The sequence below is a fragment of the Marmota flaviventris genome, chromosome 13, assembly GCF_047511675.1.
Source record: "Marmota flaviventris isolate mMarFla1 chromosome 13, mMarFla1.hap1, whole genome shotgun sequence".
Classification (NCBI taxonomy): domain Eukaryota; kingdom Metazoa; phylum Chordata; class Mammalia; order Rodentia; family Sciuridae; genus Marmota; species Marmota flaviventris.
In genome coordinates, this window is record NC_092510.1 from 35,956,543 (window position 1) to 36,232,312 (window position 275,770).

Here is a 275,770-nt window from a genome sequence, read left to right on the forward strand (position 1 = left end):
CCCTTACTGCCGATTTTCTTTTGAAATTCAAAAAGTCTCCAATTTTTGAGTGCTTAGTATGCACTAGGAACCGGGCTAGGCAATTTTATACGCATTTACCCTATTTAATCTCTCTCATAATGCAACAGTATCCTGTTTTTGTCCCTATTTTACCAGGGGGAAGCTGAGCCTCTGTGAAGTTAAAGGGCTTGTTCAATTTCACTCACCTATTAGTGCTGACACTAGGGTTTCAATCCAAGCCACCCTGACTCCCAACCCCTTTCCACTGTGCTGTCTTAAGGATGAATTATCTCCAGAGTTTTATGAGTATTCATTTTCTTGTCCCCAGCTCATTTAATTATATTCCCTTCTTTTTAAATGCAGTTTCCTATACTATATGTACTATATGGCATACCGTTGCTTCAGAGCCTTTGAAAATGGCCACTTTCCCTTCTAACCTGAGCCTGGCTACGTTCTTATCAACCTTAAACATTCCTTTTTGGGGGAAAGATTCTATGATCTCTTCCTTATTGACACTAGACTATAAACTTTTGAGGACTGTGGCAATATTCCTCTTAATCATGTGACATGACTATTACCTAGTACAATGCCTGGAACTTAGCAGGTGCTCACTAAATATTTTCTCATTTGTTCTAAATAGTTATACAAGACAGTATAGTGCATTTTGACACATCATGCATAAATGAAGTATAACGTCTCATTCTTCTGGTTATATATGATGTAGAGTTACACTGGTTGTGTAATCATACCTGTACATAGGCAATAATATCCAATTCATTATACTATTCTTCCTACACCCATACCCCTCCTCTCCTTTCACTCCCCTCTGCCTAGTCCAAAGTATCTCTATTCTTCCCTAGCCCCCGCACCTTTTTGTGAATTAGCATCTGAATATCAGAGAAAACATTCAGCCTTTGGTTCTCCATGATTGGCTTATTTCACTTAGTATGATATTCTCCAGCTCTATCCATTTACCTGCAAATGCCATAATTTCATTCTTATTTAAGACTGAATAATATTCCATTCTCTGTGTGTGTGTGTGTGTGTGTATACACACACACACACATATCACATTTTCTTTATCAATTCATCTGTTGAAGAGCATCTAGGTTGGTGAATTGAGTGGGTATAAACATTGATGTGGCCACGTCCCTGTTGTATGATGATTTTAAGTCCTTTGGGTATAAACTGAGAAGTGGGATAGCTGGGGCAAATGGTGGTTTCATTTCAAGTTTTCTGAAGAATTTCCATACTGTTTTCCATAATGGTTGCACTAGTTTGCAGCCCCACCAGCAATGTATGAGTGTATCTCTTTCCCCACATCCTTGCCAACATTTACTGTTGCTTGTATTCTTGAAAATTTCCATTCTGACTAGAGTGAGATGGAATCTCAGTGTAGCTTTGATTCGCATTTATTTAATTGCTAGAGATGTTGAACATTTTTTCATGTATCTGCCCATCGATTATATTTCTTCTGCTGTGAAATGTCTGTTCAGTTCCTCAGCCCATTTACTGATTGAGTTATTTGGTTTTTTGGTGTTGAGGTTTTTGAATTCTTTATATATCCTAGAGATTAATGGTCTATCCAAGGTGTGTGAGATAAAGATTTTCTCCCATTCTGTAAGCTCTGTCTTCATGTTATTGATTTTTTCCTTTGCTGAGAAGAAGCTTTTTATTTCGATTCCCTCCCCTTTCTTGATTCTTGATTCTACTTCTTGTGCTTTAGGGGTCTTGTTAAGGAAGTCAGTTTCTAAGCTAACATGGGGAGATTTGGACCTACTTTATCTTCTATTAGGCACAGGTACTCTGTTCTAGTGTCTAAGTCCTTAATCCACATTGAGTTGAGTTTTGTACAGGATGAGCTTAATTTCTTTTTACTACATATGGATTTCCAGTTTTCCCAGCACCATTTGTTGAAGAGTCTGTCTTTTCTCCAATGCATGTTTCTGGCACCTTTGTCTAGTACCACATAGCTGTATTTATGTGGGTTTGTCTCTGGGTCTTCTATTCTGTGCCATTGGTCTACATGTTTGTTTTGGTGCCTATACATCAATGATAAATCTACTGAAAGAGAAATTAGGAAAACTACCCCATTCACAATAGCCTCAAAAAAAAATTAGGAATCAATCCACCAGGTGAAAGACCTCTACAAAGAAAACTGCAGAACACCAAAGAAAGAAATAGAAGAAGACCTTTGAAGATGGAAAGATCTCCCATGCTCTCGGATAGGCAGAATTAACATTGTCAAAACAGCCATAATGTGGGCTGAGTTGTGGCTTAGTGGTGGAGCGCTTGCCTAACATGGGTTCAATTCTCAGCACCTCATATAAACAAATAAATAAAATAAAGGCCCATCAACAACTAAAAAAATTTTTTTTAAATTGACATTCTACCAAAAGCATTATACAGATTTAATGTAATCACTAAACATTTTAATTGAATGAAGTTATACATAAATCTGTCTGAATAAAAATTATTTTCATCTAAAATAATGTGATTTTGAGCACTTATAAAATAGTATTTCATAAGAAAAGTCTCTAGTGCTTTTCATTTATTATTCAGAGCATTGATACTATTTTTAACACCCACATTTTAAACTGTAGAGTGGGTATTAATTCATGAAGCAAATGCTGACAAGTTTTCCAAATACTGAGTTTCATTGTGAAATTTTAAAATGTGAATTTTATTAAGTATAAGCTAAAGTTGTCTTATTCTCAGATGAAATTCTATCCTGTTTTGAAACCTTACATTTTAATTGAAAAAAAAATTACAACATAAAATACAATGCAAGAAATATTCAGAAAAGTATTTAGGATCCCCAGTTATTACTGTAAATGGATCTGCAGCAATTTTTCTTTGGCCTATTTGGTAAAACTTATTACAATTCCCAAGGAAATAGAGATTCATGCAACAGCAGAATTTATGCACAATTTCTCAAAAGATATGACTCTCTCCACTTCAAACATTCTATGACTCCAACTTAGCTAAATTATAAGAGCAGATTGATGGGATAAAATATGAAGAATGGGAAGAAATAAACACTTTTCCTGAAAGTGCTTAACTGTGTATATAGTTTTTTTCCCCCTTAATTACAAAGAGACCAACTGTTTTATCCTAACAATCAATGCAAGTCTTTAGAGTGACTTAGAGAGTCCTCCTGTAGAAGGAAGTTGGAATTTAGCAAGGTCGGGGAAGGCTGCAATCAGCCTTTGAGTGACACTTGAGAGAAGAGCTTACTGACTGAATATTAATTGTTCAGGTATGTTCATACCATGGCCAGCCAGTAATGAGAACGAATAATCTCCAAGTAAAGGAAAAACTATTGATTAAATTTCATGAACATAATGGACAGAAAAGATTAAATAATCAGGATATTCGTTGCCTTTGGAAAAACTGAACTAAGAAGGCATATGTTGGGGCTTCTGGAGCTGGTATGTTCTCTTTCTTGCTCTGGGTCCTTGTTTCATAGGTGTGTCTGCTTTGTTAATCTTGTTAAGACAAGTACACATTTATCACAGTGCACTTGTTTCTATATGCATTATACACTAAAATCAAATTTTACTAATAAAATAATTTTTAAAATATAGCATGAACTGTCTATCATTTTCCAATAATCTCTTTCTCTTTCCAACAGATTTCCAATCTAGAAGACAGAATGTCCCAAATTATGATTTCTCTAACTATGGCTTAATGGCAGGTTATCTAAAGTTATAGAGGAAGAATATTGAAATATTAGTTTCACCAGGATGACCAAATTTTTAAAATATGATGGTCCAAATCCAGATCATCATATGCAGAATTTTTTCTAAGAAAATTCTGAGAAGTATTTCCATGACTCTTGGATCACACTGGATTTGGTGGGGCAGGGTATGGGGCACTTAACTCAGAGGCACTGGATCACTAGGCCACTATTTTGTATTTTATTTAGACACAGGGTCTCACTGAGTTGCTTAGCAACTCGCTAAGCTGCTGAGGCTGGCTTATGAACTCGCCATCCTTCTTGCCTCAACCTCTCAAGCCACTGGAATTACAGGCATGCTCCACCCCACCGGGCCCCACAGAATTTTTGAAGAGGCTTTTACTAAGGAAAGTTGCCACTTGTGCTTGTGACCAGGGTTGAGGGAGGGATACCACTTCCTTCCAAGGCTCCTGAGACACCTTTCAGAGAGCTTGAAGTGATCTTTTTCCTGCAGCTGAAAGGCTCAGAAGATCCTTCCCAACTCTAGCCCATGGTTGCTAACACAGCCTGGAACACCAGGGTAAGGTTGCATTGAAATCAAGTAGGATCTTCAGGCCAAGGAATTTATGAATATTTTCAGCAGATCTAAAGCAGCTCACAGCTTTCAATATGAATAAGTCACAGAAATTACAAAGCCAGCTTACTATGTTGTCAGTTTCGTAAGAACTCTCCCCGTCCTTACTGTTCCTCCAATCTCAGTGGCTCAGAAAGCCATCCAGCATCAGGTGGGAGAAGAAAACAGAAGTGGCACAAAGTGGAGAGAAGCCAACTGTGCATTTTTCCTCTTCATTCTCATTGTACACTGACAGCCTGGAGCACACACCCCCAGGGAAGATTTGCCTAAAGATAAAGTGGAGTTGTGATGAATACCTTAACCAAATATTCTGGTCTCAGACTTAAAAACATGTTTGCAATAAGGATTGTTACCTAATAATAAGAGAAAAGTAAGTCATGGGATCTGCCCAAGTTTCCTTACTGTAAAGGCAAGAATGACCCCCCCACCCACCCACCACCACACACACACACACACACACACCACACTCTGAATGTTGTTTGACAAGGCATGGGAAAACATAATAAAGAGAGGCTTTAATTTCATCTACCAGTAATACATGAGCCGCAGGGGTTACATGGTATTTATATTAGCACATTTTTTATAGCTTATTGTTAAACAATATTATTGTTAGGATCTGTGGCAAGAACCATTTCAGCATTCTTAGTTTCTATAGTATGCAGCCTGTACCAGTACAAAGCTCCTGTTTGACCCTCTGCTTTTCCTTTCTGGATTCTTATCACCATTTTGGGTACCCTACCTTTCAAATTACCCATTTTATCTACCATTTTTACAAATATTTCCTTTAGACATTTTTAAAAAATCCAAGCTAGAATTCCAGCCAATAAAAAATTTTAATTAGAATTTTGGGGGCATTTTCAAATTATTTGATGTTTCAACCATTGAGAACAATGGTTCTCAAACTTTGGTATATAACAGACAGCCTGGAAAAGTTGGCAGACATAAAGGGGTCTATGCCTTGGTCCATTTCAAGGAGTCTTGATTTCTGTGCTTGCTATTAGCTTTACAGGTAATTCTGAGACTTCCAAAGTTTGAAAAGTTCAGTCTTATAAACTAAAAGTTTAGTCTTATAAACACGCTAATGGGTAAAGCATAGATTTGAGGATGTGGCAGCCATGTCCTCTTGGATATAACACCCAAGTTCTGCACCAGTACCTATCTCTACATTGTTCATAAGAGTAACAAAAACCACACAGTTGGAGAGTGCAATGGGATGATGACCAGTGATCCTGTGTAGTGATTGTGTGAAAGGACCAGGAAGGACTGAGAAGCAAGTCTGGCCAGATACCACCATGTGGCTTATTTTTCCTTCTTTTGAAAGTACCCCGTGCTGTCATGAATTACTAAGGTACTATGCCTGAGTTGGGGTAAAGTAGTCTGGAAGGATATTGGATAATACTAAAATGTGAAAAAAGCATTTCAAAAATTCATACAAACTTTGGTCTAATACTGACAGACACTGGGGGAAATGAAATGTCTAAAGATTCTGCAAATCTGTCTCATTTCTGTCCTCCTAATGGCTCAAGATATTTAGTAAGATCATAGATAACCCCAGACTAGTAAGATTACTTAGAAGGTGAACATGAATCAGTAAGAAAAATTACTAAGACCCTAAGAGACAAATGGGAAAAGATATATATACAATAAAAACATACAATTATGCAGTGAACTAACATGAAAAATATTAAATTTGCCTATAAACACATAAAATCTAGTTTTAGGCTATTAAAGTTGCAAAAATGAAAAAAAAGAAAAGGCCTATCATCATCATCATTATTCATGATCATCTAAGAGTAAGTTATAAGAATTATACAGTGCTCATGTATGTATAATATGTCAAAATGCATTCTACTCTCATGTATATCTAAAAAGAACAAATTTAAAAAAATAAAAACAAAAGGAGGGCTGGGGTTGTGACTCAGTGGTAGAGAGCACTTGCCTAGCATGTGTGAGGCGCTGGGTTTGATCCTGAGCACCACATATAAATAAAAATTAAATAATAAATAAATAAATTAAATAAAGATATAAAAAAAATAAAAGGAATTACAGTGTTGCCTCTTTTACCCTAAGTAATTTAGTATGTGGCTCCTAAGAATAAGGATTTTCTTTCTCTTATGTAGCAATGGTAATAATATCCACATTTGGGAAATATAATGCTGATAAAATTTCATTACCAAATGCACAGATTTGATTATATATTCGCAGATTTTTTTTATTGTTCCAATAATACTTTTCAGCACTTTTTCTTGATCCAAAATCTGTTCTAGGATCTCTGATGGCCTTTTGTTATCCTGTCTCTTTAGTGTCCTTTAATCTGTTTCTCAGTTTCTTTACCAGTTTCTCAGCCCTTCTTTGTGTGTCACGATAATGACATTTTTAAAAAGCATATAAGCAGTTGTTTAGTAGAATATCCTTCAATTTAAGTTTGTCTACTCTTTCCTCCTGATTAGATTAAGACACTTTTGGCAGGAGTTCACAACTTTTGGCCTCGTTAAATTCTACTTCTGGGAAACTGTTATGAGGAAATAATAATAAACATGCAAAAACATTTGTATGGATTTCATGATAATAAAAATCATAGCAACGTGTTTGGAGACCATACTCCACATCCAGCAGCGTGCTCCATGCTTTCTACCCTTTATCTCATTTCATTTTTTCAACACAATGGATATGGCGGCTGTTTGATGCCTATATGAAGGTTCTCCCCTTTGTTCCTGTTTTTTTTTTTTTTTTTTTTTGGCAGCTCAAGAGAACAAATCAGAATCATTCTGAGCCAGCCATGGTTATATATTCCTCTTGCCCAAATACTCTTTCTTTCCCAAGCACCTCCTGCAACTGAGGAGGGACATCTGACTTATTCCTGGACAGGGAATACCCTAGAAAATTCCTGGAGGACTTCTGGGAAAGGTGAAGCTTCACATGGATAAAGTCTTGGCCTCCTTCTGTGTTCCTTTTTTGTGATGCTGGTGTCTGTTGTAGCTGTTCAGAGTCACCGGAACCATCTCATAGCTACAAGTTCATAGAATGATGAGTAAAAGCCAATGTGCTAAGGGTGGCAGAGTGAAGGGACAGGGAGGCCTCAGCTCTTGATGGCATTGTTAAGCTGCTCACCTTGTTCTGAACTACCTTCCAATGATTTACTTGGGTAATGAACTTGAATATTTAATACTTAAGTAATTTTCGATTGGTTTTTTTTGTGTCTTACTGCTACAAACATTCCGAATGGATGTAAGTCATGATAATAGAAAAATAGAATGTCACTATAAGTGCTGTACAAAATCCTTTTTTTAATCTCATAAAAAGGTATCACTCTGAACCCCATTTTACAGGCAAAGAATATTAATGCAGAGATGTTAACATGCTAAAAATCACTCAGCTAGTAGTGAAAATCAGAATGGGAATCCAGGTGATTTGGCTTCGGAACTCAAACTCTCAACAGTTACATTATCCTGCCTCTTCCCAACCAAGAGCATAGTTGTATAAATCACAATATATACAATGGAAAATTATATAATTTTATACAATTGAATATAATTGAAAATTTAATAATTTTCAATGGAAAATTATTAAATACCTGATGGAAAATTATTAAATACCTCGTCAATGAAATTAATCAGGCATCTGTCTCCTCCTCCCCACCTGTCAGCAATACTGTCTTCCACCTGGGGCAGCTCTCTGGTGGGCACAGATGGCTGCCACAGCTCCAGGCTTACATCCTCTCCTATGTCGTTCTCAGTGGAATGAGAAAAACTGTTCCACATGTTTCCAACAAGAATTCTGGTTTTGAGGCTCCCTGCTTTTATTGATCTCCAGCCTAATTATGAAGGACCAGTTGATAATGCTCTGATGGGCCAGACTTGGGTTGGATATTCACCTCTGGGGCCCAGGGAGGAGGAAGCGCCACTCAAACCGTGGTCTAAAAATGGAGGAAGCATGTTTCCCCAAGAGTAATGGAATTGCTATTCCCAGAAACAGGAGGAATGGATGCTAGATAGATACAGCTCCGTCTGTATATGTTACACCTACTTCTCTCCTCAGAACTAGTGGTGACATGCAAACTCATACAATAAAAAAGGTCAAAATAAATATTTAAAAACATTAAGGTGAAGGTAAAGAACATATGAATAATGAATACAGAAGCAAGATTGACATGGAAAAATAAGACATGTAAATAATTATAAAATGCAAAACAGAAACTCTATAGCAATGTGTCTATAGCAGGAAAATCTACACATTTAATATACAAAGGGAGAAAAGACTGGAAGAAAATATTGCAGTGTGCTAAAAGCTTTGTAATGTGCATAGAAGTGAGAGGTGGTAGGCAGGAGTTTCTTTTTTAGCATAATGAGGCCAATATGAATAATTTGTGTGGGAAAAAAAGTCAAGATAAATTAATGGGAAGAACATAATCATATTCTTCATGTAGACCTGCTGGAAGTCTCCAGAAGGAAATTCATTTTTTCCCCTCAGGACAATGTCAGTTGTAGCCTGGAATGCAAGCCTACCATTGAACCTGCCCAAGTATGGGTCAGAACCCAACTTACCCCTCTACAGCCAAAGCAGGAAATAGAGGTAGGGAAAAAATCATTTAACAGATGCCTGGGAAACTGGACATAATTGTTTGGTTGGTTCTTGCCAACCAAAGGATGGATATTGACTCCTTCTTTGGGGAGAAGAAAGTAGACTGATGAGGTAGTGGGTAAATAGAGAGGCCCGAGAGAAGGCAGAGAGCCTCTGGGAGACGGGAAGAGCAGGACCATAGCCATGTGGTGCTCTAGAGGAGCAAAAATACCCCCTGCCCCATCCTCTCCTGGGCCTCAGCAGCTTCTTCATTATGGACTGACAGTGGGCAAGAGGTCTCTCCCAAGAGACAAGTGCCTAGATAAGGAGACATCATTTGGTGGCTTCAGAAGCCTGTGGGATCAAGTCTGAATTCTTTGATGAGACCCTCACACTCAGGTCCTGTCCACATTCAAGCCTGTTTTTCACCACTTCCCTGGATGGACATTAGTGTCTCCTGTCTCCCTTGTTTTGCACATAGTGTTCCTTCTGCTTGGAATAGCCTCAGTATACTTTTTCTATGCCTGATGAACTTGTCCTTTAAGACCCAGTTCCGAGTCACTGCATTAGCAAACTCATTCTTGCTCATTGTCAATCTCTCTGCTGTCACCCTTTCTACAGTAATAAGTCACTTCCTCTCAGAGCTTCCTCACTCTCCCACAGTGAGGAGACAGATTCCTGCACTGACACACAGAGCCTGGAACTTCTCTTTCCTTCTTCATAAGGGTCTCATACCTAGATCATGAATTCTGGGAAGTCTGAGAACAAATATTATTCATTATTTTGTCCCCAGAATCATGTAGCACAGTGTCTGACATAAGTAACACTTGTAGAATGTTTGGGGAACGAATACAAGGTACATGAATGATAATGAGTAAGTTCGTTCATTCATTAGTGAATTAGTTCAATGTACCTGTAGTAATACAATGTTTATATCAATGCTATGGTGTAAAATACAGCATTATATATTAGAATATGTCTTTAAATCTTATACTTACAACACTATAACACATTAGCATATACATATGAATTATTAATAATATGTGCATGTACTATGATATGCACTGTGATAATTTTTCTTTTTGTGGTGCTGAGGATTGAAACCAGGGCCTTGTGCATACTAGGCAAATGCTCTTCCACTGAGCTGCACTCCCAGACCCACTATGATAATTTTTAAAGAAATATTTATTAACCTCTATTCTTTTTCTATTTACAGATTTCTCATGACAAGACAAGGAACGATGTGGAGAAAATTAGAAACTCCAAATTCTAATATCTAAACTCTGGCTGGTTTTAAATACCAGTACATAGATATTTCTGTATGTGGGGCTGGGGCTGTGGCTCAGTGGTAAAGCACCTGCTTAGCAAGTGTGAGGCACTGGGTTGGATCCTCAGCATCACATAAAATAAATAAATAATAAAATAAAGATATTGTGTCCATCTACAACTAAAAAAAAAAATACCAAAAAAATCTGTATCTGTCTTCAATTATAAGACAACAATGAAGATATGTTCTTGCCAATAATAATCCTACATGCTGGTTTGATTTATTAGCCCAAGAAATAAACATGAAGATAGTCGTTAAAAAGTACAACTAAAATACCAAGAGAATAAAACATAAAGACCTAACTTCCTTCTTAAAGACACGTGAAACTTGGATACTCCCATTCAATTTCATCTTAACAAGTAATTATTGCATGTCTGCATTCAATATTGAAACAGTTATTTATCAATTTATTCAAGAAATATTTATTGAGCACCTGCTATATGCCTGGCTTTCTTCTAAGAACTAGAGAGAGAGAGAGTAACAAGCCAAACAAAAATCCCTGCACTCATGGAACTTACGTTCTAGAAGCATGAAAAAAATTAAGAAACAGACAAATGTAATATATAGTATGTCAGATCATGATAAGGGTTATGAAGAGAAACAATGTTAAAAGGGAAAATGCATTAGGAAGCATCAGGAAAAGGGAATGGGGCATGTCAATATTAAATACGTGGTTAGAGAATGTGACATTTAAACAAAATCTGCGGAGGTCCTGAGTGATCTTTGGAAGCAAGGAGGAGAAGTTCAAATAGCCATCCTTTTCTCTATGGTCCTACCCTCAGGAAGCTTGCATTCCACTGGGCACCGTTTATTGATGATGATCTACACTAATTAAAGGATGCTGTCAAACTTAATATATTAAAAAAAAAAAAAAAAAACCTTTGGCTGGGAATGTGGCTCAAGTGGTAGCACACTCGTCTGGCATGCGTGCGGCCCGGGTTCAATCCTGAGCACAACATACAAACAAAGATGTTGTGTCCGCCGAAAGCTAAAAAATAAATATTAAAATTCTCTCTCTCCTCTCTCTCTCTCTCTTTAAAAAAAAAAAAAAAAAAAAAAAAAAACACTCCTTTAGGTTAAGGTTGAACAAGACAATTTGACTCAAACTTTGAAGGATGAGAGAGAGGTGAGGACACCAGGGTAAATAACATAAGCAGGAATGGCCCTAGACTGGGAGGAATGCACTTTTGCTAGGGAAGAGTGAGAACTTCCCTGTTCCAACAGAAAGTTAAGGAACAGAGCCAGCTCCATGGGATGGGCCTATAGTCCAGTAAGTGAAGAGCACACTTAACTGAAGATGTTACAGGAAGCCACCAACAGGGAGAAACATGATTAAACAAGTGCTTTAGTAAACTTAATCCAGTGGTAGAGTCAGATTTATTTAAGATGAGGCAGCAACAGGGAAACCAGATAAAAATCTTATTTTTGTTATCCGGACGTGACTTTATGGACCAGAATGGAAGCAATGAGAACAGTGATATTTATAAAGGAGTGACATCTTTAGAATAAATGACAAGGCCACGTGCAGTGGCACAGGCTTATAATTCTAGCCACTTGGGAGGCTGAGGCAGGAGGATTGTAAGCTGGAGGCCAGCCTTAGCAACTTAGTAAGACCCTGTCGCAAAATAAAAAATAAAAGGCTGGGAATGTAGCTCAGTGATAAAGCACCCCTGGGTTCAATCACTAGTACCAAAACAAAACAAAAAGAGTAAATGACAGGCCTTGGAAAGTAATTAAGTCTGAAGGGTAACAGGAAGAAGTTAAAGCTGACACATTCATGAAGTTCAGAAAGAGGCATGCGGATGGTGTCATTCCAAGACTGAGGACTCTGATCCAAAGAGGCCATGACTCACTCCGGGTCACACGATTAGCCAAAAACTGAAGCCACAACCCATATTTCCTGCTTTTCCCCACTACGTGACTCCAAAGTTTAAAATAGGAACTTTCCTATTTCCCAGGAAGTAGGAAAGCAGTGTCACCTACAGAAATGAATGACTATAGAGGGCTAGCTAACTTCCAGTTGGGTGGGGGAGATGGAGAGTTTTAGTTTTATATTTCTGGAGTCTGAAGATGTTTAGGTGGAAACATCTGAGGGATAGGCAAAACTGTAGAATGGGAAATGGCTCTTCCTATACTGTTTGTGATCTTGGACTTAACGAGCTGTTTCTTATAAAACAGGTAAGGTATGAGGTAGAGAAGGAGGTTGGTTTTGGTGGGGAGGTAACAAATCATGGAGAAATCTAGAGTAGAATTTAGAATAATTGATGTATGACCTGTTACAGAAGTCAAGGGAGGAATTTTATAAAGATGAAAAGCAAAATTGAATGACATAAAGATACAAACAAAGAGGAAGATCATGAGAGGCCACTGGGTTGAAGGGAGGAATTTCAGAGTTCACTTTGAGATGGGGAGATAGTTGTCCAACTATACGGGACTAAAGAAGGAATGAGGAAGAAAGGCCTTTGGGTGGCTGTTTTGTAAGTTTACCAGTGATTTGGGAATGTGTCCAAGAACAAATAAAACTTTAAAATAGGCATTTGATTAAACTACTGGTAACGCATTTGTGGTGATTGGTCAAACAACTCTTAAGAAAATTTGGAGTCATTTTCAAGCATCAGGGAATTGACAGGAGGATAATGATGCTGATCTAATCTCTATAGTCAGGTACCAAATACTATGTGAAATGGAGCCTATGTGAGGTAAGAGAGAAGATTTTATGATTCCCTTTACCCATCCAAAATGTTGCCTTCATTGAGAATTCTGAAAAATTGGTATGTTCTCATTAGGTTTTATTTGTGTCTGTGTGGAAACCAGCATCTGTTTGCTCTACCTGAAAGTGTATGTCTTAAACATTCAGAAACTTCAAGAAGCCCACCCGAAAGGCTGACTTAGTACACAGTGAACTAAGGACTAATGTTTTCAATGAAATATTTATTTGTTTCCAGATTGAAGAAGTATTTACAGAATTACTCTTTTAAATGTTTTTCTATCCAAATGTTTGTTCATAAATTCTAGTATAGTAAATATACTTTCAAGAATTTTCAAAGTCAGAAACAAATTACCACCAAAAGCTTTCCTTTCTTTCTGTTTTTGTGTTCTATGTAATGGTACACTTATGAACTTTGTCTTATATATGCAAAGGCATTAATATGGGGAAAGGGGAGTTACCTAATCTCTGAAGATTTATTGACACAGTGGAATCCAAAGAGAGAAGACCATTGAGAAGAAACTATATCCAGGCCACCATTGAGAAGAAACTATATCCAGATTGCAAATTAGATTGTGTTGGACCAGCGCTGGCCAATAGGAAAATAATATTGGTCACAAATGTGACCCACATTATGTAATTATACGGTTTTTTTTTAAATGCAAGCCTCATTTTACAAAGGGAAAAAACAGGTGAAATCACTTTTAATAACATATAGTTTATTTACTTATTATTATGTGTTCCAAGGACCATTTTGACGGTGATCAACTCATAAATAATTAACAAGATATTTTGCATTATTTTTCCTTACTATCTCCAAAATCTAATATGTATTTATTTTCTAGCCTACTTCAATTGGACAAACTGTAATTTCAAGCAGTTAGTGGTTAATTATGGCTTGTGGCTACCGTATTTGGACTGTGCACTTTTGAACCAAAAATGTATTGCATTACTATTTTTCAAGAGCAAGTTGACAAATAGAGAGGGCACTAGTATAGTACAACTTGGAGTAACTTGAAACAAGCACGGGCTTTCCCACTTTGGTCATTGGGACTTTTCTGATGTCTTCCTTGAGTTCAGGACTGGGTTTCTCAGAAGATATTTCAGTCTGAAATCAAAATAAACGGGGATGCACGGTAATCCTGAATCACAGGGATGCTGAGATTAATGTTATCCCAGGGTGAAAAAAAAAAAAAAAAAGAGAAAGAAAAAAGGTGTTTTATGACTCCTAATATTTACGTCTTGTATGGATCCATTATATTCATTAAAGTGCCCCGGGATGAATGATGAGCTATGGCTTGCAAAAGCTGTTTACTTTTCTAAGAGATTACACTTTTTTTTTTTTTAAACTGTCTTCTCCCAGGAATGGTGTCCACCCTTAATAAGGTCTACCCTACAGAGTCCCAGGGTTGGTTCCCGACCTCGCCAACTTTCCGCGGCGGGAGGAAGGCACGGGCTCCCCCCGCTTGCCCACATTCCCTGGCAGCCTCGCCGCTCCGGGCAGATGGAGTTTCCGGCCTGCGCTCCGTGGTCGCCGGGTCATCCGCCCGACTCCCCTGTGCCTGAGGTCAGGCCGCTGGGAAGAGCGCGCGTCGGTTTGAGTATCCGGAGGCCGTTCCTCGTGGCGTCCACACCCCGGTCTCCCGCTGCTCCTGCATGCCACGCCGGGCGAGTGGCTGCGCCTGGCGGCGGTGGCTGGGCTGGCCGCCTCAGCCCTGAGGTTGGGCCCTCCCCCCGGGTGATTTCAGCGACGAAGGTGGAAATGCGGAAGTTTCCCTCCCGGACTGACAGATGAGGCGCGCGTCTGACTCGGCATGCGCTGCAGCAGCTCTGCGGAGCGCCGGGTCTCTACTCTTCGTAGCCCACGACCCTAGAGGCCGCCGGGCCTCCGACTGGCCATGGCCACGCTGCCTAGCGCAGAGCGCCGCGCGTTTGCACTCAAGATCAACAGGTAAGACGCGCCCCTCAGCGCAGCGGATGGGGACCGTCCCGCCCCAGCTGGCAGAGCGCCGCTCACCTCCCAGTACTGGGAGCGAGCAAAATCCTTGCGAGTCCGCAGCGGGGCGCTCCTGACACTGGCGGCGGGTTGGCTTTTGCCCATGAGTGAATGGCCTTGCGAGAGTCCGCGTGCTGGGCTCAGCCACGTCCTACCCTAGAATGGCAATCCTCCTGGTTGTCCTCAGCCACCTGTGTCCCTCCTCAGAGCAACTTCTTGCGCCGTCTCCCCAGCTCCGCCTAGCTCGCGCCACTTGGGGTTCGGACAGGTGGCCCTGCGGGCAGAATGCGATGGGCGCAGTCAGCCGTGTTGGCTTGCCACGGAGCTTCTAATCAATGGATCCTTCCTTTCAGGCAGTTATGAGAAGGGAAAAGAAGCAAAGTGGGTAAAGTGAGAGTTTTACGTTGAGGCAGTTGCTTCAAGACTTTAGTTGTCCTGGGTAGGGCTCTTTCCCTTTTTGTTTCTTTTTCCATGAAGTTGGGCACCTGGTGACATCGTTGTTTTTATTCCTTGGTCTAAAGGAGCCATGAAGTGGAAAAAGTAATTTTAAAACTTCTTCATTTAAATAAACAAAAAGGAGTGACCCACAGCTGAATTTTTAGATTTCTAGCACTCTAGCAAAGAACTATGGACGCGGAGAGCCCTACTCATCCTCCAATCCATAATCAAAACTAAACAAACTAAATGTAAGCACATTTATTGCCCCAAGTTCTCAGCAGAGGTGCTTTAACTGCACTTTTTCCTCCACTGAAAACTGCTGACAGAGATTTGAGGACATGTTTGCCTGAGAAATCTAGACTACATAGTTAAAAGATAATAAGAAACTTGTCCTGAAGAGTCAACTGATTTTTCTGCTGCTCTCCCAGCTCTAGGATTTTTCACTCTTTTAGTTGAGCCTCTAGTGCCTGGTTCCATGGTAAAATTCGTCTTTGTGCTGCTAGTGTATGAAGTTTGAGCCACCAGAAATTTTGAAGTCCAGAATAAGGAGCTGGTAAGGACATCCTCTGAAAAAAGCTTACTTTTAATACAGACTGTATATTAATGATAATGCCCAAAAGCTATTAGTCTGAATGCATAATCTATATCAGGGATCTTCTTCTGACATATTTTTTCTGCATTAGGTTTCATGGTTGTTGTGTGCCAGGAAGGGTAATTCATTTGAGGGAATTGGGGAGGGGGGGCTCAAATTAAAGTCACTGATGGGTGTACCACTTGCATGTAGCTGCTTCTCTGTAACTTGGCCCTATGAATTTTAGGGCAGGAAGTATGTCTTGGGTAGAAAGATGATCAAGACTATGAGGTTGGGTGGGGTTGATCTGGGGGGAGTTGCCAGGACCCAGACTAATCTAGGCAGTCTTGAAAGAGGTTGTGGGGTTGATATAGCCCAAGGTTTAGGAATAAAGACCCTGCTGGAATCAGATCAGCTTGAAAAGGGGCTCTCTCTTGTAAACTGGGTAACATTTGGCCTATAAAGAGATTATCTCAAACTTTGATAATCTCTTTATGTCAAATGGGGGGATAATCATAGTACCTGCCTCTTATGACTGTTGGGAAGATTAAGTAAAATAATAGATACAAAGTGCTTACAGTGCCTGGCTTAGAATAAATATTAAATAAACATTAACTATCATTAACAATGTTACCATCAGCTTCAATGTTATCATCCTCTCTAGTAGCATCATTTTTATTGGTGCATTATAATTATACATAATGGTGGGACTCATTGTTACCCTTTGGTACATGCACACAATAGAACAATATAATTTTGTCACTTTTGTTTCCTAGAATTTCCCCTTTCCTTTTTCTTCTCCCTCCTCCTTGTCCTCTTCCTTCTATTTTCATGAGACCCCTTATTTCCCCCTTTTTTCTCTCTAGCTTCCACATATGAGAAAAAAATATACAATCCTTGACTTTCTGAATTTGGCTTATTTCACTTAACATAATTCTTTCAAGTTCTATTTCCTGCAAATGATATATAATTTCATTCTTCTTTATGGCTGAATAAAACTACACTGTGTATACATGTCACATTTTCTTTATCTCTCTATCTCTTGATGGAAAACTAAGTCTGGTTCCATAATTTGGCTACTGTTAATTGTGCTGCTTGTAGACATGGGTAGGCTTGTATTACAATAGCATGCTGACTTTACCTCCTGAGGATAAATACTGAGGGGTGGTATAGCTGGGCTATGTGGTAGTTTCACTCCTAGTCTCAAGGAATCTTCTCACTGATTTCCATATTGGTTGTACTAATTTATACTCCTACCAACAGTGTGTAAGTATTGTTTTTCCCCCACATTATCTCCAGCATTTATTATTATTTGTATTCTTGAGGGTTGCGATTCTAACTGGAATGAGAAAAATCTCAATGTTGTTTAAATTTTCATTTTCCTGATTCTAGAAATCATCATTTTTGAGAGCCTAAAAGAAAAGGTAGGAAGGAGAGCTGAAGTTGGAGCTCTCTCCAGGTGGAGACCAGTATGGGCTGGGCGTGCAGATACCTGTGGCCAATTGGAGCTTTCCTGGGGCTACTGTTCTCTCTCATATGCTTTCCATCCCTATGTCGACACCCCAAACGTACTCAGTGGGACAGATGTGTGATGGAATATGACTGAGAAGAGCCCTCTCAAGTTGAAGCTAATATAAAGTGTTTACTAATCCTCAGGCAAGAATATGGATTGCATATTTATGTTCTTAGATTTCTACTTTCCCTTTTGAAGCATTTTTTGGGGGGAGTGGAAGAATTATGCTAATGAGCTTGTTAGAATATTCAAAGGAGTGGATTAATAAGCATATACCCAGTATTAATGTAGTATGAAAATTTACCACATGTTGATCACTTACTGTGTGTCAGACACTGTTATAAACTTAATGGATTATATCATTAAGGCCCCAGAAAACCCTATAAGATTCAAGTGAAGTCTGGAAGAGGAGAACAAATGAAGCTTGGCCATATAGCCAGCTATGGCAGAACTGGGATTGCAAGTGGTTCCAGAGACTCTTAAATGGGCCCATGCTATTTTGATCCACGTATCTTAAGAATTTCCTTTAAAAGCAAGCAGAGGATTAATTTTTTTAATCATTATTTCAGTAGCAGCATTGGCAAATTGTTTTGTTTCTGATCAATACTCTATAAACAAACTAACAATGTGATGTTTTGCTCTGTTGAAGGTGGAAAAGAAAATGTTTTCCCTTGCATGCCAACTACTAGTTTTTAAAATAGACCAAATAACAAAAACAAGACAGTATTGAAATATGGCCATTAGACATTCAGCATGTGTTCATATTTTTCACCTTCCTACTTAGAAGAATATAAACTATCCCTTACAAATATTTATAGGGTAAAAAAGTGTGCTACCTATTAATGAGTTATTGAAATCTGATATATTGAAAATTTTTATTTGCAAAGAGCTTAGCTCTGTCCACACCAACCTCAAAAGGGAGGGAGCAGACTATACCACAGCCTGTGAAGAACATCCCCAACTGTTTTTAAATTCTGTGGCTTCCTGCAGGCAGTTTTGCCCAGTTCAGGCTTAGGGCCAAAACCAAGGAGGAACCTGAGAATGCCTGTGGCAGCCATCTCTCATGTTTGCCCTGGCTCTCTCATACGCTTATAAAGTCTAAATTCCACATGGTGAGATGTCGGACATCATCATATGGGATTGCTCTGGGCACAAAGTGTAATTGCTTAACTTGTTAGAGTTAAATATTTCTCTGGAACTCACAACTTAGGAAGTTATAAGAGAAAGATCCACTGCTGAATTTTTCTGAGTTCAAACAGTGAGATTTAATTCCTCATAAGCATTACGTACTTGTCCTCATTTCCGTTTAATTGTCACTGACTTCTTATGTTCAAAGGAAGAACTACATCTGAATTAAACAGTTTATTATGTTTGCATTTGCATATTAGGCCCTGATGCATTGAATGTAATCATACAACTCTTGAAGGAACATCTAGTCTTGTTTATTACCATTGTTCTTATTTAAATTTAATGCTTTTATAGATTATAAAAATTGTTACTAGTACTATGAAAATTCATTAAAATCTTGATCTCTTTTAAAGAGAATTGATGTAGAACTTGATCTAATATTCTAATAAAATAAGATAAAAAGAGCATATGGATAGAGTACAGGGAAAGCATCAATGATCCTTTAGGCACTCAGGATTGAAAGAAATAAAATACAATGGCTTATACTTCTATAATGCCTACTGTGTGGAAGATATGGATCTGTCTTTCTGTATCATAAATCACTGACTTCTAAAGTAGAAATAATTATTATACTTATTTTACAGATGGAAAAACTGAGCATAGAAAAGTTGTACAAATTGTCTGAAGTCATAGTTAATTAAGGACATATCGGGATTCCAATGCAGGCAGCTTGGCTCCAAAATCCTCTCCCTTAACAATACCATGTTCTGTCTTAAAATAAGTAACACTTATTGTCTATCTAGTATTATGCCAAGAACTTTATATATCTTCATTTCATCATTTAAAAAAGAGGAACAAAGTCATTGGAATAAGTCATTATCAGAGTGATTTTATAGAAGATAATGCAAGGTGCTAAGAAAATAAAGTACATAAAGCATGCATTCAAGAACAACCCCAAATTCTGGTGTGCTATTGCAGAGGAGTGTGATAATAGATAACAATAATGAACTGCATATTTCAAAAAGGTAGAAAGAAGAATTTTGAAAGTTTTCACCATAAATAAATGAAAAATATTTGAGGAAATATATATGTTTAACCTGATTTAAACTTTACATAATATTCATGCATCAAAACATCACATTGACCTGGTGCCTGTAATCCCAGTGGCTTGGGAGGCTGAGGCAGGAAGATCCCAAGTTCAAAGCCAGCCTCAGCAACTTAGTGAGGCCCTAAGCAACTCAATGAGACCCTGACTTTACATAAAATACAAAAAATGGCTGGGGATGTGGCTCAGTGGTTAAGTGCCCCTAAGTTCAATCCCCAGTACAAAAAAAAAAAACCACCTGTCATCCCCCAAATAATGTACAATTTTATATCTTTATATGTCAGTTAAAAATAAAGTTAATTTAAATGAAAAAAAAAAACTCCATAATTTTGGGCACAAGGACCAAAACAATACAAGATATAAAGAGCTCTCTGGGAAATGTTTGCTAATTTTGTCTGCAAAGATAATACAAGCATTACAATACTTGTATTCCCATGTGTAAATATGTGTCTGAAATACAAACAGTGCTGTTTCTTAGCACCAGCACTGACTGGTGGAGGCAGGTGGTGGGGCTTTCAGAGACTGCTTCATTTGTCTGCTGCATTCTAGACCAAAGACTGACAGAGGCTCTCAGGCCATCAAACTCAGAATCTTTGGTCTTTAATGTTTAAGAGCACTTCTTTCCAGATTCTTAGAAAAGTACTTTTTGAACGTCAAGCATCTAGGGTCATTCTGAACATGGCTTACCAGCCCTATACAAAAGAATCTTCTGCCAGGGGGAACTTTTCTCCAATAGGAGTTCTTTGAGCTCCAGCAACTCATGTGCATCTGTGAGGCTGATGTTTACTTCTTCGTGGACCTGTGGAAAGATGATGTGTGGCTCTCTAGGGAGAGAGAGCGAGCTCAGGGGACCAGGTCTCCAGTCTTAGCTCCGCACAGAGAACTAGAAGGGGAATGGGATGATGTCAAAAACACCTAAACTCTCCATCTTCTTTACCAAGGCAGAGATGTGACAATACTGGACTTCTTGCTGGAAAATGCTAAGAGTCAGGAGCACTTGGGACTTTTCATGGCAATCAACTAGTCACTTATTAATGTTTTACATGATTTAATAAAGGGTTAAAGCAATGGGAATATGCTCTCTTTATTCCCAGAAGCCTGCAATCTAGTTTATTACCAGTCAGTGGCCAGAAAGGCTCTCTGGGCTCTAGGTAAACAAATGGTGTTTATGACCATAGTTAAGTGTGGTTTCAGTGATTCTGGAGTTTGCATGACAGCAGTGTGGTTTGTTACACTGACACACAGGGGCACATGGAACAAAACCAGGTTGACATCTCTGAAAGTGCTTATGAACACATTTGTATAATGGAGTCCTGGTGAAATCAAACAAATTGCTTAAGTCAGCCTGGAATATAAAACAGTCTATGATCTGATCAAATGATCAAATGATCATTCACTGTTCGAATGAACACTCATTCCTGCTATTTAGGATTATTATGGTCCAAGTGACTGCTAGGCCCTGGAGGTACAAACACAAACAAACAAAGAAACAGCAGTCACAAAGCCAGATTTTCTCCAGCCTTCTATTTTTTTAATCCATGTTTATCATCACAAATAAAAAAGTACAGTAAGCAAAAAAAAAGAAAAACATTACCTTTCTACCACCCATGATTTAGCATCTGCTAATATTTGGATATATATCTTTTCATTTTTACAAAAATGAGATCATGTTGTACATACTAACTTATAATCTATTTTTAACTTAAAAACCATTAACAGCTCTCTATGCCAATCATGTAGACCTACATTATAATTAGATAGCTAAACAGTTGCTTACTGTATTAATTCTCTATTATCAGGCATTAAAATGGGCTCCAGTTTTTCACAATAATGCACAGAGCTTGAAGGGGCAGTTGTAGCCATACATCTTTCTGTGCTAGTGCAAATACTTCCTGACACATTTCTAATAGTGGAATGCTTTGGTTGAAGGAGAGAAATATTTTTCAATCTTTTGATTGCCAAATTAGCTTCCAGAAAAGTTATGCCTATTTACACTCCCACCAGTGGCTATTTTCCCCACATTTATACCCCTGAGGAATTTTATCATTCTTTCAAATCATTATTCGCCAATCATGATGACCCCTTCCCTTAAATGTTTCTAACTTCTTCCTGTTTAGCTTCTCTCCTAAGTTGCTGAGTGACCTCTGAAGTCATTCTGTAGTGGTGAAAACAGTCATGCATTTCTCCTTTTTTCTTTACCTTACACGCAACTAAAGATGGTGATTGATTACTTCCAGTTTTTTCTCTGTCTGCCTTGTTCCTTAAATAGGTGTGTTAATGATAAAGGTCCTAGATTATGCCAGCAATTTTATTCTTTCTTGATTCTGTTGTAAACTCTAGTTACCAGGTTTTGAACTGTGCTTTTTATTTTGTATAACAATGTAGTTCAGTCTACTTCTCCATTGGTTCTTTAAAATAAAATGACAACTTGGGAGGCTGAGACTGGTTCTTTAATATAAAATGACAACTTGGGAGGCTGAGATGGAGAATCACAAGTTCAAAGCCAGTCTCAGCAACTTAGCAAGGCTCCAAGCAATTTAGCAAGACTCTGTCTCAAAATAAAAAATAAAAAGGACTGGGGATGTGGCTCAGTGGTTAAGTGCCCCTGGGTTCAATCCCTGGTGCCAAATAAATAAATAAAATGACATAAGGAAAATCAGAATCCCTTTCTATCACAAAATGAGGTACCTCCTTGTATGTGTTTTCACTTGGACAAGAGTATAGATAGTATGGGTTGTTGTTTTTTTCTTTTCATACTATTTTGTGTTCTTTTCCTTTGGGATTGGCATGTGGGGCTAACACAACATATTAGTATCACTCTGCTCAGAGACCACAAAAGCTTCTTGACTCCCCCTACCACTCTTATCATTCAAAGGAGAAAATCCATTGTCCTTTTATGATAGAGGCCACAAATTAAACAGCAAAACTGGAACTAGATTAAGAAATGCAGAACTGTGAAGTAATCAGCACCACCCTCTTTCTCCCACCTCTTGATAAATTAGTAGCTTTGTAAATCCTAGACTGGTTAGTTCAATATTTCATCCGTCCATCCATCCATCCATCCATCCATCCATCCATCCATCCACCCATCCATCCATCATTCACTCATTCCAGCTCTGAGAGTTATTATATTCTAAATGCGATGTCAGGCCTAGAAATATAAAGACAAGCAAGTCATGAGCCTTGACTGCAAGGAGTGAGGAGACTAACCCAAAATCATGAACAGGAAGAGGAGGGAGCCTTCCCTTGCCTCTTACCCCTGTATGCTGGGCCATGTGCCTTCAAAGGGGTCATCTTTGGGGTCATGCCACTAGGGATAAGGCAGCAACATTATCCAAAACATTTTTGGAAATCCTTTTATAATTACTCTCAGAGACTAGAGTACATTTATTTTTAAAAATAAGCTTGATTTCTAATAGTGGAATCTTTTGATTGCCAGATTAGCTCCCAGAAAAATTATGCCTATTTACACTCCCACCAGTGGCTCTAAGAATGCTCCCCCCCACAGTGTTCTTTTACTTTGTGGGAGAATCTGCTTTACTTTGTTGTTGTTGTTTTTTTTTTTTTAATTTTTTTTTGGTTGTAGAGGGACACAATACCTTTCTTTATGTATTTCTATGTGGTGCCGAGGATTATACCCAATGTCTCACATGTGCCAGGCAAGCACTTTACCACTAAGCTACAACCTCAATCCCTGCTTCACTTTATTTCATTATTACTTTAAAGGTTTCAAAAATATAGAAAATACACATGAATACTTATGATTATATAGTTTGTATCTGAGGACCCAATGTTCAGAATTAACAAGTATTAGTATCTTATCACTTTTGCTTTAGATTTTTTTAAGTCCTCTTTGTTCCTTTCACTATTCTTGTCCCTTTTCCATGCCCTCCCAGGTGAGCACTGTCATGAAGTTTCCCTGTGTTCCTTGTATGTGTGTGCATTCATATTCGCAAGCATTACATTGTGTAATTTTTGGGAAAAGCCAGAGAGTCATTAACATTCAAGCAATCCGATTAAATTACTAATATCAATTTGAGTTAAAATAAGAAATAACTGTAAAGTCATGGAGCTATTTTTTAGGTTCTTCTTCAGACAACTTGGAAAGCAATTGCCAAGTTCCAAAAGTGATTTTAGTAAGGCAGCTTTAAATGGGCATAGTGATGTATGCTTGTAATCCCAGTGGCTTGGTAGGCTGAGGCAGGAGAATTGCAGGTTCAAAGCCAGCCTCAGCAATTTAGTGAGGGTGTAAGGAACCTAATGAGACCCTGTCTCAAAATGAGAATTTTTTTAAAAGGGCTGAGGATGTGGTTCAGTGGTTAAGCATCCTTGGGTTCCATCCCTGGTACCAAATCAAAAAAAAAAAAAAAAAAGGAATAAAATAAAAGAAAAATAGCTTTATCACAATAAATGTCATGACACTATTCACATAGGATTATAAAGAAAAGAACAACAGTTGTTTAGATTAATACATCTGACAGTGTTTTCTAATCACTCCCTTACATTGTGGCCATGTTACTCACTGCTTAAAAAAAATTTCAGATTATCATTCCCATGATTATTTGTATTTGACTTGAGATAAGCAGCTGAGAGGATATTTATTTTGAAACAGATGGTTTTAAAAGCACAAAATAAAGATTTTGTCTCACTGCATGGAGACTTAAGGGAAATTTGTAGATTAGCAGGAGGGTGTAGTATCTGCTCTGAAGTCTTATTGTGGACATTTTGGCATTGGAATAACTGAAGGTACAACTTGCTTTATCACTGTTTGTTCTGGGAAGTGTCCTCCCTCTGCTGCACTGTACTCAAATTAGAAAAACTGTAAGAATGACCATGAGTTAACATGCTTATATGGAGCAATACCTGCACCCTGCAAATACCTTTCCTGGAGAAACTGTTAGAGCTCCCTGTACTCAGCTCTCTGCTGTAAAATGTGAACACTCAAGAGAAGGTGGGATCTTGTCTGGAAGTTACTCAGCTGGGGTCTCTGGTTCACTAGGGAGGCAAATTGGAGTCCTCTAGAAGTGCTAGTCATCATGCAGGAATTTGTACTGGAGTGGAAGTCCACTTTCCCTTATGCTAATGGAAAAATCCAGGTTCAAAGTCCACTGACAATGTAGGAGTCCCTTATCCTGCTAGTTAATGTAAATGTTTCAGGGCATGGTGACCATCTGTTCTCTGTGGGAACAGGACTGTCCACTCTCTGTTGACATTCTGCTCGCTCTGCTTCACCTTCTAGTACCTTATTCTTTCATTCCAAATCGCTACCTGTTCTCACAGTATCCCTTTGGAAGGGGTATGCATTTTACTTATTTTATCTCATTCTCTATCCAATAATATTCATTCAACTCCCCAAGATTTTTTATTGTCCATAAACTTCTCTAGGCATTATAGGATATTGAAAAGCAAACAGACAATATATGTCCTCAGAATCTGGGGGCAGTGATAGGTTAACATAAATGCAAAAGTTAGAGAATATAGGAGACAGTGTTGGATCCTGTGGCTGGGTGAGAGTCAAGGGTAGGAATGACAGAACTCAGATGGGGAGGAACTTATAGTCCTGGGAAGCAGGAAATACCTCCACGGAGATGAGGCTTCAGCGGGGTCCAGCATGGCAGAGAGGTGACTGACACATGAAACTGATATGGTGGGAAGAATAGCAAGAAGTGTGCAGAATGGACCAGGTTTCTTAAGAAGGAGCTGTAGCCATTCTGTGAGGTGCTGAGGTCTGGGATTAGACGGGGGTAATGACAATGGGAAAAGGGGGGCTGCTTCTGCAGACATTTGAAAGGGAATCAGCAGGACATGGGGAGCAACTAGCTGTTTATTTTTTCACTCGTTTCATGCATGTTGACTGCCTGCAATATGCCCTGCACTGTTCTAAGTGTGGGGACAAAGTTATGAATAAGACAAGTAGGATTTTTATTCTAAAAGAAATATTCTATTGAGAAGACAAGGCATGTAGGATTGTGGATACTTTGGACAGGTTGGTCTAGGGAAGCATCCAAGACCTGGCAGGTAATTACTGAGAGGTAATTACCGAGAGGTGGAGGCAGAGGCAGAAGTCAGTTTGGTGTGTAGGGAGACAAGCAAGGGCTCAATGGAGTAAGTGGGAAGAGAAGAGCAGAAGAGAGAAGTCAGCCAAGAAATTATGTACAGGCCTCAGAGGCAGTGAGCAGAAAGAGCCTAAATGTTACTAAGTGCAATGGGAAGGTTTTGGGAGCAGGTAGAGAAGCAAAGAGGCCAGTCGGGAGGCAGGGTAGTGTTGGGGAAGCTGCTGAGGAAGAACAGAAGTGGGAGAGCAGAGGCAGCTCTGGGATGCATTTTAGAACTTGGACTGATGGGCTTGAAGCAGGGTGTGGACAGTGAGAGCAAAAGAGAAATAAAAATACCTCCATGGGTGGAGTTAGGGGTAGATGCTAATGCTTTGATAGATGGCAAGACTGAAGAGGAAGTAGAGCTTAAGTGGAGGGAGGCTGGGGTTGTGGCACAGTGGTAGCGTGCTCTCCTCCTACGTGGAAGGCACTGGGTTCGATCCTCAGCACCACATAAAAGTAAAATAGTTATATTGTGTACAACTAAAAAATTTTTTTTGAAAAAAGAGTTTAATTGGGGACATGATGTTTAAGATGCTGTTGACATTCAAAAAGAATTACCTTCTATGCAGTTTTATTTAGGAATCTGAAACTCAGGGGAGATTTCAAGTCTGGATTTTTAAATCTGCAAGTCTCTATATGCCATATGTTAGGAAATATTTTACTAAGAAGGGAAAGAAAATATTAAAATGATCCTGATAGGTTTTTTAAGAGCCAGAAAGTTATATGCATAGTATGTCATTGAAACATAAATGTGCACAACTCTTTATCAAGATAAATAGATCAATCCATATCACAGAGAAAGGAAAGGGAAGACATGTGCTAACATGTCGAGAGTGCTTCCCCTGGGTGGTAGGATTATCAATGATTTTCACATGGGGTGTGCATTTATGTGTGTGTGTATGTATGTTTTCCAAGTTTTCTTCAGAGTGCTTTTGTAATTGGGAATAGTAACATTTATAAAAGTAATGACACCAAGATTTCTATTCTGGGCAAATTGGAGAAAGAAGGCACCAATGATAAATTATGAAAATAGAGACTTAAGAGTTAGTTTTTGGCGGATGCACTTGTACTTCCTCTGTAGAATTTTTAAGAGCTCGTAGTAGACCGTACATTTATATATATTTGCTGTTCCTCCATCAGGGAGGATTTTACTTTTACCTGTCAAAGGTGATGGGGTCACTTACAGACAAGCATTGAGAGCCAGCCTGAGCTTTGTCACATTATCTTTTCCCCCATTCTATACAATTAATTGTGTCCCAAATGGAGACTACTCTGTGTCCTGGAGTTAGGACAACAGAGTGGAATGACAGTTGCCTTCTTGCTAATCCCTTTAACTTTATTTGAACTTACTTTGTGTTCTGAAGGTCTTCAATATAATAAACCACTGAGATTTTTTTGATTATGTTTTATCACAGAATAATCTTGACTACCTTGCTAATATAGATGAGAATAAAATAGTATTTCTATTGGGCAGCTGGGGATATAGGCTTGAACAATGAGTCATGAAAAATATTGGTTAGGAAGCCACCTACGAAGTGGGAATGGGGAATGAAGAATGGATACATATTTTGATTTGGAAAAGAAAAGGAATCAGAACAAGAGTCACTGCCAGTTGATATGAGAGAGAAAAGCTCCAAAAAGAGAGGAGGGAAAATTTGGCCAAGATGTAGCTTACTGTTGTACAATTAGAAAGGGCGGGGAGCTAACAGGGCAGTTGAGAAGGCCAGAAGCCAGATTATGAAGGAAAAAGAAAGAGCCTCTGGGTTTGCCTTGACTTGATCATTGAAATCCTCTGAAACAGCAATTTTACTGGAGCTGTGAGGAAGGAAGTCATTTTTCATAGGGTTATGGAGGGAGCCAGTTCAGAGGAAATAGAGGAAGCTGGTAGAGGTCACTCCTTTAAAAAGTCTGCACAAGGCAGAAAAGAAGTGGGACAATGGTGACCAGAAGTCTCCTAACAAGCCTGTGACTTTTACACAGACATAACACACCATGATGAACAGAGGATACTCAGATCTTAGAACAGTGTGGTTTTTTTCCCCCATAAAATAATGCTTACATGAGGATAAAGTTGTTCAGCATGCCTGATGCTGTCTAATGTGGAACCAGTTTTCCTTTGCACAGGCATTAAAACCCCTAACAGTGAGTGGAAGGTTCTATTTAGATGCCTTCTTCACAGGAGATTTTGGAAACTCACTGGCACTGGCATATGCTATATTATTTTTAAAATCTTGCTAATCCTTTTAACTTTATTTGAACTTACTTTGTGTGCTCGAAGTAGAAAGTTAAAGGACTTTTATAATAATTATATTTGCTACTTAACAAACTACCTGTTGTGTTGACTCGCATCATCCCAAGAGAGTCCAAAGCCCAGGTACCTGTGAAGGTGATCTTATTTGGAAATAAGCACTTTGCAGATGTAAACAAATTAACTGGATTGGGTGGTCCCTAACTCCAGTCCTCACATCCTTATAAGAAGGTACACACATAGACATTCATGTGAAGACACAGCAGAGATTAGAAATAAATGACATCACAAGTCAAGAAATGTGAAGGACGGCCAGCAACCAACAGAAGCCAGGGGAAGCAAGAATCATTCTTCCCTAGCACCTTCCAGGGAAGTATGACCCTGCTGACAATTTGTTTCAGACTCGAGCCTCCAGAACTATGAGAGAATACATTTCTATTATTATAAGCCATCCCATTTGTGGTATATTCATGTGGCAGCCCTAGGAAATCAATATACCAACCTAAAATTTAGTGACTTAAAATAAACAGCCACTTTCTATCATTCATGATTCTGTGGGTTGTCAGTTGGGTTGGGTTTGGCTGTACAGTTCTTCTGCTGTTCTTGCTGAGGTTATTTTCATGGCCACATTTTCCTAGTGGTTCAAGTGAAGCTGCAAGGTGGCCTCCCTTGTGAATCCAGGGTCATAATGCTGACCATCAGCGAGGCCATTCCATGTTCACGTGGTCTCTCATCTTTCAGTAATCTCTGGTCTTCCTTATATCCTTACATGGTGGAAGAGCATGGAGGTGGAAGCTGAACAGCTTCTTGAGGCTTAGGTATGGAACTCAGCTACATCACTTCCACTGGGTGGAAATCATAAGACAACCCAGCCTTAAGGGGTAAGGAGACAGACTCAACCTCTTGGAGAAGCTGTGAACATATTTGACCATTTTAATCTATCCCACACTTGGCCAAGAAAGTGATCCTGTCCCATTTTAAGCTTAACAATGCTGAAGCTAAAGGTCTTGTCTTTCCCAATTCATATCACAATACCCACTTTATTGGCAGAGAAACTGAGAACAGAGAACAGATTATGTCTCCTTCCAAAATCCCAAATGAGTCATGCTCTGTGAGAGACTCTTTGGCCCATGGAAGACAACTGTATGTCTGGAAGAGTTAAACACAGTCCTGCCTGGAGGCATGCAAATGAACTTAATAAGTTCTTGGGTCTCCCTTAAATCCCATAATTACATTGATGGAGCCCAGATTGCAGAGCAGTTTGGTGCCGAAATGAGGGAGTAGTATGGGAGTGTCAGAAAGACAAGGTCCCTGGGAATTGCCAAATGTCACTCAAAGGAGCAGGATTTGAGGCTAAATTAAATTAGTAGGATTAGTGAGCTCTTTGTCCTCCAGACTTACCAAATGACTTTAGAAACGCGGTAACTGCTGCTGTCCAGCGTAAGTTCTGGAAGAAGTAAAACTGAGTAGTAGAAAAAAATGGAATAGAGAAACAAAGTGCCTAATATATTAGGAAGATAGGTGCTGGGAGAAGTCTTAGGGGGATCACTCCTACATCTTTTAGGATTGCTTTTAACTGCTACTAGTGACAGGCAATCAAACTATACAATGACTTAAAATTATTTATTTATTTTTTTCCTTTTAAGAATGCTAGTGGTTGTTGGTCCACGCTTGGTGTCATGGTCCAAGGTGCCACTCTTGACTCATGTTTTTGTGTCTTTATTTCCACTGACCTTAGTGTTTGTCTTACTCCTCACCATTACAAGATGCTTCTGAAATTCCGTATATGGAGTTAGTATTGGAGACAGAAAGATGAGAGAAGGCAAAAAGAAGCATGCTTCATTCCCCACCACCTTTTTAAGAACCTTTTCCAGAAGCTCATATAATTTTTTTAATATATTTTATCATTCAGAGTTGTGTTGCTCCTATCTACAAGGGAAGTTGGCAAATGTAGTTTTTGTTAGCTCAGGGTACTGTCACCCCTCAACAAAATTACAGTTGAGTTAGAATGAAGGGGCTAATGAATATTAGGCTGAAGAATAACAGGCAACTACCAGTCTCTGCCATAGCCTTCAACGATTGGTATGGATATGAATTAGTGATGGAACTTCCACAATGGCATCGAGACACCTCCACTCCACCAATACTTGTGATAGACTCAGCTCACTTAATTCCAGAAGCCTGGTCTGATAAGGAGGAATGTTGGGGCTGCAGCTTCAATATTAACCAAGGTAGCAGACTATTATAACAACAACAACAACAAAACCCTAAAATCTCAGTGAATTAACCAACAAAGGTTATCTCATGTTTATCTTATAGTCAGATGCAGGTCAGGTGGCTCAGCTCCAAGCAGTGACTCAGGGACCCAGGCTGCTTCCATCTCATAGTTCTGCCATCTTATGACTTTAATATTATATTCTGGCATCTGTCCACCATGGCCAGAAAGAAAGAAAGATTGCGCATCCAGTTCTTAAATTCTTCAACTCAAGAGGGGTGAATAGCCTCCTCTTACATTCCATTGGTGAGGACTGCTCATAAGATCCATCTATATGAAGGGAGAGATGGGGATATTGTTCTTGCCTGGCAACTACATTCCATCAACCACTCTTCCCTGTGAAAGGAGAACATGAATGGGGTTGGGGAGAGGGGGTTGCAGCTAGCCAACTGTGTCACAAGATCCAATCACAAAGAGGAGCCATTAACAAAATGTTCAATAAACATATATAGGCCTGATTTGGTTTGCTAGTGGTAGACAGATAAAAACCATGTGGCCTAAGTCACAGGATATGGATGTGAGGCCTACAAAGGAAATAAAAGTCAGAAACGTACCATTATTGCACCTGAGATTCTAGGAAGAATTCAAGTTCTGGTTGTCCGCAAGGCAGGGCATCAGATGATACGGAAAAGCAAAAAACATTTAAAACCTATCATCAGCACCAGAAGTTAGGTGGTGAGCAACTGTAGTTCCAGCTACTTAGGAGACTGAGGCAGGAAGATTGTTTGAGCCAGGAGTTTGGAGCGAGCCTGGGCAACACAGTGAGACCAAGTCTCAAAAACAGATGCTACCAGAAATGTCATAAGTAACAACACTTTCTAGAAATCCCCTAAATTGATAAGGTTGCTACACCTTTTTTTTTTGAGAACAATCAATTTTGAAATATTTTAGGAAAAACCCACAAGATTGAGATTTTTTAAAAAATAGCTTCCGAGTGAACAATTCTGAATTTATGTTTTATTGAGATGGAGCAAGGTGTTTCTGATTTAAGAAAAAGCAGCATTTTAAAATGCTAAAATTCTAAATAAACTTCTAAAATTTAATTCACTGCCATGTGCAAGAAACATATCCAACTTGTCCTCTGTGAGAGGAGAATAGAAACCAAAAACTGTTGTTTTGCTTTTCACAGCTGGTTCACTTTGGGTTTGTTGACTCCACTTGATTTATTTGCCTTCTAAGTACAGACCAATCAGTGTTCCTTACTGATGTTAGCTGTTGAAGTAATAATAACAACCCACAGAGCCCTTGCGGCAAGAAAACAGTATAGCTCTTTGAGTCAGAGTTTTGGGAGGCAGACACGTTGCATTCCCATCTCAGCTTCATGGCTACTCCATGGGAAGTTCTTTACATTCCCTGAGTCTTAGTTTTCTCATCTGTAAAAAAGGAATATTAATAATATCAACATCGTAGGACCAAACAAAATAATAAGTATGAAAACACTATACAAAGTGAAGTTCTAAATGTAAGTTAATGAAATACCTGCAAAATGGGATTAAATACCTGGTTCTTGTCATTATTCAGTGAGACATCAGGCAGTACCCCTGGCACAGGACTCCACGCTTGGTAGATGCTCAAAAAATAAAGTAAGGGGCTGGGGTTGTGGCTCAGTGGTAGTGCGTTCGCCTAACACATGGGAGTCGCTGGGTTCGATCCTCAACACCACATAAAAAAAATAAAATAAAGGTATTGTGTCCAACTACAACTAAAAACATATTTAAAAAAAAGAAAATAAAAAAGTTAACAGGGACAAAGTAAAGTAAATGGAAATAAGAGATGGAGAAATATTTAAATAACAGCCACCATCATAACATCAAGTAAGATTGCAACTCATTTACAAGCACGGGGCTTGTGTTCAGAGTGCACCTAGCTTGGTCCTCTGTGACACAGATGTGTGCACACTTCATAGCAAACTTCTAATGAGAAAGGTCAAAAGGCAAAAGGGGAATTGGGGCCATAGATTTCCCCAGAATGCTCATTTTCTAAGAACTGAAAAAGAGGACAGATATACAGAAAGGGCGGGCTTGCCCTTTCCAAAAGTAACTTTGATGGAAAATCCTAACTGCTATGAAAGACTTCAAAGAGGACTTGATAGAGCCACTTATGTAATGCATGCGAAGTGATCATCATAGACATTTATAGAAAAGACAGGGAAGAAACGAAATGTTGAAAGAGCAGAACCATTAGGGAGAGGCGATTGGTCCTGAGGAACAGCAACGGTAATTACCAGCTGGAGACCTGTGGACATCCTTCCTTTTCTTTTCTAAAATGAAAAATGGCTTCTTATTATCAAATCTGTATGTTAATAAACAGGAAAAGCAGTAATGCAGATAAGCAAAAATTTTAAAAATAAAAATTATTTCTAATTTTTTTGACATAAAGTAAATCGCTTTTAACTACTGGATATATATTTTCAGATACATACGTATTTTCTACAAAATTGGAAGCAAGCCTACATTCTGTTTTGTAACCTGCTTTGTTATTTAAAAATATATCATGAACAACTTTTCACATCACTAAATATTCTTATATTACATTTCCATTATGAGAATAAAGCATAATTTATTGAACTAATTCTCTATAGAGCTACATTGAATTCTGATTATTCAACATTAGAAACAGCACAACACTGAATAAATGTGTGCATTCATCTTGGCTTGCATCTTTATTGTTTCTTCAGGATAAATTCTAGGAATGGAATCATGGGTATCCACTGATACACGTGGCTGCCCTATTGTCCTTTGGAAGGCTTTGTATAGCATGTGTCTTTAAAATGGAGTTTAAAGATTTTCAAAGATTATAGCCTCCCTGAACTCTGCCTCCATTCTTGAGGAGAGTTATTCAAAGGTAGTTTGTGTTCAATTAAGTACCAACTAGTAAAGGTCTATATTTGATAGACTGAACTGAACTGAACTCAATATGGTGAACTGAAACAATATGGTGATTGAGTCAGGGAATCCAAAGATATATTTGATTTGGACAAATATTGTTAATTACTTGTTTGCTGGTTGACCACAGCTTTCAAAATGAATGCTTTTCTGGGTAGTCTTGGTTCTATTTGAAGATATCTTCATATGAATTACCATTTCCAGCTACACTCAAGAATCTGTAAACTAATCCTCTTTAGGCAATTAAATGTATATTTACATATATTTGAAGAAAATAAAGTTATATAGAAGATAAGATCCGCTGGAAGAAACTACTAATGTATTTGCACAATTTCTTTTTTATTGCCAGAGTGACAACTACTTATATTTAAATCTGATGTCTAATTATTCTCTGTTGTATTCTTTAAATAATTAATTCATCCATTCATGTAACAAATAATGATTCTTGAGCACACAGTATGTGCCAAACACAGTTTTAGACTTTGTGTGTACAGAAAGATTCTACTCTAATAGATATTACACTGTAATAATGAAAACAGATATTCAATACGTGCACAAATCAATGTGTAATATAATGTTAGGTAATGTATTCGTTTCCTTAACTGTTAAATAAAACTATAATATTCCATTCCATGGGGTTGTTATAAGAATTAAATGAGACTGTGGAAATTATTTACCACACACATTTAATAAATATTATGTCTCTTTCCTTATATCTTTTGGTAAAGATGAAAACATAAATCATTGAATTCTCACTTGAGATGAAGAAATTCTCAAAGTCTTTATTCTACATTGAAGCAAGGAATAGGTAAAAAAAAAAAATTGCCTGTTTGTTTTTTAGCAAAATTAAATAGCACTTGCTTCTCTGCAGAGAAGGGCAACTTGAGCCTTTATTTCAAGTACTTATGATGATTTAAGTTTTCTTCTGCTACTTCTCAAACATGGCCACAGTGCATTGCTACACAAACCCACAGGACCAGGACTGTAGGGAAATTGTACACTTTATCTCTCTGGGTCTCAGTTTTCTTAGGATGGAGTTGTATTAGATGATTTCTAAAATTTATTTCAGAGTTAACATTGCTTTGTCTTTATAAATTCTTCTTCTAGTAGATTCACCCAAAAGAGTGACTATCATGCTTCTGATTGTCCTTGAGAACAAGATTGGGACTCAAGCTTACCAAAAAGGAGGGACATTTAACTATGACTTTAAAAAAAACATTCTGTTTTGCTGAGAAGTGGAAAGATCAGCTATGGAAAGAAAATTGTAATTTGTCTTCATTGATGAGGAAAGCCAAATGTAAACTAGAAGAACCTGAAAAAAACTAGTGATATGTTTCTTGTCATGAAAGAGGCAATTTGATCATGAATAATTATTCTTAAAAATTAATTCTTCCCAGTGACTCAGGAGGCTGAGACAGGAGGATCTCAAGTTCAAAGCCAGCCTCAGCAAAAGCAAGACACTAAGCAACTCAGTGAGACCCTCTCTCTAAATAAGAGACGTGGCCCAGTGGTTGAGTGTCCCTGAGTTCAATCCCCAGGACTCCCCCATAAAATTAATTCTTGCATTTACTGAGCACTTACTATGTCCTTCACATGCATTACCTTATATAATTCTTATAACAGCATAAAAAGGTTAAGGGTGTTCTTATTCACCCAAAGATGCAGACATTGAAACTGAGGCTAGATGAGGTTATGCAGCTTACCATGAGTAGCAGCGCTGTGGTGGAAGCCTAGCTTATGCCAAACCCATGCTTTTTAACAGCTTGCATCGTGTCATTGCTAACCATTGCTACCAACAAGCCAACTTTCTTGCTGAAGTAAGTTTGCATCGTATCCTTCGGTGCAATCTGTTGAGATTGTTTTTCCGTATGCCATAATATGTTCAGTCTCACCTCAGATGAGTCATGGCATTAACTTTTGAGAACCATGGCCCCCATCCATTCTAAATAGAACTAGAGGCTGCCTCGCAGGACCTGGAAGTCTTGCAGTGTACCTCTTCATCAGAGCTGGGAGGAGATTTTAAGGTTTTTTTTTTTTCTATCTTTCCATGAGAGAAGCCAAAACTGACATAAGTAGGAACAAAGTTGCATTTTTAAACCAAAGAGTCTCACCTTTTCCCTCCAACTACATTGTAAAAACTAGAAACAGTCCACTAATAATGCTGCCCAGTCTTCAGGGGCTCAATCAGTTCTGTGGTATATAATGCAGGAAGCTTGATCATGAGATGGAAGAGAGAATGTGGGGGATACTGGGAAGCATCCTTTCTATGTCTCTGTGCTGCAGACACACATGCATTCCCTTCTGACCCTTTACAACCAGCACACATTCCAGACCCTGGTGCTGCTGACATTGTGAAGCACACTGCAAAGGCACTGAGGTGGCATCTGGGAAGACACACTGTGTGAGGAGAGACTCCCTCCTGCTGATCACACTTGGGTTCTAGTTTCTCTGCTGCTACCAATTTGAGTTCCAGATAGAAAGAAGAAAGGTCAGATTGGTCTCTTGACCTTTCAATGTTTACTGATTTACCACGTTGTTTTAATCAGCTTTTTTTTTTTTTTTTTACTGCTGTGACAAAAAGACCTGACAAGAACATTTCAGAGAAGGAAAAATTTATTTGAGGGCTCATGGTTTCAGAGATCTCAATCCATAGCCAGCTGGCTCCATTCCTTGGGGCTTGAGGTTAGGCAGAACACCATGGCCGAGGGAAGTGACTCATGATCTAGAAGCAGAAAGAGAGCTCTACTAACAAGCACAGATATAAACACCAAAGGCACACCCCCAGGGACCACCTCCTCCGGTCTCCTTGAGTTACCACCCAGTTAATCCCATCAGGGGGGATTAATTCACTGATTGGGTTAAGGCTCTCACAGCCCAATCATTTCCCCTCTGAATGTTCTTGCATTGTCTCACACATGAGCTGTTGGGCGGCACCTCGTGTCTAAACCATGACACACATGTTCTGTTTAATCTCCAACTTCCCAGGTGCCCCAGTTTGTCCACTGCTGTGTCCTCTACTCCAGAGCCACATTTTCTCTTCTTCTTAACATTCCCATTCAAGTAACTTTAGATGAAATGGAGCATGTGTTGTGTGGAGGTTGTTCTGTATTTCTCCTGGCCTGAATCTAGAGGACTCTGACACACCCACCTGTGTTTCTCACCCTGCCCTCTAGAGAGGATGTCGATGGAAGGGACTCTTGGCCCACAGTCTTCCTTCTCTCTACAACTCCATCATCCTCATCCTCAAAGACAATCTTGGAACCTTGGTCTTTAATATTAGCTTTCAAAGCTTTTCACCAGAATCTATAGGAAGGAAATACATATTTGTGTGTGTGTTGTGTGTGTGTGTGTGTTGCTGGGGATTGAACTCAGGGCCTTGTACATGCAAGGCAAGCACTCTACCAACTGAGCTATATCCCCAGCCCAGAAATACATTTTTACAACCTTCTCCCCCCACTCCTCTTTCTCCTTCTCTCTCCCTCCCCGTCCCTCTCTCTCAAACACACACACACACACAGAAGTTTTAGAAACCATACTCAACTTGTACTATTTCCAATGCATTTATATTCTATTACATTCCAAGAAGCTGGTCATATCCCACCCAGTAAATGATCTCAGATCCAAGTTGAATAAATCAGATTTTTCCCTCTTTTATAACCAGAACTCTTTCCTCTTCTTCCCCAATGCTGGGGATTGAACCAAAGGATTCATGCATGCTAGCTGGGTACTCTATTATTAAACTCCATCCCCAACTCTCATTTGTAACTCTTCATTCATGTGATTGCTTATTTAATATCCTCCCTCCTTGCCCTAGTGGACCATAAACTTTAATAGGGTAGGATTTGTTCATCTTTAAATTTTTAGAGACTAGTACAATACCTAGCACATAATAGAGGTTTAACAAATATTTATTAAAAGAATTAATAGACTAGTGAATGTGCCAGTTCTCCCTAGGTCTAGAATCCCATCACACTCCTCAAATCTAAAATCTGTTCCCCATTGTGGAGGTTGAAACTCAATATTATTGGAGGTGCTTCCCACTGTAACCACTTAAGGCCCTATTGGTGTTTTCCTCCCAGTTCCATCTGTGGTTGACCATGACAGATGGGCCAGTGCATTTTGAAGAATGCTATTTCACCAAGTTCTTGGGGCAGGTGCTTGATGGTAGGACTCCCCAGAGGCAGGACAGAGTTCTGGAACAAACAGGACACCTGGGTTTTCTAAATGCTGACCTCTTGTTTTGTCCACACCAAGTGAGTTTATCCTTCTGGCTCACCCACCTTGCTTTGCTGGCTCCTGATGTCAGGTCCCAGGCCTATAAGGCTTCATACTCTGTGAGCTGTCTACACTGCTGTGCGCTGTCCTCAGCAAACAGCCTGGGTTATTTAACCTGCCAATATATCTGCTTTTTTGGTAAGTGGCTCTTAAAGAATTCAGACTAAATCTCTAATGATGAAATAATTCCACATTTTGGCAATGAAAAAATGGAAGGGTTCTCTCAACAGACCCCAGTGAGGTTGACTCCTACCCTACACTGTCATAGGCTGGCTTCATTTGCTGTATTGCTGCAAGTAAATGAAGAAGCTAATACCTGGATATATTTTCTCCGTTAGGTACCAAGCACCTCCCCAACTCTCTCTTATCCTCACACAATTCCAGGTCATTGATGAGTAAAGCTGCAAACCAATTGTTGGGTAGCACTAAGATGCAGAAATTAATATTCACTAGACCAAGTGACCAAGTGGGACTTTGAGATAAATATTCAGGCAATTTAGATAAGCAAACAAAAATAACTATAAAGGGCATCCCAAGAATGTTTCCTTTGACCTACTTTTTATCTGATAAATGCAGGAGAAGTGGAGAAATAAAACATAAGAGTATTTAAAGGATTATTCCTTGTGGTAGAAAGAATGTCAAATACATGTTTGAAAACTTTAAAATATATCTGTAAAATGATTTCATTCCCTAAGTGGTCGTACTGTTGAATTAGACAGTGGGCACGTAATTTTTAGCTAATTTTCCAGTTCAATAAGATCTCCACCAAGCCCAGGAAAGTTAGATAAAGAGTGGTATGTCAGGAAAAAAAAATGAGATTAACATTATTTTTAGATGAGTATTAAATTTAGCATTCCTTAATGAGCACTAAAAACACCTGTGAATTACAAATATTGAATATAAAGTATTTAAAGGGTTTTAAATGACCTGTATATTTTCCTTTTGACATTTCTCACAGCCAAGGTATAGTTCTATATAAATTGTTATTCACATCTTAAATATAGAAAAAGTGTCTTCTTATTTATCATACTATTTTTTTGAATTTGCTATTTGTTTTTCAATGTATCTTTAAGGTCAGCAGGAAAAATAGATAAATTGCTGTTTTATATCTCTTCAGTACTTTCACATCTCATAAACTAATCAAATGTGATCAATTAACAAGCTGGCAGAATTTACTTGCATTTGCCTATCTATTAGCTGAAAGGGTATTTTTGACAGCAAATTTTCTGTGGCATCCATTTCTCATTTTAAAAATATTCAAAGTATATTATGGCACAGAAATCTTTCTTTCAAAAGCCTGACAGTCTCTGGGGAAATAAATATTTCCAGGCTAGATTCTGTTGACAATATCATTGTTTATAAATTTTAAAAAATACTTCTAATTCTGTTTCACCACGTGAATTCATATTGTGTCAAAAAGTTCTTATATGATCTTCTTTAAGTTAAAAAAAAAGTTGAATAAACAAGCTATGCAAATTTTGTGTTGAAACTTCAATATGTTCAAGAAAAAGAATCTTATAAGTACAATACAGAGATTCCAGTCACTTGGAGGAGTCGAGAGCCTCATTTAGGGTGACTTTCCTGTGAATACTGTCATTGCAAAGGCACCTTCTGCCACATTCACCTCCCACCCTAGGCTTGTGTCCCCAGAGCAACAGAAGGACTCAGATCTCTTGCTGAGTCTGTTTCTCCTTGGTCTGTGCCTTTTAGAGAAAACAGATTATCACTCCTTAACCTCCAACACTGAACTTTCCATCATGTGGCCTGACTTGCTTCTGGTTTTACTTGGTCATGTTTACCTTTCTTCCTTTCAAAGAAATGCCATTCACCTATGTTGTGTGCTCTTTTTTATTTCTTTCCTTCTTTTATCTGATTCAACAATCGAGGTCTGGGGAAAATTGTGACATAAACGAAGTTGCCTTTAGATTCTCCACTTCCTGCTCCTGCCCACCCACCTCCAGCATGTTCTGGGATGCCCATCCACATATGGTCTCCAGGGGTTTTATCGGTACCTGTCTTTGGTCTTTTCTCCCAGCCACCTTCAAAACTAGACTTCTACTGATTTGTCCTTCAACATGAACTGGTTTGTGACTCATAAGTACTTAGTGGGTTATCGCTCACAGATTGGGTTGTGTTTTTACTGAGATAATGTTGTTACCAAATACAGGGTGCTATCTGTGGATTCTGGAAAATTAGTACTTCCCAGGACCATTATAATCTTATGGCTGGACATTTGTGGCATGATAGTGCTATTATTTCTGGGTGACAGAGGGAAGTGAGGCTCAAACCCAGTGCATGTTTATAGAATGATAATTGCCTCCCTCATAGTTGGGCCACAGGGTGGTCACTCCTTGCCCTGCCACCATGAGCCCACTATCTTCCCTTCTTATTTCTCCTTTTGCATTCATTGTCTTTGTAACTGATGTTGCTGCAGTAAATGCTTCTTTTACCTAGGACCACAGAGGATGTAGTGAAGGTAGAGGCAGCTGTGAAGTTTCCCAAAATTGAGGGTTGATATCAAGAACTGTCAACCTTTCAGGTCCAAAGAGAACCCTATGGCGTGACTTTTGGAGACAGAACTGCCTGCCCAAGAGCATTCCCATCACCCCCAATTTGCCATGCTGAGTTCTCCTGCCAGACCATAAACTCTGTGAAGCAGTAAAGACAAGTCACCATCCAAGGCTTAGCCTGCCTCTGACTACAGACTATTACTCCACAAAGGTAAATGAGAAGAGAAAAGCCAGTGATGTTTTATATACTGTCAGCACTACTCTGACAGCCTCAATAAATTTCCTTTCAAAAATTTAATATACGATATTGAGCCTTTCTTCCCTGTTCCTACTTGGTCAGAGCGTTTCACATCTGCCAGGCCATAGTTGGCCCTTGAAAGGATATACAATTACTTTTAATTATGCATCTAGACAATTCATAACAGTCTGAAAGCTCTATAAAATTGCAGTTGGCCCAAGAGCCCTTCCCTCGTTTTAGAACACAGGCTTGGTAAGAAGGAGCCATGTCTTATAGCTATCTGAACTCCTCATCTATATTCCATATGCTAAGGATCTTTTCAGTTGTCCTTATGTCCTGGCATAAGCATTTACCCTATTGTTAGGAGCATGTGGGGCTCAAGATGTGAGGGCAAGAGAGGGATGGGTTGTTTATTATTAAACTGACAGGAAATGGCCAAGGCTCATGTGCGACTATTTTCACTCAAGCGAAAGAGGATAAATTAATTGCTTTATAGAAATTCCTTTCTGCATTCTTTAGGGAAAATTTTTCCATGTGAGCTAAATGACCAAAAGGGGTGGTTTTGATCTCGGTAGCTTTGACGTTGTTCCTTGAAGAAATGAAACAACTAAAGGCACTAATTTCTTCTAAAATAAAATTACAATAATAAATTGACAGAAAACATTCACAGTAGCCTCATCAAAACATGATCCTTGAATACCACATAATACTGACTTCCCCTCCCACAACTTCTTTTTTATTTTTATTTTCTTTCTTTAACACTTCCCATTTCTTAGGAACAAGATTTTCTTACCTGGAACCTTCCAGGCTAATCCCCAAATATCTTCAAGTACTAGTGTTTAAAAAAAACCCAACAATTAAGGGGCCTAAAAGGGAGGATATCCTATTGAAGAACTGGAATCAAATAGCAGAGTTTTGTAGATGCATATTCCCAGGAAGGAGTTCCCTTAAGGTGGAGAAGGTCAACAGCATCTGATGCAGCAGAAAGATCAAGTTGGAACAAGACTGGCAAGAGGTCACTGGCTGTCCAGGGTCAGTGACTATCTCGAGATCAGCTTTTGCAGAGGGGGGAAAATGGAAGCCTGAGAATGTTGGTTCAGGAGGGAGACAAAGTGAAGGGAGCAGATGCCTAGTGGTCAGGAGAAGGGAGCAGTGGGAGGTTGAGGCAGGTCACTGCCCCCTGAAGGCAAGGTGAAGGGAAGGTTTTCTTTTCTTATGGGAGTAAGTAGAACAAGTTTATAGAAAGGAGAGAGGAGTCCAGGGATGGAGAGTGATTGTTAAAATCATATAAGGAAAGATCTGGAATAAGACCTTGAATAAAATTTCTGTATCAGGTGTCTCTTCTTCCCTCCCTGTCCCACATCCAAGGAAACTATTTGGAGCTTTAACAGATTTTAAAGGGCTTCAATTTTGAAAGACAGAAAAAGGGGGCACAGGGAAATTTGGGGAGGTGTCAAATGTGTTTTTTATTGTGTGGTAATGGAAGCATGATTTTTACCAAAAAGAGGAAATACATCAGAAAGGGCTTTACTTTCTCATGCTTGAGATTTATTCCTCACCATAACACAAAGAGAGAAAAGATGTACACAAAAAGCACATGATAGCTCATGAAAAACCAATCTTTCACTATGGCTCTTAAATTTTTTTGCCCATTGCTAATATGGCCATTTGGATTGTTTTTGGAGTGTGTTCCAGGACCACTTATCCATGAAAGGTTTAATAATATTGGAGCTGGGTTCATAGTGTCAGCAACAGGCCAAAACCTGTTTTTGGTTGTTTTTTTTTTTAAGGAGTTGGGGTAAAGTTTAAAGTCCTGTCTTGGTTAAGCCTTCACATGCTGAGCTTACATTGCTAAACTCCTGGGGAAAGAAAATACCAGAAACTTAACTCCTCTAGAAGCTTTCTGAGATGTTCCGGGTGATAAAGTTTTTCATTAGGGCTATCTCTGTCTCCTTCCTTTTCTGTGCCTACTAGTAAAGTCTTGTGCAAATTTCTTAACCTTTCTTGGCCTCAGTTTCCTTTATAAAGTGGAGATAATAATACCTACCTCACAGAGCTGTGAGGATTAAATGATCTAATTAGGGCAGCCCCACTTAGAATGAAGGCACTATTGAGTGGGACTCACTTTCTTAATTGTAGGAATAGTAGGGATGATACTAGGTTTTTCCAGGTTATAAGGATTATAATTACACTCAGGTGAACTCAGATAGTGGTGAATTATTTTAAGGATATATCAAAAAGTAAGAACAGGAAGCTACTTAGCCATCAGACCCTCAGCACCAGGGCTGTTCTTACAGCATGACAGGTTTGGGACTGAGGGGGGCGGGGCGTCTCTACCTGTTCCTCCTTCCTCCACTGCCAAACCTGCTGACGTCCTTCATGCTCATGGCTCTGCTCATTCATAGCTTCTGCTGCTTGCATAGTTTGCTTACTGCCTCCTGAGTGTCTTCAGGTCTCTGCCCACACCATAGTCTTTTTTGTGGTGCTGTGGATTGTACCCAGGGCCTTATGCATGTGAGGCAAGCACTCTACCAACAGAGCTATATCCTCAGCCTCCACCCTACCATCTATTTAGCTGAGCCAACTCACTTATCGAAGATCACACAATTAGCAGATCATAAAGCAGGATTTTAATTATGGTTTTCATTCCTTGGAAAATGATTACTATGTAAGATAAAATGAGGACACTGAAGATAATTTCTTGTTACATTTGCTTATTTTTAAAAAGAATGTCTGTATATATGTTCTTGCATACATTTACATGGCTTTGTTATGAACATGAGTTTTAACTTCCTAATCTAAGGAAAACTAGTAAATGAGTGAAGTTGGTTTTAGGGTGACCCAAAACACAAGGGGCTTTATTCTGTCCTTGAACAAGGTTTGGTTCAAAATATCTTTTTCTCTGAGACCAGCCTTAAAAAGCTAATTTTATCCTTTTTGCTCTCCATCCCTCCTGGAAGATAACTGAATCCCTATTCCCACCATTGCTTTTTGTGGGGACCGATTATCTTCCTCAGCTCTGTAAGTCCCACAGGGTGGTCTGAGCTTCATTTCTTCAGTGTCCCTGTAAGAGATTAGGTGGAATATATTAATCTCATGTAGTGACCTAACACTGTAATAGGTTTTAGTTTGTAGATTGGTCTCTCATTTAACTAATCATTAATCACTTGCTGTACGTTTTTTATGTTATGTATGTTATGTTTTTATGTTGTGTTTTGTATGTTAATTTGCATAGAAATTACAGCTGATCAGGCATTTCTGTCCACTTTAAATCATGATTCACAGATTTCTGTATATTGTACCCACTTAAAGCAGCCTTTTAAAGGAAAAAGACACAGTCTACTTTCCTGAGCATTAAGAGACCTCAGTTCTCATCCCAGTTTTACCATTTGCAAGGCTTGTTAGCTTTAAACAGTCCCTAGCCTCTTTGAGCATTTGTTGACTTTTCTTGCATACTTCATTGGAAGTGAGGCTCTGGAATGGGAAGGTGAGATTTCATAAGACCCTAGAAGTTATGTTGATACAAGAAACTGACAAAGCTGGAGACATGTTCAACTGCCTGCCTGTGGGGAGCACGGTGCCGTGGGCCAAAAGGGCCACCAGAGCAAGAGCTGTGCAGATACTGGCTTTGCACCCACCACCCAGCCTCTTTGACTGGTGTTATAGCTTCATTTCAGAAACTGGATTTGGGTTTTTCTTTTCTAAAATTGCGTTATTATTAATTGCCATGGATTAACCTCATCTTAGCCTGTGTAATACACAGTTACCTGAAGCAAAAGCATTTGACCATCCTCTGGGATCATAACCACAGAAAGGCAGGTGTTCAATATCTGCTTACGCATTAGGAAAGAGGGTGTGCCCAAGATTTTGAGATGTGTTCAAATGCAAGAAGCTTTTTAAAACAAAGTATTCTAGAACTGCTAAAAGCTAAAGCTAAGTGTTACTGCCTCATTGAAGATTTTTAAAAAGGGGGGGATGCTACTTTTAGGAAAGTGTTTTTCTTTTTGGGTTTAATATTTGGGAACCACATAGGAGAGCAGTTTAATAGGAACCATGATATCAACATATTGCATTCTTAATGTAGTAAGCCCAACCTAAGCAGAATTGCAAACTCTTGGTGGGTGCACCAGTGGCTGAAGAAGAATTAGGTAAACAAGATGGCTTTGAGAGAGATAATTCCATTCCACGATTTTATATAGATTAAGATTTCTGAAAAAGACCAACTTTGTAAAAGTCCATGGATTCTTCAGAGAAAATTAGGCCAGAAAATGAGTATTTCCCAACTCTTACTATTTGGTTATTGGCCAGTGTGTTTGGCTGAGCTGAGTGCATGCTTTCTGAAGCAAACCCAGTAATCATTTAGCAGTTACATTCTACTTCATCCCACTTATAAATGAGCAGTATTATGTCTCTTTTATTTTTCATATAAAAGTCCTTCTCTTCCTTCTTCCTTCTTACTTCCTTTCTCTTTTCTCATTCTTAATTTTTTTTAATTAAAACTTGTTTACATAATGGTGAGGCTTTACTTAGGGCTTCCTGGGAATCTTGACCTTGCTGCATTATGGACAAATCTTTTCCCTGGTGGAGGAAGTGGGAAATTACAGACAGAACCACATTGGCATGCATTCTTCTCCGACTTCCATCCAAGTGAGCACCAAGTATGCATCATTGCCTGGAATTTTGAAGTTGGTTTAATGGTAAGGTAGATTTCTCAATCAGGTTTTCCATTGGTGTTGAGTTTGCAAGGAAGTCTTTGCTTGTTCTCTGAATGTGGTTAGATAAAATGCATCTGAACTCCCGGGGTTGTTAAAATACGGATTCTGGCTGTGCTCTGACCAATGAATCCAAATCATTAGAGGTAGGGCCGAGAAATCTTCATGGCTGACCAGCTCCCTAGTTGATTCTTCTGATGCTAAAGTTTTAGCATCACTGCTGGAGGAAAAAGAATTCCAGGACAGAGACAGAAAGGCAGGTGTTCAATATCTGCTAAAGTTAGCCTTCCTGATTTAATCTTAACTTGAATAGCAGGTCTTGACTTTAAGTTCTCTGAAAAAGGAAGGAAAACAAAAAGAAAGAATGCAGAAAAAGGAAAACATAAGATTATCAGTCATATATGTTCCCAATTATCAGTATCTTGAATAATTTTCTGGGAGTCTCAACAGAATGTCTTTAGGTCGTCCTTCTAAAGATTCTGAAATTCTTTTGACTGTTTTAAGGTGGGTAATATTGGGTGAATCAATTAGTACAGAAAGAAATAAATTTATATATAATCTTCATATTTGCCATGTTTCTTGAAAAAAGTACACACCCACACACACACACACACACACGTGTGTATACCATTCATGTCCTCTAGTCACTTATCATTTATCAGTACTAAATTAATAGATACCCATCAATATCAATTTTGCTATTCTTTAATAAAATAAGTATAGCATTACTCAAATGTTACATATGAGGAAAAATACTAGATAATATACCCCTTTCCAAAAACATTAGAGAATTGGTGTTAGCTAGGATTCTTGACTTAAAATAACTTATTGGTTCATAACTCAGGCCTCACAATCTCACCAAAACAAATACCCTACCATATGCGGCAGCCCATGCCTATAATCCCAGCAACTCACTGAGGCTGGGGGAGGAGGATTACAAGTTCTAGGCCATCCTCAGCAATTTAGAGACCTTGGCTCAAAATAAAATGAGAAGGGCTGGGGACATTGCTGAGTGTTAAAGTATCCCTGGGTTCAATCCCAAGTGCTGCAAGAAACGAAACCAATACATAATGCTGTCACCGTGAATATTTAGTGCACAGAATGTACTCTCATTTATTAACAAGTGATTGAAGGATTTTTACTTCCACATATATATCACACTAACATGACCGACACTTCAGTAAGGGATAACTAAAGAACTCATTTTCACATCCTGATGGAAATTTTATTAAGGATACAGCATTAGGATTTTCTTGGCAGGTTGTAGATAGAACACAAGAATGAGGCTCTTTCTAAGCCCAGCAGGAAATAATATTTCCAGAAATGATAAAGGACATAATGGCTTCCTGGAAAATGTTGGCAGAAGCCTAGGCCTTGCTTCTGGCAGAGGATGAGCGCTGAACCTGAGTGAGCATAAATATGCCTATCCAGGCAAAAATCCTGGGAGAGGAAGACTCAGTTCTGTAAGTCAGCCAGGTTCTGTTTCAGAACATCATCTGGTCTCCCAGTTCTTCCCTGCTTTAGTATCTTTGTCTGTAAAATGGGGATATTACTGATTCCATGGAGAGCTGTTATGAGTATAGACTTGCCTTTACACACTGTGCATGATTCCTGGAACCCATCAAGATATAAAACTCTGAAGCCTAAGGGTGATTTCCTGTGCTCTGTAAATGACTAAACTTGATTAGCTGGGTTCCATCTGGGTACCTCTCCTTCCCCAGCAATTTTCCCTTGTTTCCACCATCTCCACCTCTACTTGCCTCTAGCATCTGCTGTCATGAACCACTCTGAGCTTAAAGGATCACTGGTTAGGGCAATGCTTAACACAAAATAATGGTGGCAGAAGCACAGGCATCAATGCACACTGAATATAAGATTCCTAAGGGCTGGGCGCTGTGGCTCATGCCTATAATCAAATAAGAATTTCTCTTCATGTTTTAAATTTCCTAACCTTGCTCTCTGTCATTCCAAATATTCACCTTCCTAACTTCAGACTCCACCTCACCTCAGAGCTTTTTCCTAAAGTAAACAATAGTTAATAATTAGTAGCTTTAAAACTTGGGAAGGATGCAGTTTCTTTGTTCCCATTCGACAAGCTAAAATAAATTTTGAGGAAAGATGGAAGTAGTTTGGGACTAGGACAGAAGGGAATGGAGGAAGCGATTGGGTGGGGGTATATTGACAGTTAAATCCAGCTAAGTAGGAAATACAGGCATCATTAATTGGATGACTGTTAGAATCTTAATCTTCCAATTAACTTGCTAGGCAGGGTCATTTAGGCTGAGGAAGGATGACTAAGTCCTAAGTCATTGAGGGGAGATGGGGAAAGGGAAAGGGGGCTAGCAGGCAGAAATGATATTTGTCTGCTAGCAAAAAATCAGTGGTTCTCAAACTTGAGTGCCAATCAGAATCTTCTGGAAGACTCGTTAAAATAGATTGCTAGAACAGGCACAGTGATGCACACCTATAATTCCAGTAACCTCAGAGGACAAGGCAAGAGGATTGCAAGATCAAGCTCAGCCTCAGCAACTTAGCGAGAATCTGTCTTAAAAGAAAATAAAAATAAAAAGGCTTGGGGATGTAGCTTTGATAAAATGCTCCTTTGTTCAATCAACAGTACCCCCCCCCCAAAAAAAAAAAAACAAAAAAGATAGATGGGCCCCATCCCCATCTGGAGTAAAGTCTGATAATTTGCAGATGTTGCTGGTCTAGGTACCACGTTTTGAGAACCATCACAATTGAGAATGTGTATGAGGATAAGACAAAAATTACCTTATTGTCTTCAACTTACTGTCTTTGTCTGTCACAGGCTGAGCCTATGTTCAAGAATTATTTTTTTCTAAAAAAAAAAAAAATTCTCTCTCTCTTGGAATGTGATGGACATCATTATCCAAAGTACATGTATGAAGACACGAATTGGGTGTCAACATACTTTATACACAACCAGAGATATGAAAAATTGTGCTGTATATGTGTAATAAAAGAATTGTAATGCAAAAAAAAAAACAGAGTACAAGTATGAAGACACGAATTGGTGTGAACATACTTTATATACAAAGATATGAAAAATTGTGCTCTGGAAGTGTAATGCATTGTAATGCACTCCGCTGTTGTGTATTTTAAAAAATAAAATCAATTAAAAAAATTCTCTCTCAGCTACCTCAGTAAGTTCTACAGTTTAACAAAGCAAACTCACAGAAAAGGAAGGACTAATTGTTCCACTTCCTCTTGAGGTAAAAAGTGTGTGTACATTACAGCTCAGTCATTTTAAATAGCAGAGTTCGGAGGGCTCTCAGGTCTTTATGAAGCCACCCAAGTCACACAGAGATGCTGCTATGTCCCTACTCTGAAAACAGTCCCATTGTAGAGCGTTTCATAAATGCAGAACCTGAGACCTCTAAACTGGCTGGGAAGCTGGTCATGCTGAGACAAATAACTTGGGTAAAACCCAGATCAGAGTGAGAAAGAAAAAAAAAGATGTCTTTAATCAATATCATCGAACAACATATGTTAAGTTTAATTGATTTAGAAGTGGGTACAAGGGTTCTAAATATGTAGAGAATATGTTGTATTTTGAAACTCCAGGAGAACTTAGAAACCAAACAATGATGAAAGGAACCCTCCAGAGACTTTTAACGTACTCTCATGGTAGATTAAAATGTGTGTGTGTGTGTGTGTGTAATTTCTGTCATAAATTATGGCAACCACAGAACAAATATTTTGGAAAGAGGAAAGAGAAGAGAAAAAACTCCCTACCTCTTTTGTGTAACTGTGAATAAGCTTTCCTTCCATATGCTTTTGAAGAGTGTGCTTAGATTTAAATGCAAATCTGAAGCTTGTGTAACAAGCCTAGTGAAGCATGGTTTTTGGAGTCAGGCAGACTTGGCTTCAAATCCTCAGTCTAGACATTTCCAGCCCCCAGGTCTGCATCTGTTGAATGGAGGTGATAAACCTGGTTTGTCGCTGGATGGATTCAGTGACATGCTCACCGTGTGCTCTACACTGGGCTCAGCATAATGTAAACACTCAGGAAACAGTAGCATCCTTTTCTGTTTTCCTTGAAAGACTTGTCAACCTTCCACAATCCCAATAATTGGAATGTTCTTTATAAAACTAGGCCAGAAGTATTCCTAGTTTTATTCTATGCAGCTGGCAGAATTTCATCCCACAAATTCATGGATGGTTCAGGAGCTGCTTTCAAGAAGATGTGTGACTGGCCTATCCAGAGCTTGTGTTACCTGGGTTTTCCTCAGAGTTGAAACCCTTCAAAGAGGAGTCAGAGTCAAAGTAAATGAGCGGCCTTTTGTGCTCGTGCGAGTGAGAGGGTGGTTCTGTTGTTTTTAGCTAGGCTGTGTGGGTTTGTTCTAACACCACGGATTACAACCTCTCCATTGTGGGCAGCTCATAAAGCCATTTTGGTAGTCTAGATGGAAGGTTACTAGGGAGATGGGTGACAGATTTTGACTCTTGAAGATAGTTACAGATAACAATAGGCAGAATAACCAATTAGTTCATCAACTTCTTTAATCTGATGAAATTGTTTTATACATTCTCTTATATTGCTCCTAAGGAAAATTGGTAAACTACTAAGAAGGACAAATATACAAGACCTTTGACCTAGCAATATTACATACAGTTTTTCTCTCTTGCTATTTTCTTTTGATGCTTTACCCAGTTTTAGCAATTCCAATTCTAGGACTTTATTCCACAAAGGTATTTATGTATGTGTGAACTAACCTATGCACTTATTTCTGAACACTATTTGTTTTTTTTTTTAATTTGTTCTTTTTTAGATATACATGACAGTAGAATGTATTTTGATATATTATACATACTTGGAGTATAACTTCCCATTCTTGTGATTGTATATGATGTGGAGTTATCATGCTTCTGTATTCTTATAAAAACGTAGGAAAGTTACGTCCCATTCATTCTACTGTGTTTCCTATTTTCATCCCCCTCCCTTCCCTTCATTCCCCTTTGTCTAATCCAGTGAACTTCATTCTTCCCTCCCTCCCCACGTTATTGTGTGTTAGCGTTCCCATATCGGAAAGAACGTTGGACCTTTGATTTTTTGGGATTGGCTTATTTCACTTAGCATGATAGTCTCCAGATCCATTCATTTACTGGCAAATGCCATAATTTCATTCTTCTTTATGGCTGAGTAATATTCCATTGTGTATCTATACCATGTTTTCTTTATCCATTCATCTGTTGAAAGGCACCTAAGTTGGTTCCATAGCTTAGCTATTGTGAATTGAGCTGCTATAAACATCTATGTGGCTGTGTCATCATTAATATGACACTGATTCTAAGTCCTTTGGGTATATGCCATGGAGTAGAATAACTGGGTCAAATGGTGGTTCCATTCCAAGTTTTCTGAGGAATCTTCATATGATTTTACAGAGTGGTGGCACCAATTTGCACTCTCTGGGCGCAATTTGTGCTGGTGGAAAGTCGCATGTAAAAAAAGACTAAAAAGTATTGCTCACCTGTGTAACAGAACATGTAGGCAGCTGTGGAAACAAAAACACAAGCGTGAGGCCACTGAAAGCCCTCATGAAAAACGCAAATTGCAAGTCGCTAGGAAAAGGTTAAACAAATTGTAGCATATAATGGAAGACTCTTCTGTAATAAAAAAGGAACTAGTGGTGACACTGCAGCATAGAATAATTTCAAATACTATGTGCCCATTCTCTCTAAATGGGAGAAAGATTCTATAAATGTATTTGCTTGTGTACCAGCTAATTATTACCGGGATTGTTGATGGGAAGGGAACTGTATAGCTGGCAGACAAGAGTAGGAGAAAAACATTTTACAGTGTTCTTGTTCATACTTCTACATTTGGAAATGCAAAACATATTACGTACTAGAATAAAAATAGAATACCCTACAGGTTGGGGGCATAGCTTATTGATAGAGCACTTTGTAGATATGAGGTTCTGGTGTTGTGCAAAAATAAAATAGCTTTTACCTATACCTATGTTTGGATATTACATACAGTTTTTCTCTCTTGGTATTTTATTTTGATGCTTTATCCAGTTTTATAAAAGTCGATTTAGCCTATATGCATATGTAGAAGATTATATTTTAAATTTATATCTTTTTGTGTATTTCAAACTCCACATTGTCATCATTTTTATATTTCTAAGCATACAGCTGTTATCATTTGGGTTTACCCCTTTGGTGTACTTTATTGCTTTCAGAATTTCTGTGCTTCCATCTGGGATAATTTATCTTCTGTCCAAAAGTAAGACCCAGCCTTGCTAACTAGTGGACTAGAACTCAAATATTCTTAATATTAAATATTAAATATTCTTAATAATTCTTAATATTCTTTTAATATGGCTCTGTTAGTATTAAATTCTCTGTTTTTGTTTGTATGGCCAAGTCTTTATTTCTTCTTTACTTATGAAGGATATATTCACTGGGTAGAAAATTCTAGATTGGTATTTTTTTCTGTCAGTGCTTTGAAAATATCATTGCATTTGTTTTTTGGATTTCACTTTTTTGATTGAGAAGTCGATGATCAGTGTTACCATTACACTTTGAGGTTAATGTCTTTTCCCCGAATGTTTTTAAATTCTTACTCTTTGACTTTCAACAATTTTGCTATAATGTGTGTAGATTTGATTTCTTCTCTGTTGATTCTGATGGGGGTGTTGAGCTCATGAATTTGCATATTTGATGTTTTAATGAATAATATTTCTTCAGATGTTACTTTTGTTCCTCCTTCTCTTTTGGGACTTCAGTTTACATATGTTAGATCTGCAGCTTTGTGTCTTAACTTGCTTTTCTGGAAACCACCGCTCCCCCACATACACATTTTTTTTGTTGTTGTTGTTGTTGTTGTTGTTGTTTTGTTTTTTTTAATCAAAGCAGCTACAAACAAAAAACACCCAACCTTTACAAGTGTTTTTTTAGGTGATTATGCTGTTTTATCAGTATGTGGAGATTATGCCAGGAGGGAACTCACTTATATGATGCTACATACAGGCTGGGGGGAGGAAATGTCTTAAAGAGACGCTGAGGACACTGAGTCATCCTTCTGCTCTAAGATTGCTACTGGACCCCTCAGACACTTAATGCATCTAATAAATGTCTCTCTTTCTTCAGAGGAATTTTCCAGGTGAAAGGATTTTGGGACTTTCCTGTGAGGAAGAAACTGGAGTTTCACAACTTGTTCATAAGGGGAAAACTCTAGTCATGTTTCCATTTGTTCAATCAGCTTTATAGAAGTTGTACATTTATGGTGTATTTGTTTAAGAAGAGATGGAAACTATGAGGAACTCTAAACCTGAAATAATCCATTATGAGGTCTTGGACTAAAGAACTTTGAGGAATTCATTCCAGACTCTACTTACACACACACACACACACACACACACACACACACACACACACAGATATGGATATATGTGAATTGATATGTAAACGTATACATATATATATTTAGACTTTTACAAAGTAGGCTCCAGGAACCACTCACTCTGGAGCCAGCCCTGTGTGTGCACACCTTACTCACACTGTGTACTATGATCCAACCCTTTGATATTGACACCCTTCAGAGCCAGTCTTTCCACATACAACACATTTTTAAACCTTGATTTTTTTTTTAATGCTACATTACCCTAAACTTGCAATTCAGGAGATTTGAGGTTAACATTCTTTCACTGTTTATTTGGAGCAAATCATTTCCATTCCCCCAAACAATAGCTATTTGCAAGGTTTAGTTAACCGTGCGTGGGTACATCCATTTATATACCACCCACAAATGTCTATCACTATTACTTATGACTGTCTCTCACTTTACACTTTGTGTTTGTTGGGTTTTATAGTCAGTTGTTACTTTACTTTACTCCTCTCCTTTTTACTACTTAAAGCATGCCACATTCAGGAAAAGTGTCCCCCAAACCTCTTAAAATACTTAGAGATACGGTTGTTCCTTGAATCACTTTAAAAATCCTTCCCACACTTGGCTGCTGAGTAAACCAACACGTAGTGAAATAACTTTCTTTCAGGGTTGAAAGCCAGAGAGAAGCCCTCTGGGGCCACATGTCTTCCTAGCACAGCTGCTAGTGTGGGTTGTGGTTCTGATTGTTCCACTTGGAGATTCTTGCACATCTTTGCCAGTGACAGCTGGCAAGATGCCCAGGAGATCAGATAGTCCAACCCCTTATGTTTACATGGAATAAAAGTGAGACCCAGCCTTGCTAACTAATGGACTAGAACTCAAACAGCTGGTGAAAGGCAAGCCTCAGGACTGTGCCCCTGACTTTTCACTCTTCTTTGCTCTTCTAGGGGTATGCATTATAAAGAAATGGGCAGCATGACAGTTAAAATACTTGAAGTAGGAATGAGGAAACCTGATGTCTAGATGTCATTGGTTAAAAAAAAAAAAAAGTTTGAAATGCATTGTTTTCTTTTCCATCAGTCCTCCTTCTACTTTTTTTTTCCTTTCCAAAATCTGATTGAAAAGTTTCCTCATCCCAGAAATGTCCTAAGCATTCCATGTCTGAATCAGTAACTCCCTCCTGTTTGCTCACAAGGAACCGTGCACATTCCTATATTATAATACTATGTTATGATACTTATTGTATTATAATTAACCAATTATCTGTCTGCTGGTAGATATGAGTATCTGGTGTTGCGCAAAAAAAAAAAAAAATAGCTTTTACCTATACCCATGTCTGGATATTACATACAGGTTTTTCTCTCTTCCCACCATGCATTACACTGAGTTTCATACAGGCAAGAGTAGCATCTACTTCAACTTCAATCCCCAGCACTTGGTGAAGGGCCTGGTACTTTTTGTGCTCTTAATGTTTAATGAATGTATGAATGAACCCAACCATTCTCTCACAGATTTGCAGTTTAAGTAAATATTGGGCATTTTTAATTACAAAAAATCACCTGGGATTGTTGCCTTAAAATGCAGTTTTCCAGGCCACACCACAGGAGATGCTAATTAAGAACTGGGATAGAGGCCAGGAATCTGCACTCTTTGTTAAGCAGCCAATGGTTTGATGCAAATAGTGCAAGCTCTAGTCTATGATTAGTTCACTGGATCTTAGTCCCAGTTGAATATCACAATTACCTGTTGCTCTGAATAAAAATGTACAGCTTCTTTCCCTATTCGCTGCTGTGAGTCGCTCACCACCATACTTACTCCCCATTATGGATATTGACATGTTAAACAAACCCCAAGGCACCCTTCCAGTAAACTTTGTGAAGATAATATTTATAAACTATTTTGAGGTTTTAGAATTATGGTGTCTCAGCTCATTAAGGGAATATTATCATGGTGTAAATCTAGAATTATGAAGTTTATCTTGGACATGTCAAATTCAGTCTAAGAATCAAATGAAGAGGGAAATAAACCCTTCTTTGTGTGAGCGCTTGCTCTTGCTCTGCTCTTTTCTGTGTAGGCATATTCCCCTTCATTAGGACCAAAGGAGGAGTGAACAGTGTTGATTTGGACCCTGGGATGCTACGTGTTCTTTTGAGACTGAAGTTCCATATTAGTAAACTTAATAACTGACATTTATATAACTTTTTAAAATTCCAAGTAACATACCCTGCCTGTGTGCTATTTTATATCATTGCATTTTTAAACAAATTCTGAACTTAAGCAATTTCACAGGAGGAAGAACTGCATGAGGTAGTAATATAAGCTCCCTTTATATGGCTACTGAAAGGAATTCTGATCCTTTGGTATATTTCTATATACCGAGGGACCCTGACTGTGATTTTTTTTTTTTTTTACTATGGTAAAAAGAAGGAATTTCTTGAGACTTGGTTTGTGATTCAACATGGGGTCAATTTTGGTAAATGTTTAATATGCACATGTAACTTTTCAGTTAGGTTCCATAGAAACTATACTTTCCATTTTAAATTTTGATTCCCCCCCCCCCCCCAGGCTAATGCAGTAGGATGCTTTCTCCTTTCTGGGCAGTGAGCTGCAGCTCAAAGCCAGTCACATGATCAGAAGGGGAACAAGTGAGACACTTTAATAGATACACACTTGGTCTGTCACCAAGCTGTGGTGTTCAGTAGGTTAGATGAATTAAATGTGTTTTGGACTTACAACATTCTCAAATTATGATGGGTTTATTGGGACATAACTCCATAGTTTGTGCAGGAGATCTGTTTATTGTAATGTGCTTGTATTCTGTTCCTCATATTTTTTTTACCTGTAACTAATCTTATATGCATTCTCCATAGGTCAACCTAATTCATATTTTTGTCATTTTATATGGAAAAATAGTATCTTTTGTGTTTCTCGCTATTATTTGCTCTGTCAGTGGTCTCCCTAGCATTGGAATTTTGGGTTGTTTTCAGTTATTTGCTATCATATAAATAGAGTTCTTATGTTCATTTCTGCTCAAATTATATTTTTCTTTGCATTAATTCCAGAGGATATATTCTCCAAAGTGAGCTGGTTAGATTTTTTTTAAAAAAGTAATGGCAGTTTTATAGCTTTTTGCATATTACAGTATTACCTTCCAGAGACACTGAACCAATAAACAACCCCTCTGGGGATCTGGGACATGCTGGTTTCTCTACTACTTGACCAATGAGGAATTTTATTATTCCAGCCTATTTCTGCTAGTTTAATATCTGTGGAGGACGTCACAAGAGAAATTTTATTTTCATGATCTTGAAGGGAGGGGTTGGGTTTGTAGCTAGATGGTAAGATGCTTGCCTAGTACGTGTGAAGCACTGGATTCAATTTTCAGCACCACATATAAATAAATAAAATAAAGATTCATTGACAACTAAAAACTTGTTTTTAAAAAAGATCTTTAAGGGATATGAAACAATTTTTTTGTGTGTGTGTGGGATGACTCACTATTTTCATTATAAGGATGATTTGCCTCCGTATTTGACAGTTTCAAAGTGACAGGCTTAACTGCCTTTTTGAATACTGATTCTGTGTGGGTAGGAAATAGGATCAGTGCTTAGTGTAGAGTCAGACCTGAAATGTCAGAGAAGATCAATCTCGTAACACTGAATTAGGAAACTCTTACGTGACAGATTGGAGCTGAAATGCCAGTTGACCCTAGATAAGAAGGACTAGAGAGTAGAAATATTCTAATTTTATGACAGATATAAAATGATGGAGCCTTCATGTGAAACAATAGGTTTTGCTTCATATTGGAAGCAAGAATTTGTTCCCCCTGCCTCATTGATCCTCTCCGGTGTCATTTGCTTTCCTGAACATTTTCTGACAGTCCCACTTTAGACAGACCACTCTGGTCTATTAAAGGAAGGGTTTAGGGTGGCCATGAAACAGGAACATTCTATTTGAGAGGTCTTGGGGAAGAACCTGGAGGCAGAAGTCCCTGGAGAAGTCGTTCTTGTCTGTGGAAAAGGTCATCTTGAAGGTTAGAAAAGGTCAGGCAGGGGCCTTTGCTTGGTTATCTTGGCCCTCTGTGAGGTATGTTTATCTTCTCAAGTAAATAAATTGATTGCAGAGGTGGTTAGAGTTCTGATGATGCCAAGCCCAAGATACGATGTTTATGAGAGTCAGAACTTTTGCTTTGGACAGCCATCGGATCTGATTTTTAAAAAATTGGCAGCTATCCAGCTTACAATTAGAATCAGTCTATTAAGCACTTAGTGACAAAATCTGAAATTTTCCTTCATTCCTAGTTGACACACTTGATTTGACAATGTTTTGCTTTTTCTTGCTGGAATACTTATACACACATGCAACGTATATCTATCTACTTTATGGAGATATAATTCACACTGCAGAGTTCACCCATTTAATGTATACAGCTCAATGATTTTAATATGTTCATGGAGTTATTTATCCATCACCGTGGTCAATTTTAGAACATTTTTGGTCTAAAAAGAAATCTTATACCCATTAGAAGTCACTGTCCTTTCCTCTATAGTGCCCCCAACCCTATGCAATTACTAATCTATTGTCTACCTCTATAGATTTTCCTATCCTTGGCATTTCATATAAGAAATCATACAATATGTGGCCTTTTGGTTTAGCTTGTTTCACATAGGATAATGTTTTCAGGGTTTATCCGTGTTGTGGTGTGTATGAGTACTTCATTCCTTTTTTTATTTTTACATCGTTAAGTTGCATTGTAATATTACTTTTAATTTATCCATTTCTCAGTTGATGGATGTTATTGTTGTTTCCACTTTGGGGCTGATGTGAGTACTGCTGCCACGAATGTTCATGTTTAAGTTTTTGTGTGGAAGTACATTTTCATTTCTCTTGGGTATAAACCTGGGAGTGAAATTGATTGGATATATGGAAACTGTATGTTTAACTTTTTGAGGAACTGCCAGGTTTTTTTCCCAAAATACTTGCGCCACTTTTACATTTGCACCGACAATGTGTAAGTACCCCAGTTGGTTATTGCCCATGTTTTTTGTTATAGCCATCCTGGTGATCATGAAATGGCATGTCTTTATGATTTGATTTGCATTACCCTGATGGCTAATGGAGTACTTACTCCTAATATTAGTATTTTTACATACACTTTGAAACTTAAATAAAAATATGCTATGAGAAATTAAGGAGTGCAGTTCATGCTGGCTGCTGTAACCTCCTCTGGGGTTTCAAAGTCCTTGACATCATAATGTGAGAAATCACCATATGCTCCACATTCTCCCATTTTCTCCTGTTCTCGCATCCATTCATCATTCAGAACCCTGGGAAGGAGGCATGATGGCCCTGCCTTGGGTTAGGTACCCACCCTTTTCTGTTTGTGTTTTTACCTGGGCAGCACACAACATGAGTGGGCATTTTGAAAGGAAATTGGGATGCTCTTGTGGATGGAGAATGGATGCCAAAAGTAGGGCCAGAATCTGGGTTTCTTGCCTTTCTCAGCCTATCACAAGACTGGGAGCAAGCAGACCATGTCAGAAACCTTACCATGCAAGTACATAGAAATTATGCCCTACACATTATCATGGAGAAATATAATAAGTTTTATTTATATCTCAGTAAATATTATATTGAAAATTTATATCTGCCTGTTTGGGATACACAAGTGCGTTTCAAATATATGGCCTCATTTGATCCTTAGTAATTGGCGCTAGTTTCTTGTAATATTTAGTAGTGATATAAATATCGTATGCTTTGGCCCTCATTGTACTTTTTGTGAACTAACCTGAGAATCTAACTACCCACATAATGATATCATAAGACAATGTGGTCCTAGTTCCAAACAAATGACTGACAAACAAGTGCCCAGAAGTCAACCTGTTTGTAAACAGGGGTCACTGGCCTGTAGTCTGTGCCAGCTGGTCTAGGTAGATAATGTAGAACAACTCTGTCCTATTTGTGGTTCCTGACTACCAGAGGCATTGGCTGAAGAGTCAGCAATGTCAATATGAGTGATGCAAAGGATAGGAGCAGTTTGGAAAAAATACAGTCCTTAGGAATTACAAGTCGCATCTAAAGTGCTTGCAGGGAGGTAGGAGGATTCCTATAACAGTTCTCTGGTATAGCAAGCAACCAACCCAACAGGTTCAGCTGCTTGAATGAGAATGTCTAGAACAAAATGGAAACCAGGGTTTAAAGGATTCTAGTCAGAGATCAGACATCCTCATATAGAGCTAACCCCTCTGAATGGCAGGAAAGAAGGAATCAAATGCCCTGTATCTTTCTCTTAGGTCTCGAATTCTTCCTTTTGCAGTCAGTCCTGGGCAGTAGCCATAATTGCAGGCATCCTGGCCCCTGAGAACTTCTCAAGGGTATATATTATCAGACAAAACTACAATGTCCTTTAATAGTGACCAAGGGTAATTTAAGACAGTTCTGACTATTACCCAGCCAAGACACATTTTATAACATGATATCAGAGATTGCACCTATAATTATTATGATTTTTAAAAAATGATCACTTCATTTAGATTTTTCTATTTTAATTCAAGGTATTCTTCAGCAGAAATAAGGAAACAGTTTACCCTCCCACCAAACCTTGGCCAGTACCATCGACAGAGCATAAGTACATCTGGCTTCCCCTCTCTTCAACTAGTAAGTATGGGTTCCAGGTTTGCTTAGCAAATGGTCAAGTGCAGAAGTGTCCAGCCAATGTGTTTGCTTCCTGATTGGCTTTAGGTCTTCTCACTGCCACATAACATTCTCCATCCACCAGTTCATAAAGCTGCCTGCTTTTTTTTTTTTTTTTTTTTGTACCAGGGATTGAATCCAGGGGCACTTAACCACTGAGCCACATCCCCAGCCCTTTTTATGTTTTATTTTGAGACAGAGCCTTGCTAAGTTACTAACTGCTCACTAAGTTGTTGAGGTTGGCTTTGAACCTGCGATGCTATTGCCTCAGCCTCCCAAGCCCTGGGATTACAGGCATGTGCCGCTGCGCCCGGCTCTGTCTGCTTTTTGACATAATATTCCTCTCTCCCTGAGCCAGTCGGGGCTTAGAGGGTAAATAGGACCCAGAGGGACTCTGATTCTGACACCTGTCAACTTAGAGGGCTTCCAGGCTACTCAATTTCACCCAAATGGTAGTTCGTATTTGAGCAGAAGGGCTAACCTGGAAACTGAACCATCATTAGTAGGATGCTTTTGATGGGGAAAAAAAATCTATTCAAAAATCTGAAAATTTCAGCCCAAGTAAAAAAATCTTTGTTTTATAAAATCATTTTCTTGGAAGTATAATTTACATACAATAAAAATTGCCCATTCTAGGTGTAAAAATTTGATAAATTTGGGCAATTTATAGTCATTTAACCTCTACTTAAATCATGCCCATTCAGTCTCCTCTCTCAGCCCCCAGCCCCCAGCCCCCAGAGCCCCTACTGAAGCAACCACTGATCTGCCTCTGTGGTTCTAATGTTGCCCTATCTAGAATTTCATACAATTAAAATCTTACAGTATGTACAAAGCTTTATTTTTAAAACACATTCCCCCTTTCTAGTCGAAGATGACCTACATTTTTATATTCACACCAATTGTTGAGTATATAGATATATACATATAGATATATAAAATATTATTTGAGGACTAAAAGCCAGATATGTGCCAGGTGAGACACATCTGACTTAAATGAGATGGTTTGTAAAACCAGATTTAGACATTCACTTCCTTTGTGAGAGGTCTCCAGCCCTCTCTGCGTTCACTTCCTCACACAGAGCACAGCAGCTCTTTCTGGCTGGTTCTAGTGGTTATCTTGAGGAGGTTAGGTTATTTTTTTGTTTCTACTTATTACTTCAAAACCACTTCTGCTCTTAGAAATGTTGTAACCTTCCACTGCATTTCCTGTAGCCGCCATTTTGTCTCCTGTAACAATTTACACGCCGTGTAACTGTGTGTCCCTTAAAGGTATGTTTTATTGGAGTGATTTGTGGTTATTTCAGAAGGGTAATTTGTGTGTTGTGTCATTAATGAAATAGTGGTACTATGACATTTCTTTAAAAAAAAATCTATTTAGGAACTCAGTGGCTTGCTAAATTGCCCCTTTTATTTGTACTTTTCAGCTCTGTTTCAAAATTGCAGATTATAATAAATGCACATCAAGCATACACTGTCCAAGTGCATGTTAAGTGAACTTTGTACCTAAATTCCATGTGCTTCTTGGTTTAATTGGTGCTAATGTATATTTAATTAAAATCCCCTTCCCAATTTTAAAGATTTGTGAGTCGGGTTGTATTCCAAACTGCAAAATTTAATGAAAAAGTGAATACACTCTTAAATCTTAAACAATGTAGGGAGCTTTGGTGCTTTGCCTTTTTGTAAATTGAGTCTGTGGCTTTCTGTAGTAGCTGTCTTGGGAAATAGTATGAACATCACTATTAAGAGACTTTAAGGAAGTTATTTAACAAGCCTTAACCCCTTGTCTCCATGCCACTGTTAACTTCTATGCTGCAGGCTTAAATTTTTGCAGAATGAATTCTTTCAAAAAAATGTTAAGTTACAAGAAAAAATTGCTTAATATTTGCACATATTCTTTTAATAGTTTGCTGCATCACACAGTTTGGACAAAAGTGAATTTTGATAATTACTTCAGTAGCTAGGAATTTCACACGTGGCTTAGCTACCTATTTTTTAAGAGGAGATCTTAAGAAAGTAGTAAAAATAAGCAAGATGGTAAAACTATTCAAGAAGCATGTGTTTCTATAGTTGTCATCATTTAATCCTGGTTCTGTTTATACATGCATATTTCTTAAAATATATTGAAATATGTTGTTCCTGGTTATTCCAATTAAGTTTTATAAGTCTCTTTTCCCAACTGTCTAGCAGCCCTATGTGTGTGTGTGTGTGTGTATATATATATATTTATGAATGGTCTGCTTAGGAGAGCCCATCTTCTAATGTTTACCTGCTATCGTGTTATAATGTGAGAGTACCGTGGTTGTAGTTTTCCTCAAATCATCTTCTAGAGTGAAGGTTCCCCAGAAGAAATTATCAACTTACATGGTGATTTCCTTTTACCTTAAAAACTATTCTTTTCATAGAAATATAATGGAGTATTTTAGCATAATTCATTTGTTTCAAGGCAAAGGAGGGGTTTATTATTGAAATACTCCTCCTGCAGCAGCTTCAGAAAAAAATGTTCTTAAACTATTTATTGTATTATTTTGGCCAAATGAATAAACAAGACCAAGTACATTGGACCTTTGTTGGTCTTACCTTTATTTATCTAACCACCGTTTCAGCAACCTCCATACTGATACAAATAGTTGTTTGGTTTTTTAAAATATTTAATCAAAGGTCAGGTTATTTAAAACTCAATCAATGACAAGTCTGTTGATGGTATGGTGCAGTTTTGCAAGAGTGAAGAGTTTGGTGTCAAGACAGGCCTGGAGTGAAGGATTATTGCCACTTATTTGTTATATAATTTTAGACAGGTTACTTAACTTCTCTGAAGGTTTTGCATTCCTCTTTTGCAAAATTGGCATACTAATGCTGCCTACAAGAGGGTCAATATAGACTCTGAGTAAATAGTGACTAATATTACTGTCTTATATATTTGGCACTATAGAGGCACTGTGGAAGAATTAAAAGAGATATGTAGGAAATGGTTTCAGCTCTGAAAGGCTTTTTGATCTCGTTCAGGGGACAGGTTATATAGAGATTCCATACTGGCTTCAAAAGTGAAATATTTGCAAAGACATTCAGAGGAGAAATATTCACCATGTGAGAGGAAGCAAAGGCTTGATGGAGAAGGCTGAGACAACCTGGACCTTTAGAAGCTTTAGTGATTTCTCTGCCACCGGATGATCAAATCAGAATTTTAGGGAGAGGGGACAAAATATCAGTGTCTTAACATTCCCTGGGGACTTTGGCATGGAGCCATGGTTGAAAATAAAGATTCTCAGGTTGGGCATGGTGGTGAACACCTATAATCCTAGCCATTTGGGAACCTGAGGCAGGAGGGTCACAAGTTCAAGGACAGCCTCAGTAACTTATAGAGGTCCTAAGCAACTGAGTGAGAATTTGTCTCAGAAAATAAAAAGGGCTGCAGATGTCGCTCAGTGGTAGAGCTTTAATCCCCAGTACCCCTCTCACACACACACGATTCTCAGTAGGTAGAAATATTTTAAAAATAAGGGAAAGAATATACAGAAAGGTAACATTTCTTTTGTTGTTTCGTATTCTCTGAATTGCAGGATGTGTGGTAAGCAAGATCACTTGCTAACCCTGTAGATATATTGTATAGAAATATACTGGCTTCTGTTACATATTTGATAAATGAGAGGAAGGTTGTATGTTTGATGTTGTTTTTTCTTTCTACTTTATTGGGTTTTTGCTTTTAACTCTTATTGTAAGCATTAACTGTGATGATTTTATGTACATATATTTTCAAAGTAGATAAAATATTTTAAAATTTGGCATTTTTAATATAAAGAAGATCCATCATTTAGAGTTATTTTTTTAGACATGATGATAAACTTGCCCTTGGTCTAACTGAGTCCTTTGTGACCAGGGCCAGAAAGCAGCTCTGACCAATAATAAACATCCCTAGATACAAACTCACCCATTGACATTGGCATTCTCTGTTGCCACAGCAACGAACACAAGTTGACCAGAGACCCTCTGCTGCCAGTTATTTATGAAAGCAAACAGCTCTATATTTGATGCTCCTGATAAAATGAATCTGTAAAGTACAAAAACTATTTTCTGATTATTGGAAGTAGAAAGGAGAGTGAGATATCCAAGAGGAGGAAGGGTTGGGACCTATCCCTTAAAGTAGTAAGGAAGATCTGAGGCACTGCGTGTGGCTAATAACTGTAAGCTACATTTTTTTATGGAAGAAAAATATGCTATTTTAAAAAACAAGAATAGAAATGTTTTGTATTGAAATAGAATAAATCAGCATGACTATAATGGCTCTGGATGAAAAGATAGAAAAGCCACATCCTGGATATGTACCAAAATACCACGGTTACGTGTTTGTATATCTAATGTTTACATTTGAAAAAAACAGTTTCATACCTTGCAAGTATTTGGTTTTGCTCTGTGCATTGACTTCTGTGAAATACAGCAACCTTTTTCTAAGGATGATAAATGGTGAATCACTTGATCAACATGGTCCTCTTTGATTCTTCTGAGTCTATTGTTCTTTTACTTCATCTTTCAAGGACTTGTGCTGTCCTTAAGTTTCATTGATTGCACTGGAAGGACATGATGGAAAAGGAAGATCTGAATATGGTCTCATGCACATTCACAGTGGGAGATAAAATGAAAGCGTGGCAGGCATCTTGCATGCAGATAGGCATTTCATTGTTGTCATTGTAAAATAAGGGAATCAAATCAGACTTGTTAAAAAATAAATTGAAGCCCATGATGGCATGTTGGCATCTTCAATGGCATCAGTGGAGGCAGAAAAACATTAATTTGGACTGTTAATACTTTGAAATCACTGAAGCTCAAAAAACCTTACCTCCTTCAGTTCTGTTTACTGAAAGATGGTAGGTAGAGCTGAGGGAATGTCTTTTTCATTCATTTATTCATTCCAGAAATATTTGTTGGTTCTCATTTTGTGGCAGAAGCTGTTCTAGGAGCTGAGGATACAATAGTTAATAGAGAAAAGGGCAACGTACATTTTAGAATGGGAGATGGGCATCAACAAATAGGTAAATATACACTGTGCAGGAGCCAAAAGGGCTCTGAAGAATGAAACAGAAAGGGAATGGTGACACAGTAGAGTTGCTAGTTTAGATTGGTGGTCTGTGAATGGCTGCATATGGAAAGAAGATACTGGGGCAGAACTGGAAATGAATTTGGCAGATCTCCAAAGGAAGGGTATTTCAGTTAGAAGGAATGGCACGTGCAAAATCCCCAGGGCAAAGAGTGGGGCATGCTACAGAAACAGCAAGGAAGCAGGGTGTGGCCTGAGCTGAACGGGTAGCAGGAGATGAGATCTGAGATTGTAGAGAGAGCAGGGTTGGGTTGGAGGCCTCAAAGATCACAGAAGATCGGAAGATCGTTGATTCCTCCTCCGATGAAGACAGGAAGCCACTGGAAGCATTGAAACAGACCCAGAACCATTTGACTTTTTATGAGGATCATTTACACAGTTCTTATAAGGATCACTCTGTTTGGAAATAAGACTAGTGAGAAGAAGGAAGATAGGAATAAGTTACTGTGACAAAGGAAAGCAACAGATCTGCTTGGAACAGGATAGAGAGAGCAGAGAATGTGAGAAGTAGTTGGAGTCTGAATATATTTCAGAAGAAACATGGAGAGGATTTCCTGATGAATTTTATATGGAGTATAAGAGGAAGAGAAAAATCAACATAAATTCCAAAGTCACTGGCACAGGCAACCAGTGGAGTGGTTGGTGATATGCAGAGGCTTGAAGGTGTGGGAAGAGCAGGTTGTCAGAAAAATTAAGGGTTAGTTTTGAATTCATGATGTTTGAGAGGTCAGTTAGATAACCATATGGTGACATTGAGGTGGAATTGGAAATGTCAGCCTGGATTTCCGGGCAGAGGTTGAAGCTGCAGATATAAATTAATAATTTTTTAAAAGATGATATTTAAAGCCTTGGGAGTCTGTGAGTGTACCTGGGAGTGAATGCAGATTAAGAAGCAATGTTTTAGGACTGCATCAGTGCCCCCTGAAAAGGTGGGTACCCTTCATGTAGTAACCAGCCATTCAATTTGCCCCGACTGAGGAGTTTCCTGGTACGTGGCACTTGCAGTGACTGGAACACATGGGACTTGCCCTCCATGAAGAAAGTGTTTCAAGAGGGAGGGCATGGTCAGCTGTGTCCAATGCTGCCGATAAACCAGGACTGTGCAAAGACCATTGAATTCAGTAGCATGGAAGGCTTTGGTGACTTTAGCAAGACTTGTCTATTGTGAATAGCCAAGTAGATATGAAGACCACCCTCCACGGGGGTAAACACATTTGAGGACCCAAGGCCCATCTTTGGCAGACATGGAGCCTTTTCCCCAGTCTCATCCAGAGGGACGTGAAGCCTCCCCAGCACTGTGACAAAGCAGTCAGGTCCGTCATGACTATGTGTGTGATTGGGTCAAGTCATTTAACCTCCCTGTTTTCAATACTTGCTAACTATTCTTCAGATTTGTCATTTAAACCTGCTATCAACCTGCTATCTGTATACTACATATAATAAATGGTACACATAGTATGATAACTCAAGGTATAAAAGTAACATTATTGAAATTGCTTTGGATCACAGCATTTAAACTAGTCTTTGGTTTCTGTTGACTAGGAAGACACATAGCTTAAAGCAGAGGAAACAAAACAGTTTTACTTTATGCTTGGCTTTATGCTTCTAAGAGCTCAAGTTCTTCCTTGGACTGATCTGAGAATGTCTCCCACTTGCTATCCTGCCTGATTCCCACACTGCACATCCTAATGAGATTCTTGAATTCTTGAATTCTCTTCAATATTTGTATATTTATATTCACATATATGTGTACACTGCTCACCTGATGATAAAACCTACTCTTGAGATTAAAACAGCAGCTAGTCCAGAGAGCAGAAATCTTTTCTGGTGAACAACTGCTTAAAGATCTAGTTGAGAGTAGTGGGGTTCTCCACCTACTTGCCAATAGCAAGTCTAATTCATATCACATTTGGAATGACCAATTTCTTCCTTGTTGGTTTCAGTATGGAAAGTGTAGGGGAAATAAATTACTAAATGCCAACTCATGTAATGTGGTGCTGGAAGTCCTGTCAGTGATAATTCTGTCATTACTGTTGATGTTTAGTCTGTTTCATCTTGGAATATAGTAGACCTCAAGAGTTAATGACTATCTTGTGTATATTGTGCTTGGCACATTGCCACACAATTAGTGCTCAACGATGATACTGTGCTCTTTATCAGTTCCCCCAAAGGTAGTGTTATTTATTCGTAAGAAGATTGAAATGTCATCATTGCATGGTTGATTGGAATGCAGCTCCCTGGAAGCAGCCACCTGTTCTCTGCATCCTAAGGCCCAACTCAGTGACTTACACTCAGTAGATGCTCAGCAAATAATTCTTGAAGGAGGGAGTTGGACATCCTTTGCTCCTAGTTCTTGGACAATGTGTCCTGTAGGTCACAAATGCTGCTATTGGCCTGTTTTTCCCCCCATTATTTGTAGCTCTGATTTTCAAGAATGTTACAATTGTCATACCTTGACTGGAACTGAACTTTCTTCTCTATGACAAGTGTTATTTCTTCATGAGGCTTCTATTTATTAATTATATAGTGCTCTTGTCACCATGCTCAAAGTCTTTTTTTGAGGGGGGGCACAGGAGATTGAACTTAGGGAGGCTTTAACACTGAGCTACATCCCCAGTCCTTTTCATGTTTTTTGTTTTGGAACAGGTTCTCATTAAGTTGCTGAAGCCAACTTGTGATCCTCCTGCCTCAGCCTCCCTAGACACTGAGATTATAGGCATGAGCCACGGTGCTCTCTTTCCCTGCCTTTTTTAAGTTTATATTTCCTATGCTTCATTTTAAAGTTTATATTTCCTGTGAGTCATTAATACATTAATTATTATATTTATTTATTTGTTTACTATTATTTACTGTTATTACTATTATTTATTATTATTTTTTGAGCAGTCAATCCCATGAGAGGTTCAGAGCAGAATTTGTGGGTAGAGGGTAAATTTTTTTACTCACTTCCAAACACATTTATTATTGCCTTGTTTAATTATCTCAGAAAACACAGATTCCCTCAAAGGCCTGTAAAAGAAAACTATCAAAATTACAGTGATTAAGAACATAAGACTGGGGCTGGGATTGTGGCTCAGTGGTAGAGTGCTTGCCTAGCATGTATGAGGCACTGGGTTTGATCCTCAACACCACATAAATGTAAAATAAAGATATTGTGTCCACCTAAAACTAAAAAATAAATATTAAAAAATTTTTTAAAAAAGAACATGAGACTGCCTAGACTTGAATTCCAGATGGAATTATACTGATACTTCCCAACTGTATCATCAAGGACGTGTTGTTAAATATCTAGCCCTTCATTTCATCCTCTGTAAAATGAGGATAATAAGATTGCATGCTTCATCGGGTTCTAGTAAGGATTGAATGAGATGATGTTTGTAAGACCTATTCCAATTTCTTGGCATGTAGTGCTCAATAATTATTAGTCCATAATTATCAGGGCATAAACTTTACAGTAATTAGTTTAGATATTCAAAAAATGTAATTTTCATAATTTCCCATAGATCTCATTTCAATCCCTCACTAAGTACTCTGTTCTGTGTGGCTGATTGGGAACAGGGAAATGAGAGTCTACCTTCTTGATGGGGGTCAATCTTATGTGGGAGTGTGTGGCGGGTTTGTTCTGTGCATAGATGATGCCCATTGTTCCTTCTGGCAGAGTTCAACAGTGCTCCTTTGCAAACTCAGTCCACACCTGGTTCCCTCAGAGGTTGGTGATAAGCTCTTTAGTCCTGCTGGTCCCTGGTGCTTCCTTTCAAGGTCCCCTTGTGAGGACAGCAGTCCTCTCCTCAGCTGACCTCAGGTCACAGAACCACGGGAAACTTGTCTGCCCCTCTCATACTGTCTGTAATGAGCTAGGGTTTTGCACTGCTCTCCACTACTAGGGTTCACCCTGTCACCTTCTCCTCCGCATCCAGATGGGAAGTAGAGTGCATTTTGCCCAATCACAGCTTCATCCCCACTCTCAACATAAGTCATTCACCAGGGACAGCAAGGATGGGGAGGGGACGGGGCAACCACATTTACATTCTCTCCTTTTACTTCCTTTTGCCTCTTTGTTCATTTTCTCCAACCTGAAGCCCTTTCTGGTGTGGGGCTTTAAGAGGATGAAAAACTGGTTTTGTTAGCTTTTCTTCAGAGCTGCCCTTGGATTGCATCAGGGCCGTACAAGTCAAGATCACAGTAGTACAAGTCAAGAATCCGAGGCATTTACTTTTTTGGCCCATTGCAGGTAGAGGTCAAGGAAAATAGCACCCCTTCGGGCTCATGCCTCCACATGGTCAGCCAGAAATGAACTCTCCACAGAGTTGCCATTATTATTATTGTTGTTATACAAATTTACTTGATGTAAGTGATTCTTTTACTTCCTTCAGGTAGTGGTTCCCAAGTCTTTGGATTTCATGGACAAAAAAACATGCTTTGCTTAATGGAAGACTGATAAAGTATTGCCAAACTTTAATTTTATCAATGAAAGAAAATATATTATTTTTAAGTTACCTTCTCTCCCAGCAAATCATTTCTTTCTTTCTTTTTTTTTTTTTTTTTTTTTGGTGCTGTTGGGCTTTAAACTCAGACCTCACATGTGCTAGGCAAGTGCCCTACCTCTGATCTACATTTCTGGCCCCTCTATTCCCTCCCTCTCCCACTATGGAAGGCCAAAATGAAGAACCAAAAACAATTCTTGCAAAGTGAGCAAGTTTAGCCACAAGAAAACTCAGCAGGTTGCCCTGAGATTGCTCACATAGCTGCGGTCCAGTGAAAATTTCTTCCAGACAAGCGCCAGTCAGCCAAGCTGTGCTTGGAAGTCACTGCCTAGGAGGTGTTCAGCCACCAAGGCTGGCTTACCGTTGGCTGTGATGATGTATGAGCATTGGCTTTTGCAAACCCACATATAGGATAACTCAGGCCAAAGGAAACACTGTGCCTAAATATTTAGCCAAAGCAGGGCTATTTGCCTAAATTTCTGGAAAATTGCCTCCTTTCCCCACCTCGCTGAATTTGGGTAAACAAAACATGGCCTCAGAGAGCTTTTGCAGAAGAAATTATAAAAATTCTGCAAAGTCTTGTGATCTCATTTTGGATCTCCTCGGGATTCCTCATCAAGATGCAATTAAGCGGAGAAAAATTCTGCCTTGGGGTGTAATTTTAATTACTCATCGTGTTACGACTTGACTTTCCATTGCTGCATTTCTTTTCCTTTCCATATCACTGCTGCTGTGTTTGACAGCTCCTTCAAAGAGTCACTTCGTTTTAGGCTAAGAGCAGAGCACTAAGTTGAAAAGGAGGGCGAGGCAAACATCCTCCACTGCCTCAGCCCTTTTCCCAGGAAACCGTGCGGGAACATTCTTTTTCTTTTCCTCACCCCTCCAGCCTCAGTTTTATGACCCGGTGGAGCCGGTGGACTTCGAAGGACTTCTGATGACCCACCTGAACAGCCTGGATGTGGAGCTGGCCCAGGAGCTGGGAGACTTCACCGATGATGACTTGGACGTGGCATTCACACCAAAGGAATGTAGGACTTTGCAGCCCTCTTTGCCAGAAGAAGGGTAAATTGTTCCCCTAAAATGTAGATGGGATTGTGATTGTTGTGACTGTTGTTGGGAAGGAGGGAGGTTCCCTAATTCTGAACCTCTTTTAAAAATAATCAGAATTACTCAAGCCATTAAAATGTGCAGGAAGAAATAAGCTTCTATCACCTACTTAGAGAAGTTTTTAATTGGTTTAGCCAGAGGCTTTGAAGAGCTATGAGGGGACTAAGCCAGTCCAAGGATGCAGTGGGACACAATGGAATGCTCCAGAAAGGTTAAGATTGCGGATATGGAGCAGGACTGACTGTGGCCAGCTCAATGACCTTGGACTAGTTAGTTATCAATGTCTCCACATGTAAAAAGTCACAATAATCATTGAAATGCCTCCATTCAGAAGCATCTTAATTGTTTCTACACAAGAGATTGGATAAACTTAGAAATATAAGTTCTACCCACATTTATTGAGCATCTACTAAGTGCTGGGTACCAGAATAAAACAATGAATAAGGCAGAATCCCTTCCTTTGCAGAAAGTTTTGTCAAGGGGAAAACTAATGGGGAAAGCACAGTAGAGTGAATATGTTAGCAACTGTTTGGGGTTGAATTCCTAAGCATAGAAAATAGCCCTTGGTATCAAACAACTGTGGAATTCTACTGAAATGAAACTCCTCTTCCTTCCATAAAGTGAACTTCACAGTCTCTAGAGGTTTAGGGTGAACTTTTATCTGTATTCATTTTTAAAATTCAAATTCAAATTCACATCCTCCTGGACACTTTCAACCTTCACATTTTCCTCAAAATGTCCTAGAAAAGAGATAATGAAACACAGTTCCTGCCCTCGTGACTGAGATATTTCAGTTCTAATTTGCATTTTATTTAATCACAGTTACAGAAGGTTGGATGACAATTATGTGGTATATTAGGACTTCTCACTTTCTTGTTCAGACATTTCTCATTCTGACAGAAGAGCCGCCCATCTATGCAGCTAATGTTTTCAAGGTTTTCCCCTTGACAAAACTTTCTGCAAATATTCCCTAATGTTTTGGGAATATTCACTTCCCAGTAAACCAAGAGCATTATCATCCTTGGGAAACATTCCTCCTTTGTTAGTCCAATTATTCAGATGTGGCTTTAATATAATATTGCATATTATCCTCACCTTTGGTAGAGAATCATTTAATTTTATTTCTTTGTGTAAACTTTATCTTATTTCCAAATTTGGCCTGAATCTTGGAACAACCTGTTTAAAATACTTACAACAAATTTAGAAAAAGGAGGTTTTTTTTTTGTTTTTTTTTTTTTTTTAATATGCTAGAAAAGGACTGGGGTTGTAGCTCAGTGGTTGAGCACTTGCCTCACATGCGTGAGGCACTGGGTTCGATCTGCAGCACCACATAAAATAAGTAAACAAGTAAAATAAAGATATTGTGTCCATCTAAAAATAAAAAAAAATTTAAAAATATGATAGACAAGGCAACTTTTCCCTACCATGATTTTTAAAGGATTTTTCTTTATTTTTAGTTGTAGATGGACACAATACTTCTATTTATTTATTATTTTTATGTGGTATTGAGGATTGAACCCAGTGCTTCACACATGCTAGGCAAGCACTCTACCACTGAACTACAGCCCCAGCCCCTGGCAGATTTTTTAAGTATAATATTGCCTTGCCACTAGAATTTACAACTAGCATGTTATCTATCTAATGTCGTCAAAACAACCTCTAGTATTTCAATTTTTTCCAAAGTCTTCTGAATAAGCAAAGCAAGAGAAGGCCTACCTAGAACTATATGTTGAGCTCTGATAGCTTGGTGGTTGCAGCCTGGACTCTACAAGTGAGGCCCCATTACCACTGTGACTTGGAGTGAGAGCCTGTCACCTCATTCTTCTGAAAAATGAGAACAAAAGTAGTGCCTGCTTTGTGGAGCCGATTAGGAATTAACTGAATTAATACATGTAAAGTGAATGCATCAGCACCTAGTCCATAATAAACATACATAAAGTATGAATTACCACATACAGTGTGGTAATTTGTTCTTACAATGTGCTGAACACTCTTCTAGGCACTTTGCACATTAATTTATTTAGTCTTCATCACAATTCTCTACAGGAGGCACTCTTAGTATTGATGTCACCACTCTTAGGTGAGGAAACTGAGGCAGGAAAGGGTTGAGTGGCCAAGATCACAGAACTAGTAAGGGTTGAAGCTGGGATTTGGACAATCAGGACCCAGAAATCAACTGTCTAACTGCAGTATTTCATCTCATACTGACAGCAAGTCCATGGGTTCTGTTCTTATCTCCACCTTAGACAGCACTTCATAATAAACATATATATGTACCACTAATATACCTGAGACACATCAACTTAAAAAGAAAAAAGGTGTATTTTGGCTCAGAGTGTGGGAGATTTCAGTCTGTGATCAATTGGCCCTGTGGCTTTGGTCCTTTGGTGGAACTGCACATCATGGCAAGAGAAGGTGGCAGAGGAGGCCCATTCACCTCATAGCTACGTGCAAAGCACAGAGAGGGACAGACTGGCACTCCACAATCCCCTTTGAGGACATGTCCCCAATGACCTAAGAGCTCCTATGACCTAAGACCTCCATGTCCTAAAAGTTTCACTGCTTCCCAATAACGCCAACCTGCAGGCTACAACCTTGACGTGTGGGCCTTGGGGGGACATTCGAGATCAAAACTACAGCCTCTTCTCTTTTCAAATGAGAAAATTATGACCTGTATAATTTACACTTATCTATATCTGGTATTAATGCCTTTGCAACAACAGTAGAAAGCTTTGCTACTACTGTTATTTCTGATTTCAAGACTTTGAAACACATGTAGAGTATTTCTCAAGGCACACTTTAAGCACATATGACAGGCATCATCCAAGACTAAAGTTGGTATCTGCAACCTTATCAAAGCCCAAGATAGCTCTCTTGGCCTTCTAAAAGGAGAATACACAAATTTGAACAAAAGGACACAGAAGCAAAAAATTACCATGTTAGAAGTCAGTATTTATACTTATTTTTCATGTTTTGTATTTGATTATCACTAGTTCTACCCATTTGTGTTGTAACGCCTTCAGGGATGAGTGTAGATACCAATTCTCTATAATAAAGGAAACCCCAAAAATATAAAATGCCAACATATTTGCCTCATTAAAATAAAAATATTGCCTCGGGATTACTTCAGACATTCAAAATGAATGGGCAAGAACATCCTTAGCATTCTCATGGATATGAATTTGAAGTCATGTTGTGGCCTTTGGCTATGATAAGAGATTGCTTTGTTGGTTTTATCCAGTATATATTCTTGTCTCATTTTCCACCTAATTAGGGTTGAACTGGACCCTCATGTCAGGGATTGTGTTCAGACATATACTCGGGAATGGCTGATTGTAAACCGCAAGTAAGTTACTTTTCTCCCTCTTTTTATATAAATGTTAATTTTATATTGTTAGCCTTTTCTTGATTTTTTCTAAAGGAATAGATTTTTTGGAACAATTTTAGGTTTACAAGAAAACTGAGCAGAAAGTCCTGAGAGTTCTCATATTCTCCCTTCTAATCCCCCCACCACTTAATTTCCCCTATTATTAACATCTTGTATCAGTGATACATTTGTTATGCCCTCTGAGCCAGTGTTGATGTGTTATTGTTAACTTGGAGTCTATAGTTTACGTTACTGTTTAGTTGTTGTTGCTGCATTTGTTTGTTTGCAGTGCTGGGGACTGAACCCAGGGATTTGCATGTGCTAAGCAAGGGCACTATTACTGAGCTACATACATTTATGGCCCCAAGGTTCTTTTTTTTTTTTTTTTTTTCTGAACATTCTATGGGTTTTGATAAATGTATAATGACACATAATGTGCCCTTGCAAAATCACACAGAATGGCTTCACTGCCCTAAAAATCCCTCATGTTCTACCTTTGATTGCTCCTCCCTTCTTGTCATCACCTCTCTTTCTTATTGTCTCTGTCATTTCATCTCATTCCTTCATATTTCCTTTCTTCCTTCCTCAGTGTGAGGGATCAAACTCAGGGTCTTGCACATGCTAGGCAAGGACACTACCACTGAACTACACCCCCCAGACATCTCCACATCTCTTCATGACTTAATAGTTCATTTCTTTTTATTGCTGAAAAATCTTCCATTGTATGGATGTACCACAGTTTGTTAATCTACTCACTTATCAAGAAAGTTACATTTTAAGCATAAAAAATAGAGCCTTTTAACCAGGGGTGGTAGTGGGCCCCCTGTAGTCTTATATACTCAAGAAAGTGAAGTAGAAGGATCACCCATGTCAGGAGTTTAAGGCCATCTTGGGCAATATAGCAACCCTTGTCTTAAAAAAAAATTAAAAAAAAAAAAGATTTCTGGTTTTATTTCTATTCTGATGAATTCATGGTGGTGGGGAAATAAATGAATTAAAACTTGACCTTGGATTCAAAAGTGCCATTAAAATTTGTGATCCAGACATAAATTACTTGCTAACTCTCCTGTCAAAAGGGTCTTTCTCTCCTGGATTAATCAAATGTTTTGTGACATTGTCCTGAACTTTTTATTTCCATACTGCTGAGCTGGACCACACTCTCATGAGAAACATCAAAACACCCTGAAATTCTCAATCTGTGTGTGTGTGTGTGTGTGTAAGTAGGACGGGGGCTGTCTACAGATTGGGGCCCACTCCACTAGAGACAGATCACAAAACCTTGGACAAGACATAGGAAGCTTGAAATTCAATGGCCTCATCTCTACTGTACCTGTGAGTTACTGTTCTGTGAGATAAATGATGGAGGACTTTGGGGGTTGGTCTTCTTCCAGCTCCTGGAAGTATGCCATTGAATTTGTGCTGATGGTTTTTGAAGTAATGTCAGTGTGAGGACTATTTCCAACAGCCAAGGAAGAGAAAGCATGGCCTATAAAAAATAATGAAAAGAAAGTTAGAAGCAAATCCATCCTGTGTTCTAATGCAAGTGGAAAAGTAAGTTTTCCAGGCAGTCTAATAAGATTATGCTTTGCTGGTAATAAATAGAAAATTTCAGAACAAGTTGTTCTCATTCTTTTAGATGTTATAATTAGAGATACTTTCTGGATATTAAAGTTCTAAAAAAAATCTAAGAAGGAACAGTAAATAGAATAGGTCCATTTTACTAAATTTGGTTTTCAGATTTATTTTCTATTTGAGACACTGTACTTTTTCTACTCGTGACCATTCAAGCTCCTTGAAATATTTTTTTCTATTTCCCACAAATGTAAAAGAAAAAAGAAACTCTTCTTATAATACTCATTAAAGAAATTTTAGAAATTATAGGGAAACAAAACCAAAAAACTCAATTTGATTATGTATAGATGATTACCTCTGACAATTGTGATTATCCTTTGAGTCACATTTCATTATAGTATATGTTATATAAAAACTAAATCAGATTAGAATACTGTTTTATAGCATCCATTTTCAATTTTCATGGTAAGTGGTAATTATCTCTTTACTAATTAAATATTCTTCTTCAACATGATCACTAATGATTGGATAATATATTTATACCAAAATTCATTTGATAAATTTTAATTGGTTTAGATGATTCCCTGTTTTTCATTTTTTATACTTAGAATGCAGCAACATCCTTCTTACTAAAATTTTGTACAAACTTGTGATTTCCTTTTTCCTGTTGAAATAAATCTCTTAAACAACAATTTCTGTGTCCATAGGTATAGATATATTTAGGGTCTAGGGAATAATAGATCCAAGATTATTAACAATATATGCATAAATCATCAAGAACATTGAATATTATCATTTATTAATATTTCCAATTTTGTTTGTAAAAATGCTTGTCCTTCATTTGTATTTTCTTTCATTATTAGATTGAGCACCTTTTTTCCCACATATTTATGCTCTTCTTATTCATGAAATTTATTTAACTCTTTACATAAACTATTTAGTCTTACCTAACTTTAGAAGAACTTTTATTTGTAGAGATATCAACCATTTGCCTATCAAATATTAAAAGCTTCTTTCCTGGTATACCTTTGTCTTATAACTCTTAACATTTAGAATTAATTATGAAATTAAATCTATATTGATATTTTCCCTTATGATTTTTATTTTTGGCATTATACTTAAAATTTAACTCATAACCCTATTATTTTATAGGATTTGGGGATAAAAGCATTAATCCAGACCACTACCCATGGTAGTTTCTTCATTTGTTTTTATCTCTTCTGCAGAATCAATGATTGTTTATACATTTGTTTCTTAAAGTTCTTAAATCTTTGTATCTCATAAAGCAATATCTGTTTTGTGTTTGGCAACATACTGGGGATGGAGATCACCGTTGGTCCCATTCTCTGCACAGTTTTGTAACTGGCCGATTCTATTCTCAGAAATCAGCAAGCCGACAGGTAGAAGCATGCACCTCCAAAATGTATTTTCAGTTCCTGGTTCACTTTGGCTAGCATTTTATTGAGGAGGCATCTTTTTCTACTCTATTTGATTCTCTGTTTCTCAGAATCTGACACTCTGAACATAAAAACCACAATTTCTGGCACATTCTCCTACCAGCAGCATTCCGTCTTTGTCCATAATACTTTACTTTGGGGAGAATCCAGTACACTATCGCAGGACACCCTTCATCTCCCAGCCCGTACACATTTTCATCTCAGTACTTTTCTGAGCGTTTCTTTGTGGTTGTGATGATGATAAAAGGCACAGGGCAGAGAGAAGAAGACTCTGACTTGTGTGAGTGCCTTCACAGGTAGCCACTGCAGAGGAAAGAAAATCCAGCTTTGTAGCTAGTGTAGACACTGACTGTTGAGGGGCCAGTAGGAAGGAAGGAATGCAGCACCTTCAGGGAACTTTCCTTTGGGGAGAGACAGTGTGGCACAGCCTTCTCTTTCCAGCTCCATCTGATCTATAGAGGTTCTTTCCAGATTTAGGCATGAAGTTCTCACTAGTTTGGATGAGTTCCCATTTCTTCTGTGTCTTCATGGGTAGTTCACTGGGAAGTCAGAAAGAATACAATAGAGGCTGCTGTCCAGTTAGTTGTTAATTAGTAATTCATTAATTAGCTCTCCTTTGAACTTTTATTTTATGGGACAAATAACGCATGCTCATTTTGAAAGAAAATGGGTAATGTGGAGGTCTCCTGTCTCCCTCCTGGCCTGCTGCCTGCCCTTCCCCTTCCACTCACTCCTCACTGCCTGAAGGTCACAGTGAGCCTTCCAGATCCTCTTTTCATTGAAGGATATACGGCTTTCTATATTTTTATATAAATATGCGTATAGGTCTTTTTGTAGATTATAAATGTTAATATTTTTCCAATAATATATTTTTTAAATTTTTTGTTGTTGGTTGTTCAAAACATTACATAGTTCTTGATATATCATATTTCACACTTTGATTCAAGTGGGTTATGAACTCCCATTTTTACCCCGTATACAGATTGCAGAATCACATCAGTTACACATCCATTGATTTACATATTGCCATACTAGTGTCTGTTGTATTCTGCTGCCTTTCCTATCCTCTACTATCCCCCCTCCCATCCCCTCCCCTCCCCTCTTCTCTCTCTACCCCCTCTACTGTCATTCATTTCTCCCCCTTGTATTATTTTCCCCTTTCCCCTCACTTCTTCTTGTATGTAATTTTGTATAACCCTGAGGGTCTCTCCAATAATATTTTTGACATACTTTATGTCAGAGATTTATCTCCTTCTTTTGAAATTCTGCCTTGATTTCCTCCAAGGATGAAGGAATCTATTATAAGTTATATAATTTCTCTACTAATGGGCATTGCAGTTATCTCCCCTTTCTCCATGATAAATCATACTACAAAAAGCATATATGCGCATTTACACCTATACCTGTGTGTGAAATTATCTGAAAGCATAAATGGAAGCAGTTCACCTAATATATTCAAATAAGTACTGCCAGATTCTTCTCCAGAAAAGTTGTGCTAATTCACTTCATTACCAACTTGATGTGTGAAACTACCCTTTCCCTCTATATCCTTGCCAATGCTGGATGTCATTGATTAAAAGAAAATTTAAATTACTCCAGTATTATTCTAGTTATAATTTTAAACTGAAAGCTATTACTACCTATTTTCTGAATACTGTTTCATGTCACTGAGTTTTTTTCCCTATTATTCTAAACTCTCAATTAAATATACCCTCACAGACAACCTGAAGCTTCACTCTGTTATAGTTTGGATATGAAGTGCCTCCCCAAGACTTATATGTAGAAGACTTGGTCCTCAATGCAGCAAGTTTAGAAGTGGGGATTTTAGGAAATAATTGGATCTTGAGGGTTCTGACCTCATCAGTGGATTGATCAGCTAGATGAATTAATAATTCAAATGGTCTATTGGGAGGTTATAGAACCTAGAAGGTGGGACCTAGTTGGAGGAAGTAGGTGACTAGGGGCATCCCCTGGATGGGTGTTTCTTATGATTCTAAAATGCATTCTGGAAAAGGCAAAATCATAGGACAGAAAACAGTTCAGTGGTTGCCAGGGTCTGGGATTGGGGAAAGGGAGTGAGTATAAGAAGGTGTGAGAGAATTTTGAGCGATTCTGGAACTGTTCAATGTCTTGATGGCAGTGGTGGTTACATAACTGGAGGCATCTGTCAAAACTCACAGAACTGTACTTTCAAAAGAATGAATTATAATTGTACCTCAAAACAATGGACAGAAATCTAAGACAGTGCCTGGCCTTAAGTAATTAGTCTTTAAATGTAAGGTCTATTATTTGTTATGGTTTATGATACTATTTTAGAGAATAATGGCTTCTCTGGAGTGGGAGTAAATTAATTCAAATCCTGGTCCACCACTTACTAGCTGTGTAACCCGAGGAGAATTAATTTCATTGTACTTCAATTTCCTCATCAGGATGACAGGAATTAGAATAATAACTGACTATAGGGTCTAGGGTATGGTGCGGTGGTAGAGCTCCTGCCTGACATGTGTTCAGCCTGGTTTCAATCCCCAGGACTGCTAAAAAAAAATATAAGAAGAAAGTTGTAAGTTTTGTTGTTTGCAATAAATGAGTTAATATTTAAAAGTACTTAGAAGGGAGGCTGGGGATATAGCTCAGTTGATAGAGTGCTTGCCTCGCATGCACAAGGCCCTGGGTTTGATCCCCAGCACTCCAAAAGAAAAAAAAATGTACTTAGAAGATTTCTTAGCATAAAATAATAATTCAACAGCTATTAGCTATTTGTGCTGTTATTAAATGGTATTATGGAATTTGGCTTAATTATTCTTGCCCAAATGACAAATAAATTAAAATCAGACCAATGAGAAAGATGTTTTATGTCAAAAACAAGAGGACAGCCCAATGTTGTGGACTATTTCTTTTAATTTGATGATCCAGGGTAGATTCCACATTATAGATACCATAATTTATACACTCATGGAATAAAGACAAGATTTGGAAAATATGAGATTTGTACTTTAGAATTTATGTAGACACAATTTCTCTAAAATATTTCTTCCAAGTGAAATGAGGTATTCTGAAGTTCTTATGAACATAAAGTAATAATTTAATAAACAGTAGCTTCTAGTTATGATATTTATTAAATATCAGGAAAAGCCCTTACACTAGCATATCAAAGGAAAAAGTGAAAAGCTAGCCCATATATTTTCATGCACATTTGTGGTGGGGTGACCTGTCTTCCGCTGGAGATTTGTACTTAATGAAGCTACTTTACTTTCCACAGACATGTCTTTGTCATCCAGAACCAGGCAGTCAAGCACTGATTTAGTTAGCTCTTTTATTCCTCAATTACCTCCTTGCTGATATTACACTTCTCAATAATATCCAGAGATAGGCTTTTACATCCTTGCTTTCCATGATAATGGCTTTGAATCCCACTTTGGGGGCAGAGGAGTAGAGTAATGACCTCAGTGCTCCCTCCCACCCTCATCGTCCTGTAGGGCATTTGCCACTCATAACTGAGATATTTAAATCAGACAAATAATGCTGCCCATAAAGGATAGAAGAAAGCTTTACATCTTCTTTTTAACTTAATGGAAAAATATTAAACTATACATCAGTGTAAATACGTGATCTCTTTTTGGTAAAGTTGTTTTTTCGTACTAGAAATGCTACTTCACACTAGACTGGAAAATTCCATGATCAGACACTATCCTGTCTTTCATGTCTTCAGCTCCAAGTTTGGTGTCTTTGCTCTAAACAGGATAGTACTTTTCTCTCCATGGTTTTTGAAAATGGCCACTCGTTTAATGAGTCATTTAGTGCCATGTTTGTGTGTTGATCTCATCTGATTTCCATATATTTTGATGGTTTGTGTGGATCGAAGTTTGATAGCATCCTTTGAGTGATATTAAGTATTTTGAATATGATTTTCCCCTGTCCTCTCTAAATGTATCAAGGGGTGATTAACTTCAAAATGTTGTTGATGTCTTGGTAAAGAGACAAACTCTAAAGTAAGTAAGCATGTGTAAATGCTATTTGTTCTTGGTGTATTATTCACAGAGACAGTGAGACATTTCCTGAGAGTTACAGGCAGCATCATAAAAGCCCTTTAGACTTTTGTTTTTCATCCTGGGTGATTAAGGCGATTCTGTAGGAAGGTCAGGCTCAAGGAGAATGGGGATATCAAGGAATGGGGTATCATCTGTTTTATTAGTCCATATTTTACTCCCAGTGAACTGGTAAACAATTAAAATTCAAATACATCAGTGCATATAATTCAGTTACTCCCAAAACACCATAAAAATGTCTCCCTGATCAATAATTGCTTATTATGACATGCTGGCTGGCAAGGTGCTTAGCTGTCTGCTTTCTTAAAGCCAGCCAGCCTCATCAGCCTATGTGTTAACACAGAGCAGGGGCAGCTGTGGGTATCACTGAGCCGCTCTCCACCTGCTGAGTGGAGACTCTAGTTCCCACAAACCCACTGAAGCCCTGTTCAAAGATTAAGGTTTTCCTGAAGCTTCTGCTGGCCTGGCCAGAAGTAATCACTCCCCTCTGTGACTTTTCAGTACATGTCATTTGTATTTTTCTTGCAAGTTTTGCCTTTTGCTACACTAAATTCTTATTACCTAAGTTTTTATCTCCCTAAATGTGGGGTCTTTCTTATTAGACTACAACTTTGTCAAGGACAGGAACTCCTTTATAGCTCTCTGCCTCCTCATCAGTGCCTTATTCTCAGGAGATATTTATTAAACATTGGTTGAATGGAAATATTGATGAAGCTTGAGCAAGCAAATACCCATATCATATTCTAAACCATCATTGTGGTGGCAGATCTGAGAAAGGAGCTTAACAAAGACTGCCTGAAAGGGATGGAATTGAACAAGTTTAAGCAGGATTACAGACTCATTCAGGTGTTGATTTTGGGGGGAGAGGGGAATAGTACAACTAAAATCTGAAAATGGGCTCTTTTCAGAACTCTACCCTTGTTCTTAGTAACTAAGTACATTTCCCATATAAAAATAACATGGTTCCGCAAAAATATGGGTGTTAGGAGACTTTAAATTCAATACATCCATGAAATAGGCATATATAGCCTTATAATACATTCATTGCAGCTGTATTTAATGGTGTTGTCCTTGATGGTAATAATGATAGCTGTCATTTATGAGATACTCTGATTTATGTAATTGGGAAATGGTACTTAGGAGCCAAGATGTAAGTGTTGGTGTGCTCATTGTTATTAAGGTGTTGCTTCTCCTATGTTCTCTCAGTGAACAGATTTAAGGAATGTGTGGGTGTGGGGTGGGGTGTAGTTGTGTGTGCAGAAAGCTAAGAGTTCATGTCAATACTTGCAATTCCAACCCAACATCTAGTTTTCTTTTTTTATTCTATTCATTCTATTTTTCTTCTTTCCATATTTTATAACCACTTTTCCATACAAAATCTGTCTCCCTTTGTCCTTAGTATGTTTACTTGTTGATTAATCCTCCTGTATTTAGCCATCACCCATGCCCTCTGCCCATTCCCACAGAGCTGCTCTCATCCTCCCACTCTGTCTCTGACACCCTACACTGGCTTCCCCCTCCTGCATGGATACTCTCTTCAGCTTGCTAGTGCCAGGACAACCCTCCACATGATACCCTCGTCACCATACCTGGGCTCTGACACCTAGTTTCAGGCTTCCCTTCCACATGGTTGTCCTCCTCATACCAGTTGGATTGATTCTCCATACCAGGCAGTTTTTTCTAAATGGATGCCCTCTGCACCCTTCTTTGAGCTTTAACTGCCCATTCTAAACTTGCTCAGCTGCTCCCTTCCCTCAAACACAGACTACAGACAGCTGCATTGTCCTGATGACTTTATGGGGCAGGAAACCAAGAAAGCAGATAGGCAGCTTCTCAGCAAGGCGTGTGAGCAAAAAAAAAAAGGGGGGGGGGTGCTTTACTGGAATTTAATACTGGATATTTAAAGAAGATCAGAGACTCAGGAGATTGAATAGAATAAAATAAAGAAAAAATCCCCAGCACCACAGTCTTGGCCGGAGGCACCAGCTAGAGCATTCCCTCTACAAGCAAAATGGAGGGATAGGGGAATTAAAGGAACCCACATTTTTAGATGGCCTGAAGTGTGTCTGGGTACGTACAGTTTAGAAATCAAAGATACTGCCAGACTAAACTGAAAGGTGCACTACACAATATCCTTGCGTGGGAAAGAAGCCCCATCTCTCCCTGCTTTGGCTACAAGTGGAGGACAGAGGAAGGAACCATTTTGCAGCTGCATCTGAGAGAGGGACTGGCAGCTGAGAGAGCTGAATCCTAACAAATGTGAGTTTGGCCCAAAATACAGGCCTAGAAAACACACATTGATGATTTTATGGGGTTTTTTGCACCAAATTATATGGGAAGTAGAAGAAAGGAAATTGAAGGAAAAGGAGGAGCCTGCATTATTTTCTAAACTTCACAACAGGCCCTCAAAGTGTGCAAAAGTTTTCTTCTTTCCTCACTGGAGGAAACTGCAATTCAGAGACATGAGGTCACTGCCTGAGGCCTGTCTCTTAGCCAGCATCTGAACCCAGGTCCTTTTGACTGTAGAACCTGGATCCTGTATGCTGCACCACCCTGCCTCTAAATAAAATGCTACCAAATATGTTTGGTCTTTCAACTGTCACTGGATGTGTAAGACTAGTGTTTAAAGAAAGGGCGTGCAGTTATTTTGGGGGAAAATAGTTTGTGTTCACTTCACAAGAATAGTTTTTCCTACCATTTGGTCTACTTCCCCCATCCTTCTCCTGTCTGCAGAGAGGCTCAACAGAAACCCTCTTTATTGACTTAGTTGCCAGGGTGGGGTAATGGCTGGGGTGCTTGTAGCCAGGGGCACTGAGCCAGCGGTCTCAATACCTGCCCAGTGATGGTTCCTTCTGTGCTGGCACTTCTGGAATGAGTCATCCTACATTCTGCCAACCCTCGTGCTCTCCTCCCTAGCCAGGGTTACCCTTGCTGACATAAGGGAGTTTTGTGACTTTCTGAGATTTTTAAAATGAGGAAGGAGATGATAAATCCTAGTATGAGAAAAAGGAGAAATTTTTTTTCTGATTGATTTCAAATATATTGTCATGGGAGACACTAGTCTTAACACTTTCCATAGCAAAAATCCTACAGACTTGCATAAACATCAGGTTAAAGCTAGTATATTTTGAAATGAACTTTTAACACTTTCCTGTAGTTAATTTTTAATGCTATTTGTCAATGGCTTTGGGGTCCCTGTAAGAACTCCAGGTAATGCTGTAATACAATGGAAGACAGAAAAGAAAGCAAGCATCTATTTACATGAAGTAGCTAAAGAACAAAAGTTGAATACACTTCGTGTTCCCCTAAATTAAGTATCTTTGAAAAAGAAAAATTGAATGTTAATTTTTTCAGATAGAGATATGAATTTTTTATCATAAAATCATAAAATTGGGGAAGACATTCTAGAACTCATCTCATGTCCATTTCTCACCCTTTGAAGAAATAGGCAGAGAGATGTGACCCAAGGGCAATGGAGGCAGGAACACTTCTGTAATGTGTGTGTGTGTGTGTGTGTGTGTGTGTGTGAGAGAGAGAGAGAGAGAGAGAGAGAGAGAGATTCATTAGTAAATAAACAACTGGTTAAAAACATTTTTTTAAAGCTAAGGCAGGTGTTGTTCTGGTTGCTACAGTTACCACACAAAGGGACTTTAGCTCAGCTGCTCCCTGAGTTCCCTCTGTGTGGCCCAGGGTTTTTTTCTAAGGGGCCTGTCATACTGAACCTCTGACTTCAGTACCCTTTGGAGTGGACTGGTCCTAAAAAAGGCAAAGGACAAATACCAAAGTGGAAAATGTGCATTTTAATTCACCATTTGCTTTGATCTTAGAATGAATTAACATTAATGTATTTGGTCATTTTTCTCCTTAAATTGAATTGTTCAGGAAAAGATAATCAGCTATCATTTGGGGTAGTATAGTCATGGGACACAACTTCTTATTTACTTAGATTTACCACTACTTTGAGTTGAATTATCCTCCCCCTCTCCTACCCCAGCTCACACACACTTTTTTTTCCTTTGAACCCTTAGGGAAACCCAGTATGTGCAGTCGTGCACATACCCGACACCCCCGACAGCACATACACATACATGTTGCCACCTAAATTCACATGGGTGAGAATAATTTTTAAGAAGCTAGCAGATTTGTGAAATTCCACTAGAAGTTTTTGCTCAAAAGAATTTTGTTAGGAGAAAATAAATCTTATAAAATAAAATTTGCTCATATGTATCTCTACTGCTTTTTACCAGTGCTATTGTGCACACTTAGAGCAACTGGAACCAAAGTAGTTTTCATAAATATTTCAAATAGTTATTACTTCTGGAGAATTGTTTGAAAGGATCTCCAAAATACTTTTTGTTCAGTGATGTTTCTGAACAACATGATTTATATTTTAATTGTTGTTTTTCTGGGGTTTAGGAATCCCAAATCAGGAATTACTCTGGATACATCTTTTTTCTAAATGTTTGGGGTTTTTTATTTGTTCTAATTAGTTAGCTATGACAGCAGAATGCATTTTGATTCATATACACAAATGGAGCACAACTTTTCATTTCTCTGGTTGTACACACAGGGTGTAGAGTCACACCTTACATGCGGTCATATGTGTACCTAAGATAATGATGTCCATCTCATTCTACCATCTTTCTTGCCCTCAATCCCCCTCCCCTCGTCACCTTCCCCTTTGCCCATTCTTCTCTCCATTCTTCCCATGTCCCCTCCCATTAAATGTTTGGCCTTCTTTCTTTATTTAGAGTATACCATAGTTGCTTACTTGGCTTTTTTGTTTGTTTGTTTGTTTGTTCTCAGTTCCCTAATTTGACCTGTTTTTCATCCAAGCTTGTCCATACAGGTTGTCAGGTGAAGTGCTCAGGAAACATTGAAGATGGCCATTGAAGTAACCCCGACTTAAATTAGTCACCAGCTATCTTGTCCCTGTTCTAGACTATTTCTATCTCCTTTTGCTCAAAACAAACTATTTGTCTTCAAAGCACAATGAAATCCAGGGAGAGAGTCCTGTTCTCCCTACAGATGACACTGGGACATCGAGTTCTGTAATTAATGCAGTGAGCTAAAATTTATTAACTACCTGCTGAGTGCCTTGCTCCTTCCTCCGACACCCCTCCCTCCCAGGGAGTTATAAACTGTATTTGGATCATTGCTAGCAGCTCTCCTACATTTCCTGCTTTATCTGTCTGCCATTCGATTTGCCTGATAAATTCTAACCTCGTTGCTCGTCCCTTTAACAACCTGTTCAGTGGTTTTTCTAATAGTGTAAAAATCAAACAAAATGGGTGTGCGTGCATGCACTTTGTAGCATATTTTCCAAGAAGCCTGTGAGTCATAAAAAATGGGGAATACACCCATTGGTTTCTGTGATTATGATTGACGACATTCATGGGTAGCCTTTTTCAGGATGGTTTCATTTCTCTACTGACAGTGCTACAATTCTATTTTAAACCCTCTCCTTTTTGTGAACACTACACATTTCTTAAACGCTATCTTGGTGGAGTTCAGAGTGGCGTTTGAGAATGTCCACCATGAATTTCAACAGATCAATCACTTATGTCTATTTTTTTCTTGACCAAGGCTTGCCTCTTTCATTCATTAAGAACATTGATGTGGAGATGAAATGGTTTCCTCTATTTTTATCTTCAAACGATCTCTGCAGCTTCTGCACATTGCTAGATTTCTTCTAGCTTCTTACACTAGGGTCATAGTTTAGTGTCAGCTTGGAGCCAAGTGCCCCACAGCTGAAATGACCGCACCTCTGCAGTGGCATTTTCCCAGGCCATTCCGCCTTTAATAATGAGCCAGCCAGGAGGCAAGTTTGTGTCTCATTACAACGGAGCCTTGTCTTGGGCCTGTGCATAATTAGACGCCAGGAATTACAATTGGTTCTCTCTTTGAAAGCTTTTTCAGCACCATGTCTACACTTAGGCCATTACTTTTATTTTTGATCTAATGGCTTTGCCTCTTTCTCCCTCTCTCTCTCTCTCTCTCTCCAAATTCAATAATATCAACCATAAAAGAAACCAAGGAAGTTCAGAGATTTGCAGCTTTAAAAAGACGGGATCTCGCAAAGATTTTCACAAGACGCTTCAGAAACAGACCTTTGAGTCAGAAACCTTGGAGAACAGTGAACCCGCCACTCAGGTATTTCCTATCAACAAACATGGTTACCCAGTTACGGGGCTGTTCTGCCCAAGGCATGCACAACTTTTTAAACCAGAATAAAAGTAAGACTCACAGAATATGTGAGTAGGAGGAACTCCCCATCTGAGTCAGTGATATATTGTTTTCAAGCTTGTTCATAGCTATAGAAATGGGGATGCACATGAAAACCCAGAAAGTCCATGATTAAAACAGAAAACAGTGGAGGTACTCTAACTGAGGAAGGGGAACCTCTTGAGCCCGTCCCTGTAGCAATTCCTGCAGAAACTGGGTGGTGCTTCTAAGGAGGATGGCAGTGTGATGAAAAGCTTCACACTGAGGCCAGACATGCCAGATTCTCTTACTGATTCTATGATTTTTTTAAGGTGTAGCCTCCAGCAGGATAATTTAACTCTCTGGGCTTCAATTTCCTCCCCTGGAAAGATACTACTAACTAACTCATGAGGTCTTTTGAGCATTGAGTTAATATGTGAAAAGTTTTAAAACAATGCCAAATATGCTCATTGCCCAGCAAATGCTTGTTACTCTTATTATTGATGTCATTATCATGTTATTATAAAGTGATTACAGTTTAAAAATCAGTGCTCTGTACACCCATGTTTACAGCATCATTATTCACAATAGCCAAAAGGTGGAAGCAATCCAAGTGTCCATCAGTGGATGAATGGATATTCAGAATGTGGTTGTCAGGGGCACAGGAAGGAATGGGGACTTATTGTTTATTGGGTACAGAGTTTCATTTTTGCAAGATGAAAAGAGTTATGGAGATGTATGGTGATAATGGTTGTGCTACAATATGAATGTACTGAACAGTACTGAAAAATGGTTAGGGTGATAAATTTTATGTTATTCATATTATACCACAATTCATCTTCTAAAAATAGGTACTGTAGTCAACCCACTTATTTTTTTGCTGAGAAAAATAAACAGAGGAGAAGTAATTTGTACAAATTTGCACAGGACTTCTTTGTAACTTGTATAGTTTTCAGCTTCCAAATATCCTTCATAACACAGGCATGTTTCAAGGCTTAGGACCAGAGTCCTTAAAATAATACCTATTTTTTCAAACAACATGGTCCCTAAAGCCAAGCCAGTTACTTAATATGAGCTCCACAGAGAAACCAGCCATCAGTCCAGTGCTGAATATGCAGGCTTACAGAAGAATGGAATGAATACCTGAATGCTATATTCTATGGGAGACTTAGGGGAGTTTCATTGGTTATTTTGACTATGTGATAAACAACTGCATTGTGCCTTGTATTAGTTAGAGGCTACATTCCATTTTTCAACAAAATAAACTTAACATTTGGAAGTGTGTACTGGGTCTTGGAGGACGGAGAGAACTCAAAGGGTAATGTTGAGGTTATACTGCAGGCAACAGTACACCATCCTGAGCTGGGGTCTAGGGCAGTGGTTCTCTACCCTGATCTTCATCAGAATCCCCTGGAGGGCTTGTTCAAGCAAAGTACTAGGCTAGGGCCTGGCTCAGGCCTGGCTGGGGCCTGAGGATTTGCTTTATCTAATGAGCATTTCCCAATTGATGCTGCCAGTCCCAGGACTATAGTCTGAGGAACTTAGATCTAAGGAAGAGCTTGTAGTTTTCAAAACCTAGAAGCTCATCTGTGGATTCTAACCACAACAAGGGAGGTTGAGGAGGAGAAGAAGAAAAGTCCATTGGAATAGACAAAAGGGAATGAAGGGAAGGGAGAGGAGATGGATTAGAAAGGACAGTGGAATTAACTGGATGTAACTTTCCTAGCCTTGTATTTGAATATGCCATCATGTATAACCCCAAGAATAGGATCCTAATTAGAATAAGTTATACTCCATGTATATATAATAGGCCAAATGCATCTTCTATCATGTATATCAAAAAGAACAAATAATTTTTTTAAAAAATTAAAAAGAAAATCTTAGAAGCTCAGAAAATGGGCCTCAAAGTAAGGACTCAGATCTCCGAGAAGCAGCACTGGCCAGCTGGAGGTATTATCTCAGGATCTTGGAGGAAGGACCTCATGGAGTCTGGACTCAGTGATCCATCCAGGAGGTGTGGTCCACCTGGTGCTGGTACCTCCAAGGATTTGAGTTGAGGATGGTTCTGGAAGGGCCAAAACCAGCTGGAAGGCAGAACCAACTGTCTCTATCACAACATGAGAGGAACTGCAAGCAAAGGGGAAAGACAGGACTCACTCCCTTCTCCCTCCTCCAGCCATCCAGTCCCCCTCTTGTGCCCTGACATAATCTGAAGGGAGCAGCAGACAAAGCAGAGTTTCCTGTGCTGAGATCCCAGGTCCAGCATTATAGGGCCGAGTACAAAAGGGTGAATCTGGAGCTGAGAGACAGTGGAACCTGCACACATAAAGCATGTTCTTTCTTATGGCATACCGTCAGAGCACTCAAGTGAGTCAGCTGGCTGGGTTTAAAAGCCAAGTAGGTTTTTGTTTGTTTGTTTGTTTGTTTTTGGTTTTTAACATTTTTTTTTAGGTGTAGAAGGATACAACACAATGCCTTTATTTTTATGTGGTGCAGAGATCAAATCTGGGTCCCACCCACCTAGGTCAGTGTTCTACTGCTGAGCCACAATCCCAGCCCAAGAGCTGCGTGTTTTGAAGAATTAGAATAGCACTCTTTATGGAGAGATGCTCAGACTGTGAGACAATGAGCAACATTTTCTGTCTCAGTCTCATTCTGCTGAACCTTTGTATCAAATGGAATGGTGAGGCCACACACTTGAATGGAATGGGGAGGCCACAATTTATTTAAGTTAAATACATATACGTGACTCCTCATGTATTTCACAAAGTTAGATCATGTTACACATAATATTGTATGACTTCCTTTTTTACTCTAATAATATGAGAGCATGAGTCACATAACCAGGGGATCTGTTCTGAGAAATGCATCCTGGTGCAAACACTGGAGGGTACTTACATAGACCAAAACAGCTATAACCTCACTAGGCCAAAGACTGCTGTCACATATATGATGCTTTGTTGACCAGAATGCTGTTATGTGACCCATGGCTGGACCATGATTATCTTTAACTTCTAATGACTACATGGTTTTTGTGTTTTTTTAAATGGCTGCATAATAACATTCCATATTATGAAACTCAGAAATGTCTTAATGCTTCTTCTTTTGGGGAACATTTAGTTTGTTTCCATTATTTTGCTTTTACGAACAGTGGCTCAGAGATTCTCGTGTCCTCACATCCTGCACATTTGTCTAGTTATATCCTTAGGATAAATTCTTAGAAGTGAAATTTCTGAATTAAAGGGTATGAGCATTTTAAAAACTTTGGGCATATATAAAGGTTGAGATCCTTTTGAAGAAACTTGTGAAATCAAATTCATTTTCTACAAACTCATGTAAATTCTAAGACATAATAATAAAAGTAATAAGTGTGCATTTTGATTATTGCTAACATATTAGCATACATAAAATGTATGATCTAGTAGAGTAGCACTTATTATTTTATGAGGTAGATGGATGTTACAAAAAATGTTCAATATAGAGAAATTATAGCACACTATGTTCATTTTGTAGAACTGAAAATAACATTTTACCATAAAATTTAGAGATTTTATCATTGATCCATCTGTAGTTTTATAAAATGTTGTTGATTTCAATCATCTTTTTTTTCTTTTTTTAGAGGAGATCTTGCTATGTGTTTTGCCCAGGTTGGTCTCAAATAATCCTCCTGCTTCAGCCTCCCAAGTAACTGGGATTATAGGCGCACCACAACACCTGGCCACATATGATTTATTCTTTGCTAATTCTATGAACAAGCCAAAAATTTATAGCAGTCCAGCATATCTTTCAACCCCTTGCTTATGCCTGGTTTATTTACCTCCGGTGAGACACCACCTGTTTCCATATAGGAAGAATGAATTTGCATTTTAGGAGGGTCCAGTCTAGAAGCAAAGACATCATTCATGTCAAGTTCTTGGTTTGTTCCAGAAACTCCATGAGGCTGAGATTCTGGAGACTCGAGTTCAAGCCGTCTTGAGACATTCAGAGTCTAGTTCTATTGGTGCCCACTCTCTCTCACTAAGGCCCACCATCTTCTCTTGCAGACAGGCCCCCGCCGTGTGAACGTGCTGTGTGATGTGTCTGGGAAAGGCCCCCTCACTGCTTGTGACTTTGACCTCCGCAGCCTGCAGCCTGACCAGCGGCTAGAAAACCTGCTGCAATATGTGAGTTCCGAGGACTTTGAGAAGCAGAACGAGGAGGCCCGCAGGACCAATCGGCAGGCTGAGCTCTTTGCCCTGTACCCATCAGTGGACGAGGTAAGTGCGACAGTCTCCAAACTGTACAATTTCACTGAGGACCCAGGGTCCTTAGGAAAATTCTATCATTCATTATCACTGTAGAGCAGCACCTGATGTTGAGATGGTATGATTCCTGGGGATGTTTTTTGTTTTGTTTTGTTTTGTTTTCACTTAGGCAAGTCTGCATCACAGCAGAGCCAATTATTGATCATAATACAGATGGGATTCTGATAATAATAACTAGCATTTTCATAGCACTTTACAAAACATGTTTACTGCGATTAACTTATTTAGTCCTCAAAACATTTCAAAGGTCTATATGGAGCAACCCTACTCAGAGTCAAGCCATCCAGTTTTTTAAGGGTGTATATTACCTAATATTGATGTTCTTTAGTGTTTCCTTAACATTCTTTTATTGGTCCTGGTGTACAACTAGAGAGACCTGCTTTGAAATTATTTCGGGCTAAGATAATCACAGCCATGTGCCCAGTATATGGAATTTTAGGATCTTGTTTGTCCACCTCTTTCTTTATTGAAGCTGACCTGTGACAACTGGATAATTTAGACCTTGCCTGCAGTCACTTGCTGGGATACTTTGGAAGGGATGAAAGTGGCCATTATTCAAGCCTTGTGTCTGCTTGGGCTCTTTGTATTACAGAGGGCTTTTGGCCTTCCCTTCTGCATATCAGCTTGTCTACACTGTTGGGTCTTTCCAGAATAGATTCCTGCTGTATCTTTGCTATTCAAATTTTATTAAAAGTTCAGTTGCAAGAAGTAAGATTTGAAGAGATTTTTGCATTAAAAAAAAAAGATATGCCATATATCTATGGCTCTAAATATTTGAAATTTGGTCTTCAGGTCAAGCAAGAATATCAGGAAGCCTAATTCTCACCCCCTGTGATGCCCCCACCCCCTGGGAATTGTTTGCTGACTCACCTTTTGATGTCCTTACCATTGGTCAGCAAAAAGGACAGTTCAGGAAACAGCAGTCATTAGGTATAACACTGTAATGTGGAAATATTATTGAGGATATTGACCATCCAGCACCTCTCCTCAAGGAGCTAGGGAGGGGGGAATAGGCCTCAAGCCCTCAGGCAAAGATTTGTGCAGTCTGAGACAGTGTGCATGATCAGTGGGGTGCACATCTTCCAAGTTCGTCATTAAGAGTTCCTCACTGAGAGTTCCTGTTCACCTCTACCAACCATGACAGCTTAGTTATTGGAGTCCTGAAGCTACTTCACCTTTATTTTCTTGTTCTTATTTTCTAACCACTTGATTTTCTCATCTAATTATTTTATTTGGAGTTTTATCAGCAGCCTCAAATCCTCTTCTGAATGAGGCAGATTAGAAAAATAAATTAACATACCTATAGTCCCAACCACTCAGGAGGCTGAGGCAGAAGGTCACTCGAGGCTAACCTGGACACCATAGTGAGACCCTTTCTCAAAGAATTAAAATGAAGTTAAATACCTCACTTATATGTGGAATAAAAAAAATGTCTATTTCATAGAAACAGAGAGTACAAAGGTACTAATCAGTGGGCAGTGGGTAGGAGTAAACTTTCAGTTAGACTAGAGGACTAAGTTTTAGTGATCTATTACACTATAGTGACCACATTTAATGATAATATATTGTGTATCTTTAAATTGCCAAAAGAATAATTTAAACATTTCTCAAAAAAAGAAAAGACTAATTGGTAAGGGAATTGATATGCAATTAACTTGGTTTAATCTTCCTAGAGTATATATATATATAAATCAAACTTCACATGAATATACACAATTATTATCAACTTAAAAAGCAAGTACGTATGGGTCGAGGATGTAACTTAGTGATAGAATATTTTTCTAGCACGCATGGGACCCTAGGTTCAATCCGCAGCATTGCAAAAGTGAAAAAACAAAAAGTACATTAATAGGAATAATATGTTTAATAGTATCATCTCCATTTAGATTAGAAAGTGAGAATCAAAGAGGCTGAACAATTTATTCAAGATTCAGCAAGTCAGGCTGGGATTATAGCCCAGTGGTAGAGTGCTTGCCTTGCATGTGTGAGGCACTGAGTTCGATCCTCAGCACCACATATAAATAAAATATATTATGACCATCTACAACTAAAAAAAAAAATTAAAAAAAAAAAAAAAGATTCAGCAAGTCAACTAAATTATAAAACAGGGACCTCACATGCTGCCTCCACATCACAGGTTTGCTTGTTTGTGGGCCTGTATACGGTACCTATTATATTAGCACATATAACTGAAATTTAAAGATGGCATTTTAAAAATCATATCTTCCAACTTTTTAGTTTCTGTCTACATTAAAATTCTTTGCCAGATTTGTCAAGAAATAGAAAATCTGATTGATTTGACCTCTACTTCTTTCTTTTTCTTCCCATTTCCGTGGAGATGCTAACATGTAATAAAGAGAGCTAAAGTGGACACCAGAAGAGAGAAAGAAAACAAAAGGATGAGAACAAGGACAGTAGGACATTAGCTAATCCAAGTCCCCCTGGTGGACTAATGGGGGTATGCCCAGTCTGAACTGACCAAAACATGAAACATAAATTGCCTTTAAGGGAACTTTGTTTTACGATCATTAAGATGGTCCAGAAACTCAGATGCGACTGAAAGTTATAATCTAGCCGAGTTCCTACCACCTTTTCTTGAGTAAACAGGATGCTTTATAATTAGTGGTGGTAAATTTGTAAATTTTTAGGGCTAAAATGCTTGATGGCCTCTGTACCAGCTCTTTTAAAATTTTGAAGCTGTTCTTACAGAAATTGCCTTTGTACTTGTAATTTGTACTTTCTACAAAGAAAGTCCTGTGGAATTGAGGTGAGTCTCTGCCTAATCTGAAAGGATTATAAATGTTGATTTTTTAAAATAACACATTGATGACATTATTCTATATCATCATTATTTTATTTCCTGGAAATAAAAGTTAGAAGAGGTGAAGTATTAGATCCAAATTTTGACTAAGTCAGTAGGAGAAGCCAAAGTAGAATTCAGCCACCAAACTTTGCCATGTGAGTTCTGTCCCTGATTCACAGTCCCTAGGAAAAGCATCTTATGGGTGGATTTTTAAGGAAGACACCACCACACTCCAAATAACAGAAAAAGAGTTTGCTTAGGAAGGAGTCTTTTGGTTACAAGTGACACTCTTTTGGTTCCCAACTAAAACCCAATTTGGGGGTTAAAAAGTGTGGGGGGAGAAATACTCATCGACTCACATAACAAGATCAAAGGTCAGCAACTGTGGAGTTGGCCTCAGGGTTCACTGAGCCTGTAAGAATATCATCTCTCTCATACTTTCTCCCCTGTATCCGCTCTTTATTTGTATGTATTTCCCAATATAATAATTAAAAACATAATTAAAAACAACAGGTATTCACTAAAGCTTCCTATTTCCTCTTCCTCCTCCTCCTTCTTCTTCTTCTTCTTCTTCTTCTTCTTCTTCTTCTTCTTCTTCTTCTTCTTCTTCTTTTTTTTGTGTGTGTGTGAATTAACTCCTATTTCAGACAACTGGGAAGGCTCAAGAAATTCATATAGAAGAAATTTGGGAAATATACCACCCAAATGTTATAAATGAGCCTTGTTGGTATCGTAATTTAACAAATTGAGGTGGAGAATTTTAAATTGACAAAATATTTAGTGGCAGTAAGAAATTATTGTTAATTTTTTAGGAGTAATAATGGTATTACTGTTATGTTTTGAAAAGTCCTTACTTTTTAGAGATATTTACTGAAATACTGACAGGTGAAATCATGTGATGTTTGAGAACTTTCTTCTAGTATTGAGTGGGGGAGTATAGATGAAACCAGGCTACCTAGTGTTGAATACATATGAGGTAAATGATGATTCATTGTATTAGTCTCTTCACTTTTGTATATATTTTAAATTTTCCAAGCCAGGTGCAGTGGCACATGCCTATAAGCCCAGCAGCTCAGGAGGCTGAGGCAGAAGGATCACAAGTTCAAAGCCAGCCTCAGCAACAGTGAGGTGCTTAGCAACACAGTCAGACTCTGTCTCTAAATAAAATACAAAATAGGGCTGGGGAGGTGGCTCAGTGGTTGAGTGCCCCTGAGTTCAATCCCTGGTGCCAAAAAATTTTTTTTAAAAATTCCAAATGAAAAGCTTTTTCAAAAAGGGTTCCAAAAGTTAAAATTCAGACCAAAGGCAGCCTTAGAAATCTACAAGCGTCTCTACCTTGAGATTGTTTTTCTATCAGATGGATCTTGCCTTTAGATATATCTGTTCTGATCCCAAAAGTTCCAGGTTGCCTGAATTGGTCCAGTTCAGCACAGGCATCAGGCCTCTTCTCTCAGCCACTCCCCAACAAGATGGCCACCTGTGACCAGAGAAGTGCCCATGATGGTCCATTGACCTCTTCAGTCATCTCACCAAATGGTACAGATTTATCAGGAAGGTGACTTTACTGATTGCTATGAATGTTTGGTTGGAAGCTCCCAGCATTTAAAGCCCCCCAAAAGACAATTAAATATGACCCTGTTCTTTGGACCCTTGATAGCTTCAGATCATGTTCCAGCTTTTGGATATAATGTACTGCAAGAATGGGAATTCAAGTTTTCAAGGATTTGCACTATTTGTGTTTGAATACATGGCGGTAATTAGGATATAGGGATAGTTCATATTAAACTATTAAAGTCACCATTTTAGTCTCCCTGTGGTAAGGGAGGCAGGTGTAGATCTTAACATGTCATTACTAAGCTTTCCTGTTAGAAAATACTAGCTAGCTATGTATTATATAACCTGTGAATTCAACTCCAAGTCTCTATCACCTATTTAAGAAATAGATGAACTGAGAGAGAGAAGGTTATAGGATTGATGTTTTAGAGCCATAAGGAAACTATTCTGATCTCAAGGCTTAAACTCACATATTTACTAGTTAAAACCCTTAACAGGAGAAATGTTTTGAGTATTTATTTAGAGCAGGCAAAGGAAAACAAAAGCCAACAATAGGTCTAAAATTTTGCAATGCCATCTGGTGGATGTTACTAAGCCACATGCACAGTCACATTTCCTTCCTTCCTCCCACAGTCTCTTTGTCTTGGATGCCTGGGTTTCTGAAAGAAGAAAACGTTTGCTGTAAATGCTGACATTGGAGGGTGGGGGTTGGAACAACAGACTCTCTCATAAAGGCAGAATATTAATCTAGTATTAGAAACAACTCAAATGTGAGTTGACAAGTGGAGAGGGGCAGTCTTTCCTCTCCTGGGGTAACTCCAGCTGGATATCCTCATGGAAATTCACTAATGAATTCTGTTCAATGTGATTAATAATAGGAGGATGCTGTGGAAATACGTCCGGTACCAGAATGTCCTAAGGAACATCTGGGCAACAGAATATTGGTCAAGTTGCTGACCCTGAAGTAAGTACCAGCAAACACACTAGCCTCTGTGCTAATATCTCTTGCCTTTCAGATACCAGCGTCGTCTGTATCCTCAGAGCTTAAATCAGGCAGCTTCTCCCAACATGCATTAACAGTAGGTAGCTGAGGAATAGTGGAAGGAGCAGAGCTTGGTGTTGGCTAGACCTAGATTCTGTTTCTAAAAAGCCTTTGGAATTCATTCTTCTACAATAGGGGAGGCAAGCACAGGTGGCTACCCAGTGTTACTGGGGAGGTTACTGAGTGAAATGGCCTGCATTAGGAAAAGTCACAGAGAGCCAGTGGTGTGTGGCCTTGGCTGGTATTAACTCACAAGAGCTGACAGCAACAGCTCTTCCCAGTTTTGTGCCCAGGAAAGTCATGTTAGTAGCTTGAAATTGGCCATGGTGGAAGTATTTAAAACATAGAAATCAGCAAATGCTATAAAGTAGAGCCTTTTATTTTTTCAGCAACTTCTCTGTTAAACATTTACCAGCCTACCACTTGTAAATGCAATGAAAAATGCAACTGAAACTCAATATCAGTGCCAGGGGACAATAGGGACTATAGCACACTATGTTGAGGGGTCCCCACTACTACCTGCAACCAACTCTTGCCAAGGAAATAGGACCACTTTGATCAACTGTCTGCCTTAAAAACTCTAAATGGAGATTTTTCTGCATAAATTCCTAACTTCTTAAATAGTTTATCATTTTTTTAAAATACCACATAATTCCAACAAAGTATATCTGAAGACTGTTTCAACTGGTGGGCCAATTACCTCCATATCAATTTTAAAGCGGTTATCTCTAATTTTTGCATTGTGTACTTTTATTTTTAAAATTTTATATCCTCTATATATGTGTATTAATTTTGTACTTCTGTATTAAAAACAGTTTTTACATTATAAAGCATTATAAGTGAGAAAATTTAAAGGATCAAGTGAGTATATCTGAATTTCTTTTTAGTATTTTCTTCCTGTACTTGAATGAATTGTCCTGTGTACTCCTTCGAGTGCTTGCATAAATTTCTTCCTCTTTGCAGACTGCTGCTTTAGAGAATTAGTTCTTTTAATTCTTCTAATCATAGACCCTTTTGAAAATATTAATTTTAAGTCAGGCATGGTGGTGCTTACCTGTAATCCCAGCTACTCAGGAGGCTGAGGCAAGGGGATCACAATTTTGAGGCCCCTCAACAACTTAGTAAGACCCTTTCTCAAAATAAATAAATTAATTAAAAAGGGTTGAAGATGTAGCTCAGTGGTCAATACCCAGTACCACTCACACAAAATTAAAGTTGCAATAGCTGTGCTGAAGGTGTAAGGTGAAGCGCAATAATAAGCCTGTGCTTAGGTTGAATGAGGCCAAGTTTGATTCCCAGCACCACCAAAAACAAACAAACAAAAAATTGTAAATGCTCTTATGTGGCAAAAGTACATAAGCATAGTACTTTTTCATATTCTGTTAGGATCACCCATCTCACAAAGTCAATGCCAATAATCCCAGTGACCTAGGAGGCTAAGAGGAAGATCACAAGTTTGAATCTAGCCTCAGCAATTTAGTGAGGTTGTAAGCAACCTAGTGAGACCCTGCCTCTAAATAGGAAACAAAAGGACTAGAGATGTGGCTCATTGGTTATGCACCCTCCACTTCAATCCCTAGTACCAAAAAAAAAAAAAAGTCAATGTGTGGACCCCTTAAGTAATCTGACTTGCAATTAGGTAATTGGATTCTGAATTCAGATCTGATGTTTGAACACTGGGACTTCCCTGTGCATTTGAGTTCTTATTTGTAGATGGTCTAGCCTTCCACAACTCTATGTGCAGCCTCCCTCAGCTCTGTTGCCACAGAATATGAGCTAGCATGGCTTCTCAAATAGTAACGGGTGCTGAGGCTGTTGTAGCCCTCTCCATCTTGCCAGCTCTACTGGGGAGAACCAGGGCCTTTTGTCTTATACACAGACTCGACCAGCCTATAAACTGGCTCTGTATCAAGTAATGAGCACAGAAAGGCAAACGCTTGTCCTTCCAAGCTAACCATCAGCAGGAGAATTGACTAGAAGTGGCTGTGCCCCCCTGCATTGTTCAGGAAGTCTGTGCTATTGTTGGAGGTTGTCAACCATCCCCACAGGATGCATAACCAAGCCACTTTTAGATGCAGTACCTATGCCACATGAGATTGGAAGAATGCTCCCCTATTATGCTTGTCACCAAGTCTTCTAGACCTTGTCAATAAGTAAATGGCAGCTGCAGTCATATAGGTGGGAAAACATGGCCCACTGAGATAGATGTGCATTAACATTTGTTTTTGTAGTGCTGGGGATCCACCCAGGGCCTCAGGCAGGGTAGACAAGAGCTTTACCACAGAGCTATGACAGACATGAGTTATTAAAAAACAAATGGAATCACTTGGATTTCTCTTAATGAAACTTGTCAAGTATATTTCTAGTGAAATTAAGTTGAATTGGTGCTTTTTGTCCAGTGCTCTTGGCCTGTTCAAGTGACTTCAATAGTATCTGTACTGTTTATATAACTGTGAAAGGAGAAATGGACCAAGGATCTGGTCCTAGGCACAACTTCCTGAGTAAACTGAATAAAAGAAATTCTTAGATAAACTTTGAATGTGAACATATGAATAGAAAAAACATTGAATGGTAATATTAATGACACATTTTCCCACTGACACTGGTAAATTCTATTTATAATACTACAGGTTTTATCAGCTATGAAATATCTACAAAGTTTTTGAAATCTATAACTGACTCTGTTTTGCTTTGGAGAAATAGATTAAACCTCAAGGATGCGGAGACAATTAAGCTGGTGCCAATTTTTCAAATGTTTGTAGTAGCAAGAAAAAAAAGAGTCACAACAAAGTGTTTTTCATTTTTGTAATTTAGGGGGGAATCTTTTAATTTAAAACTTAATGCCATCTTATGCAACGTAACCTCTGCTCAGGAATCTGTGTGGTAAGGAAACCAACCATGCACTAAATTTGCCCCAGGAGCTGGTTTTAAATGCAGAGTTGGAGAGACTTCCCATCACCATCTCCCCCAAGATGTTCTGGTTCAGTAGGTCTCAGGTGGGACCCAAAAACGTGCATGTTGACAATTGCCTTGTTTGCTTCAAATACTTGTTTCTGGAGGCTATGCTTGGGGGAAAAAAACAACAACAACTGTGTTTTATAATTAGAAAGACAGAGTTTCCCAGTCTGGCTGTGCCACTTCCTAACATTGTAGGCTTTGTCAAAGTACTTAATTTCTCTGAATTTCATTTTCCTTGTGTATAAAATGTAGATAATATCTGCATTGAACTATTGTGAAGAATAAAGTGGTTGATGTGGGTAAAGTATTATCTCATCAAAATTCTAAGTGTTTAATAAATGTTCATTCTCTTTTCTCTGAAACACACTGAACTTAACACTCAGTACTTATCTAAGCCCAGCACAGCAATATCCAGATCCTTGGGCTGTCAGGAAGCACAGAATTCAATACAGGTTGACCATACCAGGCAACAGCTGGGTGTTAGGCATAGCAAAGCCCCCAATCAATTAGCTATTAACTAATTAGAAAAAGAATCATCACAGAAATCCTCACCATTTTTATGTGTGTGTGGTCAATGTAGATAGCATAAAATCTGCCATCTTAACCATCATACATCTGTTATAGTTAAAGCAATGTCCCGGGGTTTCATAAACTGACTTCCAGACCACTCACATATAATTGAATCAAGCCTTTATTGAAGCACACCGGTGGCAACTCATCAGAACATAAAGCTGTTCCCCTGATCAGCAAGGGCACTCCTTATAAGCCTGAAAACTGCAAAAGGGATATTCAGGGGTCTAGCCAATGCAAGCAAGCCAGGTTACAGAAGCGGGACAGTGCAGTCAGGCGGTGGGCAGCCTAACCAGTCACAGTTAGCCCAATCACCCCAGTTACAGAAACAGAGCCCCGTTACCCTAGTTACAGAAACAATGCCCCTTTAGGTAGTTCCGTGTTCTTGAAGGCTTCTATAGCAAAAGGAAAAGAACATCTTGCCCCAGTCGTGACCCTTCTACTTGGCATGGTTGTTTTACAGAATGGAGTCACAAAACAAAATGGAGTCACATTTGCTTTTACTATCACACACCTTAACTGACCATCATACACTTACCTGACCACCTAACATCATACACCTTAACTGACCATGTCCAGTACAGTGGCATTAAGCCCCTTTATGCTGTTGTACAGCTGTCACCACCATCCATCTTCAGGAATTTTTCATTTTCCTGAATTAAAACTTTGTATCCATTAAATACTAACTCTCTATTCCTCCTTCCGTGCCACCCCAACACCACCATTCTACTTCCTGTCTCTGTATATGACTATACTAAGTATGGCATCATACAGCCAGCCACTTGTTCTTCATGATGGGCTTATTTCATTTAACATGTCTTCAAGTTTCATCCCTATAGTAGTATGTTTCAGAATAATCTTTTTTAAGGCTGAGTAATATTCTATTGTATGTGTGTGTTAATAACATTCATATGTGTGTGTGTGTGTATTTTTTTTATTGGTTGTTCAAAACATTACAAAGCTCATGATATATCATCTTTCATACATTTGACTCAAGTGGGTTATGAACTCCCATTTTACCCCAAATACAAATTGCAGAATCACATCGGTTACACACTCACATTTTTACATAATGGCATGTTAGTGACTGTTGTATTCTGCTACCTTTCCTATCCCCTACTATCCCCCCTCCCCTCCCCTCCCATCTTCCCTCTCTACCTCATCTGCTGTTGTTCAATTCTCTCCCTTGTTTCCCCCCCTACTTTCCCCTCACAACCTCTTATATGTAATTTTGTGTAACATTGAGGGTCTCCTTCCATTTCCATATGATTTCCCTTCTCTCTCCCTTTCTCTCCCCCGACTCGTCTCTGTTTAATGTTAATCTTTTCCTCATGCTCTTCCTCCCTGTTCTGTTCTTAGTTGCTCTCTTTATATCAAAGAAGATATTTGGCATTTGTTTTTTAGGGATTGGCTAGCTTCGCTTAGCATAATCTGCTCTAATGCCATCCATTTCCCTGCAAATTCCATGATTTTGTCATTTTTTAGTGCTGCGTAATACTCCATTGTTTATAAATGCCACATTTTTTTTATCCATTCATCTATTGAAGGGCACCTAGTTTGGTTCCACAGTCTAGCTATTGTGAATTGTGCCGCTATGATCATTGATGTGGCAGTATCCCTATAGTACGCTCTTTTAAGATCCTCAGGGAATAGTAAGAGAAGGGCGATAGCTGGGTCAAATGGTGGATCCATTCCCTGCTTTCCCAGGAATCTCCATACTGCTTTCCAAATTGGCCTCACTAATTTGCAGTCCCACCAGCAATGTACAAGTGTACCCTTTTCCCCACATCCTCGCCAGCACTTGTTGTTGTTTGACTTCATAATGGCTGCCAATCTTACTGGAGTGAGATGGTATCTTAGGGTGGTTTTGATTTGCATTTCTCTGACTGCTAGAGATGGTGAGCATTTTTTCATGTACTTGTTGATTGATTGTATGTCCTCCTCTGAGAAGTGTCTGTTCAGGTTCTTGGCCCATTTGTTGATTGGGTTATTTGTTATCTTATTGTTTAATTTTTTTGAGTTCTTTGTATATTCTGGATATTAGGGCTCTATCTGAAGTGTGAGGGGTAAAAATTTGTTCCCAGGATGTAGGCTCTCTATTTACCTCTCTTATTGTTTCTCTTGCTGAGAAAAAACTTTTTAGTTTAAGTAAGTCCCATTTGTTTATTCTTGTTATTAACTCTTGGGCTATGGGCGTCCTATTAAGGAATTTGGAGCCCGACCCCACAGTATGTAGATCGTAGCCAACTTTCTCTTCTATCAGACGCAGTGTCTCTGATTTGATATCTAGCTCCTTGATCCATTTTGAGTTAACTTTTATACATGACAAGAGAAAGGGATTCAGTTTCATTTTGTTGCATATGGATTTCCAATTTTCCCAGCACCATTTGTTAAAGATGCTATCCTTCCTCCATTGCATGCTTTTAGCCCCTTTATCAAATATAAGAAAGTTGTAATTTTGTGGATTGGTCTCTGTGTCCTCTATTCTGTACCATTGGTCCACCTACCTGTTTTGGTACCAGTACCATGCTGTTTTTGTTACTATTTCTCTGTAGTACAGTTTGAAATCTGGTATCGCTATACCTCCAGATTAACACTTCCTGCTTAGAATTGCTTTTGCTATTCTGGCTCTTTAGTTTTTCCATATGAATTTCATGATTGATTTATCTATTTCTACAAGATATGCCGTTGGAATTTTGATTGGCATCGCATTAAACCTGTAGAGAGCTTTGGGTAATATCGCCATTTTGATGATGTTAGTTCTGCCTATCCATGAACAGGGTACATTTTTCCATCTTCTAAGATCTTCTTCTATCTCTCTATTTAGGGTTCTGTAGTTTTCATTGTATAAATCTTTCACCTCTTTTGTTAGGTTGATTCCCAAGTATCTTATTTTCTTTGAGGATATTGTGAATGGAGTGGTTTTCCTCATTTCCATTTCAGAAGTTTTGTTGCTGATATACCGGAATGCTTTTGATTTATGCATGTTGATTTTATATCCTGCCACTTTGCTGAATTCATTTATTAACTCTAGCAGTTTCTTTGTAGACCCTTTTGGGTCTGTTAAATATATTATCATGTCATCCGCAAATAGCGATAATTTAAGTTCTTCTTTTCCTATTTTTATGCCTTTAATTTCTTTTGTCTGTCTAATTGCACTGGCTAGTATTTCAAGAACTAAATTGAATAGAAGTGGTGATAGAGGACATCCCTGTCTTGTTCCAGATTTTAGAGGGAATGCCTTCAGTTTTTCTCCATTTAGGATGATGCTAGCCTGCGGTTTAGCATATGTAGCTTTTACAATGTTGAGGTAAGTTCCTGTTATCCCTAGTTTTTCTAGTGTTTTGAACATAAAGGGATGCTGTACTTTGTCGAATGCTTTTTCTGCATCTATCGAGATGATCATATGGTTCTTATCTTTAAGTCTATTGATGTGGTGAATAGCATTTATTGATTTCCGTATATGGAACCAGCCTTGCATCCCAGGGATGAATCCTACTTGATCATGGTGCACAATTTTTTTGATGTGCTTTTGTATTCGATTCGCCAGGATTTTATTGAGAATTTTTGCATCCAAGTTCATTAGAGATATTGGTCTGTAGTTTTCTTTCTTTGAAGTGTCTTTGTCTGGTTTCGGGATCAGGGTGATGTTGGCCTCATAGAATGAATTTGGAAGAGCTCCTTCTTTTTCTATTTCTTGAAATAGCTTGAAAAGTATTGGTATTAATTCTTCTTTAAAGGTTTTGTAAAACTCTGCTGTATACCCATCCGGTCCAGGGCTTTTTTTGGTTGGTAGTCTTTTGATGGCTTCTTCAATTTCTTCCTTTGTTATTGGTCTGTTTAAATTGTGTGTGTCTTCCTGACTCAATCTGGGCAGATCGTATGACTTAAGAAATTTATCCATATCTTCACTATCTTCTATTTTATTGGAATATAGGGTTTCAAAATACTTTCTAATTATCTTCTGTATTTCTGTAGTGTCTGTTGTGATATTGCCTTTTTCATCCCGTATGTTAGTAATTTGAGTTCTCTCTGTTCTTCTCTTCGTTAGCATGGCTAAGGCCCTGTCGATCTTATTTATTTTTTCAAAGAACCAACTTTTAGTTTTATCAATTTTTTCAATGGTTTTTTTTTTGTTTCAATTTCGTTGATTTCTGCTTTGATTTTAATTATTTCTTGTCTTCTACTGCATTTGCTGTTATTTTGCTCTTCCTTTTCTAGGTTTTAGAGGTGTAGTGTGAGTTCATTTATTTGTTGGTTTTTTTCTTTTTTTGAGGAAAGAACTCCAGGAAATGAATTTCCCTCTTAAAACTGCTTTCATTGTGTCCCATAGATTCTGGTATGTTGTGTCTATATTGTCATTTGTCTCTAAGAATTTTTTATCTCCTCCTTTATGTCTTCTGTAACCCATTGATCATTCAGTAACATATTGTTCATTTTCCATGTGATGTAGGATTTTTCCTTCCTTCTTTTATCATTGATTTCCAGTTTCATTCCATTATGATCAGATATGGTGAATGGTATTATCTCCACACCTTTATATTTACTAAGAGTTGCCCTATGGCATAATATATGGTCTATCTTTGAGTAGGATCCATGTGCTGCTGAGAAGAACGTGTATCCACTTGATGATGGTTGATATATTCTGTATATGTCGGTTAATATGTCGGTTGATTGTGCTGTTGAGTTCTATAGTTTCTTTATTCAGCTTTTGTCTAGAGGATCTGTCTAATGGCGAGAGCGGTGTGTTGAAGTCACCCATAATTATTGTGTTGTAGTCTATTTGACTCTTGAACTTGAGGAGAGTTTGTTTTATGAATGTTGCAGCACCATTGTTTGGTGCATACAAATTGATAATTGTTATGTCTTGTTGGTGGATGGTTCCTTTTAACAGTATATAGTGTCCTTCTTTATCCCTTTTGATTAACTTAGGTTTGAAGTTGATTTTATTTGATATGAGTATGGCCACTCCTGCTTGCTTCCGAGGGCCATGTGAGTGGTATGATTTTTCCCAACCTTTTACCTTCAGCCTATGTATGTCTTTTCCTATCATATGAGTTTCCTGAAGGCAGCATATTGTTGGATTTGTTTTTTTGATCCAGGTTACTAGCCTATGTCTCTTGATTGGTGAATTTAGGCCATTAACATTTAAGGTTACAATTGAAATATGGTTTGTACTTCCAGTCATGTTTATTTATTTATTTATTTTAGTTTGGCTAGTTTTTACTTTTTGGTTATTTTCCTCCCCCTTTACTGAGATACCTCCCCCTGGTAGTTTTGGGTGCTATTTTCCAGTTCCTCTTCTTGTAGTATTTTGCTCAAAATGCTTTGTAGTGCTGGTTTTCTGGCTGCGAATTCTTTTAGCTTTTGTTTATCGTGAAAGATTTTAATTTCATTGTCAAATCTGAAGCTTAATTTTGCTGGATACAGTATTCTTGGTTGGAATCCATTATTTTTCAGTGTTTGAAATACATTGTTCCAGGATCTTCTCGCTTTCAAAGTCTGTGATGAAAAATCAGTCGTTAACCTAATTGGTTTACCCCTGAATGTAATCTGCCTCCTTTCTCTCGTAGCTTTTAATATTCTCTCCTTGTTCTGTATGTTGGCTATCTTCATAATTATATGTCTTGGAGTTGGTCTATTACGGTTTTGAATGTTTGGGGTCCTGTAGGCTTCCAGGATTTGGCAATCCATTCCATCTTTCATCTCTGGGAAGTTTTCTAGAATTATTTCATTTAATAGGTTGTCCATTCCTTTGGTTTGAATCTCTATTCCTTCTTCTATCCCGATGACTCTCAAATTTGTTTTTTTTATAACATCCCATATCTCTTGAATAGATTGCTCATGAGATTTAAGCATCTTTTCTGTGTTGACTATATTCTTTTTAAGTTGATAAACTTTGTCTTCATTATCTGATGTTCTGACTTCTACTTGATCTAGTCTATTTGTAATATTCTCATTTGAGTTTTTAATTTAGTTTATAGTTTCCTGCATTTCTAGGATTACTGTTTGATATTTTTTTAAGATCTCTATCTCCTGGTAAAGCTCGTTCTTTGCCATTTGAATTTGTTTGTTTAATTCGTTTTCAAAATATACTTTTATTGCTTGGACTTGCTGCCTCATGTCTTCTCTAATATTCTGTTCCATCTGAGTTAGGTATGCCTTGAGTTCTTTCCCTATCCATGTTTCTGATGCTTCTAGGTCCTCCTGTAGATTTAAGTTGTCCTGCATTGTTTGTAATCCTTTTTTCCCTTGTTTTTTCATGTTGTTCACGTTACTTTCCAGCTCTATTTGATTGCTGTGTTTCTGCTCTCTCTTATAGATTTGTTTTGGTTTTGTATATCTCTGTTGTCTCTCCTTTGTGTTGATAGACTATGCCTGCTAAAGTGGATTCCGCTGGGAAGGAATTCCAACGGCTGAGTGATGTCACCTCTCTGCTATAGCAGGCCCCAGGCTCCTTGCTGGGGTGTCCGAAGGTGGGGGTGGGACTGGACTGTCTCTGGTTGGTTTCAGCTCCCGGTTGGCTACTTCATGAAGGCCTGGCTATAGACCTCTTCCTAGAGTCTCTGTGCGTACCTGCTGGGCCGCACCTCGGGGTCTAGCCGCGCGGTCGCCGGCGGGTGGGCTATCTCTAGCCGCCCAGTCCGTGTGTGTGTATTTATATTTTGTTGTTTATCCATTCTTCTGTTAGTAGACACTTAGGTTATTCCTACAGTTTGATATTGCGAATAATACTACTGCTAGACCTTGTTTTCAAAGTACATTCACACACATTCTCTTATATAATAATATATGGAAAATGGGAAGGGTAAATGTCCTCTCCTCATTTTCCAACTAAATAAAGGCATCTTGGAAATATATATGACCCAATGAACATCCCAGTGTTCACAGGTAGTGGGAGCAGGAACAGAGTCCAGATCTGTCTGACTCATTGCCAAAGGCATGACCTCGTCCTTTTGTCTATGTTTACGTTCTGCCCAAAGATTCTTCTAAAAGTCCTGCTGGGACAAATCTATCCAGTGGTAAGGCCATTGTCTCACACATGCCTTGAAATAAAATCTGGACCAATTCACATGACTTCTGTGGTGGTGATCCAGTTGTGAACCATGCTGTCAGTGCACGGTGTCTAAATTCATGGGTTGTTAAGCTGAGAAACTTGGAAGATGAACATCTGTGTTTCATGAATGCTTCTAACTTGTCGGGATTATGCTTTGATGATGTGTTTTCATTAAACTCTCCATTTTTAGCAGTCAGGGTCAATATGAGGGGCTCCTATTTCTCTCTCTCTCAGGGGGCAGGCTCCTCAGTGTTTATCATCTGGGATAAATCCCCTCCCCTCCCCTCCCCTCAACAACTCTCCAGAGTTAGGAAGAGCCAGACATTCTTTAGCGTCATGATGCAATCTTCCTCTGACTTCCCCCCAGTAAACCTAAGGAAAAGCAATTGAACATTTCTTTATTACTATCTGAAAAGCCGCATCCCTTACAATTGAGTCATGGAGCTTCCTATATGAGCAATAAAATGAAACAAGCTCATCACCTAAGAGAGAGACTCTAAAACACTGTAGCTACTATGATAAGAAGTGCTGTTTTGGATCAGATTAAGGGTCTAATCAGGCTACTCTTTCTTGGATGCTACTAACAAGCATTTTCTTGGGAGAATGTGCCATCTACCACATCAAATGATTAGGAATTGTCCATGAACCTCCTGTATTTGCCTGTTAATATCCCAGTGTGGCCCTTACATGAATGGAGTTATCCAAGTATTTCTGAAAACTATATTTTTAGCCAGTTTGTCTATCCAGGTCCTTTTAGAAAATTAAAAATTATCTAGGTTAAAACTATTTGATTTTTTTTTCTCTTTCGCTCTTTCTTATAGGTTCGAGATTGAAATTGAGCCTCTGTTTGCCAGCATTGCCCTCTATGATGTTAAAGAAAGGAAAAAGGTAAAAAATAAATAAATAAATAAAAAAGTAGTCCATCCCTGAAGCATGCACAGTGTTCATGATTTTGGAGGTTCCTGTTTTTAAAACTCACTTCCAGGCCGGAAAAAAAAAAAAAAAAACAGAGCATCAGTTTGGAAAATAAATGACCTTTGGTGCATCTAGATTTGTGATCTCTAGCCTTTATGATTTTTGAAGAAATTATCTGGGAACATTAATCATTTGTGTTCTTTAAAGAATCTTAAAGGGAAAAGGTCTGGTGGAGATGATAACCTTGTTCAGATATAGTCAGCACACAGGGTTATATGTAAAACAACATAATTTAAATCAGTTAACAAACTTGGACATGCATGTAATGTTTTCTCAGTTTGAAAGTTTTTGTACTGTGGAGCAAAATAACCATATCATGAATGGAAGCCAGAGGAAGATGCTCCTGCCTTTCTTTACTTATAAGTACTATGTATATAAGGAAATGAATAAATATTAATAGTCACTAAAATGTTTATTAAGAAAGGGTAACTGCTAACATAAGTAAACTTCCAAGTTCAGTAGTTTAAAGCAGTCATTCTTACACTTGAGTGTGTGCCAAAATCACCTGGAAGACAGTTCAAACAACTTGCAGAGTCCTACCCCTAGAGTTCTTGACTGGGTAAATCTGAGTGGAGCCTGATTCAATCTGGGCAAATCATGACTCTAGAAACTTGTTGATGCCTTTGATATTTTCTATTTTATAGTAGTACAGGTTTTCAAAATAATTTCTAATTATCATCTGTATTTCTGTAGTATTTTTTTATATTTCCTTTTTCATCATGTATGTTAGTAATTTGAGTTTTCTCTCTCCTTCTCTTCATTAGCATGGCTAAGGGCCTGTCAATTATATTTATTTTTTTAAAGAACCAACTTTTCATTCAATTGTATTTTTTTTGTTTCAATTTCATTGATTTCAGCTCTGACTTTAATTATTTCCTGTCTTCTACTCATTTTGGTGTTGATTCATTCTTCTTTTTCTAGGGCTTTGAGATGTAATGTTAAGTCATTTATTTGTTGACTTTTTCTTCTTTTAAGGAATGAACTCCATGCAATGAACTTTCCTCTTAGTACTGCTTTCATAGTGTCCCAGAGATTTCAATATGTTGTATCTGTGTTCTCATCACCTCTAATAGTTTTTTAATCTCCTCCTTGATGTCTTTTGCAATGCATTATTCATTCAGTAGCATATTATTTAGTCTTCTTGTATTGGAGTAGCTTTTAATTTTTATTTTATCATTGATTTCTAATTTCATTTCATTATGATCTGATAGAATGAAGAATAGTATCTCTATTTTTATATTTGCTAAGAGTTGCTTTGTGGCATAATATATGGTCTATTTTAGAGAAGGATCCATGTGCTGCTGAGAAGAAAGTATATTCTCTCATTGAAGGATGAAATAGTCTATATATGTCAGTTAAGTCTAAGTTGTTGATCGTATTATTGAGTTACATAATTCCTTTGTTCAGTTTTTATTTGAAAGCTCTATTCATTGATGAAATAGGTGTGTTAAAGTCACCCAGAATTATTGTGTTGTGGTCTATTTGGCTCTTGAACTTGAGAAGAGATTGTGTGATGAACATAGATGCCCCATTGTTTGGGTCATATATATTTATTATTGCTACGTCTTGTTGATGTATGGTTCCCTTAAGCAGTATGAAATATCTTTCTTTATCTCTTTTGATTAACTTTGGCTTGAAGTCTACTTTATTTGATATGAGGATGGAAATCCCTGCTTGCTTCCACAGTTCATGTGAGTAGTATGATTTTTTCCAATCTTTCATCTTCAGTCTGTGGATGTCTTTTCCTATGAGATGAGTCTTTTGAAGGCAGCATATTGTTGGGTCTTTCTTTTTTAAATCCAGTCTTCTAGTCTGTGTCTTTTGATTGGTGAGTTTCAGCTATTAACATTGATTATTATTGAGACATGATTTGTATTCCTAGCCATTTTTGTTTATTTTTGGTATTTAACTTGACTTGGTTTCTTCTTTGATTAGTTTTTTCCTTTAGTGTAATACCTCCTTTTGCTGACTTTCATTGTTGTTTTTCAATTCCTCTTCATGAAATATTTTATCAAGGATGTTCTGCAGTTCAGGCTTTCTAATTTTAAATTTTGAACTTTTATCATGTAAGGTTTTTATTTAATTATCAAATCCAAAGCTTAATTTTGCTGGATATAAAATTCTTGGTTGGAATCCATTTTATTTCAGAGTTTGGTATATACTGTTCTGGGATCTCCTGACTTTGAGGGACTGGGTTGAAAAATCTGCTGAGATATGAATTGGTCTCCCCCTGTATGTGATCTGATTCCTCTCTCTTGTGGCCTTTAAGACTCTATCCTTATCCTGTATGCTAGGCATTTTCATTATAATGTGTTTTGGTGTGGATCTCTTGTAATTTTGTGTTTATTTATTTTTTTATGTGGTGCTGAGGATTGAACCCAGTGCCTCATCTGTGCAAGGCAAGCACTCTACCACAAAGCCGCAACCCCAGCCCTTACCCTTCCCTTTTTAGTGAAATTCCTCTGTGACTTTTTCACTGTTTTAACATGTTTAGATAAGGAATCCAGCAGGTCTAACTTGTTTTTCTCTCTGCTGCTTATTTACAGATCTCAGAAAATTTCCACTGTGACCTGAACTCTGACCAGTTTAGAGGATTTCTGCGAGCTCATACACCCTCAGTTGACCCATCGAGTCAGGCAAGATCTGCAGTCTTCTCAGTCACCTACCCATCCTCAGACATCTACCTGGTAGTCAAGGTAGTTAAGCACAATGTGATTTGCACATGCTAATGTTCCCATTATTGCTTTATTCCCAGCCTGTGTGTGGGGTGAAATGACAGAATATGTCTACATGTCCTTCATGGGATTTGAATTGTTTCCTTCTCAACTTGCTTCTTTTGCCTTATCAGTAAAGTCTGTTTGGCTGTTTTGTTTTCACAGTACTAGGGATTGAACCCAGGGCCTTGTACATGCTAAGCAAGTTATCTACCAACTGAGCTACTTTCCATCCCATAAATTCTGTTTTGAATACTAGAAAGTCTTGGGTTTTTTGGAGTCCTACAGTCATATAGATACATGACTGACAAATACCTAAAGTTTCTGAGATACATCTGCGAAGTGGAAACGATCACAGTGACCTCAGTGAGTAGTTGTAACTTCACACTAAAGCCTTGTCCTTCCTCCTAACTAAAGAATGTGAACTCTGCTGTGGGAGAAAGGAACAACATCTTTCTTGTAGTTTCCTCACAATGTTCATGTTTTCTCAGAAACCCTCAGCTAAATGTTTCCAAGTTCAGTCTCTGACAGACTGAGGTAAGGGACTGTGATTTTCAACTTTCACTCTCCCTTTCTATCACCATCCCACATACTGTGCCTATGGAGAGTCAAAATCTGTGGGGCCATTGCAGCTAGAACCTTACATTCTATGTTGTACTCTTGGCTGATGTAAGAAAACCAGAGACTTTTGCCACATACCAACACAATTGGATAGAATTCAACAGCAGTGGGTATTTAACTAACCTCAAGCCAAACAACTGGGCTTACTGACTCTACACCAAGACTGTAAAACAAATAAAAACAGCAAATCCTGGTGTCTGATTTCGTGTACATTCAGCCTTCTGCATTTGGAGCATTTTCTATTTAGTTCAGTATCTTATGTCCATAATCCCAATGATTTGCCCAGGATCTCGTGGTAGTAGAATATAGATTCCAAATAATTCAGATAACTTAGAAGTCACTTTCTTGACACCATTTTACAAAAACTATGAAAGATGGGAATAATCTGTAGTTTGAAGGGAACCTGATTAAGTTTGTGGAAAGTATGGTTAAAATCTGTTGCTAAAAAGACACATTTATAGTTGTCAAACTTTAATACATGACCTTTCCATTGCAGTATTACTTAGAGATTCAGAACATTTAGCTTAAATTACACTGTGGCTGTCCTACAAATTCACAGTTGTCTCTTGATCTAAGAAACCAATAAAACCAACAACAGTTTTATGGAGTAAAATTGTGTTTCAAACTCTGCTTCTTAACAGATGACTTTATTTTGATTGATCCATAGTAGGTTACCAAATAACTGTGGTAATAATCTATTGATTACTATCACTGACGAAATGTGTTCCCAAACTTTCAAATGTATAAATATATTCATTTGGCAATAACAAACATAATTTAAATTATCTGGATATAATTGTGAAATTTAAATATATATAGCAAGACAATGCCTAGTTTGCTTTCTATTTATCTTTACCGTTTATCATTGCTTCTTTCTTCCTAAATATGTAGTAAATGGTGTTTTAATACTTAGCTCATACAGGTAGGCATCATTTGATAAATAGGGGCTTCTTTCTATCGTATTTTCAGTCCCAAGATGAATAACAGGATTTTAACCATATTTTAGGTACAGTCACCTAGTTCAAGTATTGAATATGATATGACTTTAGGAGGTTATTTCAGGTATAAAAATTAACCTTAAGCTTTCTAATAATTGTTTTAAAATATACAAATCAGACTGAACAGAGATGAAGGAAGCCTCTCTATTTTAAAAGTCCCAGATGGGGCTGAGGTTGTGACTCAGAGGGAGAGTGCTAATCTAGCATGCATATGGCCCTGGGTTTGATCTCCAATCCTGTAAAAAAACAGCCCCACATTATTCTAATATGCTTCTTTGCCCTAGCTCCCATGGTTGTGAGGACTCATGCATTTCACGACACACACTTTTACACATCAATCATAAAGGACCATATGATGGGCATTGTATCACCCTGCGGTTCCTTCTCATGAAGTACTTGGAGTCTCCCTTGCCCAGTAGTGTCAAGGGATAGTACCTCCTGCTCTGGTTGAATCTGGACTTTTCTGCTTCCAGATTCTGGTGATCCCTTTGCCATGGGTTTCAAATAAAGCCAGGGCATTCCCCATCCTTGCTTCAGGATCCTGATTAAAATATTCATAATCTTATGTTCAAAGTTTATTTTAAAGAGCATGTTGTTAATCATTGACTTCATGGAAAAGATTAGCTTCCTTCTCATTTATTGTACAAGTTCCTGTCTATGAACTTCAAGAGAATAGGGACCATATTTATTGTGTTCACCACTAATCTCCCAGTAGCTATCACCATAAATGTTTTTTGAATGAAGGAAGGAATTTGGATGAACAGGAACACAGGTCATTTTCTAGCTCAAGTATGATTTGTATTTCCAACATGGTACATCCCTCATGGGACCACCTTCCCTTCAAGCTTTGACAATGAGAAGGGTTTTTACATTCTTCTATGGGAAGAGAGACCCTGCTTGGAATGCTTCCTGAAACAGGTGTCTATTGAGCAGCATCATGCCACTTCCTTTGAAACCCCATTAATGCTCTCTCCATCAGTAGGGTATGCTGGTTTAAATACTTTGTGCCTAACTGAACGTGCCTATTAAAATCATGTGTCTATGGAATATGTTGACCTAAATATCTCAACTAATGGCTCAAGTTAATGGGTCTAAATCCATTTGTTTTTCTTATCAACATCAAAGTTAAATTTTCTTTGCACAGAGAATTAGGAAATTTCAAATTTCTCCTTTTCCTTTTCCTAAACATAGTGCCCAGATTTATGGCACCTCCCACTAGTTCCTTCACCTGAAACAAAATGGAAGGTGCTGGACAGTAATAGCATTCATTCATCTCCCAGCCAGCTAGCAAATTGAGAAGCTGCGTATCTACAGTTTTTTACTTTCTTTACAAGTCTGCTGAATCCAAAGTAGTAGTCCTAATAGGAAACACAAGGGACACAATTACAGATAATTTATTCTGTTCATTTATTCATTTTGTGGAAGGTTATAGTCCCCAACTTGACTTTTATGGAAACCATATTTCTTTTTTACTTTGTTAGCCATAATAAAGAAAATGAGCTTTTCACTTCCTACATATGTCTCATGGGTTTTGTTTTATAAAATAACTTTTATTGCATTTTTATTATGGATATAATACACGTTTATGGTTTAAAAATAGAAACTACATATCAGCAATAGGAAGAAAATAAGAATCACACATGATCCCACCATACAAAGATAACTACTGTTAACATCTGCTGTGTTCCTACTATCATCCTTTTAACATGTCTTCTCGACTTTTTTACAAAACTGTGTGGTACACTTCACACTATTTTTTTAAATCAGAAACCATATATTATGGGCACCCTATGCCATTGAACATGTTTTGGTTTTGGTTTTTGGTTTTGGGGTTTTTGGGGGGAGTTTTGTGGGGTTTTTGTTTTGTTTTGGTTTGGTTTTGGTACAAGGGATTTAACTCAGGGACACTTAACCGCTGAGTCACATCTCCAGACATTTTTGTATATTTTATTTAGAGACAGGGTCTCACTGAGTTGCTTGGAACCTCACTAAGTTGCTGAGTCTGGCTTTGAATTCACAATCCTGCCTCAACCTCCAGAGCCACTGGGATTACAGGCGTGTGCCACTGTGCCCAGCTTGAACATGATTTGATGGCTGCAGAGATTCCGCTATGCGGATATAATTCACTCACTTATCTTAATATTATTTTTATTGGTAGGTTGAAAAAGTCCTTCAACAGGGAGAGATTGCTGACTGTGCAGAACCCTACATGGTTATCAAAGAAAGTGATGGAGGAAAGGTATGATGATTTGATTATTGCTAAATGATTAAATCTTAGAATTAGCAGATATTTACAGAGGTGTTCCACAAAATAGTTCATGTGGTCTAGACTATAATATGTCCCCATATGAAACATTAATAAATTGTATTTAAACAAAAGAAGAAAGAGAATCTATTATTGATGATAATCTTTAAAAGTAATAAATTATTGAACTCACAAATAATGACATGCACCATCATAAGACTGTAAAATTTGGCCAGGGCAAAAACCATATCCAATCATCTTGTTTCTGAGGCTCTGATCCAGATGATTGGGAGGGCTCTGGAGACCCCATAAAACTAAACAGTACCAGAGATCTCCTGACCTTTCTCAACACCATGGGGCATTGTCCTTTCCAGTATCAATAATTGGTAATTGGCTGTGACTACTGTGCATCATAAATTAATTAGTAAATTACAGGTCCCAAGCCATTAAGCACCAATTTACAAAAGTTCTCCAAATGATTTTTTAAACCTGACCTTTCTTGAATAAGACTTCCCTAATCAGACTAGTACCTTTGAAATAAAATTGATTGAACTCAAAACATTTCTTTTTTTTTTTTCCATTTATCATTCAATCTGAACTTGAAAAGAACACACTGGAAGTGTTGTAAACTTAATGAAGAAGTTGTTGGCAATATTTACAGTTCTTGTTGAAGTTTTCCAAGGAAACTTTTGTTTAAAAAAAAAAATCTTTGGGGGGGATCTTGGTAGATGATGGATTAAATTTTTATCCCAATTTTCTCTCATGAGAACTAGGTCATACAACTAGATCTGAAAGAAGCGCTTGTGGGTTCACTAGTATATTAATCCTTGGACATTTCTTTTGTAGTGGAAGTTACAGTTAACTTATAGCCTACTTTAACCTCCTCCTATAATCATTGTTTTCTGATCAGCTAGACTTCTGGTGCAAGTTCAGGTATTTTCTGCTGATTCACTCTCTAGTCAGTGGAGTCGGGGTTTGCAGATGGCTGGGATATCCATGTTAGAAGTAGTTGACTTGCTGCTGGTGCCATACTGTTTGTTTCAGCTAATCTCTTTCCATTTTCCTCTAGAGTAAAGATAAAATTGAAAAACTGAAACTTCAAGCTGAATCCTTCTGCCAACGTTTAGGGAAATACCGGATGCCCTTTGCCTGGGCTCCTGTGAACTTAGCCAGCATCTTCAATGTCTCCACCCTTGATAGGGAGGTAACTGATGTGGAGCCCATGGTTGGTAAGATTTTCATCTGTTGTAAGATGGGAAGGGATCCCCAGTGTACTGATTGTGAGGTCAACTGCTTAATAGTGAGGCTTAAGAGAACAGGAAAGTGTCAGAGACAGGAAGGAGGAAAGAAATAAATAGAATGTAAAACTATCCTGCCTGAACTGCATATGTTTGATTGGATAGGGATCCTCAAAACAATTGCCATGAACATTTATGGAGCTTAGGTATACTCTCACATTAAGAATTTTGGTTGGAATTTTCTGGATTTTTTTAACATTTCAAAAGATTAATTTTTAGTAGTCACTCCCTCTCAAACAATAAAAATTATTAAAAATAACAAAAAATATAGTAATCATCCATAGTGTGTTAAAGACACCATGCTTGGATCCTGGATATAGAAACAGCCACTATTACAAAGGCTTTGCTTTGAAAAGCAAAACTCAGGTTTCACAGCAAAATTTCCAGTTTTTCAGTTTATTTTGCCAAGTGCAATGAAAGAATGGAAGCTAAAAGAATATCTAGTTACTGTTCCAATTCACTTTATTAATTTCTCTCTTTTTCATCACTTCCCCCTTGATGAACAATTAATGTCCTACAGTTTATACATGGAGCTGTCCAAGTGATTTTAAAATTTTCAAGTGGGCACTGCCACCCTGCCCCCCACCACCTGTGGCAGGGTTTCTGTTTTCCTAAATGCCTTTGAATTCAGCAAATATTTAAGTCTACCTTCAGATTCTTTATGCATTCCTTAGCTCTGCTGTTTACCAGGGAGTGGAAGAAAGGGTATTTGTTATTGATGCTTTTCTTCTGTAGTTACTGTTGCATAAATTCTAGTTAACTCCTGGTTTATTTCTAATTTGTTGATAATAAACCTCATTTGACTACATTCTGACCCCACACCACAATTTTTAACACCAACTTCTATGTATACCCTTTTTTAAGTATAAAGGATAGCCTTATTTGAAAGTGTTACATGGGGAGCTTAGAGGGCTCCATCAGGTATTTACTTAGCACAGGGCTTGTTGAGACCTCAGTGATCAAGGGTCGAGGGTAAATTAACCTGACTACCAGGTTGATCCTGAGAAGACAACCCAAGATGCAGTGTGTTGTACGGAATTTACATGGATAGTGCTAGCAAGAAACTGTACTTCAGCAAGAGAGTTGGAAATAGATAAGAAAATATTCAAAGGCAAGAATTGGAACTATTAGAATTCTAAGTAATTTGACTGTATACAACAGAACCCCTGAGTTTTGCATTGTAAAAGCCACAAGTTGATTTCCAACTGAATTCACAAAGGAGAGAGATAACTAGACAGAATTCCAGGGTCTTGACCCTGTCTCATCCTCATCACAAAGGTCAACGGAGGCAGAAACTGAGTTCTCTTGCCTAGTCCACATGAGAGAGGCAAGCTGGATCCAGAATGTACTCAGGCTGACCCCAGCATGTTTGGGTCACAGTCCCAAATGCATTCAGGGATATTTAAGTACTTGCCTTTCCCAGTGGAATGCAAATGTAAAAATAAAACAAAAGCAAACTGTGACCTGACTAAATAAAGCTTACCAGGAGATCCTGTTCTGGCTGCAGCTCTGGATTTTTGCTGGTGGCATCTGGCCTACCCAGTCTCATGTGAGAGGGGCCCGGGGCTGCTCATGGCCTCTCCATTCTCATCCAACATGAAAACTAAGAAAGGTGGGGGCCCACAGAGGGAAAATTTTTTTCAAAACAAGAATGGCCATGTTCAACGGCTTTCAACCTATCTTAAGATGTTACGATATGGGAGAGTTAATGACTGCTGTGTATTGAAACAGAAAGGTACACTTTCAAATGACAGTTGTTTTGCTTTAAAGGGAGAAGCTCTACAGGTGATCGGAGGAATTTGTCCCAATCTAGGAGGCTTTCTGAACGAGCCCTCTCCTTGGAGGAAAATGGGGTTGGATCCAACTTCAAAACCACCCCCATGACCATTAGCAGCTTTTTCAAGCAGGTATCTTTGTTACAGGGGATCTGGATTTGTCCAGGCAGTGGTATGAGTGCTGGTGCCCTAAGGAGGAGTCCAGGTAGTGATTAAGAGAGCAACCAGTTAACCTCACCAAGCCTCAGTTTCATTATGTACAGAACAGAGATGATGGTGCTTGCTTCACTCAGTGGTTGGGACAGTTCTATGGCATAAGGGATGTGAAAGCTAGATTATGGTACATGCTCAGATTGCTAGCTATGTCAATTGAGAGATGGATTTGTTTCTGTTCATACAAGCTATCCTATTTGAACTGTCTTGGTCAGTTCATTTAATAGGCTTTGAAGAAAGTCTGGCCAACATGTCATTTCCCCACTGGTGTCCAGGTCTCCTGGCTTAGCTGTCCTCTTCATCTCTGTTCCATGTGCAAACTTGCCAGGACTCCTTCTTGCTTATAGAGAGTGACCATTCCAGATGATGCTCTTGGTTAGTTCAATAAACATTAAGACTATCTAAAAAATAAAAACCTTCCCAGAGTTCTCAAATGCAGAGACAGAAGGTAAAATGATGGTTGCCAGAGACTGAGAAAAGGGGACAGGGCGTGGTTGTTTTTGAGGAATATAGAGTTCTAGGGGTTTTTATTTGTTTTGTTTCATTTTGTGGTTTTTTGTTTGTTTGGTTGTTTTTTTGTTGTTGTTTTTTTGCAAGATGAAAGGGGTCTGGAGATTGCATGATAATTTAAATGTACTTACCACAACTGAACTGAACTGTGCCTTAGAAATGCTTATGATGATAAATTTTATGTTATTTATATTTTGCTCTGGGAAAGCGGGGTGACTTGATTTAGACTTTGTTTGACTGTTTGACTATTTTGGAAAAATCTTACACAGCTCAAGCGGTTTTCATAGGGCATTTAAAAGTATTATATTAACAAACCAAAATGCAGAAAGAATGCTGAGGGGGTCCATGTGTAGAAATAAATAGAAAAGGACTGAAAGGGTTTCTATCCAGGATACGCTCCTTCCTGATTGCATTACCTTGGGTGACAAGGTATTTGACTCAATTAATTCTGAGTGTTCTCCTTGGGACTGACATAGCTACGGGTTGTAGTAAGGATTAGATATCATGCACACGAGTGTCCTTTAGCAGAGTGCCAGCCCCAGAGTGTGCACATAGAGGGTAGGTAGCACTTATGCTTAAACTTTTTAAGGTAAATGTGAAAAGAATGAAAAAGGGAAAGACACCTCCTCCATCTTCATATCTCTGAAGAAGAAAGTAAACTAGGGAGTAAAACTCTCATCCATGGATTGAAGGTGTGGAGAGAAGCTCATGGCTGGGATTCAGAAGGGTCAAATAGGTTCCTTAGAATGCAGTAGAAGCCCCATCCTCAGCAGGGCTGATAAAAGGCTGGTTGATTTCCTGTTGCCTGTTATCCTAATTTCTATGAAAGACCTGTTAGAATAAAACTTAAAGGTAAAAATCTTCCCCAGCAGTCAGACATCCTGAGTCCAGGAGTCCAAAGCACATCTCCACTAACCCCACCTTCTCTCTCGGCAGGAGGGAGATCGCCTCAGTGATGAAGACTTATTCAAGTTTCTAGCTGACTACAAGAGATCTTCATCCTTACAGAGAAGAGTCAAGTCAATTCCAGGTGTGGATGGATTGTCTTTTTCCTCTTAAACTGTCCCCAAACTACTTGTGATTAGATTCATTCTTTGTCCAATGTTATGATTTATAAAAATCATCTGCCACGTGCGATGTGGGAGGCTTGCATTCACAATTAAGAATCTGAATTGGTCTGCATTTTTGGCAACTCTGTTAATGTTTTCTATTTATTAAAGAATTGATTCTGTAACTAATATATTCTAGATCTGGTTTCTCAGATAATTTTTTGAACAGAGGAGCCTCTTTTATCATATGTAATATTATGAGGAAACCTAGTATTTAAAAAATAAATGTGAACTGCTTTGGGGGAAGGTAAAGACACTTTCCTTATTGTCAGCACAGTATTCCATAAGGTATTTCTATAGCATCCTGGGGTACCAAGGAACTCAGTTTGAAAACCACCAATTGTTACTGCCAGCAAAACAGGGAAGTTACTTAGCTGTGTATTAGTATAGTGTGATAGTTATGGAAGGAACATTAAATATCTTCTGATCTATTCTTTGTCAAATCACAATTTCTTGCCTTTTATTTTGTAGAAACCTCATCTCAAAAGTTGTCATGACATGCTTTTTCTCAAACTATGGGAAATTATCTAGGAACTCCAAAACTCTCACACTCTCACAAATTACCCTTATATTCATAAAAGGAATACAGTACAATGTGGGGTGCATGTATTTGAAGTTAAGAATCTGAGTTGGTCTGCAGGTTTGGGTCTTTCTAGATCCCTCTTACATGACAATTTCTGTACTGAACTCTCTCTAGGCTTGCTCAAACTGGAGATATCTCCAGCTCCAGAGATCATCAACTGCTGTCTGACTCCTGAAATGTTGCCTGTGAAACCCTTTCCTGAAAACCGAACACGTCCACACAAAGAGATTTTGGAATTTCCAATCCGAGAAGTGTATGTCCCTCATACCATGTACAGGTAAGAAACACAGGCTCTTGGAAAACCGTGACTCCCACCTCCGGAGTTGTGTTTGGATAATGCTTTTCTCGTCCTCCAACATATCTTTCTACTTGCTAGGTCTTGGGGAAAGCAAAATGTGATGGTTACGTAACTATAGATAATTGGTAGATCTCTTTCTAAAAATGGTTTATGTAATTCTCCTTAACAAGAAACTGTTTCTAAAGTGCAATTTAGATTATAGTGGCTAATTTAGATTTAGATTATAGAAATGAAATAGCTCTACTAATCAATAACTTGGTTTTCTTCTGGGCACAGGACATAAAAGAAAAAAACAGTATGACTTCAATGTCTGACTTGTCTAAAAGATGGGTCTTCAGCTCAAGGCCAGCTCTACCCGAGAGAATTTACAGCAATGACAGAAATGTTCTGTACGTGTGCCGGTTGATACAGTAGCGCTAAACTATTCAGTATTTGGCTGTTCTGTATTTGAAATGCGGTCAGTGCAGTGTCAGAACTAAAAATCTAATCTTATTTAGTCTGAATTTAAATTTATGTGGCAACATGTTGTGACTACCATATTGGAGAGCAAGGAACTGGCCTCTGAGGTCCTAAAGGCCAGGCTGCTTTGGGATCTGAGAGTCACATGTGGTGCCACCCGATCCTTCATGTGGGATCTGGGAAGGATCTCTTGTCAAGACACATCTGCCAAAAGCATTGCTGCTCATGTACTTTTTTAAAAAAAATAAATATTTATTTTTTAGGTGTAGATGGACACAACACAATACCTTTTAAATTTATGTGGTGCTGAGGATCGAACCCGGGCACCGTCCTTGCTAGGCGAGCGCTCTACCGCTGAGCCACAATCCCAGCCCCTGCTCATGTACTTTTATTGTTTGTTTTGAGAAGATTTTTTTGAATTACACACACACACACACAAAAGTTTTTCCATCTTTTCTCCACCATCCAGAAATGACATTTTATTGTTTATGAGTTTTTAATTTTTTATATAGAACATAAAATTAGATCATAGTGATTAAATGAAGCATCTTTATCCCCAGTATCTGACTGCAGACTTCTACCATACCTCCCAGTCTTCACTAGCATCATGAACACTTGTGTGTTCTTCCATTTTCTCTGGTTTTACACACACACACACACACACACACACGCATATGTATCTGTGACTACTGAAGGGTTTTTATTTATTGTTTTTGTTAGTTTTTTGTTTTGTTTTGTTTTCTGGCACTGGGGATTGAACCCAGGGGTACTTAACCACAGAGCCACATCTCCAACCCTCTTTTATGAGACAGAGTCTTACTAAGTTGCTTAGCACCTTGCTAAATTGCTAAGTCTGGCTTTGAACTTGTGATCTTCCTGCCTCAGCCTCCTGAGTTGCTGGGATTACAGGTGTGTATCCCCTCACCTGGTGTGAAGGATATTATTTTTATATTCTCTCAAAATTTACATAATGACCTCATACTCCACATGCACTTTTTTTACTTAACAATATTTTTTTCTTCTCCCTTTTTTATTACTATGTACTCTTGAATTTTATTGACTCAATGCCTTACATTCAGTTAGTCTTCTTTCTTTTAAGTTAGTTGGATTGCCATGAATTCAAACAGTGGGAACTCCTAAACATCTTTCATTTTAGAATTTCAGAGTATGTCACTCCTTTTAACTGCTGAATGGTATTCCTTTGTTTGAAGAAGCCATGTCTTATTTGTCCATTTCACTCTTGATAGACATTTGTGTTTTTTCCAATGCTTGACTCTCACCAACACTGTCAGTGAGTTTTTGTCCTTGTCTGTGCACGTTTCAAAGTTTGAATATGCCTAAAAGTGAAATCGCTGAGTCACAACTAGCATGCATTTTTGGATTTATTTATACTGCTTTTTTCCAAAATTGCACCTGTTTGCTATCCTGCCATCAGTGTAAGAGAATTCCTATTTCCCCAGTTCCTCATCTGCACTTTGTATTCCGTATGTGGGACTCAGATGCAAAAAGCTTCAGAGCTCACCTCATCCAAACGCCCCTGCACATTTCCTGATTCACAGAATTGAGACCCAGAAAGAGTAGATGAGTGGTTCATTGGGATCAAAACTCACAGTGAGAGAGACAAATAACCCTTACATAGAATCAGAGCTCTTCCTTACACATGTGTGTGCCCCAGTTAATCCATCCTAACACAGCTCTTGGTTTTCTATCCTCATTCTTTAAATGCCAATTCAGCCCCCAAGATCTCCTCATAGATAAGCATTCCTAGGATGCAATCCTTTCAATTCCCAGTCCCTAGAGGGAGATGAAGGATTGCAAATGTTTGCTTGGTAGATGCTATGTTTGTGTCTTTTAGAAACCTTATCCTATAATTAGAAAATAATGCTTGTAGCATTGGAATAAACTTGTACCAAATGAATTCTACCGGTTATCCAGCTTCCCCTCAGCATTTAATCACCCATGGGAGTCATTTATAACTCTCTTTGCTCCTTGCAGCAGACATTATCCCTTAATTACATCACAGCAGGATTGGAATGCATTTGTGCACTGAAAGACTCAGAAATGTAGGAGTGCTAAGGAGGACACATCTGGACAGAGTGCTGCAGACCAACGTGGTGTCATGAGAAACAGACCCACAAACACACAGTGATGTTCTTGAGCTGTTCTGAACACTGAAGAAAGGCCAAGGCCTCTGCACTGGGAACCAGCCCTTTATTCTTGGGGTCATAGAAGATACTTCCCTCAAGTTTGGCAGTCTCTCCTTCCCTTGGCTTCCAGGCCACCATATTTTATAACTTATTTAAGGACTTGGTTTTCTTCTTCATGTCGTAAGAGAATCTTACTATGTGAAAACTTCAAGGAATTTAGAGATCATCTTGTTCTAACCTCTTATGTTGTTGAATTTTTAATTTCTTCTCCAGTCCTCCTGTGCTTGATAGTGGGCGATTAGGTTGGGTTTTTGCTTTTTGGTACCCGGGATTGAACTCAGGGGCACTCAACCATTGAGCTACATCCCCAGCCCTATTTTGTATTTTATTTAGAGACAGGGTCTCACTAAGTTGCTTAGTGCCTCACCCTTGCTGAGGCTGGCTTTGAACTCATGATCCTCCTGCCTCAGCCTCCTGAGCCACTGGGATTATAGGCATGGCCACCACACCTGGCCTGATTAGGTTGGTTTTGACAGAAAGCCAGGACTAGACTAAGACTCCCCTTTCCTACACCTACACCTCTCCCCAGGTAAAAGTGGTCTGTTAACAAAGTTTGCCTTGGGAAACCTCACCTTCCTATTTCTGTTCATTTTGCCTTCTTTTTATTCCTTACCATCTCCCCATGACTCAAAAAACCTGAAACTTTGTGGCTTTTCTATTCCCACCCCCCAAATAAAGGTCTCTTTTAAGCATCTACTCTCTAAACTCATTCCCCTATGAGAACAGGTATGACTTGAAGTCTTCTCTCTGCTGAGAGTACTATTCAAAAATTCCTGATTCTGTTAGAAAAGCTTTCATTTGACTTGCCTGAGGAATTCTGGACATGATGCTAAGGGCCTGGCATGTAGGGCAACGTTCACTGTGAACATTGCTATGTTTGCACCATTCAGTCTGGTCATAGGAAATCAAATACGTGAAAATGAAGATTTAAGAGCCAGCGAATTCAGGGATGGTTCTATGTTATAGAGGAGTCACCTCATGAATGTGAAATATGGTCCAACTTATAAAAAGTTGATCTACCAGAGCTTATAGAAAATAGATATATCTGTTGAACCAATGACTGCTAGGATTTGAGTATTAAAGAATATACTTTTAACAAACTGAGTTCCCTAGACGGGGGTAGGGGTGGAGGGTAGACTGTCACATGGTTGTAATGGAAGACATTGCCTGGCCTCCAGTGGGAATGGTGACCAGAGTCACACAGGGCAGGAATCTAACATTGATGAGGTTTCTGTTTAACACCATGTAAGTAAACTCAGGTTACCTCTATCTCCCTTAAAGGAGCATCTGCCATGGACCCTCGAGGAGAATGGCTCAGGATCAGCTGAAATTGCTTTTGAGCCCTCAGCTTCACCTTCCTTCCACTTCTTTAGGTGCTTCCTTTCAAGGTCACCATGTTGTACTGCAGAGAACGCTACTCAAGTGGCATCCTGTGTGACCCTTGCCCCTGCCTCTACCCTCGCCAAGCTGCTTAAGGAGAGGTTCCAGCTCAGTTACAGACTGCCCAGGACTCCCAAGAGTTGGGCATTCAGAAAACAAATGCTTGCTCTGACAGGAAAAGATCAACTCCCAAAGGCAAAACTGCTAATCCCCGAATCAGGGACTCTGGTCCTCTGCAGGGACATATCCACCGCCCCCACCTCACCGTGAGCTGAGGCATAGGGTCAGACTAGTCTCCTGAGACAGACTCAGGCAAGTGGCTTTGAGAAATCACATACAAAAAGACAGCAATTCTGAAAGTAGCTGCAAAAAATGAAGTTGATAAAGAGGATCTATCCAAGTCTGAGTTTGGCCTTCCTGTCTCTACCCATAGATTTTTTAAAATACCAGTTGTTCGTTTACAAACACATTTGAACTAACTTCTGGCTTATTTTCCGTGTGACCAACAGCTGGCAGTAGAGGTGCCAGCTGCCTTCTGGTGGGAGCAGAATGAAGACTGAGTGGGGGCCAAGGCCCAGCGAGGCCTTCAAGGGCATTTTATCCTGTGGCTGCCACGGGGGTATGTGCGAGATCACAGGCACCAAGGTTGTAATGAGCTTGTTAAGCTCCTCGCCATCCCTTTAACTGGTGATTACATTAAAGAAAGCCATATAAAGTGCATTTCATCACTCATCCCAGCCCTCGAGAGCCTCTGAGGTCTTGTTTATCCAATTACCAGACTCACTGTGGAGGACTGTGCTTGCTGGGAACAGGCGTATCAGTCAGAACATGATTTCTTTGATGAATAATTAGCTGTTTTCAGGCCTCCTCCCATATGACTGAACGTTCTCAGACCAGAGAGGTCTGCTCTGGCCTAACAGGGAGGTGCCTCCTGTTTCACAGTGGAATTTTAAGGAACATTACCAGACTTATAGTTTACATGTGAAAAAGAATGGTGTAGGATGGATGTAAGAGTTGATATTGAATGAGTGGCAGGCAGTTATGATTAGTGAATAAAATTCCTAAGGGAAGGAATGAACCCAAAACAACTCTGGATGAAGTGGTTAGGCAGGAGTCGGGGTATAGGGAGTATTCTTGAATGGGATTCTATTTTGTCCAAGGAAATGGATTCCCAGTTTAAGGTCAGCTAACTTTATATCCAGAATAGATCTTCTCAATTCTGGAGACAGGGTGATTGTGACTTCCAGTATTCAGTCTTATCCTAAAGACCCCCATTCAGGAGGTGGTACTCTGGTGATCTCAGACTCTCCTTTGTTAAAAATCAAAGTTTCCCCTTCTGCGTGAAAAAGAAGCTTTCATTCTCCCTGAAAGAGGTAAAGGTCCTGCATAGCATCATCCAAAGGTCCACAGCCAAAGGTGACTTAGACCTATGGAAACTCATTGGAGAGGAGCTGCTGCTTCACCTGCCTGGTTTGAGAAGCAATTCCAATGTACACCTGGACATGAGCTGAGGTGGATTTGGCAAATAACAAGTATCTGTCTATCGAGAACCTACAACACCGCAGCATACTTCTCCATGTGAGGATGGTGGTTTTATGGCATAATGTTCATTAGATGCTATAAGCACTCTAGTGTTATTGCTAATTAATGGTTAGAAGTTTATGACATTTTTGGCCCTGTCTCTTTAAATCACCATCAAAATTATGCCTGGGTTGCAGGCGCAATAGCACATGCCTGTAATCCATTTCAGCAGGTCGGGAAGCTGAGGCAGAAGAATCGCAAGTTCAAAGCTAGCCTCAGCAACTTAGTGAGACCCTCAGCAACTCAGTGAGATCTTGTTTCTAAATAAAATATTTAAAAGTATGGGATATGTGGCCCAGCAGTTAAGCACCCCTTGGTTCAATCCCCAGTACTATATATATATATATATATATATATATATATATATATATATATATATATATATAATATATATATCATATGTATATGGCATCCATTATTTATTGTTTCTTTGAATTTTATTCATTCTGGAATAGACAACCTATTGTTATAATAGTTCAGGATTTGAAAGGTGCAAAAGTACACAGAGTAAAAATTCTCTCTACCACTTCTGATTTCCAACTATTCAATTCTCCTCTTTAGAAAAAAAACCCACATATGTGTATAAATGGTTTGTTTATAAAAACTTCTTTTCCACAAACAAATGCTTATTAACATAGTAAAACCAAGGATTGGGCTTCCGGATATAGATGGAGAGAAAGAGGTTGATGTTATACTTTCATTTATTTTACAACTATTGAGTGCCTGTATTGTGCCAGACCCTGTTATAGACACTGTGGAAATAATAGTGACCCAAACAGGTGGAAACAGTGAACCTTTTATACCTCAAGCCTAACTCTGACCATTGGAGACAGCCTTTTTGTTTCAATCTCTTAATCATCCTTTCAGATATGGACTATGCATATATAAGCCAATACATTCATGCACTTTTCCCTGTCCATATAAATGTGTCATGATCTTCGCACTGTTCTGCATCTTGTTTTCTTCACTGAAACTATGTTGTGTGAGCACTTTGATGTGAATACATGAAACTACTTTTTTATAGCTGCATTCAATTGTATTATGTGAACAGTTGTGATTTTTTTAAGTCCTGTATTGATGGGCTCTTAAGACCTTTCCGCTCTTTTGCTATTATAAATGTTATAATGAAATAACTTATGGCACACCTATTAATTGGAAAAATTCCTAACTCTTTAAAGAAGTGTTTTAAGAACTCTACCTTAAGTATAAGACAATCCAGAAGCCCAATCCTTGGTCTTAGAACTCTTATCCATCAGAAATTTTATAATCAAGCCATTTACTTAGGAAGAGCAATGACTGCTCAGATCAAATCTAGCCATTTGAATTAGCCAAGGACTGAACATAAAGACAAGGGAATTCCTGGTACCAGTAGCAACTTGGTCTCAGTAATAAGACAGGGACACAATCCCCATATTTATGATGTCTTACTTCAAAATTCAGCACTTCTTTTTATAAGAATGAAAAAATTCAGGAGGGGGTGCCAATGACCCAGGATTATTATGGTGAGGCTTTGCAAAGCTACGGCTTCAGTACACCATTCAGCCACTGGGGGGCACAATTAGCTCACTTTCTGGATTCAGACAATTCCCTGCCTTTCTCATTAGAAAACAGAGTGGTGATTTATTAAAGAAGAAAATGCACTTCATCTTTTTGCCTTTGAAGCCAAAGACCAAGAAAAACAAAAAAGTATTCCAGTGTTTCAAGAGATTGCAGTTTTCATATTTTGCAAAAGATTTTATTCTCATCTGCAGCTTCTGCCTTCTTTCATTAGTAAGTCCAACACTGTTTTTGAAAAAAATTACTAATTTTTTAATGACTAATTGCTTAGATTTCATGTATCTTTACTAATTAAAAAATCAATTTAAGTTTCCCTCTGTTTTTGAAAGATGCAGTGGGGAAGGGGACCAAGAAATATATCCCATTGTGCTGACAGTGAGATCTCCTTTGAGAGCAGTTTTTCAGTGTACATATTTACACATTCACCAAGGCTGCCTCATATACGAAACTAAAAGGATGTGAAGAATTTTGCTGGAATCCAGGGGCAGAGTAATAGTGAAATATGTTAGAGGGAGGTTCTGTGTACACTTATTTTGCTGGTCCCCAACTCACAGCCCTTATCAGTCTGCTTATTTATATCCACTCCATCTGAATCCACAGTGTGTTAGTGCTGCTGCCTATTCATGACGATTTTAACTGAAAACCCTGCTGCCCATTAAGCAGGGATGAGCATCGTTTTCTCCATGGATCCTTTACATAGCATTTGGTGGGAAAATTCATGAGGCATCCTGTTTTCACATGGCTAAGGGTTAAGATCAGTGGGGGCAGAGGCAGTGGATAAGTAATGAAATTAAGGCAACTCTAGGCTTGTGATTCACTGTGATGACAAATGGTTTGTCCAGACTAGAAGGAGCACTCTAAGATGCCTTCTTTCCTTGACTTTAGTGCTTTTGTTAGTTTTTTGTGGCTTTTGTTTGTCTGATTTTGAAAATGGGCTTCAATATGTTGCCAAAGTCTATCTTGAACTTTTGGCCAGCTTTTTCTCTTCTGATGAAATAGCCTTCAAAGAAGTGTTGCTATTTACGGAGAGGGGACCCTCTATGCTTTTGGGCTTTTTCACCCTTAGTTCTAACGTTCCCGTGTTCTTCACAGAGGCCCCCAAAGGTCAGCACTCAAACACTCCTCTGCAGCAGAGGTGTTTTAACAGCTCTCCATTAATGGATGTCCCATGGTCTCAGGCCTCAGACAGGCTGCCCTTAGCCCCTCTCAGCAGAAGTGGGGTGAAATATGAGATGCTGTGTCAGGGTTTTCTGAGAGGAAAAAGTGGATGTGGGTGGGAGGTGTAGGCAAACACCACAACACAAAATAAATAAATGAGTAGCTGGAAGGACTGAGTTTTGACAGCATAAGATAATTTTTACTTGTTTTTGCTTTATTTCTGGTGCTGAGGGTTGAACCCCAAGCCTCATATATAACAAGCATGCTCTCTACCACTGAGCAGAACACCAGCCCCAAAATAAGACAATTTTCTTAAAAAAAAAGAAAGAAAGAAATGACTAATTGCTTACATTTAATGTATCTTTACTAATTAAAAAAAAATCGATTTAATTTGCCCACTGGCTTAAAACACCTGAAAGGTTATACAGATTCCAAAAATGGCCCAGTCCTATCTCCTGGGCTTCATACTGTTATGTTTGACAACTTTAAGTAGAAACTGAGATCTATGCAACTATTTGTTGAAATATAAATATTATGACTCAATTAGGACAAAATTAGAGGATTTCAACTTCATGATATATTGGTTTCTAAGGGATTTCCAGGCCCAAAGTAATAATTATGCAATTTAGCATTGGGAAAATCTCAAAGCCCACTTTTCATTTTTTTGTAGTTAGAGTTAAAAAACTAAGCAGTTGGTTCCTTTTTTTTTAAAATCCTTCCCCTTTTTCAACCAGGGTGACCTGAGCTAGCCTTTCTCTCTTATCCAAGTTCAAAGACTAGTTCAGCTGCTTTTCTGAAATTCCTTCAATCAGTTCACAGGTGGGCAGGAGATCCACTTCTTCATGTTATTAATAGATTTATATTTCTGTTATCTCAAGGCACCAGTTGATGTCCTCAAGGATGACACATATGAAGTCACTATTTACATTTTGAGGAGGTGAATATAAAGGAATTCTGAGTTATTCTCTGTAGCTCAGGCTTATAGGATTTTACCTCCCTGTGTAGGGATATGGGACTATTCTTCAATTAATGTCCCCAACCACCTCATTGGACTCTTTTGAGTTTTCTCATCCTTCCCTTCACTCCTATCATTGTCTGGGGAGCACTTGGCTCCCCCTTAGCCCCATCTGTCTGGAAACTTCCCCATGCTCCTCAAGCTTGGCTCATCTTGATCTTGAAGTTCTATCCTCCTGTGCCTTTTTTGCACCCCTGACCTTCACATTCCCTGATTGCAATGCTTTTTACTTCATGACTGTTGAGCTGGATGCTGCCAATGTATATGCCTCCCAGGATACTTACATGTGATTATAATTCTTCTATAACATCCACAAGATAGTCTTAATGGGGAGACATAGAGGGGAGGGAGACGACTTATTCTGCTCCAGCAGGTTTTCTTTCACTTTAATAACCAGCCATCCCAGGGGTGAAGACTTGATTGATGGCTGCTTCCTCTTTTGTTAAAAACACACATCACATTAGTGGTCTGTCCTCGTTTTGTAGATAAGCAAAATGATGGTACTTATGCTCCCTAGCCCCTCTCCCTGAATTATTTGGAAGCCAGTGAAATTCTGTTTAGACAGAACATAAAGAGCAACCTTCTTGGAGAAGAACTAGGTGGTAGAAAAACTACTATTTTATTCAACCTGATGGGAGGCCAGAGGAGATACGGAATCAGAGCCAGGAGGTCAAGACTCATTTTCTTTATGTCTACAGTGGGATAACCTTGTGATACTGACCTCAGGGGCTTTGGGAGAAGAATAATAAAGACTTTACACATCAAAGTCTTTTGCTAAATTCAAGATATTTTACAGTGCACATTTTATTTGTGGTTGTTATTTGTGTTATGTGCATATATGCTGCAGACCCCCATCCTGCCTGTCAACTCCTTGGATGATAGCAGAGGCTCATACTGTTTCTCCCTTCCGGACCTGAAACAGTGTTTTGGGGCTCACTCAGGAAATGCTCTTTGGGATTGGCATGTGGAAGGGGATGAGGTGGGTTGATAACTAGCTTAGTTTGCAGGTGCTTTGTTCTGGGAAGGGTTTAGTTGCCACATGGCCATGAGAGGGCACTAGCCACATCCCTGATTTCTTAAGCTTCCTGATAAGCCATCTCTTCTGCAAGGTCCTAATAGGGCCTGGGTGGCCACCTTGATTTGTGTTGCATGGTCTATCACTCACTGAGAGTAAATTCTGAGTAGGTGCCTAGGGAAAGCTTTTCTCAAGTGAGAATGTTTAGATGTGATCTCTATTTTGACTTTGCACCTGGAAACATACGTTTTTCTATAGTCTTGAATTGAGAGTGCAGTTGTGGTCTTGTGCAGGTCAGGAGGACAGGCAGTTGGTGACCATCTTCAACACCAATCATTGCTGGAAACGAGATCCTGCTGTTCCTCTGATGCCCCACAGAGGGTGCCTTCACTCACTGATCACCAAGAAGAAACAATTACCTACAGTTGTATCCAAGCCACAAAGCTACCATTGTAACTACCTGTTGCCAAATCATGTAATTTTTTTTTATTATTATCTCATTGATGTCTTTGCTGTTTTCTTTCCTTGGATCAGGTATTCAAGCATGGTCCATTTGATGAGGTATATTCTATGCAAATGAAACAGGCTGTATTAGTTTGTAGAATCTATCCAGTAAGCAGAACCATGCTCACTGAATAGATCTGATAAAGTGAAAGGGGAGGGAAACTCATGGTGAGTGGGAAGTTTTCTGCTTCATGACCAGGGACATGGGCGTAATGCTTTTTGGTTAAGATGTCATGACAACAGTCATCTCTGGATGGCTCTCTAGCATCATGCAAACCCTACATTTTTTATTGTAACCCATGTTCTGACTCCCATGTGGAACTTTCCCCAAAGTCAGTAAGAACTCTGCAAGAATCAGGATTTATTCAGAAATTTAGCATGTACTTAATAAATGATCCCATAGATGTGCCAGCACCACTGAGTGTTCATACACTTGTTTGGTGGATTCTGGGTGTGACAGTTTGAAAAAGGAAGTAGAGAAAGAAAGCAGCACCAGGAGTAACATTTGACATTGCTAAATATAAACCCCAAGGCAGGCCTGGCACACAGGTGGATGGGACCACGGTTTAGGTAACTCCAGACACCCAGCTCTGAAAACTTGAAAAATCACTGCCTACAAAATTGGATATCATGGCCAATAAGCCTTAGGGCCTACTGCCTCCTTGAGGTCACTGATTTTTACAGGAGCTGTGGTACGCAACATGACCACAAATTATTGTCACAACTGAGCATGTCTCCACCATGAACTCTTGGTTGGGGATGAGGTGGGGACCCCTAGAGCCCAGAAAGGGCTACACTTCCTTAGGGCCATCTCTCATATCTTCTCTCAGAGTTGAGTTCCAACTAAATCAAACTCTTATCATGAGACTTGGAATCCCAGGCCAGCAACCCCAAAAAAGTTTTTCTGTAGGTTAGGAAAAGGTAAAGTCCACACAGCTGTTAATGATGATCTAGGCATAGGGACAGCCACTGTGGACTTGAAACACTGTGTGAGTGTGGAGAGTGAGAACAACAACCTCCTTCCTCACCCTCTGTTGTTCAGGGTCAAATAGAGTGGAATATTTTCCTTTTGAAAATCTATGACTCATGTAGATGCATCCACCAGCACATGTGAGCCCCTGTGATGTGCCAGGCACTGTGCTTGGTACTGATAGACAAGGAGGAGTGGCTGCCTGCCTCTGGGGGCAAACCCCAGTCTCCTAGAAGACACCAGAATTACTCAAAACCACACCCATCTACCAGTCTGAGTTGTAGCTTAATCCTGCAGCCATCTTGAGATCTTTCAAAGTTGTTCCACCTCCAAGTCCACACAAGCCTTCTCTCTCACCAGCTGCCCAGAGCTGCATATGATTATAGGGGCAATTGGAGGCATCTGGAATATTTATTTCCTGACAGATCTGCTGTTTCTCATTTCCAAAACTTTCTTCCCCAACCTCAACCAAGGCATATAGCAATATTAAAAACACTGGAAGTGATAAAACTAGCATCTTGGTGAGTAGTGTTGATGTACTCATTGGCCGTTTCTTTGAATGGACTGGAGACTATTAAAGGATCTGCCCAAAATTAGAATAAAAAGTCAGCTTTAACAACCCCCCCCCCCCCAAAAAAAAATGGAAGTTTTCTGGTAAGTGTATGTGTTTCTTTTCAGTTAGCAGATTTATTTTAGGAAACTATTTGCAAAGCCTGGAAAAAATGTTCTCTCACTGTCCATTAAAGGAACATTCAGGTGAATTCCTATTACTTCTCCATTTGACAATGTTGTATGATGACCTTTTAAAAGACATACAGCATAGTTTAGTTTTGGTATCCAAACAGTGTATTTAAACCTGAATTTTAGGTCTTTCTCAAAGACCTAATGTATTTGTTTTGCTTTTATTTACAGGAGATTTTCATTAAAACTTTGTGGGTATAAAGGAGAGGGAAGGATAGTAGTAGGTACTTTTTAGTATTCTTATCTTCAGTGTAACTTGTCATAGCCTCTTTAGGGCACATTAGTTAGTAAAATCAGAAACTAGAGCCAAAAAAAATTATATTTTTAGAAATTCTCAAGTTTTTTTAAACTTACATGGAGATTGAGTTGACTCCAAGGAGGTTCTTTTGAGATTAAGAATATTTTCCCATAGGTAGCTATTGCATTCTGTTCCACAGTTATTCCTCATGGATAACTCTGTGACTAATTCAAGGCAGAAATTTTACAAGGTAAAGCCATTTTTTCAAGGAAACATATGATTAAGTATCAGAGGATAACCCAATGTATACTTTAAGCAATATACACACTTGTATTAGTTACCCATTGCTGCCTCCCCAAAACTTTGCCACTTAGGACAACAGTTAGGATTCAGCTTGTGTGAATTATCCGGGTGCTCCTGCTCAGGCCCTTCAGAGAGCTGTGGTCAAGATGTCAGCCAGGGCTGTGGTCAGTTCAGGGGCTCCCTGCAGGAGGGTCTACTTCAAAGCTCACTTGTGTGGTTGTAGGAAGAATTGCTTGTTCCTGGGTTGTTGGACTGAGGGCCTCAGTCCCCCACTAGTTATCAGACAGAGACTTCATTGAGACTCTGCCACACTGGTCTTTCCCAAGGGCAGCTCACAACATGGAAACTGGCTTTATCAGAACACGCAAGCAAGAGGACAAGCAATGTGGAAGCCAGAGCCTTTTTGTAATCTGACCTCGAAAGTCATATCCCATCACTTTTATCCTATTCTCCTCATTCAATGCGAGTCACTAGGTCTTATCCATATTCACAGGAGGAGCATTACCCAGGGCTGGACCACCAGGAGGCAAGGATGACTGGTAGTTATCTTAGAAGCTGCTAGGGCAGTTCTTAACCAAGCTGTTTTAGTCAACTTTTTTTTTTTTTTTTTCTGCTGTGACTAAAAGACCTAACAGGAACAATTGTAGAGGAGGAAAGTTTATTTGGGGGTTCATGGTTTCAGAGATCTCAGTCCATAGGCAGCCAGCTCTACTCCTCAGGGCTCAAGGTGAGGTTGAACATCGTGGCGGAAGAGTGTGGCAGAGGCAAGTGGCCCACATGATGATCCAGAAGCAGAGAGAGACTCTAACTCACTAGATACAAAATATAAACCCCAAAGCCACACCCCCAGCGGCCACCTCCGTAGCCACACCCTGTCTTCAGTTACCACTTAGTTAATCCTCATTGGATGGTTTATTCGCTGATTGGGTTAAGACTCTCATGACCCAATCATTTCTTCTTTCAAGCTTCTTTCATTGTCTCACCCGTGAGCTTTTAGGGGACATCTCACATCCAAGCCATAACACTACCAAAAATGAAGAGAGCTCCAGTTGGATTGGAAGAAACACGGAGGGTGGAGGGCAAGCAAGGGAGCTGGCTGTGTGAACTCTGTGGCTGCCACAAGAAGGCTGTCTAGGGAACGCATCCCCCCAATCTAGTGTACTTCCAGCACATCTGCAAGGAATCCCTTCCTAACAAAAGAAAAATAACCAGTTTTTGACAGATCTTCAAAATCAAGAAGTGTCCTTTCCCCCACCCTCTTACTAAGACTCACTCCAAAGAAATAAGCCTGCAAAGTAGGGAGGATTTTTATTTATATATACCTAAATTAAAGCAGATTTCCCATGTTTTCTTATATTCAGTAGTTGGGGGCTGGGAGAAGCCCTGAACTGTATATACTAAAGAATAGAGTCATTTCTCTTTTTGTCTAGCACCCCAGCACCTTGTTCACCCCACTCCTGTCTAATCCCCCACCACACACTCCCCAAGCATCTGAAGATCCGTGTGTGTGTGTGTGTGTGTGTGTGTGTAGTACACTGAGCAAAAGGAAAACTAGCTATGAAGGGTAAATTTTGCAGGATGTCTGAAATGTATTCTGCTAAAGTTGTTACCATCCCACCCCATTTAGGAAAAAAATACATTCTTTTGTAGACACTCAAAAAGTAACTGAAATGGAGTTCTAATAAACCAAGTGGGGGCTCAATCTGTAGAACAAATTTCTAAGCCCTTCTTGTATGGAAAAAAAAAAGTGCAAGGACAAATGAGATAAAGATTATCCAAATCACTTAGACCCTTTAAACCACATCACAGGTGCCATGGGGAATAGCCAGAAGTTGAAGAGATACATTTGCCCAGTGAACCTTTGGAATATTTTGTTAGTCTCAAATTTAAGGGAAAAAAATGCAGAATAAAAAAAATTGATTTGGGTACCTTTCCATCTTCCCTTTCTTTGTAATTCTCTTCAGCTCCTCCTGCCCCCTCCTCCCAGCCCCAGCATCCAGATCTCACTAAGAACAATGCCTCCTGGTAACAACCACATCCTCTTTCATCTTTCTCCATTCACCCTTTCAGTCCGTTTGTCTAGCCTCTTTGTAAGAAAAAAATGCTGAGTAAACTAATTCTTACTAAAATGAGAGCAAATGATACATAAACTTCTTAATACCTTAAACCTGCTAAGCAGGGTTTCAAAAGGAGATTGGGGGGCATGGGTACCTTAATTGGTAAAATTTCAGGTAGTTCAGTATGTTTTAAAAAATATTTTCAAGCAGGGTTAGAGGGAGATTTATTTTTTGTTTATTAAAGTAGTCAGGTTTCCCCCAGTAGGTTTCAAATGCTTGAATATTTGTGATTCTTTTCAGTAGAAACCTGACCTGAGATTCTGCTTTATATAGCAGAAGGAATGTGAGTTCTGATTGCTCAGTTAAAAGGAATTTTTAACCTACCTCCTAAAAAGGGGTGAGATGGGGATTGATGTCATAGAAAAATTACTCTGCAAATATCATAGTAGTTGTGAGTGTCCAAATAATGTTCAAAGACAAACTATTGGGTTCAGACCCCAGCACTACAAAACAAAAAGACAATTTATTAGTAGTAATGATAGTTGTTTTATATTATACAAAATCACCATGTCTGATATTCAAGATGCAGTTCATTGATTGAGAAAGCATGAATATCCCCAAAAAATATTTAAAGAAATGTAATAAGAGGAAGTAGGCTGGCTGGTTTTTGGTCTTCTCTCATTTGACTTCTGGTTTTGAGGGCATTTTTTTTAACATAAAAGATTTTAGAAAGAGAATATTGGGTCACTTCTTGAGTTTCTAAACAATTTGGTGATGTTTTCTCTCTGGCTTCTTAACTGCATTTGCTTTGGCGGGGTGGAGCAGAGGCCCCTGATGTTCAGAGAACAGTACCAGCCTTGATACAGAACATGGCAGCTTTGCCCACGGAGCCCAAGGTTACTTGGGGGCACGCTACTGCTGGAACTCACACCCCAGTGCCTCCTAGCAATCCCATCTCCTGGCCCAGTGCAGGCAGCCTCCTGCCACTCTGACTGTGCCCTGGAACAGATTTCACACTCTGTTTTTCTCACTCTGAATTCTGAAAATGGCCCTTTCTCTTCATCCTGTATGTCAGGGATTTTCTTCCCATTTTCATTTTTTACTGATTCCTTTGTGAGTTTGCATTTTGATCTGACCTGAAACATCAGAAACGGGAATAAACACAAAAAATGGCATGAGTCTGTGGTCATGGAATGATGGGAAAGGACATGGCTGGTGTTCTATTTTTATGAACTTATTTACAAACCTTCCTATTTTAAAAAAGCGATGGAGACAGATTATAGAGATTGTATAACAAGGTGTGAAAATTTTCTGGGTGAAAATAAGGAGAGGAAATCAGTCAAAATCTGGGTAATATTATTACACAAAATATATCTTAATATATAAGAGTATCTCTAAAAGTCACCTGCAAATTTGACTTTGAGCTTCCTAGGAGCCAAGGAAGTGAGGAGGATAGACTCACAATGATCTATAAGATTTATGTCTGCCAAATTAAAAACAGAACAGCTCTCTTGAATTAATGCTTCTCAAACTTGAATATGCATCTGAATCACCCATGCGGGTTCTGATGCAGCAGGTCTGTGCTGTACTTTTAACTGGCCTGGAGTGGAGGTGATCATGTTAATTACTGCCCCTGCACCCCTAGAACATCCTTTGAGTAACAGGGTTTTAGCTCACTTATAAGCACATATTTACAAAGCATGCTTCCACTTTTACCAAAAAAAAAAAAAAAAAAAGTAGCCACATTAGGTTTGTAAGTTTCCTAAGTAATTCCAGGATATGTAATACATTGAGTTCTAAGATTTCTAACTTTTATTTGCTCTTGATGAATTTAAAGCATCCAAACCTCTAACATGAGAGGACAACACTCTCATCTTAGTGCTATGCAATTTCAAATCTATTTTTAAAATCTTGTAGTTGGTTAGGGGGACTTTTTTAGTCGCTGTAAATATTTTAAGATCACATTAGAATAAATTTGTGGTGAGTCTGATTGTTGACCAAAGACACTGTTTACTATTGTTCTTAGAAGTAGCGGTGGGTCTAGCTCAGAGCACCTGGATTTGAGTTGCACTGTACCATTTGCTAGCTGTGTTACTTGGGCAGCTTATGTAGCCTCTCTGTGCCTTTTCTTCTTTTGGACCCAGTAAGGTCAGGTATCTATCATAGATATTTAGAAACAGTGCCTGCAAATAGTGAGAATAATGTTGGCTATGTTTATTACAGTATCTAAAATAGATTTTCCTGGCAGTGAAATATGTGTGCTAAATTAAAATTACCTCCTCAGCTGATTGCCTTCAAATACTTTGAAAAATATATGTACAGATGTGCAACTTTCTTTTGAATACTGAAGTAAAAGACATCACATAACTCTAAGATATTACTGCTATTAGTAGCCATTTGAGGTTCACTCTGATAGAATCAGTCTGATGCCAACAAACTGCTGAAGAAAGGGCACTGACCTTTTTCAGTGGTTTTCCATTGAGAGCATCTTGTTTGTTGGTGCACTTGGTTTTGCTGCATTTCCACTGCAGCAAATAATTCATCAGTTCCTTCACTCTGTCTTTGCAAAAAAAAAAAAAAAAGATAGAGAGGGAGTTTTAAAACACAAGTAAAGAAAAAGAAACCACTTTGAAATTACCAAAATTGTTAGGCTGAGAAAAATAGAAAGCTTTTTCTGTGTAGGACTGTTGCAGTGGTGGTGCATCAGGAGAGTCAGGTGCCCATTTACCAGCCCATCTTCTTTAATCCAGTGCATATCACTAGTAATTTGCTACTAAACTAACACAAATGTCTCAGGCTATAAGAAAACTAATAAAGCCAGGCGTAGAGGTGCATGCCTGTAATCCCTGTGGCTGGAGAGGTTGAGGCAGGAGGATGGCAAGGTCCAAAGCCAGCCTCAGCAACTTAGCAAGGTCCTAAGCAACTTGGTGATACCCTGTCTCAAAATAAAAAATGAAATGGGCTGGGGACGTGACTCAGTAGTTAAATGTCCCTGAGTTCAATCCCCAATACCAAAAAGAAAACTAATAAAATAGAAAAACTAATTTTTATGGTATTTTACTCTCTCCTACAATTCCAATATCCATATCTAAGGGTTTTTTTTTAAGATTTCTCTAAGTTGGAAGCACCTGACTACATATTTAAACATGTTAAATATGTACCCACTTCCTCATTTATTAAATGTACTTTACATATAATTTTGTATCAGTCTACAAACTAGGGGGAATTTTTTTAAACTGCAAGTTTAATTCAGTAGTCTTACCATTGGCTGATGAAATTTTACATAAAATAAGCATTTAATTAAATATTAATTCTGATTTTGAGTTTTTTTCACATTTTTGTAGATCATAACCCCCCGGGGGTCTCAGACTTTTTATGGAATCCTAAGATGTCCATAGATCCTAGGCTCTGTGCTTGTCATTCTGAGAGTTAAAGTCCCACAAACAACCCAAACCCAGCTCAGAGTAGAAAATTATCTACCACTTGCTAACTAACTGGTAAGAAATGAACTTCAGTGACAAATGGAACTAGACTTCCAGATGCTCCCTTTAAAAGAGTATTTCAGGGGCTGGGGTTATGGCTCAGCAGTAGAGCATTCGCCTAGCACGTGCAAGGCCCTGGGTTCAATCCTCACCACACCACATAAATATAATTAAAATATAATTAAATAAAGGTATTGTATCCAACTACAACGAAAAAATAATTTTCTTTTTTTAAAGAGCATTTCAGGGGCTGGGGTTGTGGCTCAGTGGTAGAATGCTTGCCTAGCATGCATGAGGCACTGGGTTCCATCTTCAGCACCACACAAATATAAAATAAAGATATTGTGTCCACCTAAAACTAAAAAATAATTTTTTTAAACAGCATTTTACCATTTTCTGGGATGCTGCATGGTAACCTGATGGGCTGGTGAACAGAAAGACACAGAGACTGGGGAGACTGAGGGAGAGAGACAGAGAGAGAAAATGCACATAAATGAAAGACAGAGAAAGCAGCAGACACTGAGAGAAACTGAAAAATAGAGAGGGAAATCCGGGCAGATTGTCAGTTCTCTAAGTTATATACATTAATATCTCACAGTCTGGCAGAATGTTTGAAGTTGTGTTTTAAAATTTACTCAGCTGTTTTACATAGTCCTCATGAGACACCTAAATCTATATATTTTGCAGTTTACAAAGTAGTTCTCAGGTATCCTTGCATTGAGACTGGACTCAAACCATTTTATTACAGGTGAGGAAATCGATTCGTTCAGCTCTTGGGGAAGGGTGCATTTTACAGGTTTTCAAAGGACCCATTGTCTTATTTGGTTAGGGCCACTAATGACATACAAACCCATACAAACCCATCTCTTCTGATATAAAAGCAGCTTCCATTTACATGTCCTACTGATATTCAAAATCAACATTTTTTTTCTTTTTCTAGTTTGTATTTAATAGTATGACTTTGTTGCAAACCATTCATTGAAATTATAGGAAGAAGAAATTGACACCAATTCCATTTCAAAATCAAATCCACTCTTTTATTTCCCCCCACAGTCTTCTAACCTTTACCTTTCATGCATATTCAGTGTTTGTATATTGACAGCCCCGACAGATATAAAAATTTTATTTTCCAAGTTTGCACTGAACATTATATAGAGAGTAAAAGCCATTTCTCCCTGTGCCTCATTCCTGCACCCAGCTGATGCTGGGAGCTTGGCTATTGCTGGTAGAGGCCTTTATTCCTCCTGTCGATCTGCTCAGCTCTCCTTTTAAGGCATTCTGCTCTTTCTCACCTTCTGGCTGACTATGCTAGATGCTCAGCTGTAGAGCAGCCCAAAGTATCCAGTTGCTTAAACTGGGGACTTGTGTGGCTTTTTTCTATAGTTCACTTGCCCTAAGCCATAGAAGTCCCTGGGAAAACACATGGTTGTCATCTTGTGAATAAGGAACTGGGCTAGGTTTTTCTCTGCTTCTGTGCACTGAACAAGGCTAAACTTAGGATAAGCCAAACTAATATTTTGTGCATTGTAACTTTGAATGATTTTTTTAATAGCATGAGACATTTTCTTTTTTTCCTTTTTTTTTTTTAGTTGTAGTTGGACAAAATACCTTCATTTATTTATTTTTATGTGGTGCTGAGGTTCGAACCCAGGGCCTCACACGTGTTAGGCAAACACTCTACCACTGAACCACAACCCCAGCCCGACTTTGAATGATTTTAAAGTCTGTTTGGGTTAACATGTTCTCAGCAAAGGAAATAAAAGAGGGTCCCCAAGTGGTAAGAACAGACAGATTTGGTCCACAATTTAAGTAAAACCAAATTCCACAGTTATCCCCAAGACCTGCTACATTTCAGCAGTTTAAAAATAAGTTGAGGACTGGAGGTACAGCTGAGTGCAGAGCACTTGTCTAGCATCCGGGAGGACCTGGGTTCCATCCCCCACATGCTGGCAAATCAGTCAAAAACACAAAATAAGTTAATGGTGTTTTGCTGAATCTGTGTGAGAAAAAAAGGGTCGGGGGAGTTTCCCAAAACAGTTTCTAACCAAAAAGAAGCCATCTAAAGAATTCTGGAAAGGAGATGATTACTGATGACTACTCACTGTCCCATTCTGTATGTACAGTGCATATGACTGAAGAAAACCATTTTGGGCCACATTTGGGAAAAGATAAGAGTATCCTAATTGTCTTGTGCATGGACTAGACCTGTAGTTACTAAACACTCTTTCAAAATAACTTTGTCATAACAAGCAATTCATCTTTAGGGTATGGGCTACACCTCACAAATCCTTAGATAATGTTATTCTTAGGATTTTTCTGTGACACTTCATTTATCAAACATAAAACATTAAGAGCCTGTTTGTCAGGTTGTTAATAACTACTCTTATCTGTGGATTATATACCATGCAAGCACATCTTCCGTCTCAAGGGAAAATGTTATTATTCTCTAACATTCATTATTTTAAAAGATACCAGTTTAACAAAACCTATTACTTAGCATTCTTTTTTAGGTGGGAAGGTACTGGGTATTGAATTCAGGGAAACTCAACCCCTGAGCCACATTCCCAGCCCTATTTGTATTTTTATTTATTTATTTATTTTTATGTGGTGCAGAGGATTGAACCCAGGGCCTTGCACGTGCGAGGTGAGCACTCTACTGCTGAGCCATAACCTCAGCCCCCGTATTTTATTTAAAGACAGGATCTCACTGAGTTGCTCAGTACTTCACCATTGCTGAGGCTGGCTTTGAACTCTGGATCCTTCAGTCTTAGCTTTCTGAGCCTCTGGAATTACAGGCATGCACCACCATATGCGGCTACTTAGTATTCTACGTTTCAGGAAAAGCATCTTCTCAAAAAATTTTTAGGCAAAGTTATTCAACTTTTCTGAGAAAACAGTTTCCTGACTTGCAAAAAGAGATGTGGGGCTAGACTCTTTTGAAGTTTCCTTCCAGCTGTGTGCTCCACAGAAAGTACACACAGCATGGGCAAAGCGGACTACCTGTGCTGAGGTTTGAATACAAGAGTGAGCAGCCCCTTCTGAATCAATGTGCAAAATTGTTGACTGTGTTGGCTGTTGTGTGGGACAGGGTCGTGGGTATGGGGCCTAGGACAAGTGTGATAACAGCAAACCTGATTATCCAGTCTGACACAGCTACTTCTGTTGTGATTTACACAGCCCCTTTCATCTAGCTACTTCAAAGCATTTTTACAAACTTTGGCTCATTATTCCTCCAACCACAGCATTGAAGCAAGGTTGATTGGTGTCTTTTCAATTAACTCAAAGATTAAGAAACTGAGCAAAAACAGAATTTAGAAGTATTATTTCAAAAGTATGCTGCATTGGAAAAGAAATTTTAAAAAAGCATACCGCATTGAAGAGGGGCAAAACATGTAAAGTGTTCATCAAAGTTTTATTATTGAAAAAAAGGAAAAACTCTAAATGCTTTTTTTTGGGAGGTAGTATAAATTATGACACATTCATATTATGGAATATAATGCAGCTGTTAAAATAATTTTTATTGGCTTGTTTTTAGTTAGCTTTTGCATTGCTGTGACCAAAATACCTGACAAGAACAACTTATAGAAGGGAATGTTTATTTGGGGGCTCACAGTTACAGAGGTCTCAAGCCATAGATGGCTGGCTCCATTGCTTTGGGCCCAAAGTGAGATAGCACTTCATGACCCATTTCATCCAGCCATGCTCCACCTGCATATAGTTAACACCCAGTTAGTCCATTCCAACTAGGATGGACCAGTTAGGTTACAGTTCTCACACCCAATCATTTTACCTTTGAATATCCCTATGTTACACAGGAGATTCTGGGGAATACCTCATACCCAAACAATAAAAAGACTATTTAGTCATATTGGAGAAAATACCATAATTGAGTAATGTTAAATCACACAAAAGTAAAATAAAGCTTTGTACACACAGTTTGAGGAAGAGATTTAATGTATAGAGGAAACAACTAAATGACAATATGCTAAAGTTTTAACAGTGACTTTTCTCAGTGTAGGGGGATATTGAGTGATGGCCATTTTCTTCTTTATACTTTTTTGTACTTTTCAGTTATTCAGGATTGAAAACCAATGGGTACACAGTACTTTCATATACTGCTTTCACAATTATATGTGTATATAGGATAATTATGTAATTGTGAAAGACAGAAGAGAGAAGGTGGAGCTCCAATTAAATAGAACAGTAGGAGAAACCTGTGAGGATGTGTCCTGTGAGCTGAAAACCAAGAGATGAGAAACAGCCTGTCATTTAGAAACCTGGGGAGAGCTCTGGGAACCGCAGGTATGAAAACCTTGGAGTAGGAGTAGTTGGAAATGACCTTGGCCTTGAAGAAAGGCCAGTGTGTGAAAGTGATACGAGAGAGATCCAAGAATTTTCCAAGAGGTGGATGATGTAGGACCTGTAATACTGAGTTTAAGAAACCCTTTTAAGTGCCTGTTTTACATTTTGAAAGATATTTTTCACCAGTATAAAAGGAGTAGATTATAAGGGGCAAGGGTAGAAGTCATGGTCAATTGAGAAAGCATTGCATCAGTCTCAGGGTGGTTTGGGTGCAGACACTGTGGGCACAGTGGAGTGTACCTAACTTATCAGCTCTGCAGGGGAAATGATCATCACAGCCGTCCCTTGTTAAGTTCTTGCTGCTAGTGCCTCCATAGTCTATAGGTTGGTGCTATTATTAGTCCCATTGGGGCTTCATAAAGGCTAAGTAACTTGCCCAAGTCCACACAGCTAAAAGGCAAAGGAGGAATGCTACAGGTCCTCTGATAAACATTAGCTCTCTTATTTGAGTGGCATCAGTGGAGATTAAGAAGAGCAAGCAATGGGCAGAGAGGGGTCTGTACCCCACATGCATCCCACACCCCAACTGTAAACTGTCTTCTGCCATCCATCACTATCCCCACATCCACTCCTGATAGCAACTGTGGTCCTCCTGTCTCCTACCATCAAGGTTGGGCTGCCTCAGATGGACAGAGCAAGATCTGGGGGTGCTGCTGAGTTAACCGTGTGGTACAGCTGCACTGAATCCTGTGGCTGGCTGTGGCTAACCCACAGAGTGAGCTGGCACTTTACCTCTAGGGCTCAGTTTACTCATCTTAAAAAGTTGGGGCTCTCCAGGTGCTTTGGCGCACACCTGTAATCCCAGCAGTTCGGGAGGCTGATGCAGGAGAATTGAGAGTTCAAAGCCAGCCTCAGCAATGGCAAGGCACTAAGCAATTCAGTGAGACCCTGTCTCTAATAAAATACAAAATGGGGCGGGGGACATGGCTCAGTGGTGGAGTGCCCTGAGGTCAATCCCCAGTACATAAAAAAAAAAAAAAAAACCGCTGGCACTCAAGCCTGAGTATCATGTTATTGCCTGTCACCTACTTTTCTGGGTAGGCCATGGATACTTAACTGATTTTTGATGCTTTCTGTGTATTCTGCCATCTAAATTAAATTCACTTCCCTTTGTTAAAAATTGATGCCTCGTTTTTATCTTCTTTTTTCATTTGAATGTAAGTGGTTAATGCAGCCAGTAATGGACCTGTTAAAAGAATCCAATGAGAGGATAAGATGGAAACTAGAAAGAGCCAGGAGCAAAGGCTAGAAATCAAGGGGGAAAGCATATGCCAGTTTCCTCCATTGTGCAAAGAGCCCAGAAAGGCCACAAGAGATAGCAACTCTTATCTGTTCCCAGCATGGTCACCCCATTCTGCCTCCAGTGGGTCTCCCAATTTAGAGACACTGGGGTAAATAAAAATAGGAACTGCTACTTATTTGTCTTTGTACTCATTTTTTTTTTTTTTTGAGAAAGAGTCTCAATAACTTGCTAAAGCTGGCCTTGAACTCAAGATCCTCTTGCTTCAGCTTCCCAAGTAGCTGGGACGACAGGAGTGCACACCATGCCCAGCTCCTGTGTGTTCTTGACAGTTACAAATATTGTTTTTGTTCTTGAACATCTGGGGACATTCATTACTGAGCAAGATATTTGAGTAGAGAATCTTTATATTATTGTTTTTCCTTCCCTGATGTGGGATGTTCTTCCATAGCCAGATAAGTTTATTTCAATGTTTTCCCAGATCATTTCTAAGAATATTATACTTGTGAAAGAATAAACAAATGAATTGAGTTCTGAAGCCAAAACACTTGGAGGTGGTATACACCTCTATCCCAGCAACTCAGGGAAGCAAAAGGATCAGCAGTTCAACCAACCTGGGCAACTTAATGAGACCTTGTCTCAAAATAAGAAAACAAAAAGGATTGAGGATGCAGCTCAGTGGTAGAGTACCCCTGGTTCCATCCCCAGAACAACAAAAACAAGAAGCTGTCCTTCTAAAAAGAAGCTGTCCTTCCCCCCTCTAAGGCATTCACGGTATACACTTTTATCTTGATTCACCCCAGTCTTTCCCAGTAGTGTTTGATCACACTGTTGTGTGATCCCCACTCCCTACCTCTTCCCCATATACTTGATAACACTTTGCAGAGTACTGAGGGGTCCCTGGAACTAATTGGGAAATGCAAGTTTGATATGCAATTTTCAGTGACCACCAGTCTAATGGAATCAGATTAATACCTGGTAGGAGACTAGGTGAGGTTTTGATGACCCTTGGTGAAATAAGTGTCATTGCTTTCAGTAATGATAAGTTACCCATGAAATATAGTGTGTAGGGGTGCTTGTGGCTCAGTGGGAAAGCACTTGACTGGCACGTGTGAGGCACTGGGTTCGATCCTTAGCACCACATAAAAATAAATAAAATAAATTTACTGTGTCCATCAACAACTAAAAATTAAAAAAAAGAAATATAGTATGCAATACAAATTTCAAAGTTGCTCTGAAAATAAAGATAGACTATGGAATAGGAAAAGAAAAGGTAGGCCTGGTTCCCGATTCTAGGCTTCCTCACCTAGCATATACTTAGTTCTGAAGACTGTCCCATTTCAAAATAGATATTCTCTCATATCCTTTTACCAAACCAGAATACAGGGATTTTGAGCATAAACTAGCTCTCCAGTGCTTCACAGGGCTATCACAATGACCATTAGTGTTGAAACGTGGCAGGCGCTCGCTCGCGCGTGCTCTCTCTCTCTCTCTCTCTCTCTCTCTCTCTCTCCAGTACTAAGTGATTTCCTCAAGGCAGTTTGCATTGTCCATCAGAAGCATGTCCACTCACCCTACTCATTTGGTCCTGTCTTTGCTTTCAGTTCTCCGTTCCCTGCCTACCCCAGACCTCATTGGTTAAACAGATTTAAATTTTCATCTTCTGCCTCACACCTGACTATTAACTTTAATTTTTTCCAGTGGAATATATTTTGCATTTGAATATGGATCCAATAGGTGACATTGGTTATTTAATTTAACTATATGTATTAAAGGGAAGCAATCTGCTATTTATTTGTGTAGATCTGTCCTGTAGAAATTCACACGTATAGAGCTATAATCCTCAGACGTGGGGGATTTTGACTGCGTGGGGATATATGATAACATCTGAAGACATTTCTGGTTGCCACAGTTGAGGGAGGGCAAGATCTCAGTAGGACCCTGTAGGTGAGGACTAGGGATAGTGCTGAGCATCCTACAATGCAGAGGGCAGCCCCTACAACAAAGAATTATCTAGTCCAAAAAGTCAACAGCGGCCAGGTTGAGAGACTCTGTTGTCTATTAATATGCAAATCCTTGTAAAGTCTTATGAGACCCTGCGTTCATTGATGGAATGCCTGGTGACCTGGACTTCCTTCTTGGGCACTCCTCTCCTAGTATTCAATCCACACAAAGGTGGTTTTGGTATCTTGGAAGCCCCTGGGGCAAGAATATATATGTCTGGGGAGCAGATATGGCCTGGAAGTTAAAAGAGAGACAGATCAAGAGCGAAGAAGACAAACATTTCCCAGAAGACATGATACCAATTGAACCAGTCTTTGTTTTACTGTTGACACTCAAATAATGAGACCAGAGATTGAAGGTAGACATGAAAAGCTATTCCTAGCATTTCAGTCGGAGCTGTGCAGGGGGAATATAGCTTGGTTAAGAGCACAGGGCTGCCGGGCTCAAATCCCGACTCTGCCATTTCCTAGCCATATAGTTTGGCACATGTTATTCATTTTTTCCTCAGTTGTAACATGGGGATGATAATGTGGGTATGATGACAATGATATTCGTACCTACCTAAAGGATAATTATGAAAACTTAAACAAAGTAATGAATATGAAGTATTTGGGTCTGTGGAGGTTGTTTCATTTTGTTGTTGTTGTTGTTTTGGTACTGGTGAACCCAGGGTCTCCCCATGCTAGGCAAGCACTCTATCACTGAGCTACATCCCCAACCCTAAATATTAAGTATTTAAAATATTACCTGATTTATTATTTAAAATATTACTGATTCAGGATAAATCCTGCATAAATGTTAATATTATTACTGTTTCTTTGAATCAGGACTATTCTTCATCAAATTTTCCTTTATTCACAAAATATTTACTTAGCACCTATTATATCCCAGGCACTAGTCTAGCTGCTGAAGATATATCAGTGAATCGAAAAGCATCAGATAAGGGCTGGGGCTGGGGCTCAGTGGCAGAGTACTTGCCTAGCGTGTGTGAGGCACTGGGTTTGATCCTTAGCACTGCATACAAAAATAAATAAAATAAAGGTATGCTATCTATCTATAATTACAAAAAAAAATTCTAAAAAAAGCATAAAATAAAAATACCTATCCTGACACTGGGGTTGTGGCTCAGTGGTAGAATGCTCACCTAGCATGCATGAGGCACTGGGTTCGATCCTCAACACCACATAAAACTAAAATAAAGATATTGTGTCCACCTAAAACTAAAAAATAAAATATTAAAAAATTCCTATCCTCATGGAGCTTACATTCAGTGGAATATACTAGTAATAATGCAAATAGAAAAAATATATGCAAATTATGCTTAGCCTAGTATCTATTACATACTTGTCAAATGAATGAATATATTTTCAAGTTTTAAAAACTGGGCTTGGAAGTTTGATCTGTCCTCTTAAACAAGAGGGAAAGTTAAATTAATACAGAGTACCATGCCAATAGGAAATGAAATTACCACATAAGGATTAGAAAGAAAAAAAAAAAGAGAAAGAGAAGGAATGAAGTCAGGTCATGAATTGGGTTTAAAATGAGCTGAACCTTTTTTGCCTTCTTATCTGTGTATCAGACCTACAATCACCTCCTTGCAGATTTCAACATTCCAAGACATTAAGACTTGCTAAGCATCAGCAGTCACATCTTTCTACATAGAAAAACAGAGAAAAGTGTTGGTTTTTATCACATGGCTGCAGCTAATGAGGAAGAATCAACAGAAACTTCATTCTCCAACAATAATTGACTTCTAAAGGGAAAAACTCCATTAAAATAATTACTCTCTGAGCAATGGCCTAGGTACTCAATGAAGAACTTGGTTGAAATCAACTCTAGACCTTATGCTTTGGTTCTTCATCTTTTCTTTTCCAGAAATCTCCTCTATGTCTACCCACAGAGGCTGAATTTTGCTAACAAACTAGCATCTGCCCGGAACATTACAATAAAAATCCAGTTTATGTGTGGAGAAGACCCTAGCCACGCTATGCCGGTAAAGAGGGGGTAACATTGACCCTACAGCAGAGTGGGAGGTATTTCCCCTGTGAGTCCACAAGGGCAGAATTCAGGGCTCCTCTATGTACAGAGTATTGTCTTCAGGGCAGCTGTACTCACTGTGTCCAGGCGCCTTTCCAGCTAGTCCAGTATGGTTCCACAAATGACAGGAAAACAGCCTCAATCTAAATTGAAAACCTCTTTCCTTACTCCATAATGAGTTATGAAGTGTTGGACATGCGGATCGTTTTTGAGGAGTGAAAAATATCAATGTATTTCCATGCTGCCCACAGGACCATGCCACTCTGATAGTGTACAACACCAATAGATGGGCTTGGCCGGGCACAGTGGCACATACCTGTTATACCAACAACTTGGGAGGCTGAGGAAGGAAGATCGCAAATTCGAGGCCAGCCTCAGAAATTTAGTGAGACCCTGTCTCAAAATTTTAAAAAGGGCTGGGGATGTAACTTAGTGTTAGAGACCCCATGGATTTAAAAAGAAAGAGGAAAAAGAAAGAGATGAATTCAACACATCCACCATGTTTTCTGAATGTCTCCATATATGCACTGCATTACATACCTACCCAAACAGACCACATCTACAGATAAATATTAAGTACTGCCTAGTAATAGTAAACATACACCATTTCAACACCTTTTAGGGATGGTTCTTCATCCTGAGGCAAAATATAAATCAAATAATAAACATATAATACAATGTGCTCTAAAGAAGTCAAAATGCCAGAATCTGTACTTTTTAACTGTCTGTTACTGAATGAGATGGGTGGTTATTTAAACTGTTTTTCATAAGTCGTAGAATACAGTTACTATACCTTTCTCTGGACTAGGATCTCTCTAAGTTGCTTAGGACCTCACTAAGTTGCTGGGGCTGGCTTTGAACTTGATCCTCCTGCCTCAGCCTCCTGAGTCACTGGGATTTCAGGCATGGGCCACCACACCAGTCATAGTCAGTTCTTTTGCCCGTTTGGTTGGACCAGTTGTAGGATCTTGTACCCTTAATTTATAAAATTATGAGACTACAGCATCTTACTGGCCCCCTGGTATTTGATTTGAATAAATCCAAAAGTCACTATTAATTTTGTTCATTCTGTATTGGTGAACAGGTCATCTTTGGAAAGTCCAATGGGCCTGAATTTCTGCAGGAAGTGTATACAGCCATTACATACCATAATAAGTAAGTATATTTCAGAATCCAAACTTATGGCAAGACTGTTTCAGTGTCTTCTAGTTTTTCTGGCTTTTCCAAGTGATTTTTGCCAACAATTTTTACATTTTAGGGCTTAAAGGACAGAGGACATTTTTACGATTTCCTTAATTCTGTGTTGGCTATGCAAATTTTTCACCATCAACTAAGACAGGAAGAAGAAAATATGGTTAAAAAATCTAATATGATTTTGACTCTTTTTTTTTTTTTTGAATCTCCAATCCTTGTATGATGCAGAGAGATTCTATAGTGTTAAGTAAAGAAATACATTTTCTAGCTTGCTTTGAGATTCCAGAGGTGATCAGAAGCAAAATCCAATCTTGGTCATCTTATCTTCTGTACATGACTCCTCTCCTGCCCTACCGCCTGCTTTTAAGTTGACCACAGCAGAAATAGAACTCTCATAATTATGTCAATAAAATGAACCATGGAATAGTTTTAAACTGTTATTCGCATTTAGTAGGATGGAGAGTTGGGTTTGATCCTGGCCTGACAACCCAGGCCCATTTACATGCTTCCTGTAAACACTGGCCAGGCTTGACATGAGGATTAAATGGGGTAATGTGCATGAAGCCCTTGGGGCTTCGTAATTCACTAAAACCGACTTCCTTTTCTCTCCTGCATCATCCATTTTTCCTCAGTCCTTTAATGAGAGCAGCCTCATACCAGGCCCTGGTCTTGGGGTAGAGATGAAAAAAGAGGTCACAGCAGGACTCTGAACCTTACCCCCTTTTCAGATTACATTGTTGAGTTTTTCCATTGTATGTGGGAATTTCTTTTTCCTTGACAAAGCCTTTCATTTGTGAGCAGTTGTATGTAAGTGAAGTGTATCCAGTAACAAGCGTGGTTTCAAGGACATCTCACTCAGGGGCAGAATAATGTCAAATGAAAAGCCTTCACACCATGCAGGCTAACTCAAGAGCAAAAGGGCCCCTGGCATTGCAATTTATAGTCAGAGAAGTCATCCTTCTTGCTAAAAGTTATTTGTGTATAATGTGCTTTTGAAACAGGTCTCCTGACTTTTATGAAGAAGTGAAAATTAAGCTCCCTGCTAAGCTCACAGTAAATCACCACCTCCTATTCACCTTCTATCATATCAGCTGTCAGCAGAAGCAAGGAGCCTCCGTAGAAAGTCTCCTGGGATACTCAGTGAGTTGTTTCCAACTTGCCAATTCACACTGCAGGGCTAGGCAGCCAAGATCCCTGCAAAGATAAACAACTAAATTCCATTCACTTGCTTTTTTCCTGTCAGAAGTAGCAAAATGTGCTAAAGCAGATTATAGGAAGAAGCTGAAATGAGTTGACTTAGTAAATGACGGATTTTACAAATGGAAAGTTACTAGGTGATAGATACTGAAAGAATATTCATTTTTTAAAGAAAAGCATTGTAATGTCTGTTCTTTCCAAATTTAATATATGTGCTTCACATATAGAAGTAGCTCTTTTTCTTTTTTTATTCCTTTAAAAATATAAAAGGTAAAATGAACATTGATGTTCAACACACACAAGCATTGGTTATAAAGAAAAATGCTACTACTTGGGCTTTAAAGACAGTAAATCATTGATATGACCATCTCAGGAACTCTCAGGGAATTTAAAATGCAAAGAACTGGACAGAAACGACTGCCAAAAAGAGACCTGGTCAATATCTAATCATTGTTTAGTTGCATTTGATTATTGGGAGCCAGATAAATTACCCAAATTATATGCTGTAATAAATACCACTTTATTTTTTGCATCATCTGTTTCAGTGGCTGCCAATTCTCCTAAATGAACGTCTTCAAACTGGATCCTACTGTCTCCCAGTTGCCTTGGAAAAACTGCCTCCCAACTACTCCATGCATTCTGCAGAGGTAACCAACAAGGGGCCATCAGCTAGTTCTTGGCTATCAGGGTCTTGGATCACTTCCCCTTCCCTTAAATGTGACCGAGGATGCTCATTGTGTTTTCTGGAGTGCTTATCTCTCAACACACAGTATTTTCTGAGAATTTATGGCTCTGATGGGATGGGAGAAATATCTGACTGTGAAAGAAACCTCATTCAGTTAGATGCCACCAAATCAGAATGTTGAGTAGATGCAGCCTGTGCCCTACATAACATTACCTTGGGTTATCTGCAACAAAGGAATCCACAGAATAATGCATTCTAGATGAGGTGACAAGTGAAGCCCACTACTGATAAAAACTGCTCCCAGAAAGGATCCTTAGAAAAGGTTTCCAGGACAAGTCTGTCAGCTTCTCCTGTGGGTCGTGGTCCCCAGGTGGACACTGAAGTTTTTACTCCTTCCTCTAAAGAACCCAGCATCATCAAGCTTTTCCCCTTCCTGCCTCCTGCACCCCCTTACCCATGCATTCTTCCTGGGGTGAGCCCATTTAAAGGCAGCCCCACAAACTCTCCATCCGGGCCACACCAGTTCCAACTCCAGTTCCCATGCTTCCCAGTCCCTTTGGTTTAGGTTTATATCAGTATATTATTTACATCAGAGTATTATTGTGAAGCAAGTTCCAGATATCCTTTCACTTGTACATATTTAAATATGTACCTTGAAAACAAGAGCTTTTTTTTTTTAACCTTCACAATATCATTTTCATACTTTGAAAAATGGACACTAACTCCCTGATCGCATCAATAGCCAGTCAGTGGTCAGGTTCCCCATCATCCTATTAAGGTCATTTATTTCTTACACTTGTTTGTTTGCCTCAGGATCTAAATGGAGTCCACATATTGCTGTCAGTTGATGTGTTTCTTTTGAAGATCCTTTATTCTAGAGATCCCTCCTTTCACTCTTATGTTTTCCTTTGGGTTTTTAAGTTAAAAAAAATTTTCCCAAGGCTTTGAATTTAGATCTGACCTTTACAGTCAAGTGTCTTCCCAACTCCTTTGCTCCTCACCCCTCTCTCCAGGCTGTTTTCTTCCTCTTATTGTCTTTTTCCCCTGGAAAGAGAGGTATCTTTTGCCCTGACCACAGGCTCATGCCTGGCTTCACACTAAAACTGCCCTCCTCACAGCCAGCTAAGGGTCAGCCTGAGTGTTTCACAGATGTTCTCTGGTTTCTGTTTGTGATTTGGACACAGAGCACCATGTAGAAGCCCTCAAAATCACCTTCTCATCATATTCTAACTCCCAGTTGTCTTTTAAAGCATAGAACAAACCTGAGTTTTGGACACAGACAAATCTGGATCCAAAATCTGGATTGGGCCATACTTTAGCTGTGTGGACATGAGTGAATTACTTGCCCTCTCTGAATCTCAAAGATGAAGCTGAGTCTGTATCTACCTATAGGGTTGTGAACATGAAATGTGGTGTTGCCTATTGAACAATAAACTTAATGCTGAGTAAACATTAGTTCCTTTTTCTACTCAACTTAAGCTTTTTATTTTATAGATACATCTCCATTGCTTTCTAATATCCTGCAGACCTGCACAGTCCAATATAGTAGTTACTAGTAGACCTGCAAAGATATTGATAAATAACTGATATAAAAGAGTCATTACAAATAAGCTAGAGCCAAGCAGGACTGCTACTTAGAAACACTTTGATTAAAAGGGAAGTTATTTTCATTATTCAAATGCATTAGAATTTCATGTCTTTTACTTTCATTGCATTACTCTACAACCTGTCCTGACACTCCTGATTCATGGGAAGAGTACTTATCTCAATTCCTAGAATCAATGATCATCAATGCTGGATGGGAGTACAGAGCAACCCTCTGCTTGCAACATGAGAACACTAAAGCCCAGAGAATGATTGACACGTCAAATGAAATTAACTAGTTTAGTGCAAAATTGAACTTGGGCTTGATTCCACAGCTCTTGACTCCAAATCCAGTTACAGTAGTTTTGGGGGAAGCTTTCTATTTGTAGGACCCAACATTAACATTCAAGTTGCTTTTCATTGCTTGTCAGCAATCAGAAAAGGAGATTGGATTGCTAATCTTTTCTTCTTCTTCTTCTTTAACACAGAAAGTCCCTCTGCAGAATCCTCCCATCAAGTGGGCTGAAGGACATAAGGGAGTATTTAATATTGAAGTGCAAGCTGTTTCTTCTGTTCACACACAGGTAAGAAACACCAAGGCCAACTTTGAATCAGACCCTGCAGGCTAGTGTTGAAGAGTGGGGTACAACAGAGAAACTTTCAAACAACAGGCCAATAAAAGACCAAAGTAGGTCTTTGTCTATGGATTTAAAAAAAAAGAACCTTGAGTTCTTTGTGGGGGACTTACAAGCCAATTCAGTTTTCATTTTCCCTTTAAAGTGGAAGACCTTAGGAAAATGTCGTACCTAAACGAAGGAAGGTAGTACCTGCTCAGTTGCTTGAGAAACTTGGTGGGGAAACTTGATCTGAAAAACTTTTCTGCTGTTACCTCCTTTCCTTCCATGCTTCTGCTGTTTTATCAGCTTTTCAAAAAAATTCCATCCCCCCTCCCTTGCCTGTCACTGAGTTATGCATCTGCTTAGACCTCTTTGACAGTATGTTTACCTGCCGTGACAACCTCTGCTTACGGAACACATCAGAGCCTAGACTGTTTTTCCTTTAGTTAGCAATTATTGAGAGGTCCTATTCTGTTCTACAAAGAAGTTCATTGCCTTGCTGTGAAATGACTCAGAACTTCTGATCTGGAACACTGGCTGAGAGGTTGTACCCGTACAGAGCTGTCTGATTGTCCTTAGGGATCCATGGGTGAGCATTGGTGGGATAAGTCCCCTCTGGGTCTTCTGCTTTCTGTCCTCCTAGGACAACCACCTGGAGAAGTTCTTCACCCTCTGCCACTCCCTGGAGAGCCAAGTGACCTTCCCCATCCGTGTGCTGGACCACAAGATCAGCGAGAGCGCGCTGGAGCACGAGCTGAAGCTCAGCATCATCTGCCTCAACTCCTCCCGCCTGGAGCCCCTGGTGCTCTTCCTGCACCTGGTGCTGGACAAGCTCTTTCAGCTGTCCGTGCAGCCCATGGTCATTGCTGGCCAGACAGGTAGAGGCCTGGGGGACTTGGGAGGAGGCATGGGCCGGTGAGGGTAGGCATGGGCAGGCAAGAACAGGCCAAGGTAGGTAGGTTGTAGAAAACCTAGTTTTCCAGAAATCCAGGAACAGTGTGCTTCCTTTGCACTGATGATGTGAGTTCAAGGGAGACCAAGTCCAGTGCTATTTTTTTTTATATTCAATGCATGTATATTATAGCTTTTTTCATAAACTTTATTGAGTGATTAGAGGAAGTCTTTCAAGTTCCCTTTCCGGCCAGGTGCAATAACACATGCCTGTAATCCCACTGGCTCAGGAGACTGAGGCAGGAGGATCTCAAATTCAAAGCCAGCCTCAACAATTTAGGGAGGCCCTAAGCAACTCAGCAAGACTCTATCTCTAAATAAAAGATAAGGGAAAAAGGGAGGCACTGGGGATGTGGCTCAGTGATAAAGCTCCTCTGGGTTCAATCCCTGGTCCCCCCCCCCCCAAAAAAAATCCATTTCTGGTAACTGGTGGATTTATTTTACCTCTAAGATTTTTGGCTTTCTTAACAACACAGTGTTTTCTTTATCATCAAAGTTGAGGCAATTAATCTCCAAGAGTTATACAACACCTACTCTGTTTAGCAGTATGGAAGGCACAGTGGGGGAGGACAAGAAAGTATGAGAAGCATATCTGATCTGGGAAAGGGTTTCAGCCTTCACAGAGAGGCTGAAGTTACCACTAGAAGCTGCAGAGAAGCATGTCATTTGGATTTACTTAAGCCCTGTACTGCACAATGTCAGAGGCTTCAGGAAGATGGGATTTGTGCAGAGCATTGAAGGATCCATGTAGACAAAAGCAAGGAAGGTGAGGATAATAGCCTGAGAGAAGCCAGGGAGGAGAGGAGAAACAGACACACAATGGGGCAATGTGGCCTGGAAGGGAAGCCGAATTTGAGCAGAAACAGGCACAAGGCTGGATAAGTAGGTTGCAGCCAAACTATGGAAGGCTTGGAGCACCAGAACAAGAGCATACATACAGTAAACCAGTAGTTTGTCTGGGCCCACCAGGAGGAATGACGTAAACATACATACATTTAGATCCGTCTATACAAGAATCTGTATCATGCAATGGCGCATCTCAAATCATAGCGGGCTCTCAAATCCCTTGGGCAACTGGTTGAAATGCAGATTCTGATTCAGCAGGGTTAGTATGGCCTGAGAATCTGTGTTTCCCAGGTAATATTGACAATGCCAGCCTGCAAGTCTTGCAGCAGGGTTTAGAGAGGAAAGACACCCAGACATGTCTTGGTCCTGAAAAATCCATTGTGCTGACAGAAGAAAGTGAAAGGAGGGAACGTGAATGGCTGTGGTGAACAGAGCCAGGGCTAGAGGTCCCCTGGCCCAGGCTCACCCCGCACGCAGCCTGGCTAAGGTGATCAGTGGTCAGGACTCATGGCTGCTGGCTGGGAGAACATTCACCTCAGGTTCACGTTTCGCTTGGTTCCTCAGCCAACTTCTCCCAGTTTGCCTTTGAGTCCGTGGTGGCCATCGCCAACAGTCTGCACAACAGCAAGGACCTGAGCAAGGACCAGCATGGGAGGAACTGCCTGCTGGCTTCCTATGTGCACTACGTCTTCCGCCTGCCCGAGCTGCACAGAGACTCAACCAAGCAAGGTAGCGTTGCCCGATAGGGTGTCTGGCGCCCCACCCATCCCATTGCCTTGTAATTCAAAATAAATTCAATCTTATTTTTCAGAATTCAAAATTTATATAAGTCCTGAAATTGAAAGTTTCTTTCTAGATTTTCTTCCTCCCTTCCTTTTTAGGCTCTAAGTACCTATTTTGTTTGCTTATTTGATAATATTTCAGTGCTCTTTACCCAGTTCTAATTTATGATTCAGCTGAGGATCTCTTTTTAAAAATATGTCATATTCACTTATGAATATGTCAAAAATAAATACCATTGATACATATAACTATAATGCACTAAAAAATTTTTTTAAGTAAAAAAAAAATAAAAGGATTAAACGCTTGATCAAGTATGACTTACATACTGGGAAAATAAAGATTGAAAAATGGAGAAGTGTTGACTAATGTCTGGAAGCCTGGGATAATGACAAAGAAAATAATGTCTATCCAATGGCAGTGGTATCAGAGGTTCTTAAACTTTTCATTACTAAAAAGTTAATTAATAAATTCCTTTTCTCGTTTCCCCAAACTAAATTTTTAAAATAATAATGATAATCTAGTTTGCTAATTTTCTTAATTATTTATATAGATAATAATCTATCAGAACTTTGGTTTGGCATGATATAATAAATAGCATAAGTTTACCAAATTCCATGCCTAAATAAACGTGGTACTTTATTAGTCCATGCAGCCTCATTTCACATAAATCTGTAGTTTCACCCAGGCTGGCCTTGAACTTATAATCTCCTGCCTCAGCCTCCCAATTTGCCGGGATGACAGGTGTACACCACCATGCTCAGCTCAACTCTATGGATTTTTGAATCTCAGAAAACCTTACTCCAGGAATTATAAAGTTATCATCATTTAAATATTGATAAATAAAAAAAATAACCACATTTAGAACTTCTCTTGAGAAATCAGAAGTTCTGGCAACCCTGGGTTCTGTTTCTGCTGGCAATAGGAGGCTGGAAATGAGGTGTGTGTCTCCAGTTCACCACAATCCTCACCACTTCTCCTGCCTCCTATCCCATCTACTTCCCTAAAAAACAGTGCCCACCCCCCAAGTTTTGATGAAGAGACTAAGTTCAAGGCTTGATCTGGTAGGTTTTCATTCCTCTATCTGCCCTATCCCTCTTCAGTTCCTTCTCAAGGTCTGTAAGTGACTCTGGTCCTCTGTTGACATGTCTCTGCCTGGTGGGACACAGGTGGCACCACTGCCCTCCCCGACCCTCGCTACCACACATATGGACGCACGTCTGCTGCTGCTGTGAACTCAAAGCTGCTGCAGGCCCGGGTGATGAGCAGCAGCAACCCAGACCTGGCAGGGACACACTCTGAAGCTGACGAGGAAGTTAAGAACATCATGTCTTCAAAGGTAGGGAAGATGGCAAACCCTGTTTCTTTTAATGTGTATAATGCCTTGTACGGTATGGTTCATGTGAAAAACTAAGACATTAACACTGGTACATTACTATTAACTAAAACCGAGCTTCATCAGGTTTTCTGTTAATGTCATGTGTATATTCTAAGATAAATCCAGGATATCACATTGTACAGATTTATCTTTGCTTTTAATATAACTTATTTAAATGTAAGCTTATATAATTTAATTTTTAAATAATGTCCTTTCACAACTGGCTCAAAAAAATCCGAAAATTTATTAATCACCTCTCAGAAACTGCTGAGCCAACTTCAGCACATCCCTGGGTTGATTTTGTGAGTCTAAAGGATAGAATATCAATAAATTGGTTCAACCTATTGATCATCAGAATCTCTGGGAGTGCAATGTTTTAAAAGAGCCATAAATGATTCTTAAGTTCAGCCAGAGGTTAAGACCTCTGCAGGGGGAGGACAGAGGCCAAGGGCAGGTGACTTGCATAGGACCACACTGCAGGGTATGTCAGCACCAAGACCCAATGCTGGAAAATAAAATTCATGTTATTCACTATTTCTGTGTGGCTAAACCAGCTAATGCTCTGACAGTCTCCTACCACTGTTAACTGATTCTGAGCAGATCTTTAAATGACAGTCTTGCTGCTACATCTTTCAAAATGGAATCCATCAGTTCAAAAGAAATGAAGGTTAATCACTCAAGTCGAGCATTAAGTATCTGACCGACACAATGGGCCTTAAACAGCTGCTTTTATGTTATTTCTCCAAATTCTAGTTTAAAAAAATTTTTAAAGGCATTTACAGGGCTGGGAACATAGTTCAGTTGGTAGAGTGCTTGTCTTGCATGCACAAAGCCCTGGGTTCAATCCCTAGTAAAACACACACACACACACACACACACAGGCATTTGCAAAGCTACAAATAGAAAGCAGAAGTTCTAGGGTTTCAGAGAGTGCCATGGTTAACAGCATTGTATTGAATATTTCAAAATAGGTAGAAGAGAGAATTCTGAGAGTTCTCTTTTTTTAAAAAAAATATATATTTTTATTAGTTATTGATGGACCTTTATTTATTTGTTTATATGTGGTGCTGAGAATTGAACCCAGAGCCTCACACATGCTAGGCAAGCCCTCTACTACTGAGCCACAACCCCAGACCTCTGAGAGTTCTTACCACACAGAAATGATAAATATATGAGGTGGTGAATATGCTAAACACCCTGACTTGATTACCATACCCGTGTAGAAACTTCATACTGAACCTCATAAATATGGATATTTATTACACATCAATTAAAAAAAAACAAAAGAAAAATTTTTGTCTAACCAAAAGAATAAAGCATGACCCTTTCAGAAGTGGTTTTTGGCAATTTATTAGTGCTTAGGGGACTAAGTACAGTACCATGCTAAACCACAGAGGGGCACTGTTCTCACATTGTTTCTGTTTTCCCAATAAAGTCACAGAATGTTAAAGGAACTATTCAGTAACTGATTCTAACTAGTTTTTAGCTATAGGATGCTAAACACCAAATTATTATGGTGATTAACTTAGGAACAAGTGAAATTAGGTGTGAATTTACCTTCTTTACTTTGTTTTGACAAAGTATTTTACCTTTGTAAGTAGAAAAAAGTAAGAAATGTCTTAAAAATCAATTCTGAGCCTAGTAGAGTAGTGTACACCTGTAATCCCTGCCACTTGGGAGGCTGAGGCAAGAAGATCACAAGTTTGAGGCCAGCCTCAGCAACTTAGTGAGATCCTGCCTGTCTCAAAATAAAAATAAGAAGGGCTAGGGGTGTGGTTCAGTGGTTAAGCACCTCTGGATTCAATCTCCAGTAGGGAAGGAAGGTAGGGAGGGAGAGGGAGGGAGGGAGGAGAATTTTGAGATGGTGATTTCCAGGCTCACTCACCCAGGGTGTCAGTGTAAGTTAGCTGACTGTTGAGTCATTGTTTGTGTGTTTCAGATTGCTGATCGCAACTGCAGCAGGATGTCTTATTATTGCTCTGGCAATAATGATGTTCCAGGTTCAACTGCAGCCCCAAGGCCAGCCAGCAAAAAGGTACTGAGCAATTTGGAGATAATTCCAGGACAAGGAAGGACTGGTCTGGACCCTGCATTATGATTGGAAATAGACACTATCAAAGTACTCTCCAGTATTGTCCCTGCCCAGCTAACATACTAAAATACAACACACACACACACACACACACACACACACTCACACTTACAACCTTATTCCTTACCCTTCATTTTTTAATCACCTAACTGTCCATGAACAACAATTCTCCAACTTAACCATGCATTAGAATTACCTGGAATGCTTCTTAAAACTGATTACTAGATCCTACCCCCTGAGTTTCTGATTCAATAGATCCAAGCTAGGGCTAAAGAATTTGCATTTCTAACAAGTTCCCAGCTAATGCTATTACAGGGATGACACTTTGAGACTCATTGCATTAGCTGCTTTTTTAGTGAAAGATGAGCTAGGGATAATTCATCCATGACAAAAATGAATGGCAGTAATTAAATACAATTATTTCAATACTATTTAAAGTGATATGAAATGCTTCCTCATAATTCTCTATAATCAGCCTTATCTCTGAGTTCAGAAACTTTACAAGATGTAGAATTCTTAAACCAAAAGAATTCCTTAATCATAGCCAAAGCCAGGGTAGTTTAAGAGAGGCGTGGGGGGTGGGGTGTGTTCAAAAGCTTTCTGTCAAGCCAGCCTTCTGACAAGTTTTCCCCTGAGCTAGGCACCCAAGAGTCTCACCATTATGGTAACTTCTTAAGGTCTATAGTGTCTTTCAAGACTCTAATTAAAATGTGAATATGCTAATTGCAAAGAAAGCCTCTTGCAACAGCTAATGCCACAGGGGAAAGTTTGTTAAACAGGCAAGGAGGGAATGAGCCTCAGCACAGCTTTCTTTGGACTGGAGGAAAGATGAATCAGAGACACTGTAGGACCTAGTGCTGAAAACTTTGCAGTAGTCCAGGCCCTATATGTTAGGGAGAGGTACCAGGAGTTAATTATAAAAGGAAAAGTGAAAGATGTTCTTAGGCTAAAAATTTGTCATCTACCCTAAACGTTAGCATTAGCTGTCATAGCCCCTTCTCAGTGACTGGTTACAAGTACCATCTCCCTTCTTAAAAAAAAAAACATTTGCCTACACCCTGACTTCCTTGTAGCGTGTCCTGTTTGGTTTTGCAGTTGCCTTCTTTTGACCTGAAATGACCAGAAGAGAATTGTTTCATTGCAGGGGGAAGTTTAGCCAATGTGTTTCCTTAATAGCTCAGCAAACAGGGTTTTGCGACTTGGTTATTTTATCTAATGTCTAGAGCAAGGTGTTCTTGTGATAATGCCGCCCAGTAAGCAGCAAGCTTCATAAATTACTTTAAGAAGCAGCTTATCCTTGTCTAATCTCTTCCTGCCATAAGACTCTGGTAGTCAAACTGACCTATTTTACAGAGGCTAATTCTGATGTTGGTGGAAAGTCTCTTTCCCACCATGGGAAGATCGAGGTGTGGCCAAGTTATATTGCGCGCACAGTTGACCACCTGCTAGACCTACCACTCAACCCCACACCTCTCCCAGATGGCAGAGCCTCACTTAAGACCCTAAACAGCAAACAAATGTGTTCACATGTATGAAGATTATTAAACTCTGACTAACTTGCAAAATAAAGTGAGACCACCTGATGAGCTGAACCAAACGGGGATGGAATCAGTTAGATCACACAAATGTCCGCACAGAAATTTTCCATTTGTCTCCTTTTAGTTTAGCTAAGTAGCTCTCAAAATTTTAATATTCATAAGAATTAGTAAATTGCTTGCATGCATACTGTATCCTATGGGTAATTTAAAGGATTGTTGAATGTGATCTTATATAATCAATTTTTGCTTTAGGCTGATTTTAAAACTTAACTCCACATCAGGATGTGATATTAGGGTCTTCAAATAGTTTTAACTTTCTAAACCACTAAACAATACAAAAAAAAATGAGCTAGTTCATCTATATTTATTCTAGGTTCTGTAGGTATAAGATGAATGGAAGCCACAGAAAATTCCCAGATACTGCTTTTGCCTTTAGTTAGGGTTTTCCCAGAACTAATGGGGTCTCCAAGATGCAGGACTTTCCAGTGTAAGACTAAGTCAGCTACGATGAATTTTGTAGTTCAACCTTGAGTCCTAAACTGCTTCCCCATTGAAACTACTGTCAAGAATATTATTAAGGGGCTGGAGTTGTGGCTCAGTGGTGGAGTGCTTGCCTAGTCTGTGTGAGGCACTGAGTTTGAGCCTCAATAAAAATAAATTAAATAAAGATATTGTGTCTATCCACAATGAAAAATTAAAAACAAAAGAATATTATTAAATATCCAGAGAAGTTGAAGAATGGGAAAGATGGGAAAGGTAAAATTCTGCTCCATTTGCTATGGAGCAGACAGGGCTTGAAGGGAAGTGAAGACATAAAGTGGAGCTGAGGGATGTTCCAAGCTTCTGGCTCTGGGAAGGAATGTCAAGTTTGCAGGTTCCAGCTACCACCATGTCCCTCTTCTCATGAACCCATCCAATCACATTTCCTACATAAAGCCATCATGGGAGTATGCAAAGGAAAATTATCCAATCAGGAAGGGAGTTTACATACCCTCTAGATGGTGGTCCCCAAACTATGACTGGACCAGCAGCATCAGTGTCCCCTGGAAACTTGGTAGAAATGCAAATTCTCAGACCCTGCCCCAGACCTAGCATCTCCAAGAGTGATGTCCAGCCATCTGCGTGTTTTATTTATCAAAGTCACCAGGGGATGCTATTATATATCCAAATTTGAGAACTGTTGCTACCTATCAGCTGATTTTATAGATGAGAAAATTGAATACAAAGAGAGGAATGGTTTGCACATGGTCAAACTCGCCCCAGGCAAACCACTCATCTCTTTGTACTCCATGCCTCCAATTTCAACTGCTACCTTGGAGTGCTTCCCCTGTAGGTCACAGTTTCACTCACATGCTGAGTCTGTTCCTTCAAACCTAGCTCTCCTGCACAGTATCAACCTCACCTCGGGTTATGTCAGCACTGTCTTTGCTGTTCACTGCCTATGGCCTAGGACATCTAGGATATATGCTTCAGGAACTAACAGGCTATTAAATTGGGAAAGAAGAAGAGGGGTGTTGGTGAGTCCTGTCATCACAGCTTGGTTTTCCCAACTGTTGTCAGCATTTCCACGAGGAGCTTGCCCTGCAGATGGTGGTCAGCACTGGGATGGTGAGAGAAACTGTCTTCAAGTATGCTTGGTTCTTCTTTGAACTTCTGGTGAGTCTCGCATGTTCATATCTATGTTCTACAGGGCAAGAAGAGAACATGGCAGAAAGACAGTGATGCTTTCCATATCAGGAACTGACACCTTGTTCACCTAGTTGTTCCTACTGAAAACCTAGGGTTATTCCTTAAAGTATGACTCCTCTCACCTCTTCATCTATCTTCCATAGAATCGCATGGATTCTACTTTGAAAATCTGCCTCTAACCCATAGCATCTCATCCTGTTCCCCACCTGCCAAGCCACTGTCCTTGTTCACGTGCCTCTTGAAGTAACTTCCTCTTTCTCCCCCCTCTATCCACCTTTGCCCTCAGCCCATCCATCCTACACAGGAGAGCCACCATTAAACAGTGTCACTCCTCTCTTCAAACCCCTTTAGCAAGTTGCAATGTACTGGCAAAAAAAAAGCATAAATACTTATCATGACTAAAAAGCCCTTGTATGACTCTGCTCTTTTCCTCCATTTCTCACTTCATCTCATTCCATATTCCCCCCTCATCCAGCCACATGGTTACTCTTGTAGTTCTTGGAAGGTATTAAGTTCTTTTTCAGCCTCAAAGTTTCAAGTTCTCTCACTAGTTCCTACCTTTCACTCCCTGCCCGATCCCCAACAAACATACACTGTGTTTTCTTTAGGCTTCAGCATAAATATCACCACCTCCAGTAGCCCTTTTCTGACCACCTTATATTGTAATGTAATTCTTTTTTTATCATTCTCCTTTTAAACACCCTATTTATCTCTACTTATCACCTAACCCAATTTGTAATTTCTTCTTTTTTCTTTTTTGGCTCACCTACTAGATTTCTAGAATTGGGGTCTGTCTTCTTCATTCTCCTATCTCTTGCGCCAGCACTACCCCAGATCCCTGCCAACAGGATCACTTGGGGGTGCTTGGTTAAAATAAAGCAGATTCTTGAGCTTTTTTCTAGAACTACTAAATAAAATCAGGAGGCAGTGGTGTTCAGTTGCCTGTCCTACCAAGTGGCTTCTAAGCACACCTACAATCCACAGATTCACATCACCTCTGCTCTGTAAGTCCTAAATAAAACTGAAGTCTTTGAAATGTGTACCCAGCCAGCACAAGCATTTTGCATTCTCCAAGCTAAGCTGGTTAAAGTGAGTGGCTGCAGCTCACAAGTCCTGGGACAAGACTGCCAGCAGTGGGACGTAAGTTCTGGAAGAAATGGATGGTCACAAACTACTCCCCTCTTTTTTCTTGAGGCATGAGAAGTATTAAAATCAACACTCTAGGACCTGTATATCCTGCTCTTACTTACCTACCTCACCCACCATCAAGCTTCTCCATAAAGAGGATTCACGTGGGTTATGATCCATCTAAACAATTTATACAAATTATCCTGAGTTCGACTGTCAAAATTGCAGTTAAAAAAAAAAAAAAAAGCATGAAGCAAAAACTAAATTTGATATCTTGGAGAGTCTCATAGAAAAAAGTCTCGAACAAAACAGCATTCCAACTTAAAGATGGTTGTATTACTCCTACACTTGAAGCACACTTCACCTAATCCATTTTTAGATATTATCTAATACTTACATGCTACAAAGCACTATAGTTGTTTGACCGGGTAACCAAGTCCCTTGGACAGTGTATCTCAAGCTCTGCTATGTAAGCATTCTAATAGCAGCTCTAGGGACTCTTTAACTCATCCTCGCAACCTTATTAAACCCCTGTGAGAAGGCTGGGGGTGTAGCTCAGTGTTAGAGTACTTGTCTAGCATGCTTGAGGCCCTGGGTTTGATCCCTAGCACCACAAAATAAATAAATAAATAAAAATAAAATTTGGGTGAGAGAGTAGTGGTTATCCCCATAGCACATACCAAGGCTGAGTAGGGAATTGCTAGCTGCTCTGCCAGTGAGGTACAAAGCCTCAGTTCTCCAACTCTGAAGTCCAGATTCCTTTCTTCTACCACTTTGCCCCTTTGGGAAGCCCAACCTTACAAACCATCTTCTTAGGCTAATGTATTGATAACATGGAAACCCTTTGCCTTTAGGAGTCAGCCGACTTTAATGCAGAGCTACATTGTTATTTCATACCTAGTAATCACGAACTCAGTATTGCTAAGCCTGAGTGGTTCCACAAGGCACCTTAGAGCTCTGTTTTGAAGGCCAATTTGCATTCTCTTCAGGTGTAATGATATCTCCTTCATATAACCCCAGTAACAGCTGACATCTCGAGGAAGAAAAAAACAATAGCATCCAAAGTATACTAGTCATCTTACTATATATATAATGTGCCAGGTGCTGTTTTAAGCATTTTGAAGCATTATCTCATTTAATCCTCAAGCAACCTTTGAGGCAGGGGTTTTTACTATTCCCAAAATACAGACATGGTTAGAGGAAGGATAGTAGCCATAAAGAGAGTCTCCAGAGGCTTCAGCAGTACTGCTTCACTGCCCCTAACTGCAGGGAGCTAAGAACCATTGAAAAGTTGAAAACTGCTCTTGATCTCACACATCTATTTACTAGGACTTGGTGGACCTCAAAGAGAGAGCAAAAAGTAAAGCAAATAGCCCTCCTTGCCTCCAGCGAGCCCCTGATGCTAAGCAGATGAAGTAGTTGGGAACAAAAGTGCAAGTTTAAACACTCTAATGGGGTTGGTCAACTTGGAGATCAACCAAGGCAGCAGTTACACAGGACTCTGCAGGCTATACCCTGTCAGGGTTCTAGCAGGACAGAATTGAATAGGACTCAACAGGATTAACTGAAAAGCATTTATCAAAAGGCCTCTGCCTGAGGAATACACATGGTTACAGGAGTCAATAAGGATTGGTGAGGCATACGGGAGCAGCAGCTGCTGGAAGACTTTATCTATCCTAGCTGTAAAGCATGAAGAGTAGGGAACAATGTAACTGGGGCCTGGAGAAAGCTGGAGGCAGAGAAGAAGGTCCATACAACAGGAAGTGGAACCTTAGGAAAATATTGCCACCGCCAGAACCACACTATGGCAGGGATTAGGGCAGGAGGAGTGGCTAACCACCCAAACCCCTCTGTTCTTCCACACCCTGGTCCCCTGCTAATACCTCCCATTGCCAACTCCAACCAGCAGCCAAAGAAAGGGTTGGGGGCCCAAATAATGCAATACATAGGGACATCTTCCCAGCATTCAGAGGTAGAAATTTAGCTGAGGACTGTAACAGAGGCAAATGGAAACTCTTAGTGTCCAAAGAAGACTTTGCAAGAAAATTAATCTCAGGGCACCCAGTCCTCCATGTGTTGTTATGGATTACCTGACCAATGCCTGGGAAGTTACTAAAATCCCAGTTTTTTACCCAAGGATCTTGATGAGAAAGAAACAACAACTTCCTTGGGCTTAGCCAACAACCTGGGCAGTTTAACACCCTTCGGTTTGTGTTGATGGCCAAGCACTAATGAACAACCACTTTGTCAAGAGAGCTGTTGAATACAACCCTTGGGTGAATTTCACACTTGGCTAATGAATAAGCCCCTGTGCTTCTGGGAACTGCTGAGCCAGACCTTGGAGACCCAGAGGTAAATGGGTGACCTAGTTTACTCACTGAGGACATGAAGTCCTGCATTAAGGAGTTCTTGAAAGCTACCCCTACTTTGAATGGGCTGCAGAGGCCAATATGAGAGAAAAGACTTTGCTGTTTCACCTCACCCTACAAATAATGAGCCACACATCCACTAGTATTTCTGCTGTGTGTTCTTCTCTGAAGACCAGGGACACAGTAGCTGGCAGGTGTCGACAGCCTGGATATAGGCCATTATTTGGAAGCACAGTATTGTGAGAATTATTTATTTGGTTGTAGGATGGCCAAACTCAGCAGGAAGGAGCCAAATGCAGCAATGAGCTCTAAAAGCCTGGTACTGGGGTGGGTTAGTCAGCAGGGAATCAGGATCGGGGTCACTCAAACAAAAAGGCCTTGTTTTCCTAGGTCCTTGGTTGGGAGTGCAGTGAGAGAGGTGCTTTAATCAGACAAAAATGGCATCCGGTTCCCACCGTCATTCAAGTCCCTCACCAGCTACGTATGTGGGGCTTCCTGGGCTATGGACATGTCTATGGGTCCTAGACCAAACAGACCCCTGTGGTGGGGAGAAACCCTGATTCTTACACTCAATTTTATATGCTTAGTTCTTCCCCAAACTGGTCTCAGCATTATCTGAAAACATGCAATATATGAAGACTACCTCTCTGTTTTTCTCTTCTTCTTTTGCCTTCTGTCTTTGTCTCAGTGCTAGCAAAAATCAAGCATCCTGCTTTCTGAGAGACAGAAATCTACTGTTTGTGCATAAAATTTCTCCCATCCAGTTCTCAGGAAGGGAAGTTCAACTTCTAGGGCCAGTTCCTTTTGCAGTGACTCTTTAACTAACACAGACAAATTCATGAAAATGACTTCAGAGTATAAGCACCCATCCACAAGGTCTCCCAGTCTTTCCCATCAGACTGTTCCTAATGGCTTCAACAACTTCCAACAAAGATGATAGTCAACCTCTGATGATGTCAAAGGAGAGTGTATTGACCCAGAAATCTCTTGTCCTCAAGAAATCCAAAAAATAAGTCTGGATTTTAAGTTGTGGTAGGCACTGAGCGTGTGTAACACCAGTCACCAATTGATGCACAGACTAGAGAGACAGAACTATAAGTTAGACTTATAGAACTCAAAAGGTAATTCTAGAATTATCATCAGAAGCAATATTCTAAATAGAGGTTAAGTTTCCACCTAGCCAACAAACTCCATTCAACCCATAACATGGCTTAAATTTATAGAAGCACAAAGGAGCCTGATTGTAAACTATGAAATTGTTTTTGGAAAAGCTGTGTTCCCCATTTCATCTTGAAACTCAGGATAGGAGGGACATTTCTCCCTTGTTCTCCTTACCACGATTCCAGGAGCAGAAAAGATCTCAGGATTTGCCTGTCCTGTGACATGCACTGTAATTGTCCTGCCTATGTGGTCATGGGAGCCCAGACACACCCTGCCTTCCAGGATGAAGGCTACGGAGGAGGCAGGTCCTATGACACTGGAGCTAAAGAAGGAAGCTCCTAACTTTGTCAGCAGCAAGAAGGGAGCCCCTGTCTTGGGGTCAAGAAGAGGACACCCTTCCTACCTCCTGCCACCATGGCAACCATTCGCCTGTCAGAAGCATCTGTAGTCCAGAGCCAGCCTGGGCAGCACCGGCACCGATACAGTGTCAAAAAGTCCATTGTGTAAAAGCTTTTCTTCAAGTCACTCCCCCTTTTGCACATTTTTCCAAGCAGCAGGTCACCAGTCTCCATGTTGACATTTCCCCCATCCCTCTGTAGGTGAAAAGCATGGCCCAGTATGTACATAACCTGGACAAACGGGACAGTTTTCGGAGGACTTGGTTTTCTGACCGCTTCAAAGATGACATAACTACTATTGTTAATGTGGTCACCTCGGAGATTGCAGCCCTGCTAGTGAAACCTCCGAAGGTAACTGTGTTTCTTAACTTTCTAAATTGTTTACCTTAAACATGTTACTTGCATAAGCAGAGAAAAGTAAGGGTCATTTTGAAATGGTAGTTAAAATGCAACTGTACATTATCATTAAATGCAGCATGTTATGCTGGACTGGACCCTGGGGTGGGGCTGGGGATTACTGTAAGGAGATTACAATATACACAGTCATTTAAATCATTGCATCAATGTAGCAATGGAAGAAAACACTCTTGTGCTCAGGAAATACAACCTGAAGTATTGTGGAGTAAATGGGCATGATATTTGCAACCAAGTCTCAAATGGATCAGGGAAAAAACTGTATAAGTGTAGACAGAATAAGATGTCAAGTATTAATGAATCTGGTTAAAGGATACACAGTTCTTTGTACTATTCTTGTACCTTTTCTATAAGTTTGAAATCATTTCAAAATAAAAGCTAAAATATATAAAATGAACCAGATGTGGTGGCACATACTTATAATCCCAGAAACTTGGGAGGCGAAGGCAAGGAGATCACAAGTTCAAGGCCCACCTTAGCAAGTTAGCAAGGCCCTAAGCAACTTAGTAAGATCCTTCCTCAAAATAAAAAAATAAAAAGGTCTGAAGTTGTAGCTCAGTGGTAAAGTGCCCCTGAATTCAATCTTTAATATATAATAAAAACTTAAAAGTAACTATAAAATGTTAAGGAGCAATATTTATTATTAATGCCTATATCAAATTAAGAATTTGTATGGTATCAAGTGCTCAGGAGATTTCATTTGCTTATATTTCATGGCAAACTTTATTAGAACAACAATAGTATCTCCATATTGGTAGGCATAAAAATAAGGCGCAGTGGATTGACACATTTTCTAAGTCACACAGCTTGCAGAAAAGTCCAGACTAGAAATTATATACCCAGGTATTCAGACAGTCATATAAACTACTCAAGAGAAATGGCCATGTGGGGAATGGCAGGAAAGCTCAAGGATTTCTTACCGTTGTTCTGGGAACCTGTTTATTAGTTCTCTATCCATCCCAGTGATTGGTCAGGTTGGCCTGAATTTTCAAACTGTAAATCATAAAAAAGAGGAAAATATTTTCAAATTATATTTTCAATAGTGTCAGAGAAAATTGGTTTATCATTCTAAGAATGAATAACATAAACATGAGAAGGTGCATCCCTGATGACTCTGAAGTACTGTAAAATTTCTAATTTATTACTGAGAAGTGATTAAAAAATGAAAATGAAAATTAAGAAAAAAAAAACTGGCCCCAATTTATATAAGAATTCACTTTACCAAGTATGACTAGAACCTCTTTTGGGCTGGGAATGCTGCCTAACTGGGAAAAAAAAAAAAAAAAAAAAGTTTCTGGGCATGATGGTATGTGCCTGTAATCCCAGTGGTTCAAGAAACTGAGGCAGAAAGATCATGAGTTCAAAGCCAGCCTTAGCAATTTAGTGAGGCGCTAAGCAACTCAGTGAGACCCTATCTCTAAATAAAATTCAAAAAAGAGCTGGCTCAGTAGTTAAGTACCCCTGAGTTCAATCCCCAGTACCAAAAAGAAAAAAAAAAATTAGGTAAAAACTGATTCTTGGGGCTGGGGTTGTGGCTCAGCAGCAGCGCACTTGCCTGGCATGTGTAAGGCACTGGGTTCGATTCTCAGTACCACATATAAGTAAATAAAATAAAGGTCTATCAACAACTAAAAAGAATACTTTTAAAAAACTGATTCTTTTATCCTGACTGGATTTTCTGCAATAATCCTTACAAATTAAGAATGTGTGTCTCATTGAAGATAGTGATACATTTCCAGATGGCTTGGGGAGGAAAAAAAAAAGTCAGATCACAGCCTTGTAAACAGAGAAGGAGCTCAATTATAGATATACAAATACACATGTAGGGAAAAGGGTGGCTAGAAGGAAATGCACCAAAATATTAACAGCACGGAAAAAAATCACCTGAGTCAACCCAACAGTCATAGCATCAGATAAGAGCTAAGTTATATTAGCTACAATTTTTCATACTTAATCTGGTTTACCCAATGCAACCAGAGGGACAATGGCTAATATAATAGGATTTGCCTCTCCCAGTGTTCCCAACCAGGGACCTGATGTTCAGGGCTTACATGAAATTATTTGTATGTTTGTTTTTAAGGAAAATGAACAGGCAGAAAAGATCAACATCAGCCTGGCTTTCTTCTTGTACGACCTTCTCTCACTCATGGACCGCGGCTTTGTGTTTAACCTGATCAAACATTACTGCAACCAGGTGAGAGTTTCTGGGAGCTATTTCATGCCTTCCCTCTCCGATGTGCTGCTTGTTATGTTCATGGCCACGTTAGAGAGTGTGGCAATATGGAACGTTTCTCGAGTCTATGCCATGAACACCTCCCAACACACTAGTTTACTTGGAGTGTTTCCAACCCAGTCAGCAAGTTCCTCTGTGGCAACCAAAACTTGTTAGTGATATGATTTGATTTTTCCAATTTAATATTTAATAGAAATTACATGACTGCATTTTTTTCTTTAATCAGGCCTAGTTCAAAGTAGGAGGTCTCTTTGTACCTGTTAGGGTAATTAATTAAATTGCTGTTGTGACATTTTGATGAAATCATATAGATTGAATTTCACTGAGCCTCAATGCAAATATGTTATAATCCAAATACAGTTTTTCAATGTTATCTCTCAATTTTGTTTTCAGTGATTTCCATATATATATATATTTTTTTTTATTATTTTTCATTTGTTCTAATTAGTTGTACATGATAGTCGAATGCATTTTGACACATCATACATAAATGGAGTATAACTTCTCATTTTTTTGGTTGTACATGTTGTAGAGTTACACAAATTGTGTAATCATATATGCAAGTAGGGTAATGATGTTCAATTCATTCTACTATCATTTCTACCCCCATATCCCTGCCCTCTCCCCCCAATGTTTAATGTGATTCTTCCTTCTTTCATTGTCTCCTGTGAAATGCTCTAACAATGGTAATTTAATAATAGCTATCGTTGCTACTCATCTCTTAACATATTCCTACTCTAGCAACCACTACCACCATTATTGCTGCTATCACCACGATTGCCACCATTGTCATCTCCTGCATACCCACCATCTTCACCATCACCACCTCCACCAATATCACCATGTCCATCAGCATCACCATGTCCACCATCACCACCTCAACTAACATCATCATATCCATCAACATCACCTCTAAACATCATCACCCCCACCATCACCACCATTGCCACTTGGTGCTTTTTTTTAAAATTGGTCCTTTTTAGTTATACATGACAGTAGAATTCATTTTGACATAATTATACAAGCATGGAGTACATCTTGTTCTAATTCAAACCCCATTACCTCTCCTTCCCCTTCTCTCTGCCCACTCCCTGCTCCCTTCCCTCTACTGATCTTTCTGCCTTTACCCATAGTTATTTTTTAAATTAATTTCTTGTGGATATACACAATGGTGAGATTCAGTGTGGTATATTCATACATCTACATAGGAAAGTTATGTCAGATTCATTCCACCATCATTCCTTTCCCCTTTCCCCTGCCACCTGGATCTTTGCAGTTAGTAACTTAGTTACTTTAAGTCCTTCAAATTACATGAATCTTCAACTTCCTTATTTTTTAAATAAAAGAATTCTCCCTTGTAGCAGTTCAAGAGATGGTGGGGGGTGATTGAGTAAAAAGATACAATGACAAGAAACAGTGGCACTCAAGCTTCATTGGGTGGCATGTGGACAGGGTTGCATGAGAGAAAAGGTCTTTCCCAGGACAAGAGCTTACAAGGGGAACTAACCACTCCAAGGAGTAGGAAACTTCCAGGGGAGAGAGTGGGGTGAGGAGGCATGCCTATCTAGGTGGTGTGGCTCTGCAGCACAGTGGGGGGTCTCTGAGTCAGAGGAGGTCCAAAGGACTGTAGCCACTTGGTGCCTTGGAATTACAAGGCTCTACCTTATCAATAGGAAACAGCTGTCCAGTGAGGTTTCCTGGGATCTACAAAGCAGTCAGGTGCTGAAAGGCTAAAAATCTTCTTGTTAGATCTATTTTTCACATAATGGAATATGTAAAAATTCAAGTTTGGTGTGAGCTTATATGTTGGGTGTCAGTCAGGATAGAAAACTCAGGAGCCAGTCTAGAGAGACTATCTTTGGCTTGTTTATATAACATCCTTCTCCAAACAAAACAAAGCTCATGATTTTCTAAAGGACATCCTAGTAATGAAGCAGAATGATAGAAGAGAATACTAAGGCAATGTCAGAGTCCCAGAGCTTCGCCTGCCCTGCGGCAGACCATGAGATCCACCAGAGTTGATGACAGAGGAAATCCTTCATTCCTCTCTGTCCTCCTGTTCAGGTGTTCAGAATTCTAGGTCACTGGATGAATTTTGAATACAAGTTAATCTGTTTTCAAAACTTGAAGTCTGATGTTTAGAAAAGAGACCCTAGAACACAGCCGGAGGCCCTGTGCACACATTGCTATATGTGCGTTGTTGGTTTTCCTTTCAAAAAGAAAAAATACAATCCACAGTAGACATCCACCTACCCTGAAAAATGTATGTTTTAATTTCTTTTTACTCTATCCTTTCTTTTCTCTTCACTCTCTTTCTCTTTCAAATTCTTCCATTTTATCTTAGCTGCCTTTTTCCTCTTTGGTTTCAACTTCCTAAGAGCCTTAGATTGGGGGTCTAGAGACCTGTGTTCTAATTCCAGCGGTGCCATTTGCCGCTTCTGTGATTTGGAACCACCAATCTTCACTGAGGCTTCCTCAGGGTAAAAAAGTCAGGCTGAATTGGACTTAATCAGGCTTTAACACTATGGTTCGTTGCTCTGTCTGCTAGTGACATCCATAGATATTGTCTAGCATCATTGTGGCACACGGTAACCTCAAAAGGTTACTGCCCTCAGTCACAGTCAATGGTACACTACCACTAGGCTACATTTCCATTCGTTCTTTTTCAGACAGGGTCTTTCTAAGTTCCCAGGCTGTCCTCAAACTTGCAATCCTCTTGCCTCAGAAGTCACTGATATTACCAGTATGTAATATCAGTCTCTTATCAGTCTCTTACTAATAGTCGTTAACAACAGATAAATCTGCTTCTTTAATTATTTGTCTCTTACAATGTGCCACTAGGTTAACACGCATCCCTCAAGAAAGTCACTGACACTTCGCTGTGGGTCCCCCAACCTCTGGAGAGAACGTGTCAGGAACTGCACCCCCCTCCTCATTTCTAAACAATACTTGTACTTTCAAATTCTGATCACCCAACAGCTCTTTTTGAGTGACCTTAAGTGAGAAGATGTGACCAAATTCTAATTAGTTCCATTTGCTGGAGGCCTCACTGGTCCAAAGTCAGGCAGGAGTGTTCATGGAAAGGAGACAGATTCTAGTCACTATCCTTACACAGAAGTTTTATTTTTTTTTAAATATTATAATGGCGTTAATCTGTTTTGAGAAAATATCTGTGGCTTGAGTCTATAGGTAAAATGCCCCCACAACATGCTGACTTCTCTTAAACTGGCTGAAGATTTAAATTACATAGCTCAGAAAATTGCCCTTAAAGTGAATGAAGACCATCCTTGTCTATTTGCAAGGATGAGATGCCCTGTGCGACTCTGCTGGGGCAAGAGGGTGTTCATGATGAAATACTGAGGGTGCAAGGCCCATCAGCCTCCACACCCTGCTTTGTCTATGGGGAGCTGCCCTTGATTGTGGGTGCTTCTGCTGTTCAGCTCATCAGCAGGGAGGGAGGCGTTTTCCAAACTGTCCCCATGGGCTACTTTCATTGCTTGTTTCATGATTTACTTTTTAAGCAAAGGTTTACCCTAAGACCCCTTATAGCTCCTTTCTTTCTCCCCCATTTCCTTTTCTCCCACTTTGGAGCAAACTCCTTGATTTTTTTTTTTTTTTTTTTTTTTGTAGTTAGTTGATACTTTCCTAGGTACTTCGACACCTTCCTCTAAGGAGCTGGTTTGATGACTTTCCAATGGGGCTTTTAATCAGAAACTACAAGAGAACACTTGGGGCCTTAAGGTCACCCAGTCATATTCCGTTCATTTCACATGGCCCTGTGGAAAGTCAACTCCTTTCATTTAGTGTCTCAGACACAGTGGGGTTTTCGGTAAAATTACTTCTGTTACACGGAGACATACCTCAAGCTTAGGTTCAATGTGGGCTTGCCAAGTCAACAAAGTGGGGATCAGGGACGGGCGCCTCATTTGGGGCAGCTTATAGGCTAGAATCATTAAGGGAAAGTCATGAATAAAAACTTACTTATTGGGCCTTCCTGTAATGCAGAATTTGCCATCTGTTGCCCTATAAGATTAATTTTTATTAAATGATTATCTTAACCTGTGAAGGAAAGATATTACTGTCTGTCACCCTCAACTCCATTTATACTTCATTCTTCTTTTCATTTTCCTTTCCAGCTCTCAGCCAAGCTTAATAACCTTCCAACGCTCATTTCCATGAGGCTGGAGTTCCTGAGAATCCTCTGTAGCCACGAACACTACCTCAACCTGAACCTCTTCTTTATGAATGCTGATACTGCACCAACATCTCCTTGTCCCTCCATATCTTCCCAGGTAAGCAGTCAGCTAAAGGATTTATTCAAGCTGTTTCATTTAATTAACTAAATTCAATCATGTGTTTTCTACAAATGTTGGTCTTATTAATTAGAAATAAAATCAAGTTATTCAAACCAAATCAGTTGATACAGATATGGATGGTGTGCTACTCTGAAGATGTCCTATCTTAACTAATAATTTATAAGCTAAATAATATGTTTTCTTCCTAGGCTCAAGGGTTCCTGATAAGGCTAAGTAGAGCAAGGAATCCATAAGCTTATGAAAATTAAGAAACTTACAGAAGATTCTCAAATCTTCCTTTGTCTGATTTTAACTGGTTATTACATTATGCATATACAGGATTCCAAAGTCAAATAAGTTTGGGAAATCTTGTGTTAACCAGGTGTTGTTGTTGTTTTGTTTTCTTTTTCTTTTTTTTTTCCTTTGGCAGTAGACCATCCAAGAGCCTTTAGCATGTTAGTATAAATTGTTGATGTCCAAGGAAGTATGTGTAATGCACAGTGATTCCCAAAGTTATTTTGACTGTGGAAAGCATTGTTCCCTATAGATTTCTGAAGGGACTAATGTCCTCTAGAAAAATCTTAAAGAAATGCTGTTTTATAGTCGCATTCCATTTACAGAAAACAAACTAATAGCTCAGGGAAGCTGACAAGATTTCTGAATCTTAGGTTCTTTTTCTGCTGCATATTCCTTTATATTGACACAAATTTGAAAACAAAACCTGAGTCCTCCATGGCAGATGGCATGCTGTATCTTGGATACCCACCATATTAATGTGAATGGAGAGATCTGACTGACAAGGAGCGATTTCAAATGTCTCCTCTTTATGCTACAGCTGCCCTGCAGGCTAGGTCCCAAGACTACCTTAGGCTCACCTTGCCCTTGGTCCTCTCCCCCAACATTTCTGACTTCCGAAGTGACCAGGCTCGCCAGAGCTCGAAGGAGTTCTCTTTAGATGCTCTTACTGAAGTGTAACTGGGCTCCCTGGATAAGAACACAAAACAGGCATTGTCTTGGACTGGTAAATCTGACATTTTCCTGCCTGACACTTCTTCTGGTTCCAGGCCCCTCAACTTCAGAGAGTGTGCTTGAGCCATCTTCAGAAGTGTTGCTGAATAAACAGGCCATAGCCACAGGCCTGAATGCAGTTCTCATTTCTCTAAACACATTTTATCCTGCAATTTTAATCCTCAGCTTGGATTTCAGGGGGGGAGGGGCATTGTCCATTTTTCAATAGACCCTGAGAGCTTCGTCTTCATCTTTCCCAGCTGGCAATCCTCCATCTGTGGAAACAGGAAAGTAAAGTAACCATGCTATACCTCTGTTTCCTCACCTGTCATGTGAGACCTTTTCACCAGAAGTGCTCACGAGGCCAGGCCAGAGCAAGCGCTCCATACATACTAGCCATGGCTATTTTAATTACAGTTCTTTCTTTAAAAAAATATATATATATATATATATTTATTTTTTTAGTTGTGGTTGGACACAACACCTTTATTTATTTATTTTTACGTGGTGCTGAGGATCGAACCCAGGGCCTCGTACGTGCTAGGCGAGTGTTCTACCGCTGAGCCAACCCCAGCCCCTAATTACAGTTCGTATTACTCATAAAATTGTCATTTGCTTTTCTGTAGAACTCAAGCTCCTGCTCCAGTTTCCAGGACCAGAAGATTGCCAGCATGTTCGATCTGACTCCAGAGTACCGCCAGCAGCACTTTCTCACTGGGCTCCTCTTTACAGAACTGGCTGCCGCACTGGATGCTGAAGGGGAAGGGTATGTTTCTGACATTTAAAATGGAACACAATGCAAAAGGGGAAAAAACATACTCCATAATAAAGTTTACAGTTCAACTTCTTTTTTAAAAAATATTTTTTATAGTTGTAGATGGATATAATACCTTTATTTTATTTATTTGTGTGGTGCAGAGGATCGAACCCAGGGCCTCTCACATGCTACGCAAGTGCTCTACCACTGAGCTACAACCCCAGCCCCAACAGTTCAACTTCTTGTCCTCAGTGAAAAACTCTACCATCCAACAGCATCCTTGTTTTGAAAAAAAATGGCGCTCATGGGAATGTAGAAAGGCATGGACAGGGAGGAGAACCACAAAGTGACTTTTTTTTGGTACTGGGGATTGAACTCAGAGGCACTTGACCAGCCCTATTTTGTATTTTATTTAGAGACAGAGTTGCTTAGCCCCTCGCTTTTGCTGAGGCTGACTTTAAACTTGCCATCCTCCTGCCTCAGCCTCCCACGCCGGCTGGGATCACAGGTGTGCACCACGGCGCCCGGCAACAAAGTGACTTTTTAAAAGTCACTTGTTTATTCATTCAGTGGAATTTACCAAGGAAGCTCTGCTTAATGAGCTCCCAACGAATGAAGTTGGGTGGGGGTTTGGGGATTGAGCCCAGGGCCTTATGCGTGCTAAACATGTGCTCTACCACTGAGCTACACACCCAGCCCAAACAAAGCCATTTTTTTTAAATTTTTTATTGTTGGCTGTTCAAAACATTACATAGTTCTTGATATATCATATTTCACACTTTGATTCAAGTGGGTTATGAGCTCCCATTTTTACCCCATATACAGATTGCAGAATCACATCAGTTACACATCCATTGATTTACATATTGCCATACTAGTGTCTGTTGTGTTCTGCTGCCTTTCCTATCCTCTACTATCCCCCCTCCCCTCCCCTCCCCTCCCCTCTTCTCTCTCTGCCCCCTCTACTGACATTCATTTGTCCCCCTTGTATTATTTTTCCCTTTCCCCTCACTTCCTCTTGTATGTACTTTTGTATAACTCTGAGGGTCTCCTTCCATTTCCATGCAATTTCCCTTCTCTCTCCCTTTCCCTCCCACCTCTCATCCCTGTTTAATGTTAATCTTCTTCTCATGCTCTTCCACCCTACTCTGTTCTTAGTTACTCTCCTTATGTCAAAGAAGATATTTGGCATTTGTTTTTTAGGGATTGGCTAGCTTCACTTAGCATAATCTGCTCTAATGCCATCCATTTCCCTGTAAATTCTATGATTTTGTCATTTTTTAATGCAGAGTAATACTCCATTGTGTATAAATGCCACATTTTTTTTTTATCCATTCGTCTATTGAAGGGCATCTAGGTTGGTTCCACAGTCTTGCTATTGTGAATTGTGCTGCTATGAACATCGATGTAGCAGTGTCCCTGTAGCATGCTCTTTTTAGGTCTTTAGGGAATAGATCGAGAAGGGGAATAGCTGGGTCAAATGGTGGCTCCATTCCCTGCTTTCCAAGAAATCTCCATACTGCTTTCCAAATTGGCTGCACCAATTTGCAGTCCCACCAGCAATGTACAAGTGTACCCTTTTCCCCACATCCTCACCAGCACTTGTTGTTGTTTGACTTCATAATGGCTGCCAATCTAACTGGAGTGAGATGGTATCTTAGGGTGGTTTTGATTTGCATTTCTCTGACAGCTAGAGATGGTGAGCATTTTTTCATGTACTTGTTGATTGATTGTATGTCCTCCTCTGAGAAGTGTCTGTTCAGGTCCTTGGCCCATTTGTTGATTGGATTGTTTGTTCTCTTGTTGTCTAATTTTTTGAGTTCTTTGTATACTCTGGATATTAGGGCTCTATCTGAAGTGTGAGGAGTAAAGATTTGTTCCCAGGATGTAGGCTCTCTATTTACCTCTCTTATTGTTTCTTTAGCTGAGAAAAAACTTTTTAGTTTGAGTAAGTCCCATTTGTTGATTCTAGTTATTAACTTTTGTGCTATGGGTGTCCTATTGAGGAATCTGGAGCCCGACCCCACAGAATGTAGATCGTAGCCAACTTTTTCTTCTATCAGACGGCGTGTCTCTGATTTGATATCAAGCTCCTTGATCCATTTTGAATTAACTTTTGTGCATGGCGAGAGAAAGGGATTCAGTTTCATTTTGTTGCATATGGATTTCCAGTTTTCCCAGCACCATTAAACAAAGCCATTTTAACAAAGGTGTGAGCACTCAAAGGCAACAGCAAGATGCTGCTTAGCTCAGTGCTGACAAAGGAAATAACTTCTGAGAAGGCAGTTGCCCTTTGTCTCTAGTAGGCTTCTCGTGGTCAGGCCTCGCCAGGCTAAGGAAGATGCCATAGGATCAGGACTTACCATTCTTTCACCTCCTCTATGTCTCAGCACCCAGGAGATATACGGCAGTATCTGGCCTTGATATTGGTCCATGGCTTCAATTCCATATTGGTTTGACTGTAATTAAATTACTCCCAATTTTTCACTAGAATTTTTTACCCTCTAACTATAGCAACAAAAAATACCTTGACACATATGCTGATAAGGTGCTGAGAAGAAAGTTGGAACACAAAGGATATTGCTTTCCTATACAAACATGCCCAATTTCCTAATTGTCCTTTGATACATTTCTTTAAGTGGTTTCTAATCTTTTGTATTTATTTTAGCACTAGGTGTTATACTCCATTCTGTCTTGTTGGAAATAGCTCTGACATCTGTTTTTGATTCCTTGTAAAATTGAAGCTGTGATATTACTAGCAACGGGGTAGAGTATGTTCAGAGACCATCTTGTAATTATGCTTAATCAGGTAGATACATTCTTCAAACACACAAACCAAGTACCTTTTCCAACCCCTAGAGAGAAACTAATTAACAGTGTCACTCTTTGGCAACACAATAATCCCTGATTGCTGAGTTGTCTGTTACACTCCTGGAAAGTTATTAGAAATACTGTCAGGACTCTACCAGGTGGGCTAAAACCTCAGAAATTTTTTTTTTTCCTTTTACAAAACTTCCTATTGATCAGTGTTTTCTTTTGCTGCCAAAACAATTAATAGACCTACCCACCTGTGGGGCAAGAGCCGATGGGACACATCTCAGTCATTGGATCCCTATAAGCAGCCTCAGCTTGTTTTCAGTGGGTCTCCCTGGAATTCTTGGGCCTGGGTGTATCCACAAGTGTCCATGCATCATTAATGCCGTGGTGTTTTTCAAGCATTTGGAAATTGCTTAGCATCTTTGTGTTAAGCTAGCAAATTGTAGTGCCTTATTCAGAACACGGCCCACTGCCAGGACCACAGACTGAGATAGTAGTCAGAACAAGAACAGCTTCTCAAAGGCAGGTTGTAAGAATCTGAGTCATTTGAAAATTCATTTAATATTTTCTATCTAACCCTAGATTCTGAAATAGCATATTTAAAAATTTTTAAAAAGCGTATTTTAAAAACGGAACTTCAAAGGTTAGCTTCCACATACTAGGTTTTTTATCTCATTTACTGTTTATTGGGGTATAATTCATATGCATTAAAAGGCTGCAATCTGAAGTGTAATTAACTTTCACGTATGAACACTCTTGGGTAACTACCAGCCAGACAGAGATATAGGGTGTTTCTAGCACCCCAGGAAATTCCCTGTTGCCCCCTCTCAGCTTTAGTCCCTATAGACAACCACTGTTCTGATCTGATCTGTTCTACCAGAGACTAGTATTTACTGAACTTCACCTTCTTTTACTGAACATTATACCTGTAGTAGCCTTCAGTGTATGGTTGTATATATCAGGAGTTCTTTTTGGTTTTAGTATTCCTTTACATTAGTATACAACAATTTTTCTACTATAGACAGAAGCATCCACTTGGGTCTATTGTGAGAAAAGTTGATTTGAACATTCTTCTGTGTGGTTTTCGGTGGACATTAGAGCACATTTCTTTGGGGATAAATACAACCTACTTTTTTATTATAATTTTAGTTTTTACTATTCCTAAATAAGTAAATATCTATACATGGTTTTAATAAAATGTCAAAAGAATATATACCAAACTATGAAAAGAAGGGCAAATGAAACCCAAAGCAAGCAGATAGTAGAAAATAATCAAGATTACAGCCAAAGTAATGAAATAAAGAAGAGAAAAACGAGAGGAAAAAATCAGCATAACTAAAAGCTCATTATTTGAAAATATCATCAAAATTGACAAACGTTTAGATAGGCTAACCAAGAAAAAAGTAAAAAACTCAAATTACTAAAATTGAGACTGAAAGGACCTGGGGAAACATCATTATTTCAAAACTAAAAAGAAATGAAGTTCTGGGGCTGGGGTTGTGGCTCAGTGGTAGAACGCTCGCCTCGCATATGCGAGACCCTGGTTTCGATCCTCAGCACCACATAAAAATAAATAAGTGAAATAAAGGTATTGTGTCCAACTACAACTAAAAAATAAATATTAAAAAAAAAGAAATGAAGTTCTCATGCTACAACATGAGAAACTTGAAAACATCATGATAAACAATAGATTCAGGATTAGAACAGTCTGCCACTGGGTTCTAGACACTTCTACCCACAGATTCAGGATTAGAACAGTCTGCTACTGGATTCTAGATACGACTACCCTATTTTGCTTAGTTTTCACATTGTCACCTCATTGCTCAGGAGTGTCTTGATCACTTTTTTTTGTTTGTTTGTTTAGAGCATGTTTCTCAGTTTTCCTTCGCTGTAATCTGTAGCTCTCCGCATTGTGCCAACAGAATCAGCAAAGTGCAAAGGAAAGCTGTCAGTGCCATCCACAGCCTGCTAAGTTCACATGACCTGGACCCACGGTGTGTCAAACCTGAAATGAAGGTCAAAATTGCTGCCCTTTACCTACCTTTGGTTGGCATCATTTTGGATGCTTTGCCACAGCTCTATGACTTCACAGGTAAGGACCCCTTGTGTTTCCTTCCTGGACTGATGAGGGGCCCTGCCAAATGCCCACTCCCCACCCAGAATAAGTCTCTGTTGTTAGCTCTAGTGCTGGTACTCTTGTATGAGTGAGGCTTCGTAGCTGTGGCCTCCAAATCTTCTTAACCCAGGTCCCTATTAGTTAAAAAAAAAAAAAAAAGACACATAACCATATGTATGTTTTGTTCAGAAAGTACTTGTCCATTCATTCATGTACTCCTTGATCTGCTAGTGTATGATGAACTCTATAACTACACAGCACAAAGCATGATATATAATAACGGAACTATTGCCTTTGGAGATCACTTCTGTAATGCCTTGTATGAATTAGAGAACATAATTTTTTGGTTTTGATAATGTTACCAGGTCTTACATAATTTCTATGTGCTATTTACTTCATTATTTGTTTAAAAACCCAGTTGCCTTAAAACACAACAGTGAATTGTTATTTCTAAAATTTGAGTCTGCTTTTAGAACTTTAGCACAAGAAATGTTGTCTACACTTAATTTTTCTCTGAAAAACTGAAGATCCAAATTGCTATGGTGTTGACAGGTCCAGTTGGTTTTTAGTGAACCAGTTGATGTCAGGTGCTTTAACATACTTTTCCAAAAATTGAAGGAATGGTCTCTGTATGTGACTGGTAGCATTCTTTAAAAGCAGCCTTTTAGGACTGGGGATGTGGCTCAAGCGGTAACATGCTCGCCTGGCATGCATGTGGCCCGGGTTTGATCCTCAGCACCACATACAAACAAAGATGTTGTGTCTGCCGAAAAAACTAAAAAAAAAAAAAATATATATATATATATATTAAAAATTCTCTCTCTCTCTCTCTCTTTTAAAAAAAAAGCAGCCTTTTAAATGGTTGGCCCCTTTTCGTTTGTGCATATCTAGTCCTATGTATAAATATGGATATGTCTATATTATATAGGGGCAATAAGTTAAAATTCACTGCAAACATTTGAAATTTAATGAATTATTGCTGAATTTATGAAAATAACATTATTCTGGTACTTTTGGATCTTTGAGATCTATTATAAGATACTTGCTTCATTACATAATCATAGATTCTTTTCAATCATTTAAAATAAATAAGTTAAAAAATTATATTGCAGAAAGCTATTATGAAAGCTTTTATTTTTGCAATTTGAAAAAATCATTTCCAGCCTAATCTTGTGTTCAGCAACATTTTGGCTGCTTTTTGCTACATATGGTAACATTATTAATAAAATAATAAATAATTTAAACATCAAGTTTAAAATGACTGCTGATTTTAGTGACTAGGAAGGTCCCAGTCACTGACTGGACATTGGGTGATATCACAGGGAATGCCAACTTTGGCTTGACATCTCCTGTGATATTTTGACTGCAGCTGTTAGTGGGAAAAGCCGCACCAGTGGATCTGATGAAGAACAAGATGGACCCAGTGCAATTAACCAGAACGTCGCCCTGGCCATAGCAGGGAATCATTTTAATCTGAAGACAAGTGGAACGATGCTATCTTCCTTGGTATGTAGTGCATATTTCTCTGGCTTAATTTTTGCTTGTGTCTTCTCCCCTCTTCAGATGAGAGAGCCCAGCTTACAGCTAGCAGTGATGGTTACTCTGTGCTGAAAGGAATTACAGTGAGGTTGGCTCTAGGAAAACAGATCAGAGAAGGTTTCCTACAACAGTGAGACTTTCAGCTCAGATCTAGGCAGCCCCAATGGCTGAGTTCACGTTTCAGGAAACTTGGAAAGAGGTGAACTTGGGAACTCGGAGATCTTTACAAAAAAGATCAAACCAAGGCTTCCTTATGTTGGTGTCCTGGGCTGTGCTTAGTTGTACTGAGTCCGCCTCCAAAAAAAGATTGAAATGGCCAGAAGCTTGGAATATATGCTTCTCAAGCAAAAGACTTCAGCTTTCCTGGTCCCCACGGAACCTATGAAATTTGTTTGGCTCTGTCCTTTTGCACAAACTCTATGGCTTAAGGAGGTGCTACTCCAGGAATGGGCCTTCTAGTCACCTGAGGTGGGATTCATCACTATTTGTTGATGAGCTCTAACACTTGTCAAAACAGCACTGTGTCCCCCATCTTAATTTACTTTTGCCTTTCAGTGTAAGATATATATCTGTAGAGAATTCAACCTGGCTGTATCTGAGAAGACAGGGTTTGGCCCAGCTCCTCTTTGCTAGATGACTTTCTTCTCTTCCTCCAGCACTTAGTAAGAAACAAAAGGAAAGAATGTTTGAGATTTGACATCACTGATCTTACAGTCTGATAAATATTGTGTGTTCTGACCTCCTCCACCTCTCTGAGATCCTTCTAATCAAAGGTACCCACTCGAGGCAGCCTTTGCCTTTTATATCATTTGCCTCTAAGGAAGGAACGCAGAAGCCCCAAGTGCACCTGTTGGAACATATTCCCTGTGAAGTTATATCTAAGGATTTCATTACTTCTTGTCAACACACCAAGGGTAATTCAAGTTGAAGTAACTTCATCATCTCTCTATTTCCATCCAAAACTAACATTTCCTTCACATAATTCACAAATACCTCATTGCAATTTCACCACTACATTCCACTGGATATTAGTTACGCCACATAAACCAAGGGTGCAGCTGCATATTGTTGTTGACTTGATGAGTAACAGAAAGTGTGCTTAGCACTTGTGGCCAGAGTAGAATAACAAATGGTTTGAGCATCCATACCCCACCCACTGCCAAAAAGGAATTACTGTTAAATTCATATTACAGAAGACTCCACTAATTTATGGATTTGATTAATTTATCAGGCAGTTCATGACTCTCATGTTATATTTCAGACTATGTAACAAAGAAGCTAAAATCTTAAACAGTTATTCATGGTGCCTAGCCAAACTAGTTCTCTTCTGTAAGTCCAACCTTACATCTGTCTGGCTTCAAGAAGTAATATTCAAAGATCTTAGCAGCAAGAAAACCCATTTGGGGGCTAAGGTTGTGGTTCAGCAGTAAAGTGCTCACCTAGCACATGCAAGACACTGGGTTTGATCTTCAGCACCTCATAAAAGTAAATAAGATAAAGGGATTGTGTCCAACTACAACTAAAAATATATTTTTAAAAAAAAGAAAGAAAGAGAGAAAACCCATTTGTATCACTGAAAAGTTTAGCCAAGGTCCAGAGCTAACCAATAGACCACATCACTCCCTAAGACAGAGTATGTTCTTCTATTATGTGGCTGAAATCTGCCTCAAACAGTGCCCCTGGTGAGCAGCCCAGCTCCAGAGAACACAGCTTTCCTGCCCAGGAAAGGCAGGGCTACTGGAAGCATCCCCAGACAAGGAAAAGATGGCCCCCATGTTCTGAGAAATCTCTGAGAAATTATCATCCCTCAGCTTTTGGTTTTTATGTTACTTGACTTCTTCCCCTGCCTCCTCCCAGCCCTATAAGCAGTATAATATGCTGAACGCCGACACCACCCGCAACCTCATGATTTGCTTCCTCTGGATCATGAAAAATGCTGATCAGAGTCTCATTAGGAAGTGGATTGCTGACCTGCCATCAATGCAATTAAACAGAATTTTAGACCTGCTTTTCATCTGTGTCTCCTGTTTTGAATATAAGGTAAGTGCAGGGTATCTCAAATTTATACCTGCACTAATCTCCCAAGTTCAATCCTGTCTTGTTACTCTTCCCCTTTGCAAGGCCAATGGTGGCATTGTTAGTTTTTCATGTTTCTGTATTCAAATACACAGCCTATTTGCATTTATACATATGATCATTCTAAAGGGAAAAGAGCTCAACCTTCTGCAGAAAGCCCCATTTCTGTTAATAGGGTTTCAGCTGTAAGACTCTCCAGAATGGTGCCTCTTGTACTACATGTCAAGCTACATGTACATGTTGGCCAACTTAACTGGAGTATTATGTTTTGATGATTCTCCCATCAATAAATACCTCACCAAACTGCTTCTATCCTGCCCAGGGAAAGCAGAGTTCTGACAAAGTCAGTACCCAAGTCCTGCAGAAGTCGAGGGATGTCAAGGCTAGACTGGAAGAGGCTTTGCTCCGGGGCGAAGGGGCCAGAGGGGAGATGATGCGCCGCAGGACTCCAGGTATGTGAGGAAGCCTTTCCCTGCTTTCTGTTAACCCCTCTGCATCCTTTGTGGGAAGGAAGTTCCTCTGGAAATCACTCTCATGGGACATTTGCAATAACAGCAGAGGCAGAAGATCCTGGAATTCTATGCGTGGTGTATATAAGATTAGCCCTGTGCCTCTAAGGGAAAGCTGCTACTCAGATCAAAGAATTCTCAAAATGGCCCCTGATGGCATGTTTGAGTGAAAACTTGGTGGTGGATAAAGGTCACATCCAAGAATATGAATCATGGATGAGTTGGGACATGTCTCCCTCCAGGCAGAGGCCTCTTTAGAGGATATTTGACTAATCCCTCTGGAGCATGATCAAGAAACTAGAGCCTTCTGGGCCTAAGATCATCTCCCCCAAATCATTCAGGGCATTATTGGAATGGAACCAATTTCCCAAACGGGCTTCAGAGTGTTCAAGTCCTCTAAGGACCCTGCCACACCAGGAAAGACCTCAGAAGGTGGAGCTCATCACTCTACAATAATAGAGTGAAATGTTCATGTGCTCTGGGTCTTAGTCTCTGTGCTCACAATACAACAGAAAGACAGCTCGTTCTGTTCAACAGGACTCAATAGCAGGGAGCTTGGAGGGAGCTCAGCATTTTCGGTGGTGACAAGGTACCTTCATTTGACACCGGCTATCTCCAATAATTCAGTGAAAATATTTAAAAATATGAAAAATATGCTCCTTGATACCCCAGAAAGGCAGGGATGCTAAGCCTGTACCCTGTGAATCAAAGAGCAGACCACCCCGACATAGGCACGGTGGCTTTGTCTCCTCTCAGCATCCTGCACAGACTAATTAACTGGAGAAATGGTTCTGAGTCCTCTCAGTTGAGCTTGTTATGGAATTTCTGGTTATCTTAAAGGGTTTCATGCTAATCAAATTCCTATCATGCATTTCTTAACTCCTAGGGAATGACCGATTTCCAGGCCTAAATGAAAATTTGAGATGGAAGAAAGAGCAGACACATTGGCGGCAAGCTAATGAGAAGTCAGATAAGTGAGTCACTCAGCAACTGTGTTCTACCTTTATTTTAAGTCCAAAACCATTTTTCCCAGGCTACTTGTATTACTGAAACAACTGCATCCTTCCATGGGTAAGAAAATGAAGCATCTTCATCTGTATAAATATTCTCCACCCAGGGACCCATGATGTTCAAAGGTTTAAAGGAGTTGTGATTGCCAGCTATTAAACATGCATCACATTGATAAGCATTTTAAAAAATTAATATTAAGCAACCTCAGGTAGCTTAATGAAAGCTACTAATAGAGAGTGGGGAATTACAGAACATGGGACAAAGTGCCCAATACCATATAGTTTCAAATCCCTACTGAATCCTTTGAACCCTATTTGGAAATGCGTTCAAAGATGTATAGTCAGGGATATTCATGTCAGTATTACTTGAAATTGTTTTTAAAAATTAGAAACACTTTAAACACTACAACATAGGAAAACATGTAACAAAATATTAGGTTGCCATAAAAATGACAATTTTAATGACATGGGGAAATGCCTCTGAAAAATAATTAAGTGAACAGAAGCAGGATAGACATCTGGTTTTAGGATATAATTTCAAATCTTTAATTATAAATAAATGCATTTTTAATAAACTGGAAGGAAATTTATCAGAATATTTCTAGTGGTTTTCTTTGGGTATTGGGAATATAGGCAATTGTTTTCTTTTTATACTTTGCTGGATTTCCTGCAGTGTTATGATATATATCACAGTCAGAAAAAAAGTATAAAGAAATGAAAGAATAAAAATCCTGTTTGGATTGTAATGAGAGAGATATATAGGTAGAGCACAAGACAGTGCAGCAATTATATGCAACAACTTAGACAAATGAGAGACAAAATTAAATATATTTGAATAGATGGTGCATATCTCCTCTGCCTCTTACAACAGATAGCCTAATGAATCCCACAGCTCACAGAGCACAACATTGAATTGTTGAAGACCACACACACACTTGACAAGGCATAAGCAGAACATCCCCTTGGCATATGACACACACATCATAGAAAAAGATGGGAAGACTTGAGTAACACTATTGCTTTGTAAATAAATACGAGTTCATATCTTTGCTGTCACTATAGAATATTCTGGCCCATTTATGGAACTTTGGGGAGTGAAATTTATTTTAGAACATCAAAGAAATTTGTTACAGATGTTACTTTGGAAAACCCAGTCATTGGTCTTATTAATAATGTCTGCTGGGCACGGTGGTGCATGCCTGTAATCCCAGCGGCTCAGGAGGCTGAGACAGGAGGATCAGAGTTCAAAGCCAACCTCAGCAAAAGCAAAACACTAAACAAATTAGTGAGACCCTGTCTGTAAATAAAATACAAAATAGGGCTGAGGATGTGGCTCAGTGGATGAATGCCCCTGAGTTCAATCCCTGGTACCCCCAAAAAACATAAAATAATGCCTATTTGCTTTGGGTATTTTATTCTTGCTCCAAGTTCCCTAAACTGATTTGTAAGATACTTGGTTCTAAGAGTCTATACATTCTAGATTAGATAATGTACAACAACAACAATCTGCGTATAGTAAGTACAGAATTGCTTAGTTGGTTAGGTCATCTATGAGATTTAAAATAGAGAATAACAAAGTCTGTTTTGCCTGGGCCACATAAATGGATGATTTGGGAAACCTCTCCCTTTTTTTTTTGCAATAACAACATAATGCTGAATCTTAGCATGCAGAGCCTGCGAGTTCTGTCTAGGTTAGTTCTTAGCGCTGAGCTACCTGGTGGGCTGTTCATTATTAGAGCTAATGATGCACACCTGCAGACCTCAGTGGCTATAGCATAGAAAAATTAGAACTTCTCATCCTAGCTCTTTGGGAACTTTTTGTAATTACTTGAGTTGTCTCTTTCATCTTTTTTTTTTTTTTTTTTTTTTTTGTCTCATTCACCAGAACACTTTTTAATTATTTTCACTCTATTTCTTTTAGAGCAGTAATTTTCAACATGGGCTGCACATTAGAATCACCCAGGGGGCTTTTAAAGCTCCTAATTTCAAAGTGCCCAAAGATACCCTAATTCATAATCTGCAGTGGTGGAGCCCAGGAATCAGTATTTGTAAAACTGCCACATGACTCTATTGTGCAGCTAAGTCTGAGAACATGGTTTTAAAGAAATAGCTGGTAGGCTTTTTGAACCCCAGAGTAGTGGTGGTGATGGTTGCATAACAATGTGAAGTTACTTAATCCCACTGAACTGCACATTCTAACATGATTAAAATAGTAAACTTTGTTCTATATATTTTAACTGCAATAAAAAAATTGGAATTAAAAAAACAGATAAGGATACTCTAGATCTGCACTGTCCATTATAGTAGCCACCAGCCACATGTAGCTATTTTGAAATGAGAAGTAATAAAAAGTGCATGCCATATTTTATATTTCACTAGGAAGTTTTGTGTTGATTACACATTGACAGTATTTTTGATACCAGTAATTTAACAACAACAAAGAAAGCTTTTAAATTTCATTTATAGTACGTAAATGCTTTCTCTTGGAGAATGGGGGTGAGGCATGTGAAGCAACTTGGGACCTGAGAGCCTATTCCTAATTGTGGAAACAGTTAAATTACACAGAAATGTTTACTCTGATCATCAGATGTATGTAATAAACTGCATGTCCTCCAGTGGGTTAAGGATACTGGAGAACATCTAAGTAGTAGCCTTGGTCGTCTTAAGATATGTGAGCTGACAGCATGATGCCCCAGCTCCAAAATTACATCTTGGCCACTAGTGTCACTTTAAAAAAGTCATTTTTTCACACCTCCCTTCCCTGGAAACTAAATGTGGATGATGATACAAAATATAGTACTCCCCCTTGTCCACAGGGGATACATTCCAAGAACCCCAATGGGTGCTTAAAACTTCAGATGTTACCAAATTCTGTATGCAAGCATGGAGAAACTGATAAGCAAGACAGCTAATAAGTAACCGATGGGTGGGTAGAGTGTACAGCATTGAAGATACTGGAAAAAGCAGTGATTCACCTGGCAGAATAGAGTGGGACAGCATACTATTCACATTGGCATACAATTTAAATTAATTAATTGTGTACTTCCGGATTTTTTCATTTAATTTCTTTAGGCTGCAATTGACCATGAATAACTGAACCATGGAAAGCAAAACTGTTGGGGGTGGGGGCTTACTTTATCCCTTTCCAATCTTAGTTGAATTTTGTGAGAATGCATGGACTAGTCCATATTTCCTTAAAATGAAACCTAATAGAAGAGCAGCACCTGGCAATTTCCCATTCCCTAGTGAGTGATATCAGTTAGATGATCTGCCCCATGGGAATGCAGTCTTTGCTTTCCATTGGAAAAAAAAAAAGACAAAATGTCCCATACCTGGCTGACCAACCCCAACTCAGTCTCTTAGCTTCCCAACATGGTCTTTGGGAAGCTAAGAAACTGAACTGCCCCTGTTCTAAAGCATCACCCTTTTCTAACCCAGCATCGTCACTGTTTGCCAAATTCACACTACACCCAGTCTCTCCTGCATATTGCAGGGTCTTCCTCCTCCCCCACCACAGATCCAGAGTTCTCATGCATGAAATACAGGCATGGCCCTGAGGCTTTAGGCAATAATCTAATGGGCTCCCCTAATTGCTAATAGCAGCCAGTGATTGCTTCTCTGCCCATCTTGTTATTTTTATAGTTGTCATCATTATTAATAATAGTAGGGATGAGAATGACCTGGAAACTTTACCTCGATAACAGTATTTCACCACATAATCGTCACCACTACATTAATGTACATTCACGAGTATTCAGTGCATCCTAATCTTGCAGCAAAGACACATTAGTAATAAATGATTTCTAAGGAACCAGCATAATTGTTTTTAAAATTTCACATCATAGTTATACCCCACCTATTGCAAAAAAAAAAATGTTCTAAAATCCATGACAATTATATGGTGAAATACAGAATCTTTCTAACCACACATGAATTTCAGAAAATGCCTGCACACCTTAGTTACTTGAGGCCAGCTGCTTTTGTTTTCATTTCTAAGTTGACTCTTCCAAAGATTTCCTTATGCTTTGGTGCAAAGATCACCATTACTAGAACCTGGCCAGCTTTGATTTGTGTGTTAATTTGAACCTCTTTTTGTTTCTTAGAACAAAGGCAGAGTTAGATCAAGAAGCCTTGATCAGTGGCAATCTGGCTACGGAAGCAAATCTAATCATCCTGGACATGCAGGAAAACATTATCCAGGTGAGAAAAACTAACAGCTTGACCTAATTTGCTTAAGATGAATGTGTTCACTGGAATTTAAGAAGGAAATCTTTATTCAAAATTGTGAAAGAAACAAATAGTGATCCTTTTAAAAAGTGAAGTTGACAGTTTACTACTTACAATAACATCCACCTTATAAACTCCAGAGATACCAAACATTCTTCTGGCTTCTTGGACTTACTGCTCACTTGGAAAGATGTGTTTGATGAGCTGACCATGGTTAAATTGGCCCAAGAGTATGCCAAATTTATAATTCAAATGGTGAAATTCTGATTTAATATCTAGACCCAGGGTGGTTAACTGTTGTTGTTTTTTTTCCTGATGGGTCTAATCCAGTTGAATGATGGTCCCTGTCTGATATAGGAGCTGTTCTTATGACTGGATTAGATTAAAAAATAGTGCTAAGTAGGGTAAATGATGTTTATTTTGGATTCAAATTACTGAAGGAAAGTCATTTATCCCATAAGTTTGCCATTCCTGCTATAGAAAAGTACAGTCAGCCCTCCATATCTGCCAGTTCTGTGTACATGGAAACTCCAACCATGGATTGAAAATATTAAGGAAAAAATTGCATCTACGCTGGGCACAGTGGCTCATGCCTATAATCCCAGTGGCTCTGGAGGCTGAGACAGGAGAATCATGAGTTCAAAGCCCGCCTCAGCAAGGATGAGGCACTAAGTAATTCAGTGAGACCCTGTCTCTAAATAAAATACAATAAATAAATAAATAGAGCTAGGGATATGGGCTTAGTAGTTGAGTGCCCCTAAGATCAATTCCTGGTACCCCTCCCCCCAAAATATTTTCATCTATATTGAACATGTACAGTCCCTTTTTTCTTTCGTATCATTTTTTCCCTAAACCACATGTTACAACAAGGATTTATGTAGCATTTACATTGTTTTAAGTATTTAAAGTAATCTAGGGATGATTTAATAATATGTGTAGGTTATACGCAAATATTATACCATTTTATATAAAGGACTTGAGCATCCACAAATGACTCAAGTATATTTAATGACTTTGATATCTCTGATAACATAAATGCTTGACATCACATTGATGGTATCTTTATATGACTCAACCTTAAACATTCTGTACCTAACATCAGGCCTCAAAATGTATTTGTAATTTTCCAAGAAAGGTGAAACTTAGTTACTATTATCCTTGGTACTTTTAGTTCTGCTGTAGCTGATAAATAAGCTTCTATGTAGAAACATCACTGACACCTCTGTTGTACTGGGAAACCCACATTGTGTTTTGAAGCCCACAAGGCAAGCTAGGCCTTGTATACAAAGAAAGAGCATTCCAAAAGCTTTGGCCCAGGATAGAGGGAGGTGTGCTTCATTTAGGAAGCCAGAATTGGGCAAAAGTCCCAAATCAATTAGGAGTTTGGAAATCAGTCTTCAGTTCTCATGGTTAGAGAATGACAATAGATGGTGGCTCACCAAACCCTGAAGACCTTCCAATGAGAGCAATGGAACATCAGGTCCCGAGATAACGTTCAGCAGTCTCTCCTGTCTTCAGCCCCCAGCTCACTGCACATCAGGGATTCAGTAATGCTGTTCTTCCGGCCCCTAGGCAAGCTCAGCGCTGGACTGTAAAGACAGCCTGCTGGGAGGCGTTCTGAGGGTCCTGGTGAATTCCCTAAGCTGTGATCAAAGTACCACCTACCTGACTCACTGCTTTGCGACACTGCGAGCCCTCATTGCCAAGGTAAACATGAGACACTTGTTTTCTTACTCTTAATTAAGGGTAAGATTCTCATCTAGCTTCACTTCTGTCTTCAGGTGGACCAAAACCCATGGAGTATCTTAAATGGCATGCATTGAAGGTCTTAGTTCTTCTTAGGAAGAAAGCAGATACACTTCCTATGGAAGAAGTCACCATGAGAGGACAGTGTCTCTAGTACTTGAAACGTGGGACTAACTAAAGAACTTGAAATAGCCACTCACTAAAAGTCTATGATACAAGAGCAAAAATCAATGGAGCAAATTTGTAATTTTACCCTTTTCCTTTAATACCTTATCATAATGAGATTAAATCCTATACATGACTCCCATTAAGTCTTACAAAATATCGTATCATAAAATGCCAGAAGTTTAAATTAATTTTCTGAGAACCTGAGAATGTATATTATCTTTGGTTAGTATAGTCTATGCAGATTAAATTTTCTCCTTTGTGGGAAATCTCCATGTATGCCTTCTCCATAGGGTCTTTTAAATTTAGAAAGAGGAATTCTTTTGCTATCCTCTACTAGAATCATTTCTCTTTGTTAGTCACCAGTAGTTTCCAGGGAACCCAGGAAATTCATGATTCATTTCTTCAAAGCTATGATCTCACCAGTGAATTCAACCAGGTTAACAATGAACTTTAATAACATAGCCCTGACCTTAGTTGGGCGGTTCATAATTAAATCTTAAGTCAACTTCATTGCTTAAACCCATCTTCTGACTCACATAGGTCATTATCTTTATGGAGCAATGCATTAACTCTTCTGGGCTTTTTGCTTGTCCAAGCAGACATTTGCATATTTCAATAGGCATCTGGTCCAAAAAGCTTATCAAGTGCCAAGTGATGCCTGATGGTGCCTTGTGTCTCTCCTAGTTTGGAGACTTGCTGTTCGAGGAAGAGGTGGAACAGTGTGCGGACCTGTGTCAGCGTGTGCTACACCACTGCAGCAGCAGCATGGACACCACACGGAGCCAGGCTTGCGCCACCCTCTACCTCCTCATGAGGTTCAGTTTCGGAGCTACCAGTGTAAGAACTCAGACCAGACAAGTGACCCAGAATCAGTAGAGAAAGTCAATGCAAAGCATCAGTAGAGAGAAAAACCTAAGGGAAATGTGTGCAGTGTTGCCATTTACCCCAGTCCTGCAAGAAAGAAACAATACAGTACCAAGATGGATAGCAGCTTTCACCTGAATTTGCATTTAAAGGCAACTATCAGGACTGGTGAATGCAGCAGTCCCCATCAGTAATGTCTCCCTAAGACACAGAAGGTCTTTTATACATAGATAAAAATGGTATGTGTAGGAACAAATGCAACAGACAGTATAAGAATTCAGAAGAATGAATCCTGTTTCTGAATTCTGAATTAGTACAGTTCTGGCTAGTACCTGAATGGGCTGTGGAAGAGAATTTTAAATGACCAGCAATAACTGGAACTGGGTTGTGTTTCATTGTTATTCTGTGGTACTGGGAAATAAACCTAGAGCCTTGTGAATTCGAGGCAAGTAGTCTACCACTGAGTCACATTCCCAGCCCCTAGACCTGAGTTTTAATTGAAGCCTAGAAGCCTTTGGAACTCAACTTTATTGAAGAACACTCAGCCTTTACTTTAGTTTGTGCAGATTTAGGGGTGTTCGTTTGGAATTTCTGTAAAAGATAAATTGGAACTAGACATGGTGGCACATGCCTATAATCCCTGTGACTCAGGAGGCTGAGGCAGGAGGATCAAAAGTTTGAGGCCAGTCTGGTCTCAAAATAAAATAAAAAAGGGTAAGGCTGGAGCTCAGTGGTATAGAGCTTTCTAGCACATGTGAGACTCTGGGTTCAATCCCTACTACCCCAAAGATGCACACACAAAGATAAATTGGCCCATGGAATAAAGTAGTATCTTCAGAGAGATATTAGTGATAACTATTTAAAAGTCTTTAGGACATTACCCAGGGTCTCTTGGCATAGCCTTATTTTCCTACAGTTCTGGAAGGAAAGGAGAATTAGAAACTTGCTGCTTTCTTTGGTCTAAAATCTCAGTAATTTCTGGCCTTGGAAGTTCTATTCCTCATTATAGTTTAAATGAAATTCTAAGAAGAGGATCTTGGTATAAAAGAATATATCCTGTGACCCAGCTTTATAGGAATCTTCTGGCCTTGCAGTATGGAGGCAACTCAATCCTCAATGAAAATTTAAAGGGAGCCTGACAGATTTATGTGAGCACAAGGTCCTTTCAGACCATTTAAATGATAATGTGAATCTTGTGCACAGTGTAGCTCACCTTGCATTGAGAGAAAAGGAAATGATTAAGACGGGGATGAAAGATAACTCAGGGAGTTTTGTGTCTGGCCCTACTGCCTTCAATTATTGACTAGCTGAGTGCCTCTTTTTTTTTAAAATGCAGAACTTTGCCAGAGTAAAGATGCAAGTAACTATGTCTCTGGCATCTTTGGTGGGCAAAGCACCAGATTTTAATGAGGAGCACCTGAGAAGATCCCTGAGGACAATTTTGGCCTATTCAGAAGAGGACACAGCCATGCAGACAACTCCCTTTCCTACCCAGGTAGACCAATGAACATACCTTGTCTCAAGCATGAATTTGGGATCAGCTGATTATAAACACATACACACACACACACACACACACACACATAACCATATGATTATATGTATATAATTTGTATGTATTATATATATGTAATTTGCAAGGATGTATTGCCTGTCCCATAATCACATCTTCTCAGTGCTCTAAGAAACATATATATTTCCTCACTACTGTCCCCAACCTCAGGATGCCAAGAGTCTATCTAGGGAGCACAGTCTCAAAACAATTAGGAGGAAAGACAAAACAACTGATACTTAAGTGTATGGCAAGAAACTACATGTGGTGTGAGATTAGAGAAAAGGAGGGGTTAGTTAATGAACAACCTAGTGACCTGGAAAGGCTGGGGTAGGATTCACAGGGCAATGATGAATAGGGGTGAGAATGAATTGTGCCTAAGGGATGCTAAAGGGACCAGCTTGACCCACAAGTACTTGAAGGAGAGGAAGGACCAAGTTTGAGATTATCAACAAGATTAGTCCTACAGACACTTGTGAGGGCAAATAATCTGTTGCAATGCTCAGGGAATAAAGAAAAAGATAAAGCATGTCACCTTTATCTTCTAACTTCAGCTTCTAGCCTACTCTAGGATAGGTTCCCACTAGAGTGAATGAGGGAATGTATGAATGAAAGAATGAATGGGTGAAGTTTTCTTTCTTCCCTTAGTGTGAGAGCCCTATTTGCCCAGAGCTCTCCTGCCTTCTCCAGTAATGTTACATCCTCATTCTCAGAATCTTTTTCCTCTCCTCTCCCCTGCACCAAATCCTGTCTCACCTGTTTCTTCTCCACCATGTTCCTGTAAATTAATCTTATTCATGCAGAGATATTAACCAACAAGACCAAGCAAAATATGGGCAGTACAATAGAGGTCTTCAATGAAATGAGTATGGTGGAAGAAATTTTAGGAGCCCTGGAAGTTGACAGAAGGGATAAGATGATATTCTGCAGCTGAGCCACTTGCCAGGGTCTGTGGATCAAGACACAGTCTATCAGGTTTTGTGTGATGCAGTCTCCCCTGTTGGCTTTTGTAACTAAGAACAAGTCGTTCTCAGAGGTTCTAAAAACTCTGAAGCCTTGGAGAGATCCAGGAAGCTTCAGAAACATGAAACCCAAGTTGTGGTCCCAAGCTGCCTCCTAGCTGGTATAAAGAACCCTGATGATTCAGAGTAGAGCTTAGAACCTTTCAGGTTACAAATAACTAAAACTAGTTCAAACAAATTTAAAAGAAAATTGTTGCAGTGGGAAGTAGCATGAAGATCCAGGGCTGTTTCACAGATCCCAAAGCCAACTCACATCAGGGCCTACGAAGCACATGGACTTGCAAACAACTGAAGAACCAAGAATCCATCTAGAGTCCCCTTCACGCTTATTATTCACTTTTTTCTGAGCAAAGCGTTTCTGTGCCTCCCACATATTCTTTCTATGTAATCCTATCTCCTTTCCACAAACTACAAAGCCAAGGTTATTGAGGGCTTACATTTTTTGCAGGTGGAAGAACTTCTCTGCAATCTGAATAGCATCTTATATGACACAGTGAAAATGAGGGAATTTCAGGAAGATCCTGAGATGCTTATGGATCTCATGTACAGGTAAACTTTTCTGATAAAATCTAAAGGGCATCACCTGGGGATCCCATATTTGTCACTGTGAAGTTCTTACTAATGTAATTACCATAGGTAATATGAACAGAATTATTTTGGATGACATCCAAAAATGTGTATGGTAATCAGTAGAAATTAAACATTTATAGTGGTTTGATTCATATACATGTTTTCAAAAAGGTCACCTTAGTTTAAAGTGATTTGCCTACTCTATAACACTATCTTCTGCTTAACTGTTATCTGAATTGTTTTCTAAATGATTTGGTTGCAATTATATTCAGACACACATATAAGTTTTACTTTAGAAATTCTCTCTATAGTTTAAAACTTTGACTTCCAGTCCTTGCTCTGTAGAAATGGTTTACAGAGGCAAAATTGTTTGCATGTAACATCGTAAGAGGCACAATACTTTTGTCTTCTGTCATTATTTTTGAGAAAAAGGAAAGGAAGATAATTGCTTGAGATTTATGTCAAAGGACATTATTTTTCACAGTCTTTTTTTCTCATAAAGCTTTCACTAAGTGCTCTTGGGGTCCAGCATACCTTAGACATGGAACAAAAACAGTTGAATTAAAGTATTTGACTTTTCTCTCATGTTTTCAAGATGTAAGGGAAAATCAGGGTGAAAAAAAAAAATTGTTGTACAGTGTCATTAGCCTGCTACCCTTGAAACTGTCACTCAATCTGTCTTCAGAATTGCCAAGAGTTACCAGACATCTCCTGATCTGCGGCTGACCTGGCTCCAGAACATGGCAGAGAAACACACCAAGAAAAAGTGCTACACGGAGGCCGCCATGTGCCTGGTACACGCTGCTGCCTTAGTAGCGGAGTATCTGAGCATGCTGGAGGACCACAGCTACCTGCCCGTGGGCAGTGTCAGCTTTCAGGTGGGGACACGTTCAGCTTTACCCGAGAATAGTTAACTCAACCAGGAGACAATTCTGCCCACACCCCCTGCACTAACAATGTCTAGAAGCATTTTTCGTTATTACAACTGGAGTTGGGAAGATGGGTGTTACTGACATCTAAAAGGGAGGGTGTCACTGAACATTCTACAATGCATGGGAGAGTCTTTGCCACTAAGAAGAGCCCAACCCAGTTGTCAACAGTGCACATTTGCCTTCTCCAATTGCTTTGCCATCTTTTTTATTGTTGTTTATAATAATGGTACCTAGAGGAACAGGCACTTTAATAGGTGTTCTGAACTATTACTCCTACTTCACAGCTGTAGGAATTGATAAAGCAAATTTTCTAAGGTCATTTAAAGTCTTTCTCAAAGACTTATAGGTAGCACCATATAATGACAAGCAAGAAAGTACTTCTGAACATTGAAGAAATTCTTTCCCTCATGGCCCAATCTTTTGATTCCATTCCCCAATTCTGTAGGGTCCCACTCAGATCCAAAGTCGAGAAAGAATGAAATTGACCTGGAAAGGGAAACAAAAGGCTGAATCCATGTTTTCTGAGAATAACCTAAAATTACTCATAGTTGACAAGGGGAAATTGTCTGCCAGACCTAGAAGATGGCTCAGTGGCCACTTGTTTGTATGTAACATCGTAAGAAGCACAATATTTTTGTTCTTCCTACATAGCTTAATACAGTCTAGAGGGGCTGGGGATGTGGCTCAAGCGGTAGCGCGCTCGCCTGGCATGCGTGCGGCCCAGGTTCGATCCTCAGCACCACATACAAAGATGTTGTGTCCGCCGAGAACTAAAAAATAAATATTAAAAAAAATTCTCTCTCTCTCTCTCTCTCTCCCACTCTTTCTTTAAAAAAAAATAGTCTAGAGAGAGAGAAAAAGACAAACCAAAATCGTGTTATTAGTACTTTTTTTTAAGAGACACAGTCTGTAGAGATGGCCATCCCTGAAACCATGAACAATACAGCTACAATAATAGAATTTTTTCAAGCCAAACTTACAAAGTCATTTATAGTGTTTGTATTATTCTTGTCTGAATTTCCATGACAGATTTTATGAAAGGCTTTGTTCTCAGTATTGTTCTTCAACATGGTATTGTGATGCTTTGTGAACCAGAAAGAAAGGACAATTCAAAGTGGCTTTCCCAGGCTTAGAGAATAAGTCACTAAAATGATTGCTGAAAGAGTTGGGAGCCTCTCATTTCTAGTATAGTGTTCACCTGCAAAACTGGATTTCACCTCATGTTATTAACCCCTCCTTCCTTATGGTCCTCAATAACAGAAATATGTATTCTATTATTTTATTCTCAGTAAATAAATTTTATTCTCAGTTCAGAAATGTTTGTTATAAAAATCAGTAATTTATTTCTCATCCCAAAGCATAAAAACATTACATCTGATTTTGAATAACACAAAAGCAAAACAGAAAGTTATAAAAATTCTTTTAGGTTCACCTTCTTTCATCAAATTTATTTTGGTCACTTGATATTACCAAGGATAAGTATTACAATTTCTTCTCTTTTTTTGTTTATTTGTTTGTTTTTGGTAGCAGGGATTGAACCCAGGAGCTCTTAAGCACAGAGCCACATCCCCACCCTTTTTTTATATTTTATTTAGAGACAGGGTCTCGCTGAGTTGCTTAGGGCCTCACTGAGTTGCTGAGGCTGACTTTGAACTCACAATCCTTGTGCCTCAGCCTCCCAAGCCACTGGGATTACAGGTATGTGCCACTGTGCCTAGCTTTGTATTACAATTTCACTTTCCAGAAAATCTTCAGACTTATCAGTTAGAGGTGAATTATATCATCCCCTTTTCTTATTTTGTTTACTAAACTATTTCTTATAATTTACTATGTTTTATTTAATATACTATATTTTATTTAATATTCCCCTCTTACTATATTTTATTCCTGTTATTATATTTTATTTAATATTTAATAACTTCAGTTTTAATTTCATATGTAATAAGCTCTCTTATTCTTATTTTACTTATAATTCAGTTGATTGGCTTCTAATGAGACATACCAAGGTGAGACAGAATTGTTCTTCTAGACCTAATAGAAAAACTCCACATTATCCCTACATGGGAACATAGACCTCCATCTTTTCATATAGCTTCATTCCTTCATTCCTGCTTTCAGAGCATAATTTATTGAGAATTTCTTCTGTCTTCATGACCTTTACATTCTAGCCAGAAAGATATCATATAATTAATTATTCCATTCTTAATCATAATTATGATAAATACTATTATAAAAAGACACAAAACACTGTGAGCTTTTAGACTGGGTCCTACCTTAGGTTCGGGAAAGAGTGCAAAAGGTGAGAAGGAAGGTGAGGAATCGTGAAACCGGGTCTTCATGATGGACAGTACACAATGACTAGGTGTTCTCAGATACAGAAATGATGTCAAATTATGTCGTGCTTATGGGTGAATTGTCATTTCTCTCAAATGAGACATAACCAATCAGTTTAGAAATGGGTGCTTAAAAGTGACAGAACTTACAACCCACAGTGCCTAAGGTACAAATGGAACTTACCAGCCCCCATGAGGGAGGCTAGCCTGGAGAAGTACTCACCAACTAGAGCTGGAGACCTCAGAGATCATCAGATCCCAGAGTCATCTCCTCTTCCTGTCGTAGCCTCTGTTGGGCTTCATGCTCCCCACATTTACTGAGTAAGATTTAGGTTTCCATCTCCAGGTTCAAGTCCAGAAGCCTGTTCAGAGAAAATCTCAGAGTATCTTTTCATTCTGATGGGGTCATGTGCTCATTCTGAATCAATCATAATTGCCAAAGAAATCAAATGCTCCAACTAACTGAGCCAGAGTCACTGGTCCATACCTATAACTATGAGGGGTTCTTCCTAAGAAAATTAGGATGCTTTACATTGTAGAGTGAAGGAATTCTGGGCAGTGTTATCAGATGTCCACTGTTAATTTCTTAAATGTTCTTTGCTTCAGTTTTTATCCTCGTTCAGCTCCAATAAAATCGAGCCTTTGGAAAATACTTGTAAATTGGAGATAAGTCTGTGCAAGGAAAAATAACTTCGAGGTCACTGAATTCCAAGAAACTGAAATCATTGAAATTCTATGCCCTAGAGAGCAACATTTATTTCACAAATGTAGATATGCACACATTCTCAGATTCTGCAACAAGTTTTACATCCCTAAGCCAGAAGCCAGGAAAGTCTTTCCCAAAACTTTTTCCTCTGGGTAATAAACTAATAAGTTGTTGAGCTTCATATCTATTTCTCTACATGTGGAAAATTGCATACAATTCTAATAGTACTAGTTTCCTGAGTTATTAGATTCTTCCAACTGAATTTGTTGAATCTTCTGTTATCTCCAGTTCAGAAACATAATAGGCCTTCATTCTACAACTTAAAGCATACTAATTTTCTTTGGAAGAACCCTTCATAGTTTTAGGTACGGACCAGTGACGCTGGCTCTGTTAGTTGAGCATTTAATTTCTTTGGAAGAAAGACTGGTAACAAAAGATTTTGAGAAACTCCACCTATATTCATTAAAGTACATTACGATATTGGATAACAACTATTTCTTCATTGGTTGCTAAAGTTGAACTGGCAGACAGCATTTACTTTACAAGCCATCTCTGATCTAATAGGTAGTGGTGACTGGAGCAGTATGCTGAAAGAATTTTGAAAATATATCCAAGTTCAGAGGGGAAAGAGTGCTGTAATTAACTAGTTATGTCTGCCATGTACACAGCAATAGGAAGGAGTGGCATATGTGCTACTGGTTTGCAACACCTAAGCTAAGAAGGCTTTCTATTTCATTTATGCATTGTGTGCCTTTCTTCCATAGCTGTGAGAGAGAGAAAAAAAGACTTTTAACCTATCAAGAGTTAAAGTAATTGCCAAGATCATAGCTTGGGTAAGGCAAGCAAGGAGCACAAGGTGCAGAATATAAAGAGGTACTTTACTCTCAGGACCAAACAAGTACAGAATTAGCACTTCCATGACCCTGGGAATAAGTACTTCCCCAAATTTGTACCTTGGTTTTCTCATTCAGGTCATACTATCCCTGACCACTAGGCTCTAACTTCTATAATTTATATAAGTAAAAAATGTGTAGAAACAAAAATGTTCAGGGGAAAAAACACTAACTACTGCACTGCTGTAAAAACTTCCATAAAATCTTGGCACAGTGGTGCATGCCTATAATTCCAGCCACTTGGGAGGCTTAGGCAGGAGAATTTCAAGTTGAGGCTCAGCAACTTAGTGAGACCCTGTCTCAAAGAAAAATAAAGGGGAATGCTGGTGATGTAGCACGGGCATAGATCACTTGCCCAGAATGTGCAAGACCCTGGTTTCAATCCTTAGCACTTAAAAACAAAGAAAAAACTTCCATAAAGAAACCATTGCTTGTTAGTGTTATCTTATCAATATAAACACAACTGGCTATTTACCTGAAAGTCAAGACTTCAGGAGAAAAACACAGAAGTCAGAGATTTATTGAGCTAATATGACAAAGAGCCGAGTTAACTGAGTGTTGGCCTTTGCTTTTTAAAAACCAAGACCCTTGCTGTTTGTCCCTTACGGTCATTTTTGCTAATGTGGGGTTGTTTCAACTCAATTGTTGTTATACGAAGGGAAATGTTCCTTATATAAAATCTCCTGGTGGTTAAAAGTAGAAAGGAAATGTGGGGGTTTGAAGACTGGCTGCTCAATGTATGCTTTCAAAATGAATGTCAGCCAGGAACTCTTCTGGGTAGAGCATCAGACCTGCCATAATCACAGCCTTGGTGAGGATCCTGGAATTCTTTATTATTTTTTATTTATTTATTTATTTATTTTTGGTACCAGGGATTGAACAACACAGAGGCACTAGACCACTGAGCCACATCCCCAGCCCTATTTTGCATTTTACTTGGAGTCAGGGTCCCACTAAGCTGCTTTTTGCCTTACCATTGCTGAGGCTGGCTTGGAATTCCTGATCCTCCTGTCTCAGCCTCCTGAGCCACTGGGATTACAGGTGTGCACCACGGCACCTGGCTAGGATCCTGGAGTTCTGCTTCCGCATTCCTACCTTCTGGATTCCTATGGTCCAGTATTCGACTGGTCCCATGTTCTCTGGGCTCATACTGTGTTTTCTTACAGAATATTTCTTCCAACGTGCTGGAGGAGTCTGCAGTCTCTGATGACACCTTGTCACCCGATGAGGATGGGGTGTGCTCCGGCCGGTACTTCACTGAGAGCGGCCTGGTGGGCCTCCTGGAACAGGCTGCAGAGCTCTTCAGCACGGTCAGTGTCCAGAGGGCAACCCAGGGCTGAGCTCGGGAATGCCCAGCCTTAACGGCCTAGTGAGCCCCTCTCCACAGATGCCAGGGGCATGCAGGACAGGGGCAGGGCCCAGGGAGGACTTTGATGTGCACAGATTGCATCAGCTCTCCAAGGGAGGTGGGAAGGCCTTTCATCACTGCTGTGTTCTGGTTTTCACTACATGCGTGTTGGCTGGACAGCAGTTTCACAGTATTATTTCCATTTAATAGGGATGGAAACTAAGCCACAGAAAGGTGAAATGGCTTGCCCAGGGTTACACAATAAATGACGAGGCATGTTCTTACTCCCTCACATTCTCTCTCAGAGAGAAAAAGATGGGAAGGAGCCACTGTAGGGAGAGGGCAGAAATCCATGGTGTCCTCCCTCCTAACAACCAAGTCATCTTCAAGAGCCTTACAGGCAGGACCAGCTCAGAGAAATGCAGGAGCAAAACCACAGACACTCCCCGCATTAGCCTAATCAGGGTCTGAATGCTCCAAATAAGAGAAAAATATATATAGAAGACGTCACTGGATTCAGATCAAAGAGAAAAGCCTCTTATCCATTTTTGCTTTAATGATCTCCTTCCCCCACATTGTAAGCCAAGTAAATATTTAATATTTCACTATATTTAGAATAACCAATTTATTTTTCTCCCTATATTATTCTTTATTTTCTGCTTTTCACCTCCAAATTTTCTCCCTATAACTTCTATGTATATTAATTATTGTTTTAACCATTGTCTTCTTTTTTTTTTTCGTGCTTTCTCATTCAGGATTCAGAAAAGGTCCAATATACTCTTATTTTCTTGAAATTTTAGCTAGAATCCTGGTGGGCATGCAATGAGCATCTGTCTAGAGGAGGACCTCTGACGCTATTTAAATACATAAATGCTGCCTTCCTGAATGTTCTTAGTTTTCGGTGCCAAATCTTCTCTCCTTTTAGTCTGAGAAAGCCTTTTCTTTAACATCTTCATATAGGACCACTTAGCAATGTGTCTGGGCCATTTTGATTGCTGAGATGCTGGGACAGCATTCCTGCTGTGTAAAATACTGGGGCGCAGAGGTATATCCATTCTCCAGCACATTGTTTGCATAATAAACTCTGGTTGCTCTTAAGTTTCCATTGTATTAAATTTTCTTTGATGCTCTTCTCGTCTCTCTAAGGGAGGCTTGTATGAGACTGTTAATGAGGTCTACAAGCTGGTCATCCCCATTCTGGAAGCGCATCGAGACTTCCGGAAGCTGACCTCCACTCATGACAAGCTGCAGAAGGCCTTCGACAACATCATTAACAAGGTAGCTGTGTGTCTTTGCTAATGGGTACTGTTACTGAGTGGTAGATGACCCTGTCCTGGAGACGGTGGTCAGTCCTCCTTCCTCTCTAGAAACTTGACCTTGAGCTCATTACTGCAGTTCTCACCCATCAAACAGAAAAGGGCTCAAAACTGACAGAGGTCCAGATTTCACAGTGTGAAAGGCAGCTTGACTTACTTTATAACCAGGAAATGTGAGAATCTTTTAAATTCACTTAAAATAAAGTCCAGGAAATCTTTCATGGGATTTCTTTCATTATTATTTCCAAAATTTATTCTATAAACATTGACTTTGCTTAGTAGAGGTATTTTTGTTTACATCAACTGTAGAATTGATATGTTTGTAACATAATAAAAAACCTTTTTAACCCAGTGGATCCTCAAGAATGACATCACTAGAGAGAGGTTTTCTTATTTTGCTTAACAGGATCACAAGAGAATGTTTGGAACTTACTTCCGAGTTGGTTTCTATGGATCCAAATTTGGGGATTTGGATGAGCAGGAATTTGTTTACAAGGAACCTGCAATTACAAAGCTTCCTGAGATCTCACATAGACTAGAGGTAAGAAAAGTGCTTTTGTGTGCTTGCCATTGTATACTTCACAACAACAAGTTAGAGTGAATCACTACCAAAAAGGAAAAAAAAAAAGGCCAGGATTCAGCATTGAGGTATACATACATTTTCCACATTACATTTATTATGTATTTATTACATGAAGGGTTAGCTGAGATCATGAGGTAAAGCAAGATTTGCATAGTTTTCCCCTAAGATCCTGTACATGTCTTTAAAATTTTATAAATTTACATCATGAATGTTTACTTCTCAAGTCTATATAAAATCCAGTCAATGTCACATCTTCTTATGCCCCATTCCCAATGTTAGTGATATATACTAACAGATGCAGAGTAAAAGGGTTTTTTAGGGTGAAGTTTGCCATCTTAACTTCTAAGCAATCCAGTCATACTTCTGAATCACCCTCCTGCAAAACGTTGTGGCTGTCATTGTGGTGTTGCTGGACAGCACAAGCTGTTCTGATAAGGACATTCTTGACAGTAGCTGCAACCTGCCATCTACACTTGGTCAGTAATGTAACCAAAAAAAAGCAGCATGTTCTGGCAGGAAAGGCTGAAAAGATGGACAAAAAAGAAACTGTGTGAAGAAAAATCCAAAAAAAAAAGAAAAGAAACAGTTATTGAAAGGAAGACTATCAAAAACCCAGGAAGAAACCCAAGGGGTGCCTCCAAAACAGCACCTTCTGGGGCTGAGTGACTAAGGTCCCCTGAAGTGCTGACAACTATTAACCAAAGAGTCACTCCTTATTCTTTCTTGCTATTGCTTGGGATATGTCCAGGATATGCCCTTTTATGTCTGTAAAACTTAAAACACTTTTGTTACCTAATTGCTCCTTGAACTATTATCCTTGCCAAATAAGAAAAGGACTTTTATCCTTACTTGACTCAAAGAAGCCATGGCCCAGAGTGGTTGGGCGTCTTGCCCAAAGACAATAAGCTCATAAGAAGGAAAAGTAGTCACTGACTCAGGCCAATTGGTTCCCTAATATTGTTCCCCCGACTTAGAATTAAAGGTGTATATGTTGTCTTCTTGCACATAGTGGTTTGGGAAGCCTGGTGACCTCTAAGTTCTCAAGATACAAAAAGAGGTAAACTGTGCCATACTTCTGCAGATGCCTCAGGAAATAGGATGACGCTCACTGAATACGAGACAGTGTACACTTTGTAGAGAATCATATATCAATTGACGGTGCTGGACTTCCTCATATTTTTATTTATGTCTCAGGAAATGCTGAACTGTGCTCATTAGCTCAGAGGGACTCTGAATAATCAATGAACAAACTGCACTTGTTCCAAACTTACTCCACTTCTGAGAAGACAGAAAGTTGCATTATGTTAAAATTACCTTTATAAACTATTGTTTCCTCTTACCTAGGGGTTTTATGGTCAGTGTTTTGGTGCAGAATTTGTGGAAGTGATAAAAGATTCTACCCCAGTGGACAAAACCAAGTTGGATCCTAACAAGGTATGGAGAAAATTTGCCAAAAAGAACCATCAGGTTCCTGAGTCCCCTTATGCTACCCTAAGAATACAAAATGACTGCCCTCTGTCTGAATTGATTCACCAGTCATTTTTTTTTAAAAGGAGAGAGAGAGAGACAGAATCTTTTTTGTAGATGGACACAACACAATGCCTTTTTATTTTATTTTTTTAATGTGGTGCTGAGAATCGAACCCGGGTCCCATCCGTGCTAGGTGATTGCTCTACCACTGAGCCACAATCCCAGCCCCTCACCAGTCATTTAAAGGCAACCAAACATTTTTGTCTAGGGCTCCATTATAGATTTATTAGGTCTCCAATCCGCCCCTGCCCCTGCCCCCAGTACTAGGGATTGAACCAAGGAACATCCTACCCCAAAGCTACATCCCAAGCCCTTTCTGTAAATATTTATTTTGACACAGGGTTTCATTCAGTTGCCAGGTGGGCCCTGAATTTGCAGTCCTCCTGCCTCAGCCTCCCCAGTAGCAGGAATTACAGGTGTGCACAACCACATATTTGCATATGTGGTTATTAGGTCTTCAAGAAAACATACTCAAAGGCACGAATCACAACAGGAGCTTTCATTTATCAAGCCTCAACTGGAACTGGGGATGTAGCTCAATGATAGAGTGCTTTTCTAGCATGTAGGAGGACCTGGTTTCAATCCCCAGTATCAGAAAGAAAAAAAAAAAAGCACCTACAGTGTTCCTGGCACTGCATGAGACCCTTTATCATCCTTTCATTTCATTCCCAAACAGCCCTCAAAAATAGGCTTTGTTGGGGCTGGGGATGTGGCTCAAGCGGTAACGTGCTCACCTGGCATGCGCGGGGTGCTGGGTTCGATCCTCAGCACCACATAAAATAAAAAATAAAGGTGTTGTGTCCACCAAAAACTGAAAAATAAATATTTAAAAATTCTCTCTCTCTCTCTCTTTCTCTCTCTCCCCCCCCTCTCTCTTTAAATAAAAAAAATTAAAAATAGGCTTTGTTGTTTCTGTTTCCAGATATGAAAACTGAGGTAATAGAAATGTTGGGCAATTTTCCAAGAGTATCAAAGTGACAGAGCCAATACTCCAACATGGGGTCTGTCATGTCCAAACCCACATCACTGCTCTTTACTGGCTTTCTATAAACTCTTTAGACTCTCAATTTACAACATGTTTCAAAAATGTAGACTTCTGCCTGACAGCTATTTTTTCACATACTTTTATCAGTCATTGTAATTGTACATAACAGTGGGATTTGTTGTTACATATTTGCACATGCCCGCAATGTAATGATATAATTTGGCCAGTGTCATTCCCCTGACTGTATTTAGAGGTATCATTCTTTAGCCTGCAGGTACTCCTTCCAGCCGAGTGCAGGATCTCTGTGCTGTTGGAGAAATGACAAAAAGGGCTTGACCTTCAGTTTTCCCATGTTTATCCCAGGCTATTCCATTTCACCCCCATCTATGTGTACCTCAATACAACTCTGATGCTTACCACCCAGAATTAGCATCAGACTCCCCAAGCTCAGTCCTCTATCGAACTCAGAGGCACTCAGCCACCGAGCCACATCCCCAGCCCTATTTTGTATTTTATTTAGAGACAGGGTCTCCCTGAGTTGCTTAGTGCCTCGCTTTTGCTGAAGCTGGCTTTGAACTCATGATCCTCCTGTCGCAAACTATCGGGCTGCTGGAATCACAGGCGTGTGCCATAGCACCTTGCCCACATTTCTAACTAGCTACAAATTTAGGAGTTCCCATGACACCTCTAAGGTCAGATAATTCACTAGAATGACTCACAGAACTCAAGAAATACCATTCTTCTGATTACAGACATACAATGAAGGGCACACATAGGCGAAGGTCTGGGATAGAGCACATAGTTTCTGTGCCCTTGCTGAGTAGAATCCAGGCACAGTACTCTGCCAGCACATCACTGCCTTCGTCAGCCAGGAAGTTCCACTGAGTCTCTAGGTGGCCAGTTTTTATTGGGGTTTCATGACATAGGTGTGTTTGAATAAATCAGTAGCCACGTGATAAAACACACTGTCCAGCCCCTCCCCCTTCTCAGAGCTCAGGCGGGCCCAAAGTTCCAGCAGTCTGATCATAAGATTGGTCTTTTTGGTGACCACCTGAAGCTATTCATAAGCCCAGGGCTGGTCACCTTATTAGCATAACAAAGACTCCTGTCACTCAGGAAATTCCAAGGGTTTTTGAAGCTCTGTGGAGAAAACAGAGACAAAGAGCCAACATATTCTTTATATTCCCACAGGGGGAGAACTGCCTGCCCAGTCCACTTCAAAGACACATATGATGTTCTGGGCTGCTGGAAATAACGCAATGCAGGTGCTACAAAGGGCCAGGGACAGGGGGCACTCACCATCTGATAGCACTGTTTGTGACCGGTGAACCATCCAGACTCCTCCCTCAGCTCTGTCTTCTGGGATGTTATGAAGATGATGCAAATAGGGAGGAACTAGCCATATTTCAGAGTTTGCTTTTCTTCTACATTTTTTAGAATATTTGCTTGTTTAAGACACATTCCTAGCCTAGACTTGAAAATAGTAACTGTGATAAGAGTTGAACTAAGCTTTAGACAGAAATATCTGGAGCCCTTGGATTGGCTGAGTGGCCCAGAGCAATCTGTGCATAGTGTAAACTATGCAGAATCACCACTGACCTCAAGATTCACCACTAACACAAGGACCACGTCTCCCCTCTTCTTAAATCCCCAAGGTGGGTTATGAGAGCTTGGATGAGAGCCTAGAATCACAACCAGATTTCATTATACTAAATAGTGATTCACGGTCTGAGGTCAGTGACCCCACCCATCCACTCCCCTGAAGCATCTGTGCCCACTGCCATTCTTTTTCTTTCTTTCTTTACTTTTTAAAGATGCCTTTCTGCTGCATAGTGGTGCACACCTGTAATCCCAACAACTCAGGAAGCAGAGGCAGGAGGATGGCAAGTTGGAGGGAGGTTAGCCTCAGCAACTTAGCGAGACCCTGCCTCAAAAATAAAAAATAAAAAGGACAGGGGATATAACTCAGTGGTAGAGCACCTGAGGGCTCAATCCCCAGTACCACAAAAAAATAAAAATAAAGATACCTTCTTAATTAATAAGCACCTTTTTCACTGTGTGTGTGTGCACGCATGCACATGAGTGTGTTTAAATGTTGCACATACAGTTAAATTCAATGTTTTAGTTTTAGTTCTTTGAGTTTTGACCAATATGTGTAGCCACAATCATGATACATCACTCCAAAACATTTCCCCATGCTGCTTTGTAGTGATTTTCTGTTTCCAGCCCTGAAAGTCCCTCATCTGTATTCCATCTCTGTACCAGTGTCTCTTCCAGAAAGTACCCATGTGGAATCACACATAGCCCTTTGAGGCTGGCTTCTCTCACTTAGCATGGCCCATCTGGTGCATCCATAGTGTTCTGGTTCAGTCCTGCCTACTGATGAATACTATTCTGCTCTCTTCCTGTGCCACTGTTTGTTTATCCCTTTGGTTTGGTTTATTTCTAGTTTTTGTCTTATGAATAATGTGACTATCGACATTTTTGTACAGGGTTTTGTGTGGCCCTAAGTTTTCATTTCTCTTGAACACCCATGTAGGTAGGAATGAGATCAAGGGCTGAAGGCCAGTTCATTAACTGTATGAGAAGTTGCTAACCTGTTTTGCCGGGTGGCTGTGTATCCTGCATCCCCGCATCTGTGCATGAAAGTTTCAGCTGCTGTCGGTCCCTGCCAGCACTTGGTATTATTAGTTTTCTTAGTCTGACCATGCACACTTTCTAAGTGTGTTACAGTCATGGTAACTCTGGAAAATCAAGCTTGGCTCTTAGGAATAGCAGTTTGCAAATCTCCATTCTGAGGCTTCTGTTGGATCGGTCTGCTCTGCTTGGAAAGAGCAGCTGGAGTTGCAGACTCTTCCCACAGGCACATTCCTCTCCTCTTCCTCATGGCCCTTTCTTTCCCTGGGGTGGAAAGGAGGAGCTGCCGGTTCTGAATGCTCCCTTGATGCGCTCAGCCCCAGTAGCTTCCACGCGCCCTGTTCCAGCACGCCCTTCAGTGTGTCATGGATCCTCTTTGCAGAATGGCTTATCTCCTCCTTCCCCTTGCCTCTCCCTCCAGGCCTACATACAGATCACTTTTGTGGAGCCTTACTTTGATGAGTATGAGATGAAAGACAGGGTAACCTACTTTGAGAAGAATTTCAACCTGCGGAGGTTCATGTACACCACCCCCTTCACCCTCGAGGGACGGCCTCGTGGAGAGCTGCACGAGCAGTACCGGAGGAACACGGTCCTGACCACCATGCACGCCTTCCCCTACATCAAGACCAGGATCAGCGTCATCCAGAAGGAGGAGGTAACGTGCCCAGAGGGGAACAGCCACCATGAAGGAGTGGGCCTGGGTGACCCCCCCCCGCCCAGGACACACAGCTCAGCACTCCCTCAAGGAAGGCTGGAGTGGAACATGAAGAGGGGGGCACACTTAAAATACTGTGATTGACCCAGCAGCTCAGGAGGCTGAGTCAGGAGGATCTCAAGTTCAAAGTGAGGTACTAAGCAACTCAGTGAGACCTTGTCTCTAAATAAAATACAAAATAGGGCTGGGGGTGTGGCTGAGTGGTTTAGTGCCCCTGAGTTTAATCCCCAGCCCCCCTCCCCCCAAAAAAACAACAACAACAATATATGATTGAGCCATACCCTCAAGATGCCAGGGAATCCCATTTAGGCATGTATGTGTTTTATAGCCCTGTTTTATATTAACTATTCAACACTTTAGAGCTATATCTCTAGTGTAAATACGTTTACATATTTAATTGCAATGTTTAATATTTATTTCTATTTTAAATATATACTTAAATAAAGTATATATACAATTGTCCCTTCATATCCTCCACAGCCATCCAGTCAACCAACCACAGACTGAAATACTGGGGGAGAATCATTGCATCTATACTGAACACGTACAGACTTTTTTCTCCTCACTATTCCCTAAACAATATGCTTTGACTATTTACATAGCATTTGCACTGGGTTAGGTACTATAAGTCATCTAGAGATGGTTTAAAGTACAGGAAGTATGTACACATACTATACCATTTTATGTGAAGGGCTTGAGCATCCTCAGATTTTGGTATGGGAAGGGGTGTCCTGGAACCAATCCCCATGGGATAAATTATTTAAATTTTAAATATTTTATGTAAAATTTTTGAATACCTAAAAGCACATAAATGATTTAGGCATAGTTTTTTGTTAATTATTAGAGACAGGCGCCTGAGTGAGCAGCCCCATGGAGTTAGTGGTGTGTTATTGGAAGAGACCATGAGACAAGTGAGCCAACTGACTTCTAGTCCACGCTTCTTCCTGTGACTTTGCACAAGCTACTTGTCCTCAGTTTCTTCATCTATATATTGGCAAAAAAGACCTCTGTGTTCAGAAGACTGTTGACCTGTTTTAATAGGACTGATAAAAAAAAATCCACAATGCTGGGCTTGGTAGCACAGCCCTATAACTCCATCAACTCTGGAGCCTGAGGCAGCCTCAGCAACTTAGCGAGGCCCTATGTAATTTAGCAAGACCCTATCTTAAAATGAAAAGGGCTGGGAATGTGGCTCAGTAGTTATGCACCCTTGGGTTTAATCCCCAGTTTAAAAAAAAAAAAAGGAAAGAAAAAAAGAAAGTTCTTAAACCACAGAATTGTCAAAATTATATGCTTTAAGCATTTTATTTTTCTTTAAAACAGCTACATGTACCTATACATGTCATCTTTTTTTATATAGTGACACAACCTTCTCTGATTATGGGTTCACTGATCACAATTCAGCATTGTCTTTCTTGTATAAACCACACCCATAGTGCATTGTCCATGTTTCAGTTTTGCTTTCTGTAAAGAAGAATGAGGCCTTAAAGATTCTTGTTCAACAATACGAGAGTAGAAAGCTTCTATATTTTTATGATTTCTTCCCTTAGCCTTTTATAGTTGTCTTGAGCATACCTAATATGACAGGAATTTTTATAACAGCTCACTTTCATATTGTCTTGCCCAAGCACTCAGCTCAGTTTGCTTAGAAACAAGTCTTTTTCTATCCACACCCATAGTTCATCAGTTTAGGCTTTATTTAATTAGATTAGGTCATTAAAATAACAAGTATAACAGGCATCATCAAGTCAGTGAGCAGTAGATGGCTTGTGAATATCCACTTCATTGGGCAAGCACAGCAATGGCTGAGCCCACCAGCCAATGTTGAGTAAGACAACCGTGTCAGCAAAGGGGATTCACAGAGGGCACAGAGGGCATGACCTGGGGACTCAGTCAACAGGAGGTGGGTTTGGAAGGCATTCCTGTGTTTCTTTTTGTTTTCACTTTTGAACACTAAATTATTCTAGGCATAGCACAGAAATAACTTGATTACCTCACTGAAGGCCTCTGTCCAAATGGGGTCACATTCAGAGCTACTGGAGGTTAGGACTTCAACATATGAAATTGGGGGATAGGATTTAACCCATCACATTCAGGATCAGAATGGAAAGAACATATGAATGCAGACATAATAGGACCTTGCTATTGACTACCTGTGTCATTTTATAGAACTTAAGCCTATAAATCCCCCTTTGAGTATAAAATGGACAGAACGGGAAAAATGTTTAAAAGAATAAATTTTAAATGTATATAAAGTTCCTGGAACATGGTAAGTACTCTGGACACGTTAGGTCCTTCCTTCTTTTAAACCTATTAAGATTACTCAGAAAGTCTTCACTGCTTCTTCAAATCCAGGTGCCCTCTCTGATGTAGCTCCAGGTTTGTTCATGGCTTGTGAGATCAGACAGTAACTTCCCCACATTTGTGTCTTATTCTCAGTTTGTTTTGACTCCAATGGAAGTTGCCATTGAAGACATGAAGAAGAAGACCCTGCAGTTAGCAGTGGCCATTAACCAGGAGCCCCCTGATGCGAAGATGCTTCAGATGGTGCTTCAGGGCTCTGTAGGAGCCACTGTAAATCAGGTAACAAGCGAGCTGGCGGCAGCTCCTCTAGTTCTCAGTGCTTTGGTTGTGATGTCTACCTCCCTCCTTGGGGTTGATAAGTCTGATCCACGTACAAACAATGTTTCTAAATTTAAACTGAACACTCCTGGGGTTTAGAAGACTTTTAGGAGGCCTCTTTTTTGTTTAACAACTTAAGGTAGAAAAGAAATCCTAGAGATAAGCAGACCAGGTTTAAGGAATGCCACATCAGGGCCAGACCTGGCAGTATGACCCAGGACTGGGGTCCTGTTGAAGAGAGCTTAGTCATGCCCAGTGTAGGCAAGGTTGTTTCAGGACTTCAGACTAAGCTAAGCCTCTCTGTAGGAGAGAGGAGCAAAGGCTTAGACAGTCTAGCTCCTGGATCAGTCACCAGATGAACTGACAGGCCAAGGGCCTTGCCAGCAAGGAGTTCCTAGGAATCAGGCTCCTTAGGTCACTTCAGACCCGACTAGACCTTCTCAGACTTCTTAGAACTCTAATTCCTAAACTCAGCTTGGGACTAAGCCTGTTTCAAATGGAGGGAGGTATTAGCCTAGAACTCTCTAATCAATGGGCCCCCTTAATGTCAGTTCTAGATGCTCACTTGTCCCACCCTCCACACTCAAAAATTCAAGGCGCATGTGACTCTTTATTCACTGAACACATTTTCCATCTGAGGATTCACTAGCAAAATTCTGAGTCCACTTAACATCAGGAGAGCCGAATCAGCTAGAGGAGAAATGACTGTTGCCTTTCCAAGATCAGAAAATAATTAGGAAGATTTTTGTTTTTGTAAGTGCCAATCCTTTGATGAAAATGGAAGCCTCGGTAAACCCACAGCCACAGACTATCTGAATATTGTACAGCTCTCCGACTCTAGCTGGCACTTGTGCAAAATGATGTCAACACTAGGGTAACCAGATAAGTGGGTCTGAGCAGAGAGATAAGGCAATTGTTAGAAAAACTGGAGGCACATAACTTTTGATGCATTTGCTTTACCTTTATGTATCAAGGAAAGCCTATTTATACCTGTGAGTATTCTCCTAAAACTTAGGATTCCTCCTAAGGAATCAGAGTTACCTGAGAAGCTCAAGACCTTCCTTGACTTTTTGTTTTAGTCAAACCAACTACAAAATTAAATGTTAAAACTAAGAAGCCACTCCAACATTTTCTCCAAATAATGTAATTTTCTTTCCAATATCAATTTTGTTTTCTTACTTTTTTCCATCAGGGACCACTGGAAGTAGCCCAAGTGTTCTTGGCCGAAATTCCAGCTGACCCAAAACTCTATCGACATCACAACAAGTTGAGGTTATGCTTTAAGGAATTCATAATGAGGTAAGAATGGAAATGGGTGGGAATTTCAGTACAGCAGTGGTTCTCTAAATGTGTTCCCCATACCAGCATCTTTAGTATCACTTGAGAACCTACTAAAAAGATAAAATGGTGCTGGAGGTATAGCTTAATGGTAGAACACTTACCTAGCATGCACAAGACTCTGGGCTTAATCCCCAGCACTGCAAATATAGAAAAGGAGGCAGGAAGGGAGGGAGGGAGGGAAGGAAGGAAGGAAGGAAGGAAGGAAGGAAGGAAGGAAGGGGGGAGGGAGGGAAAGAAGGAGTCTCAGGCACCTCTCACCTACCCAATCCCATGGGGTGGGTTCCAGCAATTTCTGCATTAAAAGTTCTGCTGGGGACTGGGGTTGTGGTTCAGTGGTAGAGCGCTTGCCTAGCACATGTGAGGCACTGGGTCCAATCCTCATCACCACATAAAAATATATAAATAAAATTAAGTATTTTATTTTATTTTAAAAGTCCTGCTGAGTGATGCTGATGTGCACTGAAGTTTGAGAACCACTGCAGTAGAGCAGTACTACATCTACTACTAATAAGTAATTTATACTTAAACTGTGAAGTGCCACTTCATGTCTACAATCTCATGTATGCCTCACAGTCACAGTGTAAAACAGGTACATCATCATCCTCATTTTACAAAAGAGGAATCAGAGGTTCAGAGACGGGATGTGATTTCACTTACAGTCACATAGCCAGTCAGAGGCTGAGTTCAAACCAGGTGATCTGCATCTGAATAGTCCACATTTCCACCAATGTTCTGATAGCCCACTGATGCATTAGCGTCCCAGAAGTTCTTAGCATTGACAATTTTTGTAATTTCCCAAATCATAAATAACTTGTTTTTAAAAACCGAGAAAGAGATACTGCCTCAAATGGAGAGGTAAAGGTAAGGTTCTCAAGCTGGGATTTTGCAAAAGTGTCATCCTGAAGACACTTCCCCTTGTCACACAGGCCTCATCTCTGCTTCTGAATTCTGCAGTGGAACTGGCTTCCAGAGCAGCTGGGTCAACCTGGACAGGAAGTAGGTCTTTGGGCAGCCTTGGAATCTCTTAAAATATAGACAGGTGTATTGCATCTCTGAGACCTTAAAAGAATTACTAGGAAGGATGTGATGGCATTTCACCTATAAGAGAAAAGGACATCAGAAAAATATATGCCAATGTTTCTTTTTATCTAGAATCTTAGAGCAGCAGTTGTGATTTGGATATGAAGTGTCCCCTAGGAGCTCCTGTATTAATGCAGGAATGTTCAAGGAGAAATGCTTGGATTAGGGGAACCATAACCTTATCACTCCATCTTAATTTGAATGGACAAACTGGGTGATAACTGTAGGCAGGTGGGACATGGCTGGAGGAAGTGGGACACTTGGAATGTGACCTGGAAGGGTCCATCTTCCCTGTGGCCCTTTTTCTCTTGCTCTCTCTGCTTCCTGGCCACCATGATGTTGTCCCTCACCTTGGGCCCAGAACAATGGGGTCAGCCAACCATAGACTAAACCTCGGAAACTATGAGCTCAAAATAAACTTTTCCTCCTCTAAATTGTTCTTGTCAAGTATTTTTGTCACAGAAACCAGAAGCTGACTAACACTATAGCATATAAAGGATAGGAATAAGCTTACTTGACAGATGAGGGAGAAAGGAGGCCAAAAGTTAAAGTTTGTTAAATTCATTGAAAACTCATCAGGATGCTGAGGTTGGAAATATGGCCTTCAAAGGTTGCAGTGGTCCAAGGGCTCTCTGGACTTCTGAAGGGACCTGTGAAATCTTAATGAGTCCTTTCTGTGACCCAGGTATGATATTAGTTAGGGGAACAAGAGCAGGGAGCATCTGTTCTTGATGATCGTCCACACCTCCACACAGTCGAATAACAACACAAAGCAGCCTGCACTAAGAACGCTAAGTGTTCTAAATATAGGACTACAGAGATCAGAAAAGGCAGGTCCACTACAGAATGGAGTGATTAGAACAGGCTTTGTGGAAAAATGCCACTTAAACCTTGTCTTGAATATCTGTTGGGAAGAAAAGGGGTAGGGGAAGAGGAAGCCATTACTGGCAAATGAACCATCATGACCGCAAGACTTGGAGTCAGGAATGCCGACGGTGCTTCTGGGCTCCTCTCAGTCCTGCTAGAGCAGCATGTTCTTGAAAGCCTGCCAGGACAGGAAGCAAAGATCAGAGAGGCAACAATATTAGTAAACAGGACTTTGCGTACAGTTTAAATGTAAAGGGAAGCTTATTAGGGAAGAAGTGATTTTTCTTTTTGCTTATAGTTCAAATTGATTTTCTGCACTCTATCTTCAATCCAGTATCTTGTGGGTGTGATCATCTCCAGGACTCCACCTGGTTAAGTGTATCTAAGAAATCCTTATTGAACTCACATTCCTAATTAGCTCCCAGCCCCAGGAAAAGTTACTACAAATGGAGCTGAGATAAACTAGTCTCAGGCAAGAGACACAAAAGACAATGGGATTTTCTAGGAATGGTCCTTTAATGAAGTTATATATTTAGTTTTGGAGGATGTTATCTTTCTCCCCATATGGCCTGCAAAAAATGCTGGGGCCTGAGACTGCACTTCTAATCAATTCCCAGGTGCTGATGCTATAGCTGGATGGAGGAGACTGAGTAAGAGAGGCTATAGAGTTGCTTGATTACATCCCTTTCACATTTTCCCCCTCCCCCAGACCTAAACCCCTCAGGCCATCTCTGTTGTCATTGGCCTCTTTTACCTTCCCTATCTTCCCTTCAAAAAAGTAAATGTGCTCAAACTGCTACTCCTCCAACCAATGTCAGCAAACACTTAGCACAGCTTCCAGCCACATGTGTGGGGAGACAAAGTCCCAATACAAATGGGACAAGGCAAAGTGGGGCTGGCGCAGGGTCGCCATGTTGTCTCAGGACAGCAATGATGACAAAGATGTTTCATTGTTTGACACAGAAGAAGAGACAACTAATAGACCAAGAAAATCCAAAATCCGACATCCAGTGGCATCATTTCTCTGTTTGTTCTTCCGAGTCAGTGACATTATAGTCTATCTTCTCTGTGAATTGCTCAGCAGCAGCATTATTGCCTGTATGGTGACGATTATCTTGTTGTTGTTATGTGACTTTTGGGCATGAAGAATGTCACAAGTAGACTGATGGTAGGCCTTCGGTGGTGGAATCATATTGATGATGATGGAAAGAATCATTGGGTGTTTGAGTCCAGTAAGGTATCTCCTCAGGAGAATAAAACTTTCAGAGGCTGAATCAAGAATCTCTTGGTTAAGACTAATTGCCTGTCCAGTGCTGTGGGTGATATTTGCCTTTAGTGCTCTCTTCTCCTTCAGAGTAAAGTGGTTGGCTGTGGTTATCATGGGTGTGGTTCTACAGAGTGCCAACCTGTGTGGTTACATCAGGTGCAAAGCGGGCAGCCGGAAGAATTTAACCAGCATGGCTATCTCGTATCTTAGAAAGCAGTTTTTAAAACAAAACACTGGAAATGAACAGAGAGAAAGCTTATGTTCTCTGTGATATTGGGGAATGGGCAAAGAGATTCTTGATTATGAACTGTTTAGAGCTCAGTCCAGTTGCATAGAGGAACATTGTTTTTTTGTTTATTTTGTTTTCACTTACAAAGTTACTATGAAAACTGTTTTTTTTTTTTAAACAAAGTTTTTATTTTCTTTTTCTAGTAGTTGAGGCTGGGAAGTATGATGATATCACTAGAAACATTGTCAGAATTTATTTTATGGTGTACATATGTATGCATATAGTAATGTATCAGTATATCCCAAATTAATGTGTTAGGTTTACACTTATTACAGAGATATTTGCATTTTGATCCATAGAATATAGGATATTCTTAGTCTTATCTCAAAGGTATGTGTGTTTACATACTATTTCTGTAGATTATTTTCAGAAATAAGTTGATTCCATGATTAAGAATAAGCACTTGGCTTGTATATGAGTTAAAAAGTTAGAAAAAAATGTTAATTTTAAATATATACTTCATGTTGAAATTGCTTACCTTAGACATGCACAAGTGAAAACCAAATTCAGGCTGGTAGTGTTAACTAGTTTCTAAGATTTTCTTTTATTTTTATACTTAAGGCCTAAATAATAAATGGAATCTTTATAGTTTATGTTTAAGGGATACCCAGGGATTGCTGTTATTCTATTTATTTCATGGAAAGGATAGTCAGATTTTTATTTTGGAACTTCCTGGAAACTCTTTGGTGGTCTTTGGACTAATAAAATCTTTTAGTACTAAATTAATATTATTCTTACGTCATAGTAAGAATAATCATTTAAATACTTGGCGTAATAAATGCCTAGCGACATTTTATTTTATGAATCTATTTTTTCTTGCTATAAGGGGGATATTGTAAATCATACATTTGTATTAATAATATTTCTTAAACAAGGAAATATAGTTAACTGTAAACTAAACCAATCTACAAATTATTGTAGGCATTTGTAAATTCTGTTGTAGGTACTGGAAACTTTGTTGGAATCTTTTAATCAGCAGATTATGTTGTGAATGTATTTGTACATTGTTAAAATATTTTTAAAGATGTTTTGTTTTAGTTGAATAAATGTCTGTTGGAGTGATAGCTTGGAAGGTGCACAACTTTATATTTGTATAAAACTATTGTTTACAAAGCAAAAAAAAAAAAATTGGGATGGGGCTGCAGGCAGAACCACAAGCCCTCTCACATTTCATCTGTGTCAACCCAGGTGACTTTTCCTCCACTTTATTTCATATAGATCAAAAGTGGGAGGTGAGGTGGTATAAATTCACTAAAACTCACCAACACTACACTTAAAATAGGTGAACGGTGGTATTATGTAGATTGTACCCTTAGTAAGTAGTAGATAAGTCAGGTGTGGTAGTGCACACCTATAATCCCAGCTACTCAGAAAGCGGAGGCAGGAGGGTTACAAGTTCAGTCTCAGCAACTCAGTGAGACCCTAAGCAACTTAGCAAGACCCCGTCTCAAAATGTAATAAAATTTTTAAAGAGGTGGATGAGGATTTGTGGTAGAACTGTGCAAGGTTCCGGGTTCAATCCTTAGCACTAAAAAAAGGAGAAGAAGAAAAAGAAAACAGTAGATGTGAAAACCTTCTCTTCTGCCCCCACCCCTGCTTTATTGCTTCTAACTCCAGTCGGGAAGTTATAGCTGTTCAACGTGAAGAATAACTGTTTTGTCAAGTGCGTTTGTTGCCATCTCACCACTTTGCTTTAGAGAGTAGAGGTGACAGGAGTGGGAAGTGGGGGTTGAATTGCTCTCAGACTTCCCCTTCAGTGAGCTCCAGCTTCCCACACACCTGGGCTGCCGATCAATAAGCCCAGAGTTCTGAGGAGTCCAAAGTGAGCCTACTGATGCAGAACTCATAGCGGAAACATGACCTTGCCAGGTCCACGTGGCTCGTTCTGCTGCCACCTGGCAGTGGCCTCTCTGACTCAGCTGTAGCGGAACCAGACACAGCCACAAAGAAGGCTGGCAGCTGACCTGCTGCAGCCAGCACTCCTCCAGCCAGGCCTGCTGTCCTTCACACAGCTGCCAAGTGGGACCTCTGTCCTCTACTGCCTTTCCCTGAAGTAAAAGAGAACACCTCAGAAGCCAAGAGTTGCCAAGCTCTGTCCCCTTTGGGCTCCCCAAAGCACCCAGACCCTTTTAGGCACTGCACTCTTTCTAAATTTTCTTCTTACATATCTGGATTTTTCCTTCCTATAAAGACTAATTGATTTAATTTTTTTAAAATTGTACCAGGGATTAAATCCCGGGGGACTTAACCACTGAGTCACATTCCCAGCCCTTTTTATATTTTTTTATTTTGAGACAGGGTTTCACTAAGGTCTCATTGAGGGCCTTGCTAAGTCACTGAGTCTGGCTTTGAACTTGGACTCTTCCTGCCTCAGCCTCCCAAGCCACTGAGATTACAGGTGTGACCCACTGCACCTGGCTAAATTTTATTTTAATATTTAAATCAAAGATAGCAGTACAGGTGCCCTTAAGAACAGTGTTTCAGATACTCTCCAGGAGAGCTCTACTGCACAGGTACAGTTATTGAGTCAGAAAACAGGGTGTTGTGGCCATGGTTTTAAACTGGAATTAGGGTCTGTGAGAGAAAGAAGAAGGGATTTGCCCAAGTAGTGCAAGGAAAGCCAAGTGCACATAGTGAGGGTGGTAGAAAAAAAGTAAAGGGAAAAAGAGCTGAATATTTAGTGGGAAAGTAAACCTTTATCATGAGAGGTTGCTCAGAAGCAGGTCAACTGGGAAAATATAAGTGACTTGTCATTTTCCCAGGGCCACAGAGACTGCATTAATGGGTTAAAGATACTAGGTAAAAAACTGAAAACCAAGTGGAATAGCTAAAGTGCTTGTGGGCATGGCGCGCGCGCACACACACACACACACACACACACACAACACTTCCCCCTTTCTCATCCCACCTGCAATAACTCTAAAGAGAAAACTCCATTTTGGCTGCAGTGTGTCTCTCTTCTCCTCTCCTATCCCACCTCCCCTCTCCTCCTTGGACATGCTTTTGGTCCTCCTGCCCTCTTGCTTTCAGGATGGGGTCACCTTCCCAAGCCCATAGCCCTGACCTAGCCCCCTTCCCACAGTGGGCCACTGGGCTGCTGCACCTGTGCTGGGGAGGCAGCCATACAGGCGCCTCTGGGCTGGCTTATCCAGAAGAGGTACAGATGGCTCCAGGGGGATAGCAGGAAATCAGGCCACAGCTGCTCCCTGTCTGCCCTGGGGTCCACTCCCTGCCCCCACAATTGTGGGCTTTTGGTCATGTGCTTCCCCATCTGCAGGGAGGGGGTCACACAGGAAGAGTGACTTCCTTGAGCTGTGCACCCCTTTCACACCAAGGACTGACTCCGGGCTATGCTGAAGGAGCATTTCCTTGGCTAGGTGCTCACACAATGATACCATTTCATCCCCGTGGACCATTTTATAAAGGAAATGAGGCAAAGAAAGGCAGTTGTGATTAGCCCAGCATTACACAGCAAGCAAAAGGCAGAACCAGGATTTAAACTGAGAATTTAAATGGGCCTCACATTGGGCCAGGCTGCCCTTGACAGCTGGGGTGGACAGGTCAGGGTATAGGGGAGAGGCAATGCAGGGGGCAGGTAGAGAAAGCCACTGAGATGGAACCCGTGGAGGTGGCCGTGCTCATGGGACTCTCACATCCACTGTAGCTTTCCCCATGGAGAGTTCGGGTTCAAGATTCCAAAGGAATTAAAAAAAAAAAAAAAATGCTTCTTTACCCAAAAGCTCTGGATCCCATATTACTGCAGCTGCAGGAGGAGCGGGAGCCACTGCTGAGCTTCTCCCATCTCCATGAGGTTCTCCCCTCATTTCAGCAGCTTTTTCTCACCAGGCCCCAAGTGGAGATTTGCTAGTTACCAGGAAGAATCTAAGAAAGGCAAAAGACTACAAATTGAGGCTCTAGAGGAAGGCGCTTCAGCTTGATACCAAGGCCCTAGCCCTGGATTTTAGCTGGACATGATAGTCTTTCCCAGACAGCATGTGTGGTGTTGGGGTTAAGAGTATGGACACTTGTGCTAGATTGCCTAGACCCAGATACCCATTCCATTTAACCAGCTGTGTGACTTTGGAAAACTTACCTCAGTTTTCCCAAATGTAAAATGAAAATAATAGTAGCTATCTTCCAGAGTTAGTGTCAGGATAAAATGAATTAATACAGGGAACTGATCAATTTGAATAGGAAACAGACTCAATCTGATTGAAATATAGAGAATGTCTACCATGACATCTGCCTCTCTAATGTACCTTAGGATACAGAGGGGCTTTTGAGACACACTGGCCTGAGAGCATCGGGATCTTTGGTTTATGTCCTGCCCCGTTGTTCTCACAGGTAGGTGAGACTCAACAGGGCACTTACCTCCTTTGCACCTTAGTTTCCCAACCATAAACTAGAGGAACTGGAATATAAAATTTCCATTGTTGGCGAGGATGCGAGTCCAGCATGGTCATACTGCACAAGTGGGTTCGGGTTGGGTGTAATAGCAAAAATACTAAAAACAACATTGAACGTTCTGGGTTTTATCTATGTGTCCATCAGTTCCTGTGTAAGCATTTGATATGTTTTAACTCATTTAATCTCAACATTACATTATGGGGTATTCTAGTATTATCTTCACATCACAGATGAAGAAACTAAGACACCAAGAGGTGAAATAACTGTTTTAATGTCACAAAGCCAGTAGGAAGCAAAGCAAGATTGGAAGTTGAACACTCTAGCTCCAGAGTCTGTCCTCTTAACTAAGATGATTTGCTCTTCCTCTAGGAATTACATTCAGTTGCTAATAACACAATATAAGTAAGAATGACTTAAATAAGAAACTTATTTTTCTCTCACATAAAATAAGGCCAGAGATCAACACAGAGCTGTGTAATGGCCTTATACAGTCATCAGAGCCCCTGGCTCTCTCCATTCTTTTGTCCTGCTATCCTGGGAATAGCACACTCATTCTGATGGTCATGATTGGGCTGCTAGGGCTGCCGTCGTCATGACTACTAATACGGGCATAGAAATGAAATTTTTTCAAAAAAAATTTTAAATGCTCTTTAAAAATTTTCCAAGTGATTTCATCTTGTATCTCATCAGCCATGCCTACCTGAAAGGGAGGCTAGGAAACAGAACTTTGCAGATGGGTACTTTTCCTGGAGTTTGGTTACTAAGCAAAAGAGGGAATGGGAAATAGGAAAGCAACTAGCAACGTTTTGCCACATGGAGGCAGATGCCTGGGCTGTGCTGAAGGAGCATTAAAGAAGAAGGGGGCAAGAGAGGGCCAGTGACCACCCTCTCTGTAGGAGACAGCTGACTCCCTTGTATGGTGACCCCAGACAGTTGGGAACCACCTTATGGAGGACCAACTTGCTTCCCTTTCCAGTCCCCACCAGCCTGACTTCTGTAGGACTGTGACAGCTGGAAAACCCTGAGCACATTCATTTTAAGAAAATGCTGTGTTCAGGGAGCATACCAAGGAAGGGAAGAGCACAGAGTGTCTTCAATGGACATCCCTAAGTGAGAGCAGCACAGCTCAGGAGTCTGTGGACCTAATGAAAATGTCACAGATAAGACTGTTTTTACAAAATTGTTTGCACCATCCATCGTTTCATGATCCTGTGTGCATTTCCCAAGAGATATGGCTATTCTCTAAGAGGGAAATTTAGTGCATAGTCTTCTTTAGTTTATGGATTTAAAATAACATAATAGAAATTATTTTAATTTTAGTAAAAGACCCTGGAGAATATGACCCAAATGGTAAAAAGAAAAAATATATAGCAAATATACATTTTTACAAATTATAAAAGTTGTTAAAATATTAAGTAATATCACTATATAAAATCAATATTTTAAATCTAGCTATTAATATTGCAAAACACCATGTTTCTCTGTTGCCATGTGACAGAGTACCCAAAGCTTAGCAGCTGAAAACAACAGCACTAACTTGTAATTGCTGTGTGTGGCTCTGGGCTTAGTGGGAGGTTCTTGCTCTGAGTGTCTCAGTTGCCGTCAGTGGCTGGGGCTTGAGTGGCAGGTGGCTTCCTCTCTCCTGTGTGGTGTCGTGCTGAGGTACTCCAACAGCCGCTTCTCCTCCCTCTACCTTCCCATCCTCCTTTCCAGAGTTGGCAATTGCAGGTGATTGGACTGTTCACAAGATGGCTCAATCCTGTGGCATGTGTCTAGATAGGGAGGGAGGGAGGGAAGCCACATTGCCTTTTCCTCCAGTCACACAGCATCACTTCCACCACATTCTGCACACAGAGGCAGCCACACAGGATCACCCACCTCTTGAAGCGGGAAATGGGAAAAGTTCTAGACAGTATATTCCTGTGGCCATTTTTAGAAAAGACACTCTGCCACTCTATGGAAGCACGAATCTACCTTATGCTCACATCTTCTTTAACTCTCCCAACAATCCTAGGAGATTATATAAGATTCTATCCCCATTTTCCATCCTGATAAAATCGAAGATGTCAGTGGTTCATGCTGCTAATGAGTAGAGTTGGTTTCAACCCTAGTCCTGTCTGCATATAAAACATTGAACCCAGTCTAGCACACAGGGTAGGAATCATATATGTTAGCTTGCTGTTACTACTACAAACAAAGAATACAGAGGGTTAATTCTGACAAACTTGTTAGAGTAGACATCCTCAAATTCGCAGATACCTTCTGCAGACCTTATCCCACCTCTTGGAGTCTGCCAGTGTTGCTAACCTTGGCCTTGAAGTCATCCTGAGACTGATTTTATTTCACACATGGTGGTAGCTCATAACTGTAAGTTAAGGAGCAATAAAAAAATAATAAGGGGTGATATGGATTTCTCAGGATTCAAAGGCTATATAGCCTCCCTCCCAGGTCTTCCCTGAAACCTTTGATAAATAACTCTTTGGTATCCTACAATTTGCTTCAATTAATGTCATACTTAAAAGATAGGTGAAAATCCAGTTAAGGGAGTTCTTTTGGTTTCAGTTAAATCAGTTCCTTCTTGTGTAGCAGGCTATTTCCATGATGAAGCTGTGGTCATAGGTTTAATTTTCCCAGGGGCCAGGTAGCCTTCTCTTGCCTCATAGCTGTGTGCCACCTTCTTCATCTTTGACTGTCCTCCTGAAACTTTGTTTGGTGTTTGTAGGGATATCTGGTAACAGCATTGGGGCATGCCAAATCTAATACCATTATTAGGAAAATACAACATATTGATCACAATATTGATCATATTGAACCTCATTCATTTGAAAAAAATAGAATTATTACTAATTATTACATGACAGTTCAGTTACAACCATTACTTTGTCCCTTTAGGGATTATTGATTTGTAAGTCCCCTTGGATAGAACGGTATAAAACAAGACGACTTTATCATATTTAAATTGCATGATTTTCTTTTTTGGTAAGTAGCATACTGTGTGGAAGACTGTGGAAACTAAGTCTAACAATCCACAAGTCAGACAACCACGATGAGTTTTAAAGATTTTTCTGTGTCTTTAATGCTCTGCGGTTTTGTCATGATGGGGTCAGGCATAGATCTGGTTTTGTTCATTAGAAGATTTTCATCTGTTTTTAACTCTAGAAATCATCTTCCATTATCTCTTTGAATATTGTCTCTCCCTCATTTTCCCTTCCATTGGAGATTCTATTAGATGTGGGTTTGGCCTCTCCATTACATCTTCATGTCTCATTATCACTCTGGTGACATCTGTAGATCTGTCACATATTTCATTAGTTCTATAGTTTTGTCTAGTCTGTTTTTTAACCTATTTATTGAGGGTTTTATCTATTTTATCTTTTTTTCCTCTTTCTTTCTTTCTTTCTTTCTTTCTTTCTTTCTTTCTTTCTTTCTTTCTTTCTGTACCAGGTATTATACCCACGGGCGCTTAACCACTGAGCCATGTCCCCAGCCCTTTTAATATTTTATTTAGAGACAGGGTCTTACTAAGTTGCTTAGAGCCTCACTAAGTTGCCGAGGCTGGCTTTGAACTCTTGATCCTCCTGCCTCAGCCTCCTGACCTGCTGGGATCACAGGCGTGCACCACTGTGACCAGCTAGAGATTCATTCTTATATCTAGGGGTTCTATTTGGTTCTCTTGAAAATTTCCTAGTCTCTCTTTTTTTTTTCAGGTTTCCTGTGGGTTTTCATTTTTGTTTCGTTTTGTTTTGGGCTTTTGGTTGTTTGGCTAGTTGATTTTTTTTTTTTTTTTTTGTCTTGGATTTTGTACCTTTCACTATTTCTTTATGCTAACTAGTTTTTTTACATTCTTTTATTATCTCTAATTCTTTTTTTTATTGGTTGTTCAAAACATTACAAAGCTCATGACATATCATCTTTCATACATTTGACTCAAGTGGGTTATGAACTCCTATTTTTACCCCAAATACAAATTGCAGAATCACATCAGTTACACACTCACATTTTTACATAATGCCATATTAGTGACTATTGTATTCTGCTACCTTTCCTTTCCCCTACTATCCCCCCTCCCCTCCCCTCCCATCATCCCTCTCTACCTCATCTGCTGTTGTTCAATTCTCTCCCTTGTTCCCCCCCCCCGTTCCCCTCACATCCTCTTATATGTAATTTTGTGTAACATTGAGGGTCTCCTACCATTTCCATATGCTTTCCCTTCTCTCTCCCTTTCTCTCCCCCCACTCATCTTTGTTTAATGTTAATCTTTTCCTCATGCTCTTCCTCCCTGTTCTGTTCTTAGTTGCTCTCTTTATATCAAAGAACACATTTGGCATTTGTTTTTTAAGGATTGGCTAGCTTCGCTTAGCATAATCTGCTCTAATGCCATCCATTTCCCAGCAAATTCTATGATTTTGTCATTTTTTATTGCTGCATATTATTCCATTGTGTATAGATGCCACATTTTTTTTATCCATTCATCTATTGAAGGGCATCTAGTTTGGTTACACTGTCTAGCTATTGTGAATTGTGCCGCTATGATCATTGATGTGGCAGTATCCCTATAGTACGCTCTTTTAAGATCCTCAGGGAATAGTCCGAGGAGGGCGATAGCTGGGTCAAATGGTGGATCCATTCCCAGCTTTCCCAGGTATCTCCATACTGCTTTCCAAATTGGCCTTACCAATTTGCAGTCCCACCAGCAATGTACAAGTGTACCCTTTTCCCCACATCCTCGCCAACACTTATTGTTGTTTGACTTCATAATGGCTGCCAATCTTACTGGAGTGAGATGGTATCTTAGGGTGGTTTTGATTTGCATTTCTCTGACTGCTAGAGATGGTGAGCATTTTTTCATGTACTTGTTGATTGATTGTATGTCCTCCTCTGAGAAGTGTCTGTTCAGGTCCTTGGCCCATTTGTTGATTGGGTTATTTGTTATCTTATTGTTTAATTTTTTGAGTTCTTTGTATATTCTGGATATTAGGGCTCTATCTGAAGTGTGAGGGGTAAAAATTTGTTCCCAGGATGTAGGCTCTCTATTTACCTCTCTTATTGTTTCTCTTGCTGAGAAAAAACTTTTTAGTTTAAGTAAGTCCCATTTATTTATTCTTGTTATTAACTCTTGGGCTATGGGCGTCCTATTAAGGAATTTGGAGCCCGACCCCACAGTATGTAGATCGTAGCCAACTTTTTCTTCTATCAGACGCAGTGTCTCTGATTTGATATCTAGCTCCTTGATCCATTTTGAGTTAACTTTTGTGCATGGCAAGAGAAAGGGATTCAGTTTCATTTTGTTGCATATGGATTTCCAATTTTCCCAGCACCATTTGTTGAAGATGCTATCCTTCCTCCATTGCATGCTTTTAGCCCCTTTATCAAATATAAGAAAGTTGTAATTTTGTGGATTGGTTTCTGTGTCCTCTATTCTGTACCATTGGTCCACCTGCCTGTTTTGGTACCAGTACCACGCTGTTTTTGTTACTATTGCTCTGTAGTACAGTTTGAAATCTGGTATCGCTATACCTCCAGATTAACACTTCCTGCTTAGAATTGCTTTTGCTATTCTGGGTCGTTTGTTTTTCCATATGAATTTCATGATTGCTTTATCTATTTCTACAAGAAATGCCGTTGGGATTTTAATTGGCATTGCATTGAACCTGTAAAGAACTTTTGGTAATATCGCCATTTTGATGATGTCAGTTCTTCCTATCCATGAACAGGGTACATTTTTCCATCTTCTAAGATCTTCTTCTATCTCTCTCTTTAGGATTCTGTAGTTTTCATTGAATAAATCTTTCACCTCTTTTGTTAGGTTGATTCCCAAGTATTTTATTTTCTTTGAGGATATTGTGAATGGAGTGGTTTTCCTCATTTCCATTTCAGAAGTTTTGTTGCTGATATACAGGAATGCCTTTGATTTATGCATGTTGATTTTATATCCTGCCACTTTGCTGAATTCATTTATTAACTCTAGCAGTTTCTTTGTAGACCCTTTTTGGTCTGTTAAATATATTATCATGTCACCCGCAAATAGCGATAATTTAAGTTCTTCTTTTCCTATTTTTATGCCTTTAATTTCTTTTGTCTGTCTAATTGCTCTGGCTAGTATTTCAAGAACTAAATTGAATAGAAGTGGTGAGAGAGGGCATCCCTGTCTTGTTCCAGATTTTAGAGGGAATGCCTTCAGTTTTTCTCCATTTAGGATGATGCTAGCCTGAGGTTTAGCATATATAGCTTTTACAATGTTGAGGTAAGTTCCTGTTATCCCTAGTTTTTCTAGTGTTTTGAACATAAAGGGGTGCTGTACTTTGTCAAATGCTTTTTCTGCATCTATCGAGATGATCATATGGTTCTTGTCTTTATGTTTATTGATGTGGTGAATAGTATTTATTGATTTCCGTATATTGAACAAGCCTTGCATCCCAGGGATGAATCCTACTTGATCATGGTGCACAATTTTTTTTGATATGCTTTTGTATTCGATTCGCCAGGATTTTATTGAGAATTTTTGCATCCAAGTTCATTAGAGATATTGGTCTGTAGTTTTCTTTCTTTGAGGTGTCTTTGTCTGGTTTCGGGATCAGGGTGATGTTGGCCTCATAGAATGAATTTGGAAGAGCTCCTTCTTTTTCTATTTCTTGAAATAGCTTGAAAAGTATTGGTATTAATTCTTCTGTGAAGGTTTTGTAAAACTCTGCTGTATACCCAGCCGGTCCAGGGCTTTTTTTGGTTGGTAGTCTTTTGATGGCTTCTTCAATTTCTTCCTTTGTTATTGGTCTGTTTAAATTGTGTTTGTCTTCCTGACTCAATCTGGGCAGATCATATGACTTAAGAAATTTATCCATATCTTCACTATCTTCTATTTTATTGGAATATAGGGTTTCAAAATACTTTCTAATTATCTTCTGTATTTCTGTAGTGTCTGTTGTGATATTGCCTTTTTCATCCCGTGTGTTAGTAATTTGAGTTCTCTCTCTTCTTCTCTTCGTTAGCATGGCTAAGGGCCTGTCGATCTTATTTATTTTTTCAAAGAACCAACTTTTAGTTTTTTCAAATTTTTCAATGGTTTTTTTTGTTCAATTTCATTGATTTCTGCTCTAATTTTAATTATTTCTTGTCTTCTACTACATTTGCTGTTATTTTGCTCTTCCTTTTCTAGGTTTTTGAGGTGTAGTATGAGTTCATTTATTTGTTGGTTTTTTCTTTTTTTGAGGAAAGAACTCCAAGAAATGAATTTCCCTCTTAAAACTGCTTTCATTGTGTCCCATAGATTCCGGTATGTTGTGTCTGTATTGTCATTTGTCTCTAAGAATTTTTTTATCTCCTCATTTATGTCTTCTGTAACCCATTGATCATTCAGTAACATATTGTTCATTTTCCATGTGATGTAGGATTTTTCCTTCCTTCTTTTATCATTGATTTCCAGTTTCATTCCATTATGATCAGATATGGTGCATGGTATTATCTCCATGCCTTTATATTTACTAAGAGTTGCCCTATGGCATAATATATGGTCTATCTTTGAGTAGGATCCATGTGCTGCTGAGAAGAACGTGTATCCACTTGATGATGGTTGATATATTCTATATATGTCGGTTAAGTCTAGGTTATTGATTGTGCTATTGAGTTCAATAGTTTCTTTATTCAGCTTTTGTCTAGAGGATCTGTCTAATGGTGAGAGTGGTATGTTGAAGTCACCCATAATTATTGTGTTGTAGTCTATTTGACTCTTGAACTTGAGGAGAGTTTGTTTTATGAACGTTGCAGCTCCATTGTTTGGTGCATACAAATTGATAATTGTTATGTCTTATTGGTGGATGGTTCCTTTTAACAGTATATAGTGTCCTTCTTCATCCCTTTTGATTAACTTAGGTTTGAAGTTGATTTTATTCGATATGAGTATGGCCACTCCTGCTTGCTTCCGAGGGCCATGTGAGTGATATGATTTTTCCCAACCTTTTACCTTCAGCCTGTGTATGTCTTTTCCTATCATATGAGTCTCCTGAAGGCAGCATATTGTTGGATTTGTTTTTTTGATCCAGGTTACTAGCCTATGTCTCTTGATTGGTGAGTTTAGGCCATTAACATTTAAGGTTACAATTAAAATATGATTTGTACTTCCAGTCATGTTTATTTATTTATTTATTTTAGTTTGGCTAGTTTTTACTTTTGGGTTATTTTCCTCCCCCTTTACTGAGATACCTCCAGCTGTTAGTTTTGGGCACTATTTTTCAATTCCTCTTCTTGTACTATTTTGCTCAAAATGCTTTGCAGTGCTGGTTTTCTGGCTGCGAATTCTTTTAGCTTTTGTTTATCGTGAAAGATTTTAATTTCATTGTCAAATCTGAAGCTTAATTTTGCTGGATACAGTATTCTTGTTTGGAATCCATTATTTTTCAGCGTTTGAAATACATTGTTCCAGGATCTTCTCGCTTTCAAAGTCTGTGATGAAAAATCAGTCATTAACCTAATTGGTTTACCCCTGAATGTAATCTGCCTCCTTTCTCTCGTAGCTTTTAATATTCTCTCCTTGTTCTGTATGTTGGCTATCTTCATAATTATATGTCTTGGAGTTGGTCTATTACGGTTTTGAATGTTTGGGGTCCTGTAGGCTTCCAGGATTTGGCAATCCATTCCATCTTTCATCTCTGGGAAGTTTTCTAGAATTATTTCATTTAATAGGTTGTCCATTCCTTTGGTTTTTTTCTCTGTGCCTTCTTCTATCCCGATTACTCTCAGATTTGGTTTTTTTATGACATCCCATATCTCTTGAATAGATTGCTCGTGGGATTTAAGCATCTTTTCTGTGTTGACTATATTCTTTTCAAGTTGATAAACTTTGTCTTCATTATCTGATGTTCTGACTTCTACTTGATCTAGTCTATTTGTAATATTCTCGTTTGAGTTTTTAATTTGGTTTATAGTTTCCTGCATTTCTAGGATTACTGTTTGATTTTTTTTTAAGATCTCTATCTCTTGGTAAAGCTCGTTCTTTGCCATTTGAATTTGTTTGTTTAATTCATTTTTAAAATATACTTTTATTGCTTGGACTTGCTGTCTCATGTCTTCTCTAATATTCCTTTCCATCTGAGTTAGGTATGCCTTGAGTTCTTTCCCTATCCCTGTTTCTGATGCTTCTAGGTCCTCCTATAGATTTAAGTTGTCCTACATTGTTTGTACTCCTTTTTTCCCTTGTTTTTTCATGATGTTCACACTACTTTCCAGTTCTATTTGATTGCTGTGTTTCTGCTCTCTTCTATAAATTTGTTTTGGTTTTTTATATCTCTATTATCTCTCCTTTGTGTTGGTAGACTATGCTTGCTAAAGTGGATTCCGCTGAGAAGGAATTCGGACGGCCGAGCTCCAGTGACGTCACCTCCCTGCTATGGTGGGCCCCAGGCTCCTTACTGGGGTGTCCGAATGGAGGGGTGGGACTGGACTGTCTCTGGTTGGTTTCAGCTCCCGGACGCCGGGGGCCGGGCGGTCTCCAGCCGCCCAGTTGCGCTGGCAGCCAGTGGGCAATCGGTCGCCGGCAGGCGGGCGGACTCCAGCCGCCCAGTTGCGCAGGCACCAGTGGGTGATTGGTCGCCGGCTGGTAGGCGGTCTCCAGCCACCCAGTCACATGGACAGCGGGTGGGCTGTCGCTGGCGGGCGGGCGGTTTCCAGCCGCCTAGTCGCACGGGCAGCGGGCTGGCTGTCACCGGCGGGCATGCGGTTTCCAGCTGCTCAGTCGCAGGGACAATGGGCCGGCTGTCGCAGGCGGGCGTGCGGTCTCCAGCCACCCAGTCGCAGGGGCAATGGGCCGGCTGTTGCTGGTGGGCGGGCAATCTCTAGCTGCCCAGTCGCATGGTCGGTTGCCGGCGGGGGGGCGGACTTCAGCCACCCAGTCGCGAGGGCCTGGCCTCTAGTCCCCTGGTTTCTCCTGCTAGTCCTGGTTTCTCCTGCTAGACCAGATTTCCCCTGAGTGATGCCTCTCGGCAGTTCAAACTGTACTCTGGGCCTGCCATTTGTTGGGCGTGGAGGGTGGCTATTGAGAACCACCCCCCCACCCCCCCCCCCGCACTCTATTTTTTTGATTTTTTCCGCTTGCCCCCACCCCACCCCACCCCACCCCCGCGCTGGCAATACAGGTTTCGTTTTTCCTGCTCATGGGAGGGGGAGTTGAAGGTCGGGTGTCTCTAGTTTTCCCTGCGTCTTTATGCAGGCTTGCTCTGATAATCCCTCCCCCGGAGAGCCTAGGAGAGATTTTATGCGAATTCCCCACTGTATGGGAGATGAGCTGAGTAACACGCACCTGTTTTATTGTTGCAATCTGTCGGAGAGTGGCGGTGGTTACTTCAGCTCTCCAAGATGGTGGCCGCTGGTTTCTATTATCTCTAATTCTTATTGGGCTAATTCTCTTTGCCATGTCTGTGCATTCTCCCATCCTGGTTAGTTTCCTCATATTATAGTTTTCCTCATTATAATTTTCTATTATGAGCTCATCTTTGGCAGGAGTCACTCTTTCCATTGGTAGCACATGCACCCTGATTGAGAAAGTGTTCCTCCAGTGTAACTTCACATAGGTTTCAGAGGCTGAGGGATTTCAGTAATCACAGGTTTGTTTGTTTGTTTTGTATCATAATTTCTCACTTTGGAACATTCATAAGGAAGGAATGGGAATTTATAACTCATACCCATATGTGATGCAAGCCTATAATTTCAATTTCTATTTTTCTTTCTTTTTTTCCCTCTCTTTTATTTTATTTTATGTTTGGTACTGGAGATTGAAAACACAGGGTGCTTTACCACTGAGCTATATTCCAAGCCCTTTTTATTTTTTGAGACAGAGTCTCTCTAAGAAGCTGAGGGCCTGGCTAAGTTGCTGAGGCTGGCCTCAAACTTGCCATCCTCCTGCCTCAGCCTCCACACTTGCTGGGATTATAGGCATGTGCCCCCACACCCAGCACACCGAGTTTTTTTTTAATAAGCCTAGCAGGTTCTACCCACAGTTCCTCACAATGCCATCTTGGGCAGGCATCTTAACATGTTCTGAGCTTCAGAGAAAATTAAACCTGTAATGTATATAAAACTCCTTGCATAGCCTTTACCACATATCAAGGCAGAGGTTCACAGTTCTGTCCTTGATACCCCTGGGCAACTTCCCCAAAACACAGTTTCCTGGATGTTATCCTTCAAACCGTCTGATTCATGAAGTCTGAAGTGGGGCCCAGAAATCTGCATTTTAAAGAGCTCCACACAGAATCCTGGTAGGCCTCCAGGTTTACAAACACTCTTAGAGGTACTCAAGAAATGTACAACACTGACATCACCCCTGAATTTCTTATGAAATAAAACCTCATTTTTTTCTCCCACTCTGATACTTCCATCTCAGATGTGGCGAGGCAGTAGAGAAAAACAAGCGTCTCATCACAGCAGACCAGAGGGAGTATCAGCAAGAACTCAAAAAGAACTATAACAAGCTGAAAGAGAACCTCAGGCCAATGATTGAGCGGAAGATCCCAGAACTCTACAAGCCCATATTCAGAGTTGAGAGTCAAAAGAGGTAAGAAGCGGGAAGGGGAGGGCTTTTCCTGGGGGACGAGAGAGGCTTGATGGGCAGCCCCCCAGCATGCTCTGCTCCTCTTGTTGAGCTGCAAACCTCCCAAGGTGGGAGGGGGGCCTGGAATCAAAGCAGCCTAGAGCATGAGCCATGGACCTTCCCCTTGTCTGTCCGTCACCCTCCGTTTTGACCTTGTACCAGTGGACTTCCCAGGGCTGGGTGCAGCCTGTGTTGGTGTCCTTGTTAGCACACAGTGTGAAGGGGATCTCAGGACCTTCACTTATTTACGAGTTCCCCAGAATCCATGTCCTTTTCTGGCGGGGGATTTCCTTCCTCTACCTCTACTTAAAAGGCTAATTTATCTTTTTTTTCTATGTTCTCCCCTCTACCCCACTTCTTAATTTCAGGGACTCTTTCCATAGATCTAGTTTCAGGAAATGTGAAACCCAGTTGTCACAAGGCAGCTAAGAAAAGCCATCTTCACCCATGGAAACTGAGGCCCAGAGACCTGGAGAAGGACTCGCTAGTACTTAGAACCAGACAGCTGCCACTCAGGACTGGTGCACACTCCATGCCGGGCAGTGCTCTGGAAACTTCAGGAGTCAAGAGACCATAGAATTACACCCAAATGCACTCTGACTAGACTCTGGCCATACTAGGGGGTTGTGTGGGGTGAGAGGATGGGTAATCAGGCTGACTGTATTTATTGAAGTGTATTTTCACGATGTACAAAAGCAAGCTTAAGCAGCATTGCTGACTGAGTGGTCAGTCCCTGTCCAACCAAGAAGTGATTTCCTCTTGCTTGTATTTGAATCTACAAGAGAAACTCAAATTGCACAAGAAAAAGTGGAAAAGTTTCCCAGAAGCCTGTTCTAAGTGAACTTCACTAGTCCCCTCTTCATGGGAAGGGAGGATGAACTCATTGAAGCACAGAACATTTTCAATAAGTCCATGAGGTAGAGGCTTACTCAAAATCTGCATATTATGATGATTAGAAATTTGGGAATAGATTATTCATGAAATTGTTATACATTCAGTAATGCTAGACTCATTATTGTATAGTTATTTTTGCTTCATTGTTTCTGTTAATTTAAACATGCATTTTTGGAGGAACACACTCAAAGCACTGATTTAGGATACATGGTACTCTGCCCTCAGCCAAGAATCGCTGAGAACACTTTCACGTAAATGGAAGCAATTCTATAACATTTAGCTTCCCCACCCCCAACCCTTATGCTTCTTCTTTCTTGCTTGCTTTTTTCCCTCTCTGGGACCAAGTGTACTTTTTTCTAAAAAGATAATATTTCTGCTTTTGTTCAGAACATTTTGCTCTTTGCTACAAAATATATTCATCATTGAATTCATTTGACTCTGTACTTTAGGAGAAAGATGAACAAAGTTATTATTTGAGAATTAAATTATATATTTTAATATGACTGATGATCTTGACTGTTACTACAGCTGGAATGAGAATTGCAAGCAAAATGTTTCCCTTTGCAACTTGTATTGTTACTTAGGCAATTTAAGATGTTATAAAATACCCAAGAAACTTTAGGGAAGAAGAAAAATGTATAATTGGGAACTTGGTCAAATAGTATTACCCAGATGGCACCTCTAATGCACTTTTTAATTTTGGTGATCATGAGAGAGAATTTAGCTTGGATATTGCAGAACTTTTTGCTTATTAGGTGGGCATTAGTTTATATTCTGAGAGAGGACTTTTTTTTTTTTTGGCACTGGAAATTGTGCACAGGGCCTCACACATCAGGCAAGCTGTCTACAACTGAACTACATCCCAGCCCAAGAGGACATTTTTTTTTTAAATTTTTGTTAGTTGTAGATGGACACAATATCTTTATTTTTATTTATTTGTTTCTGTGTGGTGCTGAGGATTGAACCCAGGGCCTCACATGTGTGAGGCAAACACTCTACCAGTGAGCTACAACCACAGCCCAAGAGGACATTAAAAAAAAAAATGAAGTTTAGTAGTTTAAGTGCCAAGGTTTTATTGTTTAGGCACTTGGAGCAGAACTCTTTCAAATTATATTATATATTTAATTGCCTTCTTAAATGAACACACATGACATACTTCAATTCCATAGGTACTTAGTACTATCTGAATGGGAAACAAGAGTGAAACCAAAGTTGAAAAACATTGTACCTGCCCTCTGAAGTCTCTAATTTTAGTGATGAAGATCATATATGCATGTGGATAGCCACAGTACAAAACTAAACTAGAACAGAACCTATAGCATGTCACCTTTTCTAAGTGACTCAAGGATGGCCATTATTATCAACATTTATTTTGCCTAAAACGATAGGGGTTAGGTGCTTAGTTATATAGGGCTGGCTTCTAACTCCAGTAGCACTAATAGCCCAGGATACTCCTGATTAAATATCCCCTGCTTTTAGATACCAGGAGTCTAGTTCTGTTTTTTTCAATCTCTTTTGGTCTATGGTGAGTACACTTGTTTTATAAGTGCAGGAACTGTGTTCATGGCAGGTTCTTATCCCTTGGCCCCACACTCAACACACAGAACACACTCAGTAACTATTTGTTGATGGAGTAAATGAATGAGTGTGAATTTCTAGAAGACCTCTGCCTGATAGAAATATAATGCAAGCTACCTACATAACTAATTTTTCTAGTAGCCACATTTTTTAAAAAATCATAAAAAGGAGCCAGTAAAGGTAATTTTGTCAATATATTTTATTTAACCCAATATATACAAAATATAATTTTTACATGTCATCATTATAAAAATTAATGAGGTATTTTACATTTTTTACACTCATTTTACATTCTTTTTCTACGCTTAGAAATTTGCTGCTTTTTATACTAAATGCACATCTTCCTAAGTCACTTTTTTATTTCCTTTGGTGGTACTAGGGAACCCAGAAGCACTCTAACACTAAGGAACTGAATACTCTCCCCACCTTTTTTTTTTTTTTTTTTTGAGACAAGGTCTCACTGAGTTCCTCAGGCTGGCCTCAAACTCCAAATGCTCCTCCCTCAGCCTCCCAAGTAGTTGGGATTACAGGTGTATACCATGGTGCTCAGCCTTATAGCACATCTTAATTAGGACTAGCTACATGTGGCTCCTAGCTATAATACTGGATAGTGCTGCTCTAGAAACTTCCAACTTTGCTAACTTGATGGCTCTGATGTGTGGGTCTAGAATATAGATAGCCAGGCTGAGTGTGGTAGCACACACAATTCCAGATATTTGGGAGGCCAAGGCAGGAGGATAGCTAGTTTGAGGCCAATCTGGGCAACTTAGCCAAACCTTATCTCAAGTATCCCTGAGTTCAATCATCAGTGAAAAAAAAAAAAAAAAGATTAATAGCCACAGTAGTGCAAATTTCCGTAAAACAACCAGAATTCTAATTGAGACCCCTGGGAACAGACTTAGAAGGGAAACTTAGACATTTAGGCAGTTGCTTAGCTTGAGCTCATCAACGTTGGCTTTGACTGTTTGTTCTCTTTCTAGGCTAACTCCAGGTCTTAATTCAGGTCCTTTATTTTTTTAAGCAACAATGATAAATAAAGCATGGGTATACCTGCACTTATGGCCTAAACAAAGATCTCAGACATTGGTCCTCTGATCACTGATTCTAAAAATAGATATTTTAAACATTCTGAGGCAGAGAGCAAATTTAGCCTTTTGTTTCCTGGAAATTAGAGAAATCTGATACACCACAAGAGCCCTCTTGGTTACTCTGGAAGGCCTTTCTAGGAAGCTCATCAGAGAATTTTCCACTTAGATCCATACCTCCCCTCCTTCAGAAAGGTCCTGGGTGCAAGTGTCACGACCACATAAGAATCTCAGGAAGATGAAACATGAATAGACAGCATATACCTGTTTGTGTTGTCTTAAACTCCATAATTTCTGTTCTATAAGAAGTGCTTTCCGGGCTGGAGCTATAGCTCAGTGGCAGAGTTCTTGCCTAGCATGTGTGAGGCACTGGGTTTGATCCTCAGCACCACATAAAAATAAATGAAAATAAGAAGGGCTTTCTGCTGGGCGTGGTGGTGCACTCCTATAATCCCAGCAGCTCCGGAGGCTGAGGCAGGAGGATCTCGAGTTCAAAGTCAGCCTCAGTAAAAATGAGGCACTAAGCAACTCAGTGGGACATTGTCTCTAAATAAAATATAAAAGAGGGCTGGGATTGTCGCTCAGTGGTTGAATGTCCCTGAGTTCAATCCCCAATACCCCCACCATACAAAAAAGAAGGGCTTTCCATGACAACAGATTAGTTTTAAAAAGAAAGCCAACTTTTAAAGCTGGTGTTGGTAATTGTGGTTGCAGGTATGTTTTCAAAGACAGAGAACCCTTGTTTTGCTTTGATTATATTTTTAAGTGCTTGTTATCTCAAATGTGTCATACAAATGTGTTGATCTGCATCATTTTATAAACACACTCAACTCTAGGAGTTCTAAATATATTCCCAGAATGCTAGGGATGTTCAGAATATAAATATTCTATTCTTTTGAGGTCTAAAGGCAATGCCTCCCAATCTTTTTCACATCACGGTATAATATTATCTGTTGAGCCATTATAAATAGCCCCAAACTCATCAGCTTGAAACAATAGTAAGCGATAAATATCCTACCCAGACCTTGAGGATTAGGAATTTGAGAGTAGCTTAGCGGAGCAGTCTGACCTGGTCCCTGCATGTGGTCACAGACAAGATGTTGGTCAAGCTGCCCCCACCTGCAGGCTTGACCAAGGCTAGAGCATCCTATTCCAAGGTGGCTCATTCACATCACTGGTAAATTAGTACTGAATGTTGAGAGGCCTTAGTTCTCCATGTGAACCTTTCCCTAGATGTCTTGACTATACTCATGGCATGGCGGCTTATTTCACCTAGGGTGTGTGAATCAACAGAAAGAAGGCAAAAGTGATCACATCTTTCATGACCCAGCCTCAAAAGTCGAATACTCTCATGTCTGCCATATTCTATTTTTTAGAAGTCACCAAGGTCAGCCCACATTCAGGAGGAAAGCAATTAGTCTGAATTTTGAATGAGGAGTGGGTACCATGGATTAAACTCAGGGGCACTCAACCACTGAGCCACATCCCCAGCCCTAATTTGTATTTTATTTAGAGACAGGTCTCACTGAGTTGCTTGGCACTGCCTCACCATTGCTAAGGCTGACTTTGAACTCGTGGTCCTCCTGTCTCAACCTCCTGAGCTGCTAGGATTAAAGGCATGCACCACTGCACCCGCTAGAATAATTTTAACACATTTTAATATCATCATAATGGGGCACTTTCAAAATTTTAATTTGTTGTCTTACTGCAGGAAATGAATAGGGCTTCTTGCTGGTGGAGATGACCAGCTCCGGAGCTCTGCCTGCCCCTTGTCCACACCACAGGGCTAATGCGAACAGCATCGAGGAATATCTACAACCTAGCATTGTGGCACACCACTTGGGAAGCTCCAGCCTAAGGATTGGTCTCAGCGGGACAATCTTTTGTTTTGTAAGGAACAGAAAAGCAAACTTGAATTGGCATGTTTTAAAGGGGGTGGTATTTATTAGCTCACTTAAGAAGAATTCAGAGAGCCAGGTGCAGTGGCACATACCTATAATCCCAGTGACTCAAGAAGCTGAACACGCTCAAGGCCAGCCTGGGCAACTTAAGTGAAACCTTGCCTCAAATTTTTAAAAAATAATAAAAAGGACTGGGGATGTAGCTCAGCTGTAGAGCATTTGCCTAGCATAGGCAAGGCCCCGGGTTTAACTCCCAATACTGGGAGTGGGGGTACACCAAGAGAAATTCAAAGATAGTGTTGATTCAGACCCAGATTTCCTAAGGACCCGTACCACATGTCTTGGGTCCATTTTCCATCTCTGCTTTCTCTTGGTTAGCACTGCCTTAAGGCTTTCATTAGTGGTCCTTAGAAATTCTGGACTCATCCATCTTGGCAAAGACAGTCCTGAGCCTCACAACCTCATATCACTGAACCTCACAAATAAGAGAGCACCTACATCCCAGGATTCCCAACGGAACTGCTTGAGGCCATTCTGATTGGAGTGGATCATGCTAACCAAGTTTCCTCTATTGAGCTAGAAGTAGTCAATACCAACTCAACCCATGTGGCCAATGAAGGGGGTCTAGTAGTTCCTGAAGGAACCAGAAGGAAAGAAAAAAGGAGTTAACTACAAGGGCAAACTACAGGGTATCTTGCTTTAAACCAGATGCATCTGGAAGGGCCTTCTGTGTAGACCCCGATTAAAGTCTAATTTCATAATGTCTGCAACCACTAGACTGGCAGGACTATCCCTAGGAGGAAATAGCAATAGAAAAAAAAAAGAGTAGGGACTGGAGCAGATGAGGGTGGGGTGTTTTGCTGTAGTAGTTAGGAATTCATCTAACAGAGTGACTTGCCGAAAGTGGTTCAAAGTATCACACATCTCAGAGCTACAGAGCTGGAGGTGATGGGGGGGTAGGTAGTGGGAGGAGAGAGAAGGCAACTGGGAAGTAGCATTAAATATGGCTTCAGCATAAAATTATTTGTTGTGTTTTGAAAGCCAAGCATCAGAATGGTGTCTTTTGCTCAGTGCTGTATTTCCAGTGACAAGCCCCCTAAGTGCTGAATAAATGTGTATAAGTAACCAAAATAATGAATGAAGGTTTTAATTGGTGATGATTACTGCCAGACTATTCCCTTTCTGTAGCTCTGGGCTAAAAGCAGCACCCAAAGGAGGATAGACAACAGGATCAAATGGTTTCAGAGGAGTACCTTTTGATTCACTCGACTTTACTTATGATTAATGCATTGCAAGAACTAAGAGGATTTTTCTCCTTTTTCTATTGCTTTCTCTTAAACTATCTTTAATAATCTTAAAACCAAACTCCCAGAGCCTGATTAAAAACTAAATCTCTGATAGTCACTAAGTCTTCAGTCATGAAATTACTGGGAGGAAATGCAACGTAGCCTTGGTTGAAAACCATTTGGACAGTTGTCTGCATTCCTAATTCCTGAGTCCTTCATGCTGCAGTGTATCTCTGGGGAGAATTGCTCTCTGGAATAATACTACTGAATCCATCCCAATTCCTAGTTTGAGGAGGGTTTTTGTTGCATTACCTTGACAGCTAAATGGTTTTCACACATTGGAAGGCAGTAAATCACTGGTAGCAAGAAAGGGATGATTTTCAGGCATTGCAAAGCTCTAAAAGAAACAGCTGGGAAATCAGGTCCCCCACCTCTGTTCCTCATTAGTTCCTTTATGCAAAGAGAGCACACAACATGGTTGAACAAATTGTTCTATTATTCAACAGGATTATTGGGGTTATTAGTGCAATATTTTAAAAGTCTGTTTGACTGCCAAAAGACTAAGGATCAGAAGTCCTGGTTTCCCATTCTTCCACTTCACAGTCTCACAATGGTGGCCAAGTCACTGTACTGCTCTGAACTTTGGAATTTTTCACTGTGAAAGAGGAATAAGAGTTGCTCCTCCTTCTTCCAACGTACTTAGGAAATCTGATGAAATAATTAATGCAAGGGGTCATGTTTTGGAAATTCAAAAGTGCTGCCCAACATGTAATGTAGCAGTATTTACAGTTGACACTTCCAGAAAGTTTAGACAACACCCCCACACATTGCCTTTGCTGCTGGCAACATTAATCAAAATCAGGTCAAAGGTGCAGGCAGGACAGAGGTCTGACTTACCAGAATATAAATCCCTCATCTACTTCACTTGCAGTGCCAGTTTACATGTCTGGCAAAGGGCAACAGCAAAGACCTCGGGGTAGAAGGGAGAGAGGATATCAGCGGAACCAAGAGGGTATGCAGTGGCGCCTGGAAACCCCACCTGACCCGGCTTCCCTGTCTGCTCATGTGCAGCATGTTTCCAGTGCATTCCTCTGAAAGGTAAACACACGGTGTGCAACAGCCCACCTGTGTCCTCCAAGCCTAGACGTGCCCCCTGAGGGAATCAAAGCACACAGACTTCCACTTGAAACAAAGCCCCTGGCCAGCTACTTTCCCAGTTAATAACAAGGAAGAACGAGAGGACTTGGCAGCTATGACGGATTTGCAATAATTAAACTGACACTGCTAGGTCAGAAGCCTGGGGTTTGTCGGCAGCCTCCCCTGCTCCACTCCCTCAGATCCAACTTTAGAGGCGGACGTGGATGCCTCTGGATTCATATTAAGCAAAAAGTTTCTAAGGAGGATAACGCAGAACCCAGCAATTAAGAAACTCAAAGGCCCTGACCCACCGGGAACTGACCAAAGGACTCCCCAGCAAGCACTACAGTTTAAACAGAGCTTAGAGAAATCAGGTTTCTCCTGGGGTTGTTAAGGCGCATGACATGGGGCCGGACTGGCATGGGTGAGGATTGAAAAGGGAGATGCCTCACAGCCTCAAGGAAGGGGTTCAGGGAGGCTCAAGTGAGGAGCAGTCAAGTAGGAATCAAGTAAAAGTCATGACAAATGGGCATGGTCCTAGGGTGTTCTGCTGTCCTTCCAGTTGGGAAAGTGCAGAAAATGCAGCTAAATGTATATTTGGAATGAAAGGGTAAAAGGAACTGGGAAAGAAGGGGAGTCTACTGAAGGCACCACAGGATAAGAGGAGAACCTCCTCTCAAAAAGCCTTTCCTGAAAAGATGAAGAAACAAGACCCAGCTCTGCCCTCAGAGAACACCCCCCACTCCAGTGAAGATACCTGTGTGGGTTCAGCTTTGAAGAAGGTCCACTCTCCATTACAGCCTCCAACCTGGAACCCAGTCACAGACTGAGCCCCGTTCAACATTCCTTCTGGAAACTTCATTCCCTTTCCATCCCATCACCCACTGACATTTCACGATCTTTTTTTTTTTTTTTTTTTTTTTTTTTGTGGGTAGGATCCATTTGTCTACTTGACTGTAAATTCCTAGAGGACAGGAACTATCCCTCTCTTTATCAGGGAAGAGAATTGAAGATCAGGAAGTTCTTCAAATGGATACCAGGTCTCCCTGTGTTGTTAGAAGAGAGCCCTGTGTAGTCAATGTAATTCTGGTTGCAATGCCAGGATTATTGTTTGGCAAGGGATGAGTCATGTAACACCAAAATGCATTGTCCCTGGGAAATAAGTTAGAGGTAAGGGCTGTAGACTGAGGGTATGAAAGAAGGAACTGTAAAAAGGAAGTGTAGGGAAGGGGAGGAGCACACTGAGGAGAGAGGACTAGAGATGGGGCTACCCGGGTAGGTAGTATAGGGTCTTAATTTAACATCTGAGCAGCCATCTTAAATGTTAACCACAATCTTATGAGATAAATTTCGCTTTCCTGTACTTCCTCTTACCCAAACTCCTCCCATCCCCATTAGTGATCTACCCCATGGTACCATAATCCTAAGCCAAACCCAGAAGGACAGGACCCCTTTGCTCTGGAAAGCCCCAGGGTGCCATCGACCTCAGCCAAACCCATGCTATTCCCACCCACCTATCTCTGACGCAAGCACCCCCAGCCTATCCCATAGCGCTACAACCACAACTCCAAACCCCTACCCCACAAAAGCTAAGCACCCGAACATCTGGGGCCTCTCTCCTCTCTATAGAGAGATAGATGGCCTTTATTTGTCAGCTTTGTGGATCTCTGCCTGGTATCCATCCTTCATTTCTCGCTTGCCTGTCTCTCATCTCTCGCTTTCTCACTTTCCTTTCAGGTAGGAATCCTTCCTTTCTCAGAGCCTAAATCTGCCATCTTCCCTGAAGTGGGATTGAACCAGGTTAAGATAGAGTTCAATTTCTGGTCCTTCTTCACTCAGCTGTTCTATGAGGTTAGCTGACGTTTCAGTAATATAATGTATTTTTCTGTACGTCCATGGTAAGAGGGTGTTGATGGCACAAGAAGATACGTGAGCCAGCCAGCAAAGACTGGGATTGACTCCCTAGGGACCATCAGTGAGAATAAATTTCTCCCTCATTCCCAGTCCCAACTTCCATCAGAGTCAGTGAGATACACCCTACATGACTAAAAAGAAGGCCGCCATCTCTCCTAGGGTCACAGTTATATCCCACAGGTATATTACACTTCTTTCACAGTTCCCCTGGCCTCCATTCCAAGCCATGGGTGGCTGACCAAAGAAGCCATTGTGACTCCAGAAAGACAAGACCCCAAGTTGCTCTCTTCCTACTTTCCCAAGGTGTAGTCACACCTCATTTCTGGTAGCTTTCTGGAAATGGAAGTGAAACAATGGCACAAAAACTTGCCTGCTCCTCCCCCCACCATGGATCAGGGATGGCCTTATGAGTTGGGTAGGCTCTTGAATGCAGTGAGGTAATATGTGTCATTTCCAGGCTAGATCTTTTTTTTAATTTTTTATTTTTTAGTTAGACACAATTTTATTCTTATGTGGTGCTGAGAATCGAACCCAGTGCCTCATACAAGCTAGGCGAGCGCACTACCACTTGAGCCACATCCCAGCCCCATCCAAGGTAGACCTTAAGAAGCCTGCTAGCTTCTGTTTTTACCCTCTTGAGTTCTGAGCCACTGTGGAAAGAGATCTGGCCAGAAAGACTGGCTAAACAATTTTCGGAGTTCAGTGTAAATGAAAATAGAGGGTCACTTGTTTGAACAACATTAGGGATTTTAAGGTACTGAAAATAGTGCATTAAACCAAGCAGAGGCTCTTCTGAGCATGGGGCCCCACATGACTGCACATGCCACACAACTCAAAATTGATCTTGCTGGCCACTCTGATGGGGAGACCTCATAGAAAGAGACTCCTGGTCAGGTCCTACTGATGAATCCAGCCTAATTCCATTTTAAGATTGGGAGCCATATCGTCACAAAGTCATGAAAAGTTCATTTCTGTTTTACTATAAGTTACTGCAATTTCTAAACTTGTTTGGAATTCTTGCCCATGCCTTGAATTCACCCATGCCTGGCTATCCCTGACCAGATAACAACCCTCTCTGAAACCTCAGTGGTGCCTCATAAATTCTGATGTTTGGATCTGAATTTACTCCCTACCTTGAAATATCATGCCATGTAGATCATTAACCTACTTTCTGCCTTTGTATTATGCTTATCAAAATCCTGTGAGCTGTAAGTTCTCAAGACACCCCCCTTTGCAACTTTTTGTGCAAAAAAAATGTTGTTCCTGGAAAGCTGGGGTTCTAATCTCTAGCCTGGGGTTTTCAGGAGAGACAGTCCTGTCCAACTCCAGTATACACAAATACAAGCTTGCTTTAATTTGATTTAAAAGTGGAGTTGGTGGACTTTTCTTTCTGTCGTGGTTCAACACTAGCTGTTCCAGTCATCCAAGCCAATGTGCCAGACATGTGAGGAAGCCATCTTGGATTTCTAATCCCATTGGAGTTTTCTGCTAGCAGGGATGAATGCATGAGCAACCTCAGGTGAGACCAATAGAAGAACCGCTCAGCTGAGCCCAGGTTGCAGAACTGTGAGCAGATAAATGGTTGTTACTCAAGCAAAGTTCACTAAAGCTCTTCATGGTCAATGTGCTGTCCTTAAAGCTATTAAGGTTGGGATAGTAGGAAACAGTTATTTACTAATTAACTAAGCGGGAGTTAGTAAACTAACCAAGCCAGAGTTCATTAGGGAGCTGTCTTTATGTAATGGAATCCAATACAAAAAAGGCTTTCTATTTTAATTACTCATTGTTTTGAATTTTCTACACCACACCTTACTGGGAGACTGCAGTAAATAACTGAAACAGGAAGGAAGAGAGTTTGCAGGGAGTGAATGTCAACCATGTTCCAGGATCTGTGCTGGTGCTCTGTGTCTGCTAGCTCACCTGATCCTCACAACACACAGGACTGTGATTTCCTTTTACAGGAGAGGCCACTGTGGTTCTAAGGTTAGGGGATGGGTCCCACTACTCCCCAGTCAATAAGTGGCAGAGGCAGAATTTGAATCTGAGTCTGACTGATCCCAAGACCCATAGAATATTCCTACACTGAATGAGGGAAAGTTCCAGGAAAGGTGTGTGTACCTTGGAGACTATTGTAGAGGGATCTGCTGCAGACCCTCCCAAGTTTCCTCACAATGGAAATGCTAGACAGGGAAATGACCACCATGTGAAATTCCCCAAATGGTCATCTTTACATCCCAGCTCTCTGATCTTCCACCATGATTCCTACAATGCCAGGTGACCTAGAGGTGTCCAACAATGAGGCTAACTCTGAACTTCTTTTTTTTTAATATTTATTTTTTAGTTTTAGGTGGACACAATATCTTTATTTTACATTTGTATGGTGCTGAGGGTCAAACCCATTGCCTCATGCATGCTAGGCAAGCACTCTACCACTGGGCCACAACCCCGGCCCCACTCTGAACTTCTAATAGGGATCACACTGAGAAAATGTGATGTGGTTAGCTAGCAGTAGTCATCACTTATTTATGTATATATTATCCTCATAAACCTCAGTCACAGGTGATCATCTGGGGATGTGTTCAGGGATGATATTTGTTGGGTCAAGGCTCAGACCTGGGAAACAGATTTGGGATTCTAGCAGGTGAAAGAAGATGCAAGACACAATTGGGATGGTAGACATGCTTTATTTGGAAGCAGCAGCAGGTTATAACCACCCCCACCCCCACAGGCCTTTCTTATGTGTAGGCCAGACAAAGAATGTGCACTGCCAACAGGTGACATAAGTGGGTGCATGCTCACAAGCACACGTTTATGATCTTTAGTACATATGCTGAATCAGGGTGTTCATGACTTTGGCCACATGCTAAAACCATAGCCCACCAGGAAGGCTTAGCCAGGGAGCCTAACTATAGCCATCTTGATCCTGCCTTACAATCTTGCACTCAGAAGGAATAAGAGTTAATTTCAACATTAGACTAAGCCAAAGTTAATTAGGGAGGTGAAACAGCTGTCCATATGTGTCGGCATCTAACACGAAAAGACTTTCTATTTATATCATGTGGTGGTTTTGACTTTTCCTCACCAAGCTTTCCTGAGTGTCTGTCTGCCATCAGTGGTGAATATGTCCTTCTGGGCCAGCCATGAGACCAGTGTAAATGCTAAATTGGCCTTCAGTGAAGTAGTGACTCTCCTTTGCCTAAAAGCAGTATAGATGAGTATTTATGAGCACACACTGTAGAGTCGGAGACTGAGGTTCAAGTCTTCATCCTGCCTAATTACTAATCAGTGATGTTGGGCAAACTGATTTAGCTTTGTAAGTCTCAGTTTCTCACTTACCTGTAAAATGAGATGATGTGAGAGCTGAATGAGATAATGAATGTGACTTTCAACAAGGTGCCAGACCTGGTTCCGGGCTTGTAAATGTCAGCTACTATTCATTTGATGAATAAAAGAAGGTAAGAGTTCTTTCTTTGATGCCCCCTGCCATTTCCCATGTCCTTTCTCTAAAATAGCATGTGTGTGGGTAATTTCTGTGGGTTCCTTCCACTCTCCCCAACATCTGCCACTCTTTTACTATCCATCCCCACTTTTTCTTTCTGGGTCCCTACATTTCTTCCTTCCTCCCCTAAATTGGGGTTGAGCAGGGGGAGATGAGAAGGCGACAAGAGACAGAGAGTCTTTGGTGGCAGGGTGACAGTGAAGCTCTATGGGGCTGTCAGGTCTTTCTTATTTCTGAGGATACTATCCCTCCACATAGGGAGAGACCTCAGCAATCATTGATTATGTACAGACTTATCATTTTAAAAACAAGGAAACTAAACCACAGAGGATTTCACATGGCCTCCACACAGTATTAGTCAAGCCTGAGCAAGATCCCAGGTCACTTATATCCCCATTCAAAATAAAAGAGGAAGCCTAACTCCATGTTTCCATCTAAGTCAGGTCCTGTTTTCCCATAGCCCTTCCTTCTCTTGCTTTCCTATTCAGCTGTTAAAACAGCAAAGCATAGCAAGAGTTGAGCCATGATGGACTCCATTCTGTGCATACTAAGATACTGACCTCCCTGGCCATCAGCAGAAATTTTGTTAACAAATGGCACTAACAAATTTACTTTCCATTTATTGAGAGCTCACTGTTCTGTAAGCATCAACATTACTTTTTTTAATGGATTTTTGTTTGGTTATTTTAAATCTGTGACATTTTCTTTGTTTTGCAGTGCTGGGGACTTGCACATACTAAGCAAACATTCTTACCATTGAGCTACATTCCCTGTCCCAAATTTGTAGCATTTTTTTTTTAGTTGTTGATGGACCTTTATTTTATTTGCTTATTTATTTGTGGTGCTGGGAATGGAACCCAGTGCCTCACATGTATGAAGTAAGTGCTCTACCGCTGAGCTACAACTCCAGCCCTAAATTTTTGCATTTAAATAGAATGTTTAGCTTCTGAGACAAAATGAAAAAAAAGCAATAAATGTACAAAGTTTTGCAAAGGCTTTTCCCCCCAAATGAGTCCTGTTACATTGTATATGTCACCTTTTCTAAGCTCCAGCTTCTTATCTGTCCAGTGGGGTGTTGAACATCTACAAGGTTATTGTAGAGCTTAAAAGCCCATTTCTGTGATACCAAGTATTTAATAAATAGCAATTGTCATTACTCCATTTTGCAATTTGAGCAAGGGTTGACAGGGAATTAGAGTGATAGGATAAGGTAAAGGACATTATGGAAAGTTTGAAGGCATGTAAAAAAGATAATATATTTGAAACTTATTCTTCTCTTTCATACTTCATGAATTTTCTTTTGGATCTCATGTCTCGTGGAAGTTTAAGATTTTTATGGTAGGAATACAAATAGAAAAAAAAAGAAAAGAAGAAGAAACTACTAGTAGGTCCAACTTTTGACTTCCAAATTTGAGTTCTTAGACAGTCTTTGAAAGTCACAGGTTGCAGAGAAAGAAAAGGGTTTTCTAAATTCCTATAGCTTCCATTAGCATATCAAGGATCAGAACCAAGTGAACCTAACCTCTGAAGTCATTGGTAGAGAGAACTAAGTTTTGGCATGAAGGGTTTTCCTGCTGCACACAAAGATGGGACATTTTTCCTTTCCAAAAGAAAGGAATGTCAGTGGAAGAAAAGGTTTGAAAGAGAAATGAATTTTGTGGTCCTGGCTTCTCCCTGCAGGGCTGAGATCAGGACTGGTAGATAAATTGAAAGAACTGCAAAGGAGAAGGAGCTTGTGTCCTGATCCTCATTTGGAACTTGATGAAGGAACTCCCACATGAGGGGCACCCGCCAATACATACCACTGAAAGAGAATAAAAATAACAGCATGGGTCTTCAGCTTTGTCTTAGAAAAGCAAAAATGTAGCCTCCTTTGATTTTCCTGCATCTGGGTTCATCCAGCCCTGGTAAGGGCTGCAATGCTGCCCATGTTTGACCCCAAACAAATCAGTCATAATGAGGTACACTCAGTGGAGAAGTCAATGCTATACTTTTCTTGGACCCCAAGATGGGCCCCTGGGGTTTGTAGCCAACAAAGGAGACATGGCCATGCAACAAGTGATTGGGAGTGTCAAGGGATCACAATGAAATTGACCATTCAGAATAGACAGGCTCAGATCAAGGTGGTACCTTCTACCTTCACCCTGATTATCAAATCCCTTAAAGAATCATGGATAGAACAAAGGAGAAAAACATCAAGCATGATGGAACTATCACTTTTGACAAGATTGCCAACATCCATCAGTAGATACAGTACTAATCTTTTGTCGGAGTCCTCTCTGGAACTATTAAAGAGATCCCAGGGAATGCCCAGTCTGTGGGCTAAAATGTTAAAGGTTCCCATCCTCATAGATGACATCAGCTGTGGTATAGTGAAATGCCCAGCTAGGGAAGTATTTCTTTTTTTTTTTTTTCAAAGTATTAATTTATTTTGAGTTACTAATATAATAGAAACGTTTTCTTAATGAGGCAGTAAATTCTATGTAAAAGTTTTTTTTTATCATGAATACAAACATCATGTGTTTCTAGAAGAAATATTAAAGATAATGATTATGCCAAATTTACTAGGTCTATAGTTTTTGCTTTATATAAAATGCCCTCAAATTGAAATGTAATTCTCATATAGCATTGAACCCTCATCTCTGAATTATCTATTACTTGAATTATAGGTGCCAAGAAATCATTTACGTTGCCTAGACTATTAACCCTTATCTTGCCTTAAAGTGCTTTTGTGAAATGTTCATTTTTGATGTAAATCTGATAATTTAACACTTAACTTAAGTAGGTTACCATTTCAGTACCACCTAAATACAACATATTGATCAATGTAGGAAATGAAGATTCACAGTTTACCTTCCCATGCTTATAATCACTGTTTCACATTTATGCCTTTAGCTTCATTTGAATGCTTCACAGGTGAATTTAATCTAAACATTATTTTACTACATCATACTATTAGACAGTTTTTTTAAGTCCGAGAACATTCTGCTAGGCTTTATAGCTTAAATTCATTATAACATTATGGAATCCACATCTCAGGGTTCTGGAGAAAAGGCCTCAAGAGAAGAGGTTTTTTATTGCTACAGAAATAGACCTTAAGTAAACAACAACCAAAACAAAACAAAAAAAATCCCAACTTAGCAGAAGTCTGCCTAATTATTACTACAAGTTAACTGTTCATTATTCTCAGATTCATAATCATATGTAGATGTTAAATATTAACATTTCGTTTTAAGAGCAAAAAGATAAATCATTACTGTGAGTTAAGAAATTTAGATGACAAGAATATATAACATATGCAATGGCCAAGTTTACATTTTTTATCATCTCATTACTTCCTAGTAGTTCAACTGCTATAACAATGATACACTGGCAATTTCCTAGTGCAGAGATCATCTCCTTATATTACTCTTTCTTTAAGTATGATTTTTTAAAAATATGGGCCAAATTGGTTTTTTGTTTGTTGTTTGTTTTGTTTTAATGGATATTTTTGGTCCTCTTATCCTACTTAGGCTTGTATAACTTTAAATGAGCTAAAGCTTAGGTTATGCATACTGCAAGATGACTGGGGTGAGGTCCTATTTCAGTGCTACTTTACAAATTTGGACTATCTATCATTGAGGATGTTTTCTAAGCTGATAATTTAAATGGTCATTAAGTGAAACAAACATATCAGAGGTTGGATAATTCCTTTCTCTAAGGGTGTTGCACCTTATGTGTAGTAAATGCCTTCAAATATTAGCTGACTAGATCAGTGTCATTTTTCCCTCTGCTATTCCAACTCCTTTTTGCTTATTTTGAAAATAATATTGCAATTTTTCAATTGTAGAAGAAAATTATGTCATTGGAAAAATTTCTCTATATGAAGAATAACAACCATATTTGCCAGTTAAGGAACCGTTTCAGGAATTGTTGGAAGGTGAGTTATTTTATAGTAACTATGCTTCAGTTGCCATGCAGTACGTCCAGAAACAATCCATTTCAACTTCTGAACATTTGGTTTGGAACACTTGTTTGACGAATATTCAGTTAAACACTTGGATACAAGCTCCTGCCAGAAGGTCAAATCTCTGCCATGTATCTTGGAATGTTTCTGAAGACATTCTACTCCTTCTGTTAACTCTACACAGTTCTGTGCTTGAATCTCCAAAGCTATGATAGACAAAGCCAACACAGAAGGCTTTGCTTTAGAAAATATGATCCTGCAATGACATGCCTTAAGTTGAGCTTCCAGTCTTTCAAAATTAAGGCTATTTCTCCTTTCAAATGGCAAGTTCTCTTGAATGAGTGAGTAATAGAGTTGCAGAAATTGAAAGGCAGTAGTAGCTTTAACTTTCCAACACACCTTCTCCAGTACAATCTTTTCCATTCTCATCAGGTCTGAAACCGTGAATCTATATTGACTTATGCGGATCAAGTCAGTTGCCAATGGGACATTCCTTTCTTCTTCTACTGATTTTACAGCCAAATAAAAGCAGCTCAGTCCAACACACCCAAGGTGCTTGGGCTGTACCTTCATTTTAGACAGAAATCTGTCCAGCAAATTCACAGCTAGAGAAAATGTCTCCATGTCGAAGCCAAAGAACTGAGTTAGACTAAGAAGATCTTTTACTTCAAAGTCCCTTAGTCTTGCAGTCATTCTGAGGCCATTATCGTGTGCAGACTCAATTAGCCTCAAGCCACAGACCTTTGGCTGACATCTAGACTCCTGTTCCAACAGGGTATTCAGCTGGTGTAGCAGTTTCTGAGAGTCAGTTGTTGTCAGTACCTCTATCATCTTGACAGAGACTGCGGCTCCTCAGCAGTAACCACCCTCCCCGGGCCTAACTCCCACTTCGCCCCAGGATATCAAATCCAAGAGATCGCAAAGGGGAGGGGATTCCAGAGACAGACTGGAAAGGCCCGGGGAGGGGGAGCTGCGGGTGGTGGTTTCAGCAGCGCAGCCAGGACGCCTCTGCACTCCCCAGGGTCAGCTCCGAGCCCTAGGGAAGTATTTCAATAAAGGATCATTTGATGGTGGGTGTGGTGGTACACACCTGTATCAGCAAGACCCTGCTTCAAAATAAAAAGAAGGACTATGGATGTAGCTCAGTGATAAAGCATTCCTGGGTTCAATCCCTAGTACCAACAAGGAAGGAAGGAAGGAAGGAAGGAAGGAAGGAAGGAAGGAAGGGAGGGAGGGAGGGAGGGAGGGAGGAAGGAAGGAAGGAAGGAAGGGGAGGAGGAGGAGGAGGAGGAGGAGGGGGAGGGAGGGAGGGAGGGAAAGAAAGAAAGAGAAAGAAAGAAAGAAAGAAAGAAAGAAAGAAAGAAAGGCAACACAACATGGTTATTAGAGGGCTTGCATGAATACCTTGAATCTCTTTGACCAAGAATCAAGAGTGGAACTGGGTGGGGGGAGTCACAAACGAAGACCATTGAGCCAGAAAAGACCACAGTTCCCCAAGTGCAGATGGCACCGGTACAAGTCAGACAAGTAGTCGGAAACATTGCTAAAAAATGATCATAGATGGGCTGGGGATGTGGCTCAAGCGGTAGCGCGCTCGCCTGGCATGCGTGCGGCCCGGGTTCGATCCTCAGCACCACATACAAACAAAGATGTTGTGACCGCGGAAAACTAAAAAATAAATATTAAAAATTAAAAAAAAAATGATCATAGAACAAGGAAAATGGTATGCAAATCTAGAGCTCACTGTCTCCTGCTTCCATAAAGCTGCCCACATGCCACCCCAATACACCAAGGAACCATCTGGAAAGGAGGGCAAGAAACAATAAAAGATTAGCTATTTACTTAAAAAAGAAAACCAAGGACTGGGGATATAATTCAGTGGTAAAGTATTTGCCTAGCTTGAATGAGGTCCTGGGTTTGATCCCTAGAACCAATCAGAAAGCAAAAACAAACAAACAAAAATTAAAAAAATAAATAAATAACCCTGAACTTTTTCCATATCCAAGAAGACAGATATAATTAATGACAGATCTAGAGTTAATGAAAAAGATTTTGTCAGGTGTAGAAAATAAATGAGCCCCATGGACTTTGCACAACTGAATGTAGTTTGATAAATGTCTTACTCAATTATATGAAAAAAGACAAAGAATCACCATAACTCTACCATGGTAAACATTCATTACATTTTAAAGGTATTTCTTTTCTACTTATTTGGCAAGTGCATAATTATTTTAAATAGTTACGACACATATCATTCACATAATTTTATGTCTTGTTATTTGTAAAATCGCTTTTCCATGCTGTTACGTGGTCTTCTTAATTATCAATGTTAATAGATTCATAAGCTGTTAATCAAAATTCTTGCAATAGCATATAATATAAAATGAGTAAGTAGCTTAAGGGAAAGGGAGATTTAATGGAAAACTACTGAGATAGCTTATGATATTAACAGAAACCAAACACGTTTGTGTTCTTTCCACATCAGAATTTTTCTTTCTTTCTTTCTTTTCTTTTTTTTTTTTTTTTTTTTGGTACCAGGGATTGAATTCAGGGGCATTAGACCACTAAGCCATATCCCCAGCCCTATTTTGTATTTTATTTAGAGACAGTGAGTTGCTTAGAGCCTCACTTTTTTTGTTGTTGATTATTTCTTTTCTTTTCTTTCTTTTTTTTTTTTTTTCCTGAGGCTGGCTTTGAACTTTGATCCTCCTGCATCAGCCTCCTGAGCCACTGAGATTACAGGCGTGTGCCACTGCGCCTGGCCCATTTATTGGTTCTTGATTTTAGTTCTTGTGCTTGTTAAGGAAGTCAGTTCGTAAGCCAACATGGTGGACCTACTTTTTCTTCGATTAGGCACAGGGTCTCTGTTCGAGTGCTACTTTGATCCACTTTGAGGTGAGTTTTTTGCAGGGTGAGAGATAGGGGTTTAATTTCATTTTGTTATATGTGGATTTCCAATTTTTCCAGCACCATTTGTTGAAAAGGCTATCTTTTCTCCAGTGAATATTTTTGGCACAGTTGTCTAGTATGAGATAACTGTATTTATGTGGGTTTGTCTTTGTGTCTCCTATCTTGTAGCATCTAGATATATGTCTGTTTTGGTGCCAATACCATGCCAATTTTGTTTACTGTGGCTCTGTAGTATTGTTTAAGTCCTGGTATTGTGATGCCTCCTGTTTCATTCTTCTTGCTAAGAATTGCTTTGGCTATTCTGGGTCTCTTTTTTCCAAATGAATTTTATGATTGCTTTTTTTAGTTCTATGAAAAATGTCATTGGGATTTTAATAGGAGTTGCATTCAATCTGTATAATGCTTTTGGTAATATGGCCATTTTGACAATATTAATTCTGCCTATCCAGGAGCATGGGGGGCCTTTCCATCTTCTAAGGTCTTCTTCAATTTCTTTCTTTAGTGTTCTGTAGTTTTCATTGTAGAGATTTTTCTTCTCTTTTGTTAGATTGATTCCCAAGATGTTGTTTTGTTGAGGGTATTGTGAATGGGCAGTTTTCCTAATTTCTCTTTCAGTAGGTTCATTACTGTTGTATGAATACATTTGATTTATGGGTATTAACTTTATATCCTGCTACTTTGCTGTATTCATTTATTATTAGTTTGAGAAGTTTTCTGGTGGAATTTTTTGGATCTTCTAAATATAGAATCATGTCATCTGCAAATAGTTATAGTTTGAATTTTTCTTTTCCTAATTATATCTCTTTAATTCTTTCTTTTGCCTAATTGTTCTGGCTAGTTTCAAGGACAATATTGAATAGAAGTGTCAAAAGAGGTCATCCTTGTCTTGTTCCAGTTTTTAGAGGAAATGCTTTCAATTTTTCTCCATTTAGAATGATGCTGGCCTTGGATTTAGCATATATAGTTTTTACAATGTTGAGGTATGTTCTTATTATCCCTTGTTTTTATAGTATTTTGAACATGAAGAGGTATTATATTTGTCAAATGCTTTTGCTGCATCTATTGAGATGATCATATGATTCTTATATTTAATCTATTGATGTGATGAACTACATTTATTGATTTCCATATGTTGAACCAAACTTGCATCTCTGGAATGAACTACACTTGATCATGGTGCACTGTCTTTTTTTTTTATGAGATTTGCCAGAATTTTATTGAGAATTTTTGCATCTATGTTCATTGGAGATATTGGTCTGAAATTTTCTTTCCTTGATGATTTTGCAATTTAAAGTTATGCTATTTAAAATTGTGTAACAACTTCTTTGGATTTTTTTTTCCTTACATGAGAAGGAAATTCATGTTTATTGTTTACCTGGATGCCAGGTGCTTATCCATATTAGGTAATTTTCATTAGCCACATTTTCCAAGTGGGGAAGGTGAGGGTAAGAGAGTTAAATGGTTCACTGAAGGTGATTCACCTGCTAAATGGCATTGACTTGAAAACCTGTATCTTTTTTTAAACTGGGGATTGAAACCAAAGGTGAGTATTTAAGCACTAAACCATATCCCTAGACCTTTTTCTTTTCTTAATTTTGATACAGGGTCTCCCTAAGTTGCTTAGGGCCTCCCTAAGTTGCTAAGGATGGCCTTGAACTTGTTTGTGTTTAGCATATACAGCTAAACTTATAGCATATATAGCTAATATATAGCATATATAGCTAATCCTGCCTCAGCCTCCCCAGTCCCTAGGATTACAGGTGTGCACTGAAAAGCCTGGTAAAAAACTGTGTCGTGATTAAGATCAATGGATTAGAACACATTGCAAGGACCATACTTGGGATTTTTTTTCCTTTCTCCTTCCTTTTTTTCTTTTAAAGACAGGATCTCAGCCAAGCACTATGGCACATGCCTGTAATCCCAGAAGCTTGGGAGGTTGAGACAGGAGAATCGCAAGTTCAAAGCCAGCTTCATCAACTGCAAGGCACTAAGCAACTCAGTGAGACCCTGTCTCTATATAAATACAAAATAAGTCTGGGGATGCCTGAGTTCAATCCCCAGGACCAAAAAAAAGACAGGAGCTGGGACTGTGGCTCAGTGGTAGAGCACTCACCTAGCATATGCAAGGTCCTGGGTTTGATCCTCAGCACTACATAAAAATAAATAAATAAATAATATTTAAAAATAAAGTCAGGATCTCACTAAACTCTTGGGCCCTGGCCTGGAACTTGTGATCCTCCTACCTCAGCCTTCCAAATCACTGGTATTAGTCTTGGACCACTGTTCCTGGCTACTACCAAAGACCATACTTTTTAAAAATATACAAAATAGTTATAATATAAATAAATAAATAAATAACAGATTAAAAAAAAACTATAGCTAAAGGATAAGAGAAAAATTCAAATGCCTTCTATTTCCTCCATGAGAGCAGCTTCTTTCTTCTCAGACTCGTGATCTGAAGTCTTCCTGACCCCTGGCTGGGGCCAGTACTGTATTTTCCTGTCTCTACTTGCAAGAAAATAACTGGGCCTCCAGTGAGTATAATTGGTGCTAACAGTGATTTATTATGTACCTGGTTCTCCAGATTATCCTTCATATAGAGATTATTTTTCCTGAAAACAAAAAGGTATGGGCTTTTTTTCCCTCATCAGGTTATAACATAGTTTCCATTAGTAAATCTGGAGTCTCTGAGGGCTTCCTGCGGTGGTGGCTCCAACTGTCCCAAAGCTTACCTCTTCTTCTGTGTGCACATGATTTCCTTATTCTCTCTCTCTCTCTCTCTCTCTCTCACACACACACACACACACACACCTTGCCACTATGACTTCCTTATAATATAATATAATATAATATTCAAGACACAATCCCTTCTTTTATAGCCCTGCAAAATACATCAGTGTTATAGACTCTTCTTCCCCCAGCCCCAAAACAAAACAAAACAAAAAGAACCCTCAATTATAAATATGGTATATAACCATTTTTTTAAAAGTGAAATGAATCAGCATACAAAGAAGAAAATTATTTCCAGGGCCTACCCCAATTTTATGTGTCCCCAAAATATGATTTGACTTGGTGACCTCCTGCCTAGGTGTTTTCCTCACTCCCTCCTTACTTACCTCCTTGCTGCCCTCTACCTTCTTGGGCCTACACTGGACACTCATCAACAGAGTCCTACCTGCAGTATGCCCAAGATCCATTTGCTTCAACTTCCTCTGGGAGGTTTATTCCTTATTGTAGCTTGATGTAAAGAGGCACAGTAGGTATTTGTTTCCATTTTATAGATGAGTCAGTTGCTGCAGCAGATGACTGAGTATATTACACGAAGTTGCATTACACAAATGAGCTGGTGGTGGTATGGCTCAGAACCAGGGCAGATGCTGTTTAACTGCAAAAACACTTGCAGTCATGTCTACTATTAATATGTTAGATGAGAAAATGTTGAAGAATATTTCACAGAGGAGACAAGTGAAGTACAGCTCACCTTTGAACAACCCAGAATTAGGGGCACCCACCCCTATATAGTCAAAAATCTCCATATAATTTTTGACTCTCTAACAACTTGACTGTGAATTGCCTTACTGTTATTGATAATATAATCACCACATACTTTATGTAATATGTATTATATATGGAGGAAAAATTCGTGAGAACCTGAGAGATCATTTTTTACTGCAGTTTGCAATTTATTGGAGAGTTGAACTGCTCACACCAAGGTGATTAGCATCCCAAAGAGTTTTCAGTGGACACTCTCAATGTTTGTGCTCATTGCAATAGCAACAGCAGTAGTACTGTGTGTATACTATAGTTAATTACATGCAATTATGATTTAATACTGCTTCTTTACATTTGTTTACAGTTCTCTGGACTGCTAATGGCTCCATGTATGGTCTGTGTTTGTGTGAGTTTTTATAAATTTTAACTTTCTGTAACATATTTTTGTAAATTTTATAAATGATAAAAGAGTAGTAAATGATAAAAAAGACTTCTGTCTCTACTTATCTTATGCATTTATGACATGCTGAAATTTTTCTTTGCTATTCCTAGGCTATGCAGGGTTATTTTAGCAAGCAAATTTTTTCAAATTGTTGTGAATCTCCAAAGATAAATAAACCCATGTAGAAGTGGATTATAAAGTTCAAACCCATGTTCTTTAAAGATTGATTGTATTTCTTTTTTGGGGGGTGGGACTGGGGTAGTGGCGATTGAACTCAGGGACACTCAACCACTGAGCCACATCCCCAGCCCTATTTTGTATTTTATTTAGAGACAGGATTTCACTGAGTTGCTTAGTGCCTCGCTGTTGCTGAGGCTGGCTGTGAATTTGCGATCCTCCTGCTTCAGCCTCCTGAGACACTGGGATTATAGGCATTGCACCACCGTGCCCTGGTGCCCCATAATTGACTGTATTTCCATGTCCTGAGTCCTCCTTCCTTCCTTCAATACTATACATTTGTGTAAATGAACCATCTCAAGATTGGAAAATTGAAAAGTGACAGTGGAACCTCCAAAAAGCCCTTATGAATACTTTTTTTCTTTTGTGACTGGAATTAAAGATAGGAGTGGTGTGCCACTGAGCTATATAATCAGTCCTTTTTAAATTTTATTTTGAGACAGGTCTTGCTAAGTTGCCAAGGCTGACCTTGAACATGGGATCCTCCTGCCTCCAGTCTCCCAAATAGCTGGAATGACAGGTATGTACCACTTAGCCCAGCCCTACCAAATACTTGATATCTTGTTTACTGGCAAAGGTGACAACATAGGACTATACAAAAAAAAAAAAAGAGGCCAAGATTACTCCAACAGTGGCCAAACCACCCTCTTCCTCAAAAGTTCTACTGAGAGTGAGATAGCCAAAACTATCTGATTTGATGAGTCTTCAGACATTTCATGTAGATAAAAGTTGAGAAAAAATTAATTTCTGTTTCCTGAAGGCTTGGTAAACATGAGATTACAGCATGGCTGGTAAATATAAATGGAATTCTAGGCCACCATTTCTAAAAACCAAATGGTCACCAAATAAGTGATTGCAATTTATTATTCTAAGATGTCAGCCTGGTGTTGGGCTATAGGCCTGTAAACCCAACAACTTGGGAGACTGAGGCAAGAGGATTACAAGTTCAAGGTCAGCCTGGGCAATTTAGAAAGACTCTGTCTCTTTGTAAAAAAATAAAATAAATAAAATAAAAAATAAAAAGGGTTGGAAATGCAATTCAGTGGTAGAGTACCTCAGGGTTCAATACCCAGTACCAGTGAGGGGAAAACAGAGAGAAAGAAAGAAAAAAAATCCCCAAAGTTTCATTTTTAAATCCATGCCAAGAACTCTCAACCAAGCCAATTACTGCCCAAACAATTCAACAAACTGGTTATATGGTCTCAACAAGATGTCTGTCACAAAATCTCCAATACCAGATTTACTTGTACCTCTGTTTTATTTTTCCCTGAAAATCAGAGGGAAGAAATCAAGGAACTCAGGCCAAAAAAAAAAAAAAAAAAAAAAACACACACACACACACACACACACAAAATGTTGTATTGAATACAGAAACCCATACTCAGAAACTAAATGCTTCTGCCTTCATTTATAGTTAAGGATAAATGCTAGATTTTCAGATGGGCATAGTGGTATGTTCCTGTAATCCCAGGTGAAATACAGCAATAAATATATAATGGGGAGAGAAGGGTACAGATACATATTACAATTTGGATAAACCTTGCACTTATTAAGTGAAAGATACAGACCAAAAGACCACACATTGTTTCTTTTGGGGGAGGGGGAAGGGGGTACTGGGAATTAAACCCCTGGGCCTCCAGCTTGCTAGGAAAGCACTCAACCACTGTGCTACCTTCCTAGTCCTTATGTTTCTATTTATATGAAATGCCCAGAATAGAAAAATTCATGGAGCAAATTTAGTGCTTGTCAGCAGCTGGAGGAGAAATAGGGATAAAAAAACCTCTAATGGATATGGGGTTTTTACTGGGATAATGAAATTATTAGAAACCATCACCATTAACAGTGACATTTTTAGATGTATTCATAAATATATTTATGAATATATCTAAAAATCACTGATTTGTTCACCCCCCCCCCAATCTGGGGATTACACACAGGGGCACTCTATCACTAAACTAGGTCCCTAGCCCTTTTTTATTTTGAGGCAAGGGCTTCCTAACTTGCACAGTTTGGCCTTGAACTTGTGGGGCAAGTGCCACCTCACCTGACAGAACTGTGCGCTTTAAAAGTAAATTCGATGATATGAGACTTGTATATTAATTTAAAAATAAATCCAAAATAACAATTTCAAATACAAATCTACTAAAAGTTCAAGTTCTGCCATATTTTATTGATTGGGTTTGTTTCCTTTGGAGGGCCTATGAATAAATGTTTACTGACCAAATGTAGAGGAGGATCAAGCAGAGGTGAAGACTAGGAATTCTGGGGGGTGAAAGACACTTTTAAAATGCAGGCTGGGGAGATAGCTCAGTGGTAAAGTGCCTGCCTAGCATGCATGAGGCCTTGAGTTCAATCCCCATCAACAAATAAACAATAATAATAAAAATGATATTAAAAATAAAAGGAGGCTGGGATTGTGGCTCAGCGGTAGAGCCCTCGCCTAGCACGGACCCGCGTTGGATCCTCAGTACCACATAAAAATAAAGGCATTGTGTTGTGTCCTTCTACACCTAAAAAAATAAATATTAAAAAAAAAAACAAATAAATAAATAAAATGCAGTGATCCCCTCTGCTTCTGATCTCCCACCTCTTATCACAATGGGAATAATTAAGATAATTATCCTTTTCACAGAATCTTAGACAATTGGCCCAGAGGCATTTTAAAGAACGTCCAGTGTCTAAATGCCCTATTTTACAAATGAAGAAACCAAGGTCCAGAAGGAGGAGTCTGCTCGCTGTTACCTAGAGAGAGAGCTGGGAATAAAGCTGAGAATCAAAAGAGATTTCCTGACCCAACTGTTTTGGGCTGTCCTTTAACAGTCAGGGTCCATCAATTTCAGGAATGTGCAGGTGTGCTTTGCAGAGAAATATAAGGAAGAATTAATTCACAGCCTCTTCTCCCCAGAGGACAGCACTTAGCCACGTGAGATTTAGTGACTTCCCTTTAACACACTAGCAAAAAGATTGTGGCGTGTGTAAGGCTAGCTGGGTGCATCCTGTGGGGAATCCACTCAGGAGGAGCATCCCATTAAGAGAATCAGTGGTCAGAGAGCTGGCATAAACGTCTTGTCCTCGGGTTTTAAGGCTGTTTTCCAATTCTCAATACTTCTTCCCTCTTGGACCTACTTGCCATTGCTTGGAATCAGGCGTTTGCAACTGAACTGACTTCCTTAGTTCAGTCCTAAATTCTGGAGGTAAGACCTACGTTTTCTCTGGGAGTTCTCGGAACAGAACACCTGCACCCTTAAGGATAAATGCTAGATTTTCAGATAGGCAAAGTGGTATGTGCCTGTAATCCCAGGTGAAATACAGCAATAAATGTATAATGGGGGGAGAGGGGTACATTGGTCCTGCAGTGGGGCTGGGGCACATGCACGCACCGAGGACACCTGGCCGACGGGAAATTTCTGGCCGGGGCCAGAAAACAATTTCTTAGCGGCTTGAAGGGAGGGGGCAGTAAAAAGGCGCGAGGCGAGATTATTAAGCGTGTCATCCTCGCGCATCCAGCTCCTCTCCCCGTTAGGGATAATAAACCTAAGGGTCTTACTGAGAGGATTGATTCCTCTCTCTCGGGGCTGATGACAAATAAACTCAGGTGGGTAGAAGAGATGCGAGGCAGAGGGAGCAGGTGGGCAGGAGGCTGGGAGGTGTGGTAAGGTACCTCCTGGGCCCGGTAAAGGCTCGGCGGCGCGCAGGCGCACTGGGGCCCACCCACCGGCCGGCTCCGTGGCTACAAAGGCAGCGCCATCCAAAGCCCAGCTTCCTCGACTCTCAGGGAGCCTCCACCGGCCCGCGTGTCCCTCCCGCTCCTCTCCGGAGCGCAGCCACAGTTGGTCCCCGCCCTGTGAGGCTTGCGGTCCTTCTGGCTAATCCACCCTCGCAGTGGCTTCCGTGCCTGACCGCTGCGGCGCGTTTCGGGGTTTAATTCTGGCGCTGCCGGCAGGAGCCGACTCCGCCCCGCCTCCTCCCGGAGCTCTGCGAGCCGCGGCGGAGCCAGAGAGCGAGTGGCCAGCTCCGCGCGGCAGGTTGGGAGGAGCGGCTGGAGGTGAGTGGCGCGGGGGGCTGCGCTGCACCCCCTTCCCTGGCAGGGTTGGCCCGGGCGGCCAGTCTCCGACCCCTGCTTGGGGCCGGCCTCCGCGCCCAGCCTGGCAAACTTGGCGCGCGCCGGGGGCGCAAGGCGGCGGTGGTGGAGGACAGCCCCTGCGGGCTCCCGCTCGCCCGGGTTACTCTGGCGGCCTCAGGACGGCCCCTTGAAAGAGGGGTTCAAGGGGTGGCTTCAGCTCCGGGGCCGCCCCAGTTTGGCGTGCCCCACGGCGGCGGAGCTCGGTAGGTCTAGAAGAGGGAGCGCAGCGTCCCCGGCTCTGGGGAGCGGGAAAGTACTTGCCCGGCCGTGGGGCGGGAGGGTGCCGGCGCCTCCCGACCCCGACCCGGCGCGCTGGCCTTAGGGTGCCTCTGGGCCCTATATTAGCCAGAGGTAGGTTGAGGCACCCCTCTTTGAGACTAATCTCCGTTAAGGTCGATGAGCAGCTCCGCAGGAGACGAGAGGGTCAAGACTCCTTTATCCTCTGTCCTAGAGCGGCAGGTGGCCTAGGGTCGCCCTCAGCAGACTCCGAGATGGCTCCGGCCAGGAGGTGGGGGAGGGGCGTGGGCTCTGCGGCGCTCTGGCCCTTGGTCCCTTGGCCGACTGCCCAACCCAGCTGGGACCGCGTGGGTTTCTGGAGGATTTGCGGTGTCAGTGCGAGAGAGCGTGTGCAGGCGTCCGTCAGCGGACTTGGTCCCTGAGCACCCCCTTCTTCCATGTCACCTCGGCAAATACTGAAGGAGCTGCGTGCTCCCGGCAGCCACCTTTTCTTGATTGTTCTCCCCCCTTTATCTGGAGCCCCCTGGAACTTGCAGAGTCAACTTTTTGTGGTAAGTCTTGCAGGTCAGCAACAGCTGTGCTGCCCCAAGGATGACCAGGTGAAGGCCTTGGTGGTGCTGGCATTAACGATCTATGGCGTCCTGCGCGCGGCTCTTGCTTTTTATACATCCTCTCTGGTAGCTCATCTTATTAATGAATAGATTATTATACCGGACAGAGAGACCTAAAACTAACAAGTTTAATCATTCAGATCTATAATCGTTCAGTTCCTTCTCCCACCTTCATGCCCCCACCTCTTGAGCTGGATGGAAATCAGGGTCTCCTTGCAGATTTTTAGTTTTCATGAATTTATTTATCTTGATTTTGGATGTGATGTGCCTGTTCGCTAGTTTCTCCTTTCACCCAACTTTCCCTACTAAAATGTTGGGCACGTTCACGTTTTATTTAAACTTTTGAGATTTAGTAAACTGTGAATTTACCCATTTAATGTGTACAGCTCAGTGGCTTTAGTAAAGTTATGCAATCATCAACACTAATTCCAGAATATTTTCATCACCCACTCCAAGCATTTCTATCCCCATTAGTAATTCTTCATTCCCTCTCTCCAGCACTACTCCCTCATTTTAAGGTAGCTATATGCGGTAGAGATTGAAAGAGATTACAGACATAATTAACTTTCGTCCTTATGTTGTTAATGAAGGGTGCTGCTCCTTAGGCAGTTGAAGAAAAATTAAGTATGGGCAGTCCTATGGGGAGATTAATTAAAAAGCCTGAGGAGGGAGGAGAAGCTGCTGGTGGAGGAAATTACAGAAACTACAGAAATTACAGAGTGCATTTTATGTCTTAGGGCACAGGTGTGCTTTGGATATGCTTGTGCCCTAGATTTCTCTCCTCTAAAAATCACTCTAATTGAGGATCAGCTGCAGCAAAAGTGAGTTCTGGGGTGTGTGTGTGTGTTTTTAGATAAGATGCTAGAGGGGGGGAAATGGACTGCAGATTTAAGACTAATTTTTTTCGTTTCCCTGTGGTGCTAGGAATTGAATTTGGGGTGCTTTACTACTGAGGTACATCTCTGGCCCTTTCTAAAAAAAAAAAAAAAAAAAAAAAAAAGTTTCAGATGGGATCTAGTTAAGTTGCCCATGCTTTGAGCTTGCCATCCTCCTGCCTCAGCCTCCTGAGAAGTTGGAATGACAGTTGTGCACCATCATGCCTGGGTCTATAACTTTCTAATCTCTGCAGAATCCTATGGATATGCTTTTATTTAATAATCATTGCACCACTGGAAATATGTGTTAATTTGGGAGTTCTTTCTAGTGTATATTGCTGCATGTTTACAAGTACACATTGTGAAGTATAGTGTTTTTTTCCTCCCTTTTTTGACTGTTTCATAAACCAGGGATTTTCTTTTTTACAAATCTATCCATAGAGTTATCCTAGAACCCCCCTCCCCCTCAGTGTTGTGGATGGAACTCGCGGCCTCAAGCATTCTAGGCAGACACTACCATTGAACTATAGCTGCAACCCTGTAGGTTTTTTTGTTGTTGTTGTTTTGTTTTGTTTTTAATGTGATACTCTTGGTAAGGGTATTGAGCAAGAAGCTTTAGAGGATATGAAAAAGATCATATTAAGTATTTTTTTTTTGTGCCCAAATCATATATTAAAATTACCAGGTAGGCAAAATTCTTACACATGGCAAAGGAGTTAGTTTATTCAATAAATAGCAAGTCCTTGTTTGAGTTCTGAGAAGAGGTCTTTGTTGCCTGCCTGGTTAAGAGAAGCTTGTCAGAAGAGAACAAGTTGGGCTAGGCTTTTAGAGATCTTTAAAAATTGGTGGGGAGTAGGTACCTCTGAAGATAAGGGACCCCACTGAGCCCTCTCAAGGGAGAGATTAACCAAGCACAAGGAGCGCCTTCCCTGGCCACTCTGGACAATGGGAGTGAGGGTGGCTTCCTGGCCATTCTTCTGGAAGATAGTGAAAACAACTGAGCCAATATAAAAGCAGGGGGGAAATGCAGCTTTTGGGGGAGGAAGGTGTTTTGTACATGCAACTCCAAGTCATGGGGCTTGGTTACCAGAGTCCTGGGGCTTGGTTGCCAACACCTGGCAAAGACTAGGATGCAGTGGGCTGCAGCTTTCTCAGCAATCACTCTTAACCCTTCTGCTTCCCCCTCTGAGAAAATTCAGTGAACATCTCCCTAACACTCTGGCTGCAAGATCACCCTTCATTTAGAATAAGCTATATGTCAGTTAACATTAGCAAACAATAATTATATTTCTTTGACATGGGACACTCTGGAAGAATTCAGAGACCAAAACCCTCAGATCCTAGCAAGAGAGACATACAAGGAAACAGCTGTAATAGGCCAAAGGGTGGAACAAACATGTATAAATCACCATTCTGGAAAGGTAGTGGATGGAAAAATTAATACTGAGAAACCTGGGTAACACTGGGGGAATTGGACTTTGAAAATGTGTACAGGTGGAGATTAAAGAGCATTGAATTTAGGCAATAGCTTTAGAAAAGGATAGTTGGCAGTACTTGACACAGAATTCTGAGGCTAGTCACATGCTTGGAGACCCAGGCGAATGGCAATTTAAGATGGTAACATTTGTCCATTGACTTGTGCCTGCTAAGTCATCTTGGTGATCTTTGTGCAAATATTGTAATTCTACACTCAGACTGGCTAATTGGAATCTTATCTTTTGCTTGCCGTGTGACCTTTGGCAAGTTTCTAACCTTCTCTGTGCCATGATTTTTTTTTCCACCTATAAAACGGGGATAATCTGGGTGTGGTTGATTTACTCTTGTAATCCCAGCCACTCAGGAGGCTGAGGATTGTGAGTTTTTGAGGCCATTCTGGACAACAATCAAAAACAAAATACCAGACATATTCAAGGCACCTCTGTTATAGGGTTTATTGTGAGGATTAAATGGGTTCAAACCAGCTCTGTTGACGAAGGTAGCCACAAATCTCTCCAGCATCAGGAACACTTACAAGAGTAACCGCCACACCCTGTTGACTATTTCTTAATTTCTGAATTTTAAAATTTCTAACATTTTCAAGGAATGAATAATGCAAAATAACAAAGGGTTTAATGTGAAAACTAAAACCTGTCACTCTGGTCACAGCTCAGCCGTAGTGTCTTTCAGTGTGATGAGTTCTGTTTCTGTTGTTAGGTCTTGGTGGTTATAACAAATGACTCCAAAATTTAGTGGCTTAAAAATTGTTCAGTGGTCATGGTTTCTGTGGGTCAGGGATTCAGGGGGACTTGGCTGCAATATTCTGCTCCTTGACGTGCTGAGGTTGCTCTATGGCACATGCTGTTGAATGGACTTCTCTGGAGGGTCCGAGAAGACTTTAGCTCCTGTGACTTATGTTTTGGTGGGGGTATCTGGAAGTCTGGGCCCAGTACTGGCTCTTTACCAGAGCACATACTCATGTTAACTTCACTTGTCATCTTGGTGATTTTAGCATACTGGCCCCAGGCGGGTGGACTTCTCACATCCTAACAGGTTTTCCTGTGTGTTGGTGTTCTCCAGAGAAGGAACCAATAGATGTGTGTGTATCAGTGAGATTGTTTTTTTTTTTTTTTTTTAATTATCTTGAAGGCTGGCTTTTCTAAACTCTGCAGTATGAGCCAGCATTTGGAGTGCAAGACAACCGTGGTATAGAGGAAGACTGAACATAGTCTGGAGAATTCCCTCTCGTTCAAGGAACCTGGTCTTCTTGTTCCAGGTCTTCGCTGGATTGGACGAGGCCCACCTGCATTATGATGTGTAATCTGCTTTTTTCAGAGTAGAATTTATGTTAATCTCCAAAACAACCTCTGAGACATACAACATTAACCATCACGCCCCACAGTGATCAGATGTTCAAACATACTGAAACTGAGACTTCATGGCCTTTTGCGACCTGTGCCCCCCAAAGTTGCATGACTTCTTTTTCCCACATTCTTCAGTTGAGCACGGACCCTCAACCCTTCCTTGATGGGAAGAATGTCAAAGAATTTGCAGCCTTCTTTTCAGATGGCTGCTCTCTATATTGGATATCTCAAATTCGACAGCCTCTTTCAACACCTTTCCAAGAAATGGAAATACTTATAGCTCTTTTCTCTCTCTCCTCCCTTCTGCCTCTCCATTTCCAAATTTTTATTAGATATTAGTTTTATTTTTCCTAGTTAACTTTATAAGTTTAAATAAAGTGTTCCATTCTTTTCAAGACTGGCGATATGGAAAACCTGGGCCTTTGGAGAGTGCATGAGTTTGGGAGGGAAGAAGATGTCTCCAGTGGCCGACAATGAGGCTCTTGTTAAAACTCACAGACCTGCCAGAAGTAAGGATCCTCATGCTTTTTTCATCACTGAAGTAATCAGTTAATTGGAAACAATTATATATGATGGTGTCAAGAACCCTGTAACTGTCTCCCCCCCCTTTAATTCATTTAGTTAATGGAAATGAGCAATGGAGCTTGTTGAACTCTCAGAAGACAAACTAATCCCTTTTTATAATATCTGAGCCCCTGAGGAGCACCCAACAACTTCCACTCTGGTTGGCTGACAGCTGTTGCATATTACAGATATCTTGTTTTTAAGTCAAGTTAATACCTATGGTTGAAAATGTGTGGCTATATAATACCCCATAAATCTGAACAATTTTTATGTCTTTATATATCAGTTAAAATAATTTAATTAAAAATAAAATAAATGTTTAAGTAGTTAAAAAGAAAATGTGTGGCTATGTTAGCTTTCCATTACTATAACAAAATACCTAAGACAATCAGCTTATAAAGAGGAAATGTTCACTTTGGCTCACAGTTTTGGACTTTTCAGACTATGGTCTATTGACCCATTGCTTTTGGACCTTCAAGGCAGTACACCATGGTAGGAGCTTGGTGCAGAGGAAGCTATCTATCATCTCATGATGGCTGAAAAGCCAGGAAAGAAGAGTTGGCTGGGGTGCTAATCTCTCATTCAAGGGCATAATTCCAGTGACCTAACTTCCTTCCACTAGGCCAGACCTCCTAGAGATTCCACCACCTCCATAGCCTTCAACAAGCTTCTTTTGGGGGACATTTCAGATCCAAAATATAATAGTGACTGTATACAAAAATCACTTGATAGTTATGCTTGCAATGTACTCTTATTCTAAAGCAAGAAAAAGGTTTTGAAATACCTGCCATCAAACCATATTATCCAGATATTTAATTTGAGCTAAAACGTTTATTTTGGATCCACAAATATATTGTCACTCATAGCTAATTAACAAATATATAGATAGCTCATAATATTTTTCATTTAGTAATCTGGTATCTCCTCACAGTCAAACTCAAAGCACCAAAAAGTATATTTCAAGCATTAGCACTTGTATTTCTGTGATCTGAACAAACAAAACGAAAATGTTCATTTATCTTTAAATGAGGTCCTACCACTACTTGTGTCAGTTGTGACAATGTTTAGTGAAAGGACTTAGTGTCAAGGGACATCTTTTCCTCTTCCTTCCTAATCAGTTTTCATACCTACAAGTATAATATGAGTTGTTCACTGAGGGAAAAGACCTTCTTAAATAAAAGTATCATGGCTGAACAGTGCATGGCTTTCTATTTACTAGCCATTGTGCCAAGTTAGTGTCTTGAAACCAACAGCAGAAACCAACTTGATGCAGAAGACGAAACTGTTAGGAGAGTATCAGCCTTTAGGCAGAATTGATGGGAAAGCTAACAACCATGCCAGAAAGTGAGAACCAAGAGGAGCAAGGTGGCGGAATTTTAGCCCAGTCCCTGCAGAGTCTGGTTGGAACACACTGCTGGCCTTGGCCTTGCTGTGCCAGGACATGTGGTGTTGCACTGTTGACTGCCATCAGTTGGCAAGTATCTTTGCCACCAGAATGGATTCCGAATGTTCTTGATAGGTTTGTTACTCTTTTCAGATTGAGGTTCCAGGCTGGAACATCTGCTTGCTGAGCTGGAACAGGGAAGATCCACTCTCCTGCTACTGTGGCTGGAATCTAGGCCCCATACCCAATAATCTCAGGACAAAAACAGGAAAGATTGGGTGCTGGGGAGTCCCAGTTGATAAATACATATGACTTATAAGGGTCATAAAGGATTTGGAATGATGTAATAGTTGATGTATTTAAAATGAAATGAGAGTGGTTTTTCTAAACATATCTTCTAAGGGCCAATGAAGAAGGGAAAAAGCAAGTATATTTGTAAGAAAAATAGCACTGATTGGATTTTGGTAGGTGGCAGTGGGTATTTGGGGGAGCATAGGGGCACCTGGTGAAGGAAAAGGGGAAATAAAAAATGGTACTCAGTTTTCCTGTTTGGGGGCTTGAGTTAAAGGAAGTATTAATTATTGAGATGGGAACTACAAGAAATATCATAGGAATTGAGGATCACAAGTGTTGGGAATGGAGATATGATCTTCTTTTTGAGTGTGTTCTGTTCATTGTATCTGAAGGACATTCAAAAGAGGAAACATATAGCTCATAGATGAAGATTTGGATATATAGTCTTGAAACTGTACTAAATATAGAGAATTATGAGTCACAGCCATGTTGATAGGAATTTAATCCTCAGAACTAAATGTGATTGCCCAGGGAACTCTGTAAAGTGAGAAAAGAGCAGGATTTAGAACATAACCCATCATGGCTATTTAAGAAACAGGAAAAGGTAGAGGAGCCCATAAAGGAAGCTGAGAAAGTTTGACCCAAGTTATAGGAAGAAATGTAAGATAATACTTATTTTCTTTATGTGACTTCATAAATCATGTATTCTGTCTAGGACAGTGGTTTTTCACATCTTAGTATCAAAATCACTTGGAATGCTTGCTAAAATTTGGTTTCTTGTACCCACCCTTAGAGATTCCTGTATAGCAAGTGCAGAGTGGTAGCCCTTTCTGCATTTTTAGCAGGCATTCAAGATAAGTGATTTCTTGAAATATACTTTGGGAAACACCTCTCTAGGAAACCATGTGAAATGGTTAGTATCACAGTTGCTTAGAGTCCTAGTTCTTACCACTTAACCATTTGTTTGACTATAAGTTGGTTAAGTTAAGGTTTGTTTTCCCATCAGTGTTTCGGATATAATATATACCTTCTGTCACAAGGCACATATGAGATGTATTATATTAAGATCCTGACATATGAAAGGAGCTTGGTAAATGTGCGTTGTCTTTTTGGAAGCTTAAAAAATCCATAATGCAGCTGTAAACCTAAAAGACAGTGGACAAGTAGAAGGAAATCTTTTGTCATTAGCCTCGTGTATTATGTTTTGGAGGAGATTGGAGCCAACTGGTTTTACCTTGGAACATACTGAATTAGAATTGTGTAAAATTAAGTTACTGATGTAATGGATTTCATTCTAGTTTCTCCTGGCAGCCTCCAGCTCTGTAGACATTGAGCTTGAGCAATAGGATAGAGGCAAAGTTGAAATGTGAAGTAGAAGCCAAGGAAAATTTAATAGGGGGGCCAACAGCTCAAACATCTGGCAGACATCAGTGTGTTATAGCATACTATAAAAACTAATACTCAAAATGAAACTGCTAGATTGTCAAGGAAACATTGAATTACATTTAAAACACATATTTTGAGAAGTTAAGGAAGTATATATTTTAGAAAGATTTCCATCACAATGACTAAAACTTTTAAAAGTTTTGGCACTTAAGGGAATAAGCTTCTGCTGTGTGTGAAGTTCACTAAGATAAATTATTTTATTAGTCTTTCACAGTTATAGGTAAATGAACCTAGATACCTTGTTTCCTATTCAGTTGGAATTTAACTGGTTTTAACAATCTGTGTCAAATCAACAGATGTTCTTGAAACAATCTCAGAAAATCCCTTGGAACTAACCTGTATATATAAATTTTTGTGGATAATCATATAATGTTGAAATTTTCTCTGCCCAGAAGTGAAGCTGATGTGAGGGAGAAGATCAGGTCTTATTATAGCCATGTCTCCCATTTTATGCCTTGAACTTCTTGTACCATGTTGACTAATGGGAAATATGGCTACTTTATTTATTTTTTATTTTTATTTTTTCACATTTGCATACTGTATGCTTTTTTCATAGTTTTATTGGTGCAATATAATTATACATAATGGTGGGATTTTTTGCTTTGTATTCATACATGCATATGCTATAACAGTATAATTTGGCCAATCTCATTCCCCAGTACTTCCCCTTTCACTCCCTTCCTGCCTCTTCCTGGTCCCTTTCTTCTACTCTACTGATCTCCCTTCTATTTTAATGAGATTCCCTCCCCCATTTTTCTTTTCCTTTTTCCTCTCTACCTTACACATATGAGAAAAAACATAGGATCTTTGACTCTCTAAGCTACTTTATGAATATGCTTTTACAAATCTATTGAGGAAGAGTTAGGAATTTCCTTCTGTTTAACATTTCTGGTCCCACACCCTACCCCACTTGGCTGTTCATATGATTCTTTATCCCCAATCAAGCAAGTAGGTTTAAGTATTAGTTTCTTTTTTATTACTTTCACTTGGTTAAACAACATCATCTTTTGTTCTGCAGACTTGGGTCTGTCTTTGGCAGAATGAAGTTTTCTTCTGTTACGTCTGATTATTGGCACTGTTTTGTTACTCATCTTCCAGAACACTCTTTTTCCTTATGTTGTATTTTTGTCAGTCCTCCATGTCTATCGTATTACCTTTTCTCCCTATCCTCTTTTACTTGTTTTCCTATAGGCTAAGTGAGCTTTTCAAGGTATACATGATCTGGTTTTCAGCAATGTCAATTTTACTTTTTATCACTCCACTTCTAATACATCATTTATTTATCTACTGCATTTTCCAATTCCTTTATATAGTTTTTCCCTTGCTTTGCTGACTTCACTTCAATCTCTACCTGTCTCAGCCCTTTTTATTTATGTTATGTCACTTCATCTTTTATCTCTTTTGTAACTTGTATGTGAATTTTTTCTTTTATAAAAGATGTAAAGCAAGTGAGGGGAGGGTTAGGGCTATTGGGATGGGAAGGACAGTAGAATGAGACAGACATTATTACCCTATATACATGTGTGATTACACTACTGGAGTGACTCTGCACCATGTACAGCCAGAGGAATGAGAATTGTGCTCCATTCGTGTACAGTATGTCAAAATGCATTGTACTGTAAAATAAAAAACAAACAAAAAACCCCCAAAAGAAACAAACATGTTAAACAATGGCTAAAGTTTACTTTGATTCTCCTACTTTATTTATAATTTCTACATCTCAAAATCTTACATTTTTTTGTATTATATCTTTCTGACACCTGTCTGCTAGTTTGCTTTTCTTCTTTTACCTATCCTGGGACAATGGCCTATCTGTATAATCTGTAATGTTTATAATAAATAGCATTCATGGTTTCTCTCTGGTTCTCCTCTTAGACTTTAATGGAAGATCTGCTGCATGCCCCTATAATGTGTTCCTGGGAATTTTGTATAAGGTGTATCTGCTAGTATAAATCAGGGTCACCTGATCTTATTGCTTCCTAAAAATCTAGTGCAGGAAGGTCTCCTGTTCCCCGTGGCTTTTCTAAACTCAGTCTTTGTAGAACCAGCTTTACGTATCCAAATGTAGATTACCACTCCTTATGCATTTCCACTTTCATGTGTTACACTGATAAGAATTTTAGACCTAAAGTAGAGGAAAAAAGCACAGGCTTTAGATCAGATGGACCTAGCAACTGAAGAGATGGAACCTTTGTGTGGCAGAGGGGAGAGTGACTTGCTCCATATCTGCTCCTTGAAAACAGGTTTTCTTGGTGGAGTGGGGTGGGGTGTGGTGGGCATAAAGGAATCTTTCAAAATTTCCTGGATGGTTTTGATATATTACCTCAGATTATTTTCATTTTTGTAATGGAAATTAAATTTCTTTTGCAGTCTAGTGGATCATTGACTGTTGAGAGAGAGAGAGAGAGAGAGAGAGAGAGATTGATTGTGTGTGTGTGTATGTATGTATGTGTCTATTTCAGTGGGAAGGGAAGAAATGTCTGATAAAGTGTTATAATGCTACCTGGCTTGTTTAAAGTGCTTACTATAAATTTGTTGAATGAGAGAATGAATGCTTTAGTTAGTTTTTTAAAATAGAATTTTAGAACCAACCATTCTTAACAATTTATTATTTTAATATTTCCCCTCAATGTTTCTCTGGTTAAATATTTTGCAGAGTAGACTTTGGGCATACTGGATCCATAAAATATTCTGTTAAAAAGGGTTCCATAGATGAATGATTTTTGGAAATGATGCATACTAAACATTTTTCTTAGAAATTCAGTCAGTATGTAAATCTACTAAAGATCCCAAATAGGACATGTTGATCTAATCTGAACTCACCCCCCCACAAAACTTTTTAACTTTGTTTAATTCAGCAAAAATCTCCCCAAACTTTCCTGATCATAGAAACATATCAATATGCACAAAAAGAAATGCTATAATTTAAAAGTATAGTTTGTGAACTTCAAAGAGTTAATTGTAGACAAACTTCAAATTTTTAAATTGAATTTTTTAGTCTTTAAGATATATAAATTATGACTAAATACAATTAGATTGTCCAGATTTAAGTCAAGAATTTCTAAATCATATTTCTTTTTATTCAACAGTTTGAATATGATAGGCTCTTCATGATCTTTTAAAATACATGTTACTTCAGGAATTAAATTAGTTTATTTAAGGAAAGGAGATACACACACACACATATATATTTCCATCCTTGATGCACTGAACTGAGAGACCCCTTTACCCATGTTATGAGATCATTCTCTATTTTCTCAGAGCCTAGTACAATAGACAGTTTGTCCCCTACTCATATTTTGAGTACCATGTGTTTATCTGAGAAATAACCTAGAACTATACAGCTTTTCTATCAAAATGACATAACCAAGTAAGGTAGGAAAGCTAATTTTATTCTCATTTTTAGAGTACTAAACTCTTTGTTGCATTTCTATTTTGTCTTTAAAATAATATCTGACCAAAGTTCCAACCATCTTTTCTTTCAATATTTATCATTAGATTCAATTGTGTTTCTACTAGTTTAGCATTGACTGGTTAATAAATCTCAATTTTTGTTATGACTTATAAACTTTTCCACCCTTCTCCAGCCAAGTATTTTGTTTTCACATTATAGCTTTTTTGTAATTAGTTTTGTTTTGCTTTGCATTTAAAATTTAGAGCTACATTTGTACCAAGTTTTGTTTTTTAAGAAAATATATTTTGTTTTGATGATGATGGTGGGAAGGGGTTGGTAACAGGAGGTAATGTTTAATGAAACCCAGAAAGTTTCAACTAGACAAGTTTTCCATTGACTTTCTAAATCTGAAAGAGCCAGAGTTGGTAGTGGGTTTGTCTAGCAAGTTCTAAGTTCTAGTTCTTATATATTCCCGATATACAAGGGTCTTATATCCACACTTCATGAACAAGACCACAATCTCTGGTTCCCATAGATATCCTTTTTAGATGCAGTTGTCTCCAGTATATCTGTATTTTAGAATTAAAAATGATATGTATAAATGTTATTTAAGCATTACATTACTAAAACAATATGACCAAAATTACTCTTTTCTAAGAGTTGACAAAGAAAATCTATATAAAAGAAAATTGACTGAACATTTATATTTGCTGTAGTAAGTGAAATTCTAACTGTGATTTTATCTTCAACAGACAAACAACAGAAAGGTGAATTTGCAATAGATGGCTATGATGTCAGAATGAATAACACTCTTAGGAAGGATGCAAAGAAAGATTGCTGCTTTGAAATCTCTGCTCCTGATAAACGGATCTATCAGGTTGGAGTTTTTGTGTTGCCTTGAAATTAAGTTGATAAGATGTTCTAGTTTCATTTATAGAGACATTAACAGTTTGTTAAAACAGCGCTCACTGACATGTTAGTAATAATAAAAAAAATACTGGTTTTTGTACATTGGACATTCATATAAGAGAAAACACATTAAAAAAATTCAGATTACTTCAAGTGATATCTTCTTGAAAAGGAGGAAGTGAATATATAATTTATCAATTGCTTTACATGTAGCATTTTATATCTATTTTAATAGAGCTGTATGATTTCCTAAAAGAATTACATAGCAGAAAGAGTGAAATTATCAAAGGAAAAATATTAGAGTGGTAATGCATATTGTATTGCTTAGGGGTGTGGGAGAAAATGAAGATAAAGACACGTATCAGCTCTGCAATTCAAGAGCTATCAGCTAGGCATCAATATGGAATGTATGTTTAATAAGTTTTAAATATCTGAGATTGCAGTTGAAAGCCAGTTAATTAAGTTGTCAGATAGTGTGTTGGGAATCTGACAAGAACATTTTTAAGAAAACTATACCCAGCAGTCTAAAGAAATTCATGGGTGTCTTCTAATTGTCAAGGGCAAATTTTGTTCATCAGTTCTGTCTTTGACATTGATGAAGAGA

The 275,770-nt window shown here is 39.6% G+C and overlaps 1 protein-coding gene and 2 pseudogenes across 4 annotated transcripts; 2 read left to right on the forward strand and 1 right to left on the reverse strand.

Moving 5' to 3' along the window:
• The first annotated feature begins 14,702 nt into the window (after nt 1-14,702).
• Nucleotides 14,703-235,565, forward strand: LOC114080723 (dedicator of cytokinesis protein 8). 4 transcript variants are annotated; one of them, XM_034636531.2, is made up of 48 exons: nt 14,703-14,858; nt 58,808-58,910; nt 69,406-69,581; nt 72,901-72,972; nt 86,098-86,221; nt 90,316-90,528; nt 95,812-95,897; nt 107,382-107,448; nt 110,082-110,231; nt 114,027-114,107; nt 115,183-115,342; nt 117,182-117,318; nt 118,846-118,939; nt 119,716-119,878; nt 148,048-148,165; nt 149,294-149,364; nt 150,405-150,543; nt 151,146-151,247; nt 153,358-153,453; nt 154,130-154,364; nt 155,848-156,012; nt 157,233-157,402; nt 159,381-159,476; nt 162,632-162,727; nt 168,018-168,167; nt 170,311-170,424; nt 174,600-174,755; nt 176,393-176,532; nt 181,263-181,432; nt 182,826-182,962; nt 184,853-185,035; nt 185,394-185,523; nt 186,467-186,554; nt 190,694-190,790; nt 192,390-192,524; nt 193,416-193,568; nt 194,932-195,090; nt 196,618-196,718; nt 197,425-197,617; nt 202,770-202,913; nt 204,098-204,229; nt 204,674-204,808; nt 206,195-206,284; nt 210,424-210,660; nt 213,160-213,303; nt 214,535-214,641; nt 233,962-234,132; nt 234,537-235,565. In XM_034636531.2, the coding sequence occupies exons 1-48, from the start codon at nt 14,806-14,808 to the stop codon at nt 234,595-234,597; spliced, it is 6,294 nt and encodes a 2,097-aa protein (XP_034492422.2). In that variant the 5' UTR covers nt 14,703-14,805; the 3' UTR covers nt 234,598-235,565. The 4 variants fall into 4 exon arrangements, with proteins under 4 accessions (XP_034492422.2, XP_071456688.1, XP_034492424.2 ...); XM_071600587.1 differs by lacking the exon at nt 58,808-58,910; XM_034636533.2 differs by lacking the exons at nt 233,962-234,132; nt 234,537-235,565 and adding an exon at nt 215,610-216,197.
• LOC114080722 (Golgi apparatus membrane protein TVP23 homolog B pseudogene) lies at nt 217,677-218,505 on the forward strand (annotated as a pseudogene).
• Nucleotides 235,566-246,631: 11,066 nt separating the features above from the next.
• On the reverse strand, nt 246,632-252,399 carry LOC139701560 (cyclin-G1 pseudogene; annotated as a pseudogene).
• Nucleotides 252,400-275,770: the final 23,371 nt, after the last annotated feature.

What these genes read in the sequence shown, in the direction of transcription:
- LOC114080723 (XM_034636531.2), top strand. Translation starts at nt 14,806, where the DNA reads ATGGCCACGCTGCCTAGCGCAGAGCGCCGCGCGTTTGCACTCAAGATC. An exon ending in AAAGTCTCCTGGGATACTCA is followed by an intron (nt 150,544 to 151,145) that starts GTGAGTTGTTTC and finishes CATCTGTTTCAG; the next exon opens with TGGCTGCCAATTCTCCTAAA. An exon ending in ACAGCTCTATGACTTCACAG is followed by an intron (nt 181,433 to 182,825) that starts GTAAGGACCCCT and finishes TTTTGACTGCAG; the next exon opens with CTGTTAGTGGGAAAAGCCGC.